Source organism: Homo sapiens, chromosome 2 (genome assembly GCF_000001405.40).
Source record: "Homo sapiens chromosome 2, GRCh38.p14 Primary Assembly".
NCBI classification, from domain to species: Eukaryota; Metazoa; Chordata; class Mammalia; order Primates; family Hominidae; genus Homo; species Homo sapiens.
The window spans coordinates 127,674,639-127,929,842 of NC_000002.12; the positions used below are offsets into that span (position 1 = coordinate 127,674,639).

General features: G+C 44.6%; 5 protein-coding genes, 2 long non-coding RNA genes and 5 pseudogenes across 24 annotated transcripts in view, besides 29 other annotated features; 5 read left to right on the forward strand and 7 right to left on the reverse strand.

Moving 5' to 3' along the window:
* Positions 1-7,148, reverse strand: part of LIMS2 (LIM zinc finger domain containing 2) — a 43,361-nt gene extending 36,213 nt beyond the window's left edge. For 5 of the 6 annotated variants that reach the window (XM_006712627.5, XM_005263710.3, XM_047444970.1 and 2 more), the window contains exon 1: positions 376-892. In XM_006712627.5, the coding sequence (XP_006712690.1) occupies positions 376-386 (11 nt within the window). In that variant the 5' untranslated portion in view covers positions 387-892. Of the gene's footprint in view, positions 1-375; positions 893-6,681 lie in introns of those variants that run through there. The other variant, NM_001161404.2, reaches the window with a different exon arrangement.
* Positions 25,381-26,580: an enhancer, noted in NCBI's record as "BRD4-independent group 4 enhancer chr2:128457593-128458792 (GRCh37/hg19 assembly coordinates)". NCBI's record gives its function as "activates an origin of replication core promoter dependent on BRD2, P300/CBP, MED14 and CDK7 cofactors, and independent of BRD4, by STARR-seq in HCT116 cells {active_cell/tissue: HCT116}" and the evidence as "EXISTENCE:reporter gene assay evidence [ECO:0000049][PMID:35650434]".
* Positions 25,381-26,618: a biological region, named in NCBI's record as "BRD4-independent group 4 enhancer GRCh37_chr2:128457593-128458792".
* Positions 25,575-26,096: an enhancer, noted in NCBI's record as "NANOG-H3K4me1 hESC enhancer chr2:128457787-128458308 (GRCh37/hg19 assembly coordinates)". NCBI's record gives its function as "activates a minimal SCP1, AML or CMV promoter by ChIP-STARR-seq in naive and primed H9 embryonic stem cells {active_cell/tissue: H9 hESC(naive and primed)}" and the evidence as "EXISTENCE:reporter gene assay evidence [ECO:0000049][PMID:30033119]".
* Positions 25,808-26,177: an enhancer, noted in NCBI's record as "active region_16501". NCBI's record gives its function as "activates an Ori minimal core promoter by ATAC-STARR-seq in GM12878 lymphoblastoid cells {active_cell/tissue: GM12878}" and the evidence as "EXISTENCE:reporter gene assay evidence [ECO:0000049][PMID:35858748]".
* Positions 26,097-26,618: an enhancer, noted in NCBI's record as "H3K27ac-H3K4me1 hESC enhancer chr2:128458309-128458830 (GRCh37/hg19 assembly coordinates)". NCBI's record gives its function as "activates a minimal SCP1, AML or CMV promoter by ChIP-STARR-seq in naive and primed H9 embryonic stem cells {active_cell/tissue: H9 hESC(naive and primed)}" and the evidence as "EXISTENCE:reporter gene assay evidence [ECO:0000049][PMID:30033119]".
* WDR33 (WD repeat domain 33) lies at positions 26,389-136,533 on the reverse strand. 6 transcript variants are annotated; one of them, NM_018383.5, is made up of 22 exons: positions 136,374-136,533; positions 96,140-96,366; positions 94,295-94,363; positions 93,551-93,655; positions 90,536-90,631; positions 90,190-90,341; positions 88,424-88,521; positions 52,013-52,139; positions 50,423-50,577; positions 50,249-50,327; positions 49,695-49,805; positions 48,615-48,709; positions 48,320-48,406; positions 47,953-48,092; positions 47,198-47,350; positions 44,627-45,715; positions 42,517-42,625; positions 38,945-39,383; positions 35,055-35,218; positions 34,852-34,944; positions 34,039-34,254; positions 26,389-31,914 (listed from the first exon to the last, which is right to left on the reverse strand). In NM_018383.5, the coding sequence occupies exons 2-22, from the start codon at positions 96,341-96,343 to the stop codon at positions 31,685-31,687; spliced, it is 4,011 nt and encodes a 1,336-aa protein (NP_060853.3). In that variant the 5' UTR covers positions 96,344-96,366; positions 136,374-136,533; the 3' UTR covers positions 26,389-31,684. The 6 variants fall into 6 exon arrangements, with proteins under 6 accessions (NP_060853.3, XP_011509738.1, XP_005263754.1 ...); XM_011511436.2 differs by having other exon boundaries at positions 136,111-136,533; XM_005263697.4 differs by lacking the exon at positions 38,945-39,383.
* Positions 26,859-30,604, forward strand: SFT2D3 (SFT2 domain containing 3). The gene has a single exon (NM_032740.4). The coding sequence runs from the start codon at positions 26,891-26,893 to the stop codon at positions 27,536-27,538; it is 648 nt and encodes a 215-aa protein (NP_116129.3). The 5' UTR covers positions 26,859-26,890; the 3' UTR covers positions 27,539-30,604.
* Positions 26,938-27,617: a silencer, noted in NCBI's record as "silent region_11936". NCBI's record gives its function as "represses an Ori minimal core promoter by ATAC-STARR-seq in GM12878 lymphoblastoid cells {active_cell/tissue: GM12878}" and the evidence as "EXISTENCE:reporter gene assay evidence [ECO:0000049][PMID:35858748]".
* Positions 46,725-47,924: an enhancer, noted in NCBI's record as "CDK7 strongly-dependent group 2 enhancer chr2:128478937-128480136 (GRCh37/hg19 assembly coordinates)". NCBI's record gives its function as "activates an origin of replication core promoter dependent on BRD2, BRD4, P300/CBP, MED14 and CDK7 cofactors, with strong dependence on CDK7, by STARR-seq in HCT116 cells {active_cell/tissue: HCT116}" and the evidence as "EXISTENCE:reporter gene assay evidence [ECO:0000049][PMID:35650434]".
* Positions 96,423-96,623: a silencer, noted in NCBI's record as "peak3854 fragment used in MPRA reporter construct". NCBI's record gives its function as "represses an SCP1 promoter by STARR-seq MPRAs in K562 erythroleukemia cells {active_cell/tissue: K562}" and the evidence as "EXISTENCE:reporter gene assay evidence [ECO:0000049][PMID:32103011]".
* Positions 101,603-101,803: a silencer, noted in NCBI's record as "peak3855 fragment used in MPRA reporter construct". NCBI's record gives its function as "represses an SCP1 promoter by STARR-seq MPRAs in K562 erythroleukemia cells {active_cell/tissue: K562}" and the evidence as "EXISTENCE:reporter gene assay evidence [ECO:0000049][PMID:32103011]".
* Positions 102,443-102,643: a silencer, noted in NCBI's record as "peak3856 fragment used in MPRA reporter construct". NCBI's record gives its function as "represses an SCP1 promoter by STARR-seq MPRAs in K562 erythroleukemia cells {active_cell/tissue: K562}" and the evidence as "EXISTENCE:reporter gene assay evidence [ECO:0000049][PMID:32103011]".
* Positions 120,284-120,484: a silencer, noted in NCBI's record as "peak3857 fragment used in MPRA reporter construct". NCBI's record gives its function as "represses an SCP1 promoter by STARR-seq MPRAs in K562 erythroleukemia cells {active_cell/tissue: K562}" and the evidence as "EXISTENCE:reporter gene assay evidence [ECO:0000049][PMID:32103011]".
* On the reverse strand, positions 124,268-124,360 carry RNY4P7 (RNY4 pseudogene 7; annotated as a pseudogene).
* Positions 134,608-135,515: an enhancer, noted in NCBI's record as "H3K4me1 hESC enhancer chr2:128566820-128567727 (GRCh37/hg19 assembly coordinates)". NCBI's record gives its function as "activates a minimal SCP1, AML or CMV promoter by ChIP-STARR-seq in naive H9 embryonic stem cells {active_cell/tissue: H9 hESC(naive)}" and the evidence as "EXISTENCE:reporter gene assay evidence [ECO:0000049][PMID:30033119]".
* Positions 135,598-136,538: an enhancer, noted in NCBI's record as "NANOG-H3K27ac-H3K4me1 hESC enhancer chr2:128567810-128568750 (GRCh37/hg19 assembly coordinates)". NCBI's record gives its function as "activates a minimal SCP1, AML or CMV promoter by ChIP-STARR-seq in naive and primed H9 embryonic stem cells {active_cell/tissue: H9 hESC(naive and primed)}" and the evidence as "EXISTENCE:reporter gene assay evidence [ECO:0000049][PMID:30033119]".
* Positions 135,945-136,024: an enhancer, noted in NCBI's record as "active region_16502". NCBI's record gives its function as "activates an Ori minimal core promoter by ATAC-STARR-seq in GM12878 lymphoblastoid cells {active_cell/tissue: GM12878}" and the evidence as "EXISTENCE:reporter gene assay evidence [ECO:0000049][PMID:35858748]".
* Positions 136,105-136,184: an enhancer, noted in NCBI's record as "active region_16503". NCBI's record gives its function as "activates an Ori minimal core promoter by ATAC-STARR-seq in GM12878 lymphoblastoid cells {active_cell/tissue: GM12878}" and the evidence as "EXISTENCE:reporter gene assay evidence [ECO:0000049][PMID:35858748]".
* Positions 136,205-136,494: an enhancer, noted in NCBI's record as "active region_16504". NCBI's record gives its function as "activates an Ori minimal core promoter by ATAC-STARR-seq in GM12878 lymphoblastoid cells {active_cell/tissue: GM12878}" and the evidence as "EXISTENCE:reporter gene assay evidence [ECO:0000049][PMID:35858748]".
* Positions 136,613-139,094, forward strand: LOC124907885 (uncharacterized). The gene is made up of 2 exons (XR_007087230.1): positions 136,613-137,505; positions 137,874-139,094. It is a non-coding gene; the product is annotated as an uncharacterized LOC124907885 (long non-coding RNA).
* Positions 136,765-136,834: an enhancer, noted in NCBI's record as "active region_16505". NCBI's record gives its function as "activates an Ori minimal core promoter by ATAC-STARR-seq in GM12878 lymphoblastoid cells {active_cell/tissue: GM12878}" and the evidence as "EXISTENCE:reporter gene assay evidence [ECO:0000049][PMID:35858748]".
* Positions 145,543-145,743: a silencer, noted in NCBI's record as "peak3858 fragment used in MPRA reporter construct". NCBI's record gives its function as "represses an SCP1 promoter by STARR-seq MPRAs in K562 erythroleukemia cells {active_cell/tissue: K562}" and the evidence as "EXISTENCE:reporter gene assay evidence [ECO:0000049][PMID:32103011]".
* On the reverse strand, positions 165,965-167,127 carry ZFP91P1 (ZFP91 pseudogene 1; annotated as a pseudogene).
* On the reverse strand, positions 168,915-183,517 carry POLR2D (RNA polymerase II subunit D). Its single transcript, NM_004805.4, has 4 exons — positions 183,390-183,517; positions 178,287-178,467; positions 175,952-176,047; positions 168,915-173,547 (listed from the first exon to the last, which is right to left on the reverse strand). Exons 1-4 carry the CDS (start codon positions 183,460-183,462, stop codon positions 173,469-173,471), a joined length of 429 nt encoding a protein of 142 aa, NP_004796.1. The 5' UTR covers positions 183,463-183,517; the 3' UTR covers positions 168,915-173,468.
* On the forward strand, positions 170,598-170,703 carry RNU6-395P (RNA, U6 small nuclear 395, pseudogene; annotated as a pseudogene).
* On the reverse strand, positions 172,093-172,442 carry RPS26P19 (ribosomal protein S26 pseudogene 19; annotated as a pseudogene).
* Positions 182,952-183,121: an enhancer, noted in NCBI's record as "active region_16506". NCBI's record gives its function as "activates an Ori minimal core promoter by ATAC-STARR-seq in GM12878 lymphoblastoid cells {active_cell/tissue: GM12878}" and the evidence as "EXISTENCE:reporter gene assay evidence [ECO:0000049][PMID:35858748]".
* Positions 183,352-183,661: a silencer, noted in NCBI's record as "silent region_11937". NCBI's record gives its function as "represses an Ori minimal core promoter by ATAC-STARR-seq in GM12878 lymphoblastoid cells {active_cell/tissue: GM12878}" and the evidence as "EXISTENCE:reporter gene assay evidence [ECO:0000049][PMID:35858748]".
* LOC107985803 (uncharacterized) lies at positions 183,672-212,549 on the forward strand (annotated as a pseudogene).
* Positions 186,992-211,318, reverse strand: AMMECR1L (AMMECR1 like). 8 transcript variants are annotated; one of them, NM_001410953.1, is made up of 9 exons: positions 211,172-211,318; positions 209,565-209,674; positions 199,190-199,634; positions 196,611-196,721; positions 196,176-196,290; positions 194,816-194,906; positions 192,507-192,641; positions 192,262-192,358; positions 186,992-190,567 (listed from the first exon to the last, which is right to left on the reverse strand). In NM_001410953.1, exons 3-9 carry the CDS (start codon positions 199,594-199,596, stop codon positions 190,456-190,458), a joined length of 1,068 nt encoding a protein of 355 aa, NP_001397882.1. In that variant the 5' UTR covers positions 199,597-199,634; positions 209,565-209,674; positions 211,172-211,318; the 3' UTR covers positions 186,992-190,455. The 8 variants fall into 8 exon arrangements, with proteins under 8 accessions (NP_001397882.1, XP_005263863.1, NP_001186069.1 ...); XM_005263806.6 differs by lacking the exon at positions 196,611-196,721; NM_001199140.2 differs by lacking the exon at positions 192,507-192,641.
* Positions 200,443-200,522: a silencer, noted in NCBI's record as "silent region_11938". NCBI's record gives its function as "represses an Ori minimal core promoter by ATAC-STARR-seq in GM12878 lymphoblastoid cells {active_cell/tissue: GM12878}" and the evidence as "EXISTENCE:reporter gene assay evidence [ECO:0000049][PMID:35858748]".
* Positions 211,189-211,784: an enhancer, noted in NCBI's record as "H3K27ac hESC enhancer chr2:128643401-128643996 (GRCh37/hg19 assembly coordinates)". NCBI's record gives its function as "activates a minimal SCP1, AML or CMV promoter by ChIP-STARR-seq in primed H9 embryonic stem cells {active_cell/tissue: H9 hESC(primed)}" and the evidence as "EXISTENCE:reporter gene assay evidence [ECO:0000049][PMID:30033119]".
* Positions 211,189-211,918: a biological region, named in NCBI's record as "H3K27ac hESC enhancer GRCh37_chr2:128643401-128643996".
* Positions 211,209-211,258: a silencer, noted in NCBI's record as "silent region_11939". NCBI's record gives its function as "represses an Ori minimal core promoter by ATAC-STARR-seq in GM12878 lymphoblastoid cells {active_cell/tissue: GM12878}" and the evidence as "EXISTENCE:reporter gene assay evidence [ECO:0000049][PMID:35858748]".
* Positions 211,269-211,438: a silencer, noted in NCBI's record as "silent region_11940". NCBI's record gives its function as "represses an Ori minimal core promoter by ATAC-STARR-seq in GM12878 lymphoblastoid cells {active_cell/tissue: GM12878}" and the evidence as "EXISTENCE:reporter gene assay evidence [ECO:0000049][PMID:35858748]".
* Positions 211,569-211,648: an enhancer, noted in NCBI's record as "active region_16507". NCBI's record gives its function as "activates an Ori minimal core promoter by ATAC-STARR-seq in GM12878 lymphoblastoid cells {active_cell/tissue: GM12878}" and the evidence as "EXISTENCE:reporter gene assay evidence [ECO:0000049][PMID:35858748]".
* Positions 211,659-211,918: an enhancer, noted in NCBI's record as "active region_16508". NCBI's record gives its function as "activates an Ori minimal core promoter by ATAC-STARR-seq in GM12878 lymphoblastoid cells {active_cell/tissue: GM12878}" and the evidence as "EXISTENCE:reporter gene assay evidence [ECO:0000049][PMID:35858748]".
* Positions 212,149-212,198: a silencer, noted in NCBI's record as "silent region_11941". NCBI's record gives its function as "represses an Ori minimal core promoter by ATAC-STARR-seq in GM12878 lymphoblastoid cells {active_cell/tissue: GM12878}" and the evidence as "EXISTENCE:reporter gene assay evidence [ECO:0000049][PMID:35858748]".
* LOC107985944 (uncharacterized) lies at positions 212,480-219,214 on the forward strand. Its single transcript, XR_001739707.2, has 2 exons — positions 212,480-214,730; positions 217,578-219,214. It is a non-coding gene; the product is annotated as an uncharacterized LOC107985944 (long non-coding RNA).
* Positions 231,168-231,668: an enhancer, noted in NCBI's record as "H3K4me1 hESC enhancer chr2:128663380-128663880 (GRCh37/hg19 assembly coordinates)". NCBI's record gives its function as "activates a minimal SCP1, AML or CMV promoter by ChIP-STARR-seq in primed H9 embryonic stem cells {active_cell/tissue: H9 hESC(primed)}" and the evidence as "EXISTENCE:reporter gene assay evidence [ECO:0000049][PMID:30033119]".

Below are 255,204 nucleotides of genomic sequence, written 5' to 3' on the forward strand. Positions count from 1 at the left end.
AGCGCGGGCTCGGGGAAGTTGGGGGAGGCACGCAACCTTTGAACCTTTTGCCCGTGGTTGGTGTCTGACCTTGGACAAGACCCCCTCCCGCAGCCCTGGGCGTCGGTTGTGAGCAGACGGCTGTCCCATCTTGCAGCGGGCGGGTGGGCAGGAGCTCCACCTTCCGCTGCAGGCGCTCGCCCAGAGGAAGAGGCGCGGGGGCTGGGGGACCCCTGCCCCGACGGGCGCTGCCGCCCCGGCAGCTGCGAGAATCCGACGCGCCAGGGCGGAGCGGGGATCGTGGCGCCGCGGGGCTGTACGAGGGCGAGCTGCGCCTCGGCCAGGGGTCCCGCAGTCCCGCCTCCCCGGCCCGGGGGCGTGGGTGGGGGCCGTTACCTTCCCGTCATGGTGGCAGCGACGCCGAGCCCTGGGTTGCCGGGGTTGCCGCGGGTCTCCCTCTGCTGCTGCAGCCGCCAGCCGAGCGCCCGCCCGCCAGCCCGGGCCGCGGAGCAGGGAGACGCCCAAAAAAGGCCAAGAGCCGCTCCGCCCGCGAGAGGGGTGGGCGGGGGTGGCAGGGTGGGGCCCGCGGGGCGGGGTGGGATGGGGAGGTCAAGGCTGAGGGTGGTGGGGGTGTTGGGGAGGTGACGGTGGGAGGTTGCGGGAGTATAGGTGGGGGTGGGGGTGGCAGGTGGGGGTGGCGGCGGGTAGGGTTGGAGGGGTGGGGGTTAAAGGTGGGGCTGACGGTGGGGTTGGAGGGGTGAGAGTGAGGCGGGGGTGGGAGTGGGGGTAAAAGTAGGGGTAAAGGTAGAGGGTGGGCCCCGCTCCCGCACAGCCCCAGCTCCAGGGACACGGAGCGCGGCCAGCGGCGGGCGCGGGTCAAGTCCTTCCCAACCCGGGCTCTGCTCGCCACCTCCTGGATTCCGGGCATAGCTTTCCTTTTAAAGGGAGTAAAGTTATAATAAACGCGAACAAGCACCCCCACCCCCACAGCCCCGCCGGGACGCCCCGCCCGGCGCCCCCTCTGCAGTCCCTGGGCCGCCCCAACCGCAAACGCGTGCAGGAGATGGTAGGCGTGGGGGCGATGCTGAGACCACCTCCCTCCCGGGCTTTCCTAGCCCGGAGTTCCCACCGCGGATCTGGGCACTGACTCCCTCCCGAGGCACCCGGGACCGCCGAGTCCACGCAGTCCCGCCCCCAGGGAGGCTAAAGCCGAGAGGCGTCCCTCTTCAGTCGCAAAGCTGCTTTCCCCGGGAAATTCCGATTTCATCCCCCGTTGCGGGCCATCGCCCTAACTTGGCGAAAGATATTTCTTAAACGACAAAACCAAATGCCCAGCTCCCAGGTTTCCAGGGGAACCAGGCACGCCTCTGTATAATGAAGCGCTGAGAAGCTACCATTAGAGGCGTTAAGATGGAGGGGTAATATAAACTATTTAGGGAATCTCTTCGGAGGAAATTTTCAAACAAACAAAACAAAAAACCCCCGCCCTGCCTAAAGGCAGATATTTCCAGCTGGACAGTGGCGTGCAGCTCATCTTTGGAAGCAGCCCAGATGTCACACTGAGGTTTGGGAGCTGGGCGGCCTGATGTGTAAATGTGGTGCTACTCCGGTCTTGGCAGCAGAGAAAGATGATCTAGAAATGACGGTGTGAATTAGCAACCCACAAATAAACTGGTGCCGTTCAGAAAGATGAGTTGATAGTATCCTGCAGTTCCACCTGCAGAAATAAGCTGGGAAAAGACACCTGTTCCTAAGTGGCTGGTATTGTGGAGTGCCTTTGCAGTTGTTACTTTTTTTTTTTTTTTTTTTTTGAGACGGAGTTTCGCTCTTATTGCCCAGGCTGGAGTGCAATGGTGCAATCTCCGCTCACTGCAACCTCCGCCTCCCAGGTTCAAGCGATTCTCCTGCCTCAGCCTCCCAAGTAGCTGGGATTACAAGCATATGCCACCACACCCAGCTAATTTTGTATTTTTGATAGAGATGGGTTTCACCATGTTGGTCAGGCTGGTTGCAAACTCCTGGCCTCAGGTGATCCGACTGTCTCGAGTTATTACTTCTTGTTGCGAGCGTGTCTCAGCTGATTCGGCTTAACTGTAATTTGATGGTTGATTAAGCTTAAGTATGGATAATTTCTTGGCTCACCTGCTCATACAGGGAGAAAGGCTTTCCACCATTACTGACACAGAGGTGTAGGCATGCTGGGGCCGTGCACCAGAAATCCACTGCTGGACGGTTAATTGAATATCAGGGTCTTGTGGGAACCAAAGAGGATGAAAAGTTGAAAGCATTACACCAGAGGCCCATGCTCTCCACAGAGGAGACCACATTCCTGCCTTTTAGCCCAAAAGCCTCCCTGCATATGATAGCTGAGCACACACGGATCTGTATGTGGCCAAACCAGGACCCTATGCAGCTCCCAGTGTGCCTCATCCCTGGGCCAGGGCAAGCTCAGTAACAGCTGGTAGGGGTTGTGGGCATGGCTTAGCCCTGCTGGAGATGCAGAGGCTTCAAGGAGCCAGGGCCAGCCTCCCACAGTTCAGCCAAGAGGGCAGAGTTGCAGGAAAGAGCTGGCAATCACACATTCACACACTTATCCACTTGTTCCTTCAAGAGTATTTATACCGCATGGGCACTGGAAGTACTAGGGGGAGAAAGAAGCCATGGACCAGGCTCTCATGGAGTTTAGCAGGAGGTGGAGGATGGGCAATAAACAAATAAATAAATACGCAAACTAGATTTTAGACAAGGGTAAGTGCTGCAAAGAAAAGGACAATGGTGGTGGCTGCTTTAGAGTGAAGGGTGAGGGAAAGTTTCTGAGCAGGTGACATTCAAGCTAAACCAGAATAAGGGAAAGAGCCAGCCCTCAGCCATCTGCAGGAAAAGCATTCCGGCAGAACAGCAAGTGCAACAGCCCTGAGGTGACATGAGCTTGGGGTACGCAAGGTCAGAAAGAAGACCAGTGGGTCTGGAAAAAGGGGAGGTGGCAGGTGGAGGGGCACGGGAAATAAAGGAGAGGGCCCAGGGCAGAGCAGCAGGGCCACAGCAGAAGTAGGATTCCACCCTTAGATGGAGAGTTCTAAGCAAAGACAGACACAACACTCTAGCATCAGCAGGGGTGAATCTCAGAAATACTGACTGAATGAAAAAAGAGCACCTTTTCCATCTATATCAAGTTCTAGAATAGGCAACATTTGTCTGTGGTAGAAAAAATCAGAACGGTGGCTGCCTCAGGCTGGTCTATTACACCCCGGACTGCCCTGAGGTGGCAGGACAGGGGTTGACTAGGAAGGAATGTGAGGGAGTTTCTGGGGTAACAGGCAATGTTTTAGTAGGAGTTTGGGTCACACAAGTGTATATGCCTTTGTTAAAACTCATGGAATATATGGCCAGGATTTGCACATTTCATTATATGTACATTTTACCTCAAAAGAAAAATACCGTAAACGATACTGAACTCCAGTTAATGACATACAATGCTGAAGTGTTTAGGTAGAAAGGTACTGATGTCTGCAACTTACTTTGAAATACATTGTTTAAATCAAGATGAGCCGATGTGGTGGATCCCCGTAGTCCCAGCTAGTCCTTAGCTACGGGGAGGCTGAGGAGGGAGGATCACTTGAGGCCAGGAATTCAAGACCAGCTTGGGCAACATAGCATGACTCTGCCTCTAAAAAATGAACTCAAGATGGGGAGATGGGTAAAGGGAAGGACAGAGAGGTGGTAACGTGAGTCTACGACGATATTAATGGGAGAATCTAGGTGGTGGGTATCTGGGTTTTCAACTTTGATGAGTGCTTGAACTTTTTCATAGCAAAAGGGGGAAGTGTCCCTAGCTGCTGTGTGGCCACTGTGTGAGGGACAGAGTGGTCTCAGGGACAGTCTGATTAGAGGCTATGGTGAGCGTCCAGGAGGGACTGGTGCCTTGGGCCGTGCGACAGTAGGGACATTGAGAAGGCATCAAACACAGGATCTATTTTGCAACCAACAGGATTTGCTGGGAATCTGGATGTGTGTGTGTGGCCGGCGTGGGCGTGGTCAGCACAGGTGTGGTGGTTGTGGGGCAGGTGTGTGTGTGGCAGGTGTGAATGTACAGCCGTGGGAGTCAAGAGGACTTGCAGGTGGCCTTGCTTTCCTAGATATTGGTGGCAGTGGGACAGTCTGGGCAGGTTAGCGAGGGGTGACGTTGCATTGGGCCCTCCCCAGGCATCCCAGGGGAGATGGTGGGCGGGGCACTGTGAACCTGGAGCAGGGAAGAGAGGTCCATTCTCCAGCGTAGATGCAGAAGGCTTGGTACAAATGGAATTTCAACTCTAGGGCTCCATGGAGACCCTGGGGTGTCTGTACCAGTCAGGAGCCCTCCAAGGGTAAGAGGTGGGACTGGCAGAAAGTGAGGGGGAGAGCAGGAGAGTGTGAGGTGCCACAGAAGCCCGGAGGGAAAGAGCTCCAGGGAGGAGGTGCGCCACTGCCCCGTGTGCACACTGCTGCGTGCAGAGGCCAGGGAAGCATCTGGGTTTGGGTCAAGAGCCGGTCCCTTGGAGTGAGGGGCCTGAGTCCAGCTGCAGAGGGGCAGGCAGGGCCCCTGCAATGCCTCCCCCAGGAGCACCCCTCCCTGGGGTCTGTGTAGATGGTGCTCCCCAGAGTGCTGCACACAGTGCCCCTGGGGGGAGAATGCTCTGAAAGGGGGGGCAGAGAAGAGACGGCAGTTGGAAGTGGGGAGGGGAAGGGGAGGGAAGGTGAGAATGCAGTGTCCATTCCCAGGTCTTATGGGATGGCATCACTGAGGGACATTCAGAGAGTGGCTTGAATCACACACTTAGTCTTCGCTGGGGGACAGTGGGGCTCTGAGGCTGAGGCTGGGCCACAGAGTGACATGACAGCTGTCCTAGAAGGTGAAGGAGGTGCAGCATCTCCCTGGGCACGAGCCTTCTGCCCTCTGGGGTTCAGGGCAGGTGGGCACCCCCTTTGCTGGGCAGGTACCCGAGTTTCTCCACCCCCCACCTTCTCCCTTCCCTACTCCAGGGGACAGCTACCTGAGACAGCCCAGGGCCCAACGCTCGTGGGAGCTGGGACCCAGGGCCAAGAGAGGGGCTGGGCTTGGTCAGCGTGGCTAATCAGCAGTAGGAGGCTGAGGAGAACCCGGGGTCTCAAAGTGCCTCAATGAGCCTCCGCCAATATCCAGAGCCACAGCCCTGTCCCCATGTGACCACAGGGAATGGAGAAGGCCTTGCAGCTCTCAGGAGGCCTCAGGGTCTCCTGCCACAGCCCAGGTCCTGGGGCAGGAGCTAGCATGCCTTCCCAACAGGTAGGCTGTTCATCCTGCCTGTTCCAAGAATGGCCCCGTGTGATGTGAGGCCACCCAGACGGCCACTCTACAAGGCCTGTGCCCCAAATCTGGTTAAGGCCTGTCCCTTTCAGGGCACTGGGAACTGGCAAAACACAGAGACCTGCCGAATATCAACACAAAGTTCAAAGCCTTCAGCCGCCTCCTGCGAGACCAAAGTTAACTTGGGAAGTGGCTGTGAGAACCCCCCGGGGGGGAGCGGGGAAGCACCTGCACAGCCGGAGCCCTCCCGGGCGGCTCCCTGGGCCAAAGGAAGAATAGTGAGCAGGACACCGCCCCTGGCACCCACAGGTTTCACAACACATTGAAAAGTAAATGTCTCTTTTTAAAACTAGGAGCATAAAACCAGCTGGGCACGATGGTGCATGCCTGTGGGCCTAGCTCTTCATGAGGCTGAGGTGGGAGGATCGCTTGAGCCCAGGATTTCGAGGTTACAGTGAGCTATGATTGTGTCACTGCACTCTAGCCTGGGCAGCAGAGCAATCTCCTGTCTTTTAAAAATAATCATAATAAATAAATAAAAATAAAAATATGAGCCTGCCCTCAGAACTGTCATTAGACACACCCTCTGACCAGCACAAAATGGCCTTACTTCTCCCTGTGCCACACGGCAGCTCAGTGAGAGAAGCTGGCGGAATGTCGATCCACAATTCTCTCAACATTTGCAGAACACACAAGAGACCCAGGGATTCTTTTCAGTCTGAGGGGAACACAGTGCCCTTCTTGAAAGTCTGATTTACTCAGGAGTAGAGGTGGACCATCGAGCTTCACAATTTTCCAAAGATGACCTGGCCTTGGAGTTCGGGAGGAAAAGGCCATCTCACTCTCGCCTTTGCTCTGGGACAGACTCCATTCATCTCATGGGTTTGGCTACCCGAGGGCAGCCCCCACCACATATCCAGGAATGCCACATTTTAACACCTCAACACATCATGCCGTCGAGTATCCAGCAAGAAGCCTCCTGGGCGCAGAGCTCCTCACCTGCGGGGCACCTGCCTCTCCCTGCCTCTGAGAGTATCTCTTCCACATACTGAGGGTCACTTTGCTTCTTTTTTCCCATTGTGACCTTCCCACTGGAGCTTGTTCCACTCTGTCCAGGGGAAAGAGCAGCTGCCCATCCCAAGCCCAGCCTATCCAAACGTGGCCTCGCCCGCAGAAGGCCCCGCGTGCGGCCACAGTGGGCTGAACCTTCACCGTCCCCATGCCGCCTGACGGAGGGCAGCCCCTCCAGGGCTGTTCCTTGACCCCAAATGAGCAACATTAGCACAACCACTCAGAGTACAGGGAATTGCAGGGGCAGCGCAGCGATTGGCAGGTGGAAAGGACCTCCCGGGGCCCTGTGCCCATCACAGAGTCTTTACCTCTGTGGCTGAGATGCCGCTCCGCCTCCTCGGGTGCTTCCTTCCCTGAGCGCCGCCAGCAACTTCTCTGAGGGAAATAGCAGCTGCCTGGCCCGCTTGGCACAGCCACGTGCAAGACTGAGCAGCCGCCAGGAGTGTCCGGCCACCACGGGGCACCCAGGCACGGCAGCTTCACCTCTCCCTGGGCAGGAGGCTTGGCCAGAGGTCCTTAGCTGGAGGCAGAGGCCGGAGGCACCTTGGGGTCAGGAGGAGACGGAAGAAGCCGCGGAAGGAAAGGCGGCCTCCCCAGGGAGGTGCTGCTCCGGGCCCAGAGCCAGGCCCACAAAACAAAAGGAGCAGCGGCTGCCCTCTGAATCCAGAGAGGCCGGCAGAGGGGCAGCCCCAAAATGAGCATTTCTCGAAGCCCTGAGCGCAGGAGCCCGGCCGAGTAGCCTGATGTTCACAGTATCCACGGACAGACTGCAAAAGAAGCCCCACAGTGAAAAGAATCCTGGCAACTAATTACGTGAACAACCCAAGAACAGCTACTAGGATGCTGTCTTGCCAAGTACTATTTTCCCTGAAAAGAGGAATATCTCAGGACTATTTATATTAAAATAACATAAATGAATTATTTTATAATTTTCTGCTATAAAACTTTCATTGTATTAGAAATGCCCAGAAGTAGAAAGAAGAAAAATCACCTCCAGAAGATGGGTACTGCAACACTTTGTTCACTTTTAACCATGTACATTTATTTTTTGCCTGATTGTGATCATTTTGTGGTTTGCAATCTTTCCTTTCCTTCCTTTCTTCCTTCCTTTCTTTTCTTTCCTTCTTTCTTTCTTTCTTTCTTCCTTTCTTTCTTTCTCTTTCTCTTTCTTTCTCTCTCTCTCTCTTTCCTTTTCTTTCTCCCTCTCGCTCTCCCTCTCTTTCTTTCTTTCTTTTTTTTTTTTTTTGAGACAGAGTCTTACTCTGTCACCCAGGCTGGAATGCAGTGGCAGGATCACAGCTTACTGCAGCCTTGACCTCCCAGGCTCAAGCCATCTTCTCGCCTTGGCTTCCCAAAGTGCTGGGGTGATGGGTGAGAGCCACTGGGCAGCACTGGCCTCTGTTTGCAATTTCATATCAGTTTCTTCATAAATAAATGGCAGCTGTCTGCCTCTGCATCGTATCAGTGCGCATCAGGGCTGCCCTGGGTCTTGTAGCTGAGAGGCACCACTCACAATGTGCTGTGCCCCAGGATCTCCCTGGTCTTGTGCTATTTGGAAGAAGGAGTGCTGGGATTTATGTAAACTGTGTACATGATTTCTGTGTCCAACTTTTATGAGCACAACTGGTTTGCATTTTCAGTCAAATTTTATACCCCTCCAGCGGGGGACTATTTGCTTTTACACAACACGGAGCCCAACAGAGAGCCAGCTAGAGATAAAGCAGGCACTAGAAGATGTGTTGAAACCAGTGATGTATTACTCTATAGCCACTTTGGATTTTTAGAGACAGAGTCTCACTCTGTTTCCTATTCTGGAGTAAACTGGAGTGATTATAGCTCACTGCAGCCTCAAACTCCTGGGCTCAAGCAATCCTCCTGCCTCAGCCTTCTGGGTAGTTTGGACCACAGGTGTGAGCCACAATGCCCAGTCCCATGTATTGTTACATTTTTAAAAATAACCTACCCGCATGTTATAAATATGCTATATGCCAGAGTGTAAACTGCTCAGTAAATATTTACAGTGTGTTGTTGTAAACATTCTTGGTAAGTTTCACACTTGTATGAGGAGCTGCCTAAATGTAGAGTGTATATCATCCTGTTTTGCTCAAAGAATCTCAAATATCACTTTACCCAACATATCTATTCCTGAACTGGATTTGTATAAATAAAAAACAGTTTGACCAGTACCTGTAGCTCTAACTACTTGGCAGGCCCAGGCAGAAGGATTGCTTGAGCCCAGGAGATCTAGCCTGCAGTGAGCTATGATTGCACCACTGCACTCCAGCCTGAGTGTCAGAGTGACACCCTGTCTCTCATACAAATATTTTTTTAAAAGAAAGAAAAATAATAACAGACTCTGTTTGAAAACCAATTCACTCTCAAACTCATTTTTCATATTCCAGATGTTACAGTATGGTATGAGGCCACCACTTCTCTTGTTGGCCTTCTCAGTTTCTCCCCAACCTCCCCTTTTCCCTAGTTTATAAGACAGGAGAAAAGGGAGAAAGCAAAAAGTTGGAAAGAAACAGAAGTAAGATAAATAGCTAGACGACCTTGGCACCACCACCTGGCCCTGCTGGCTAAAATAATAATAATATTATTAACCCCTGACCAAAACTACTGGTGTTATCTGTAAGTTCCAGACATTGTATGAGAAAGCACTGTAAAACTTTTTGTTCTGTTAGCTGATGTATGTAGCCCCCAGTCACGTTTCTCACGCTTACTTGATCTATTATGACTTTTTCACGTAGACCCCTTAGAGTTATAAGCCCTTAAAAGGGCTAGGAATTTCTTTCTCGGGGAGCTCGGCTCTTAAGACACGAGTCTGCCGACGCTCCCGGCCGAATAAAAAAAAACCTCTTCCTTCTTTAATCTGGTGTCTGAGGAGTTTTGTCTGCGACTCATCCTGCTACAACAGCTGCACACTAGCCTGAGATCTGCCCCAGGAGAGGCAGCCTGGGAAGCCCACAGTGCAGTAAGTTGGCCCGGCACTAACGTTGATCTGCCAAATGGGCATGTGCACAGGGCTGACCAGCTACGGGCAGGCCCACCGCCTCTGCCACGTACCCCCAAGAGAAGCTGCAACCCCACTGCGCTTCTGTCCATGTGGATCCAGCCCATTGGTGTGAGGTCAAAGGGTGAGGGAGATCAACCACACACCTTCTGCCAGACGTGGGCAACGCAAAGACACTTGGAACCCATGGCCTCTGCTGGACAAGAAGTGGGTGCAGGTGCTGGGGAAGAACAGGGCTGGGCCTGCATCTGATGTTTACTCTGTGAGGCTTAAAAGTGTTGTAACAGTCTGAAAACATATGCTAATGGAGGCAGCGTGGCACGGTGGATCCTGGAACGTAGACTACAGAGCCGGGCTACTTGGGTTCAGATACTGTCTCACACTCACTGTATGATCTTGGACAACTCCTTCACTTCTCTTGGCTTCAGTCTCCTCATGTATAAAATAAGGTTGATAACAACAGTACCTTCCTCATAAGAATGTTGTAAGGCGTAAGAAAACTCATATGTGAAAGTGGTTATCAAACTTTTTGGTCTCAATACCACTGTCTTATACTCTTAAGAAGTGTTGAGTATATCAAAGAGCATTTATTTATATGGGCTATATCTATCAATATTTACCATAATAGAAATTTAAATGATACATGTTAAGAATATTTCATTATTAATTTATGGCCGGGCATGGTGGCTAACGTCTGTAATCCCGGCACTTTGGGAGGCCGAGGCAGGTGGATTACCTAAGGTCAGGAGTTCAAGACCCTCCTGGCCTATATGGCGAAACTCTGTCCCTACTAAAAATACAAAAATTAGTCGGGCATAATAGTGGACACCTGTAGTCCCAGCTACTAAGGAGGCTGAGGCAGGAGAATTTTTTGAACCCTGGAGGCGGAGGTTGCAGTGAGCCGAGAGGGCGCCACTGCACTCCAGCTTGGACAACAGAGCGAGACTCTGTGTCTCAAAAACAATAAATAAAATATTTCTTTTTTTTTTTCTTTTGAGGCAGAGTTTCGCTCTTGTCGCCCAGGCTGGAGTACAATGGCGACCTCGGCTCACTGCAACCTCTGCCTCCCGGGTTCAAGCAATTCTTCTGCCTCAGCCTCCTGAGTAGCTGGGATTACAGACACGTGCCACCACACCCAGCTAATTTTTGTATTTTTAGTAAAGATGGGGTTTCACCATATTGGCCAGGCTGGTCTCGAACTCCTGACCTCGGATGATCTGCCCGCCTCGGCCTCCCAAAGTGCTGGGATTGCAGACGTGAGCCACCGTGCCCGGCCAAGAATATTTCATTATTAGTTTACAACTCAATAAGAAAACTATTACATATGAATGCAATATGAATACAATGACATATCTTTATTAAAAAACTGTATTTTCTTAAACAAGAAATAATTACTAAGACTTCTGTACCCAGCCAAGATGGAGTAGCAGCAGCCAGACAAAATACATGAAACAATTGTTTCTGGGATACTGAACATCAGGCAGCGAGGGACAGTGATCTGTAAGAGATGGGCAACAAAGGAAGCCATGATTGCCCCAGCGTTCTGCTGTGAGAATACTTCCAAGGCCTCGCCCAGGGAGGGGAAAGCCAGGTGGGGCTGAGAAGACTCCTCGAGTTGTGGAGCTGAGAGTACAGGGAGACCAAGGCAGCCAGATGCCACAGGACTGGATACCAGACAGGAGGAGGCTGCACAGAGAGTGGACACAGATCTCTAGAGGGTTCCCCCAAGTATTCCACTGAATGCTGATAAGCATGTGTGTGTGATGAAACTATCGTGGGCCAGGAAAGAAATATTTAGGAGGATTATACATGGGGGAGGGAGATGGATTAACTGTGCTGGCTAATTTTACGTCTCAACTTGACAGGCCGTTGTCTGCCCAGATTAAACATTGTTTCTGCTGTGTCTGCTGCTGTGTTTCTGGGTGAGGTTAGCATTTGAATCTGTGGACTCACTCAGCAAAGTACACTGCCCTCCCCAGCGTGGGTGGGCACCATCCAATCCACTGAAGACTTGTACAGAACAAAAGGCAGAGGAAGGAGGAATTCACCCTTTTTCCTTCTTGCCTGCTTGAGCTGGGATGTCTCATCTCATCTTTTCTTGCCCTTGCATTGGGGTTTATACCATCAGCTCCCCTGGTTCTCAGCCTTTCTGACTCAGCCTGAATTATACCATCTTTCTTGAATTTTCCCCTTGCAGGTGGCAGATCATGGGACATCTTGGCCTCCATAGTCATACAAGCCAATTCCTCATGATAAATCTCCTTTTGTATTTATATATATGCATATCTTATTGGTTCCATTTCTCTGGAGACTCCTGACTAATACAGGGAATTAACAGGAGGTAAGTTTTCTACACTTTATTTGAACTGGTAATATGCTGCCACCAGTAGGCTGTGCATAAGTTATATATGTATGGCTTTTTAGAACAACCACAAAAAAACCTATACAAAGAGATATACCCCCAAAACAGTATAGATAAGTAAAAACGGAATTCTAAAAAATATTCAAAGCTTACATAACAAGGCAGGGTAAGATACACGCAACGACTCGGATATATCTCAAGGGCATTATGCTGAGTGAAAAAAAGCAACCTGCAAAGATCACATACTGTATGATTCTACTCATATAATATCCTTCAAATGACAAAATTATAGAGATGACAAATAGATTAGTGGTTGCCAGAGACTGGGAATGGTTGCAGTACGGGAGTGAGTGTGACTATAAGGAGTGTTCTTATCCATTAACATAGGATGTCTTTCCATTTATTTAGATCTTCCTTAATTCTACTGAACAATGTTTTGTGGTTTTCAGTGTGTGTAAGTCTTGTGCTCATTTAGATAAATTATTCCTAAGTATTTTACTCCTTTTGATATGATTGCAAATGCAATTGTTCTCTTAATTTCCTTTTCAGATTATGACTGCTGGCATATAGAAACACAAATAAATTTTGCATATTAATCTTGTATCCTAAAATCCTACTGTACTTGTTAATTCCAGAGCTTTCTTGGAAATTCCTTAGACTATTCTATACACAAGACCATGTCATCTGCAAATAGAGGGTAGTGTTACTTCATTTCTTCCAGTCTTGATGCCTTTTCTTTTTCTTGCCTATTGTCCCTGGCTAGAAACCAGAAGTGGAAAGAGCAGACATCCTTGTCATCTTCCTGATCATAGGCTGAAAGCATACAGTCTTTCATCATTAAACATGATTTTAGGACACACATGGTGACTCACACCTGTAATCTCAGCACTTTCGGAAGCCGAGGCAGAAGGATTACTTGAGTCCGGGAGTTCAAGACCAGCATAGGCAACATAAGGAGATCCTGTCTCTACAAAAATTAAAAAAAAAAAAAAATTAGCAAAGCATGGTGGCATGCGCCTGTCTGTAGTCCCAGCTACTTCGGAGGCTGAGGGGGGAGGATCACTTGGGCCCAGGAAGTCAAGGCTGCAGTGAGCCAGGATAGCAACACTGCACTCCAAGCCTGGGCTACAGAGTGAGACTTTGTCTCAAAATATATATATATGATTTTAGCTGTGGGTTTTTCATAAACCCCTTTACAGTGTTGAGGAGGAAGCTCTCTTCCATTGTTGGTAGAAGTCCTCTTCTGTTCTTGTTTTCATTTGTTTGTTTTATCATGAAAGAGTGGTGGGCCAGGCATGGTGGCTCATGTCTATAATCTCAGCACTTTGGGTGGCCAAGGCAGGCAGATCACAAGGTCAAGAGTTTGAGACCAGCCTGGCCAACATGGTGAAACCCCATCTCTACTAAAAATACAAAAATTAGCTGGGCATGGTGGCGCATGCTTGTAGTCCCAGCTACTCGGGAGGCTAAAGCATGATGATCGCTTGAACCTGGGAGGCAGAGGTTGCAGTGAGCCAAGATCGTGCCACTGCACTCCAGCCTGGATGACAGAGTGAGACTCCATCTCAAAAAAAAAAAAAATAGTGGTGAATTTTGTCAAATGCTTTTTCTATGTCTGTTGAAATGTCCATATGAGTTTTGTCCTTCAGTGTATTAATGTAGTGTATTACAGTGATTGATGTTAATATATTATACCAACCTTGCATTCCTGGGATAAATCCCACTTCAATGTGGTATATAATCCTTTGTATATGTTGCTGGATTAGGCTGCTAGTAATTAGTTGAGGATTTTTGTGTATATTCATAAGAGATGTTGGCTGTAATTTTTCATCCATCTCCTTTGTGCTGTTACTGTTAAATAACATTTTGACAAAATGTTGACACATATTACATTCCTATATGTGCATAGCCCATAAAAAGTTACATGCATATTTTCTTATGCAATTACTTTTTAGATCAGTTAAGAGGAGAAGAAGAAATATGCAATTATACTTTATATTGTAATTATCTACTTTTACCAACACTTTTGTTTTTCATGTGGATTCAAATTAGTTTCTGGTGTCACTTGCTTTCTATCTGAAAAACCTTAAATATTTCTTGTTACTCAGGACTGGTAGCAATAAATTCAGTCAGATTTTATTTATTTTGGAGTGCTTTTTATTTTGCCATTATTGTTGAAAGATAGTTTTGTTGGGTATGGAATTATTGGTTAACAGGTTTTTTGTTGTTGTTTTGTTTTTACTGTTAAGCACTTTGAACATGTCATACCACGGCTTTCTAGCCCCCATTGCTTCTGATGAGACATCATTTGTCAATATTATTGTACTACTGGTACACAATGAATTGTATTCCTTTTGCTGCATTTAAGATTTTATCTTTATCTTTGGCTTTCAAAATTTGACTATAATATGTCTGAGTGTGAATGCCTTTGTGTTCATCCTACTTGAAATTCATTGTTTCTCAGATGTTTAGAATAATGTTTTTCATCAAAGTTGGGGAAATTGGTCAGGCACAGTGGCTCTTGCCTTTAGGTGATGAGTAAGCTCAGGACTTTAGGAGGCTGAAGTGGGATGATCATTTGAGGCTAGGAGTTCAAGACCAGCCTAGGAAATACAGCAAGACCCTGTCTTTACAAAAAACTTGAAAATTAGCTGAGCATTGGGGTGCATGCCTGTAGTCCTAGCTACTTGGGAGGTTGAGGCAGGAAGAATGCTTGAGCCCAGGGAGTCAAAGTTAGAGTGAGCTATGCTTGTGCCACTGCCTTCCAGGCTGGGTGACAGAGCAAGACTCTTTCTATAAACATGATAATATTAATAAATTTTAAATAAATAAGCAAATAATTTGGGGAAATTTTCAGCCATTGTGCCTTCTAATAATTTTTATGTCCCTTTCTCTCACTTCTCTCCATTATTCTTATGTGTATTAGTCCATTTTTACATTGCTATAAAGAAATACCTGAGACTGGGTAATTTATAAAGAAAGGAGATTTAATTGGCTCACAGTTCTGCAGGCTGTACAGGAAGTGTGGCAGCATCTGCTTGGCTTCTGGGGAGGCCTTAGGAAACTTATACTCATGGCAGAAGGTGAAGGAGAAACAGGCACATCTTACATGGCCAGAGCAGAAGGAAAAGAGAAGGAGCAGGGAGGTGCTACTTTTTTTTTTTTTTTTGAGCTGGAGTCTCACTCTGGCCTAGGCTGGAGTGCAGTGGTGCAATCTCTGCTCACTGCAACCTCTGCCTCCCAGGTTCAAGTAATTCTCCTGCCTCAGCCTTCCAAGTAGCTGGGATTACAGGCACCCACCACCATACTCAACTAATTTTTGTGTTTTTAGTAAAGACAGGGTTTCACCATGTTGGCCAGGCTGGTCTTGAACTCCTGGCCTCAGGTGATCTGCCCCCCCTTAGCCCCCCAAAGTGCTGGGATTACAGGTGTGAGTCACTGTGCCTGGCCCAGACTTGTAAATGACCAGATTTTATGAGAACTCACTATTATGACTAAGGAGGATGGTGCTAAACCACTGGAAACTGCCCCCATGATCCAGTCACCTCCCACCAGGCCCCACCTCTAACACTGGGAATTATAATTTAACACGAGATTTGGGTGGGGACACAAACCATATCATTTTGCCGCCGGCCCCTCCCAAATCTCATGTCCTTCTGATATTTCAAAATATAATCATGCAGTCTCACAAAGTGTTAACTTATTCCAGCATTAACTCAAAAGTCCAAAATCTCATCTGAGACAAGGCAAGTTCCTTCCACCTATGAGCCTGTAAAATCAAAAACAAGTTAGTTACTTCCAATGGGGGTACAGTCATTGGTTAAATACTCCCATTCCAAAAGGGAGAAATCAGCCAAAAGAAAGGGGCTTCAGGCCCCATGCAAGTTCAAAACCCAGCAGGGTAGTCGTTCAATCTTAAAGGTCCAAAATAATCTCATTTGACACCATGCCCCACATCCAGGGGACACTAGTGTGAGAGCTGGGCTCCCAAGGCCTTGGGAAGCTCTCCCCCTGTGGCTTTGCAGGGTTCAGCCCACATGGCTGCTCTCAAGGGATGGTCTTGAGTGCCTGTGGCTTTTCCAGGTGCAGGATGCAAGCAGCCAGTGGATCTACCATTCTGAGGTCTGGAAGACAGAGGTCCTCATCTCACAGCTCCACTAGGTAGTCCCCCAGTGGGGAGTCTGTGTGGGGGCTCCAACCCCACATTTCCACACTGCCTTAGTAGAGGTTCTGTATGAGGGCTTTGCCCCTGCAGCAGGTTTCTGCCTGAACATCCAGGCATTTCCATACATCCTCTGAAATTTAGGCAGAGGCTCCCAAGCCTAAACTCTTGCATTCTGTGCACCTGCAGGCTTAACACCACATGAAAGTTGCCAAGTTTAATGGCTTGCACCCTCTGAAACAGTGGCCAGGGCCCCTTTCAGCCAGCTGGAGCTGGAGCAGCTGGGATGCAGGGAGTAGAGTCTCAAGGCTGTGCAGGGCAGCAGGGCCCTGGGCCTGACCTAGAAAACCATTCAGTCCTCTGAAGCATCCAGGCCTGTGCTGGGAGGGGCTGCCACGAAGGTCTCTGAAATGCCTTCTAGACCTTTTCCCCATTGTCTTGGCTATTAGCACTTGGGCTCCTCTTTACTTATGCAAATTTCTGCAGCCTGCTTGAATTCCTCCCCCGAAAATTAGCTTTTCTTTTCTACCACATGGCCAGGCTACAAATTTTCCAAACTTTTACACTCTGCTTCCCTTTTAAATATAAGTTCCAGGTTCAGGTCATTTCTTTGCTCACACATATGAGCGTAGGTTGTTAGAAGCAGCCAGGCCAATCCGTAAACACTTTGCAGCTTAAAAATTTCTTCCACCAGATACCCTAAATCATCACTCTCAAGTTCAGAGTGCCACAGATCCCTAGGGCAGGGGCACAACACCACCAGGTTCTGTTGCGAATATGTAACAAAGGTTATCTTTGCTCCAGTTCCCATTAAGTTCCTTATTTCCATCTGAGACCTCCTCACCCTGGCCTTCACTATCCATATTACTATCAGCATTTTGGTCACAACCATTTAACCAGTCCGTAGGGAGTTCCAAATTTCCCCTCATCTTCCTGTCTTCTTCTGAGCCCTCCAAACTCTTCCAACCTCTGCTCATTACCCAGTTCCAAAGTCACTTCCACATTTTCAGGTATTTTTATAGCAATGTCCCACTCCTCAGTACCAATTTTCTATATTAGTCCATTCTTGCATAGCTATAAAGAAATTCCAGAGACTGGGTAATTTATAAAGAAGAGAGGTTTAATTGGCTCATGGTCCTGCAGGCTGTACAGGAAGCATGGCAGCATCTGCTCAGCTTCTGGGGAGGCCTCAGAAAACTTACAATCATGGCAGAGTGCAAATGGGGAACAGGCATGTCTTACATGGCCAGTGCAGGAGGAAGAAACAGGGAGGGGGGAGGTGCTACACACTTTTAAATGACAAGATCTCACAAAAACACACTCACTATCACAACCAAGGGGGATGCTAAATCATTGGAAACCACCCCCATGATCCAATCACTTCCCACCAGGCCCCACTTCCAACATCGTGGATTACAATTTGATATAAGAGTTGGGTGGGGACACAAAGCTAAACCATATCAATATGCTGGTGCACTTAGTGGTGTCCCATATTGCTCTGATGCTCTGCTCATTTTTCTTCATATTTTTCTCTATTTTTCAGATTGCATTATTTCTACTGATGTGTCAAGTTCACTGATTCTTTTCTCTGCCAACTCAAATCTACTGTTTATCCTATCCAGTGAATTTTTCATTTTGTTTTTGTTTTGTTTTGTTTTAGAGGTGAGGTCTCACTATGTTGCCCAGGCTGTTCTCGAACTTCTGGGCTCAAGCAATCCTCCTGCCTTAGCCTCCCAGAGTGCCAGGATTACAGATGTGAGCCACCACTCCTGGCCTTTTCATTTTGTTTATTGTACTTTTCATCTCCAGAATTTTTTATTTGGTTCATTTTTATAATTTCTACTCCTTTATTGATACTCTCCAATGAGACATTGTCATTTAATCTTCATTTAGTTTTTTTTTTTTTTTTAAGAGACAGGGTTTCATTCTATTGCTCAGGCTAGAGTGCAGTGGTGCAATCATAGCTCACTGCAGTCTTGAATTCCTGGACTCAAGCAATCCTTCCACCTCAGCCTACCAAGTAGCTAGGGCTACAGGTGTGTATCACCACACCTGGCTAATTATATTTTTTTGTAAAGACAAGGTCTCACTGTGTCTCCCAGTCTGTTCTCAAACTACAGGCCTCAAGCAATCCTCTCACTTCGGCCTCCTGAAGTGCTGGAATTACAGGCATGAGCCACCACACTTAGCCATAACCAGATATTAATGGAAACAGGAAGAATGAAAAATTTGGTAATGATTGACAGTATGGGCAAAGTAGCAGGATCCAGTCCTATTAGCAGCTAGGTGTCAAAATCTATTCTGCTACATTGAGGAAGAATCTCTACCAGACAAGGGAGTGTTTACATATGCATCAGTTACTTGTGATTTACAAAGAGGTAAAGTAGATTAAATACAATGAACAAGGCTAGAAACTGTAACCTAGAAAAATGTGCTAGGAAGTGTGCATAGCTTTCCATTGAAACACAAGTATTTTTCTTCAATCTCCCTCATTTTGATAAGAATAACCTCAAAGAAAGCTTATTATCGACCCCCCGCCCCCGGTCCCCTACCACCATACACACACCACATCAGACAAAGTTAGTCTGATTAGATTTGGCCTGGTTATTTTTATAGGTACAGCAAGAATGGCCATTTACCATAGGCCTTCTGAGTTTGCTTTATTAGGATTTTGCATAAGGAGTGAAATTTTAAAAACCACTGAGGCCAAGAAGCCAACTTAAGAACTCAACACCAGATCTCACTGGCAGTATCTATAGATTTGAGCAAATTCCTCTCTTAGAAGGGTTCCCAAAATATCCTAAGTTTCCTGGGTTGGCCAGGAAAGGAAAGTAAGGAAGGTCGACCTTCCTTACTCACTTATAATTCTGGGAACACTGTAAGCCAGATACCAGGCTGGTTTTTCCAAGAGGGCTTTGTAAGTGTTGGCTCCATAAAGTCAACCTTAGCTCCTTAAAAGTGTCTGGTCATATATGATTAAATGAGCATCATCCTCAAGTATGACATTCCAGACAAGGCCTTGGTTGTATCTTCAATGTTTCCAACTATTTCCCATTAACAAGAAGGACATATTCTTACTGAATTTATGACAATAACTTCCATTTCCATGAAAATAAGAATACTCAGTAAGCGTTTTGAATTCTAGAAGGGTCAGGCATGAAGAAATCACTTTACAAACAGTTCATTTCTGTTTACAAAAGTATAGTCTACTAAATTGTTATGAATTATAGATAACTTATGAGAAAAATAGAAAGGGGGAATTCCTTATCTAGCCAGATAATATTCAAATACAAAAGACTAGATGACAGTTCATTACAACAATAGTGCAACTGACAAGGAAATATGGTTGTTTCTGCATCCTGCAAAATGAGATAATAAAGTCAAAATTTTTTGACAAAATAATTATAAACATGATTAACCTCATTTTTTTTTTGAGATGGAGTCTCGCTCTGTCGCCCAGGCTGGAGCGCAGTGGCGCAATCTCACCTCACTGCAGCCTCTGCCTCCTGGGTTCAAGCAATTCTCCTGCCTCAGCCTCCCAAGTAGCTGGGATTACAGGCATGCACCACCACGCCCAGCAAATTTTTTTGTATTTTTAGTGGAGACCGGATTTCACCATATTTGCCAGGCTGGCCTCGAACTCCTGACCTTGTGATCCGCCCACCTCGGCCTCCCAAAGTGCTGGGATTACAGGCGTGAGTCACTGCGCCCGGCCCTTATTAACCTCATTTTCAAAGAATAGACAACAAGACAACAAGTGCTTTCAGGGACCCTCTGGGAAATTCAAAGAGTGTTTAGACATCAAAGCTATCCCAAATGAATGCCATTCTCAAAAATGACGTTCCAGGCAAAACCTGGGGAATTTTATCTTATTTTATTTTACATTAGGACTCAATATTGGGAAGGCAAAAAGCAAAGTTATCAAGAGATTTAACCACTTAAAATAGAAGTCAAATCATGAGAAACTATTTGGCTATTCATTTCAAACTGACAATAATTTCTGGTTTTTTTGTCTTTGTTTTTGTTTTAGACTGAGTCTCGCTCTGTCGCCAAGCTGGAGTGCAGTGGCGCGATCTCAGCTCACTGCAACCTCCACCTCCTTGGTTCAAGGGATTCTCCTGCCTCAGCCTCCGGAGTAGCTGGGACTACAGGCGCGCACCACCACGCCCAGCTAATTCTTGTATTTTTGGTAGAGACAGGGTTTCCGCATGTTGGCCAGGATGGTCTTGATCTCTTGACCTCGTGATCCGCCCACCTCGGCCTCCCAAAGTGCTGGGATTACAGGCGTGAGCCACTGCATCTGGCCATGACAATAAAGTATTTAAATGTTTATTTAAAATCAACAGAGAAGGAAAATAATTGTACAGAAATTAGCCCTTTCTAAATGAGTTTTTTCTTTCCTTTTTTTTTTTTTTTTTTTTTGATTTAGGGTCTCCCTCTGTCGCCCAGGCTGAAGTGCAGTGGTTAAGATCTAGGCTCACTGCAGCCTTGACTTCCCCAGCTCAAGCAACCCTCTCGCCTCAGCCTCTGCAGAAGCTGGGACCACAGGCGCGCGCCACTGTGCCCGGCTAATTTCTTGTATTTTTGTAGAGACGGGGTTTCATCATGTTGGCCAGGCTGGTCTTGAACTCCTGGGCTCATGACCTGCTGGCTTCAGCCTCCCAAAGTGCTGAGATTACAGGCGTGAGTCACTGCGCCTGGCCCATAGCTGTTTTTATTAAGCCAAAAATATTAACCCAGTCACATTTGTCTAAATAACAAGATTTTGAATTCTTAAAACATTTCTGAGTCAGTTTTTATGAAAATAATTTTCCTTTTTGACCATTAACATATTAGAAGTTACATTTCCCCAACTTCTGAAAAATTCGGGACTATTCCATTTATATAAGGTGCTTATTTATCTCTAAGGCTATCAGAACAGGGCCCCTTTAGCGATTTTAAATCTAATCTAGCGGGGTAGGGCTGCAGCCAAAAGCACGTGAGAGCGGCCCGCGGCCGGCGGGGTCCCGGGACAGGCCCGCGCGGGGCCGAGGTGCCAGGGCCCCCAGAGAGCGGGACGGGCGGTGCCAACTGGACAAGCCGACGCTACGAAGGCCTGAGGGACAGCGAGGCATCCTGGGAGGCGCCCTGGCTCAGACGCTCCTGTGGGAGGGCGTCTGCGTCCTCAGTTTCCCCAGGACGCGTAAGGAGAAAACCGGGGGAGGGCCCCGCACGCCGCTGCCCCCCCACGTCCAAGAGCCCGACCGTTCGCCCGCGCCCCTCGAGGAGTCTGCCCATCCCCAGCAGCACGCGAGCGCCGCCAGCGCTCCCTGGGCACCCGCTCGCACTCAAGTGCAGGCAGCGTGGTGACAATGCCAACTGCGCCCCCTATCTCTGACAGGCTCCAGAGGGGCAGTGGGAATACAGTAGCTACATGTGGCTATGATAAATATATATTAATAGTATATTATGTATGTTACATATAATAATGTGGGTACATTATGATGTTTTAAATATAATTCAATATAAATAATGAATTAACTAAAGTTAATTAAAATTTAAAATTCAGTTCCTCAGCTGCCCCGCAGGTGCAGAGGCTACATGTGGCTGCTGGTCACTGCCTTGGCCGGAGCACCTCCCTCAGTGCAGAAGCTCTATGAGCCAGTGGCCACGGAGAGGCTCTGCTGCCCCAAGGTCGGGGGGACAGGAGACATCATTTTGTGGCAAGTGCTTTGGCACTGTGCCTGAGGAAGATCACCAGGGCCAGGCGACCAACCCAGACAGTGACTGAGCCATGATGAATCAGCCTGGTGAGCCAACATTTGCCACAAAGCCTGAGCCACCCAACTTGAGGTCACCCGGAAAAGCCAAGGCAATGAAGACAGTGACAGGGGCTGGGAAGCAGGACTCAAAGAAATGAGACTTGAGAAGACCATCACCACGCAAGCAGTTAGGTATTCTTTTAAAAATTAGTAAATAAAAGAAGAAACTATAACTGCGAGACCAGCGCATACTGGGCCTACCTTGTTGATGACAGAATGTCGCATTGCTTTGTAGGTACAACAGAGCCAAAACTGCAAGCCATGTTGCCCAGGCATGCACAATGGAACAAGCTTTGACCTCTAACAATACCCAGAACCAATGACTCCTCCCCTCGGAACAAAGAAGACCAGGACAGGACTGGAACCTGAACATGGAAATCTTTCAGAAGCAGGGATGCGTCAGCCTGGGAGACTGGGGCCCAAATCTACCTTGACAAACCTTTCCATAAATCGTTAAATTTGAAGCCCGCCAATCAGACCCTGCCAAGCCAACACTGCTCAATCACTTCCCTTGCCCTCTGATCCCTTAAAGCTTACCCCAGACCTCAAACTGGGGAGACAGATTTGAGCCCCACTCCTGCCTCCTTGCTTGTCAGTTTTGCAATGAAACCTTTCTTTTCTCAAAAGCTGCTGCCAGTGTTACTGGTTTCGCTGTGCCTTGAGCAGTGAGCCCATTTGTTTGATAACAAAACTCCTCAAGGCATTGGCAATGTCACCAGTCAGTGACAGGGCTGTGTGGGCCCTGAGGACTGACCTGGAGGAAGGGGATGCTTGGGAGAGGGAGGGGAAGGAGCAGTAGACAGAGGTCCACCCAGCAGAGAGCCCAGGCTCAGCAAAGCCACAGAAGAAGGGAGTCTCCAAACTGCTAGGTCCAGAGGGACCCCACAGAGCATCGGGGAGAGCCACAGGGGCGTAAGGCAGGGCCTAGAAGGCTGGGTGGCAGGCAGGGAATTAGAATTTAATCTGTAGGAAATAAGGAGCCACTGAAGAATAGTAGATAAAGAGGACATTACTAGATTTCAGTTTTGAAAGGGGGCACTGGTGGGCCTGGTGCGGTAGCTCATGCCTGTAATCCCAGCACTTTGGGAGGCTGAGGTGGGCGGATCACTTGAGCTCTGAAGTTGGAGACCACCTGCACCATCTGTGGAAACCCCGTCTACAGGCAGGCGCCTGTAATCTCAGCTACTCCAGAGGCTGAGGTGGGAGAATCGCTTGAACCCGGGAGGCGGAGTTTGCAGTGAGCCAAGATCGCACCATTGCATTCCAGCCTGGGCAGCAGAGCAAGATCCTGTCTCAAAAATGAGGGGGTGGTTGGCGCTAGCTGACCCGCCACACTGAAGGAAGGGAGAATGTAGTTCAGGTTGCGGCCCGGCAGGGGACAAGTAAACCCAGCTGAACAGAGAGGGCCATGACAGACAGGGAAGGGAGGCAGACGCCACTCTGGAAAGCCCTCAAAAGAAGCGTGGATAACACTTGCTGGGCTCTGGGAGAAAATATAATTTCCTGCAAGTGGGAGAGGATTTGGTGCGAAGGGTGCTGCTTCCTCAGGTCAAGGTGAAAGACCTCGGCAGAAGAAAAGGCTGGCTGTGGCCCCTTCCCCTTGGGGAGGTGGGAGCTGGGACCTGCCTGACCTTATGCTAAAGTCCAACAATACTGGAAGGGAGGACGCGGGCATCTGAAGAGCCCCTGCCCAGGATGTGCAGATGCGGTGGCTGCGAGAGCTGAGGCCAGGCCCTGCCTGGTGCTGACACGGTGAAATCTAAAGCTCCTGAAAAGCCAGGCTTCTCCCCGTGGGGACAAGGCCATCGAGTACCACAGAGAAATAGGGTTTCAGAACAAGAAATTAAAAAAAAAATCCTTTCAGGGCCCTGCTGCATGTGTGTGAGTCTGGGTCCTTTGCATCTCCATCCACATCAACGTCCACTGTGAATGGAGCCCAGAAGGAAGGACAGGCTCAAAATGAAGGATCGGGAGGGAGGGAGGGCTCAGAAAGGCATTTGCCTGTTCTTAGACCACCCAGGAAACGAGTGTGCTACCGTCCATTATGCTTGTGAGTGGAAAGGGTGGAGGGTGATGGGAGCTGCTGCTTCGGGGAAGTCAGGGAAAGACATTTTGAAAAGTGACATTGAAGTAGAGACCTGAAGGAATGAGGGAGGGCGCTGTGAAGATATTTGGGGTGAGGAGGAATGCTCTAGGCCGAGAACAGCAAGGACAAAGGCACCGAAGTGGGAACATGTTTGACAGATCCAGAAACAACCCAAAGGCCACCAGTCATAGACTGGCATGGAGTGGGGAGAAAGCAGGGGAGTAGAGGCAGACAGGTCCCGGCCATTCCACAGGGCAGCGTGGGCGAGGTGAGGAAGTTGCTTCTGTGAGTGTGAGGTGGGGAGCACTGGGGGAGTGACATCATCTGACTCAGTGGACAAAGGTCCCTCAGGCCGATGTGTGAACAACCGTGAGGAAAGCATGGACCAAAACAGGGGCTCCGTGGTGGGGTGCAGGGGGGCGCCCAGATGTGGGGTTAGTGGTGGAGGAGAGAATCGGCTGGTACTGGATCTGTTTCCAAGGTAGAGCTGGTGGGACTTGCTGATGGGGTGCGATTTCTTGAGGTGCGGAAGGAGGGGTTAGCTACAGGTTTTGGGGGATGAGGAGGGGAAGTCAGGAGTGAAGTGTTTGGTTCTGCATGTCACCTCCAGGGTGTCTATTAGATGCCCGGTGGAGAAGTGGGGGACGCTCTGCACGCAGAGGGTTTTAACAACACGGGCTGGGCCAGAGGGTGCCGAGAGAGAAAAGAGGGGATATCCCAGGCGCAACAACGCTGAGGTCTCAGGAGGAGGAACAGTCAAGAGAGGAGCCCACGGTGCCGTCCTGGGGCTGAGGGCCGAAACTCACCGCACTAGCCGACAGCGTCTGGCGATTTTGTAATGAACAATTTTGCTGGCACGGTGGAACGAAGGCCTGGTTGAAGGGCTTCAAGGGAGACAGGGAAGCAAGTGAAGATGATTGTTAGGATGAGTTTTGCTGCAGTGCTAGAGGAGAGTGGGTTTTGTTAATGACCTTCCCTCCCTGCAACCAAACCACAGCAGAAAGCGCATCCAGGGCTCACACAGAGGGACCCTCAGTGAAGGCCTCTTTCTGCAATGGGAAGCCCACAAGGTTAGAAACCAGGAATCACAACCTAACGCTGCCCTATCGTCAGTTTTGTAGGTGACCTTGAGTAGGTTACCTCACTTCTTGGTATTTCTCAGCTTCCCTCACCTATAAAATGAGCAGCACACTCCTGCCTTTTCTATACGGTAGCTGCATAAATGATTAGGTAACATCACTGATGGGCATTTATGCACCCAGTCCACTTTCTAGCTCTGTGTATTTGACTACTCTAAGTACCTCACAGAAGTGGAATCATGCAGTATTGGTCCTTTTTGTGACTGGCTTATTTCCCTCAGCCTAATGTCCTCAAGGTTCATCCATGTCGTAGCATGTGTCAGAATCTCCTTCCTTTTTAAGGCTGCGTAACAGTCCGTTGTATGCATATATCACATTTTATTGATCTGCTGGTGGACACTTGGGTTGCTTCCATCTCTTGACTGACATGAATAGTTCTGCTGTGAAGAGTTATACAAATCTCTGAGACCCTGCTTTCAATTCTTTGGGGTATATATCCAGAGTGGAACTGCTGGATTGGATTGTAATTATATACACACATACACACATAACTGTATACAAATATGTGTGTATATACGTTTATATGTGTCTGTGTGTGTGTGTGTGTATATATATATATATATATTTTTTTTTTATAGTAACTTCCATACTGTTTTCCACAGCGGATATAGCATTTTACATTCCCACCAACGGTGCACAAGGCTTCTAGTTTCTCCACATCCTTGACAGCACTTGTAACTTTCTGGTGTGTTTTTGTTTTTTTGTTTTGATTGTAGCCATCCTAATGGTTTAGCCCATGCTAAGTGATCAGGCTGGTCACTATTATTATCAAGTGAGATAACAAATCAGAATATATTTTGAAAAAGAATTGCATCTGCCAGGATCCAACCAAGAAAACAGAAAGCATTAAAAGGAACTTAATGGGGGAGATTAGTTACACACAGGGGATGGAAAGGCTGAGAAGCCAAACAGCAGGAAGCCGTTAACCTTACATCCACCTAGGGCAGAGGACAAAGGACACAGGGCCACCCAGGGGAAGCCAAGGTGGTGAGGGGAGCTGTGGAGGCAGCTGGAAGAATCTGGAGGAATCTGACCTGTGAGAGGAACCACAAGCAAACACCCTCTAGGAGGCTCTGAGAAACAGCAGGGCACGTGGGTGCGGCCTGGGAACAGATCAGGATTGACCTGCGTGCGAGCCAGCTTGTCACAGTGATGTGACGATGAGTCAGGACACCTGGGCGTGGCGCTGTCCAGAGCACGAGAGTGACACCAAACACATGGGACAGCAGCACCGAGTCTTGGACAAGGGGCGCGAAGGAGTCAAGGATGTTGCCAGGCCTGTGGCCGAAACTGAGAACAGAATAGAGAAGCAGGTTGAGGGTGCTGGGTGTCAACCCTTCCTTTATCAACCCCATGGTAAATGATCAGGATGGTCACTATTACTACAAGTGAGGTAACTAATCAGAACGCAACTTTCCCCAAAAAACCCACCTGAGTTACACAGGTCTGAACTTTTTTAAAAATTAAATTTTTATTTTGAGATCACTGTTTGTGTTCAGTTGTAAGAAACAAGAGAGATTCTGTGTACCCTTTACCCATTCCTCCATGTTGCAAAACTAGCACAATATCACCGCCACGGTAGACGCAGTGAGGCCATAAGACATTTCCGTCAGCAAAAGGGTCACTTCTTGTGCCCCTTTAGAACCACACCCACCCCTGCCTTCCAACTATTAATGCTGGCAGGACTTAGCCAGACCGCAAGGGCGCCTACTCCGAACAAGGAAGAGGGTCAGGCGCTGGGAGGGCGACTGCAAGCGGACAGGCAGCACCTGCGACCACGGTACTTGGGGACACCACAAAAGTCCGCAGAGCAGGCACCGCGGCACTTCCGCGAGCGCCGCAGGCCCTGCCCCTTTCGCCGTCGCCGACCAATTGCCGCCCGAAGACCGAACCGCTTCAGCGGAGGGCCGGAAGTGAGCCGCAGCTTTTCCTTTCTGCCACCGCCTTGTCCAAGATGGCGGACCTCCACCGCCAGCTGCAGGAGTACCTGGCGCAGGGGAAAGCTGGCGGCCCGGCGGCCGCGGAGCCGCTGCTCGCCGCGGAGAAGGCGGAGGAGCCCGGGGACCGGCCGGCGGAGGAGTGGCTGGGCCGCGCGGGCTTGCGCTGGACGTGGGCGCGGAGCCCTGCGGAGTCGGCAGCGGCCGGCCTGACGTGCCTCCCGAGCGTGACGCGCGGGCAGCGGCTGGCGGCGGGCGGCGGGTGCCTGCTGCTGGCTGCACTGTGTTTCGGCCTAGCCGCGCTCTACGCACCGGTGTTGCTGCTGCGCGCGCGCAAGTTCGCGCTGCTCTGGTCACTGGGCTCGGCGCTGGCGTTGGCGGGAAGCGCGCTGCTGCGGGGCGGCGCGGCGTGCGGACGCCTGCTGCGCTGCGAAGAAGCGCCGTCCCGGCCCGCGCTGCTCTACATGGCAGCGCTGGGCGCCACGCTGTTCGCCGCGCTGGGCCTTCGCAGCACGCTGCTCACGGTGCTGGGCGCGGGCGCGCAGGTGGCCGCGCTGCTGGCCGCGCTGGTTGGGCTGCTGCCCTGGGGCGGCGGCACCGCGCTGCGCCTCGCACTGGGTCGCCTGGGCCGCGGCGCCGGCCTCGCCAAGGTGCTGCCCGTGTGAGGACCTCGCGCCCTCGCCGCTGGGGAAGTACGCGGAGCCAGCGCCGTCGGAGACCGCGCCGGCCGAGCTGAGGACTGCACGCCGCTGTGCGGAAGCCCGTGGCGAAGGCCCTGCCCTAACAGCCTGCGAGTCTAATCCGGGAGCGGCTGCTGCCAGCGGAGGCGACAGCAGCGTTGGGAGCTCCTCGATGTCAGCTTTTTGTGCTGGACTTGGCACACGCTCTGAAAACTGAGATTTTGTCATTGAACTGGTGACAGGATGTGAGACGGTTATTAGAAGTTGCTTTCGAAGTAACTGTGGTCTTAGGTTCGGCTGAGTAAAGAAAAAGGATTTTTCTTCGAGTTAGCTGCTCTTGTGATTTTTCTCAGGCTGTTTTGTCATTTTAAAATCCAGTGGTAGATGTAGCTTAGCGACGGTAGTTTTTTGTTTTGGCTATACTAAGACTTGGAAATTATTCTCTCCAGTGTCAGCGAATCCAGAAGGGTATCAGATTAAACACCGAATTCAGCCACTGGACTTTTAAAAGTACTTAAGATGGTTTATCTCGGGTTTTTTCTTCAGTTAACAAAATCATAAATATGGTGCCTTATAACATGAAAGGAAAATTAGTTGTGTATTTCACGACGAAAGCGACGGACCAAAAGAAATTTCCTGCCCCAAGAAGCATGGGATCCAGGAAGGGGCGCGTAGATGCTTAACGGTCTCTTCGGAAATCCTGCAAATAGAAAGATAATTCTAGATCCGGAATACCTGTATCTGGTGGAAACCATGGATTTCTACAAGCTCGAATTATTCCTCATTGTATAGCCTGCTTTGTAAACTAGTTTACAATTTGCAGGCTGATCTTAAGATTTTTTTATATCTAATTGCTGCTGCCTTCATTTTAGGTTCAGCAGTTACTTTTAACTACCTTAATTTATTGCCAGAAGGTATGAGCCTAACATTCTGATGAGTCCAGAAAACTACGTTTTGTCAGTAGCAATACACTAGGAAGTAAAATATATTTAGAATTTAAACATTGTGTGCCAGTGGTCCTCGCGCTTGACTGCACATCAGTTACTTGAAGAGCCACACCTCAGATCAATGCAGTCAGAACCTGGGAAGTAGGTCCCAGACATCAGGACCTTTTTAAAGCTCCCCAAGTGATTCTACGTTCCCCAAGTTTGAGGACCACTTTTCTGTGCATTGGCTTGCACAATTTGAAAGTAATGCTTTTCCTGAGCTGGATCCCAGTGTTGCCTTAACAGGGTGTCTGTCGTGCCGCAGTAGAGCACTGCTGCTTCCTCCAACCCCAAAATTTATGTTCCTAAGTAAGTCAGGTCCCTAAGCCCCGTCCCAAGAAGTGACACAAGTGGCCAACATCCACACTGTAGGCTTGCAGGCTACCCGCCCTGAGATTTGGTAAAGAACACTGCCTTGTTCCCCATCAGTAAACAAGGTTACCTACCTCAGGAGGCTGCTTGTGAGAGAGCAAATGCAGTATCTTCAGAATGATTTATTTTTTTAATTAATTGTAAAGACTTGTGCCATTGGCTGCTCTTTCTAGTCCCCTAAATTTCTGTTCTAGTTTTAAATTTCTCTAGAACTTGCAATAGTTGGGGGTTTTATAATGATGTTTTACAATGTTTATTTCTTAAATAAAAACTTAAAAATTCAACATTTCTCAGCTGGTGGCTCACACCTGTAATCCCAGCATTTTGGGAGGCCAAGGCGGGAGGATCACTTGAGGCCAGGAGTTCAAGACCAGCCTGGGCAACACAGTTAAACCCCATCGCCACAGAAAATCTTCAAAAAATTTGCCAGATATGGTGGCACACAACTGTGATCCCAGCTACTTGGGGTGGGGCTGAGGTGGGAAGATCACTTGAGCCCAGGAGGTTGAGGCTGCAGTGAACTGTGATCACACCACTGCACCACAGCCTAGGCAACAGCGAGACCTTGTCTCAAAAATTTTTTCTCAAATCAAACATCATTGAAAATCTACTTTTTATAAGCTTCAAATCACAACATCTAGTATGTATGCTGACAGTGATGTTTTTAAATGCCATATATATTTAATAAGTATAATGTAGAGGTTTATTGTTTAAATGAATTCACTCTCAAAATGTGATCTGTCAAGTCCAGTAGAGCTTCAAGGTAAAATGAAAATTTTTAAATGTGATCTGGTTATCTGCTTACTGAGATACTATGTTTCTAAAGTTAAAGCCCAAAATAATGAAAATTTTTCCACTAGAATCTCAGGGAAAAAAAGTCTAATCTTGATATGGGTTTGGTCTCTGGATCCGGTTTTAGCTTCATGAAATTTGATTACAGTTTCTCTCTCTTTAAGCTATACCAGTTGGGGGTGAGTGAAGAAATACCCATAACCTAAAGCAATCTTGAGCCTCCTAATAGCATGTTTATGGTGGAGCGCTGATTAAATAAGCTGTAATTTCAAAGTTAAAAAAAAAATAGTCTCTAGATTCTAACACTGAAAAGCAGTGTATATGGCTGACATTTTCTCACTCCACAGAAATCAATTAGCTTTTGCTGTTTTTTACATTCATAGAGAACCAGTTAAATTTTCATATCCTGTTAAACTATATCAGTATGCCTTTTCTAAGCAACCATTGAAACTTCCAGCACCAGCGGCCAGGTACTGTGGCTCAGATCTGCAATCCCAGCACTTTGGGAGGCCACAGCAGGTGGACCGCTTGAGCCCAGGAGTTTGAAACCAGCATAGACAAAGTGGTGAAACTCCATCTCTACAAAAAACACACACACAAAAAATTAGCTGGGCATGGTGGCATATGCCTGTAGTCCTAGCTACTAGGGAGGCTGAGGCAGGGTCAAAGCTGAAGTGAGCCGTGATTGCACCACTGCACTCCTGGCTGGGTGACAGAGCAAGACTCTGTCAAAAAAGGAAAAGAAAAAAAGAAACTTCCAGCACCACTAAATTTGCCAAATAAATTTGACTGATGCCAAAACTGAAGCTGCCAATGTAATGAAATGTTAAGGTGGCCATAGGACAGTCCTTTTAATAAAAGCTTCCATGTAAAACCAAAATAAAGGTCAGTATAGAAAGTATCATGGGGTATATAACAAACTGAATTTTTGGCTTCCAATCCAAACTGGGCTAAATGGTATGTTTATTTTAAACAAGGAATTTGCCATGGACAAGATCTATCTGGCTTACTGTGAGTTAGAAGTACGCCCTGCCGTAACACTGGTATTTCCACATAGTATGGAAGAGGAAGAGAGGAAAACTTAATTAAGTGTTGCAAAATTGTTTGAGGACCTATTTTGGTCCATTCCTTATCAACTCCATGTGTGATTTCAAGTTATCTAAAGGGCATGTGACTTTATTTCTGACTAACATCAAGTTCCTCTCCTCATCATAACAAGGCGATTCAAACCTAAACTGTGATTCTTAGGAGATGCTTCCAAGGGGAAGCTCCCTCGTTGGACATCCAGAAGATTGCATTTTCTCTTCAGAGTACAATTTTCCATCTGTCAGAGCATGTCTGAATAAAAATTTGAACCTACTACAAACTACATTAGAATAATTTTCAAGTATTTTTCTGTCACAAAAATGGTGTGACAGAATGTGTTGAAAAACACAAAGTTCACAGCTGAGATTAATTTAGATAACCTAGTGGTTAATATGCTCATGAACATCAGCAACAACCGTGCATTCCTTGGCAGATGGGATGCGATGGAAACCAAAGGTTTCCTTAAGGCAAGCACTTCACAACTAGTTTTCTGTCAATTCTTGCGTAAATCACATTCTGTATTCATACAAAAACTTTGTTTTTCTCTGACAAACTGTACACATAGAAACAAATTTCCAAATGGACAGGAACTTAAATTTGTGGAGATGCCCCATGTCTTGTGAGACTTAAAAAAAAGAAAAAGATCCCAGCTTTTATCTTCACAAAACAACATGGGAGTTGGGGCAATGAGGGTGGACAGGACAGGGCCAGCCAGGCTGGTAGCTGGCAGCAGTCTCTTCATCTTGAAGACCTCATTGAGGGTTCCTGGGATTCAGGTGCCCAGAAAAGAGTTCAGGGCTACAATGGTGCAGGCTTCCTTTTGTTTCTCTTGGTGAGTCCACAAGAAGTTCTTACATACTGTCCAGAGAGGCCTCAGGGTACTCAGTTCCAGCTTCTACCGACCCCTTCCACCACCCCGTGAAGCTCCTCGCCTCGGCGGGCCAGAGTTCATGTTACTCCCTCTACCCCAGTTACTGCCACTCCGGCCCCCTCGAGAAGGGGTGCCACTGCCTGGAGGGCCCCCAAAAGGTTCATCTCTGTGGTATCCATCGTGGTGCTCTCCGTCTAAGGAGCTGGAACGCCCAGATTTGGGCACTCTCTGAGCAGGTCCTGGGCCCCCTCGGCCTGAAACAAAGAAAATTTCACATGGGACTTTTTGTATTAGCAACTGTTTGTCAGTAACTCCCAGTACAAACTTTACTCTCTGATGACAATGGACCAGTTCTGGTGGGTGCCAGGGAGACTGGCAGTGGTATTCAGCGTACTGAGAGGTGTGCCTCTACCCTTTCCTGACCCTGCCTCCCCCTTCCTGGCTCATGGCCATGGGCCTCAGCATCAGCCAGATCCATGCCCCCAGGGCTGTGTGACAGACGACAGGAAGCCAAGAGATGAGCAAGGAGCACCTTCAGGGAGACCCGGGCCACACTGGGCCATGTCCCAGGCCATGGGAAGTGTATCTGCCTGCTCCCAGCCACCAGGGTATATTGAGGGAAGGTTTGAATATACTGACTTAACTTTGGAAGTACACACTGCTAATGTTAATAAAAAGTGCTCCAACTAGGACAAGCGTTCACTGGGACTGTCCCGTGACATGTGGCACTTTTGGCTTCCTTTTCATAATTAGTAAAATAAAGTATTTCTTGAAAAAACAAAAGAAAAGCACAAAAACCCAAAAACCCCACAAAACACTGGCTTTCAGGTTCTATCACCGAGGCACAGCTTAACCTGCTTCAGACTAGTATGCACAAATGTTTAGGTACTATTAAAATTCTTTCATTCTGTTGCAGCTTGAGAATATATTTAAAAAAAAAAAAAAAAGAAAAAAAAGAAAGGAAAAGGAAAAAAAATTCTATCTTGTAAGATTTTTTTCCTCAGGAAATGATAGGATTTGGTCACATCTCCCATAATGCACTCTCAGAAGATGACTGCAAACTCTCCGCTGTCTCATATTTTGTAATAGAATATGAATCTAGCTGAGATGAAGTTAGGAGAGCCAGCCAAAGGAACAATCTTGGCTTCTTTTCTTAGAAAGTGCAGCTTCAACCCACCTGAGGCACCTGGGCAGAGTGTCAGCTACTACATCATTCCCATGCTAACTGCATGTCCTTGACCAGAGGGACCTAATAATGGTGTGCTGAGTGCCCAAGAAAGTCAGCCAAGGTCACAGCACACTGGCTAGTAGTACAATGTGTTTATGCAGGGTGATCTATTGATGATACATAAGGTAATTTCTGAGGGTTTTGTTGAGACAAACAACTATCAAGATCAAATGGCAGGCCAGGCATGGTGGCTCATGAGAGGCCAAGGCAGGTGGATCACTTGAGGCCAGGAGTTCGAGACCAGCCTAGCCAACATGGCAAAAGCCCATCTCTCTAAAAACACAAAAGCATGGTGGCGCACACCTGTAGTTCCAGCTACTGGGGAGACTGAGGCACAAGAATCACTTGAACCTGGGAGGCGGGGGTTGCTTGCAGTAAGCCAAGATCACACCACTGCACTCCAGCCTGGGCGACAGAAAAAAACCCAAAAAGACCAAATGGCAGAACTCTGTACTGGAAGGACCGTCCATACAGACAGGCCAACTTCAGGAGCAGAGCACAAGCTGGGGCATGCGGGGAGCAGCCTTCCCAGAAGCTTCCGAGCCACACCACCTATGCACCTCCCCCGCTGCCTTGCAACCAGAGTTGTATAGTCAGCCTTCAGAGGCAACTACTCCTGGCTAAAGTTAGTGCTGCCTATAACATAAAGCTCCACAGTTCCCAGTTGAGGAGATAATCTACTGTGCCCCTGGAAACACTGCCCATAGACCATGTTTCCCAAAGTCTCTGTGACTTTGAGCACAAGCAGTGTTCCTCTAGACCCAGGCTAAAAAAACCAACAGACCACCCAGGAGAGGACAACTCTTCCCCTCCCACTGAGAGCCCTTGAGGGTTCCAAGCAGCCTTGTGGAGGGCAGACTGCCAAGGAGAGCAGGGCTCCCAGACAGCAAGCCGAGCAGAGAGTGCTGGGGCATCTTGGCAGAGGGCTGAAGTGAAAACCTCAAGTGAACAGGGATTCCCGGAGGCAAGTGGAGTCCTGTGCAGGGCTGAGTTGCAGTCCACCAGATGACAGCTCGTGTGGCACTGGCACCACATTTAGGAGCATGTGCCTCTGCACAGCCCAGGCTGCAAGGGCATGTGCAGCAGATACAGGCAAGGCCTCCATCGGCCCCTGCATCTCCTGGAACCATAACCACTGGCCTGCTCTTACCTTTGCCTCCTCGGTCTTCAGAAGGGCCTCCTGGGGCCTCCATCTCTCTGTGCTCAGAAGTGCCTGGGCCATCATGCCAGGGGCGCTTTCGGGGAGGTAGGGATGCCATGTCCATGCCTTGGAGAGAAGAGGAGCGTTCTCTGCTGGCTGGGGAATGACCGTCGTGAGGGGGATGATCAGGGCGGGGAGTATCACGAAAATGTTCATGACCTGGCCCTGAAACAAGAAACAAATCTCCTTACAGGAAAGCACAGTGTGACCAGAAGTAGATGGGAATGACACTGTGAGAGTAAGGAGCAACTCGAGAGCCACCGTTCACTCATGCTGAATGCCCGCCAGAGGCCAAAGGGTAAGCCACCCAGACATCAGGGTGCCTCCTCATGTAAGAGGGGCAGGTAAGATCCAGAGAACTCGTTCTCAGGCATTGTAGTATCAAGACGTCTTTACAGTCTCAAATTACTGAGGACTCCTAAGAGATTTTGTTAATGAGAGTTGTAACTGCGAATATTTACCATATTAGCAATTGAGACTGGGGAAATTTTAATTCACTTAACTTTATTCTCCAAAAGCAATTTAGTGGAAAGAGCAGTCCCGTTTTATACTCAGATAGATCCCTGTAATGTCTGGCGGATTCCTCTGCTCTGCATTCCACCTGCTGAGATCAAGTGCTGCGGCTGCAGGACAGGAGACAGCCCAGCCCCCCGGGAGACATGAGCTGGAAAGAGGAGACCCGGTGCACCCCAGAGAGGGCCCTCAGAACTCACTTTGTGAACTGCAGTCTAGAGTTACCCAACAAGCGGTTCTTTTCCTTACCAGGCTCTCTGTTTCCATCCCAGGAATCTGGCTTCCGCCCTCCTTCAAAGCGAGGGAACTCGTCAGGAGTGGGAAGTAAACCCTTCCTTCCTCCTACACAACAGAGCAAACAATGCTGCACTCAGACTGTTCCTGGTGTATTCACAACCAGTGTATTCTGCACCCTATCCTTCCAGACCAGGTGTCTTTAGTAACTCGCTCACCTCGTGGGGTACCCCGACCTCGACCTCTGAGATCTCGTCCTCGGGCCGCTTCCTCAGAAGCATCAAAATTCTCCTCTGGACCAAAGTCTTCAGGACCAGGAAAACCATCCCTTCCTCTGGGGGGAGCACGGCCCTCATGCCTCGGCGGGGCTCCTCTTCTGAAACTGTAAAGAGAAAACAGCAGAATGTCCATCTCAGAGAACACCTTGCCACTCTAAGTTCATGTTTCAAAGAAGCATATGATATGAGAAAGCATGATACAATGTTAATTGGGAGGAAAACAAAATAAAACTATATATTTTTGAAAGGATACATTATATAATCCTATTAATACTATCAGAGGCAAAAACAGACCAGAAGGAAACACACCAGAGTGTGGAGTTACTTTAAGCTTCTTTTAGGCTTTTAGGTATATACAAGTATTACTTCATTTCATTCATTTCATTTTCACAGCCACCATATGAAGCTGGTATTATCAGCAGTTCCACTGATGAGAACACTGAGGCCCAGATTGCTGACATCATTTATTCAAGGACACAGAGTAAGTGCTGGTGATCTGAACTCAGCCAGTCTTGACCCTCGGCCCAGGTTCTGTATCACTGCCTCACAAATACTTATCATTATCATCTACATTTGTATGATGAACATTTATGACATATAATCAGAAAAATGGGGGCACAGATCGTGTCTGCCAACCATACTGGACCTGTCTGTAGGTAGGGGCTCTGCCATCTGCCCCAGCCCACAGCCTCCACCCAGGGGCAGGCCTCCATGACCACGAGTGGCACTCATGGCCCGAGTCCACAGCTGATGGGCACACAGGTCAGCATCTGGTTTACAGGCAGCGATCCACTGGCTAGCTGGCAGTCTGGAGCCCTGCTTAGTGAACAGCTTCCCCTTCTCTCAGGAATTTTGGAGCCAGGAGACTACACTGACTGGGAGTATTGCTGAGGCAGAGAGGGTACCAGGAGGTCTGTGCGAAAGAAGAGAAAGTGACCTTCTGGCAGCGCTCACTGAGAGGCGGTGGCGCCACCCTGCAGGGCCCCTCTGCATGAGCTGCATGGCCTCCTCCCAGGCCAGGCCTCTGCTCTTCCTCAGGTTTCCATTCCATTGCCTTTATCCTAATCTTCTACTTGGAAGATTTTCAAACTTACAGTAAAGCTGAAAGAACAGTACAATGAACATCCCAGATCCTCCACCCAGATCAATCCCTTCTTAATATTTTGCCACACGTGCTTTATCTTCTCCGTCCAGCTACTCACAAACATGTTTTCTAAACCATTTGAAAATCAGTTGCCAACACGAGCTTTACCCCTAAATCCTTCAGTCCATTTCTTCTAAGAACAAGAACTTTCTCCTATATAATCACAATACCTTTACACTCTCACACACCAGCCTAGGCTATGGGTCTGCACTGACAGATGAAACACAATACAAATCAAGACAGGATGGCCGGGCACAGTGGCTCACACCTGTAATCCCAGCACTTTGGGAGGCCGAGGCAGGCAGATCACTTGAGGCCAGGAGTTCGAGACCAGCCTGGCCAACATGGCTAAACCCCATCTTTACTAAAAATACAAAAATTAGCTGGGCGTGGTGGCGCGTGCCTGTAATCCCAGCTACTCGGGAGGCTGAAGCACAAGAATCGCTTGAACCCAGGAGGTGGAGGCTGCAGTGAGCCGAGATCATGCCACTGCACTCCAGCCTGAGCGACAAAGCAAGATTCCCTCTCAAAAAAAAAAAAAAAAAAAGACAAGGTAAAATGTAACATTTTGCACAAGATGCAGAGATTCAATAAGTCAGTGAACATTACGCAGATGTAAAGCTCTTCTAGTCATAAAAAGCCATGTCAAAGGTAATGCTTGGATATCATTAAGAGAGGGTCTTAAAAACACTGGGAGCCCTTACGTCTTTATTTTTAACCTCCCTATCTCCCCTCCCCCAAAACAATTGCTTCCTTAGCCCCGACTATGTCATGCTTCTGAGCCTGTCATCAGCCTTGCTTTTCTCACCACCCCTGAGGGTGGGCTGGCCAACCCTAACTCAACCACATATACAGATATATATATATATATATATATATATATATTTTTTTTTTGAGACAGAGTCTCGCCCTGTCACCCAGGCTGGAGTGCAGTGGTGCAATCTTGGCTCACTGCTATCTCTGCCTCCCAGATTCAGACGATTCTCCTGCCTCAGCCTTCCGAGTAGCTGGGATTACAGGCACGCACCACCATGCCCGGCTAATTTTTTGTATCTTTAGTAGAGACAGGGTTTCACCATGTTGGCCAGGCTGGTCTCGAACTCCTGACCTCGTGATACACCCACCTCGGCCTCCCAAAGTGCTGGGATTACAAGCGTGAGCCACTGTGCCCGGCCTTAACCATCTATTCACAAGAAGAGTAAGAAATGGAATGAAAGGACCAGGCGCAGTGGCTCACGCCTATAATCCCTGCACTCTGGGGGGGCTGAAGAACGTGGATCACTTGAGGTCAGGAGTTCAAGACGAGCCTGGCCAACATGGTGAAACCTCATCTCTACTAAAAATACAAAAATTAGCCAGGCAAGGTGGTGTGAGCCTGTATCCCAGCTCCTCAAGAGGCTGAGACAGGAGAATCACTTGAACCTGGAAGGTGGAGGCTGCAGTGAGCCGAGATCGTGCCACTGCACTCCAGCCTGGCAACAGAGCAAGACTCCGTCTCAAGAAGAAAAAAAAAAAAAAAGAAATGGGATGAAAGGACACGGAAGGCTAAGGAGTAATCAGAGACTATAGTAAAAGCTGAAGTGCTGAACAGCATGGGCCTGAAGCCCAGCTCTGACACCTACCACCTGCCAGACCTCGGAAAGTCAAGACACTGCTCTTATTCTGTCTGAATCAGCATAAGATGCTGACAGTCGCACCTATCTCACAAATTCTTTAAATAAAATGAGTTAATTTCCTAAATTAAAACAAATTCCTCAATTTAAATGAGGTAACAACATCTGATACAAAATACTCAATTATCATCATCTTTAATTATTCTGAGTCTCACTTGAGATTTTACTATTTCCTGGTGTTTTTTTGTTTTGTTTTGTTTTTCTTTTAAGAGACAGGGTCTTGCTCTGTAGCCCAGGCTGAAGTGCAATGGCATAATCATAACTCACTGCAGCCTCCTGGCCTCAGCTGATCCTCCCACCTCAGCTTCCTGAGTAGCTAGGACTACAGGCATGCACCACCAAACCCAGCTAATTAAAAAATTTTTTTTGTAGAGATGGAGTTACACTATGTCGTTCAGGCTGTTCTTCAATTCCTGGCCTCAAGCGATCCTCCTGCCTCAGCCACCCAAAGTGCTGGGATTACAGGCGTGAGCCACTGGTCCTGGGCTAATTCCTGTTTCTTTCTCCACATTTCTTCTGTTCCTTAAACTCCCCAAGAATGCTGAGATGAGTGTTCAAGCCTGATCTAAGTTTAACAGGAAGACTGTTTTTCAGTTTAAGTTTGTTAAGATTATTGGGCAATTACACAAAAATTGTATCTATTTCACAACCCCTTTATTTCCAATCTAGGTAGCTGCCTCATATTTCCTTATTCTAATCAAGAAGAACCTGGAAATTTTAAGTCAGATCCCAGCAAGTCTTGTAGTACACTGATCCTCCCATCTCTTTAGAAAGGACCAAAATATAAAAAAATAAACAAAACGAAAAAGATTTCTAGACAGCAAAGATTAAAACAAGACTAAGGTTAAAAAGCACACTTTTTTTAAACGTCCAAATGCAAACTCTACAGAGTGCAGGGCTGGTAATTGATATAATTCTCTTTCCTCAAGAAAAAGAAGAAAGAGACCTTTGTGGAGACAGCAGATAAAAAGCTCCACTGAAGATGGAATGGGCCCACAAAGTATCTGTCCCACCTTTCTTCTCTGCGCCCTCGAAAACGTGGGTCCTCGGGATCCCGGGGGAAACGTTCATCTCCGGGCCTGCGGCCTTCCCATGCCCCCGGAGGGCCTCGGGCTGCACCCCGGCCATCCCCCTCGCTGAATTCCCTGTGATCAGGGGGAAACGGAGGCCCAGGGCCCCCTCGCCTCCACTTCTCTTCTTGCGGTAAAGGTCCTCCTCGCCCCTCAAATTCACGTAACCGGTGGCCAAAGCGCTTGTCAGGGTGGAAGTCATCTGGTCTGCTGAAGTCATCGGGGAAGTCTGGGTGAGGGCCACGCCTATCAGGGGGACCCCTGCAGTCCTGGCCACCCCGGAAAGGCCCCCTCTCGGGCCCATGCTCAGGCCCGCCGCTCTGCTCATGCCGCCTCTCTGACATCGGGCCCATGTGATGGTTTGGAGGGCCGCGGGAGTCACCTAAAGGAAACAAAGCTGACTTTTACCATGTCTTCCAGGAAACCTGCCAACATAGGTCTGATCTGTAGCATCTCTACATTTCAGAATACATTCTTTATTGAGAATGTTTTCCCTCCTTGGTTCTCAGCTTAGTTAGGAGACAAATGTCCCTGAAGCATTGGGTAATAGAACAGGAGCTTTGGGGTGCAGATTTCAACTTCATCACCCACTAGCTAGGGCAAATTACTCATCTCAAATGAGATCAGCAGCATCTGTCCATCTCTTAGTATACACTGGAAAAATGAGAGAGCCTCCTGGGCTTCAGAAGGAGCTTCCTTTGTCTGCCCCTATTCTTTCAGGCATTTCATTAGGGCCACCTGCTCCACATCCAAGGAGGACACAACAGAGGAAATTAATGCTGCAGGCCAGGAAGCGTGCCAAGAATTCACCTCTGTACCCATCAACAGGGTGCCACTGCCACCCATGACATCCCTCCTCTAACCCCAGCTTGTTGCACTTGATTCCTCTGTAAGGTACATGCAATCACCAGCCTCTCAAATACCTGCCTGATGACCAAACAGCCCTGCTGGGCTTCAGTGTCGGGGTTTTCTGCACCTCTCTATGGATGTTGTTCCTCATCTACAATATTCTCACCATTCTTTGAAGACAGTGTTTGGAATCCCACTAAAGTTTTCTAAAATATGTGAAAATATGTACTGTAATGAAAGTACTGAATAAAAATGGAAAGATGCCAGTTAAATGTGTGATGGTTAACTTAGTTCACCTCCTAACTTGGAAGGGACTGTTTTTCCAGCTACTGAACTACTGCAGCTTTTATAAATGTTTACCTATTTTTGGTTAACATACAATTTAAATCAAACACTTTTTAAAAGTAGGTAGCGAAAGGATACTCTTGATTCTAAAAACAAAAACTGTGTTTTTAAAGTGAAATTCCTCCAATAGCCCAGTTCATGCCTTTTACTGCTTTTCCCTGGCTATAAAGACAAACCCCTCCTGTACCCCAGCCAACCATAATTCTCACCTCCCCCGCAACAGCATCCCTCTTCTTTCTTTTCTTTCTTTGTTTCTTTTTTTTTTTTTTTTTTTTTTGAGACAGAGGCTTACTCTGTCACCAGGCTGGAATGAAGTGGCGTGATCTCAGCTCACTGAAACCTCCACCTTAGGGATTCAAGCGATTCTCCTGCTTCAGCCTCCTGAGTAGCTGGGATTACAGGTACCACGCCCGGCTAATTTTTGTATTTTCAGTAGAGACGGGGTTTCACCATGTTGGCCAGGCTAGTCTTGAACTCCTGACCTCAAGTGATACACCCAGTCAGCCTCCCAAAGTGCTGGGATTACAGGCATGCGCCACTGCACCTGGCCCCTCCCTTTTCATTTTAGTTCATTTCTTTTGGCTATTTCAATTCCTCTTTACCATGCAATATATATAAAATGCTTGGAAATCTCAGGATAAAAATGTGCCATAAAGGAGTCTCTCTCTTCCAGCTCTTTTCCGTCTGTCTCATTTACTCGTCCTCTCCTCTCTACTCAGCAGTTTGCAAAGATCCTAGCTCCATTTCCTTCTGGTAGACAGGCTCCCTCACTTCTCAGTGTGTTCCTGCAGCTAATGGCTTCTTCACTGACATGATGTTGCTTGAACTTAGTGTAATCTCAGACACAGCAGACCTTTGGTGTAAGGAAGCTAAACATTTTCCGTTTGGACTTACCTATGAATATTAATCCTCCCATTACCTCTATCTGTTTAAAAGTACCCTGCTCTTCAAGGAAAGAAACCCACCACTACAAATTAGAAGGGATGTGGCCACCAGTGATGGGGCGGCGGCGGCGGTTATTCCAGTAGGGGATGGCAGGGCCACTTTCTCGGCTCTCCCTTCTCCCTTTGGTCCCTGGGAGGAGAAAGGAGGAAGAGAAAGAAAGGGGGCGGGGGATAAAGAGAAAAGGGAAAGAGCAAGGATGAGAGGGAAGGAGGTGGAGACAGACACAGGGCAGGGAGAGGAAGAGAGGCAGCTCTCAGTTTGCTGATGGCGATAACTCAGGGGGTAAAAGACTCTCCTTTTGTTTCTCTAGTTCGCTGTGGGCCACGTTCCTTCTGTATAGCCTCTGCTACCACTTCCACACAATGGGACAGAAATAAACACTCTCTAGTTCCCTTATCTCTTTCTTACCTCTAATATCACACATAAATTCAAGACTGAGCATAAATTCACAAAGTCCTAGGGCTGTAATGCTGACAAGGACTTTTCTTAATTGGATAAAACGGGGGCAAAAATCTTAACATGCACCACACAGTGCTATGGGCTTAGCCAATTAAAACTAAGAGAGTAAAGTTCTGTGAAGGGCAATCTCTGCGGTCCTCCTGATTCTCCGAGTTGTGGTTTCTCCCCGTTATGAAAGTGTGTGTCGAACATAACACAGTGTTTCCTCTCACTCCCCTCCATCCACTCCGAGTCACCCCCTGCAACTCTCCCCAACAGCGTGCTGCTCACCACGCTCCTGCTCCAACTCTGCAAGACAGGGGGGTCCCACCCATCTCAGGGGCCATGGTGCCCTGCGTGCTCTCCTTCAACCCTTAGGATTAACTCTAAACTTCCAAATAGCCCCACATCTAAATACTAATCATTCTCATCTCTTTCCTTTTCATATCAACAACCTGAGGAGCCACATATGGCTAGAGTGCTTTCTTCTTTTCAAATGGTGCACAACTACATAACCAGCTGAAGAGTTCAATGTGTGACAGGGTTTGGGAAGACAAGGATGTGATGACAAAAACACTGTCACACAATTCAAGCACAAACAGTCCATCTCTTCAGGGTGCTACAAACACACACTTGCACTCAGTGAGCACAGGAACCACCTGCATTGCCAACAGATGGGCAAGGCCAGCCTGCCACACAGGCACGACTGCTGGAGCCTGTGCGGGTGCCTTCATTGTCAGCCTCTGGGGTGAGGGGCTTACTAAACAGATCCAAGAACACAACCAAAGACAAAGCTCCTACCTGAATGACCACACCCTTATTTTGCCCAGAGGTTCAAATGACCAGTCTATCAATGACTGGCCAACAAAATTATTCACTGTAAAATGTGCACAAAGGTGGTAGAATATAATCTTTTATTCAGCTGAGCAGATATTTACCTTTGTTGGGGCCAGGTCCTTGTCCGGGGTTCAGAGGGGGAATGCGACCTTGTGCTCCCTGCTGCCCTAGGCCTGGTATCAGGGGTGGGGGGCCTGTGCTCTGTCCTTCCTGAAAATATGTTTTTAAAGTAAGGGTATGAAATCACAGGCTTGAGCTACATAAATAGTGATTGCATTATAACATGACAAGATAAAAATACCCAGTAAATATTTACCTAGTAAGATTACAGTAACATTGTCCTTAAATCAGGAGAAAGGAGATACTTCTTTTACTATAATAATTTTTTTAAAGCACCTGTATTTTAAACCTGTTGACAACTTTTATGTAAAATTAGATCTTTACTCGTAATGCCAAAAAAGAACATCAATGGAAAGTCAGAAATTCTAACACAGCAGCACTAAATTAAACCAATTAAAACAACTGGTTTAAGTAACTGGTCTGGTTAAAGTGAAGCAACTTAGATTTCAGCATATGAGAAATAAGAGCACAGATTTTCATCAGGCAACTTCTGAGATCTGAAATGCCCTACAAAGTATCAGATCTTCAGACTCATTCTACCAGTATTTCTATAGGTCAATTAAAATTTCAGAATCATGCTTCCCATGTATAAAATCTTTTACTACATGGTACAATAAAAAATCTCATTGAATTATCCCAGAAACTCAGGCATGTCCTTGTGACTCTGACATGTTTATAAATATTTCAGTTATAACACAGTAGCTAAAGTCCATTATTTTTTTAATCCTCCAAAATGAAAACTGTTAATTTACTACCAGAAAGTTAGGAAAATAACTTACAATAAATAATATTATACACACATACAACTGAGCAGTAAATTAATAAAATATATAATACTTCAAGTTTTAGGGCAATTTAGAATGGCAATCCTATACTTAATTCATCCTAACTTCTGAGAAGTGCTGAATAAAAATCTGGAAATAACTCAGACATCATCAGATTCTCCATGACTACGACACTTTTAGGTTCTGGAAGACCTACTTTAGAATAGTAGATAATTTATTTGTTTTAGCTTAGTAGTTGAGTTCAGGAAACCCAATGGTCATCTTTACATTAGGGATTCGTGGTGGTATTTGAAAAACCAAAACAGACTGTGCTTTCTACATCTGTAGCATCCCCTTTCTCCAAGTGTCTCAGGGAGTCAACATTAGCTGACTCGCTCACTTTTGGTCCACACTGGACCAAAAGTGAGTTTTCAGGGACAAAACTCAGTTATTCATACCCAAATAATGCCTCCAGACTAAGAACTTGAGAAAAGCATAAAATGCACATAGCTGAGCAGTATTACATCTATTTATGCTCATGCAATTCTTTTCGTAATTCACTCCCCCAAGCAACCTGAACTTTCCTCACACCATCTCTCAAGCACGAGCTCAGCGCATGAGCAATAAAAATTGGCTAACAAAAACAGAATCCTCAAAGAAGGAGAATTTCTACAGAAATGCTCCCCCCTGCAAATACTTTTATATGTGAGCTGAAAACAACTTGAGCAGAGTTTCATCCAAAGGGTCACCATTTCCAGAATGCTCAATTCTGGAATAACAGTCTCTTTATTTCTATTCACTGTAATAAACAGAGTGAGGTACAGAGTCTATAGTATACTCATGAGTTAAATATCCCATCCTATCTTTTAAAAGTAGAGTTGGCAGACAGGAAGTGATTCTGTGGCTGGCAGGCCCATGGAACACCAGGCTGCAATGTAAAGGGCCCAGAAAGGAGGCATGACAGCCTCAGAGCCGACCACCATGTAAAACATGCTTCCTCCTCAGGGCCACAGCTCTCCTGGAGCCCTGGGACAATTATCAGCTGTACTCAAATGAGAGTTGACCTTTTCTGAAGAAACTCTATTACCAAAAAAAGAAAAATGGTGAGAAGTAAAAATGAATACTGAGATGTACTTAATGGGAGTATAACCTAACTCATCATTCTTATGATTTCATTCTTCAGCCAGGATGCTAGTATCTTAAGCTACTGTCACTACTTGATAAGTATTTATATCCAGCTGTGACCATTTTCCACAATACTCAGCAGTATTACTTCTGTGCAGAGTGTATTTTCCCAATGTGCCCGTGAGTTGGAAATGAATAATACCTGGTTGAAGGGGGCCCGGGGCCCATCACCTAGCAGAGGCGTTTTCTGTTGCTGGAATGGTATTGGCCCTTGAGATGGATGTGGCCCTCTTGCTGGGTTCTGCTGTCCCTGAGGTCCGGGGGGTCCTTGCATGCCACCCTGGGGTGGAGGTCCTAAAGAGCCCTGGGGCGGCCCCTGCTGACTTTGTGAGCCTGGAGGCCCTCGCAATTCCTGGGGAGGTCCCAGCATTGATCCTTGGGGTGGAGGCCCCTGCATGCCTCGGATCTCCTGAGGACCTCTCATTTCCTGAGGGCCGTGTCCCAGTAGTCCACCTGGAGGGTGAGGTCCTCTCATCTCTTGAGGCGGGTGGCCCATAATCATCCCTTGGGGAGCAGGACCCTGGTTCTCCCGGGGGCCTGGAGGCCCCTGCATTCCTCTTGGATTCAATCCCATCAGAGGTCCCTGAGACACAGGACCTTGGATCCCTTGAGACCCTGGTCCGCCTTGGATCCCATGAGGATGAGGAGGCCCTTGCATTCCTCTGGGACCAGGTGGTCCCTGCATACCTTGAGTACCCGGAGGCCCCTGTGGGCCCAAGTGACCCTGAGGGCCAGGCGGGCCTTGGGGGCCTATGTGACCCTGTGGGCCAGGTGGACCCTGAGGACCCATATGACCTTGAGGACCAGAACTACCTTGTGGTCCAGGTGGCCCTTGAGGTCCCAAAGGGCCATGAGGTCCAGGATGCCTCTGCATTCCTTGGGGCCCATGCATGTCCTGAGGCCGTGGCAACCCCTGGGGCGGGCCCTGGGGCCCCTGTGGTCCCATGAATCCTTGTGGCCCCCCACCTCCCTGATGCAGTGGAGGACCTTGTGGTCCCATTTGTCCCTGGGGTCCAGGAGGCCTAAACTGTCCCTGTGGACCTGGAGGCCCCATTTGAGCCATGTTCATTGGCATCTGCTGAGATGGATGGGGCTGTTGAAAACCTTGAGGAATCTGAGACATTGGACCTTGTCCTGGAAAAGGCTGGGGTCCGAGGAGAGGGGTGCCAGATGAGGGAGGAGGCTGAATTTGCTCAACTTGTTTCTGTGCAAGTCTTTCAATTTTAAGTTGCTGGAAAGAAAGAAAGAAAAAAGCATGTTGAATAAACAGGCCAGAGCCCTTGAAGATGACAATATTGCTATCATGTATTCTGTTAGGGGACTCTCAAACATAAAAACTGCTCAAACTCTTCACGCTCCAGTGGTAATTAGAGTCCATGCAACACTCAAGCACTGTAAGGAGTTTTAGGTTCTTTCTCATTCTTTTTAAGTCCTGGGACACAGTAGTAAGGATTTTTTTTTCCTTATTTTTTTTTTCTGTCCCCCAAGCTGGAATGCAGTGGTACGATCGTGGTTCACTACAGCCTCACCCTCCTGGGCTCAAGTGATCCTCCCACCTCGGCCTCCGGAGTAGCTGGGACTACAGGCACATGCCACCACACCCAGCTAATTATTATTTGTAGAGACAGGGTCTTGCTATATTGCCCAGGCTGATCTCAAACTCCTGGGTTCAGCTGATCCTCCCGCCTCGCCTCCCAAAGTGCTGGGATTACAGGCGTGAGCCACTGTGCCTGGCCTAGTCAGGATTATTTTTGTCCATCTTGATCAGGGAAAGCCCAATAATTCACCACTAATTCATCATTCTTGGTAGCTAACATAGATAAGAAAAATAAGAACAAGCTACCTGCTATATGAGCAGACAAAAAGGAAAAACTCTTTCATAAACAGGTGAATTCAAATTAAAACTATGTTGGCTTTATCTTTTCTATTAAAAATGTATATTTAACTTAGATCTACTCACTGCCCCACTAATTCAGTTTTTTTATGTTGTTGTTGTTGTTTTTGAGACAGAGTCTCACTTTGTGGCACAGGCTGGAGTGCAGTGGTACGATCTCGGCTCACTGAAACTTCTGCCTCTGGAGTTCAAGCCATTTTCCTGCCTCAGCCGCCCATGTCACTGGGACCACAGGCATGCACCACCATGCCCAGCTAATTTTTGTATTTTCAGTAGAGGTGGGGTTTCACCATGTTGACCATGCTGGTCTCAAACTCCTGATCTCAGGTGATCTGTCTGCCTCGGCCTCCCAAAGTGCTGGGATTACAGGTGTAAGCCACCACGCCTGACCCTAATTGGGTTTTAAAAGTCCAAGATATGACTCAAGGAAGTCACTTAAAAAAAAATTAGTCAGACGTGATGGTGCATGCCTGTGGTCTCTGCCACTCAAGAGGCTTAATGTGGGAAGATCACTTGAGCCTGGGAGGCAGAGGTTGTAGCAAGCCGTGATCGCACCACTGCATTCCAGCCTGGGTGACAGGGCATGACTCTGTCTCTAAAATAAAATAAATAAAACAAAATACATAAATAACACATTTTAAAAAATTTTAAGAAACAGGATTCTTTTGGAAACTAGTCTTCTAGCATAGCAACAGGAAATGGCGGTGTTTGTCAGACCATGGGAGAGCCCCTTCCCTTTTCCTTAAGAGCCTATCAATAAAAATGTCACCACTACCCTCTTAGATCATCTTGAATTCCCCCCTACAGAGCTTCACACACCTCCAGAAGTTGTGGGTTAGTATATTGTAATGTAGCCATTTCTTGCTCAATTTCTGCTTGTGTTTTTTTCTTCTCTTCCAATTTAATGTCTTCTTTTCTGTCATTCAGCACCTCATTTGGAGCAGGAATTGGAACTTTATTTTGCATCCAAGCCTTGGGAAAGAAGAGAATATTAAAATGTACGCTAAGTATGAAAATTACAATGATAGAATGAGAAAACCACTCTACAATGTCATCTGCTCAATCTAACCTCTGAACCGATTTTATTTCTTTTTACCTTTTCTCCATGACTCAAGTACATGACTCATGCTAATTCTTACTGACATATTACTAGGTAGAAATTACTATGGTGATAAAAGCTGCAAGACACTGCATGTTATTAAGAATGCAAAGCTTGCCAGCCTCTTCACAGGGTACATGCACTTTGTGTTGAGGGGACAATTAAAGCACAAGATAGATAAACAATGGAGAAGAGAAGCAACATACTCCCATACTCCCTCTGCTCCATGCCTCTTTCTTCTATTTCCTCTCATAGCATGGATGATAATAAGCAGGTGAGGACAGAACAGAGAAGACTGATAACAAACTCAATACAACTGCAAAGCAGTAGATGAGAACCATGTCTAAGAGTACGTGAACATGGGAAAAATGCTCCAGTACAGAAACACCTTCAACAGTGAGATAATCCAAGAGAAACCTCAAACTAACCAACCAAAACCTCTCTGCGTGGATGAGGTGGAGTCACTTTTACTTACCTGCTGGAACTGAGCAGGAATGGGTTTTGCATAAGGAACTTTCTTCTGAGGTACTTTTTTCTGATCCTTTTGCATCACTTCCTCCATTCCCCAATCTAAACCTGGAATTGTCATTTCAATTTCATTTGATTCATCTTTCCCTGTAACCGTAAAGAAAAGTGGTTTGCCTCTTAAATAAAAGAAATTGGCCACTTGATCAATGAACACATTATTGGAAGAATAGATTTTAAGTATTATGTCATTTATATAATTTTTATCAACATTTCTCAACATAAATCATTTTGGTATTTCAATATATTTATCAGGAACATAAACGGGTCAAGAAAAAATTTGTAAAAATTAAATGTGTCTGTGTAACTTCTCTTACCCATCTGTTCTTGTTCCATAGCTAATTTTAGTTGTTCTGGTATTCCCATTCCTGGAATTACTGCCAGGCTATTAGGTTCGAGGTCATCTATAAATAGTAATACACCATTGTCAATAGAGAATTTACAAAAGTAGCGACTGATAAAATTAATGCTTTATAAAAATGAATGTCACTGATGATTTATAAATAAATCTACTATAAAATTAAAATTCATTTTGTATAATCTTCCCAACATCTAACACTTCTGTAATAGAATACCAGATTTCAAAGAAGGACAGATGTGCAAGAGTCTCACCATATTCTACTCCATCTTCAGACATTCCAGGTAAAAGGTTTAGATTATATCGATCTCGCATTTTATCACCTGGTCGGTTTCGAGTCCAGAATTTGCTGTAAAAATAATTAAAGGAGAAAAGAAGCATGGCTTCACTATTTTTTTGGGCACTAAACAGTACTAGGCAGACCCTTGGTAAACACAACACATTTTTACAATTTGTTTCTTCTACAAATTTAAAATGTGAGGTCATACACTTTGGCTCACATCTGTAATCCCAGCACTTTGGGAGGCTGTGGCAGGAGGATTAAGTCCAGGAGTCCAAGACCAGCCTGGGCAACATAGCGAAACCCTGTCTCTACAAAATAAAAATTAAAAAGTTAGCTGGGTGTGGTGGCACACACCTGTAGTCTCAGCTACTCACGAGGATAAGGCGGGAAGATGGCTTGAGCCCAGGAGTTTGAGGCTACAGTGAGCTGTGATCTCACCACAGAACTCTAGTCTCGGTGACAGAGTGAGACTCTGTCTCTTAAAATAATAATAAAAATAAAAATAAAATGTGGGGCCGGGCAAGGTGGCTCATGCCTGTAATCCCAGCACCTTGGGAGGCTGAGGCAGGAGGATTGCCTAAGCCCAGGAGTTTGACATCAGCCTGGGCAACATGGTGAAACCCCATCTCTACAAAAAATGCAAAAATTAGCCAGGTGTGGTGGTGTGCTCCTATAGTCTCAGCTACTCAGGAGGCTGAGGTAGGAGGATCACCTGAGCCCAGGAAGGTTGAGGCTATAGTGAGCTGAGACCGCACCATTGCACGCCAGCCTGGACAGAGACCCTGTCTCAAATAAATAAATAAATAAATAAATAAAAGTGGAAAACTTCTGTTTTAAGTCAGAAGGCAAAACAAAATTTGAATAGCCAAAACCATATTCAATACCCAATCTCTTTATTGCAATATAAGTATTTGTAAACCACTACAAAAATATTCCCAAGAATAAGTTGGAATATAAATTACTATATCAATCAACCAATAAAAATAAACACATACAGTATTTATTTCCTGTTGCTCCATATAAAGCTTTGCTATTTCAATATAAAGCTTACCTAGTATGGTCATTTGAGCCTGAGCAGAGAATATGCCCAAGAGGATGCCAAGCCAGACTCCAGATCATCCCTTCGTGAGCCATCTCCATCCCACCCACTTCCTTCTCTACCCTGCAACAGCACCAAAGAGAGAAGATTTGTTCACAAAAGTTACCCAGCTTCTCCCTCCCCCTCAAAAAAGACATTTTCTGTTACTCTTAAAATGAAGCTACCAAAGCCTGGACTTGGACTCTGGTGAATTCCACATGTCTCGGGGTATTGGCTTGTCATTGCCAAAGGACAGTTACCCTTTCATCCAAAGAGCACTTCACAGGGGAAAAGGCTGCAAGCATTTAGAAACTAGAAAATCTATTTTATTCCTCCTTAATGACTTCCATATCCACAAACAGAGGTACATTTTCTATTCCAAGCTGGATTTACAGAACTGAAAACTGCAAGCAGTCTCTGATATAGGATATATGAACACTTAGAAAAGCTACAAAACTATCATGTCTGCACACATTCACGTGCTCTCTTCACAAAATACACTACTTTTTCACATAAATCTTACATACCCAACATGCCAGAATAACAAAGAACCATCAGACCCTCCACTGGCAAAAAGTCCTTCATGAACAGGATGCCAGGCCACAGCTGCAGAACAAAAACATGGGAAAAGACACAATTATCAGGATCTGAGAATGTTACAGGTAACAGTGGTCAATGAGAAGCATATCACAGCCACTGACCTGTGGCTTCTTTCTTATGACCTCGGAAGACTTGAAGCTCTTCTTTTAGGTTTCTGATATCAAAAAGTTTACAGAGATGATCACGTGATGCTGTGAGTAGCCAATTGCCATTGAGGTTTAATTTCACTTCCATTACTGTGTTTTTATGGGCATGACTAGAAACAAAGTATCAAAAAAAAATGTCAGAATTCAAAACAAGTATAAATACAATGGCCATTTTTGTTGAAAAGCGAATTAATCAAGATGGCAAGAGGTTTGGCCTAGAAGCAATAAAGCCTGTAACATTAAAGGATCACAGTTATAAACACACTTGAAAGAAACAAGTCAACGACAGAAATAATATGCACTGCCCAGACAAAGACAGCTCTCATCAACCAGTTAAAAAAGCAGCAGAGGCTGGGCGTGATGGCTCACGCCTGTAATCCCAGCACTTTGGGAAGCCTAGGCGAGTGGATCACCTGAGGTCAGTTCAAGACCAGCCTGGCCAACATGGTGAAACCCAGACTCTACTAAAAATACAAAAATTAGCCAGGCGTGATGGCGCATGCCTGTAGTCCCAGCTACTCAGGAGGCTGAGGCAGGAGAATCACTTGAACCCAGGAGGCAGAGGTTGCAGTGAGCCGAGATTGCACCAATGCACTCTAGTCTGGGTGACAGAGCGAGACTCTGTCTCAAAATAATAATAATAATAATAATAATAATAATAATAATAATAATAATACAGTAGCAGAGCTTCCACTGAACAGTAAAATTTATCCGTGAAGCAGGGGAAGCACATGAACACAGAAATTAATATTCAATAAAGCTCATTACATTTTGAAACTTCCATAAAGTTTCTCTAATTAAGACAAAGCATAAAAATGGACTGGAAAGTCTGAAAGTTAATTTGAACTAAAGACAATGCAACAACCCCTGGCCTGCACAATGGATATCTCCAAGGGAGCATTCACAAGGCATTCCAGGTTGGCATGGTCATTGGGGTTGTACAACAAAGCAGCCTTGCTCCAACCAATTCACTCTGAATATGGTTCTCTTCCCAATCAGAAAGACCAGGAAATGGATGCTTGGTCAAAAAAATGTTAACATATGCATGTAGCTGTGAATGTTCACAAATAACTGAAAGAGAAAACTAGATTACATAGCTGCATCGTAAGTAAGCCCATCAGACAAAAAATGAGAAGTGGTTCAAAACCAGAAGAAAACCCTCTCGAAACAGATGTTGTGAGATGGAGAAGGCTGGGCCGTGTCTAGTAAGGGGCACACACGTCAACTCCTCACAGTGCCACAAGGTATTCTGATGACAGGCAATAGGCTAGAATAGTAACCACCTCCCTCCTCATCCTCCTCCCCACCCGTATATAACAACCAAATTAAACTTAGGTCTATGTGGCAGGACAAAAACAAGCCTTACTTCATTAAGAGTTCAGAGATGAATCATATTTAATTCATAAGAAGTCTATAGATCCAAGTCCATCTGTTGCCTAAATGACTCTTCCAGAAATACATAAGAGAAAACAAAGCTAAAAGTTAAAGGACACACTGCTTTGCTCCCCTTTGTTCAGGGGCCAAGGTGGGGTTCCTGTCACTTACAGTGTTGCAAGACTCTGCCCAGTCTTGGGATCCCAGAACTTGATTGGCTGTTGACTATCTTTACTTCCTGAAACAACTAACCCTTTGGTTGGATGCCAGTCTACACATTTCACATCAGCACCATGCCCTGTCGGAAACAAGTTAGGATTAAAACCTAATTAGTTACATGCATTTAAAGCAATTTAAACCAAAGTAGAGAAACCTAGTAAATGTTTTGCTCTCAGTGCTCAGTCAACTTAAAACTTGTTTTGTGAAGACTCTTTGGCCTCTGTGTGTCTGGAAATTTTTCAGATACAGTATCCTCTCCTCCTATGTCAAGACACACAGGAGCCAGTCCTCTCCTGGACCCAAGTGCATCTTCTCACCTACTTGCCGGGAGGTCAGTCGAGGCTTTTGGAGGCTGCACCCCTCAAGACCCCATTATGTAAAGATTTTGAAGTGTCTCATGTTGTTCCCGATTACCCTGATTATAGGGCACAATCCCTGTCACTCACTTCAGTTGTCCCACTTTGTGATAGTTCTTACAGACGAACTTGATTCAACCTGAATTTAGGACTTTGGGACCACCATTTAGGAATTTAGGACACCACTTTCTAGATGGAATGACAGGAAAAGCCAGCTTTCAGCTCCTGTTTACTGAAATGCAGGAGAAATACACTCTGCTTGATTCGCACATGTTGTGACAGTTAGATGAGGTAATAATAACAGCTATCCTACTGCAGGCCTGCTATATTTTAGGCAGTGTAATGAGCACTTATAAGCATCATCTTTTTAAATCTTCACAAAATCCTGAGGAAAGTATTAGCATTATCTCCATTTTACAAGTGAAGAAACAGAAGGGCTGGAAGGGTTAAATAACACATCCTAGATCCCAAAGCCAGTCAGCAAGAACAGGAGAGAGTCCCTGAGCCTGGTCCATGGGATTCCAAGGATGGTTACTTCAGTAACCACCGTGCTAGAGCATTAGCTCACTTCACAAGTGTAATAGATTAACTTACTAAAAGTCATAAACGTGAAAGTCAATTTGTAAATTTGAAAAAAATGGATATGATTTTTGAAAAACTGGATGCTGTACAAAGCCCCAAGGATATTTTACATAACAAATAAACTAAGAAGCAGATGAGGAGTGAGGAAGAACATTCAGAGCTTCCTTCTCTACCCTGGATCAAATCCAGCTTCTGTGAAGTTCTGAGGTGGAAACAAGGAAGGATACAGAAGAATACAGACAAAGGGAAGTGAAGTGGGAAAGAAGAGACGGGGTAGAGGCACCGACAGTGATTTGTACCCGTTCATAAGGGGAGACAATTTGGGTCTCAAATGGACATAGGTTTATCCCAACACAATACCCCGTACTGGCAAGCATGTAGGGAGGTGACAACAATCTGGAGAACAGTTTGGCTGTATGTATCAAAAGTATGAGAAAGTACATCTCCTACAACCCAATAATCTCATGTCTTAGATTTTATCATTAGGAAATAATGGATGTGCAAAGGGATTTATCTGCAAGGACATTTACTGACACAATTTGTTTTTAATAGAACACAAATATATTACAAAATAAATTGCAGTGTGGCATATGTACTTAAAGGAATGTGATGCACCTATTATAAATGACCCTATAGATGATTTAATGGCATGATTAAAATGTTCATAATTTATTTTAAAAAAATACACCAGTGTATACCATCACTGTAAAAGGCAAACAGTCAATAACATGAGTGACTGTGTGAGCTTATCTAAATTAAAGAAAAAAGCCAAGAAGTCTAGACACCGAATTGTTAACAGAAATAATATTAAGCTGGAAGGTGGTATTGATTCTCTCTCCCCATGTTTATTCTATATTTTTATATTTTCTACAATGAACATATTTTGTAACTGGGTGGGAAGGGGGAAGAGAGGTTTTGCTGTTGCTTTGTCTTTTAAAAAGAAAAATAACTGAAGATGGAATAATTGAAATATAAAAATACTTCAGTCCCCCTTGCCCCTTGTTTGCCTTAAGAAATTTTAATTAACTATTTGCCCCTGAAAAGGTAGGGAATTTTAAAACTCTATGGGCCATTGTCACCTAAAAATAAATATTATGTATAGCTATGTATGCATTAATCAATCAAATTTGGGATTATGAGAAATGCCTGAGAAAGCAGTTTCAAATTACAATGTACAATATGAAAAGTTCATATTCTTAACAGCCGTCTCTATCTACCCTCATCTTCTCTGGGACACGTTTATTACATAAAGAACGTATGTCTGTTTAGTTTTAAGGTATGTTTAAAGAAGCATACGTAAAAACAAAAAAACTATGAACCCAAAAGGAACCACAAAATAAACTTCAGCTGCTTTGCTTTCTAATGTTCTCTAAAATTTATTAAAGTAAAATTCAAGCAAGTGAGGAATCTCATGAATTTACCCATATCCATACACATCTCAAATATAAATCAAACTGATTGGTCCTGATTCTTGGATGTAATTTTATTCATCGCTGTTCTTAATAAAACGAATACTAGCAAGCACAAATACTTATGTATAGCGTTATTCTAAGCGAAGTATGTGTAGCGACTCATTTTACATCTGAAGACTGTAAAGCGCAGACAGATTAAAGAACTTGCTTGGGACCACACTGATGATATGGGGCAGAGCAGAGATCTGGAATGCAGGGAGCTGGCCCCAGGGCCTCTCCTCTTAAGGACTATGTGATACTGCTTTCTTAGATATGAAAAGGTTAGTTAAGAGTTACAAGAGCAGAAAAAACAAAACTGTGTCACTTCCTATTTGCTTCTCTATACATAAAGACTCAGTGAAGGATAGTACCTAGCAGACAGTGAATTGGAACAGGGAGAGACTATTCTTTTTTTTTTTTTTGAGATGGAGTCTCTCTCTGTCACCCAGGCTGGAGTGCAGTGGCGCCATCTCGGCTCACTGCAACCAACCTCCGCCTCCCGGGTTCAAGCGATTCTCCTGCCTCAGCCTCCCAAGTAGCTGGGACTACAGGCGCCCACCACCACGCCCGGCTAATTGTTTGTATTTTTGGTAGAGATATGGTTTCACTGTGTTAGCCAGGATGGTCTCAATCTCCTGGCCTCGTGATCCGCCCACCTCGGCCTCCCAAAGTGTTGGGATTACAGGCGTGAGCCACTGCACCCGGCCAACTATTCATTTTTTAGCCTTTACATCATTTTACTTTTGAACCACATGCATGTAGTATCTAATTTTACAAAACTGAATACAAATAATGAAATAAAGTTACTTAAGAAAATATATGAAAAAAGTATGTGTAGCATGCTAACATTTAGAACTTAAAAACAGAGGGACACACACCCACGCCCCTTTGCTCAAAAATGCATACCATGTGTGTCTGAAAGAATACAAAAGAATCTGATAACATCAACTGGCTCCAAGAACTAGGTAGCTTGGGACACAAGGGAAAGAAGGAGACTTTTCACGACACATAGTTTTGTAATTTTTCAACTTTGAAACACGTTAATGACCTATTGAGAAAATTCAATTAAAAAAAATTTACTAAACTTACTTGATAACAGTGGATTACCTCTGGAAAGTGGGTGGGAAATATTTACAGGCAGCATATATCATTAAAAGAATGTTTTAATGTAAAAGAGAAAAATAAATAGATTAAGCTGGAATAGAAGAAAATTGATATGCAATTGCTTCCTTCTTCAGGAAGAAGTGACTGAATTTTCAGTAAAGTGAAAAAAATTTTTCAAATGATAAAATTCTGACCTCACATGTCAATGTTGATATATTTAGATCCAGAGGAATAAGACCAGAAGAAATTCATCCTAATAATTTAAGTGGATTAAAAAAAAACCTTTGATATGTAAAAGATGGCACTTAAAGTCTTATTAATAATAGCAAAAAAATGGAAACAAATTTTAGAAGTGGAATTATTAAACAAACTTTGCCACAGCCAAAAACCATTAAAATGAAGATTTTTGAAACAAAAAAAGCTCATGAAATAATGTGAACTAAAAAGCAAGCAAAACACACAAACTATACATATACATACACATTTTTATAATCATCTTAACATATGTGTGTACATTTTGTACATTTTATACTTGTACATTTTGATATGGTTACCAAAATGCAGATACGGATAGGCAGAAGATGAAAATCACATTGAGAATAATGGAAACAAAGATGAACTTCTATCCACATTTCCTCTAGTATAATATTGTGGTTTTAAGAATAAACAACATGGATTATATTTTGTGTGTGTGTGAACTCTCGATTTTTTTTGTTTGTTTGTTTGTTTAGGTATGTTTTTAATATGAAGGAAAAAAAAAACACCACTGAATGCAAGTTACTTTGCTAAGTAGTATTTTCCCATCAAATTAACAAAAATTGATCAGGCACGGTGGCGCATGCCTGTAATCCCAGCACTTTGGGAGGCCAAGGTGGGTGGATTGCTTGAATCCAGAAGTTTTGAGACCAGCCTGGGAAACATAGTGAGATGCCATTTTTACAAAAAATACAAAAATTAGCTGGGCATGGTGATGCATGCCTGTAGTCCCAGTTGCTCAGGAGGCAGAGGTGGAGGATCGCCTGAGCCCAGGGAGGCGGAGGTTGCAGTGAGCCAAGATCACGCCACTGCACTCCAGCCTGGGCAACAGAGCAAGACCCTGCCTCAAAAAAAAAAAAAAAAAAAAAAAACACAGAAAAGCAAAAATTAAATTTGGTGGCACTCAGTGTTAATAAGAGAGAGAGTAATAGGCACTCTCATCTGTAATTGGTTGGGAAGTAAATTAGGACAACTTTTGGGCAAGGCCATATGGCCATTATCTATCACAATCTTAAAGGCATATAACCATTGATTCTATCAATCCTCTACTAGGAATTTACCCTATGACTGCAAAAGCACACCAAGATTTATGTACAAAGATATTTACTGCACCTTGTTTGAATTGCCAAAACTGGAAATAACCTAAACATGAATCAATGAGAGGTTATTTAAGAAAATTAAGGTAAAGACATATAATTGAATACAATCCAGCTCATAAAACTGAGGCAGAAATAAGGACCTTTTTGGGGGTTTTGGAAATGTTCTATATCTAGATTAGAATGTATTTATTTGTCAAATTTTATAGGACTGTAGACCTAAAAAGGGTACATATTACCTTATTTAAATTATACTGCAGGGCCAGGCACTGTGGCTCACACCTGTAATGCCAGTACTTTGGGAGGCTGAGGCCGAAGAATTCCTTGAGTCCAGGAGGTAGAGATCAGCCTGGGCAACATAGTGAGACCCTGTCTCTAGAAGAAAAACTTAAAAATTAGCCAAATATGGTGGTGCACACCCATGCTCCCAGCTTCTCAGGAGGCTGATGTGGGAGGACTGCTTGAGCCTGGGAGGTCAAGGCTGCAGTGAGTTGTGATTTTGCCATTACATTCCAGGCTGGGTGATGGAGAGCTTGTCTCAAAAATAAAACAAACAACATATACAACACACACACACACACACACACACACACACACACACACACACACACACAGACGGACACCCCAATAAGCCTTTTTAAAAATATAAGTAAAGCATCCATTTGTATAAAATAATACTTAAGCTAGTAACCGTTTTTTAGGGAGATGAAATGGTATGGGAATAAGAGTGGCATTTACTCTTCTATACTCTTGAACTTTTTTCTTTTTTTTTTGAGACAGGGTTGCACTCTATCGCCCAGGCTAGAGTGGAGTGGGAAGTTGAGCACAGGAGGCGGAGGCTGCAGTGAACTGATTGCAGCCTCTGACTCCTGGGCTCAAATAATCCTCCTACCTCAGCCTCCCCGGTAGCTGGGACTACAGGCATGCACTATCACGTCCAGGTAATTTTTTAATTTTTTGTAGAGATGGAGTCTCCCTATGTTGGACAGGCTGGTCAAACACTTCTTAACATGTGATTTTATTACTTTGTTTAATGGCAACTACTTTTGGTGTCCCTCTATTCAAAACTCAAGTGAATGGCTGATATCAATTAATGCTTTCATTTGCCAACAGAAGAAACCAGTGCCTGTGGTCCCAGGAAGATGTGCCTCAGATACTCAGCAGGGATGCAGCTTTTCACTGACAGCTCTCAGACGTGGTAGGGGTGCATTAAGTTTCAAGATACTGTGGGTTTTGTGAAGAGGCAAACCGTACATAGAAACTTAATCTTATCTAAATTATTATTTCATAGAAAAAAATGATTAAGTACCAAACACATGGTTTATTAATTTCAAACATTAAGCCTAAAGAATGCCTCTATACTAAATTTGATCATTTCATTTCTGAGGTACAGAATTTCATGATACAATCATTCCAGGCTCTTTGTGATTCCCCAAATGTGAAAATTCCAAGAATGTAGTGTTTGTAATACTGCAAGAATACAGACTTAATGGAAAATTCACCCAGGTAACGAGAGTTTTTGTAGCCTGGTGACTAGACGTTATAGTACTAAAAACATCTCCCTAAAGGCTAAAGATTTTAGTACTGAAAATTTCTTGCTGATGAAAGACCAGGCAGTTTTTCAAGTAATTAAACTTCTCAGAATCAAGCCCCTGACAACAAAAAAAAGGAAGATAAAATTCCGAACAGCACCAAATCTGCTCCAGACACTACAAAGTCCACTACAGGCACAAAGTGTGGCCCTGCAGGGGACTGACAGGAGTCTATAGGTAGACTGTGGTGGACATGCAGAATCCTCAGTAGGATGGCAGAGCTTAAAGAAGCCAGTGATATGGGCACATGAAAGATTCAGCAGTACGACTTGGACTTGGAGGTACAATTGCAAAATTCTAAAATTAAGACATTCCAGTTGTAGATCACTATATAAAGAAAAAGACCATTATAAATCTGTGTGGAATTCCCTCTGAACACAAATACTTAAGAATTTAACCTGCACTGTCCCATATGGCACCTATTAGCCATATACGGCTGTTTAAATTTGTTTTAGGGTTAAAATTTTAGTTTCTCAGTCATATCAGTGACATTTCAAGGGCTTAATAGTCACACGTGACTAGTGGCTAAGAATATCAGACAGGAGAGATATAGAATACTTCCGTCGTCACAAAACAAAAAACAAAAAACAAAAAAACCCTATTGGACAATAACTGGCCCTAAAGAAAGTGTCCCTTTAAATTTCCACAATCTTATTTTTATTTATCTCAGTTGTACAATGAACAGCAACAACAAAAAATTATCTTTCAATGATACCAGAGCTTGAGAAGACCTGCAGAACTATCCAGCCCTCTAACTCTGCAGATGAGAACACGGAAGCCTGAAAGGGTTAGGGCAGTGGTGGGAGGGGGCCCGGATTTTCTTCCTCCTCATCCAATCCTGTCTTCATCTCACTAAATATAACATCCAGATGAAGTGGATAGTCCCTTCTGTTCCAATTACAAATCAACTTTCACTTTCTCAACTGTAACTGAAGAGCTTGTATATGACAACTTCTATACTCCTTTCCACCTCTCAGAACTATATAAGAAAATAATTTAGGGATAAATACATAATTCTTTTGACTATTTAATAAGTAAACATATTGATTCTGAAGACCAGAGTCTTGTTCGGAATGAAGGAATGTGACAACCATAAACTAACTCCACCAAAAGAAATTCCAAATTAATCACACTGAGTTATTTTTAGATATTAAGCATTGAGAACAGTGAGTTTGCATCATTCCTTAGCTAGCTATCCAGCTAAACGTTCCTTCAGAGTCCTAGCTAAATGACCAGTGACAGAATTAGCATCTCCTGGAGACAGGTGATGCTGCTTTGTAGATTAACCTGTGTCTAATATGCCAGAAATGTTTGACTTACTACTTTGTAATAATTATTTGCAGAAAGTGACCATTAATAGCATTAAAATGTACAGCAAACAGGAAGTAAACGATTTCACTTATTCTACTCGTTCTTTCACATATTCATTTATGTACTCTTCCACTTCCACTCATTAATTCAAAATAAATGTGCATGATGCCAACGTTTATTGAGCTCCTGTTATTGGTGCTCAACCTCTCAAATATGTGGTCACCAAACAAAACAAGACCTGAATACTGGGGAGTATTTGTAGGGTTACATAGTGCTAGAACAACAGCTTTTTAAGAAAGTTAATACTTAGAATAAAAGTCTTCTGGATCAAGATTGAAATTAAGCTTTAAAAAAACATGAATGCACTTTTAAAGACCTTTCTCCACAAAATAAAAACAGAAAACTCTCTCCCCCTTTTAAAATATGCTATGTAACCACACTTGAAATAGCAAAGTGCAGAATGCAAACAAGATAATTTTCCTAATGAAAAAAATGCCTAATGTGTTAAAAAGGAGATTCTAGAAATAAAATGCAGACTCCTTAATAAACCTTAAAATTCTAAGAATAACATGATAAATGGATTAGGTATTAGATATTTGGTGAACAGACATTCTAGACTTGCTTTGTAGATAGTGAAGACTTCTTGTTCATTATTCCCTGTCCCAGAACCGTAAAGTGTAGTGCAGTGAAGGCTAGAACCAGTAAGGGCAGAAGGTCTGCTTTTTGACTATTCCCTTAAAGGAGGAGGTTCCCTGGCTTCTGTGAAACTGGATGTAAACTTTGTGCCCTGTGCATTTTTCTCAGGCCCTCACCCCTCCTCCACCTGATCACCCCTCCTCCACCTCATCAGATCCTAAGGAACCTGTTACCCCAAGCCCCTAAATAACCTGTCTTGAGACAGTCCATAGGATCCCAAAGCTCGGTGAACAGTCTGAAAACCAATACATAATAAGTTTTATTTGAAGGTCAGAAATGGTGTCCATGTTCCCATTTTATTTTTCCTGGATCAGACCATTTTATGAACAAATCTTAAAAAAAATTCTTTTATACAAAACTTATAAAAAGCACCAAGATTTTCTAATACAGGAAGAAAAAAGGCAAACAAAGAATTCAAGTACCATCTTGTACAATATTAACAGAACTGTTACTCAAGAAAATGTGTTAAACATTAACAGCAAACTCAGGCTACTTCTAGCCACAAGAACATAAAATGTAACAGATCAGTTTAAGACAAAGGGTATATGAGTACCCATGGCCCATAGCCAGATACTCCAGTTGGACAGAGGATTTAAGATTTTAAAAAATTAAGAAGCATAAGTAATCTGTGCTCTGGTCAAGGAATATGCAATTTATTAGTATTTTACCTTCCTTTAATGCAAAATGATTTCACCACAACCCAACAGTCAACATCAACTTGGAGTGATTACTATTAGTCATCTTTGTTGTCCAGTCTAGAAAGTTACATCAGTGAAAAACTATAGAATTAAATGGAAAGTTAATTCTGGAAAGGGGGTATGCCTAGGCAGGGCAGTGTTTTCACAATGTATGTTCCAACAATACAGTGCATAGAATCATGGGTGAAGGGGTCCGGCAGTCAGGTAAGTTGAGCAATGCTGAATTTTAAAATGGGTAAGTTTCTTTCCCAGTCTGAGAGCCTTCAGTCCTTTCAATATGTACATTATTACAAATCTGTGGGAGAATTTGGTCACGAGTCTTCTTTTCTCAAGAGTACTTCCAAGTCTGCCAGAAGGCTGATTTTGGAAATGTGAAACACTAGCTTACTACATTTGTCTGGCAATGATGAACCTGAATTCAGCAGAATGGACACTTCCGGGGGAGGAAGAGGAGACTGGGGAAGGGCATGTAAAGGGGCCTTTAACCTTTAATTTGTAATGTGTATTTCTTTACTGAAAATTCAGAAATGAGTGTTGCAAAATGTAAGGATTTGATCAGAACTGAGTGGTAGCACAGAAGTGTTTTTCAAGTTATAAAAAATTTTGAAATGTATAGTGTCAGGAGCAACCAATACACAAACATAAAAAAGCAAGCTCAAATGGATAAAAAGGTAGATGCACCATAAATCTGGCAGTCTCTAAGTCACACATTTACTTTGCCTATGTAGGTAAAATGGTTTCTATTGATTTGTACCAACTTGTATTTACATGGAAGACCAACAAAGGCTGACCTAAAAGAAACTGTCAAATAGGTTAGAAATTGAAATTAGGCATACAACTCATAAAATTAGTGCCGTGTAACTTCTTAAGTACTTCTGGCATCAAAGTGAGCAAATTCTTATGACTATATGGTAAAATATCTAATTTTTGAGTCAAATAAAAACATATACAGGTATAAGTTTTGCTGAAACTTACATATCAGGCTGCTGTTAAACTCTTTTACAATAACGTGGGGAAGGGTATAAACAGGAAAGTGCACAATTTCCATTTGAGTCAAATTTAAAGGCTGTATTTAGAAAAATCTTGAGAATTATGAAATGGAGAAAAACAGTTAATTGATAACAATTTGAAAAGGTACAATATTATTCCAAAACACTGCCTGAGGGTGTATAAAATGTGTGTCAATCTTCTATATTCTTCAGTTATAATAACCAGAAAGAAGCAATTTTGCAGTATGTTTTGTGCTAACCAGCAAATTCTCCTCTGTGGACTTTTTAAAAAATTTACATTTTTTTAAAGGCTACTTTGCAGAGTATTCATCAAAGATGCTTAAAGGAATGTGGCAATCAAATATTTTTCAACCTCAATTCTGTTGTATTCATTCAATTCTTTGATATTAACACCAATATCATAGAGAACATCAGCCATTTGTCTGAGACGGGAGATACCAGTGTCCCACACATGCAGAAAGCAGCAGCAAAGTCCGCTGTAAGAAAGAGTACTCTGAGGTGTGTGTGTACATATGTGTGTGTGTATGTTCGGGCACATGTTATTCAACAGTCACAGGTTCTCTAGTAAACATTTCTGCAGATATTCACAATTCAGTAACAATATATACAGTCAAGAAAAGCAGTATATAGTCATCACTTGAAAAGCTAGAAAAGTGCAAAAAGAAAAAGAAAAGACATTCAAAAGATTGATGGGAGTCTGGCACTAAATACCAAGACTATTAGAAAGGCCAGTACCTACACTACGTTAATAATAGATGTATTAGTGCCAGCAGACAACCCAGGCCAAGAATAAAGAGAAGCCATGACTGAAGCCCCTGGTAAGGAAGAAAACGCAGAACCAAGAAGGAAAACAAAAGATGTTTCAAATGATTCTTCTGGAGCACTTCCATGGTAAGCAGTCCTTTTGAAAGCAAGGTAGAGGTGAATGAACAAGTTCACTTTCAGTTGGCCAGATTAAGGATACACTTCTTTTTAATTGAGAATTTAGAAACATAAAAGCAACAAATAATCCGTGTCAAAGTAGAAGAGTAGTTAACCCATAGCCATCCACAGCATCAACTGTAATTTGAATCTATGTTTTGCCAGAATCTTCTTGGGTATATTCACAGAAGTTGGTAAATGTGGCTCCCTAAACTTTGTCCACCTACTGTTATTCACCTCTTGACAGAAAGGAAGTAACAACGGCAGTGATGAAAACATGTATCTATCAAAACAAGAAGGGTGCATGAACTCTTAAATACTGTGCAGGCAGGTATCTATCACATGAGCCCTGGCAGATTGTGTAATTTCCAGATATGACTGAGATTTTTTTCTATTAATGAGTAATCTGAGATAACATATGCTCCAACTGGATCTTAACAAACATCTCCATTTCTGTTTCAAAGAAAAATGTAATCTGAGAAAACTTCAACTGGGAGCTGGTTATATTATTAATTTCCACCATATTAAAAACATATTCCCATAAAATATCCATTTAGTCCATACTGATATAAGCAAATAACTGAATAAATAAGTGGAGAAGAGTGAAGTCTCCCATGCCTAAGAATTCCACATAATTTACACAGTTACTCCACCTGAAAAGAGGTGAGGTGTAATGCTCCACTCCTTAAGTGTGGGCTATATATTAATATTATGACTTCATTCCAAAGAGTACAGTATGAAAAGTGGGAAATAAGAGTAGCTGTTGTTGAAGAAACTTGACAAACTCTACCTCAAGCAGATGATCAAGATCAACATCAAGTCATACTGATAGTATACATCCATGACATGGTATGATGAAAATGGCACTTTACCTGTGTGATCTTCCTCTCAAAAACCGACAATTCCCTGTCTAATCATGAGAGAAATAGTAGATAAATCACAACTGAGGGACATTCTGCAATATACTATACAACTTCTCATCAACACACTAGCTGCAAGAAGAGAGTGGGGCTACTCAGGGCACACTGCCTATGGGTTAGTCCTGCCCCGCAAGCAGTCACTCTGTAAATAATTTTCTTGATTAAAATGAAGAGGAGGAGGAGAATGGAACAAAATCTTGAAAGTGCTGAAATAGGGGGAAAAGTTTTGAATCTAGCATTCAATATCCAACCAGTCCCGTTATAAATGTAAACATGAAATAAAAGACACACAAGAACCTTAAAAATTTTTGCCCACAGACCTCAGAAAAAAGATCTTACCATTCCAGAGATGTGAAAACCAAGGAATACTTAGTAGGAAAATCCAAACCAGTTCAAATTAAATTAAACATATTATAAACAATACCAGTATCTACTCGTGAAGGTGTTTAAAATCTGCCATGTTCTTTTTCTTTATTGAATGAATGAGGAAATGATGAGAGAGCAAAAAATAGACCTATATACACATTGTTTAAAATCCAAAAATAAGTTCTTCAGGAAAATAGATTAAGGGTTTATTCCACTTTCATCTCTGAGCCAGGACCAAGAGTAAATCATGAAAATTCTCATTTCCACTTACAGTCGACTATGATTTCCCCCCCGTAAGAAGAGAATAACCAAGTGATGAAAGTAGCTTTGTCCAATAAAAGCAGCAGTGTCAAATCAGTTACATTTGGAATCAAGAAAAGGGTATGTTACATGTAATTCAAATAGGTTCAGTGCTCATATGCTACATAATGGCTAATAGTAAAAAATTTCCAGTAAACTGGTTGTGTTTAAATCTCAGATGTCACTTACTAGTTACGTCCTTAAGTAATCTACTTAACCCTTGCCTAGCCTTAATATTTACATGTACAAAATGGAGATTATTACCCAATTATTGGCTTGTTTCAGGAATTAAATACATGAAGCACTTAGCATCATGCCTAGCATATATTTTGAACATTCAATGAATAAAAGCTTTCATTGTGATCCAATCTCTGCCCTGAAAAAGTTCACCATGGGGACAGCTATTTCCATATAGACTTAGTTATCCAGCAAGAGCTGTTACTACTATGAACAGAGTATGGGAAAGCAGAAAATGGCTCGATGTGAGAGCATGTTCCCAAAGTGCAACTTTTGTAAGACTGCTAAATTTCAGTTTTCAAATGACTCCAGAAAAAATAACACTGAATTCTGATTATGAACATTCACCCCAAGTAATACACTTGATGTAATGCCATTTACCTCTCAGAACTAGAAAACACAAAATGAGAGACCACCATTACATTCACTATGTTGATTATGTTTTTTTTTAAGAAAGACAGATACTACTAAGAAAAACAGCATTTAAGTCCTGAGTACTTAAGGTAATACTTTTAATGTAAGTACTGATTCCACTAGACTACAATGCCACCTCCAACACTGAGAAGATGATACCAATCACTTCCTTTTTACTTGTGGTGTGAATGTCTGATGGTTCCGTCTACATTTTCTCTACTGTTAAAGAATGTTAACTCATTTCTAGGGGGACAAAAAATCTACAGGAAAAATGCTGGGCCACCAGCGTTGGCACACGCCTATAATCCCAGCACTTTGGGAGGGATTTGTATTTCTCTACACACACACACACACACACACACACGGATTTGTATTTCTCTACACACACGCACACATACACACACGCTGGGTGTCATGGTGCCCAGGGGGACATGGGCAGTGGCTGAGGTGGGCTTGAGCCCGGGAGGTCAAGGATGCAGTGAGCTGAGATCACACCACCACACTTCCAGCCTGGGTGAGAGTGAGATCCTGTCTCTAAAAAAGAAAAGAGCTGGGTTCAACACAATCTTTCAATTATTTTAATTGATTACTCATCTCTAAATCCCCCAATGCCATGGATTACCTTAAGCTTCAAGTATACGATTAAAATTTAACTATGAAAGATGTCTTAAGAAATGGAAAAATGATGGAACTTGGGAGAATATCAGGAAAGAGGTAAGGAAGATTATTTCAACGCCACTAATGTGAAAAGGGAATTGTGCTTTGGAATAAAATCATGATTTAATACTAAGTAAAAACAAATATGCAAGCCTCTTCCTAAATTACTTTCAAAGGTTTGCAGAGGATGAACTTATTTCGCAAGACTGACATATGTTGGCTACAAATTTTAGGAAATTTTGAAAAAACTTCAACCAAAAAGTGGCCATTCTCTAAAAACAGATGGACCCTACCTATGAATAAACCAGAGTAGAGAAAAATGAAACCCAAAATACATAGACTGTAGTTGTCAGTGACAAAGGTTGTGGCAAAGGCTCAGTGACAAAGGCTGTGATGAAGTAATGAGGGTAATTATAGGGAGACTTGTCCAGGTTGTCCCTCCTGACTTCCTGTTTCTGTAGAACAGATGCTCTCAGTCAGACAAAGCAAATTATACAAAGCACATTTGTTACAAAAAGCACATTTCAGTCTGGGAAGAAACCCTAGAGCAGGATTTGAGGCTGAAGAGTAAAGCAGCACAAAGTCTGCAGAAATGCCACGGATGACACTGAAAATGGAAAGAAGTGGAGGGCAAAGAGAGAATGGGAGAGGAGGAGAAAAAGAGAAAAGAGAAGGGAGGGAGGAGAGAAAGATGGCAGTTCCACTTAAGAGTGGAATAAACTTAAGCACTCCACCTCAGAGTACAAACCACAACCCACTTACTTGATAAATGTGGCAGTGGCCTGTGCTTCTCCACTCACTTCATTAAACACACACAAACATGCACGTGTGTACACATGTACAAGCACACACACAGACACACGAATCCACAGTGAGATCTTCCATCCAGGAGAGGACCCTTGTAGGTAAGCGAACTTAACTGCAAAAAAATGCAAGATAGCTACTTATACTAACCAATACAAACCACCATTCAAATCTCTGGACAACCAAGGGTCACTGCGTTATTTGAGAAAAAGCAAGTACCAGGAAAGAGAAAAATACAGATTATATGACTTTAGGGAAAACAAACAGGAACAACAGATCAAACCAGACATCCACACAAACACCCCAATTACTATGTTAAAGGTTTTAAGGGGTATATTCCTTAAAAACAAACCAACTACAAAACAGGCTTCCTTGAAAAATGAAAAGATTAGAGAACCACTAGAAATTCTTGAAAAGTAAACATGCAGTTGATAAAAATAACACTTTCCGGCTGGGCACGGTGGCTCACACCTGTAATCCCAGCACTTTGGGAGGCCGAGGCGGGTGGATCACCTGAAGTCAGGAGTTCAAGATCAGCCTGGCCAACATAATGAAACTCTGTCTCTACTAAAAATACAAAAAATTAGCCAGGTGTGGTGGTGGGTGTCTGTAATCCCAGCCACTCCAGAGGCTGAGGCAGGAGAAACACTTGAACCCAGGATGAACTTGGGAGGCAGAGGTTGCAGTGAGCTGAGATCGTGCCATTGCACTCCAGCCTGGGCAACAAGAGCGAAACTCCATCTCAAAAAATAAAAATAAATAAAAATAAAAATTTCGGCTGGGCACAGTGGCTCAAGTCTGTAATCCCAGGACCTTGGGAGGCCAAGGTATGTGGATTGCTTGAGCTCAGGAGTTTGAGAACAGACTAGGCAACAAAAAATTAAAACTAAATAAAAATAAAAATAAAATTAGCTATGCATGGTGGCTCACACCTGTAGTTCCAGCTACCAAGGAAACAGAGGTGGGAGGATCGCTTCAGCCCAGGAGGTCATGCCTACAGTGAGCCATGATTGCACCGCTGCACTCCAGCCCAGGAGACAGAGACCCTGTCTCAAAAAAAAAAAAAAAAAAGGGAAGAAAAAATCACCAGAAGGGCTGAAAACCAGACTGGGCATGATTGAAAAGTAAATCAGTATTCCAGGAGACAAACAGAAATCTCCCAATACTTAGAGAAAGGGCAGGAACACAAAACATGTAAGAAAAAATAATACTAGATAGACAGCTCCAAACAGCCCAACAGTCATCTCCTAAGAATTCCGTAAGACAAGCAAAGACAATGGAAACAATCATCAAAGAAAGAAAAATCCTTTAAATGGAAAAAAGATAAGACTGCAGATGACAGTATGCCAAGAAAGATGAAGTTTAAAATATGTATACCTATACTCACAGTTAAAAAAAAAAAAACAAAAAAAAACACCCCTCAGAGAAAAGAGATCATTCAGAAAACATTCAGAGAGGAAAGTCAAGATATATATAAAATAATGAGACTCAGGATTATATTTGAGTTATCAGTAAAACTGATGGAAGATAATGAAGGACGTAAAAATTCAGAAGGCAAAGGATTTCAAACCCCAAACTATGAGTCAAGTATGATGGTAATTAAATACCTTTCCAGACTCAATAATTTTGATTTACCTCCTAAGCGCTATTTCTGAGAAAAATGTTTGAGGATTTTCAACTGAACTGGGAAAAAATAAAAAAAGAGTGGACTTAAAAGAATGCCTTCAAAAACAAAAACCATTTACTCAAATTGAAAAATTAAAAACCTAAAAATTTGCTATGATAAAGGTTTTAGTGACATTGATTTTTAAAAACAGGAAAGGTAATAATAAATTGCAAGACAAAAGTGAATTAAACTATGGCATTATTTTCAACAGTTGACAGCATGACAGACTTAATACAAAAGCAGCATACTTGATCTTGACACTGTCCAAGCAGAACAACTTTTCATTAACTACCACAAGATTATCACTCTTTCTGCAAGGCCCCATTATACTGCTTGGTTCTGTTATCAATAGTATCATTCATAGCAGAAATGCTATCTTTTTTGTTCTCATTGTTTAGAATTTTAAAATATGAAGAAAACAAAAGTAGCCATAATTCAAGAACAGAATAAAATTGGCTTAAAATCCTTGACAATTCAGAAGTAAAGGAAGACAAACGGCAGAAGTGGAAACACATTGAGAGGCACAGATTTCCTTCTGTAACCTAGTGGTGAGCCAAGGAATATTGGCTAAAGTTGGCAGTCCCCTTAAAAATAAAGGTTTAAGAACATTTAAAGCTATAAAGAAAACCACTGAAACTACAATTCATTATGACAAAAACGAGGAGGTAGGAGGCATGGTTGGTGGTGTGAATAACACTCAATTCCTCACCTTTGATGACAGAAAGAGGCACTACGTCAGACAGATATACCAAAATACATATTATGTGAAATTCTGATGACCACAAGAATAGAAACAATTAGTTTTAAGAAACTACCTCTGGGGAGAGGTAAAGGATTGGCAGATTTTTAAATTTCATATTCCATCCCTCTATGGGGCTGGAGGAAAGACTTTTTACCATGTGTGCTTATTATTAGTGATTTTTAAAAATAAGGTTAAATATTTAGGTGGTGACAATTTCCTAAAATGTTAATCCTGTGTTATTTTCAGTTTGGCTAGATGACAAGAACTTTCTTAAACTTCATCGTTGATGACTTCCTGGACAGTGAAGACAACTCATCTTCCAAAAGTTTAAATGTTCATACCCTTTGCTCCATTGAGTTTATTCTTAGGAGTCTAACCTAATGGAAAATTTACGTAAGTAACACAAATATAAAGGTATTAGGAAGCTTAGTGCACAACTGTGTCTTGGCAAAAACTTCTTGCAAATCCCAAAGGCCTATCAGTGAGGAATAGTTAAATAAATTACAGTAGATACATGCAGTCAAAAAGACTGGGGTAGTAATGATGCAGAAAAATGACCTTAATATACAGTATAGTGAGAAAAGCAAATAGCAAAAGAATATACGTAGTATAATCTCCTTTCATGTAGTGATTTTTAAAAGCATCTTTTTGTATATGTATAGGAATTCTAAAAAGATATACACCAAGCTTCAACAGAACAGTGCTTACCTCTGGATGTGAAATTGGGAAATAAGAGGGGAAAGACGTTGACTTTTTACTTCTAAGTGAACCTTTTATGAATGTTTATTACCTTTGTAAAAGGCAGAAGTTCTCAAGAAAAACAACTCTTAATCCCACCCAATTCTTTCCTTACCTTTCCACCCTTACATTCCCCAGTACTCTTCCACCACAGATCTCAGGCTTCCATATGGCATATTGTGTAGGTGTGAATACACCTTCATCCTGCACTTCATATTTTTTCAAGATATTGTAAACCTACCAAAAAGTACTGTCTCCAATTCTTACTTCCATGCAATTCATAGAATATACCTTTCACCATGCATGACTGATGAAAAAAATGCATCTCAGTGTTGCATTTGGTCTTCGGCTTGATTGGTTAGAGAATGGCACTGCTAACGAAGCCAGGTTGCGAGATCCCCATATACATCAGTTATTGTTATGCAGTCAGCTTGCCTTTGTACTTATCATCTTCCTGATCACAGGACCAGATATAGAAGGATCAATGTAAATCCATTTTAACTAGTGGAAACACTTCTTTAAAACGCATACTGAGAGCGGCCTTCAGTGGCATAGTTGTTGTATTCTGAAGAACACATTTGTGTAAATGTACGACCCAGAGTTTATTTGTTCAACCCAGTCAAGCATATAAAAATCACATAACTGTGCTATCGATCCTTCCCAGAGAGAATTCTGGTTAATCAGATATCTGCAGCAGCATTACTGCCTCTGTGCTCTTTGGGACCAGTGTGATGTTGGAATACATGGGACCACGAAGTTCCCAGTGTCTGGTCTGTACTTCTCATCTTCAACCAACATACTGAACACAAAATCAAAGAAATATGGCGGAGTGAAGGTTTCTCACCCTTAACTGTATTTAAACAATGGTTTTTCTTTCATGATTCCTTTACAGAAACAGCAACAAAGAAAATCAAAGACTGAAGAAAAACAGATTAAATGAGGACTTGTGAAGCAACCAAAGTGCTGGTTATATAAATATTTCTAACAATGAAGTATCTGATTTTGATCCAACTTAAAATGACTATTAAAAATGTCCAAATAAACAGCTCATACCACAGACATACCACTTTATGGGCTTCATATTTTTTCAAGATATTGTAAACCTACCAAAAAGTACAAGTGGAAAGAATGCTCCAAGTCTGTAGAGTAACTCGGTATGTCTTACACTCATCCAACATGAATTTACCTAACTAGAACTCAAAAAACAGCACGTCGTTCTCCAGAAAGATTCAAATATATTATCTATTCAAAAAACAATCTGTGGCTGGGCATGGTGGCAAGCTCCTGTAGTCCCAGCTACTCAGGAGGCTGAGGCAGGAGAATTACTTGAGCCCTGGAGTTCAAGGTTGCAGTGAACTATGATCATACCATTGCATGCCAGCCTGGGAGACAGAGCGAGACTCTGTCTCTAAAACATAAAATAATTAAAAAAAAAAAAAAAAAAAGGTAAGCAAGCAAAGGCAATGAAGAGAACAACTCTAATGCAGGGTGTGAAGGATTGCCTTCTGGCACTCCTGTGGTTCTGAGATGATAGTGGAAATAAAATATGAGGACTTACATAAATAAAGCTTTAAAAAGAAGTCATAGTTCTATTTCAATATAATGTTATCTATTTAAATGTGGCTTACAACTTTATCAATCACACTTCTAAACCTAAAAATCACTACTGAAAAGATAATCATATTCCAATACTAATTTTTGATCCAATAATCTCCTCCCATAAATACCTTTCCTTAATACCTTTAATACCTCTCTTTTAATACCTTTCCTACTCAATTCCAATCTCCTCTTAAATCAAATTAAGTAAAATATGTTATTTTCTTTACTCCTATCTTGTCTTTTAGCATCTTTCCTTGATATTTATGACTTTAGCAACAAACATTTGCTTCATCCTGCACTGTGCAGAGTATGTCTGTGGTCCTCACAACAGCCCTGTGAGGTAGGTATCATTAGCTCTCCTTTACAGACGAGGAGAGGCAAGCTGAGAAAGACTTGACTTGCCCAGTGGCAAAGCGGGGATTCAAAGCCAAACTTGCTGACTCTCAGCTGAGTGATGTTTAAAGTTCCCCAGAGGAAATACGGAGATTGTGCCAAGCAGAAACTACCACTGTAACTAGAATTTTGGAGCAGCTAAAGAGGAGGTTTAACAACATTAATAATTTCTTCTTTGTCACTTAACCACTGTAAACAGTAATTACACTATATTCTTCTATCATTACATTTTAAAGTTAACAATACACAATAGTTACCCTTCTTTTTATAGAAAAAATACTTATTACAAATAGACTTGCACTCATCATTGCCTATGAAAAGACACAGTAAACTGGTACTATTCAGCATCAATTCTGGTAAATGGATGTTATTTAAAAAAATGTAAATATACGATTATAGAAGATGATCAAAACCAGTGAATTTTGTGGAGATCACCAAAGTGAGTTTCGCCCAAACAGATTTAGTTTCAAAATACAAAGCCTTATTTTCAAGGCACTTTAACCAAGAGAATACACCACAAATCTATGTGTCTAAATTATATGAAAATTAATTCTGGCATCTACACAATTTAGACACAGGCACAAATGGTATTTATCTACCAATCCTGAAATCTGTGGTAACTCTGGAATATGCTGTTTTTTCCATACGAAATTATGTACTGTACCTAATAAATAAAATACAAACAACAGTTTAACATACAGTGTTTAAAACCTAAAATGAACAAATATTTCTGTGTGAAATAGTCTTTAGGAGAAAAATCTTATTCTGAAAACATTTTATCCTCAGTTTGGTCCAAATCAACAATATTTTAGGGCTACCGCTGCTCTACCGAAAAAAAAAAAAAAGTAAAAACTTTTACAATCTAAAACCTTTATTTAAAGATTTTGAGGTTCCCATGAGCACTCAACGTTAGCATAAAAGCAACTATGAAGATTTCAATGATGATACATGATGACATTCTCTATTTCTATGGGAAAATTCTATACGCCAGTGGCAAAACTAGTGGTACTATCTGAAGAGGCTGCTTTTGCCTATAATGTATCCTGCTTGTCTAATGCTGGTTAACATGCCACCAAATTCTCCCCAATTGCTCCGTTTTGTAAAAACATACTGCTGGCATCATTTCAGCTGGTTCCAACCTGTGCCTGCCGAGCATGTCGCTGCTACTAAATCCTGACCTCAAGTCTGTCTGGATTTCAATATGTTCAAGAAAGTAAAAAGCAGCAGCCCCTGACCTCTGAGAACTAATCTGATGTTCAAGCTAAGCCTTGGTGTTACTACAAACTGTTCTGACATGTACAGCTTAAACATTCCACGCTCCTGTTGGACAATCTCACTGAACGTCAATATCAAAAGTAGTCACTCCAAGACCATGGCAAAGTGAGAAAAAACTAGGTCACTGTACAACCCACAAAATACAAAATTCTCTTTCTTGCTGAATGAGTGACAGCTATTTCTTCACCAATTACAGCTTTAACCTCAATCTACTTGACCCCCTCTATAAGATCTGTTGATACCCAATCATAGAATTGCCTCTGTTTTCCGACAGCACCCTATCTAGAGCAAGCCCTCATGTCCTTAGACCTTCCCCCCAAAATTATCCAAAGCCCAAATCCTATAATACATTATAACACCCTGTTACTAGGACACCCCATGGTTCCCTGCGGTCTGTGTTCTTTGCTGCAATGAGCAATAAATCCAACCTGCTCTATGACAGGTGTACTCCTAGTGGTCTTTAACTGAAGGGTATTCACACTTGTAAATACTAACAGTGAAATGAAAATAGACTAAATGTTCTAGGCTTAGAAAATGACTCTAAAACTATAATTCACAGGGAGGGCAGCTTTGGATGATGCTGGTGTAAGATTTCTTCAGTTTTGCTTTTAATGTCAAGACCATGGTAAAATGTTTTAAATGGCTCAGGTAAAGTAAAAAGCATTAAAAACTGTTAAAGCAGAGGAGAAGCTTTTACAGCCAAATTGATCAAGAGAATAAGCAGGAGTTAATCAAGGATCATTTCAATTGGCGGCAGCACATCCAAGTATCTGGGTTATGTCTAGATTTAGAGGTACTTTAAACAAGGGATGCAGGAAAATGCTCATCAACAATAAAGCTGAAGCTATAAGGAAAACATGAAAGTGAGTAATATCTTTTTTCCTGAGACAGGGTCTCATTCTGTCACCCAGGCCTGGGTGCAGTGGTGCATGGCTCATTACTGTCTCGATCTCCTGGGCTCAAGTGATCCTCCTAACAGGGCCTCCTAGGTAGCTGAAACTTAAAAAAAAAAAAAAAAAAAAAAGTGCTCACCTTAACTACTGGAATTATCTGGATAGTATGTTAGCTGTGAGAAGAAAATAAAGCAAGATTTTCATATGCACTCTTTTGATGAAAGATTTTTAAAATTTCTATAAGTATTAATCATATCTACAAGTACAAAACCAAAAATGTGGCCGGGCTTGGTGGCTCACGCCTGTAATCCAGTACTTTGGGAGGCCAAGATGGGAAAATCTCTTAGCCTAGGAGTTTGAGATCAGCTTAAGCAACATAGTGACATCTTGTATCTATTAAAAATAAAATAAAGTTAGACAGGCATAGTGGCATGCAACTGCAGTCCCAGCTACTCAGAAAGCTCAGGTGGATCGCATAAGCCCAGGCAGTTGAGGCTCCAGTGAGTTGTGATCGTGCCACTGCACTCCAACCTGGGTGACTGAGTGAAACGGTCTCAATAAAACAAAACAAAATAAATAAAATGATGATGAAGAAACACCATAAGGGCAGGTGTGGTGGCTCGTGTCTGTAATCCCAGCACTTTGGGAGGCTGAGGCAGGTGGATCACCCGAGGTCAGGGGTTTGAGACCAGCCTGGCCAACATGGTGAAACCCCGTCTCTACTAAAAATACAAAAATTAGCTGGGCATGGTGGCAGACACCTGTATTCCCAGCTATTCGGGAGGCTGAGGCAGGAGAATCACTTGAGCCAGGGAGGCGGAGATTGCAGTGAGCTGAGATTGTGCCACTACACTCCAGCCTGGGCAACAGAGTAGGACTCCACCTCAAAAAAAAAAAAAAAAAGAAATGCCATAGTGTTGACTACTTCCTCTTTCAAGACAAGCCCTCAGCAACTGTGCCAAACCTTAACCTTTACAATTATCACAGTCCTCAGTGTTTCTCGTCAGCAAGAACTGAAACTCTCCATCATACTGAGTCTTTCAAATACCTTTCATTTCACAGGCTTTTTTTTTTTTTTGAGACGGAGTCTCACTCTGCCACCCAGGCTGGAGTACAGTGGCCCAATCTCAGCTCACTGCAAGCTCCACCTCTCGGGTTCACACCATTCTCTCACAGGCTGTAATTTCTAATATCTGCTTCTTCTTAAGTCAAAAATGTTATCAGCTTATTTCTCATTGTAGGAGAACAGGCATTTGTGGGGAGGGAGGGACAGGGTCTCATTCTGCCACCCAGGCTTGAGTGCAGTGGCGAAATCTTGGCTCACTGCAGCCTCAGATTTCCCAGGTTCAAGAGATCCTCCTACCTCAGCCTCCCTGGTATCAGGGACCACAGGCACACGCCACCACACCCAGTTAACTTTTTGTATTTGTTTTGTACAAATGGGGTTTTGCCATGTTGCCAAGGCTGGTCTCAAACTCCTGGGCTCAAGTGATCTGCCTGCCTTGGCCTCCCAAAGTGCTGGGATTACTGGCATGAGCCACCGCACCCAGCTGAGAACAGACTTTTTTTGAGTCAAAAATATAAGGGAAGGCCAGGCACAGTAGCTCACACCAGTAATCCCAGCACTTTGGGAGACTGAGGCAGATGAATCACTTGAGGTTAGGAGCTCGAGACCAGCCTGGGCAACATGGTGAAACCCCATCGCTACTTAAAATACAAAAATTAGCCAGGCATGGTGGCACGTGCCTATAATCCCAGCTACCCGAGAGGCTGAGGCACTTGAGAATTGTTTGAACCCGAGAGGCGGAAGTTGCAGTGAGTCGAGATTGTAATCATTGCACTCCAGCCTGGGCAACAAGAGTGAAACTCCATCTTAAAAAAAAAAAAAAAAAAAAAAAAAAAATATATATATATATATATATATATATATATATATATGTATGTATGCATACATATATATGTATGCATACATATATATGTATACATACATATATATACACATATATATACACACATATGGAAAAAACTATCTTTAAAACAGCTAATTTTATTTCTTTCAGAGGTTAAAATGTAAAAATAAATAAAACAGCTAATTCAAAAACTGAAGGTATTTTACAGTAATTGATTTAATGATTCACCTGCTAGAATTTAAAAAACTACACAAAATGTCTAGTGAATACTCTTGATAAATTTTTGTTTTAATAAACATTTCCACCCAGAAGACCCTTGGGAACTTACATTTGCATGGCACATTAAAACCTAAAAACTGTAAAACTAAAAATGTTCTAAAAAATCAGATTGATGGCAAGGCACGGTGGCTCATGCCTATAATCTCAGTACTTTGGAAGGCAGAGGCGGGAGGATCACTTGAGCCCAGGAGTTCAAGACCAGCCTAGGCAACATGGTGAAACCCTATCTCTACTAAAAATACAAAAGTTAGCCACACATGGTGGCATGCACCTGTAGCCCCAGCTTCTCAGGAGGCTGACGTGGGAGGATCACTTGAGCCTGGCAGGTGGAGGCTGCGGTAAGCCAAGATCATGCCACTGCACTCCAGCCTGAGTGACAGAGCAAGACCTTATCTCAAAATAATAATAATAATAATAATAATAATAATAATAATAATATTGATATTTAGAGTGAAGATGCTCTATTTAAAAAAAAAAAAAAACAGGTTGGGCAGGAGGATGGCTTAGGGCCAGGAGTTTGAGGTTATGGTGAGCTATGATCATGCCAGTGTACTCCAACCTGGGCAACAGAGCGAAATCCTGTCTCTGAAAAATAATAATAAATTTTAAAATCAGAATACACTTAAAAAAGATACAAATGGAATAATTTGCATAGATTTCAGGAAATGAAATGATCTGATTTAACTATTGCAAAAAAATTTTTTTAATATTACCACCACCAAAGTTTTGAAGTATTTAATATTCAGGTTCTACAGAAAGAACATTAAAACTGAGTGCTGTACTATACGACCTCAAGAAAGGAGCAGGATTTTAGTTCAGAAATCACTAAACTTAAAATGCTCTTTTTATTCCAGATGCCACCTCTCTGATCTTAGAGTCACTCAATCAGACCCACATCTGCTATGTCACAGGTAAGGTTTCGGCTCCTACCCTCCAACAAACTACACGGAAGACTCTGAGGACGCAGTAAGTCCCCAAAGTCAAGTCCCCAAAGTCAGCTAGTCCGTTTGGTCAAACTGACAAGTTTCACGGGGTGGACGCAGAGGGTAACAAGGAGAGTCCAAACAAGACATTAGATTTCTATATTTGAATCTTGTCTACTGCAACAAAAATATATGTATAGTACATTTGCCCCAAGATTCCTACCTTACTGCTGACACATTACTCATCCAAGATGGCAAAAAGAAATAACATTTTACCAGAGCTATCACTTGTTCATCCAACTTCCTTATCACTAAATGGAGTTAGGGATTAATTCTTGTGCTTAAGGTTGGTCAGCAGGATAAAACCTGTTCTTACCCCCCAAAAAACTAAATGCTGTCCTGATGAAACAGTCTAGGCACCGGCCGGGCGCGGTGGCTCACGCCTGTAATCCCAGCACTTTGGGAGGCCGAGGCGGGTGGATCATGAGGTCAGGAGATCGAGACCATCCTGGCTAACAAGGTGAAACCCCGTCTCTACTAAAAATACAAAAAATTAGCCGGGCGCGGTGGCGGGCGCCTGTAGTCCCAGCTACTCGGGAGGCTGAGGCAGGAGAATGGCGTGAACCCGGGAAGCGGAGCTTGCAGTGAGCCGAGATTGCGCCACTGCAGTCCGCAGTCCGGCCTGGGCGACAGAGCGAGACTCCGTCTCAAAAAAAAAAAAAAAAAAAAAAAAGAAACAGTCTAGGCACCAATGACAGCAGCCTGCTGCTATGAGCTGTGAAGACTACTCACTGTCAATGTAAAACAGCATTCCTGGTTGATATGGTATTTCATCAATCCACAAAACATTTCTGAAGAAATAAGATAACTAGGAAAATGTTGGACATGGTGCTAAAGGGAAGAGGTCATGTCTTCTAAATTTTTATCAGCAAAAGAACCAATGATAGCACATTGGCCACAGCGTGTCATCATTAATTATCTGATGCATCTAACAACTAAGATAAACTATTTAAATCCACTTATAAGACTTTATTTATTTATTTATTTATTTATGAGATGGAGTTTTGCTCTTGTTGCCCAGGCTGGAATGCAATGGCACACTGTCGGTTCATTGCAACCTCCTCTGCCTCCTGGGTTCAAGCAATTCTCTTGCCTCAGCCTCCCGAGAAGCTGGGATTACAGGCATGTGCCACCACGCCCAGCTAATTTTTGTATTTTTAGTAGAGACGGGGTTTCACCATGTTGGCCAGGCTGGTCTCAAATGCCTGACCTCAAGTGATCCACCTGCCTTGGCCTCCCAAAGTGCTGGGATTACAGGCATGAGCCACCACGCATAGCCCTTTTAAAGGACTTCAAAAAGACCAATTCTAAGTTCATATCTGTTGAATTTTTTACATCTAAAAACACTAAAAAATCATGACAGCTTTGTTTAAACAAGTAGTCATATTTATAGATTGCTTATAAATATAAAAGCCTATATATACTACTGTCATAACAGTGGCTGAAAAATATTCAAATGAGAAAAGTTCTGAAATAACCACTTTTATCCTAAAATAGTCCAGAGATTTGGAAGCAGGCTCTGAAATTCACTTTGGAAATGACATATCAATGAGTTCAACACCTCACTTCACAGATGAGGACACAAAATATTGTAACTTGCCCCAGTGTCACATGGCTGCTAAGAGCTGAAACTGTGACTAACATTCAGCTTCTAGAGTTTGTGATTGTAATCATATGCAATAGTGTCTCTTTATATACTTCCAAAGAATTGGTTTTAGTAGCAGGAGACTAGCAGAAGAAACTGATCAGAAAAAGTAATAAAACAGCATTTTTAAAAGAATATGGAGGCATCTAGATTCAGGACTGCATCTATTTTTTAAAAAAGAATATAGACTCAAATCAACGAAAGGTAATTAAGACAACTCTACACAGAGGAAGGTGAGATAAAAACCACAAAAATCACAAAATGTAAAGAACAGTAAAGAAAAAGAAAAATAACTTAATGAAAGTATCTTTCAAAGCCTAACCTACCTAGTAAAAAGCTAAGGTGGGAAAGGGGCATGAAGAAATCTTTGACTCCTAAAATTATTCCATTTCTTATCTAGAGGTAGTTAGGCAAGTGTATAAATACAAAAAATCCATTATACTGTACATTTAAGACTTGTGCATTTACTGTATATATACAATTAAAAAGTATAAATACTTCAAAAAATGTTTGGAAGATTAGGTGAATTTTGAGACTCCATTCACTACTTCAAACAATAGTGTTAATAACATTATCCAATGTCTCAACAGAGGTTGGCAACATCTCCTTATGGGATACAACCTAGTCACTTAACTCTTTGCAATGCTTGACTTTCAGACTTTAGGTCTGCCCTGAAACATAAAACTAACGTTAATATTATCAAATCCGACCATCCGTCTGAAAAGGAAATGCTTTCTATAACTTCCCTGACAGGTAGGTGGCAAGCTAAATGTGGCAAAATTTCATGAAAGGGAAGCCCAATAGCTCACACAACAGTCCGTTCTCTTTTCTTTTATGGGGGAAAAACACAGGGTCTCCCTCTGTCATTCAGGAAGGAGTGCAGTGGCGCGATCTCGGCTCACTGCAGCCTTGGATTCCTAGACTCGAGCAATCCTCCTGCCTCAGCCTTCTGAGTAGCTGGGACTACATGTGCATGCCACCATGTTTTTCATTTTTTTTTTTTTTTTTTTTGTAGAAACAGGGTCTCACTTTGTTGCCCAGGCTGGTCTCAAACTCCTGGCTTTAAGCAACCTTCCCACCTTAGCCTCCCAAAGAGCTGGGATTACAGGTGTGAGCTATTGTGCCTGGCCACATTCTCTTATCTTTCCACAGGAAAAAAATTTCCATAATGAAATCCAAATATGATGTCCTATATCCTTCTCATCCCCTATATTCTAGGCCTATATAAAATAAATCAAATCCTACTTCCAAAAAATATTCTTTAAATATCTGAAAATAACTATAATCGCAAGTCTCTTTTAACCCAGCTAAATACTAATCTTCCCTTTACTGTTCTTCATGATTTCCAGACCATTCTCCCTTCTAGTAAACTCCCCTCAAAAATGAAGCTCCACCACTCTGAACATCTATTAAGTATTCTATTAAGTGGGGAAGAACATGACACCTCAAGAGTTCACACCAATCATCTAAAACACAGGATTGTTTTTATGAACTCTAATTAACCAATCTAACAAACCCTGGAATTGAGGTTGGTAAGCAAAGTACAGAACTTCCTATTTATCTTTATTTAACTTTTACAGTTTAAGTTTCTGTTAAGTTTAACATCAAAATATCTTCTCAAATCCTGAAATCTAGTGAACTTCTACTTGTCGTTTTGAATCAGCTATAAATTACAAAGCAAGACCATCTACATTAATATAAACTGTTAAATAGGACGGGGCCAAGTAAAGAATCTTACAGCACTCTCTGCATACTTGTCTCACAGGTAACAAACATCCAGGGAAAACTTACTTTGGGAATGACCTTTCACTCATGCAGCTAAAAAGCCATGTTCCTCTACCATGATCCACAAATTAGCTCAAAAGGTTGCCTGTATTGTTCTGGCTACAATGTCCTTGACCACTCCAGCAATCCTATTAAAAAAATAGGATTATTTTAGCATGATTTATTCCAGACCACTATTTCTCAATGGAAGCAGTAAGGCTTTCTCCAAGCCTGCGCGTGCATGCATGTGTGCGTACCTGTGGTGGTGCCTTTTTTAGAAATTTGTGTGTGGCAGTCATCAATGAAGTTCACTTCAGAAGTGTACAGACTACAAATTATTTATTCAAAAAAGCAGTTATCTGGCCTGATGGGATTAAGAACTACTAATCTAATCTTTGATGACTCATGGCATCACAAACTACTTTTGTTTAATAACATTAAAAATGTCTGTTGGAGACAAAATATTGAGCTTCCTGACAAGGAGTTCCTAAAACCCACCCTTTTACTCCTTGTTTCTATATTCATGCTGACTTCCTTCAGTATTTTCTAATGTTTCAATATGGTAGAATACTTACAATTTCCATTCGTGACAAAACAAACAGAAATCCTCACTCTGGTCTCTTTACAACTAAAGAGATCATAGGTGCTTCTCAGAAATTGCTGAGCTACAGTTTTCTGGTATACCATAAAAAAGTGGCCAGGCACAGTGGCTCACACCCGTAATGACTACACTTTGGGAGGCTGAGACGAGCGGATCACTTGAGGTCAGGAGTTCGAGACCAGCCTGGCTGACATGGTGAAACGCTGTCTCCACTAAAAATACAAAAATTAGCTGGGTCTTGTGGTGCATGCCTGTAGTCCCAGCTACTCAGGAGGCTGAGACACGAGAATTGCTTGAACCCGGGAGGCAGAGGTTGCAATGAGCTGAGATCATGCCACTGCACTCCAGCCTGGGCAACAGAGCAAGATTCCAACTCCAAAAAAAAAAAAAAAGGTAATTAAAGGGGAAAAAAATTACTATGAAAAAAAAAAACCAAACCCAGTATTTGTTCTGATACTCCCCTCGTTGACAAAACTTACTATATTATACCACATTTTAATCATATACTTTATTAAAGAATCTACTCACCGAAAATGAAAAAGCCAAGACATATTATACATTTATCTAACTGTATCAGCCTTTCCAAAGCTCAGAATTTTAACTTTAAAAACTATCAAAGACCTGATAAGCTGAGATTTATAAAAGAACAGGGTAACTAATTCATCAGAACAAAAATTTAAACCTCACTCAAAACGAACTGAAGCATACAATTATAGAACAGACAACTACAGAATAAAATTTATATCTTTAATAAATGTAAAGATAGAAAGGCTCTTTCTGAAAACTGACTGCCTAAATTAATAATCATAGGGATTTGTCACTGCTAAGAAATCTGAATCTTCGGCCAGGCATGGTGGCTTATGCCTGTAATCCCAGCACTTTGGGAGGCCAAGTTGGGCAGATCACCTGAGATCAAGAGACCAGCCTGTCCAACATGGTGAAAGCCCATCTCTACCAAAAAATTAAAAAATTAGCCAGGTGTGGTGGTGCATGCCTGTAGTCCCAGCTACCAGGGAGGCTGAGGTGGGAGAATTGCTTGAACCTGCAAGGTGGAGGTTGCAGTGGGCCAGTATTGCGCCACTGCACTCCAGCCTGGGTGACAGACCAAGAACCTGTCTCCAAAAAAAAAAAAAAAAAGTCGAATCTTCACATACAAAAGAGTGCCTGGGAGTGGCTCTTGACTCTTAATTAAGACACTAAATATACTAGCAGCAGCATGCAACTCTGCACCCCAAGAAAGGTACAGATTTATATTCAATAAGTTTTGGTCATATTATGTACAATATTTTAAATAAGCATAGCGATTAAAAGAACAAAGCCCATCATAAAAATTTTAAACAATTCCTGTAAAAATATGAACACATCACATAAAATGAATATTTCAGAACCCTACTACACAAACTTGTTTAAATAATGTGCTTTAGATGTTAAATATCAAGTCTTTTTCTCTCTTATGATATAATTATTTACATAATAAGACAACCTACCATGATCTAGTCTTTTCAGGATAGCACAGAGCCTTAAAGAAACGCTTCCTCAAAGTAAGAAACTGGATACAGAATACAGGCAGCTAGCTGTAGTAAAATGGGTCCAGGTGGTTGTTTGGATATATGCTTGAAGTGCTTTTAATACTAAAAGCATGCTAAGTCAACGTAAGGAATTATTCTGCTATGGGCTACTTTAAAGGAAGCTGGGTTTTTTGTCTTGGGGGAAAACAGAATTCTGGGGAGTGTTTTGTAAAACCTTATAGAAATAAATTAGGTTTATTATCATAAACTACATGGTTTACCAATTTTACTTTAATAATAAAGTTATTTCCAATAAAAAGCACCCATTTTTTGGAACATTCAAACTTTGTAAATGTGTCTTCACACAGTTCAAAAACACACTGCCAAACGAAAAGATCTTTGTGTAGACAGCAGTCATCTCATGTAGTATAAACCACCAATGCAATCATGAAGGGGCACACAGAGACTTAACAAAAGTATTAGTAATCATATTACTTTTCTTAATCTGTGTGGTGAGTACGTAAGTGTTCATTTCCATTCCATTAGTATTATATTTGAAAACTAAAAACTCCTGCGTAAGTCTCAATATAACTGCTTATGTCCATGTTCTATTTAATACACCTTATAACCCATGTGTAGTGTGAACCAATAGCTGTGTTTTAATATTTTTGCTAAATATATTATACATTCACTATAACCTCTACAGTTTTAAAGAATGTTAAAATGAACCTGAATACCTAGTTTCCTCTACCCACACCCTTCTCCCCCATACCAATCTTTACTTCACAATTCTGTCAATTACAGCTTAGGAAGGTACTGTTGCTGACATTCCTTTTAAAACATAAAAGAGGCAGTTTAACATAGTAGTTAACAGCATGAATATTGGAGCCAAACAGGCTTCAAATCCTAGCCTCAACTCTTATAAATTATATGACCTCTGACAGGTTTATTTAACTTTTTGGTGCCTTGGTTTACTCATTTGTAAAATGGGAAACAATCAGTACTGCTCTGGTAGGGCTACTGGGAAGATTAAATAAAGTACTTACAATATGCCTTACAATTACAGTAAGTATAATGTGTCAGCTGTTATTATTGTTAAAATCAAGAAGGTAAAACAAAATTAAAGCACGCTGAAACTTGTTAACTGATTCTCTTTATGAGTATAATGGGGAGGGGTGAGGCTGTGGGAGAAAATTAAAAATAAAATATGATGTCTCTCAGTAAAATTTATTTCCATATCCTTACTGATTCCGTATTTTCAACCTGCCAGTAGTTAAGTGATCTGCTTCCATATGCCCATAAAACTACACTTCTAGCACTCACACAGCTCTCCCCCCTTATTATCAAACGTCTTTAACGATTGTGAAAATATCTCACCTTCCTATTAAACATGAGGATAGGGGTTATACCTTATAAAACAGTCTCCTAGGTAACTTGCATATAGGATACTCGTTGTTTATTAAATAGATTTTAATGGTACTATTTCAGTTGGAGTCAAATGTGTAAACATAACCTATAGGCTCATTTAGTCTCGCATATTTCTCGTGTGTACAATGTTATTTTATCATAAGCTTGGGAAGCTAGGGGAAATTTCTTTTTAATTTTTAATAAAAACTTTAAAAAATGTTATTTTAATCCCAGTCCATAAGTTGCCATAATTAATACTAGAAAAAAAGGAGAAATGGAACTATGGTGACTTACACATCCTTTGTAATGGTGGACATATACATAGTGCTTCTCAATGCTGCAGTATATTCTATTTCATAAATGTCTGTTTTTTCAACTTATGTACCAACAAGGACTTTTGTATAACAAATCCACCGTCAACAGATCTATGCTCATTTTACACCTTAGAAAATACTGAGTATTTTTCTCTTCTGTAACTTCAACCTTTTCTAAGCGTAAGAACAATCTCAGAAATACTATAATAAAAAGCAACTACAGGCCAGGCACGGTGGCTCACGCCTGTAATACCAGCACTTTGGGAGGCCGAGGAGCATGGATCACGTGAGGTCAGCAGCTCTAGACCAGCCTGGTCAACATGGTGAAACTCTGTCTCTACTAAAAATACAAAAATTAGCCGGGCATGGTGACACATGCCTGTAATCCCAGTTACTCAGGAGGCTGAGGCAGGAGACTCACTTGAACCCGAGAGGCGGAGGTTGCAGTGAGCCAAGATCACACCACTGCACTCCAGCCTGGGCAACAGAGGAAGACTTGGTCTCAAAAATATTTTTAAAATAGTAAGAAAATAAAAATAAAAAGCAACTATAAATTCTGCATTCAAAAGTACAAGTCCAGTGTGGTGGCTCACAGTATAATCCTAGCACTTTGGGAGGCCGAGGCAGGAGGATCCCTTGAGCCCAGGAGTTTGAGACCAGCCTGGGCAACACAGGGAGAGCCTGACTCTATTTTTTTAAAAAAAATTAAAAATTAAGAAGTATAGTATCATGACTTCTGTTATGTACAGGAACACTGTATGCTTAAAGCTGAAAAACTCAGTCAAGAAGACCCAACAGCTGTCTCTTCATACTTAACGGCCTGCCATGTGAATTAAGTGCAGACTTAATTTTTGGTATTCCCGTAGGCAAGACAAGTTGTAAGGAAGCAGGTTTCTGATATAAAGAAAGAATTTCCTGAAAATTAGAGCTATTTAAGGAATTCATGTGAAGTAAGGAATATTACATCACTGAGAATGTCTGTGAGTAGAAGGCTAGTTTTTAGGAATGTTGTAGAAAAGTATTTGATAAGAGTTTGACTGTATGATCACAAACTCCCCTTAAATAGAATTATTTTGGATTTTCTGAATACTTAACTCCAAAAGTAATGACTTGATACACAACACTAACAATGCAAAGGAGTATGCTTATCTACCTGATGCCATAGAGTCTATGCGTGTTACATGAACATCATCCTTAATAAAGGGCAACTGATATTTTAGAGGTTAGACTATCCTGTCCCTATTTGTTTGACTTTGTGATCCAGTTTTCTCTGAGTAGAGCTAAGTAAGTTCACTTCACATTTTATTTAAAGAACTCTCATCATCCCTTGAAACCACTACCAATCCACCAACCCTCTGACCCCACAACTCACTAAGGGGAGGATGGGAAGCTCTTAGATGCATAAAATTTGGAAAAGTGAGAAATGACAGAAAACAGACAACTGGAATCTAATAACTCTTCTCCTACAGCAGACCTGCTATCAGAATTACTGCTTGGGTGGTATAATCAACTTAATTCAATATATTCATGTCTCATATACTGAAGTGTCTTGGGGTACTAAAAATATTGTTACTGTAAAGTAAGTAGAATTTTTTTAAAAAGAATCAAAAGATATTAAAAAGCTAGAATGTAAACCCTAAAAGTACCTGAAGGCTCATTATACCTTTGTACATGTTTGAAATTTCCATAGTAAAAACCTAAAATAAAGAGACCTCATACAAAAATCTCAACTCTCATTTATGATTCAGCATCTACTTAACTTCATCTAAATTTACCTGGACTTATCTGAAAATACTTAACTGCTAGTTAATATCCCCTGCACACTCTAAATTTCAAAGGAAAGTTCTTAATGAAACACATTCATTACCAAAATTGAATAATGCTTCACTGGATCATGGGACTCAAAAACGTTATCACATAGATTTCCTTCTTTTTAAAATCCAAGCAGCAAAGTGGTTTTAGATCAGACTTCAGTTAATACAGTCCACTGTAAAATTAGTTGTTTTAATACTCTAGAATTACTTTTTTTTTTGAGACAGAGTCTCACTCTGTTGCCCAGGCTGAAGTGCAGTGGTGCAAACTCCGCTCACTGCAAGCTCCGCCACCTGGATTCACACCAGTCTCCTGCCTCAGCCTCCCGAGTAGCTGGGACTACAGGCGCCCACCACGACACCCAGCTAATTTTTTGTATTTTCAGTAGAGACAGAGTTTCATGGTGTTAGCCAGGATGGTCTTGATCTCCTGACCTCGTGATCCGCCCACCTCGGCCTCCCAAAGTGCTGGGATTACAGGCGTGAGCCACCGCGCCCAGCTACTCTAGAATTACTTTTAATAAATAAAATTATTTCATTTTCTCTAAGTTTCCAGGATTTTAAAAACTTAGAAAATGTTTCACTTATTTCTGTTTAACAGCCAAGACTAATAGTGAGGAAAGATTCAACATAAGTGTGGCATTAGGCTGGGAGTCAAATGATAAGATTCTAGTCCTGGCTCTGAACCTATTTTGCTTTGAACATGTCACTTCCACCCTTGGCATCATGGAGCTCATCCATAAAATAACTCAGACATGATCATCTCAAAGTCTCTGTCTCGTTCTGAAGTTATACAATATTATGACCTTTATAGTGAGTAAACTCCCTCAATGTGACAGGTTCCCTATTCTTACAAAAGCTACAGTCATACAGTACTGTGGATAAACCCAAACAAAATGTGCCAAGTCAGGAGTGTTGAAGCAAATGTGATGGAAGATACTGGCTTGAAATATGGGCTGAAATACACATTAAAGTATCTCAAGAGTCTTTCCTGTCTACAAAACATCAACATTATATGCTACAGCTAAAGCTCTGAAAAACTGTGAGAAACTTAACGATTCAACCAAGACAACGATCTCTGCTGACTCTTGAACATAAGGGAAAAGCTCTGAATAATAATTTGACACCCAACACCCGTAGCACCCATCCTCCCACCCTGTATTTATGTGTCAGAGAAAGATGGTACTTTTGTGGCATCCTGGAATCAAGGGTACGGAGTAGAAGGTACTGTTTGTTAAACAGTACATTCAAAAGGTTCAAATTAAGCACTGGAGAAAACTACCTTCCTACTTAATAAACTAACAGGATCCAGTTAGAAGTGTCTTTGTTGTGATGTTTGTATTGCATATATACAACAAATTCCTTAACTCTACCACCACTGAATTCACGTAACTCACATTGATGTACTGTTAATATTTCAACAGTCCCACTTTATAAAGTCCAATATTCTAATGCATAATCTAAAATAATCGAAGTGAGAATATGGACTTCAGTTACGGAATGAAGTAATTTCATAGAGGTTTATTAATTATAAAATCAACAAAAGTAAACAAGCAGCAATGCCACCCGAACTTAGTAACAAGCCGGCCATGTAGTACAAATGTGGTGTACTGAAAAACCAACTGCTTTCAAAAATAGTAACACTAAGAAGTGTAGCTTTGATACCTCTATCTTGTCGGTTAATTCATATTGTAAAAGGACTGCCAGGAGAATGACGGCTATCTAAATCAAACCACAGTGTCAATATGTTGGGAACAAGTACCCTGGCTACAAGGAAGGAAAAGGAATACAGCCCTAAAAGATGCATACAGATAAGCAAGTAAGGGGGAGGCACTCTTGTATTTAATTTACAGCTGAAAAATTCAAAGATAACACTGGTAGTAAAAACCTACAAAATGACTGTGAGTCAGAGAAAGTGCTGGGTTTTTTTGAAGAGCCTGAGACGGTGTGTATATGTAAAAAAAATTGAATGGAGGTGTAAGCCAGTATTGTGGTTTTGTGATGATTTAACCACAAATGTCTTCCCTATTTAAATATTCCAATCAGTACTGTTAGTACACGTACCTCGGAGAATTCTTTCCTCATGGCAACGAAGAAAGTCCCAGATTCTAACAGTGCCGTCATCAGAGCATGTAGCAAATTTATTATCCGTGGGTGAGAAACTGTTACATGAAGACACACAGCAGGGGAAAGAAGTCAGCATTTAACAGATAATCTGTGCTTCTCAGACAGGGAAAAATAAAAACACTGTGCTGCATTATAAACAGGAGAGGGAAGAATCCAGTGAAGAAGCCCTTAAAGTGAATGTCGTCAGCTAACATAGGCATCTCATCAAAAGAAGACTTCAACAGAGCAGTTGTTTGAGTTTTCAATCATCAGTATTCTGAGAACTTCAAGTGTGTATTATTAGTGCTAATGCTATCCATGTTCCTTCTCTATTTTCTATGATACGAGGAAATCACATGAAGCTGCCTTAAGTGGTGAAAATAAATGGATTCTATTTTTGCAGTATTCCTGCAGTCTTTTAAATCACACACGAATACTGCTCCCAAAATTATCATCAGCTTCTGCCTCAGACACTTCATGAAATAAGCTGAAACAATGTGGGCTGTCTATTAAAAGACTGATTGCTAAACATCCCTACATACAATGTTTCTCATCCATTTCAAAGGTCTGTAGAAAAGTTTCACATCTTCCTGGCAAGCTATTCCATGAATGTTGCACCTTTGAGGAAAACTTTAAAATAAGGACATTCAGACTTGTGTGTAAAGCCAAAGAATCTGCTGCAAGAAGGAGTCAGTTTTTCCCAGCAGTGAAAGATCATCAAGTTTCTCAACTAACTCTAAAAACTCCCTTGAACTTTGGAATCCTATGAAGGACCAGCTGTGTAAACTCAATGTATGGGCATGACACTAAGGCAAAATCTACAAAGCAGAAGCATGTTCATCCAACAATTTCTGTTAAGATTCTGAAAGTATGAACAAATGACTACAGTGGATGATGTTTCCATAAAGATGTCAACCTCCTCCCACACATGGGTGGCACAACCTTAAAGAATGCTGCTTAGCTTTATTCTGAGGCTGCAGCAATTCTTCAGGCTTGTATTTGGAACTTTTTCCCCCAGTTTTACTATACATACCTCACTGATGTGTAAAAATATACAACTCACTGAAAATATTTTAAACTCCACTTATTGTATACATTTGCATAAGTGATGTTATCAACAGTGAATCAGAAGAAAAGTCCTAGAGTCTTCTTGACAATGATCTGCTTACAGCTGCAAAGCTTGAAGAACCCATTCATTACTCCGTTAATGTTTGCCACATCCAGTTATCTGTGAGGGTTTTAGTCCTATACTTTCCTTTGGAAGTCGTGGCATAACCAAGCCAACCAGGTCTTCACTTAAGCCTTTTTCCACTTTGTGTGAATTCTGAAGTTGTTTTCTGTAGGCTTTAGATTTTATTCAGTTGCATAATTAAAGACTGAATTCTTTATTTGGAATGAAATATTCTTGTCTTACACAGTAGATAATAAAAAGGAATAACGTATACACATTATTAATCATAAATGAAAAGAGAAAACCAGTGCAAAATGCGGCAGACAGTACATCTCTAACATATTGCAAAGGCTGATACCGGGACAACACTACTTCAGAAAGGTGCCAGCAAAATGGTGAATGTGTGAAAACAAAGAAAAATATTGTGTTTATAGGGTGCAGAAAGTTTCCCAGAAACTGACAGAGCCCATGCATCTCTGCACCCAGAATACACTTAGAGAATAATTTAACCATGACAATAGGGACTACAGAAAATGGTATATTGTGTATAAACCTGGCCTCTCTAATCGCCTCCTTATGTGCCTGGAACATCTTGACGTTGTTCATGTTCGACTGCCAATATTTCACATATCCTCCGTGGTCTGCTGTCAACATCCACATGTCATTATGTGACCACGTCATGGCCCTCACTGGGCTGTCGTGAGCCTGTGAAAGCAGAAAACATTAATTAGTAAGGTGCTGCTTCAAAGAATATATGACTAAAGGCTTACAAGAGCATATAACTGACTCGAGGTAATAATTCGTCCCAATTCTAAGTTTAACAATGCCAATGAAATGACTATATCTCAAGTTCTTTACAGTACCACAGGATGATGATACCATCTGGTGATTATCATTACCTGTAATATTGTTTCAAAATTGAAAGTGAGTCCATTCCACAGGGTAAACTCCCCACTAGAAGCTCCAGTGACCAAGCGTCTTCCTTCTGGAGTCCACTAAGGGAGAAAAAAAGACAGGTTATACATCCTCCAACTTCACTAATTTTGAAAAACATATTAAAGGTATTTGTAAAACATGCAATAACTGACATTAAATAATGATACTGACTTTCACTTAAATGTAGCTCAGCTTTATCAGAAGTACTTTGTCAGAAAACAACTTAACACTGTGCAAGGAAAGCTCTAGTCCTTTGGTTTATTAGCTAAATTAAAGACAGTAAGTACATTATGAGTATACGCACCTACTCACTAAATTACACACACGTATGCATGCTAAAGACCATTTCAAAACAGAATATGCAAAGACCTCATTTCCCTAGGCTATACGATAGACTAACATAAATAAGGTGATCAGTCACCAGAACAACTCAAAGACTGAATAAAGGATATGGTGCTTACAAGTAAGAGAGGACAAATTCAGAAAGAAAAGTTACCAGTGTTTAATTAAAAAAACAAGATAATAATAAGTACCGATTTAAGGACACTGAGGCTTTCAAACTCTTCCTGCAGCTAAACATATTTAAAAAAAAAAAAAAAAGTAAGCTCTCCTCCATTCAAAGTACCAAGCAGTGATAACTCTTACGCTGATCTACTCTCAAAAAAAACCATAATAGTGCCATGACTAATTAACACTACACCAAAAGTTTTAATTCTAATGGATACACATAGATGTATATATTTTCAGGGAATGACTATGCCAATAACTTTTTTTGCACTTTTAAGTGCACCTTTTCTCTTTTTAAATTAAACCTAAAGTCCTTTATTACTTTTTGCACTTAAGGCCCTTTAAATATTTTTACATCAGTATTTTGATGTCACAATTTGCATACTAAAGGAAATCTGTGGCATATGTGCTGGTTAATTTGAAACATTCAAATTTTTTGTTTTTACTTTTTATTTTCAAGTTTCTATGATGGATCACACACTCATTTTCCTTAAAAGATGTAAATATACAAAATGGCAATACAACAATCCTATTTTCCAAAAACTCCGACAAAGTTGAAAAATACAAATACATATGTGCTTATAGAAACAGTAAGGATATATAAAATGAAGGTTATTTCTTAAATTACACAAATATATATGACAATTTGGCTTTTCATTGCTTACCTGTAAGTCACAGTTTTGATTATCAGATTAAAAGCCTCCCCTCTTTCTAGTTTCTGTTATCTGGTATGGATCCTAACCCGGTCAATACTACAGACAACCAAACTGTAGACACAGAGCCCACAGTCTTTATACCTTAATACCTTTTGATTTTGACTGTGCCTCTACTATGTGCAAATTCTTCCTCAAACCTTATAGCGTAATCCCCAAATGAGAACATTTACCCACCTTATAAGATATGGATGCTCGGATTTTATTCTTTTCAAAAAGGTTTTCCATGCTATGCTAAGAGGATATTAAAATTAGCTGCACATCATACCCCTTTAACCAAATTCCCTGATTAAAAAAAAAATTAGACTACACACTGGTTGCTTCTACTCACATAACAATGTTTCTTTTTTTTTTTTGAAACAGAGTTTCGATCTTGTCGCCCAGGCTAGAGTGCAGTGGCACAATCTAGGCTCACTGCAACCTCCACCTCCCAGGTTCAAGTGATTCCCCTGTCTCAGCCTCCTCTCTCAGGCACGTGCCACCACACCCGGCTAATTTTTGTATTTTTAGTAAACACGAGGTTTCATCATATTGGTCAGGCTGGTCTCAAACTCCCGACCGCAGGTGATCCACCCACTTCAGCCTCTCAAAGTGCTGGGATTACAGGTGTGAGTGATGTGTCTACTGCCTAAGGCCTCTCAGGCAAATAAGAGGCCTAAGACTAAATGCAGCTATTTCTATGGAGTTCAGACTGACATCTCTCTCCCAGGACTTCTTGGTTCTCCCTGCTCTCTATCATACTCCTCTGATATCAGAAGATCTGCTTATTTTCCTCATCTGCCACTAATGTTTGACACAATCGTCTTTTCTCGGTCTCATTTTTTTTCAACTGTTATTTGCTCAACTTAAGACTGTTAACCAACAAGTGCATTAGCTAGGAAATGGAATAATCGAAACACAAAGAAGAAAATGATTACATTATCATCTATGAAAATCGGGGTTATAACTAAAAATTATATTTTTTAAATTTAGTTTCAGTTTTAAAATTAGTTTCAGTTTAAGGCCGGGCACGGTGGCTCATGCCTGTAATCCCAGCACTTTGGGAGGCTGAGGTGGGCAGATCACGAGGTCAAGAGATTGAGACTATCCTGGCTAACACGGTGAAACCCCGTCTCTACTAAAAATACAAAAAAAAGTAGCCGGGCATGGTGGCAGGCGCCTGTAGTCCCAGCTACTAGGGAGGCTGAGGCAGGAGAATGGCGTGAACCCGGGGGGCGGAGCTTGCAGTGAGCCGAGATCACGCCACTGCACTCCAGCCTGGGTGACCGAGTGAGACTCTGTCTAAAAAAAATAAAAAAATAAAATAAAATTTCAGTTTAAATGTATTAAGTGCCTACTAGGTACCTTCATAGAGCTAAAAATTACGGTACACCACAGTTCTTCAGCTCTCAGATGTTTTCCTGTCTGTTAACTCCTAAGTATTTTTCATTTACCTTGGGATGCTGCTTTCTAAATAGTTAATAAAAGCATTCCTACTCAAACGCAACTCTGAGACCTGCTACAACATGTATCCATCTATTCAGAGAGAATTCTACAGAAATTGCCACATGAAGAAAAACAATCCAAAAGTGGTATCTCACTCAATGGTGATAAAGTAGATAAACAACTGGATATTCCAAAATAAAATTACTAGCAATAAACCAATTATAAGCCCAGATATACTTTTAAAATAATGTTTAATTTTCTTTGCCCTGTCAAATACATTTGCTATATAACGCAGGATTAATTTTCCCCCAAAATATCCAACAGATTACTTACCCTAACAACAAATACAGGACACTTTACTTTATTTGTTGATGTCCGAACAAATTTTGTTGTTACTGCATTCATAGGATTATTCAACATTCCTATAGGTGGGACCAGCTACAAAAAAGGAAAATTGGGTTCTTAGAGCTCCTGATTACATACAAGGCAGAAACCAGAAACACGGCAAGGTAATTATTTCAACATTTAAAGACAAATTTGGGACCATATAGAACTTTCCCATAAAAACTATTATAAAGTATTACAATTAGTCTATTAATTAAGTGAAGAAAAGTGAGATACAGGAAAGTTAAATACCCATTATTACTAAACAAACAAGAAAATCAAGTACCAGTACTAACCCAGTACAAGTTAGTACAAGTACTAACCCAGTTAGTACTTAAAGTCAACATATTTAAACATGTCCACATAAAGCTAATTAAGTTCAAATTTAAGTTTTAAGAAATTTAAAATTAACTTTCCAATTACAAGACTTTAGATTACTCAACTTCTTTTTGGACACTGCTTTAAGCCCCAAATCAAAAATTCACCCATCATTAGATTAAAAGGAAAATCTAAATTGAGACAAACACATAATCCATGGCTTACACAGATGTGTTATATTATCCCTTTGGGAATATTTTAATTATAAAAATGTAAAAAGAAAAGACCATTTTGGACTTGAAGTCACACAGTGAAGGCTAAAATATTCAAGCAAGGAAGTGTTTATTAAGCTAGTATGACACATCATGTACTTACATCATTGTAATAACCTGCATCAGGCTGAATTGCCCGCATATCTCTCTGGTCTCTTTGCCATATTCTGTTCTGTTAAATAAATAAATAAATAAATAAATAAATAAATAGATCAATTAATGACTATATGGTCTGATTATACTCAATTTGAAATTAACAAAATGTAAGCTATATTAAAAATGGATAAACAGAATTAAAAAATATTATTTTCTAAAACAAATAGTGGGTGCCTTAGAGAGCTTTCCCTTCTGATCCTACTAACATTGCTTAGAACTTCCCTCCTCGAGGTGCCTCATGCCTGTAATCCTAGCACTTTGTGAGGGCGAGGCAGGCAGATCACCTGAGGTCAGGAGTTTAAGACCAGCCTGGCCAACATGGTGAAACCCTGTCTCTACTAAAACTACAAGCCAGAAATCACTTGAACCAGGGAGGCGGAGGTTGCAGTGAGCTGAGATGGTGCCACTGCACTCCAGCCTGCGCAACAGAGCGAGATTCCATCTCAAAAAAACAAACAAACAAAAAAAAAACCTTCCCTCCTCATGTTATCATATTAGTCCCCACCCACTCATCCAAGATACTGTCGACTCCAACACAGTCTCCCTGATGCTACCTTAAGAAAAGGAAACAGCAGAGAGGGTAGAAAGACATCCCCAATTCCTTCAAAGCCCTCAGCACAAAACAATTCCTCATATCTTGCCCTTGGTCTTAATTCCTCTCAAACTCTCTCCTAGCCTACTTTCCCAATTGAAATTCCCAGAAAAATCAAAATCTGTCTTTATCTCTGAATCTCTTTCTCCTGTATGCCTGCAACATATTAACTAGGCCCAATATGCAAATAGGTCTTTAACCACAGATCTAAGGTAATGAAAAACAGACAAATTTTCATAGGAGGCCAGACCTAAACCCAATGAACCTAATAGGTAATATTAGTAATAAGGCTAATTCCTACATTAACACAAGTAAATAAAGAACTCTAACGGGAAACTGCAGGTAGACCCCTGCCTTGCCTTTACTTACTATCTAAGTTGCTTTTACCCTGTAGGACTGCAGTAGGCGTTCAATCCTCAAGAACGTAAAGCCCTTTTCCTGACTCTAAGAAATACCTACCACCAGGGCTTGGAAGTGGGAGAATCCATGTTCTCCAAGCCAGTGTCTCACAAAAATATTCCTATGTTGGTAGTCTTTTATGATTTCATATACACTGCAGGTTTAACAAGTGTTTTAAGACTGGCCTAGCGATTAAAGTACTCCCTTCTAATTTGTGAACTTTTAGAGCAAATCCTATTTCTAAAATGGAGTCTAACTTTAATAATTTTTTAGAAGATGATACAGGCACAGAATTTTATAAAGTATTAGTGGTTTGAGGTTCTTCCTAAATTAGCCAATTTGAAATTCCACCGTGTCCCACTAATTCAACTAACACAGGTATACATACTTACTACACTACATCTAGAAAATCATCTTCTTTTAAATAACCAGGCCGGGCGCAGTGGCTCATGCCTGTAATCCCAGCACTTTGGGAGACTGAGGCAGGTGGATCACCTGAGGTTAGGAGTTTGAGACCAGCCTGGCCAACATGGTTGAAATTACGTCTCTACTAAAACTACAAAAATTAGCCGGGCATGGTAGCAGGTGCCTATAATCCCAGCTACTTGGGAAGCTGAGGCAGGAGAATCACTTGAACCCGGGAGGCAGAGGTTGCAGTGAGCCAAAACCACACCACTGCACTCTGGCCTGGGCAACAAGAAAGAAACTCCATCTCAAAATAAATAAATAAATAAATAAATAAATAAATAAATAAATAAATAACCAAAGTTTGGTCATCTGAAGCACATAAATCAGGCTTACCTCCAAATACTTAATTACAGATGGATTGTAGTCTATGGTTTTTCGGTTCACAGCTTTTCTCATTCGTTTTCCATCAAAAGTAAGCTGTTGCATTGCTTGCTGTTGTGCAAAATCAGGTCGCTTATAAAACAGCTGTCGAGGTGCCTGGTGCTGGAACCTTGGCATATGGAAAAAACGAGGAGGAGAACCAATTTCTGTAGCCATGGTGATGTTTTCCTTCTAGGATACTAGGATAAGGAAAAAGTACTTTCACTACAAATATCAGCACTGCAACACTGCCTGAAAACATTTTTAAATGAACACTTTTTACATTTCTTTTCCCTTATCTAACGTGCATCATTTCCACTTACACAATGAACTACAGTCATGAGTCACTTAACAACGGGCGTATGTTCTCAGAGATGCATCCTTAGGCAATTTCATCACTGTACAAACTTCACAGAGTTGTACTTACACAAACCTAGATGGTATATACAGCCTACTACACACGTAGGCTACACGGTACAGCCTAATGCTCTTAGGTTACAAACCTGCACAGCATGTTACTTTACTGAATGCTGGTGGCAACCGTAACACAATAAGTATTCATGTGTCTAAACATAGAAAAAGACACCATAGAAAAGTATGATAAAAATACTATATTATAATCTTATGAGACCACCATCATATATGTGGTCCAGCATTGACCACAATGTCATTTTGTGGTGCATGACTATATTAGATCAATGACAGAGACCAGTTACACATCTGAAAAAGACTACGGTCAAGGCGGAAGGATCGCTTGAGGCCAGGAGTTTAAGATCAGGCTGGGGAACATAGTGAGATTCCCATCTCTACAAAAAATAAAAACACTAGCTGGACATGATGGCATGCACCTGTAGTCCTAGCTATTTGGGAGGCTGAGACAGGAGAATCACTTGAGTCCAGAATTTTGAGGTTGCACTGAGCCATGATCATGCCACCGCACTCCAGCCTGAGTGACAGGGAGAGACCCTGTTGGAAAGAAGGAAGGAGGGAGGGAGGGAGGGAGGGGGCAGGGGAAGACTAATTCACAGAATAAGTGCTAAGAGGCATTTGATGTAAAATTCAGCCTCGTGAAGAAAAAAAGCACAATTCATAACAGCTTGAGGCAGGGTGTGTATGTGTGAGTCAGTGGATGGGTACGTGTTTATGCTTAGGGAATAAAAGAAGGTAGGATCACTGGGAATTGTTCACTTTTTCTTTTTTTTCTCCTAGAGATAATATCTAACTGTGTTGCCCAGTCTGGTCTCAGACTCTTGGGCTCAAGAGATCCTCACACTTTGGCCTCCTAAAGTGCTGGGATTACAGGCATGAGCCACCAAGCCTGGCCTTACATTTTTAAAATTAAAATTTCACAGCTGGGCGCAGTGGCTCATGCCTGTAATCCCAGCACTTTGGGAGGCCGAGATGGGCGGATCACCGGAGGTCAGGAGTTCAAGACCAGCCTGGCCAACATGGTGAAACCCCGTCTCTACTAAAAATACAAAAAAATTAGCTGGGCGTGGTGGCAGTCTCCTGTAATCCCAGCTACTCAGGAGGCTGAGGCAGGAGAATCGTTTGAACCCGGGAGGGAGAGGTTGCAGTGGGCCAAAATCACCTCACTGCACTCCAGCCTGGGCGACAAGGCAAGACTGTCTTAAAAAAAAAAATTCCACTTAGATGTTTGATTATAAAACTAATTATTTTCATGTTTATTAAGACTCCATTTTATACAAGTCATTAAATGCTCTTTAAAATTTGACTTTTGTTCTTTTAAATTTCCCAGGACTAGTGTAGAAAGAGGAATAAACTACCTTATTTCATATCTATAATGAACAAAAAAAGTACGTATGCCCAAATTTCAGGAGCAAAGTACCACAGAAACTTATTTCTCAGTATGTGTTATTTACATATTTACAAAGGTAACATTAAGTTTATATCTGAAGAGGAAAATGTTAAGACCTTATAGTTTTTCAGCTTCAATGCTCTACATTTAAACTTACATGCCAATAATACAAATATGCATGATTTTAAAATAAATTTTAAGCACATTTTAAAAATCAGGCCAGGCATGGTGGCTCACATCTGTTATCCCAGCACTTTGGGGGGCCAAGCAGGAGGACTGCACTTGAGGCCAAAAGTTCAACACCAGCCTGTGCACATAGTGAGACTCCATCTCTACAAAAAAAAAAAAAAAAAATTGTTTTAATTAGCCCAGTGTGCTGGTGCGCACCTGTAGTCCCAACTACTCAGGAGACTGAGGTGGGAGGATCACTTGAGCCTGGGAAGTCAAAGATGCAGTGAACCATGATAGCACCACTGCACTCCAACCTGGGTGACAGAACAAGACCCTGTCTCCAAAAATAAAATAAAAGAATAAAATTAAAAACTATTACAAATACAATAAAGGAGAGAAGTTACAAACATTTCCACAATTGCTTTTGTTTCAAAACCAGAAAAGATTGTGGCCACCATTATTTGTCTGTATTCTTAAAACTGCCTTATCTCACTCTCTAGACACTAAATAATGAGCCTGAAAAAATTTATGATTTCCTTTTGATGAAATATTCTTGGTAGTACTTCATTCAGCCTTGTCACGTTGGTCCCTCCTAAGACCATTAAATTTGAATAATAATAACAACAAGGAGGAGGAGGGGTGGAGGGAAAAGAAATCCTGACTTTCGCACACCAAAAATAAATAGTGCAATAAAATATGCATTTAACCTGTGTTATTTCCACCACTCTGAAGCAATCCCAGAAGGTCCTTGGCAAACATTAACTTGAAATAAGATGAAAAATATTCTATGTCTTAGAGCTGTGTGTGAATTAAACGGCAGAAAAGAACTAAGCAGTTGATTCAATAAGGCTGGTGGAAGACTGTTTACTCAGTTATTCCATGAATCCAATTAAGTTTCAGCACCCCAATTTCAATTACCAGCTTCAATTCAGATGTCTGGGCCAGTAATTCTAAAATAAAGCAGTTCTGGTAAGCATTTTTTTATTTGAGATGGGGTCTCGCTCTGTTGCCCAGGCTGGAGTGCAGTGGTGCGATCTCGGCTCACTGCAATCTCTGCCTCCCACGCTTAAGCAACCCTCCCACCTCAGCCTCCTGAGTAGCTGGGACCATTAGGTGCATGCCACCATGCCCAGGTAATTTTTTTTGTATTTTAGTAGGCTGGTCTTGAACTCCTGAGCCCAAGCAGTCCACCTGCTTGAGTCTCCAAAAGTGCTGGGATTACAGGCATGAGCCACCACGCCCAGCCCAAAAGCCTTTTTTTTTTTTTTTTTTTTTAAGACAGAGTCTCACTCTGTTGCCCTGGCTAGAGTGCAGTGGCATGATCTTGGCTCACTGCAACCTCTGCCTCCCGGGTTCAAGCAATTCTGCTGCCTCAGCCTCCCGAGTAGGTGGGATTACAGGCATCTGCCACCATGCCTGGCTAATTTTTGTATTTTCAGTAAAGACAGGGTTTCACCATGTTGGCCAGGCTGGTCTCAAACTTCTGGCCTCGGATGATCCGCCCGCCTCAGTTTCCCAAAGTGCTGGGATTACAGGCATGAGTCACAGATCCTGGCCCAAAAGCATATTTTAAAATTATGACTTCCAAATCAAATACCTAATTATATTAGAATAAAATTATTCTAACAGTATAGTTTCTATTACTATAAAATGAGAATAGATTTTTTCACAAGTCAAAAGGGATTTAAATATTCAGCTGCAAAAAAGAAATTAAGTTGATATAAATACAACATGAATATCAAAACCATTATGCTGCCAGGCGCGGCGGCTCACGCCTGTAATCCCAGCACTTTGGGAGGCCCAGGCTGGCGGATCACAAGGTCAGGAGATCGAGACCATCCCGGCTAACATGGTGAAACCCCGTCTCTACTAAAAATACAAAAAAATTAGCCAGGCGTGGTGGCGGGCGCCTGTAGTCCCGGCTACTCGGGAGGCTGAGGCAGGAGAATGGCGTGAACCCGGGAGGCGGAGCTTGCAGTGAGCAGAGATTCCGCCACTGCACTCCAGCCTGGGCGACAGAGTGAGACTCCGTCTCAAAAAAAAAGAAAAAAAAAAATTATGCTAAGTGAAAGAAGTCAGCCACAAAAAGTCACATATTGTGTGATTATGTTTATATGAAAAATCCAGAACATGCTAATATACAGCGACAAAAAGCTAAAAGATTAGTGTTTGCCACGGGCTGGGGAATGAGAGGAATGGAGAATGACTGCTTAATTAAAATAGAATTTCCTTTTGGGATGATGAAAATGTCTTGCAACCTGACAGAGATGGTGGCTGCAAAAAACTGAATTTACCAAATCCCACTGAATTATACACTTTAAAATGGCTACAACAGTGAATTCTCTGTTATGCGACTTTTATCTCAATTAAAGAATAATGGGCTTAATCTATTAAAAAAAAAAATTTTTTTTTGAGACGGAGTCTCACTGTATTGCCCAGGCAGGAGTGCAGTGGCGTGATCCCAGCTCACTGTAACCTCCGCCTCCCAGGTTCAAGCAATTCTCCTACCTCTGCCTCCCAAGTAGCTGGGACTATAAGTGCACTCCACCACTTCCAGCTAATTTTTGTCTTTTTAATAGAGCCGGGGTTTTGCCATGTTGGTCAGGCTAGTCTCAAACTCCTGACCTCAGGTGATCCACCGGCCTTGGCCTCCCAAGGTGCTGGGATTACAGGCGTGAGCCATCGTGCCTGGCCCACTGCAAAAAAATTTTTAAGGGACAGCAGATGAAACAACAAAAAGTTGATGACTGTTGAAGCTGGGTGGAGAGTACCTGGATACAAAGCACTAATCAAAAGACACATCAAGGATATTTACTCTACAAATATGAGGAAAATGACTGAAGTCAAATGCAAAAAAAGTATTGTTACTTACACTCTTTGGAATAATTCACACGTTAAAGCTACAGAAAAATATCAATCCTTCATTTAAGACCTCATAGAGGATGGGGAAATAATCTTTCCATTTACAAATTTGTTCAGTAAAACGGGTTCTGAAAAGGGGCTTTTAACTTTTCCTTGAATGATCAAGTACCAATGGTGTTTCAGAAATAAAGGTCAAGAATGAAGAAAACGAGAAAAAAAAAAGTACAATTATATCTGAAACAAACATCCAGCCTAAAATAAAATTAAAACAAAAAATCTCTTCACAATACAGTGACCAGGCTCCATCTATACCTTATACACTTCAGCTTCACATCCTGCAAACTATAAAGTTACTTGGCCAAAATCACAACAGTCTTGGCCGCTGTTAGGGGCTGAAATGTGTCCCCTCAAAAATTCACAAATGTAAGTCCTAACCTCCAGTACCTCACAATGTGATTCTATTTAGATTTAGGGCCCTAATCCAATCTAACTGGTATCCTTTTAAATGAAGATTAGGACACAGACAACACAGACAAAAGAATGACCATGTGAGGACAGAGAGAGAAGACAGCCATCTAGAAGCCAAGAGGAGAGGCTCTCCAGGAACCAGCCCTGCTCACATCCTGATCTCAGACTTTCAGCCTCCAGAACTGAGAAGATACATTTCTACTGTTTAATCCACCCCCGCACCCAGTCTATGGTATTTTGTTATGGCAGCCCTAGCTAAGAGAGTGGCAGTCAAGGCAAAATACCTCCTGACTCTCCTTCAACAGAGGTTGACAGAAACATTGAGCAATCACAACTGTAATCCTAGCACTTTGGGAGGCCGATACAGGTGGACTGCTTGAGCCCAGGAGTTCAAGACCACCCAGTAAGACCCTGTTTCTACAAAAAACACAAAAATTAGCCGGGCCTGGTGGTGCACACCTATAGTCCCAGCTACTCAGGAGGCTGAGATGGCAGCCTGGGAGGTCAAGGCTGCAGTGAACCAATGTTGCACCACTGCACTCCAGCCTGGGTGTCACAGTGAGACCCCATCTCAAAAAAAGAAAAAATATTTGAGCAAAAATGATACAATAGCTTTCTCTGAGAGCAGAAAACTTGACATGTGAGGCTGAAAAGTTATTGACCACGACAGAAAGAACCAATCCTCAAACAAGTCATTACAACTATCCTCTACGCTTTACTTGGGATTATACTCCAAAGATCTAGATTTATGACCAAACACAGAGAAAGCAGAGCTTTGTCCTTTATAAAGGTAATTAATGTGATTTGTACTCACTGCAGTATTGACTTGAGGTATGCTAACAGAACAACACAATTTAAAGTACTTAGTCCCCAAAACATACTCATCTTACATCCAGGGTGGAGAGGGAGGAGAGACAAAGAGTTTGGGAAAGGAGGGTGCAAGAGAGAGGAACTGAGGTAGAGAAAAGACAAATAATTTGCCTATTGTTGAATTCAGTATACACTAACAATACAACCAAATTGCTAAGGACAAGAATCTGTGTGAAACACTGAATTCATCATGCCTTTCTCCTATACATAAACCTTCAATGTTTCAAGCAATCAGCACAGTTTTATCAAGAGCCTACTTTACATGCATACACTGCCTCAGGTACAGCGCACAATTCTGATTCACTAAATATCACTCCTAATTTCGCAGAACAGTAGTTTTCAGACTTTGTGGTGCCTGGCCCCCTCTCTATTTTTAGCATATATAAAGATCCTGAGTACACAAAAGTTTGCATCGCATCCTTAGCCTTAGGCTTTCAACTGCTCAAGAAAACCAGGAAGGCCAGTCAATTTCTCCATTATTTTCTCAACCTGTAAAATGAGTTCCATGCCTCAAAAATATTATTTTGCATTAAATTTGTATCTTTCAACAATGTGGTGACTATACTATTGAACAGAATGGAACACTCAGACTTAGTGTGTCAATGTTTGTATGCACAAGTCTATACCAACGTTATAATTCTGCTTTTTTGAGACAGGGTCTTGCTGTGTTGCTCAGGATGGAATACAGTGGCACTACCACAGCTCACTGCAGCTCAAGTGATTCTCCTGTCTCAGCCTCCCAAGTATGTGGGACTACACATGTGTGCCACCTGGGCTCAGCTAATTTTTTTCATTTTTTGTAGAGACAGATCTTGCTTTGTTGCCCAGGCTGGTCCAGAACTCCTGAGCTCAAGCGATCCTCCCACCTCAGCCTCTCAAAGTGGTGGGATTATAGGCATAAGCCACTGCACCTGGTCAATTCTGCTTCTTGTCCCAAATGCTCACAAGATAACTTCTTGTATAATCTTAGTCATGTGATGATACTGAAATTATAGCTGAAGATAAAAGTTAAAAATGAGCCGGGTGTGGTGGCTCATGCTTGTAATCCCAAAACTTTGAGAGGCCAAGGCAGGAGGATCTCTTGAGGCCAGGAGTTGGAGACAAGCCTAGGCAGAATAGCAAGACCCCCATCTCTGCAAAAAAATTTTAAAAAATTATTGGCTGGGTGCAGTGGCTCACGCCTGTAATCCCAGCACTTTGGGAGGCCGAGGTGGGTGGGATCACCTGAGGTCAGGAGTTCGAGACCAGCCTGGCCAACATGGCAAAACCCCATCTCTACTAAAAATACAAAAATTAGCTGGGCGTGGTGGCTGACGCCTGTAATCCCAGCTACTCAGGGGACTGAGGCAGGAGAATCGCTTGACCCCAAGAAGCAAAGACTGCAATGAGCCAAGATCATGCCACTGAACTCTAGCCTGGGCAACAGAGCAAGACTCCATCTCAAGAAAAAAAAAAAAAAGAAAAAAGAAACAAACAAAAACAAAAAAACTGATGAGCCCTGACTACCTGCCAGACAATGAACACACACACACACACACATTCTGTTCTCAAGAGTCTGACCGTTTCTCAGTACAGAAGAGCTCAAAAGAACAATGTGAGAAGTTACTACTACACTGAGACACTACTACGCTGTGTGAGAGGCACTATTACAAGGGATATAGCACAGGAAACTTACAGCACCAATCAGCCTTAAGAAGCTTAAATTCTGAGTAAAGTGAGGGAGGCAAGGGCAGGGGGTGTCAGGGGAGAGACACTTGAGAAAAAAAAGTAAATAAAGCTCTCTAATTCACTCAGCATACCAAGGCCAGCATAATTTTTCCCCAACCAAACATAATTCAAAATAATCTTTCACCAACCAAATTTCTGACTACCATTTGAATTATTTTACCATAATAGATCTCCAACTAAAACACATAGGAAAATGACCTAGCTAGCACTCAACTAATTCCTCAGCTTCAATACAAAATGAATTTACTGAATGCTTCATACAAATGAGTAAAAAGAGTTTTAAACTAAGATTCCTGGGGGTAGAGCGAGGCTCTGGCATCAAAAAAATGCTGACATGAAATATCATGAATGAGCCTAAAGCGGTGCTTTTTCTTTAAACCAGAAATCACATCCCATTGATGGTTCCTGAAATCAATGTGGCTGACAAGCAGCATTATTTTAATAATTAAAAAAAAAAAAAATAGGGCCAGGGTGGTGGCTCATGCCTGTAATCCTAGCACTTTGGGAGGCCAAGGCAGATGGATCACTTGAGGTCAGGAGTTCGAGACGAGCCTGGCTAATATGGTGAAACCCCATCTCTACTACATACAAAAATTAGCTAGGTGTGGTGGCGCACACCTGTAGTCCCAGCTACTTGGGAGGCTGGGGCAGGAGAATAGCTTGAAACTCAGAGGCAGAGGTTGCAGGGAGCCAAGATCACGACACTGCACTCTAGCCTGGGCAACAGGGCGAGACTCCGTTTCAAAAAAAAAGTTAAAAAAAATAGAACATATGATAGAACTGCGCATTTGAAAGAACTGTTTTTGTGCAACTACTGTTTCTATTGTGTTTGTGTGTATGCATACAGGGTCACAATATTTACAAAGTATTTTCTTCCTAGGAATCTGTCAATTGAAAGCCAAGGGCTTGCTGTTAGTAACACTGTGAGGTATTCCCTTCCTGTGTATTTTCTGTTTATTATCACCTAATGTCTGCTGCCACTGCATATCCATAGCCAAAGAAGATCACATATAGCATCTGTCCAGTATGAATACTGTGGCTGATCACAGTAGCTATGGTACCAGAATTTGATCCAATTATCAAATCCAACAATTCCTACCATGTCAGCCACTAATCAGAGCTTCCAATCAGAACAAGAAAGCTTGTTTTCCCAAACTGAGATAACAGAATTCTAACCAAAAGCAAATTATTGATGCATTAACTAGCTAGCAATTCATATAGGACTTTTAAAAATAATAAAAAGGTTTTTTTGATTTTTTTTTTTTTTTTGAGACGGAGTCTCGCTCTGTCGCCCAGGCTAGAGTGCAGTGGTGCGATCTCGGCTCACTGCAAGCTCCGCCTCCCGGGTTCACGCCATTCTCCTGCCTCAGCCTCTCGAGTAGCTGGGAATACAGGCCCCCGCCACCACGCCCAGCTAATTTTTTGTACTTTTAGTAGAGACGGGGTTTCACCGTGTTAGCCAGGATGGTCTCGATCTCCTGACCTCGTGATCCGCCCACCTCGGCCTCCCAAAGTGTAAAAATAATAAAAAGTTTTAAGATTCCCACCTCCATTAACACTCCTGACCCCAGGGTCAAAACCTCAGCCTGGAAACCTGTTTTAGATTATTTATGTATAGTCCACTAGGTTCTAAGATAATCAATCTACTCTAAAAGAAATTTGATACCCAATCTGTCATTGAACTTTGAGGGGATCTTCATGAGCGGCAGGCTAGACCAGTAACAAAATGATCAACATGCTCTTTCTCTTCATTGTCCAACTTTAATTAATATGAATCCTGAAAAATCAGGAGAAATTACATGGAGACCATTCAATCTGTTAAAGAATAATCAATGAAGCTGTTTAAATAAGTAGGTTTTGGCCAGGCACAGAGGCTCATGACTGTAACCCCAGCATTTTGGGTGGCCAAGGTGGGAGGATCACTTGAGGCCAGGATTTGGAGACCAGCCAACACAGTGAGACCCTCCTCCTTCAAAAGTAAACTTTCACCTCCAGTCCCGTCTACTCAAAAGGCTGAAGCAGGAGGATCCCTTGAGCCCAGGAGTTTGAGACTGCAGTGAGCCATGATCACACCACTGCACTCCAGCCTGGGCAGCAGAATGAGACCCTATCTCAAAATAATTAATTTATTAATAGCTTTTTATTTTTTACTTTTTGAGAGACAGTCTCACTCTGTTACCCAGGCTGGAGTGCAGTGGCACCATCTCAGCTCACTACAACCTTCATCTCACAGGTTCAAGCAATTCTCCCACCTCAGCCTCCCAAGTAGCTGGGACTACAAGCGTGCCCCACCACACCCGGCTAATTTTTTTCGTATCTCTAATAGAGACGGGATTTCACCATGTTGGCCAGGCTGGTCTCAAACTCCTGACCTCAAGTGATCCACCTGCCGCAGCCTCCCGAAGTGCTGGGATTATAGGTGTGAGCCACCATGCCCGGCCCAATTAATAGCTTTTTAAAGTTCGAGATTCTATTATCTTGACTGTGGTAATAGACACATGAACATATCCAAGAGATTGCATATTGTACGCTTCATTTATATGACATTCTTAAAATGCCAAAACAATAGAAATGACTGCCAAGAGTTAGGGGGGTAGGAGAGGGTGGATGGGTGTGGTTATAAAAAAGGTAACTCTTGTAGTGATAAACTGTTAATATCTTGATTATGGTGGCGAACACAGGAACATAAACATATAGTAAGATTGCAGAAAACTATAGATACACACAAATAAGTACAGTAAAACTGGAGGAAATCTAAATAAGATCTGCAGACCATATCACTATCAATGCTCTGCTTGTGACAATGTACTACAGTTTTACAATTTGTTATCATTGGGAGAAACTGGGTAACATAAATAGAATCTCTGTATTAAGGATCTCTCTGTATTATTTCTTAAAAATGCATGTGAATCTACAATTATCTCAATAAAAATTTCTACCTTAAAAGTTAACATGAGCAATTCACTAGCTGGTTAAAAAAAAAATCCATGCTGAGGCCGGGTGCAGTGGCTCATGCCTATAATCCTAGCACTTCCGGAGGCCGAGGTAGGCAGATCACCTGAGGTCGGGAGTTTGAGACTAGCCTGAGCAACATGGAGAAACCCCGTCTCTACTAAAAATACAAAATTAACCAGGCGTGGTGGCACACGCCTGTAATCTCAGCTACTCGGGAGGCTGAGGCAGGAGAATTGCCTGAACCCGGGAGGTGGAGGTTGCGGTGAGCCAAGATTGCGCCATTGCACTCCAGCCTGGGCAAGAAGAGCGAAACTCTTTTTCTAAAAAAAAAAAAAAAAAAAAAAATCCATGCTGAGAACACACATATGGAATATTCAAAGTCAAGTGTTTTACAACTGCTGCTACAAATTTGTGGATCACTAAACTTGACATTAAAAATCAATTTTCAGCCGGGCGCAGTGGCTCATGCCTGTCATCCCAGCACTTCAGGAGACCAAGGCAGGAGGGTCATTTGAGGTCAGCAATTCACGACCAGCCTGACCAACATGGTGACACCCTGTCTCTACTAAAAATACAAAAAATTAGCCAGGGAAAGTTGCGCACATCTGTAATATCAGCTACTCAAGAGGCTGAGGCAGGAGAATCGCTTGAACCTGGGAGGCAGGGGTTGCGGCGAGCCGAGATTGCACCACTGCACTCCAGCCTGGGCATGATCTCAAATTTGCAGATCAATTTTGAGAAAATTGATCTCAAAAAGAAGATCAATTTTCATTAACCAAATGTGGCAGTTTTCTAGCTTTCTAGCGTTCAGGTACGGCCTTAGTTGCATAATTTTTCATAACTTGGGGGAAGCAGCTTCCACTCTGTACAGTAGGCTCTCTGTATCTATCTGTTCTGCATCCATGGATTCAACCGAGGAAGAAAAATATTAGACGGGAATAAATGGATGGTTGCATCTGTACTAAACAATATAGTACAACAACTATTTACACAACATTCACATAGTATTAGGTATAAGCAATCTAAAGAAAATTTAAAGTATACAGCAGGAGCCAGGAGCGGTGGCTCACGCCTGCAATCCCAACACTTTGGGAGGCCGAGGCAGGTGGATCACAAGGTCAGGAGATCGAGACCATCCTGGCTAACATGGTGAAACCCCATCTCTACTAAAAATACAAAAAATTAGCCAGGTGTGGTGGCAGGCGCCTGTAGTCCCAGCTACTTGGGAGACTGAGGCGGGAGAATGGCAGGAAGCCGGCAGACAGAGCTTGCAGTGAGCCGAGATCATGCCACTGCACACCAGCCTGGGCAACAGAGTGAGACTCTGTCTCAAAAACTAATAATAATAAAATAAAGTATACAGCAGGATATGTGTATGTTATATGCAAATGCTACACCATTTTATTTAAAGGACTTGAGCATCTGTGGATTTTGGTATTGTTGGGGATTCCTAGTACTACTCCCCCATGCATACTAAGGGACTACTAAGCTATAAAATTACTGAAGTATTTTAGTGAATACTACTTTAGACATGTTTAATCCATGTTACCTGATACTGTACTGGGCATTTACATTCAGTTTTCTGTGCCATTTCAAAAGCTAACTTTAACATATGAAGCACATGACCACAAACATGGCTGTCTTCCTCATTAGAAGTAATAACTCAGTATTTCAAAAGTGTGATACTAGGATAGAGAAACCAGCACTTTTTTGTCAAGTTTTCAGTGGAGACTAATGTCAGGGGTTACTGGATGTGGTTTTCTGCCTTTCATCAGCACACAAAGCAAAAGGGTTTTCCTACCCAGGTGATTTTAAAGTGCAACAAAATTTGGGAACAACTGGATTAAGTAATTTGGACAGTCTACTTCTGAAACAGCTTCCTTACAAAAGCAAGTTCTTCAGCTATTTTATTTCAGGACTCCTTTTTTTTTTTTTTTTTTTTTTTTTGAGACAGTCTCGCTCTGGTGCCCAGGCTGGAGTACAGTGGTGTGATCTCGGCTCACTGCGACCTCCGCCTCCTAGGTTCAAGTGATTCTCCTGCCTCAGTCTCCCGAGTAGATGAGATTACAGGCGTGCACCACCACCCCCAGCTAATTTTTTGTATTTTTAGTAGAGACAAGGTTTCACCATGTTGGTCAGGCTGGTCTTGAATTGCTGACCTCAAATGACCCTCCTGCCTCGGTCTCCCAAAATGCTGGGATTACAAGAGTGAGCCACCGCACCTGGCCAGCACTTCCTTATTCTTTTAAACACTGAAGATTCCCCAAAATTTTTGTTTACTGTGGTATTGGATACTGGCCATATTAGAAATGAAAAAAAAAAAGTTTTTAAAATATTAATTCATTTTTAAATAACGATAAACTCATTACCTTTCCTTTCCCAAAAGCAATTAGTGAGAAAAGTAGCATTGTTTTTCACATTTCTGCTTATCTTTTTAGTATCTAGCTTAATTGAAAACAGCTGCTTTCTCATGTTTGCTTCTGCATTCAGTCTGCTGCAATATGTTATTTAAGTATATGAAAAATAGCCGGGCATATATGAAATATATTATGAAAAAAAATCTGGATTCACACATTTATACATCTAGAAAAGAGTATTTTCACAGCCTTCTAAGACAACTGTAGATATTCTATGATACTCTTTCCCAAAAACAAGCACTAATTTATGAAATACTAACTGCAATGTGTCATCTGAAATCATATTTTTTATTCTTTTTTTGTTTTTCGAGACAGGGTCTCACTCTGTCACCCAGGCTGGAGTGCAGTGGTGCAATCACGGCACCCTGCAGCTTGACCATGTAGGCTCAGGTCATCTTCCACCTCAGCCTCCAGAGTAGCGGGGACTACAGGTACGTGACACCTCACCTGGCCAATTTTTATATTTTGTAGAGATGGGGTTTCACCATGTTGCCCCAGCTGGTCTTGAACTCCTGGGCTCAATCTATCTACTCACCTTGACCTCCCAAAGTACAGAGACTACACGTGTGAGCCACTGTGCATAGCCTTGAAATTGTATCAACAAGCTTTTTATACTCTGTTACATTAAAATCCATTGATTTGTCCTGCAATTTGAATGGAACTTTTACTCATGCATGATTTTTATAACATCATGCACTGACCATCTGGAAAATACTGGTTCCAGAGAATTACGTATATCATCCAATTTTTATCACATTCCTTATAAAATATAACTTTCCTTAAAATAACCATTGTTCTCATCTTAAAATGTATTAATTATTGGGAACCTCAATTTCACAATGGCAGATACAAGCTTTCCAAACTTCTTATCTTGAAAGCTCAGATTTTTATCACTGACAACAAGCTTTCCAAACTTACCTTGAAAGCTCAGATTTTTATCACTGGCAACAAATACTGTTTTCCTTGAATCAACAGGTTGCCTCCATTCATTTTCAAAAAAAATATTTGTCGTGTACCCAGGTATGAATGCCATAGTTTGTCATTCTTTTAATTTTTTTTCTATGGTCTTTGTTATTTAGAGTAGTTTTAGGTTCACAGCAAAATTGAACAGAAAGTACAAAGTTCCCATACATTCTCTCTCAACACACACAGCCCTCCCCACCCCTAACATCCCACATCAGTAGGGAACATTTGTTAGAATCAATGAACCAACACTGATGCATCATTATCACCCAAAGTCCATAGTACACATACGTATGTATTAGCATACATAGGTTCACTCTTGATGTGCTTTCTCTTGAGTTGTGACAAATGTCTAATGACATGTATCCACACAGAATAGTTTCTGCTGCCCTAAAAATCCTCTGCTCTATCTATTCATCCTTCCCTCCCCCAAGCTCCTGGCTATTTACTCATCTTTTTACTGTCTCCACAGTTTTGCCCTTTCCAGAATGTCATACAGTTGGAATCATACAGTGTGGAGCATTTTGAGACTGGCTTCTTTTACTTAGCAATATGCATTTAAGGTTCCTGCATGTCTTTTCAGGTCTTGATAGCTTTTTTTTGTTTTTACTACTATTACTTTTCGTTACTCTATGGATGTACCAAACTTTGTTTACCCACTCCCCTACTGAAAGACATCTGGGTTGCCTCCAAGTTTTGGCAATTATGAACAAAACTACTATAAACATTTGTGTGCACGTTTTTGGGTAGATGTTATTTTCAACTCATGTGACTCAAGGAGCCAGGTTGCTAGATCACATGATAAGGGTATGCTTGGTTTTGTAAGAAACTGCCTAACTATATTCTAAAGTAGGTGTACCATTCTGCATTCCAACTGGCAAAGTGAGAGTTCTTGCTGCTCCGTATCGTTGACAGCATTTGGTGTGGCAGCTGTTTTGAATTTTTGCCATTCTAAAAGGTCTGTAGTATTATCTCATTTATTTTATTCTATTTTTTGAGAGAGTCTCCCTCTGTCACCTAGCCTGAAGTGCAGTAGCACAATCACAGCTCACTGCAGCTTAAACCTCCTAGGCTCAAACAATCCTCTCACCTCAGCCTCCTGAGTAGCTAAGCCCACAGGCATGTGCCACCATGAGTGGTTAAACTGTTCTTTTTTTTGTAGAGACAGGGTCTCACTGTGTTGTCCAGGCTAGTCTGGAACTCCTAGGCTCAAGCGATCCTCCTGCTTTGGCTTTCCAAAGTGCTGTGATGACAGGCATGAGCCACAGTGCCCAGCCGATACTGTTTTTCTCTTATTTCCATATCCAGATGTTCACTATTACAATATAGAAATACAATATTTTGGCAGGACACGGTGGCTCACGCCTGTATTCTCAACACTTTGGGAGGCTGAGGCAGACGGATCACTTGAGGCCAGGAGTTCAAGACCAGCTCAGTCAACATGGCAAAACTTTGTCTCTACTAAAAATACAAACATTAGCTGGGCATGGTGGTGCACACCTGTGATCCCAGCTACACAGGAGGCTACAGCATGAGAATTGCTTGAACCTGGGAAGTTGGAGATTTCAGTGAGCCAAGATTGCGTCACTGCACTCCAGCCTGGGCAAAACAGCAAGACTCTGTCTCAAAATATATATATGTATTTTTTTTAAATATGCTGTCCATATATCCTATAACCTTGATAAACTCAATTTATTCTAGAAGCTTTCTTGTAGATTCCTTGGGATTTTCTAAATAGACATATATCATCTGCAAAGAGGTACAATTTTATTTCTTCCTTTCTGTTCTTTTTTTTTTTTTTTTTTTAATTTATTTTTTTATTGATAATTCTTGGGTGTTTCTCACAGAGGGGGATTTGGCAGGGTCATGGGACAATAGTGGAGGGAAGGTCAGCAGATAAACAAGTGAACAAAGGTCTCTGGTTTTCCTAGGCAGAGGACCCTGCGGCCTTCCGCAGTGTTTGTGTCCCTGATTACTTGAGATTAGGGATTGGTGATGACTCTTAACGAGCATGCTGCCTTCAAGCATCTGTTTAACAAAGCACATCTTGCACCGCCCTTAATCCATTTAACCCTGAGTGGACACAGCACATGTTTCAGAGAGCACAGGGTTGGGGGTAAGGTCACAGATCAACAGGATCCCAAGGCAGAGGAATTTTTCTTAGTGCAGAACAAAATGAAAAGTCTCCCATGTCTACTTCTTTCTACACAGACACGGCAACCATCCGATTTCTCAATCTTTTCCCCACCTTTCCTGCCTTTCTATTCCACAAAGCCGCCACTGTCATCCTGGCCCGTTCTCAATGAGCTGTTGGGCACACCTCCCAGACGGGGTGGTGGCCGGGCAGAGGGGCTCCTCACTTCCCAGTAGGGGTGGCCGGGCAGAGGCGCCCCTCACCTCCCGGACGGGGCAGCTGGCCGGGCGGGGGGCTGACCCCCCCCACCTCCCTCCCGGACGGGGCGGCTGGCCGGTCGGGGGGCTGACACCCCCACCTCCCTCCCGGACGGGGCGGCTGGCCGGGCAGAGGGGCTCCTCACTTCCCAGTAGGGGCGGCCGGGCAGAGGCGCCCCTCACCTCCCGGACGGGGCGGCTGGCCGGGCGGAGGGCTGACCCCCCCACCTCCCTCCCGGACGGGGCGGCTGGCCGGGCGGGGGGCTGACACCCCCACCTCCCTCCCGGACGGGGCGGCTGGCCGGGCAGAGGGGCTCCTCACTTCCCAGTAGGGGCGGCCGGGCAGAGGCGCCCCTCACCTCCCGGACGGGGCGGCTGGCCGGGCGGGGGGGCTGACCCCCCCCCACCTCCCTCCCGGACGGGGCGGCTGGCCGGGCGGGGGGCTGACACCCCCACCTCCCTCCCGGACGGGGCGGCTGGCCGGGCAGAGGGGCTCCTCACTTCCCAGTAGGGGCGGCCGGGCAGAGGCGCCCCTCACCTCCCGGACGGGTTGGCTGGCCGGGCGGGGGGGCTGACACCCCCCACCTCCCTCCCGGACGGGGCGGCTGGCCGGGCGGGGGGCCGACACCCCCACCTCCCTCCCGGACGGGGCGGCTGGCCGGGCTGAGGGGCTCCTCACTTCCCAGTAGGGGCGGCCGGGCAGAGGCGCCCCTCACCTCCCAGACGGGGCGGCTGGCCGGGCGGAGGGCTGACCCCCCCACCTCCCTCCCGGACAGGGCGGCTGGCCAGGCAGGGGGCTGACCCCCCCCACCTCCCTCCCGGACAGGGCGGCCGGCCGGGCGGGGGGCTGACCCCCCCACCTCCCTCCCGGACGGGGCGGCTGGCCGGGCAGAGGGGCTCCTCACTTCCCAGTAGGGGCGGCCGGGCAGAGGCGCTCCTCACCTCCCGGACGGGGCGGCTGGCCGGGCGGAGGGCTGACCCCCCCCACCTCCCTCCCGGACGGGGCGGCTGGCCGGGCGGGGGGCTGACACCCCCACCTCCCTCCCGGACGGGGCGGCTGGCCGGGTGGGGGGGCTGACCCCCCCATCTCCCTCCCGGACGGGGTGGCTGGCCGGGCTGAGGGGCTCCTCACTTCCCAGTAGGGGCGGCCGGGCAGAGGCACCCCTCACCTCCCGGACGGGGCGGCTGGCCGGGCGGGGGGCTGACCCCCCCACCTCCCTCCCGGACGGCACGGCTGGCCAGGTGGGGGGCTGACCCCCCCACCTCCCTCCCGGATGGCACGGCTGGCCGGTCGGGGGGGCTGACCCCCCACCTCCCTCCCAGATGGGGCGGCTGGCCGGGCGGGGGGTTGACCCCCCCCCACCTCCCTCCCGGACGGGGTGGCTGCCGGGCGGAGATGCTCCTCACTTCCCAGATGGGGTGGCTGCCGGGCGGAGAGGCTCCTCACTTCTCAGACGGGGCAGCTGCCGGGCGGAGGGGCTCCTCACTTCTCAGACGGGGTGGTTGCCAGGCAGAGGGTCTCCTCACTTCTCAGACGGGGCGGCCGGGCAGAGACGCTCCTCACCTCCCAGACGGGGTCTCGGCCGGGCAGAGGCACTCCTCACATCCCAGATGGGGCGGCGGGGCAGAGGCGCTCCCCACATCTCAGACGATGGGCGGCCGGGCAGAGACGCTCCTCACTTCCTAGATGTGATGGCGGCTGGGAAGAGGCGCTCCTCACTTCCTAGATGGGATGGCGGCCGGGCGGAGACGCTCCTCACTTTCCAGACTGGGCAGCCAGGCAGAGGGGCTCCTCACATCCCAGACGATGGGCGGCCAGGCAGAGACGCTCCTCACTTCCCAGACGGGGTGGCGGCCGGGCAGAGGCTGCAATCTCGGCACTTTGGGAGGCCAAGGCAGGCGGCTGGGAGGTGTAGGTTGTAGTGAGCCGAGATCACGCCACTGCACTCCAGCCTGGGCACCATTGAGCACTGAGTGAACGAGACTCCGTCTGCAATCCCGGCACCTCGGGAGGCTGAGGTTGGCGGGATCACTCGCGGTTAGGGGCTGGAGACCGGCCCGGCCAACACAGCGAAACCCCGTCTCCACCAAAACCAGTCAGGCGTGGCGGCGCGTGCCTGCAATGGCAGGCACTCGGCAGGCTGAGGCAGGAGAATCAGGCAGGGAGGTTGCAGTGAGCCGAGATGGCAGCAGTACAGTCCAGCTTCGGCTCCGCATCTTCCTTTCTGTTCTAAAAGCCTTTTCATTTCTTTTTCTTGCCTTATTGTACTGTTCCAAACTTTAGGGAGGAGGCATTTCTCCTTTACTATTAAGTATGACATAACTACAGATTTTTTGTAGATGCCCTTTATCAGACTGAAGTAAATCCTTTCTATTACTGGTTTGCTAAAAAAAAATTTTTTTTTGAGACAGGGTCTCACTCTGTCACCCAGGCTGGAGTGCAGTGGTGTGATCTCGGCTCACTGCAGCCTCCGCCTCCCAGGCTCAAGCAATCCTTTCACCTCAGCCTCCAGAATAGCTCGGACTACAGGTGCATGCCACCACGCCTGGCTAATTTTTTTTATTTTTAGTAGAGACAGGGTTTCGACATGTTGCCCTGGCTGGTCTCCATCTCCTAGGCTCAAGAGATACTCCTGCCTCAGCCTCCCAAAGTGATGGGATTACAGGCATGAGCCACCACGCTTGGCCTGTAAAAATTATCATGAAAGTATACTGGAGTTTGTCAAATACTTATTCTCCATCTAAAGAGATGATCATATGGTTTTCCTTAGTCTACTAATAGACTAAATTATCCTGACTGATTTTCAAATTTTGAACCAGCCTTGTATTCCCAGAATAAACCTCATTGATCACAATGTATTATCCTTTTTATACTATATATTGCTGGATTTGAGTTACTAATATTTTGTTGTGACTTCTGAATCTATATTCATGAGGGATACTGGTGTGGTTTTCTTTTCTTGTAATATCTGTATCTGGTTTTATATCAAGTCCCATAAAATGATTTGAGAGGTATGCCTTCTAATATTTCCTGGATGAGAGTATGTAGAATTGATATTATTCTTAAATATTTGGTAGAAGTGGCCAGCGAAACCATCTCAACCTCAACTTTCCTTTGGAAGATTTTTAACTATAAATTCAATTCATTTAACTATGAATTCAATTTTATTTTATTTTTGAAACCAGGTCTCACTCCATTGCCCAGGCTACAGCGCATGGCCAGAGGACCACAGTTCACTGCAGCCTCGAACTCCTGGGCTCAAGCGATCCTCCTGTCTCAGCCTCCCAAGTAGCTGGGACAATAAACACATGACCCACACCCAGCTTGAATTCGATTTCTTTAATAGATATAGGACTATTCAGGTTACATATTTTTTCTTGAGTGAGTTTTAGTTTGTGTCTTTGAAGGAGTTGATCAATTTCTCTTAAGTCATCAAATTTAGGGGCATGGAATTGTTCACGATATTCCCTTATCATCATTTTAATGTCTGTAAGATCTGTAGTAATATTCCCCCTCTTTCATTCCTGATATTGTTCACTTGGGCCCCCTCCTTAACCTCTCCCCATCTCTCTCAACAGTCTGTCATTCTTTCAAGTCAAAATTAGGCTCCATGGAAAAAGTAAATAGTACAATTATGTAAGTGCTTTCTCTCAAGAAAATTGCCCTACTTCTATAAATAGCAAAAGTACTTTATCCAAACTCTTTCCCCACCCCACCCCCCCCCCCAGCAACTGCGTCTCACTCTGTCACCCAGGCTGCAAGACAGTGGCACAATCATACCTCACTGCAGCCTCAAACTCCTGGGCTCAAGCAATCCTCCCGCCTCGGCCTCCCAAAGTACTGTGATTACAGACATGAGCCACCACAGCCAACCCACACTTCCCATTTCATCATGTGCTATGTATTAGTCTGCTTGGCTGCCATAAAAATACCATAGACTGGGTGGCTTTAAACCACAGAAATTTAGTTTTTCACAGTTCTAGAAGCTGGAAGTCCAAGATCAAGGTGCCAGCATAACCAGGTCCAAGTGAGGGCTCTCTTTCTGGCTTGACGGAAAGAGAAACAGCAAACTTTCTGGTGTTTCTGCTATTAAAGGTACTATTCCCATCATGAGGGCCCCAACCTCATGACCTCAGCTAAACCTAGTGATGTCACAGAGGCCCCCATCTCCAAATGTCATCACACTGGGGGTTACTACTTCAGCATATAAATATAAGGGAATACGACTCAATCCAAAGCATCCTGTATTAGAAATCATATGCTCAAGAGGTGACATTTAATAAAATTATATTTACCACTTCATCAGTGACATTCTTAAGTGAAATTGTCTTTTTTCTTTTCAACTACCAGCATGAGGTAAAAGTAACATACCTACTACAGTTTGGTAGCACTGCCTTGAATGATGCTAAGGAGCTAGTAGTTTTATCCATTACTGCTTTTATAACATAACTGCAAGCATCAACAGTAAAAAGGCCTTATAATGTCTTAGTATCTTTTTTTTTTTTTTGAGACGGAGTCTCATGCTGTCACCCAGGCTGGAGTGCAGTGGTGTGATCTCAGCTCACTGCAACCTCTGCCTCCCAAGTTCAAGCGATTCTCCTGCCTCAGCCTCCTGAGTAGCTGGGATTATAAGCATGCACCACCACGCCCGGCTAATTTTTGTATTTTTAGTAGAGACTGGGTTTCACCGTGTTGGTCAGGCTGGTCTCGAACTCCGGACCTCAGGTGATCCACCCGCCTCAGCCTCCCAAAGTGCTGGGATTACAAGCGTGAGCCACCACACTCAGCCATCTTAGTATCTTAGCAGTGGTATGAAAACAGTTCTGACCTCACTTTGAGAACTCACCACTGCCTTACAGAATTAAGTTCAACTAACAAAGGAAAAAAAATTTCCAAACTGAGATGTTTATTAGCAATTTAAGCTATTCTTGGCAGGGCAGGTGGCTCACGCCTATAATCCCAGCACTTTGGGAGGCTGAGGCGGGCAGATCACTTGAGGTCAGAAGTTCGAGACCAACTTGGCCAACATGGTGAAACCCCGTCTCTACTAAAAATAAAAAAATTAGATGGGCATGGTAGTGTGCAGTGTGCGCCTGTAATCCCAGCTACTCGGGAGGCTGAGGCAGGAGAATCGCTTGAACCTGGGAGGCGGAGGCAGAGGCTGCAGTGAGCCAAGATTGTGCCACTGAACTCCAGACTGGGCAAAAAAGAGTGAGACCCCGTCTCAAAAAGAAAAAAAAAAGGTATTATTACAAATAAATCATGAGAGATAGTAAAACTTGATCCATTCACAAACTTTCCAAATTTGATTATTAGGTAAATTAGCAAATTAGGTAAATGATCAAGCTATACTTTTCACTTGACGACTCTGTTATCTTAGGAGAAAATATAAAGTTCCATGGGGTCTAAAAAGGAAAAAAATAAAAACTACCTTGATTAGAGTACCTGGGTTGTGATGAAACAAACAAAGCAGGCCAGTGGTATACTATAAACACACTCATAGAGAGATACGTCAGAAACATTACCACAGATTGCCTCTGGGAAAAAAAATTAGATGAGTTAGCATAAAAGTGAGGAGAAATTTCAGGTGTACCTTTTGAATTTCATACATGTATGTGTATTCACTATCCCCCAAGATAAATTAAAATTTATTTCACAGGTAATATCTAATGATTTGGTACATCAAAAACTCAATTTAGGGCCTGGCACGGTGGCTCATGCCTGTAATCCTAGCACTTTGGGAGGCCGAGGCAGGTGGATCATCTGAGGTCAAGAGTTCGAGACCAGCCTGGCCAACATGGTGAAACCCCGTCTCCACTAAAAATATAAAAATTAGCCGGGCATGATGGCGGGTGCCTGTAATCCCACCTACTCGGGAGGCTAAGGCAGGAGAATCGCTTCAACCCGGGAGAAGGAGGTTGCAGTGAGCCGAGATCATACCACTGCACTCCAGCCTAGGCAACAGAGCAAGACTCTGTCTCAAGGAAAAAAAACAAAAAGCTCAATTTAGTCCAGGCAAGGTGGGTCAAGCCTGTAATCCCAGCACTTTGGGAGGCCAAGGCAGGAGGATCACTTGAGGCCAGGAGTTCAAGACCACCCTGAGCAACATACTGAGATCCCATCTCTACAAAAATAAAATAAATTAGCCGGGCATGGTGGCAGGTACTTGTGGTCCTAGCTACTTGGAAGGCTGAGGAAGTAGAATCACCTGAATCCAGGTGTTTGAGGCTGCAGTGAGTTATGATCATGCCACTATACTCCAGCCTGGGTGACAGAGCAAGACCCTGTCTCAAAAAAATGAAAACAAACAAAAAGACTCAATGTAAAACAGTATGAAATTTCACCACCTTACTCAACTTGGGAAATAGAAGCCAGAATTAAGTTTTAAGAAACTATATTGTTCGGGCAGGCACAGTGGCTCACGCCTGTAATCCCTGAACTTTGGGAGGCCAAGGCAGGAGGAAAGATTGAGCTCAGAAGTTCGAGACCAGCCTGGGCAAAATGGTGAAACCCTGTCTCTACCAAAATACAAAAAATTAGCCAGGAGTGGTGGCGCACCCGTGGCCCCAGCTACTTGGGTGGCTGAGGCGGGAGAATCATTTGAGCCCAGGAGGTCAAGGCTGCAGTGGTCGAGGCTACAGTGAGCCAAGATCATGCCACTGCACTCCAGCCTAGGTGACAGAGGGAGATCTTGTCAAGACAGACAGACAGACAGAAAGACAGACAGAGACAAGAAAGAAAGTAAGCAAGCAAGCAAGAAAGAAAGCCGGCCAGGCACGGTGGCTCATGCCTGTAATCCCAGCACTTTGGGAGGCAGAGGCAGGTGGATCACCTGAGGTCAGGAGTTCTAGACCAGCTTGGCCAACATGGTAAAACCCCATCTCTACTAAAAATACAAAAATTAGCTGGGTGTGGTGGCAGGTGCCTGTAATCCCAGCTACTCGGGGGGCTGAGGCAGGAGAATCACTTGAACTTGGGGGGGCAGAGGTTGCAGTGAGTCAAGATTGCACCATCGCACCCCAGCCTGGGGGACAAGAGCGAGACTTCATCAAAGGAAAGGAAAGGATAGGAAAAGAAAAGAGACAAAGACAAGACGAAAGAGGTCAGGCACAGTAGCTCATGCCTATAATCCCAGCACTTTGGGAAGCCAAGGAGGGCAGATCACTTGAGATCAGGAGTTCAAGACCAACCCGGCCAATATGGTGAAACCCCTGTCTCTACTAAAAATACAAAAATTAGCCAGGTGTAGTGGCGGGCAACTGTAGTTCCAGCTACTAAGGAGGCTAAGGCAGGAGAGTTGCTTGAACCCAGGAGGCAGAGGTTGCAGTGAGCCGAGATCATGCCACTGCACCCCAGCCTGGGCGACAAAGCGAGACTCCGTTTCAAAAAAAAAAAAAAAAAAAGAAAGAAAGAAAGAAATACTTTCAAGCTGGGTGTGGTGAATATGCACCTGTAATCCTAGCTACTGGGAGGCTGAGGCGGGAGGATCACTTGAGCCCAGTAGTTCAAGTCCTGAGCAACATGATAAGACCCTGGTGTCAAAACATAAAAATAAAATACTTTCTATTCTTAAACTGCATGCTACTAATCTGTAGGTTGATGGTGAACATGGAATCTGTACAAGGGAAGTAAGTTATGAAGCAATAACTTCTCTTTTTTTTTTTTTTTTGAGAGGGAGTCTCACTCTGTTGCCCAGGCTGGAGTGCAATGGTGCGATCTCGGCTTACTGCAACCTCTGCCTCTCGGGTTCAAGCAATTCTCCTGCCTCAGCCTCCTGAGTAGCTGAGACTACAGGCGTGTACCACCATGCCCGGCTAATTTTTGTATTTTTAATAGAGACAGGGTTTCACTATGTTGGCCAGGATGGTCCAGAACTCCTGACCTCGTGATCTGCCCACCTCAGCCTCCCAAAGTGTTGGGATTAAAGGCGTGAGCCATCGTGCCCTGCCTGAAACAATAACTTTTAATGCTGAAGGTCCTAATACCCTGATGGGTCCCAATCTCTAGAACACAGCTACACCTGTCAGGCAGGCAGAATTACATTTTTTTAGTCCATAACAATGGACAAATTAGTTAGATTTGCAGAATTATGTACTCCAGTTTAAAGAAAATACAGAGGAAAAAAGTTACCAAACCATAGGATACACAAACATACAAGAAATTCTACAAGATAACAGCCTAAGCAACATGGCAAAACCTCCTTTCTATAAAAAAAAAAAAAAAACACCAAAAAGTTAGCCAGGTGTGGTGGCATGCTCCTGTGGTCACAGCTACTCAGGAGGCTGAGATGGAGAGGATCACTTGTGCACAGGAGGTCCAGGCTGCAGCGAGCTGAGATGGAGCCACTGCACTCTAGCCTGGGCAACACAGCAAGGCTTTGTCTCCGGAAAAAAAAAAACTGTCTTGAAACCTCCAGAAGTTAATGCAAGAAGGAGAAAATGGGGAGGGGAGAGCTATTCTAGATGAGACTAAAAGATAAAAGCAACCTTGATGGAATGTTAGTTCTTTAAAAAAAAGTTGCCTAAGATATTTTGGGGCAATTAGGTAAACTTGGTATACATAATAGATTTACCTAGGTAAATTAGGTAAATAGAACAGGTATTAATATTAGGTGATTACTGTTAATTTTTTTTTTTTTTTTTGAGACAGTCTTGCTCTGTCACCCAGACTGGAGTGCAGTGGCACCATCATAGCTCACTGCAACCTTGACCTCCTGGGCTCAAGTGATCCTCCCACCTCAGCCTCCTGAGTAGCTGGGACTATACAGCATGTGCCACCACATCTGGCTAATTTTTGTATATTTTTTTAGAGACAGGGTTTCAACATGTTGCCCAGGCTGGTCTCAAACTCCTGGCCTCAAGGGATCTGCCCGACTCAGCCTCCCAAAGTACTGGGATTACGGGCATAAACCACCACACCTGGCTGTTAATTTTCTCATGTGTGAGAGATAGCACTACTGTGGTTAAGGAAAATCTCTACTGCAGCAAGCACAGTGGCTCACGCCTATAATCCCAGCACTTTGGGAGACCAAGATAGGTCCCATTGCTTGAGCTCAAGAGTTCAAGTTCAAGCCCAGCCTGAGCAACAAAATGAGACCCTGACTCTACAAAAAAATCATTTCTTGGGCTCTTTCCCAGCATACATACACATACTCTCTCTCTCTCTCATTTCCTCTTTCCTGTTTCAATTTTAGTTTTCTTCATTACATGCTTTTTTATTCCATTTTATTAACCAGTTTTATTCCCACATTTTATGTACACTATCTTCATGTCCTTTGTATACTGCCTTCAGGGAAAACAATCTACATTAATGTCTTTGTATTTCGGTCTCCTAAATGACTAGGTTCAGGGGAAAAGTTTCAGTACACATTCTGGTTGTTTGAATTTTGAATTAAAAAGCATACTTCTTATATCCTTGGAGTTAACAACAAAAAATAATTAACCGGAAAAACTGTCTGTTTCCCCAAGGTCAAACCATAATCAATCCTCATTAGCCCCAGATTCTGCAATTGCGAATTTACCTACTTGCTAAAATTGACCTGTAGCCCCAAAATCAATACTCACAGTGCACCACCAGTCATTCCACCACACAAAGCACATGAATGTCCATGAATGATCACCATGGCAGGGAAAATTTTCCTTGCAAATCACAAAATAATTAATGTAACCAGTTGATTCCTGATGGATGATTTTCCTATTTTATACCTTTTAGCTACAAAATATAACTGATAAATGTTAGCTCTCTCTCAAAGACATTAAACCAGGCCAGGCGCAGTGGCTCGTGTCTGTAATCCCAGAACTTTGGGAGGCTGAGGTAGGCAGATCATGAGGTCAGAAGTTCGATACCAGCCTGGCCAACATGGTGAAACCCCGTCTCTACTAAAAATACAAAAATTAGCTGGGCGTGGTGGCGCACACCTGTAATCCCAGCTACTTAGGAGGCTGAGGCAGGAGAATCACTTGAACCCAGGAGGCAGAGGTTGCAGTCAGCCAAGATCACACCACTGCACTCCACCCTGGGTGACAGAACAAGACTACGTCACACACAAAAAAAGATATTAAGCCAAAAAACCCCTCCAAGCTATATTATGAAATGTTTTAGTGGCTTTTTTTGTAAAAGTGGGAACACTAAACTGGTATTCAGGTGACCTGAATTCTGCCACTCTGTAATTATGAACAAATTTAATCTCTCCAGTGTTGTTTATCTTCAAATTAAAGGGTCTAGATTTGATGATCTCTAGAGGCAAAATAATTTCATAATTTCAAGATCACAAGCCAACAGGCCAGGCACGGTGGTTCAAGCCTGTAATCCCAACACTTCGGGAGGCTGAGGAAGGTGGATCACCCGAGCTCAGAAGTTCGAGACCAGTCTGGGCAACATGGCAAAACCCTGTCTCTACCAAAAACACAAAAACTTAGCCGGGCATGGTGGTACACAACTGTGGGTCCCAGCTACTCAGGGGGCTGAAGCAGGAGGACTGCTTGAGCCCAGGAAGTCGAGGTTCCAGTAAGCCAAGATGACACCACTGCACTTCAACCTGGTGACAGAGTGAGACCCCATCTCAAAAGATTATGTAGAAAGCAGGTAGGAAATTTCCAAAATTCCTTTCTTAAACCTTGCTTAACAAATGAATTTAAGCCGGGCGTGGTGGCTCATGTCTGTAATCCCAGCACTCTGGGAGGCCGAGGCAGGTGGATCACCTGAGATCAGGAGTTCAAGACCAGCCTGGCCAACATGGTGAAACCCTGTCTCTACTGAAAATACAAAATTTAGCCGGGCATGGTGGCACATGCCTGTAATCCCAGCTACCAGGGGGGCTGAGGCAGGAGGATCGCTTGAACCTGGGAAACAGAGGTTGCAGTGAGCCAAGATCGTGCCACTGCACTCCAGCCTAGGCAACAGGGCGAGACACCGTCGCAAAAAAAAAAAAAAAAAAAAAAAAAAAATGAATTTAAAAGCATTTAACAAAATAGGAAAAGACAATCATTCCCAAAGGAACAATCCTAAAGAGCTGGTTGGCCCTGAATATTTCAAATCTGTCAATAGCAAGATAAAATGATAAGCTTAAGCTTTTATGAGCCTCTTGATTTCAGAACTATGGTTCTCAGGTTCTAGTTCTACTATCTACACAGACCTAAAAGCCTAACCAGTTAACTAGTTCCTCAGTATATCTGGAATTTATGATGTCTTTTAATTACCTTATGACACATACCATCTTAACAGTTTGATATTTCCCTCCAAACAAGTCAGTTTAGATTTCAAAAAAAACAGTGTTATTAGAGATACGATGAACTGAAAGTTAAACAAATATCTAAAAAAGTCGTGAAAAAAAATTCACCAATGAAACCTGTCCTTAATTTTTACTTGAACCTCCCTCTACTAAGTAAAATTTAAGTTATTGAAAACTGCTTTTATTAGACCAAAACTAAAGCTTATAGCTTTCTTTTTTTTTTTTTAAGCCAGTCAAATTTAGCAGTTGGGGGTTGTATATCAACTTCAGTGACACTAATGTTAATGAGTTCTGATAACCCACTACCATCGGACCAGCCAAAAGCTTATAGCTTTCTAACCACAAGGTCAAACTCACTATAGCTGCTTTCTAATAAAAAAGTCAAACTCATATTCACATTTATACCAATGGAGGAGAATCTACATTCTCAAATGAGAAAAATCAGTTGCTTAACCAATTGCCAACTGCATTAAATACAGAGAATACATTCAGGACCTTGGGTTAGGCAAAGCTGCCTTAGATGTAATACCAATGCACAATAAACAAAAGAAAAAGTAGGTAAATTGGACATAATCAAAATTGGAAACTTCTTTGCTTCAATGACACCATAAAAAAATCAAAACACTGTCTTCCTACACATGACTTGGGAAAAAAAGTTAAAAAAAGGAAAACAAATCCACAAAAAGGGTAAAAATTTCTGCAAATCATGTATCCGATGAGACTTGCATCCAGAATACACGAAGAACTCTTAAAACTCAATAATAACAAGAAATAACCCAATTTCTTAAATGGGCAAAGAATGTGAATAGTTATTTCTCCAAAGAAGATATACAGGCTGGACACGGTGGCTCACGCCTGTAATCCCAGCACTTTGGGAGGCCAAGGCAGGTGGATCACTTGGGGTCAGGAGTTTAAGACCAGCCTGCGCAACATGGCGAAACCCCATATCTACTAAAAATACAAAAATTAGCCGGACATGGTGGCAGGCACCTGTAATCCCAGCTACTCAGGAGGCTGAAGCAGGAGAATCGCATCAATAGAAAAATGCAAAACAAAACCACGATGAGCACCAGGAACAGTGGTTCCAGCTACTCGAACCACCTCCTGCTGGAGTTCAGGCAGGAGGACTGCTTGAGCCCAAGAGTTCGAGGCTGCAGTGCACTGTGATCACACCTGCACTCCTGCCTGGGCAACAGAGTGAGACCCCGTCTCTAAAATATATAAATAAATGAATACCACAATTAGATAACACTTCACATCCACTGGGATGGCTATGGTCAAAAAGAGGGAAAATAAGAAGTGTTAGTGAGAATGTGGAGAAACAGTAACCCTCATGAGAAGTCCATCTGGATTACAAAAGAATAGTGGTTGTTAGGCATAAAATAAACTGAAAATTAGGTGGGAAAATAGTCAAGAATTTCCTCAAATGTTAAATGTCAAAATACCATGTGACCCAGCAATTCTACGCCTAGGTAAATTCCCAAGGGAACTGAAAGCATTATGTCCACACAAATATTTGTACGTGAATGTTTACAGCAGCGTTATTAATAATAATCAAAAAGTGAAAACAATCCTAATGTCCATCAACTGAATCATAAAAATTACAGCTTCTGATCCCAAATCACCATCAACACTTAACAAAAATAATCTTTCTCCTTAAAAACAAGAAGCAAGCCTGGGCGCAGTGGCTCATGCCTGTACTCCCAGCACTTTGGGAGGCCGCGGCAGGCGGATCATGAGGTCAGGAGATCAAGACCATCCTGGCTAACATGGTGAAACCCCGTCTCTGTTAAAAAAATTCAAAAAAATTAGCCAGGCGTGGTGGAGGGCGCCTGTAGTCCCAACTACTCGAGAGGCTGAGGCAGGAGAATGGCATGAACCCAGGAGTCGGAGCTTGCAGTGAGCTGAGATCGCATCACTGCACTCCAGCCTGGGCAACATAATGAGACTCCGTCTCAAAAAAAAAAAAAAAAAACCAACAAGCAAAAAAATTCAAATGTTATGAAGGAATTGCAGAGGGAAAAAAATAATAATAAAACCATAGACTTTACAAAGCCTATTTCTGTAAACTGTACTTGGCCCTGAGTTTTAATTTAAATCTATTCCTGTATATGAAACTGAAACTTTATTAAAGCTATTTAAGACAGAAATCTCCTTCCTTTTACAAAAAATAATTGTGTACACAGTATTGCCACAATAAACTGGTTAAAGCTCTTTACTGAAACTTTTAACAGTCTAACTTCTGAAACTCAATGATAGCTGTAGTGATGGAATATTACTATTATTGGGCTGTAAAACTTTAGGATGGGCATAGTGGCTCATGCCTATTGTAATCTCAGCACTTCAGGAAGCCGAAGTGGGAAGATGGAGCCCAGGAGTTTGAGACCAGCCAGGACAGACAACATAGTGAGACCCTGTCTCTAGGAAAAAAAAAAAAAAGAAAAGAAAAACAAAATTAGCCAGGCATGGTGACATACACCTGTTGTCCCAGCCGCTCGGGAGGCTAAGGCAGGAGGTTTGCTTGAGCCCGGGACGTTGAGGCACAGTGAGCTATGATTATACCACTGTACTCCAGCAGGGGTAACAGAAGGAGACCTTTTCTCAGAGGAAAAACACACACAGACACAGAAAATAATAACTGTTGGTAAGAACATGAAGAAATTGGAACCATTGTGTACTGACTGTAAAATGGTACAATGAGGCTGGGCATGGTGGCTCACACCTGTAATCCTAGCACTTTGGGAGGCCATGGTGGGAGGATCACTTTGAGGCGAAGACCAGCCTGAGCAACACAGTGAGACTCTGTCTCTAAAAAACAAACAAACAAACAAAAAACACACAACAAAAAAAAAAAAAACAGTACAATCACTATGAAAAACAGTATAGAGGTTCTTCAAAAATGTTAAAAACAGAATTACATTATGAGCCAGGTGCAGTGGTTCATGCCTATCTCAGGACTTTGTGGAGCGGAGGCATGTGCATCACTTGAGGTTAGGAGTTCAAGACCAGCCTAGCCAACATGGTGAAATCCCATCTCTACTAAAAATACAAAAAATTAGCTGGGCGTGGTGGTGCACACCTGTAGTGCCAGCTACTCGGGAGACTGAGGCAGGATAATTGTTTGAACCCAGGAGACGGATGCTGCAGTGAGCCGAGATCGTGCCACTGCACTCCTGCCTGGGTGATACAGTGAGACTCCATCTCAAAAAAAATGGTTAAGGCCAGGCACAGTGGCTCCTGCTTGTAATCCCAGCACTTTGGGAGGCTGAGGCAGGCAGATCACTTGAGGTCAGGAATTCCAGACCACCCTGGCCAACATGGTAAAACCCCGTCTCTACTAAAAATACAAAAATTAGCCAGGTGTGGTGGCATGCACCTGTAGTCCCAGCTACTCAGGAGGCTGAGGCAGGAGAATCACTTGAACCCAGGAGTGAGCTGAGATCACGCCACTGCACTCCAGCCTGGAGGAGAGAGCAAGACTCCGACTCAAAAAAAAAAAATTAAGACAGTAAAATTTTGCTATGCATTTATCACAATTTATAAAAAAAAAAATCAAGTGTCACAAGCATATACAGCATGCCAACTTTCTTCTAAGAATGTGAAAATAAGAATATACACAGTAAAAACTGGAATGAACTCCAGAGCTCAGAGACAGAAGCAAGACTTAACTACTTTTTCTTCAGCCTCCGTCTCCTGGGTGCAAGCAATTCTCCTGCCTCATCCTTCAGAGTAGCTGGGATTACAGGCATGTGCCACCACGCCTGGCTAATTTTTGTATTTTTAGTAGAGATGGGGTTTCACCATGTTGGCCAGGCTGGTCTCAAACTCCTGACCCCAGGTGATCTGCCCCCCTCGGCCTCCCAAAGTGCTGGGATTACAGATGTGAGCCACCACGCCCAGCCAGTACTTTTTCAATATAGTATTTAATTTTATTCCTTCTTGGTCACAGGTGCTTAAAAATTTTTTTTCAGTAGATTTTAAACCATGTAAATAACGTATTAAAAAAACTAAATTACGTCTGGGTGCAGTGGCTCATGCCTTGTAATCCTAGTATTTTGGGAGGCTGAGGAGGGAGGAACCGATGACCCCAGGAGTTCGAGCCCAGACTGGGCAACATGGCAAAACCCAGACTATACCAAAAAACACAAAAAATTAGCCAGGCATGGTGGTGCGCACTTGTCGTTCCAGCTACTTGGGAGGCTGAGGTGGGAGGATCACCCAAACCTGCGAGGTTGAGGCTACAGGGAGCCAAAACTGCACCACTACACTCCAGCCTAGGTAACAGATTGAGATCTTGTCTCAAAAACAAACAAACAAAAAAACTAAATTAAGAGGGAGAAAAAGCAAACCCTAATAATGAATACAAACAAAAACTGTGAAATTTGATAATCAAAATAAACAAATTCAACAAACAAGCTGAAAAATGTTATTTCAAGTAACTTTTGAAGAAAGTTCATCTTTAATGCAGTATACGCTAAGAAAAAAAAGGACTGGAAAAAAAACTGCACTTGGTAGGGTTATTGTTAGTAAAATACTGGCATTATAAATCTGACTCTGTTTTCTGTGTAGAAAATGCCACTAATGTTAACTTTGATTAGGAATTTAAAATACCAATGTAGGCCAGGCACAGTGGCTCACGTCTGTAATCCCAACACTTTGAGAGGCCAAAGTGAGCGGATCACTTAAGGCCAGGGGTTCGAGACCAGCCTGGCCAATATGGTAAAACCCCATCTCTACTAAAAATACAAAAATTAGCCAGACGCCTGTAATCCTAGCTGCTCGGGAGGCTGAGGCACAAGAATCGCTTCAACCCAGGAGGCAGAGGTTGCAATGAGCCAAGATTGCACAACTGCACTCCAGCCTAGGTGACAGAGGGAGACTGTCTCAAAAAATAAATAAAATAAAATACCAATGTAAGCTGATGATTTTTAATATCATGTTTTCTAGCTCTGTCCACTGAAAAGGGCATACAAGCAAATGCATACACCACCAAGCATCCAAATCCTGGTTTATAAATAATATTTTCTACCAAAAGAACTGGGACTCCTTGGAGAAATGGGAAGATACAAAAGGAAAGGAAAAGACAAGAAGGACTTGGGTTATTGTTTTGCCAAAAAAGCAAAGGAGCCCTCAAATTAACTGGGGTTAGTGCCAGGTGCTTGGGAGACTGAGGTAGGAGAATCACTTGAGCCCAGGAGTTCCAGGCTGCAGGCAGCTATGATCTTGCCACTGCACTCTAGCCTGGGCAACGAAGTGAGACCCAGTCTCAAAAAAAAAAAAAAAAAAAAAGACCAAAAGCAATAAGGGCCAAATACCTGCTCCTGCTTAAAGACTAAAGAGATACGAAATATCTAGATTGGGACCGGGTGCGGTGGCTCACACCCGTAATCCCAGCACTTTGGGAGGCCGAGGAGGGTGGATCACAAGGTCAGGAGATCGAGACCATCCTGGCTAACACGGTGAAACCCTGTCTCTACTAAAAATACAAAAAATTAGCCAGGCATGGTGGCGGGCGCCTGTAGTCCCAGCTACTCGGGAGGTTGAGGCAGGAGAATGGCGTGAACCCGGGAGGCGGAGCTTGCAGTGAGCCAAGATCATCCCAGCCTGGGAGACAGAGCGAGACTCTGTCTCAAAAAATAAATAAAAAAAGAAAAGAAATATCTAGATTGGATACTGGATTAGAGAAAGAAAAATTCTGTGAGATGTTACTGAGACAACTAGAGAAATTTGAGTATGAATTTTCAATACTATATAAATGTTCAATGTCCAGAATTAGTTAATATTGCGGGTACTTAACTTGTTCTTGAGCAGAGAAGTGCGGAGAAGTGCATATCTGTGAATAACACTAAATGGCTCCGAAAATAATACATGAGGGGCTGGGAGGCAGGAAGGGAGGAATAAAGCAAATGTGACAAAATGTTAAAAATGGGTGAATCAGAATAAAAAGTACATAGGAGTTCTTTGAACTATTCTTCCAACTCTTCTGTTAGTTCATATTTATTTCAAAATTTAAACATTTAAACACGAAAGGGGGAAAGCAAAAGCTCTTTATTACAGAAAACAGTTAATGAATATAAACAAATAACAAAATTAGAAAACCCCCAATAAATGACTCAGCTAATAATCATCAATCATTAAGTGAAAAATATTTTGAGAAGTGAGGTACTCACATGATGCTAAAGTTATCACCCCACAGATCAAGTATAACTGCAAAGGGAAAAATATACCTCTTTGATGAAGAAATCCAATGGACACATTAACCAGGTAAATTTGGCATTGTAAATAACGCAAGCTAACATCTGGCAGTCCCTACCACCTTATTGAAGGCTCATAGCTAGAAGTATATCCTCACAACATAAATCACGTATCATCACCTGTGAAGTTTTTTCTTTTTTTTTTTTTTTTTTTTTTTTTTTTTGAGACAGGGTTCTCTTGTCGCCTAGGCTGGAGTACAGCAGCAGGATGTCGGCTCACTGCAGCCTCCACCTCTCTGGCTCAAGCCATCCTCCTGTCTCAACCTCCCAAGTAGCTGGGACTACAGGCGCAGGCCACCAAACCCAGCATTTTTTTTTCTTTTTTTAAAATAGAGACAGGGTTTTGCCAAATTGTCCAGGCTGGTCTTGAACTCCTGGGCTCTAGCAATCCATCTGCCTCAGCCTCTCAAAGTGCTGGGATTACAGACATGAGCCAGCGCACCTGGCCTCTATGAAGTATTTTTGCCAAAAATATTTGACCCAAATTTAGTCAAACCTCTCTAGATCTAACTTCTAGTTTACAGGAAATAAAAGGAATAGAGAAACAACAGGAATTGAGAAACAAAATACATGACATTTTAAGCATACAATAAGAAATTCCAAAATATGGAACGTTCTTTAAAAAGATGAGGCTAGCTGTTTGTGGTGACAGAGTCAGGAAGGGGCAGCAGGTGCCAGGTCCGGCCTCAAAGGTGGCAAGAAGAACCCTTTGAAACTGCCCAAAAAGCAGGCCAAGAAGATGAATAAGGCTTTCAAGCAGAAACAAGAAAAGGAACGAAAGAAACACAAGGAGCTAAAAGCGAAAGCCTCCTGGAAGGGGCTCCGGCCACAGGTGGAATTTAAAAATCTGGCAGAAAGTAAGCTGTGCCCTGTGCCTGAAGCAATGGTGACCCTTGATTTCATTCGTATTTAAACATCTGTATTCCCTGCCATAATATCTGTTGCCACCTATAGCTGGAATGAAGTGTCGTCTTGAAGCTGGAGTCTACTGCACATTAAAGAATAAACTTTTGTTTAAAAAAAAAAAAAAAACCGCAGGTGTGGTGGCTCACACCTGTAATCCTAGCACTTTGTGAGGCCAAGGTGGGCAGATTGCTTGAGCTGGGAGGTTGAGGCTGCAGTGAGCTGTGATTGTGCCACTGCACTCCAACCTGGATGACAAAGTAAGACCCTGTCTCAAAATAAACAAAATTTTAAAATTTTAAATAAAAAATATTAATAAAATAAATTAAAATGCTTACAGTGGCTCATCATCTCTTTAGTTGTTTTTCTTTTTCTTTTTTTTTTTTTTTTTGAGACAGTCTCGCTCTGTTGCCCTGGCTGCAGTGCAGTGGCACAATTTCAGCTCACTACAACCTCCACCTCCTGGGTTCAAGCGATTCTCATGCCTCAGTCTCCCGAGTAGCTGGGACTACAGGCATGCGCAACCACACCCGGCTAATTTTTGTATTTTTAGTAGAGACGAGGTTACACAATGTTGGCCAGGCTGGTCTCAAACTCCTGACCTCAGGTGATCTGCTCACCTCAGCCTCCCAAGTGCTGGGATTACAGGCGTGAGCCACTGCGCCCGGCCTCTCTTTAGTTGTTTTCACTCCATTCCTGCCTTAGCTATGAATTTAAAGTAAAACCAGCCCAGAATCTTGCCAGAGACTGCTCTTTGGTCTTTGTTCTACCCTAAACTCTGTGTAACCTAGAATTAAACCAACTCTTCAACAACTGTGGAACAAAGCCAAAAAAAAATAGAACTACACCAACTCATTCGAAAAAAAAAAAAAGATGATGCTAAAGATTTCATGCTAATTGCCTTAGGTATGATAATGATTTTATATGTTTTCAGCTGGAGACTGGCTTGAAATAAAAATGTAGAAAAGCGTAGGAAAAAGCATTATTTCAAAGACATGCATCCTGAGGTATTACAGGGAAAAGCAGTATATCTGCAATTTAATTTCAAATCATTCAAGAAAGGGAGGATATAGAGTTAAAGCAAAATGGTTAAATGTTGGTTAACAGTCGAATCCAAACAGAAGGCATATGGGTGTTCACTGTAGTATTCTTTCACCTTTGCTGCATGTTTGAAATTTTTTTTTTTAAGACGGCATTTCACTCTTGTTGCCCAGGCTGAAGTACAATGCGCAATCTCAGCTCACTGCAACCTCCGCCTCCAAGGTTGAAGCAATTCTCTTGCCTCAGCTTCCCAAGTAGCTGGGATTACAGGAATGTGCCACCACGCCCAGCTAATTTTTTTTGTATTTAGTAGGGATGGGGTTTCACCATGTTGGCCAGGCTGGTCTTGAACTCCTGACCTCAGGTGATCCACCTGCCTCGGCCTCCCAAAGTGCTGGGATTACAGATGTGAGCCACTGCACCTGGCTTGAAATTTCTTAAAGTTGCAAAAAAGTTACCAGAATATTCCATATACCAAAAAAGGAAAATTGCTGCTCCACCTACTAAGTTGAGAGCAAACAGAGTAGAGAGCAGGTGCCTATAACAACAAACTGCCTAAAGCACAGTTTTGCACGTATCATCCCACTCAAGGATCTGCTCAAAATGGTAAGGCATAGAGGCAGGTACTAATGGGACACAAAGTAACAGAAGGCAGTCACACAGACACTAGACTAACTAAACAAGTTATGAATAAATGAGAGTCACTGAAGACCTCATTAATTGGATTTAGCTGGATTTTAAGGACTGAACAGAATAGGAATAGTGTGAAAGGAAGGAGAATACAATCTAGGCAAAGAGTTAATAAGCAACAGCCAAAGATCAGAAATAAACCAAGTCATGAGGGGAATTTTTGTAGAAAATTCATTCTTCAATTTGTATAATGCCTAGGTTTTAGGAATACAAAAATATAAGGTACTATAGCACGTCTTCAACGTGCTCACAAAGAGCTGGCAGCAGGGACTCATGACTCCCAAGACTTTGAAAGGCTGAAGTGGGAGGATCGCTTGAGCCTAGGAATTAGAGGCTACAGTGAGCCATGATCATGCCACTGTATTCCAGCCTGGGTGACAAAGTGAGACCCTGTCTCAGAAAACAAACAAACAAACTAAAAACCAAAGTATTCACAAGTAGTGGAGAAGGTATAGTCAAAATACATTAAAGATATATACAAAATGCTTTAATAGCAGAGAAAGGAGTGATTAACTTATCAGAGGAATGAGATTGTCAGTAAATTTCAACAAAGATATTTGAGTTAATGTTTAAAACTGAAAATGATGTCACCAATTAAATTCATCACAGAAAGAAAAAAAATGTTAACATTTAAAGAATGCCTACTATATATGAGGCACTTTTTACCTTTAGGTTTTATAGTTAACATTCTTATATACAAAGAAACTGAAGCTTAGAGAGTTTAATTAACTGACCCAATATAAAAAAGGTAGTTAATGGTGAGCCTGGCATTCAAACCTAGGTCCATTTGCTGCTGAAACCCATACATGCCCTTTCCAATACTACCTAGCTCTGGGAATTTATAAGCACACAAATCATGAGTACAAGATACAATACAACTTTAGAAAGTCAGTCACTACCAGAAAATTAGTAAAATGTTTAAGGGCCAGACAGATGAGAGTAGCACTGCTCAGATTTTCCAATACACTGAAGAGCTTCAGTCTCTAGGACTAATGTAAATGGTTTGAAATGGGGAGATAAATGTTACCAAAGAAAAATCATTTTCAGCAGAGCGCGGTGGCTCATGCCTGTAATCCCAGCACTTTGGGAGGCCCAGACAGGTGGATCATTTGAGGTCAGGAGTTTGAGACCAGCCTGGCCAACATGGTGAAACCCCGCCTCTACTAAAAAATACAAAAATTGGCCAGGTGCGGTGGCTCACGCCTGTAATCCCAGCACTTTGGGAGGCCGAGATGGGCGGATCACGAGGTCAGGAGATCGAGACCATCCTAGCTAACACGGTGAAATCCCGTCTCTACTAAAAATACAAAAAATTAGCCGGACGCGGTGGCGGGCGCCTATAGTCCCAGCTACTCGGGAGGCTCAGGCAGGAGAATGGCGTGAACCCGGGAGGCGGAGCTTGCAGCGAGCCAAAGATCGCGCCACTGCACTCCAGCCTGGGCGACAGAGCGAAACTCTTGTCTCAAAAAAAAAAAAAAAAAAAAAAGAATTCCAGAAACACATTTATAAGTGAAAATTTTTCACTAATATCTTTGTCGTAATCATAAAGCTTTTCTGTAACCTTACTATCCTATTCTGAAATATGAAGCAGTTCAAACTTCAGCCATAATCAAATAATATTCCACCGCAAAGTAATGGGAAAAGTATATGAACTTATTACTTAGCAAAGAGAGCTCTGAATAAATACCTTAAGTGCTTAGTAAAAATATAATTAAAGCCTTACGTCAATATAAAACCGTGATGGCAAAATCTGTTTAGTATTTTTCACCAACCAAAGAAAATTATCCAAGTTAAGCCATCAGCTTCACAGATAAACATTTATTTTTGTCTAAACCATTGTAATATATGTAAGCCAAATTCCTTTTTTTTTTTTTTTTTTTTTTTTTGAGACGGAGTCTCGCTCTGTTGCCCAGGCTAGAGTGCAATGGCGCGATCTTGGCTCACTGCAACCTCTGCCTCCGGGGTTCAAGTGATTCTCTTGCCTCAGCCTCCCGAGTAGCTGGGATTACAGGCGCCCACCACCACACCCAGCTAATTTTTGTATTTTTAGTAGAGACGGGGTTCCGCCATGTTGGTCAGGCTGGTCTCGAACTCCTGACCTCAGGTGATCCGCCCACCCTGGCGTCCCAAAGTGCTGGGATTACAGGCGTGAGCCACCGCGCCCGGCCATAAGCCAACTTTCTACCAAAATTCTTCCTAGGAGTACAGGAAAGACAAGTTAAAATTTCTCCCCAAGTTTCAAGAAGATAGTCTAAATATGGAACTTCAAGTCTCAGCAAAAACTCAAATCTATACAATATTTTATCTTCTCCCGGTCAAGGAGACAAAAAAAGCAAAAGTATCTTACAGTAATAAAAAATGGGTAAAATGCAATTAAGGCGAGGAAATGAAAAATGCCACAAGAGGTACAACTAGCATAACTGTCACTAAAAGGTTTGAATTAAGTAGGTTTACCACTGCACCATATTCACAGGCTATATATACATACACACACACATATATACACATATATATGTATATATAGCATGCATTAGCTCTCCAGAGTGTACTAAAAAAGTAAAGTCTACGCTCCCCAGAGTTGTTCCTTTCAGTGCAGGCTTTTTGTTCATATTCTAATGTCTTCCAAAGTTCCTGAACAGTCAACTTAAGATCATGTGTGTAGAAACTACTTTAAAACATTCTTGACAGGCTTTCTACAAGTAGCCCGTATTTTTCTGATTTGATTTAAATAGATCCAATTACGGAATTCCCTACCGACCTGCCGCCGCCGCCTCCTCCTTACTCCGGAAGGGGCCACTAATCCCAAGGGTTACAACCAAGTACAAACATTCATTGTCATTTCTTTTAAGAAGGCATGCTAAGATCCTCACTACTTAGTTGCCAGAAGACAACTTAAAATCAGAAACAGGGATCTAGCACAAACCAAATAGAAATACAACTATTCCAAAAAAGCAGGGCTTTGCCTGTCAAGCTGTAGCCTCATCCTTATAATAAGCACCGATTTCAAGCCACGATAACATCACGGCTAAGTCTTCAGCTGTTTTGCAGATTTCACGTTAACTTCCCTTGACCCTTTCAACCAACTACTTCAACTCGGCCCACTTCTTTCCACTCCCGCCCCAAACCTCAGTTAAAATGCATTTCCCTCCAAACTTCACGTCTTAACTGTGGCCTGACTTACGTCTTCTCGTCGCCACCGCTCCCAGTCAGGGCCTTAGTTCTAACCATGGCCGCTTTTCCCGGTTGGCCTCCAGCCTCCAGCCCCCTCCCATAAGTCTCGAACCTGCCTCGAACAGCCGCCCCGAGGTCGATTCTCCCAGTTCCTCCAACCTGTGCCCAGGCGCCCGTCCAGGCCCCCAAAGCACGCAACGGCCGAGCCCGAAAATGGCGGAGAGTGCCGCTGCCTGCTGCAGGCGAGCAGTCCCGTGTCGCCGCCGCACTCACCGTCTGGCTTTGAGCAGAGCTCCTAAATGGCCAGCGAAGCGTTCGCCTTCAGAGCCAGAAATGTCTCTCTTGTTTGGTCTCCCCACCCCGATCCTCTCAATCCCGCTCCTCCAAAGGAGCAGCCGCCATCTTCCCCTATGGGCCACCGAACGCACGCTCTGGGGTCATCACGCACTGGCGGGACGGCGCTACGTCACGCGCGCCTGGACCGCGGGCCTCTGTGAGGTTCGATCTGCGCATGTGCCTAGGTGAGGTGCCGAGCCGCGAGACCCTGCAGAGCGCTTCCTTTGTTCCGGAGCGAGTAGGACGCGCTACCTCCTGGAGGAAAGAAGCGACTGCGTTTCGCAGTGCTGACTTTTTTTTACAGTGTGAGCTAACGTGTATGCTCTGAAAAACACCCCGTTTTCCAGTATGTGAATGAGTATATTTGTACGGGGCCAGTACGGCAGACATAGCGGGTCGTTGGACCGAGCCCACCGAGAGTGGATCTGTGGGAAGCCACTGTGGCACCTTGCTGAGTCTGTTCACCCGTGCAGCTAGCTGGTGGCAGCCCTGGCAGATCCCGGCACACAGTCAGGCTCCACGCCTTACCCGAGCCAGTTGTGCCTCTAGATTACGCCTCGCTTAAAGTCCAGCGACCAAGATAGAAAAACAGCCCCACGATGCAACCATTTTGGAAAACCGCTGCAGTTTCTGCCAAAGCTAAATGTACGCTTACCTTGTGACCCCAGAAATTTCACTTCAAGAGGAATGAGTGCATACGTCCACCAAAGGCATGTGCAAGAATGTCCATAGCACGTTTATTCGTAGTAGTAAAAAACTGGTAACCTAAATGTCCATCAGCAGTTGAGTGGCTAAATTGTGGTGTATCATACAGTGGATTTCTACAGAGAAATAGGAAGTTACGGATAAACGCAACAGCCTGAACGAATAGCAGCTACTGTTAACTTAGGCACAAAGAAGAGGACGCTGTATGATTCCATTTTGATGAGGTTCAAAATATAACTGCACAGCAAGTTGTTCTCCAGTATGAATCAGGAATCGTACCAGCCTGGGGAACATGGCGAGATCCCATCTTTGCGCGTCGGGGTGCGTTCCTGTGACCGCCTTCCTGTGATCGTTCCTGTGATGGGTACTTGGGAGACTGGGGTGGGAGGATCACTTGAGCCCAGGAGTTGGAGGGCGCAGTGAGCCAAGATCGTGCCAGTGCACTTAAGTCTTGGAAGCAGAGTAAGACCCTGTCTCAAAGAAGTCTTACTTTTGACTCCATAATCCCCTTCCAAAAATCTATTCTAAGGATAGCCTCAGAGATGTGAGTAAGATTTGTGTACTAATCTTTGAGGTATTAATGATAGCAAAAAAAAAAGGAAACAGTAGCAGACAGTGATTAAATAATGGCACATCCATACGTAGACTATCATGCAGACATTACACAGTATCTAAAGTTTTTATGATAACATCAGAAATGTTTATAAACTTCTATATTTTTTCTTTTTTTAGAGACAAGGTCTCTCACCCAGGGTGATCATAACTCACTGCAGCCTCAACCTCCCGGGCTCAAGTGATCCTCTCACCTCAGCCTCCCTAGTAGCTCAGACTAATGACCTGTACCAGGACACCCATACCCAGCTAATTTTAGTAGAGACTGTCAGGCCTCAGAGCCCAAGCTAAGCCATCATATCCCCAGTGACTTGCACGTATACATCCAGATGGCCTGAAGCAACTGAAGATCCACAAAAGTGAAAATAGCCTTAACTGATGACATTCCACCATTGTAATTTGTTTCTGCCCCACCCTAACTGATCAATGTACTTTGTAATTTCCCCGACCCTTAAGAAGGTTCTTTATAATTCTCCCACCCTTGAGAATGTACTTTGTGAGATCCACCCCCTGCCCACAAAACATTGCTCCAAACTCCAATGCCTATCCCAAAACCTGTAAGAACTAATGATAATCCCACCACCCTTTGCTGACTCTCTTTTCGGACTCAGCCCACCTGCACCCAGGTGAAATAAACAGCCTTGTTGCTCACACAAAGCCTGTTTGGTGGTCTCTTCACACGGACACGTGAGACAGAGACAAGATCTGATTATGTTGCCCAGGGCGGTCTCAAACTCCTGGGTTCAAGCAATCCTCCTGCCTCAGCCTCCCAAAGTGCTGGGATTACAGGCCATGCGCCACCACGCCCAGCCCCTATAATCTTATTTTGATATGTGTCTAGAAATATGTAAGGAGGCCAGACAATTCCAGTTCTGTGTGATGAGCTTAGGTTAGGATGGAAGGAAGCCATGGACACCCTGAGTGCAAGGCAGGAAAGCCAGGATAGAAGGCAGGATTCTCAAGGGCTGAAGGTAGGGAATGGGGTCAGGAAGGTAACGCTAAGAAGTCCGCTCATCAATTGGGTTTAGAAGTTAGGCAGAAAAGACAAGCAAGTGGTCAGTTCCTAGAAATTATACTGGGAGTGGTAGAGGAGGCATTCAGGCAGTGTCCTGATCCCTGAAAATCTTTAAAATGTACTGAATTGGAGGAGCAGTCTAATCAAGGGCAAAAATCCTTCACACCTGTAACCTCACAGGCCCCTTCCTGGAAAATTGTTTTTTAAATTGACCAGGAGACAAATGAATCTGTTAAGTATACTGCAAGGATGCAGTCAGCCATATTCTATATTTTATAAAATTTTACATGTGATACATTTTCTTCCAATAAAAATTTAAAAACTGAGGAAAGAAACTGTTAGAGATTATCTGTTACAGGTTAGAGACTTAAGAGGCATATCAACCAAATGGAATGTGTACTCCCTATTTGGGTCCCAATTGAACAAACTGGGGGGAAAAGACATTTTAAAGAGTTTTTAAATTTGTTATATGTAACAACTATATTTTCATTATTTATTTATTTATTTTGAGACGGAGTCTTGCTCTGTCGCCCAGGCTGGAGTGCAGTGGCGCGATCTCAGCTCACTGCAACCTCCGCCTCCCAGGTTCAAGTAATTCTTCTGCCTCAGCCTCCTGAGTAGTTGGAATTACAGGCTTGCACCATCATACCCGGCTAATTTTTGTATTTTTAGTAGAGACGGGGTTTCACTATCTTGGCCAGGCTGGTCTTGAATTCCTTACCTTGTGATGCACCTGCCTCGGCCTCCCAAAGTGCTGGGATTACAGGCGTGAGCCACTGCGCCCGGCCTTTTCATTAATTTTTTAAAATCTTTACCTGTTGGCTGGGCACCGTGGCTCACACCTGTAATCCCAGTACTTTGGGAGGCTGAGGTGGGTGGATCACATGAGGTCAGGATTTCAAGACCAACCTGGTCAACGTGGTGAAATCCCATCTCTACTAAAAATACAAAAAAAAAAAAAAAAAATAGCTGGGCATGGTGGTGGGCACCTGTAATCCCAGCTACTCAGGAGGCTGAGGCAGCAGAATCGCTTGAACCCCGGAGGCGGAAGTTGCAGTGAGCCAAGATTGTGTCACTTCATTCCAGCCTGGGCAACAAAGCAAGACTCCATCTCAAAAATAAATAAGTAAAATCTTTACCTGTTGTGTCCTGAAGTATGTATGAGTTAAATGATATGATGTCTGGAATTGGCTTTAAGTGATTCCAGCCAAGCACATCAGCAGAAATGGTTGAGTAAGAACATCTGAAAATCTTCTCCTTCATAAAAGCCACAAAACACTGGCAAAATTTTGTCAAAATCAATTTTTTCAGTGTTCAGAGTGCTGGAAATTAACCAAGGTCTTTCAACAAGATAAGGATTGTTTATTCAAGAAAAAAAATGGCTAAATCTCCACTAAGTTACAAGGGAGGAGAGAGGGACATAGACACAAGATTGGCTAGGTGATAGGTAAATGACAGTTCACTATCCTGATTTATTTATTTACTTCTTTTTTTAGGGACATAGCGTCTCCCTATGTTGCCCAGGCTGGCCTTGAACTCCTGGCCTCAAGTGATCCTCCCATTTGAGCCTTCCAAATAGCTGGGACTATAGGGGTGCACCACCACACCTGGTTAATTTTCTCAATTTTTTATAGAGATGAGATCTCACTATGTTGCCTATGCTGATCTTGAACTCCTATCCTTAACTGATCCTCCCACTTCAGCCTCTCAAAACACTAGTATTACTGGCATTAGCCATAGCACCCAGCCACTATTGTCTTTACACATACATGAAAATATTGTATACAAGTACATTTTTCCTACACAGATAGGATACTATCCAAATTGTACTCTTTTGGCAATATATCTTGGCACCTTTCCTTCTCAGTTCACGTGTAGACATATCTTCGTTCTTTGTAACAGCTTCTCAGGCCTGAAGCGGTGGCTCATGCCTGTAATCCCAGAACTTTGGGAGGCCTAGGTGGGAGGATCACTTGAGCTCAGGAAATCAAAACCAGCTAATACAAATAATGCTGCAATCACCATCCCTGTGCATTCTTTATATGTAAATACAGCTGAGTATGCCACCTCCCACTGGATTAGCATAGACTATTTCTACGCATCCTGTTCTCATCATCTCTGCATAATACAGCTTTCTCCCCCCTTTCTAGAGGCAGAGAAAGCAAGCCTGCTAACAAAAAAAATCAGAAACAAACTACGCCAGGTGTGGTGGCTCATGCCTGTAATCCTAGCACTTTGGGAGGCCGAAGCGGGCGGATCAACTAAGATCAGGAGTTCGAGACCAGCCTGGCCAGCATATGGTGAAACCCCATCTCTACTAAAAAATACAAAAATTAGCTGGGCATGGTGGTGCATGCCTGTAGTCCCAGTTACTTGGGAAGCTGAGGCAGAAGAATCACTTGAACCCGGGAGGCAGAGGTTGCAGTGAGCCGAGATCGTACCACTGCACTCCAGCCTGAGCCACACAGCAAAACTCTGTCCCTAAAAAAAAAATAAAAGGAGGCCAGGCGCAGTGGCTCACACCTGTAATCCCAGCACTTTGGGAGGCCAAGGCGGGCAGATCACGAGGTCAGGAGATCAAGACCATCCTGTCTAACATGGTGAAACCCCATCTCTACTGAAAATACAAAAAATTAGCCAGGCGTGGTGGCGGGTGCCTGTAGTCCCAGCTACTCGGGAGGCTGAGGCAAGAGAATGGCATGAACCCGGGAGGTGAAGCTTGCAGTGAGCAGAGATCGTGCCACTGCACTCCAGCCTGGGCAACAGAGCGAGACTCCGTCTCAAAAAAAAAAAAGAACAAACTAAACTAGAGTCTGAATGAAAGACCAAAGAAGACATTACATAAAGTTTATTTAAACATGCATTTCAGATACTTCAAGAAAACAAAAACTGCCTATTAGAATACTGCGTACACAACTACATGTCTAGACTGCAAAGCATGAGGGGGAAAAAAAAGAACACTGGACCCATGTCAGTAGGCTCAGGTCAGAGTCCTGGTTTTGCCACCAGTAAACTGAGGTTGGCCTCTGTTTACTCCATTACAATGCTGTTACAGAAATTCTAGAACACTTGGCAAATTCCAATACCCAGCCCAGAGTTTGCCCTAAGCTTTGGGAATACTTGAATGCTGCCAGTAAAGCCTCATCCCCATGTGTTAAATACTTTTCTATCTCTAGGAATTCCATTAGTCCTATAGTCCTGAGTTCAAATCTTTTCTGGAATTTTCATCTTACCTCTAACTTGCTGATTGCATAATACTGATTTTTCTGAATTTTATCTTGCTCCTTGGTAAAATTGAATAACATGATTCAGTCTTGAAAGTAAGGCCAGGCGCAGTGGCTCACACCTGTAATCCCAGCACTTTGGGAGGCCAAGGTGGGCAGATCACCTGAGGTCAGGAGTTCAAGACCAGCCTGGCCAACATGGCAAAACCCTGTCTCTACAAAAATACAAAAATTAGCCGAGTGTGGTGGCGCACTCCTGTAGTCCCAGCTACTCAGGACACTGAGGCAGGAGAATTGCTTGAACCCGGGAAGCAGAGGTTGCAGTGAGCTGAGATTGCGCCACTGCACTCCAGCCTGGGCATCTCAAAAGAAAAAAAAATAGAAAGTAAATTGTTAATCTGACCACATTTCACCTACACTGCTGTCATTCTGGTCTGGATATCAACAGACTGTGCCTGAAGTCTAGTTAAGAATGGCTTTTACATTTCTGAAGGGTTGTTTAAAGAAAAAAAAAAAAAAGAAGAAGAAGAAGAAGGTGGCCATGGTGATCTGCACCTGTAGTCCCAGCTACTCAAGAGACTTGAGGCACAGGGATCCCTTCAGTCCAAAAGTTTGATGCCAGTCTGTGCGACATAGCAAGACCTCCATCCCTAAAAATAAGTAAATGAAAAGAAAAAAAAAAGACTAAGAGCATATGACAAACCATAAGTAGCCCACAAAGCCTGAAATGTTCTCTGACCCTTTACAAAAGAAAGGGATGTTGAGCCCTGCTCTAATCCAATCCATTCTTGCTTACTGCTGTAATGGTCACCTATCCTCCCTGATTCCGTTTTCATCAGTTTCCCCTCCTGCAATGCACTTTCTATATTGCAGCCAGAATCACCTGGTTAAAACAAAATCAGTTCTGGTGTGGTGGCTCATGCCTGTCATCCTAACACTTCGGGAGCCCAAGACAGGTAGATCACTTTAGGTCAGGAGTTTGAGACCAGCTGGCCAACATGGCAAAAACCCACCTCTACTAAAAATGCAAAAATTAGCCGGCCATCATAGCACATGCCTGTAATCCCAGCTACTCAGGAGGCTGAGGCAGGAGAATCGCTTGAACCTGGGAGGTGGAGGTTGCAGTGAGCCGAGATCGTGCCACTGCTCTCCAGCCTGGGTGACAGAGCGAGATTCAATCTCAAAAAAAGAAAAATCAGATCTCATTCTCCTCCTTGCTTAGAACCTCCAAACAATGTACCAATGTGCTGGGTGTGAAATCCAAACCTCATGAGCCATAATCCAAGTCTGTTTACACCTGAAACAGGTGTTTTCATTTTTCCCTGACTCGAGAAGCTCCAGCCACTCCAGCTTATTTCTTCTGCACTCATACTTCCACCCATTCTACCTCCCAGTAGCTTTTCTCATAACTGGATCCTTGTGATACAGGAGCTAGAAATAATTTATTTAGGCAGATAGTGAGGGTAGAGGAGTCTTTGGCAAGGCTTTTCTTTTAACAAAAAGCAGCCCCAAAATAACTTCTTTTCTAACAAAGAGCAGACTGAAAAATCAAGTTGCAGACATTGATAAGCAAGCTAGAAGCTTGCACAGGTGAATGCCGGCAACTGTGCCAATAGTAAAGGGCTACCTTGAAGCCAGGTATGTTCAACATAGAAGCTCCGTCCTCCCTTTTCTTTTTTTTTTTTTTCGATCCTCCCTTTTCTTTGTCACCGTGTGTACAGTAAAGAACCAGGCAACATGGTGCCAGCCAGATAGAGAACCCATCTGCATAATAAAAGATTAGGGTGGGGCGGCCAGCCTCTTTGCACAGTATGCAAATGGCACACCTGGTCCGACCAATCTTTCATACCCTATGTAAATCAAACACCACCTCTTCAAGCTCATCTATAAAACCTCCTGCACTTCATTGCAGAAGCAGCAACCCATTTTCTCCAGGACACCTCTCTGTGAAGAGATCTCTTCTCTTTCTTTCACCTGTTAAATTTCTGCTCTGAACCTCACTCATTGTGTGTCTGCGTCCTAGTGTTCTGTGGCTGTGAGACAATGAATCTCAGGTATTTACCCCAGCCAATGACGCCACTTCATTGTGGAGGCTCATCCAAGATCCAAGGTAGATTCATTGGAAGGGTGAGTATAAGAGCAGACCCCAACCCTTTCCTTTTATTTCGCGGCCTCTCATTCTCCATTTTAAAATTAAACAAAATGCTGGGCATCTGATGGCCATCTATATGCCTTTAGGGCATGCCACCAATCTCAAGACTCAGGCAGGAAGCTTTCTGGGGAGAATTTAGTGAATCCTTCAGTGCCCTCAGGGTGCTGTGAATGTGGGCTTTGTTTCAAACTGGTTTCCTTTCACGGAGAGCCTAGCCATCATGTGGGGCTGGAAGAGGTCTAGAGGCAACTCATAGTTCCTGTCCACGGCAACACCCTGGTGTTACCCAAAGGCTTCTGGACTAACATCAGCCACTGACTGCCTGTTGGGTGTCAGCAACAGGATCTCCAGCTTCTTCTATCACAGTTTTCCTCCCTTCCTATTTTTGACAGCCACGTCTCCTAAGCCCTCTCTGTATGCAGTGCTGCAGGAACTTTTACAGTTCAGGGAAGTAATTCTGTTACGCAAGACCAGCCAATGCCATAGTAACCGGGAATATAGATCAAGGGATTGCCATTTTTGTGATTTTATAGGAACAGAGGGTTCCCTCCCACCCCCATTGAATGTGTCTTTCTTTACCCTTGGCCCAGAGAGCACATGGCATTTCAAGGTCAACAGAGCCACCGAGTGGAATAGGAATCCTCTCCATGAAGCACACTGCAGGTCCTTTGCCAAAACACTCTAGCTTCCCAATTCTTTTCCCTTTTTGTGCTCCTCTACTAGAAACCAGGCTTTATGTCCCCTTCTCCGAACAGGAAAACTCTGCCTTCAACAGTAAGGAGAAAAATGTCCTCCAAAACCAAATTTTAGTCTTGATACTGTCCCATCAGCAGAAAAACTGCCATTTGGTCCCTACATTCTTTTAAAGCACCTACTCTGCCTCAAGTCAAAATGGTACTTCAATATTAAGGGAATTTTATGTCCAGAAGTTAACCACAGTCACTGCCTAAGAATAAATCCTTTTTTTTTTTTTTTTGAGATGGAGTCTCGCTCTGTCACCCAGGCTGGAGTGCAGTGGCACGATCTTGGCTCACTGTAACCTCCGCCTCCCGGGTTCAAGCGATTCTCCTACCTCAACCTCCCGAGTAGCTGGGACTACAGGCAGCCACCACCACACCCAGCTAATTTTTGTATTTTTAGTAGAGATGGGTTTCACCATATTGGTCAGGCTGGTCTCGAACTCCTGACATCAGGTGATCCATCCACCTCGGCCTCCCAAAGTGCTGGAATTACAGGCGTGGGCCACCATGCCCAGCAAGAATAAATACTTTAGTCCAGGACATAATAGCTATTTATAGAGCTCAAACCAGCACACTCCCTCCATTAAGGGGCCTTGCCCAAAAGCAACTGTTACATAGTCTTTCCCAAGATCCATTTATCAGAGAATCACATGGATCACACAAGTCTAAGAAGTCAAAGGAAAATCACAAGTGGAGGACTGGAGCTGCATGGGTGAGCGTGACTAATACTAATCGCTTAGTTCCTCCGGTTCCATGGCTGAGGATCAAGTCTGCATCCACAGGCAGCACCTTTAATGGATGCCAGCGCTCAGGAACCAAGGAAGAAAAACAGTTGGGGGAACAACCCCACTGTCTTCTCATCCACCCTGGGCCATTCCAAAGGAAAGGAAGGAGACCAAAGGAACACCTTTTTCTTGCTTCTCTTTTTCAATGGGTAACAGACCATCTTTGGCCTGCACTCCTCTGGAGTGCATACTGAAGCACTGCGACTCCTTTAACCCCAAGACTTTGAAGAAAAACGTGGTGGCTCATTTTCTTTTGCACAAGGGTATGGCCTTACTAGACCTTTGGAGGTGTTACACAATGGACCCCACTCTTTTAGCAGTCATATCAGGCAGGCCCAAAGGGAATGAATCCCCAAAACTAGAGAAGCAACTTCCAGGGGAATCATCTGAGGCAGCTGTTCAGTGTATGAACCACTTTTTCCCTCCTTATTTGGGGATCCCTCCAACTGCACCATCAGCCCCTCCAGCTCCACTATCTCTAAAACTCTCCACTCCCCCAGCTTCATTCTTACCCCTACAAGAAATGCCCAATGGAGGTAATGCCACTAGGGTTCAAGTTCCCTTCTCATTGCAGGACTTTAGGCAAATAAAGGGAGGCTTGGGCTGATTTTCTGATGATCCCAATAAGTAGATCCCAATAAGTAGCAGCTTTCCAAAACTTAACTCAGGTATTTTACCTCTCATGGAGGGATGTTATGCTGCTCTTAAGCCAAAACCTGATCACAGCTGAAAAACAGGCAGCTCTCCAGGCAGCAGATAAGTTCAGAGATGAGCAATATGTCTCCTATAGTAGGCCAAAAAGGAAAAGAGTAAATAGGGAAAGTCAAGAAATAGGGGAACGATAATTCCCAATGGGAAGAGAGGCAGTACCTTTTGACAACCCTGATTGGAACCCCAATAACTCCACAGAATGGAACCCTTTTTCTATTCCACAGAATGGAAAAGGAAACACTTTTCAATGTGCATATTGGAGGGCCTATGAAAACCTAGGACCAAACCTCTTAGTTAAACTGTGCATGTTAGACCAAAAGCCAGATAAGAATCCCACAGCCTTTATGGAAAAGCTGAGAGAGGCACTAATAAAACACATCTCTTTATTCCCTGATTCAGTCAAGGAACAGCTCATCCTCAAGGACAAGTTTATTATATAGGCAGCTCCCAGTATTAGAAGGAAATTGCAGAAGCAGGCTATAGGACCAGATAGCACCTTGGAAAACCTCCTGAGGGAGGCCACCTCGGTCTTTTATAAAAGAGACCAGGAGGACGCCCAAGATAAAGAAAGGAAACACAAGAGGAAGACAGAGGCTTCTAGTAGCTGCTCTGCGGGCTTGCAAAGTCCAGGATCCCCAAGGTGCATCCACTAGTTGCTACTGGTGTGGCAAGTCAGAGCACTTTAAGAAGGAGTGCCCAGGCAACAAGAGGAAGCAACCTTGACCCTGTCCAGTCTGTGGCAGAGACCACTGGAAACTGGACTGCCCCTGGAGATGGAGGTCACTGGGTTCAGAACCAGTCTCACAGATTGTCCAACAGGACTAACTGGTCCTGGAGCTCAAACCCCCAGCTCCAGCAGCTTGAACTGCCATTACTGCACAGGAGCCCCAGGTGATTCTGGAAATCGAAGGAAGGAGGGTGACCTCCTTCTGGACACTGGAGCCAGCTTCTCTCATCTTCCCTTTAATCCAAGACTCCCCTCTTCCCGTAGCACAACTGTGATGGGTGTCTCAGGAAAGGTTCTAACCTGATATTTTTCTCAACCCCTTCGTTGTAGTTGGGGGGGACCTATTATTTACACATGCCTTTTTAATTATGCCTGAAAAATCCCACTCCTTTATTAGGTAAAGACATTTTAGCTTGCATGGGGGCCAGCATCCTTATAGCCCCAGACAAACTCTTCCCCCTGGTGGAAGCTAATATTAATCCAGAAGTGTGGGCAACTCAAGGAAAAATAGGTCAAGCTATTAACTACTAGGCCAGTTCGGATCCATCATAAGGCTCCTACTTCTTTTCCTAACCAGAAACAAGATCCCCTAAAGCCAGAAGCTAGGAAAGTGCTAGAAGCCATTATGAACCTAAAGATGTAGGACCTCCTGAAACCCTGTAACAGGTCCTGCACTGTTAAGGTCCTGCACCCCAATATTAGGAGTGCAAAAACCCAGTGGGGAATGGAGATTAGTTCAGGAACCTCACCTCATTAATGAGGCTGTAGTCCCAATTCATCCAGACTGTACCCTCTTCACGGATGGAAGTTCCATTCTGAAGCAGGGAGTCCAGAAGGCAGGATGTGCAGCAGTCACTCTGAATGATGTTATTAAAAGTGTACCCCTCTCTCCAGGCCCAAGCACTCAACTAGCTAAACTAATAGCTCTTACAACAGCACTTGAATTAAGCAAGGGAAAGCTAGTTAACATTTACAGACTCCAGGTATGCTTTCTTAGTTCTTCATGCTCACGCTGCCGTTTGGAAGGAAAGACACTTTCTTACTGCTAATGGATCCCCTATAAAATACTGCCAGGAAATTAACAGGTTATTATCCTCAGTTTTCCTTCCATGAGAGGTAGCAGTGATGCATTGTAAGGGACACCAGAAGGGAACAAATTAAATAGCTGAAGGAAACAAGTTAGCTCATCAGGCAGCCAAGTCAGCAGTAAGGAAGCCTCAGAGCATCAACACACTTGAAGCCCCTCTCATCTGCGAAGGCTCCATAAGAGAAATTAAGCCTCAGTACTCCCCTGCAGAGATAGAATAGGCCATCTCTCCAGGGTAAACTTTTCAGCCCTCAGGATGGCTACAGTCAGAGGATAGCAAGCTCCACTTGCCAGCCTCCAGCCAGTGGAAAGTCCTTAAAGTTCTTCACCAAGCTTTTCACTTGGGAAAGGATAAAACTTACCAGTGTGCTCAGAGTTTTTTTTCAGGAGAGAGCTTAATAAAAACAGTCAAACAGGTTGTTAATGCTTGTGAAGTCTGTCTTAAAAATAGTCCCCTTGGCCATGCACGGTGGCTCACACCTGCAATCCCAGCACTTTGGGAGGCCGAGGCAGGTGGATCACCTGAGGTCAGGAGTTTGAGACCAGCCTGGTCTATATGGTGAAACACCATCTCTACTGAAAATACAAGAATTAGCCAGGCATGGTGGCATGCACCTGTAATCCCAGTTATTCAGGAGGCTGAGGCAGGAGAATAGATTGAACCTGGAAGGTGGAGGTTGCAGTGAACTGAGATCACACCACTGCACTCCAGTCTGGGCAACAGAGTAAGACTCTGTCTCAAAGAATAATAATAAAAATAAAATAATAAAATATAAAAATAAAGTTACTCTAGCCACCCAATCCAATGCCACTTATCCACTTAAAAAAATGTTACTTTTAGGCCGGTCGCGGTGGCACATGCCTGTAATCCCAGCACTTTGGGAGGCTGAGGTGGGCGGATCACAAGGTCAGGAGTTCGAAATCAGCCTAGCCAACATGGTAAAACTCCATCTCTACTAAAAATACAAAAATTAACTGTGCATGGTGGTGCATGCCTGTAGTCCCAGCTACTCTGGAGGCTGAGGCAGAAGAATTGCTTGAACCCAGGAGGCAGAGGTTGCTGTGAGCTGAGATCATGCCACTGCACTCCAGCTTGGGCGACAAAGCAAGACTCCATCTCAAAAAAAAAATGTGACTTTTATATTAATGCTTCTGATAAAGTACAGTAACACCTGCTGAAAGGAAACCAGTAGTATAACCCATCAGAATGGCTAGCAGGTATCAAACTCTACTGTCATGGTTGTAGTCTATAGTACTCCCAATAATAGTGGTAATTTTTTTTTTTTAATTTGATGGAGTCTTGCTCTGCCACCCAGGCTGGAGTGCATTGGCGCGATCTTGGCTCACTGCAGCCTCTGCCTCCTGAGTTCCAGTGATTCTCTTTCCTCAGCTTCCCGGGTAGCTGGGATTAAAGGTGCACGCCACCATGCCCAGCTAATTTTTTTATTTTTAGTAGAGACAGGGTATCACCATGTTGGCCAGGCTGGTCTCAAACTCCTGACCTCAGATGATCTGCCGGCCTTGGCCTCCTGAAGTGCTGAGATTACAGGCGTCAGCCACCACACCTGGCCAACAGTGGAAATTTTAATACTCATATTTAAATGCTATATTCTGGGCCAGGCACAGTGGCTCATGCCTGTAATCCCAGCATTTGGGGAGGCCAAAGCAAGGAGATCACGAGGTCACGAGTTCAAGACCAGCCTGGCCAAGATGGTGAAAGCCCGTCTCTACTAAAAATACAAAAATTAGCTGGGCATGGTGGTGGGTGCCTGTAATCCCAGCTACTCAGGAGGCTGAGGCAGAGAATTGCTTGAACCCAGGAGGCAGAGGTTGCAGCAAGCCGAGATTGTGCCACTGCACTCCAGCCTGGGCGACAGAGCAAGATTCTGTCTGGAAAAAAAACAAAAAACACACAAAAAAAAACCCATGAAAAATAAGATAAAATAAAAATAAATAAATGCTATATTCTTTTTTTTTTTTTTTTTTTGACAGTCTCACTCTGTCACCCAGGCTGGAGTGCAGTGGCGTGATCTCAGCTCACTGCAAGCTCCGCCTCCCAGGTTCATGCCATTCTCCTGCCTCAGCCTCCCGAGTACCTGGGAATACAGGTGTCTGCCACCACACCTGGCTAATTTTTTTGTATTTTTTAGTAGAGACGGGGTTTCACTGTGTTAGCCAGGATGGTCTCGATCTCCTGACCTCATGATCTGCCTGCTTTGGCCTCCCAAAGTGCTGGGATTACAGGCATGAACCACTGCACCCGGCCACAATAAATGCTATATTCTAAACCTTAGTGTAAAATTTGTCTCTTATTGCCTAGAAGCAATTGAACTCCAAATGGTGCTGCAGATGGAACCACATATGGACACGCCCTTCTTCCGAGGACCCTTAAATCAACCCCAGGAAAAGCCCTAGATGCTGTTCCCCACGAGATGTGCCTCTTCAGCAGAAAGTAGCCAAAAAAAAAAAGGTTGTCATCCAACACCCCCTAACAACAGTTAGGGTTACCACTCCTGAGGGGGGAGATATGATACAGGATCTAGAAGAAATTATTTAAGCAGATAGTGAGGGGAAAGGAATCCTTGGAAAGGCTTTCCTTTTAACAAAAAGCACCCACAAAATCATTTCTTTTCTAACAAAGGGCAGCCTGAAAAAGCGAGTTGCAGACATTGATAAGCAAGCTAGAAGCTTGCACAGGTGAATACTGGCAACTGTGCCAATAGAAAAGGGCTACCTGGAAGCCAGGTATGTTCAACATGGAAGCGCCGTCTTCCTTTTCTTTGTTACCACATGTACAGTAAAGGAACAGGCAACATGGTGCCGGCCAGGTAGAGCACCTATTTTCATAATAAAAGATTAGGGTGGAGGTGGCCAGCTTCTTCACATGCTATGCAAATGGAACACCTGTTCCAACCAATCTTTCGTGTCCTATGTAAATCAAACACCACCTCCTTAAGCTCATCTGTAAAACCTTCTGCACTTCACTGTGGAGGCAGCAACCCATTTTTTTTTGTTTTATAGATGAAGTCTCACTTTGTCACCCATACTGGAGTGAACTGGCATGATCTCAGCTCACTGCAACCTCCACCTCCCGAGTTCAAGAAATTCTCCTGCCTTGGCCTCACAGGTAGCTGGGACTACAGGCATGTGCCACCATGCCCAGCTAATTTTTGTATTTTTAGTAGAGACAGGGTTTCATCATGTTGGCCAGGCTTGTCTTGAACTCCTTACCTCAAGTAATCCGCCCTCCTCGGCTTCCGAAAGTGCTGGGATTACAGGTGTGAGCCGCTGCGCGTCACCACCAATCCATTTTCTCCAGGACCTCTCTCTGTGCAGAGAGCTCTTCTCTTTCACCTATTAAACTTCCACTCTGAACCTCACTCTTTGTATATCCGCATCCTAGTGTTCTGTGGCTTTAGACAAGGAACCTCGAGTATTTACCCAAGACGATGATATCGTTTCATTGGCAGCTCAGATACATCTCTGTAAGGAGAGCAATCTCAAGTGCCGTGATATGGTTTGGCTGTGTTCCCACTCAAATCTCATCTTGAATTGTAACTCCCACAATTCCCACGTGTCATAGGAGGAACCTAGTGGAAGGTTATTGAATTATGGGATGGGTCTTTCCTGCACCGTTCTCATGATAGTCAATAAGTCTCATGAGATCTGATGGTTTTAAAAATGGGAGTTTCTGGCCGGGCGCAGTGGCTTATGCCTGTAATCCTAGCACTTTGGGAGGCCGAGGCAGGTGGATAACTTGAGGTCAGGAGTTCGAAACCAACCTGGCCAACATGGTGAAACCCTGTCTCTAATAAAAATACAGAAAAATCAGCCAGGCATGGTGGTGGACACCTGTAATCCCAGCTACTGGGAGGCTGAGGCAGGAGAATTGCTTGAACCTGGGAGGCAGAGGTTGCAGTGAGCCAAGATTGCACCACTGCACTCCACCCTCAGCAACAGAGTGAAACTCCATCTCAGAGAAAAACAACAACAAACAAAGAAACAAAAAACCCAGGAGTTGCCCTGCACAAGCTCTCTCTGCCTGTCACCAGCCATGTAAGATGTGACTTGCTCCTCTTTACCTACTGCCATGATCGTAAGGCCTCTTCAGCCATGTGGAACTGTAAGTCCAATAAACCTCTTTCTTTTATAAGTTACCCAGCCTCTGGTATGTCTTTATCAGCAGCATGAAAACAGACTAATACAGTAAATTGGTACCGGTAGAGTGGGGCATTGCTGAAAAGATACCCAAAATGTGGAAGCCATTTTGGAAATGGAGAACAGGCAGAGGTTGCAACAGTTTGGAGGGCTCAGAAGAAGACAGAAAAATGTGGGAAAGTTTGGAACTCCCTAGAGACTTGTTGAATGGCTTTGAGCAAAATGCTGATAATGACATGGACAATGAAATCCAAGCTGAGGTGGTCTCGGATGGAGATGCAGAGCTTGTTGGAAACTGGAGCAAAGGTGACTCTCGTTTTGTATTAGCAAAGAGACTGGTTGCATTTTGGCCCCGCCCTAGAGTTTTGTGGAACTTTGAACTTGAGAAAAATTATTTAGGTTATCTGGCAGAAGAAATTTCTAAGAAGCAAAGTATTCAAGAGGTGACTTAGATGCTGTTAAAAGCATTCAATTTTTTTTGTTTTGTTTTTGTTTTTGTTTTTGTTTTTGAGACAGAGTCTCACTCTGTCAAGCCAGGCTTGAGTGCAGTGGCATGATCTCAGCTCACTGCAGCCTCTGCCTCCCGGGATCCAGTGATTCTCCTGCCTCAGCCTCCTAGGTAGCTAGGATTACAGGCACATGCCACCACGCCTGGCTAATTTTTGTATTTTTACTAGAGGCGGGGTTTCACCATGTTGGCCAGGCTGGTCTCGAACTCCTGATCTCAGGTGATCGCCCGCCTCAGCCTCCCAAAGTGCTGGTATTACAGGCATGAGCCACCATGCCTGGCCAAAAGCAGTTTTTTTTTTTTTTTTTTTTTTTGGAGACAGAGTTTCACTCTTGTTGCCCAGGCTGGAGTGCAATGGCATGATCTCAGCTCACAGCAACCCCTGCCTCCCAGGTTCAAGCAATTCTCCTGCCTCAGCCTTCCAGAGTAGCTGGGATTACAGGCATGCACCACCATGCCTGGCTAATTTTTGTATTTTTAGTAGAGATGGGGTTTCTCCATGTTGGTCAGGCTGGTCTCGAACTCCCGACCTGAGATGATCTGCCCACCTCGGCCTCCCAAAGTGCTGGGATTACAGGTGTGAGCCACTGCGCCTGGCAGCATTCAGTTTTAAAAGGGAAACAGAGTATAAAAGTTTGGAAAATTTGCAGACTGACCATGTGATAGAAAAGAAAATCCCATTTTCTGAGGAGAAATTCAAGCCAGCTGCAGAAATATCCACAAGTAACGAGGAGCCAAATGTTAATCACCAAAACAATGAGGAAAATGTCTCCAGGGCATATCAGAGACCCCCTGCTACAGCCCCTTCCATCACAGGCCCAGAGGTTTAAGAGGAAAAAATGGTTTCATGGACTGGGCCCAGGGTCTCTCTGCTGTGTGTAGTCTAGGGACTTGGTGCCCTGCATCCCAGCCACTGCATTCATGACTAAAAGAGGCTAAGGTACAGTTCAAGCTGTTGCTTCAGAGGGCAGAAGCCCCAAGCCTTGGCAGCTTCCATGTGGTGTTGAGCCTGCGGGTGCACGGAAGTCACAAATTGAGGTTTGGGAACCTCTGTCTAGATTTCAGAGGATGTATGGAAATGCCTGGATGCCCAGTCAGAAGTTTGCTGCAGGGGCAGGGCCTTCGTGGAGAACCTCTGCTAGGGCAGTATGGGAGAGAAATATGGGGTCAGAGCCCCCACACAGAATTCCTACTGGGCACCACCTAGTGGAGCTGTGAGAAGAGAGCCACCATCCTCCAGACCCCAGAATGGTAGATCCATCGACAGCTTGCACTGTGTGCCTGGAAAAGCTGCAGACACTCAAGGTCAGCCTGTGAAAGTAGCTGGGAGGAAGGCTGTACCCGGCAAAACCACAGGGGTGGACCTGCCCAAGACCATGGGAACCCACCTCTTGCATTAGTGAGATCTGGATGTGAGACCAGAAGTCAAAGAGATCATTTTGGACCTTTAAAATTTGACTGCCACACTGGATTTCAGACTTGCCCTGTTACCCCTTTGTTTTGGCCAACTTCTCCCATTCTGAATGGCTGTATTTATCCAATACTTGTACCCGCATTGTACCTAGGAAGTAACTAGCTTGCTTTTGATTTTACAGGCTCATAGGTGGAAGAGATTTGCCTTGTCTCAGATGAGATGTTGGACTGTGGGCTTTTGAGTTAATTCTGAAACTAGTTAAGACTTAGGGGGGCTGTTGGGAAGGCATGATTGGTTTTGAAATGTGAGGACATGAGATTTGGGAGGGGTCAGGGGTGGATTGTTGTGGTTTGCCTGTGTCCCCACCCAAATCTCATCTTGAATTATAACTCCCACAATTCTCACATGTCTTAAGAGGAACCAGGTGGGAGGTGATTGAATTATGGGGGTGGGTTCTTTCCTGTGCTGTTCTCATGATAGTGAATGAGTCTCACGAGATCTGATGGTTTTAAAAATGGGATTTTCCCTGCATAAGCTCTCTTTGCCTGCCACCATCCATGTAAGATGTGACTTGATCCTCCTTACCTTCTGCCATGTTTGTGAGGCCTCCCCAGCCATGTGAAACTGCAAGTCGAATAAAGCTCTTTATTTTGTAAATTGCCGAGTCTCGGGAATGTCTGTATCAGCAGCGTGGAAACAGACTAATACACACCATATCTAATGTAATACATATTCCCAGGCTACTCTAATTAGCTGCTTTTTTTAGGTCTGTCTCTCCCCACCAGAATATAGGCTGTGGGAGATCTGGAAGCTTGTCATCTTGTTCTCCTCTTTTGTAGGCTAATCAAGTGAAGCAATGGGAATGGAGAAGGAACAAAGAAATCTGTAAGTGGTTATAATCAATCAACCAGTTGTAAACACCACTGCACTTGGCCCAGCCTTGTTCTCCATTTTTGTCCCAGTCTATATGGTGGGTACGCAATAAACTATGTTTAATTCATGAAATATCAAATAATGAGAAGGTTATAAGAGCACTAGATCATAAGAGCAGGAAGGCCGGTCTTAGAGTGTTTTTTAAAATGCCCCAAGGGTTGCAAGTGCTGTTTCAATCAGATACAGGAAACACTTAACAGTGGCTAACCACAAACACCTGGGCTCAATGACGGTGGGCCCTACTCCTCCTCTATTTCCAATGCAAATGAAGCTGGAAGTTACAAGGCCTCTGTGCCTTTGTGAGAAAGAGTGAGAGATTCAGCCAGGGAGTTCCCCGGCGGCTATAAAAGTTATAAAAGTATTGAAATATTTCCATAACTAACCTCTGACCACCCCATCTCAGGATCTCACATCCAGCAATTGGAGGGCTAATGCCTGACCTTACTAAGGCCAGCAGCCCCTAGGTTGTTAAATATTTTGAAAACCACCTCTGTTTTCTGAGAATTTGTTTACTGGCAGAAGCAAGTTTCGGAAAAGGTCAGTTTGAACTAGACCCTGAAGAACTCAAGTTTTGCCAACAGCTGCTCCATAGGATTTATTTATTTTTTATTTTATTTATTTATTTTTGAGATGGAGTCTCACTCTGTCACCCAGGCTGGAGTACAGTGGCGCAATCTCAGCTCACTGCAACTTCCACCTCAGCCTCCAGAGTAGCTGGGATTACAGGCCCATGCCACCATGCCCAGCTAAGTTTTATATTTTTAGTAGACATGGAGTTTCACCATGTTGGCCAGGCTGGTCTCGAACTCCTGGCCTCATATGATCCACCCACCTTGGCCTTCCAAAGTGCTAGGAATACAGGTGTGAGCCACCGTGCCCAACCGTAGGATCTTATATAGGTTGGCATAGGTTGGCAACCTATTATTTACACTAGCTCCCTTTTTTTTTGTTTTTTTTTTTGTTTTTTTGTTTTGTTTTGTTTTGTTTTTTAGATGAAGCCTTCTTATGTTGCCCAGGCTGAGGCTGGAGGGCAGAGATGTAAGGAAAAAGGATGTGCTGTGATCAAGAATAGGCCGAGGCAGACATCCAGTCCAGGATGACTCAGTGAGTTTGGAGCACAGGCGCACAACTCCGCTCATTATGTAACCACGCCACGTGAGGCGCATTATGTGATCACCCACATGGGCTCGTGCTTGGCTTGGAGCCACTATTGTCTCTAAAAGGTATAACTACCCTGCTGACACTGTACCTATGGCTCACGCCCAGGCTCGCTCACACTTGAAGGGTAAAGCCATGTCAAACTGCTTCCTTGAGTGTTTTTCCAGCTACTCACCACCTCACCGACTCCCTTAGGACCTCAGTTTGGGCTAAAACCTGACAATTGGCATCACAAACAGGATCCTGGGATAAGTGACCCTTTGGTCTCTGCTGATTTTGGGTCTGCCATGTGGCTGCAACATGGGTTGTGGTACCCGGTGGCAGCTGTGCTGCTCCGATGGGCTCCGGTAGTAAACTGAGCAGCAGTGGATGGGTCCCCCGCCAGCATGGAGAAGGCACTGGGGCAGCTGGAAGCATGGAGCACTGAGAAAGAGCAAGCTCTTGCCGGCAGAGTTGGTGGGCATTTTTACTGCGCTAGGAGAAGTACACACCCAGTCCCTGAGGGATGCAGTGCAGGTGAGGGCCCTCCAGGTACAGGCAGGGCGCCTGGAGGCCCAGCTACACGGCTCAGAAAATGAGTTAGAAGCTTCTGTGAATGCAGGCCTGGGTCCATCGTCTTGGCCAGAGACCCCCACTTGGTGTGATACTGAGGGGGAAGAACCCCCGTTGTGGAGTGGCCCAGTGGTCCATCAGAAGGCTGTCAGCAGGACCCAGGGGTCCATGCCGTAAAGAAGGGGAAGATGCCCCACGCACAAGGGGCCTCCCCATGGGAGAAAGGGGGACCCAAAGAGTGACATGTTCACAGGTGTGGGTGGATTTGATTTTGGCCAGTGTTGACTGAGAAAACAATCTATAAGCAGCCCTATGAAGTACTCCTAACTTTGTGAGAACAGTTGTCTCCGGAGCAGCAATTCCAGAAAATGCCCAAGCGGGAGAAGGACATTGATATGCAACCCAGTCCCACCCAGGCACTTCAGCTCAAAGACTACATGCTGCAGCCAGGCAGTGGTATAGATTCTTTTCTGTTTAATTTGTACAGCAGGTGCTTGCGCTGGTAGGTACCAGTGCAGGTTGTACCCTTTTCTATGGGAACCTGGATAAGTTTCCAGGCAAGGCTTCATAGACAGCTATGAAAACTGATCAATGAAAGTGAAACCTGTATCTTTGCACCTTGGCATTGGCCACTTATGTAAATACATTCTAGGTGTGGATATTTTACATGGCTTGGCAGCTGTGCTGTCTATCACAAACTTGATGGACTGCCTGACAACAGAATTGGGACAGTAGCACTATGTGGTGGACTTGGCTAATCCATTCTTTTCCAGAGAGCCAAGAACAGTTTGACTTCATGGGACGGTGACAATGAAATTTCAGTGTTGCTCAGGGCTATATGCATAGCCCCACCATATGTCATGGTCTCATTGACAATATTATGTTAACCTCTGATTCTCTTGCAGATTTAGAAGCATCAATGCCCCTCTTGCCTGAGATTGGTATGGTGTGGCTGAGACCGCCTTCCTAGCAGCCAAGCAGGCTATTTAGCAGGCACAAGCTCTACGGGTAGTTGACCAGGGGCACCCATTTGAGCTGGATGTGCATGTGACCACAGATGGTTTCGGTTGGAGCCTGTGGCAGCACATGGAGCGCTTGAGAATGCCAGGAGGCTTTTGGTCCCACTATGGAAGGGAGCTGAGCTCCAGTATTCTTTGATAGAGAAACAGCTAGCAGCTGTATATGTCGTTCTTCAGGCTTATGAAAGCATGCAGGACGGGCTACAGTCATCATGCAGATGATTTACTCAACAGTGGGATGGATACGTTCATGGGTAACAACTCGTGGAATGGGACAGTGCAGACATCCACTTTGGCAAAGGGGGGCGCCTACTTAGAGCAGCGGAATACGCTGGGTACAAGTCCCTTAGCGGCAGAGTTGCAAGAGGTCTTGGGACCTGTAGTCCTAATGCAAGATAAGGCCGTGGGGCCTGTGGCACCCCCAGACCCTGGGCCTTCACCATTTAAGGAAGGGTGTCCCCCCATTCCTGATGATGCATGGTATACAGATGGGTCTAGCTGGGGTGCTACTGCTCCCTGGGTTGCTGTCACAGTCCACCCTAGTACTGACACCATATGGTTTGATACCAGGTGTGGACAAAGTAGCCAATGGGCTGAACTCAAAGCCGTGTGGATGGTGAACACCAAAGAGGTGACACCTATGGTAATCTGCACCAATAGCTGGGCAGTTTATTGAGGCTTAACCTTGTGGTTAACCACCTAGAAGTTACAGAAGTGGCCAGTTGGTCACCGGCCCATGTAAGGCCAAGCCATGTGGCAAGACCTACAGGAGGAAAGATGACCTCCTCTGACTAGGTATGGGGAAGGCCATACCTGGGAGGCCAAAGCAGGAGGATTGCTTGGGCCCAGGAGTTTGAGACCAGTCTGGGCAAAAAAGTGAGACCCCCATTTCTACAACAAAATATAAAAACTTGGCTGGGTGCAGTGGCTCACGCCTGTAATCCCAGCACTTTAGGAGTGCTGAGATTTGGGAGTGCAGCACTTTGGAGTGCCGACTGAGGTGGGCGGATCACCTGAGGTCAGGAGTTCAAGACCAGCCTGGCCAACATGGTGAAACCTCACCTATACTAAAAATACAAAAATTAGAGAATTGCTTGAACCTTGGAGGCAGAGGTTGTGGTGAGCCAAGATTATGCCACTACACACCAGCCTGGGCAACAGAGTGAGACTCTATCTCAAAAAATAAAAGTAAAAATGAATAAATAGTAACTTATCATGGTTGCACAACTCTGTCAATATGCTACAGATCATTAGTGTACCTTAAATGAATGAACTTTGTGGTATGTAAATTATATTTCAACAAAACTGTTTATTTTATTTATTTATTTTTGAGATAGAGTCTCACTCTGTTGCCCAGGCTGGAGTGCATTGGCACAATCTCGGCTCACTGCAGCCTCCACCTCGCAGGTTCAAGCGAGTCTCCCACCTCAGCCTCTCATGTAGCTAGGATTACAGGTGCCCACCACCACACTCCACTAATTTTTGCATTTTTAGTAGAGTATTGCACTATGTTGCCCAGGCTGGTCTCGAACTCCTGACTTCAGGTAATCCACCTGCCTCAGCCTCCCAAAGTGCTGAGATTACAGGTGTGAGCCACTGTGTCCTATCAAAGCTGTTTAAAAAATAAAAATAAAGGCCAGGCGCAGTGGCTTACACCTGTAATCCCAGCACTATGGGAGGCTGAGATGGGCAGATCACAAGGTCAAGAGTTCGAGACCAGCCTGGCCAAGATAGTGAAACCCTGTCTCTGCTAAAAATACAAAAAAAAAAAAAAATTAGCCGGGCATGGTGGCACACGCCTGTAATCCCAACTACTCAGGAAGCTGAGGCAGGAGAATGACTTGAACCCGGGAGGCGGAGGTTGTGGTGAGTTGAGATCGCACCACTGCACTCCAGCCTGGGCGACAGAGGCAGACTCTGTCTCAAAAAAAATAAAAAAATTTTAAAAAATACAAATAAAAACCCTCAGTGGATACATTAAAGAGGAGATTAGTCATAGCTGAATAAAGACTTAGTGGTTTAAAAGATAGATTCAGGGAAATCACTCAAAATACAGCACCAAGAGATTTTTAAAAATACAAAATATGTAAGAAAGGCTGAGATATACAGAGAATAAGAAAGTTAAATACAGTATAGATAGAATAAAAGTCAAGAAGGAAAGAAGAGGGAGGCTAGGCGTAGTGGCTCATGCCTGAAACCCCAGAACTTTTGGAGGCTGAGGCAGGCAGATCACCTGAGGTCAGGAGTTTGAGACCAGCCTTGCCAACATGGTGAAACCCCACCTCTACTAAAAATGCAAAACGTAGCCGGCCATGGCGGTGCCCACCTGTGATCCCAGCTACTCAGGAGGCTGAGGCAGGAGAATAGCTTGAACCCAGGAGGCAGGGGTTGCAGTGAGCCCAGATCACGCCACTGCACTGCAGCCTGGGCAACAGAGAGAGACTTCGTCTCAAAGAAAAAAAAAAAAGTAGAGAAGAGTGAGAATGAAAAAATTGCTGCGGTTAATATGACAATGCTAAGAACTGTCCTAAAGTATAAGCCATGAATCCACAGATGGAAGAAGCACAGTAACACTCAAATAGGATAAACAAAAATAAAGCCATACTCAGACATCTTGTGGTGAGGTTGTAAAACACAAAAAACAAGGACAAAACCATAAAAGCAACCAGGAACAACAGATTATCTATGAATGAATAATATTGAGACTGTCAGATTTCTTTTTCTTTCTTTTTTTTTTTTTTTGAGAAGTAATCTCACTCTGTCACCCAGGCTGGAGTGCAGTGGCAGGATCTCGGCTCACTGCGACCTCCACCTCCTGGGTTCAAGCGATTCTCCTGCCTCAGCCTCCCAAGTAGCTAGAATTACAGGCATCCACCACCATGCCCAGCTAATTTTTGTATTTTCAGTAGAGATGGAGTTTCACCATGTTAGTCAGGCTGGTCTCCAACTCCTGACCTCGTGATCCGCCCACCTTGGCCTCCCAAAGTGCTGGGATTACAGGTGTGAGCCACCACACCCGGCCCTAGACTGTGAGATTTCTTATCAGCAACAATAGAGGTCAAAAGACAATGGTGGCCGGGAGCTGAGGCTCATACCTAGAATCCCAAGACTTTGGGAGGCTGAGGCGGGTGGATCACCTGAGGTCAGGAGTTCGAGACCAGCCCAGGCAAGATGGCAAAACCCCATTTCTACACAAAAAAATACAAAAAAATTAGCCAGGTATGGTTGTGTGCACCTGTGGTCCCAGCTACTCAGGAGGCTGAGGCAGGAGGATCGCCTTAGCCCCAGGGGCAGAGGTTGCAATGAGCCGAGATCTTGCCACTGCACTCCAGCCTGGACAACAGAGTAAGACCCTGTCTCAAAAAAAAAAAAAAAATGAGTGTTAAAAATTTAACAATAGCTGGTAAAAAAAAATATATAGAAGGCATAAAACTTCCAAAATGGTACAAGAAAGAAAATGGTGGCCAGGCGCAGTGGCTCACGCCTGTAATCCCAGCACTTTGGGAAGCCGAGGTGGGCAGATCACCTGAGGTCAGGAGTTCGAGACCAGCATGGCCAACATGGTGAAACCTTGTCTCTACTAAAAGTACAAAAATTAGCTGGGCATGGTGGTGGGCACCTGTAATCCCAGCTACTCGGGAGGCTGAGGCAGGACAATCGCTTGAACCTGGGAGGCAGAGGTTGCAATGAGCAGAGATCCTGCCACTGCACTCTAGCCTGGGTGACAGAGACAGACTCTGTCTCAAAGAAAAAAAGAAAATGACAAGGGAATAAATAACACTCTACTGGAAATTGGAAAAGGAAAACAGTTAACAGAGGAAACCATGGAAACAGCACATTTTCTTTATATATATATATGTATCTTGCCACACTGAGGCTGTAGACTCTGAGAGCTGGCATCCTGTCTTGTTATATCCCCATGTGTATACAACAGCACCTGACACAAAGAAGTTGCTCATTAGCCCAGTGCAGTGGCTCATGCCTGTTATCCCAGCACTTTGGGAGGCTGAGGCGGGAAGATCACTTGAGCCAAGGAGTTTGAGACCAGTCTGGGTAACATAGGGAAACTCTGTCTTTACAAAAAAAACAAAACCAAAAAATAGCAGGCATGGTGGCACGTGCCTGTAGTCACAGCTACCTGGGAAGCTGAGGTGGGAAGATCACCTGAGCCCAAGAGTTCGAGGCTGCAGCGAGCAACAATCACACACTACACTCCAGCCTGAGCTGGAGACAGTGGAGTCAAAAAAAATTTTGTCCCCCCAAATTCTGGTATCTAAACATGTATGTCACTTTCTATATATTACTGAGTTCTATTTTTCTCTATAACGTAACTTTCAAGATCCTGTCTCAAAAAAAATAAAAAAAAATCCCATTCCAGCAGATACAGCTTAAAAAAAAAAGAATATAAATAAAAATTGAGGTCATGCCTGGCACAGAGGCTCACACCTGTAATCCCAGCATTTTGGGAGGCCGAGGTGGGCGAATCACTTGAGATCAGGAGTTCGAGACCAGCCAGGCCAACATGGTGAAACCCTGTATCTACCAAAAATGCAAAAAAATTAGCCAGGCTTGGTGGCTCGCACCTGTAATCCCAGCTAATCGGGATGCTGAGGCAGGAGAATCACTTGAACGCGGAAGGCGGAGTTTGTAGTGAGCCAAGATCGTGCCACTGCACTCCACCCCAAACCCCGTCTCAAAAAAAAAAAAAAAAAAAGCCGGCCGTGATGGCTCACGCTCATAATCTCAGCACTTTGGGAGGCCGAGTAGAACAGACCATTTGAGCCCCAGAGTTCAAGACCAGCCTGCGCAACATGGTGAAACCCCATCTCTACTAAAAATACAAAAATTAGCCGGGCATGGTGGCGGGCGCCTGTGGTCTCAGCTACTTGGGAGGCTGAGGCAGGAGAATCGCTTGAACCCCGGAGTCGGAGGTTGCAGTGAGCCCAGATCGTGCCACTGCACTCCAGCCTGGTGACAGAGCAAGACTCCATCTCAAAAAAAAAAAAAAAAGGTCTTTTTTTTTTGAGACAGGGTCTTGCTCTGTCACCCAGGCTGCAATGTGGAATGCAGTGGTGCAATCATAGCCCACTGCAGCTCTGACTTTCTGGGCTCAAGAAATCCTCCCACCTCAGCCTCCCAAGTAGCTGGGACCAAAAGCATGCACCACTATGCCTGGCTAAGTTTTCTTTGTGTGTGTGTGTGTGTGTGTGTGTGTGTGTGTGTGTGTGTGTGTGTGTGTGTGTGTGTGTGTGTAGAGATGGGGTCTTACTATGTTGCTCAGGCTGGCCTTGAACTCCTGGCCACAAGCAATCCTCTGGCCTTGGCCTCCTGAAGTGCTGGGATTACAGGCATAAGTGACTGTACCCAGCCAAGGTCTTGATGTACACATCTTTCTTTCTTTCTTTCTTTTTTTTTTTTTAAGACGGAGTTTTGCGCTGTTGCCCGGGCTGAAGTGCAATGGCGTGATCTCGGCTCACTGCAACCTCTGCCTTCCTGCCTCAGCCTCTCGAGTAGCTGGGATTACAGGCATGGCCACCACACAGGGCTAATTTTTTGTATTTTTAGTACAGACAGGGTTTCACTATGTTGGCCAAGCTGATCTCGAACTCCTGACATCGTGATCCTCCCACCTCGGCCTCCCAAAGTGCTGGATTATAGGCGTGAGCCACTGCACCCAGCCCACATCTTTTTGTTGTTGTTGTTGGAGATGGAGTCTCGCTCTGTTGCCCAGGCTGGAGTACAATGGCACAATCTCAGCTCACTGCAACCTCCACCTCCCAGGTTCAAGCAATTCTCCTGCCTCAGCCTTCCAAGTAGCTGGGATTACAGTTGCCCACCACCACGCTTGGCTAAGTTTTGTATTTTTAGTAGAGACCAGGTTTTGCCATGTTGGCCAGGCTGGTCTTGAACTCCTGACCTCAGGTGATCCGCCCGCCTCGGACTCCCAAAGTGCTGGGATTACAGGTGTGAGCCACCCCACCGCGCCCAGCCACAAATAAATATCCTCACCCTTGTCTGTGTTCTCTGCTATACATCTTATCAAATCTTTAGACAGTCTATTGACTTCCTAAAAAGTTAATGATTTTGGTTGTGTGCAATGGCTCATGCCTGTAATCCCAGTACTTTGGGAGACTGAAATGGGTGGTTTCCCAGGAGTTCAAGACCAGCCTGGACAACAGAGTGAGACCATCTCCAAAAAAAAGTGACTTTTAAGTTTTAAATTTTTACATGATCAAGTCTTTCCATCGTTTATTTCTTCTGTCATTGCTGAGTTTAAAAAGTATTGGTTTTCAAATATCTCATAACTTCCAGTTCCCTTTGAATATGAGGATGTGTTAAACTCTGTATTAATAAGGAGAATACATTTGGGACATGCATGGTCTCAGGGTGTTTATATGACTTGGGAAACAGAAGTTGGTCTGAATTTACAAAGACATCAGTCTGTGAATCTGGAAGTATTCCTGTGCAGGGCCCATATTAGTAGCATTACAAAATATAGATATTGGAAACCTAAAAGGTGAACATGTTGGGTTTGTTTCCTTCTTCTGTCTTCCTTTCCTTCTTTTTGCTTTTTAATCAGACGGGGTCTTGCTATGCTTCCCAGGCTGGTCTCTAACTCCTGGGCTCAAGCAATACTCCTGCTTTCGCCTCTGAAAGTGCTGGAATTACAGGCATGAGCCATGGTGCCCAGACTGAAATTCAACAGACAGGTTATATGCCCACTGAAAAGGCAAAATTAATTAGAAAAGAGGTTATTGGCTGGGTGCAGTGGCTCATACCAGCACTTTGGGAGGCTGAGGTGGCCGTATCACTTGAGACCAGGAGTTCAAGCCCAACCTGGCCAACATGGTGAAACCCCGTCTCTACCAAAAATATAAAAATTGGCTAGGCGTGGTGGTGCGTGGCTGTAATCCTTGTTACTCCGGGTGCTGAGGCAGGAGAATGGCTTGAACCCGGGAGGTGAGACTCCATCTCAAAACAAACAAACAAACAAAAGGTTATCATCAAAAGATTAATCTTTTCACTATTCCCCAATGTTTCCTTAAAACAGTTTTCATAATTTTGTTTGACAGCATTAGTGATAAAGAGGCAGACTTTATTTATTTATTTATTTTGAGACAGAGTCTTGCTCTGTCACCCAGGCTGGAGTGCAGCAGTGCCATCTCAGTTCACTGCAACCTCCGCCTCCCGGGTTCAAGCAATTCTCTGCCTCAGCCTCCCGAGTAGCTGAGATTACAGGCACCCGCCATCACACCCAACTAATTTTTGTATTTTTAGTAGAGACGAGGTTTCACCATCTTGGCCAGTCTGGTCTTGAACTCCTGACCTTGTTATCCGCCCACCTCAGCCTCCCAAAGTGTTGGGATTACAGGTGTGAGCCACCGCGCCTGGACTAAGAGGCAGACTTTAATTTTTGCTTTATTTATTTATTTATTTATTTATTTGAGACGGAGTCTCGCTCTGTGGCCCAGGCTGGAGTGCAGTGGCGCCATCTCGGCTCACTGCAAGCTCCACCTCCTGGGTTCATGCCATTCTCCTGCCTCAGCCTCCCGAGTAGCTGGGACTACAGGCGCCCGCCACCACACTCAGCTAATTTTTTGTATTTTTAGTAGAGATGGGGTTTCACCATGTTAGCCAGGATGGTCTTCATCTCCTGACCTCGTGATCCATCCACCTCGGCCTCCCAGAGTGCTGGGATTACAGGCGTGAGCCACCGCGTGTGCCCGGCCTTAATTATTTATCTTTTTGAGACAGAGTCTCACTCTTGTCGCCCAGGCTGGAGTGCAGTGGCATGATCCCGGCTCACTGCAACCTCTGCCTCATGGGTTCAAGCAATTCTCCCACCTCAGTCTCCCGGGTAGCTGGGACTACAGGTATGGACCACCACGCCCAGCTAATTTTTGTATTTTTAGTAGAGATGGGGTTTCACCATGTTGGCCAGGGTGGTCTCGAACTTCTGACCTCAGGCGATCCACCCGCCTTGACCTCCCAAAGTGCTGGGATTACAGGTATGGGCCACCGCGCCCGGCCTCATGCTTCTTTATGTGCCAATTAAGAGACGCCTTTTGCCGATAAGTAAATTTACAGATCTCACATTGTAATAACGGCTTCTCGCCAATGTGAACAATCTGGTGCACTACCAGATTGTGGGAACTCTTGAAGGCCTGAGCACAGTATTCACAGACAGAATCCCTTTGATCTGTATGATGTTTGGCATGTCATAGAAGTTGCTTCTGGAGCCTACAGAGTAGTCCACAGGAGGGATGCAGACATACGTATTTTTTCTTCAACAAATGCTATTTAACGTGGTGCTGTCAATAGCCAGGATGGGCAAGGACAGTTCCACATCCTTCCATCTCACAACGGACATACTGGGTTGCAGGCTTTTTTCTCCTTCTGGGTAAATGTGGACTTCTGCCATCTTTCCATCTTCTTCCTCTCTTCCTCAGAGGTTCCTTATCCTCCCTAATTTCATTCTCCTCTTCTTTCACCTCTACCTCTACTTCCACTTTAATTTCCCTCCTCTCCTTCTCTCCTTTCACCTTCCCTGATTTTCGCGTGGCTTTGGGGTTTCCCTTTCTAAGAGGGGTTTGTAGGTCTCATCTCTTGGGTCAACTTTGAATAGCATCTCCTCTTCACTGATTAATCTCTTCTTCTTCCTCCTTGCTAATGCCACCTGGAGACTGATGCTCTTCTCCAACATCATAATCGAGTTGGTCTGTACTTGGTTCTGATTTGCAGATGAGCTGCAATGAACCAGTCTTGCACCGAGAGCTTCAGGTGTTCTCTGTATCACCATGAGGAGAAACACATGTCCTGCTCCTACTGCACCATCCCCAGCTAGGTCTGGATGCAGCAATGTAAACTTCCCGAGGGAGGGCAGAATCATCTTCCTCTTTTTCTTCTTTGCAATCTTTATCAGTTGTTGGCATAGGAGTCGTGGACTCTTCTTGCCCTGAACTGGAGGTAGGGATTTTGCAGCCTGGGGCTGCTGCCTGGGGACATCGGGAGGCCTGGCACGGGGGGCTGCTCCTCCCGCGCTGGGATACTCGGCCTTCCTCTGGTGGGATACAGCAGCCCTGCCTCGGTCCCGACCTCCCCTCAGCCCGCGGCTGCTAGTGGTCCCTGCAGGCGCCACCGCCGCCTCAGGCGGCCTTTGTTGGGGGGCTTGTCAGGAGCTGCCTTGGCCGAAGAGGCAGACTTCTAAAAACAGAATTTAGGGTACATCGAAATATAGGACTCAGTGAAAGTGACATGCATCTTTTGATCTCAGAATTTGGGGGATCGACGTTTGATTAATGTTCCTGTTATCACTGCTGCTCTTGTGGGCATTGTTCATCTTGCTGAAATTCTCTTTGATCTCAGTGCCCTGCAGGTCATTGTTGGTAGCTAAGAGCTGCACTGTCCAATACATTAGTCACTCACCATATGTGACTATGAGAATTTTAAACTTATGGTCGGGTGTGGTGGCTCACACCTATAATACCAGCACTTTGGGAGGCCAAGGCAGGCAGATCACCTGAGGTGAGGAGTTCAAGACCAGCCTGGCTAACATGGTGAAACCCTGTCTCTACTAAAAAAATACAAAAATCAGCTGGGCGTGGTAGCGGGTGCCTGTAATCCCAGCTACTCAGGAGGCTAAGGCAGGAGAATCGTTTGAACCTCGGAGGCGGAGGTTGCAGTGAGCTGGGATCGTGCCACTGCACTCCAGCCTGGTTGACAAAGGGAGACTGTCTCAAAAATAAATAAAATTTAAGCTTAAAATCCAGTTCCTAAGTCATTAGCCTACCATATGCAGAAGCTCCATGCAGCCAGTGGCTAGTACACTGGACAGTTCAGATATGGGATGTGCCCATCTCAAAGGAAGCTGTCTGACAGCTTTGCCTTGCGAATCTTTCAAAATTCCCAGTTGTCTCCTAGGCTGTTCCCCTCACCCCTATCTCACGGAGCTCTCTCCTCAAATTCTGTAATTTCAGGTATTCTTGTTTCTCCTTGTAGCTCCACACCGACGCTATTCAAAATGGGGGCTCAATAAACATTTGCTAGTAAGTACGCAGTGCAGGCCGGGCACGGTGGCTCATGCCTGTAATCCCAGCACTTTGGGAGGCCGAGGCAGGCGGATCATGGGGTCAGGAGATACAGACCATCCTGGCTAACATGGTGAAACCCCGTCTCTACTAAAAATACAAAAAAATTAGCTGGGTGTGGTGGCATACGCCTGTAATCCCAGCTCTCGGGAGGCTGAAGCAGGAGAATCGCTTGAACCTGGGAGGCGGAGGTTGCAGTGAGCCGAGATCGTGCCATTGCACTCCAGCCTGGGCAACAAGAGTGAAACTCCATCTCAAAAAAAAAAAAAAAAAATACACAGTGCCACACAACGGAAGGGAGGCATACACCGCTGCTTTGAACCTGCTCCATGTTTGATGGACTCTAGCAGATCTGCCCCTACTCTGCTGTCATTGAATGTGCATTCTCCTTGTTTAGTTCCAAACTGCTCTTCCGCTGATGAAGAGAGGAGAGCCGGGTGTAGGCACAAATACTGATCAGAATCTACCCAGGACCTGCAGTCTCCCTAGTCCCATCTCCCATTCAGGAGTTGCAAACAGGTACTTTTATCTAGTCAAAGATCTTTACAGAAACTTGAGAGCTGTAACCACATATATTTCCTCAATATTTCTCACCGCAATTGTTAGGTTAGACCCTGACAACTGAGCCACACCACTACTGGGACTGACCCTTGACCCAGAACTCTCCCCAAGGAAAACTTCAATATGAGCTGGATATTCAATAACATGCAATACTTGTCAATGTTCCTAAGTGCTATAATGCCCCATTCCTAGCAATGAAATACAGATAAAGCAAATAGCATGTTATCCGTTACATCAAGATGGTGAACACACAGGTATCAATGTACTAGTCTTTCCAGGTTTTCTGTTAAGTATAAAATTTTTTGTAAAAAAATTATCTGACACCAGTGGCATATTTAGTGCTTTTTATTAACAGTATTACTAAGGCAACTCATCGATGCTGAAGTCCCATCCAGTATGCTATTTTTCATGCCTCAGGTCTAATAAATCTTAATAAAACCAGAATGACTAGATGCTATGGTCTGAATGTGCCCCCTCCCACCCAATTGATACATTGAACCCATCACTGATGTAGTATTAAGAGGTGGGGTCTTTGGCAGGTGATTAAGTCATGAGAGAATATCCCTCATGAAGGGGATTAATGCCCTTATAAAAGAGGCTGCGGGCTGGGTGCAGTGACTCATGCCTCTAATCTCAGCATTTGGGAGGCGGAAACAGGTGGACTGCTAGAGGTCAGAAATTCCAGACCAGCCTGGGCAACATGGCGAAACCCCGTCTCTACAAAAAATAAATTAGCCAGGCATGGTAGCTCGTGCCTGTGGTCCCAGCTATCCAAGAGGCTGAGGTGGGATGATCGCTGGAGAGTGGGAGATTGAGGCTGCAGTGAACCTTAATCATGCCACTGCACTCCAGCCTGGGCGACAGAGCAAGATCCTGCTGTATCCAAAAAAAAAAAAAAAAAAAGCCTGGTCCTTCCATCCCTTCTACCATAAGGAGTGTTCATTCCCTATGGAAGATGCAGAAAAAAAGGCACCATCTTGGACCAGAAAGCCGCCCTTGCCAGACACTGAACGTACCAGCACCTGGATCTTGCATTTGCCAGCCTCCAAAACTGTGAGAAATAAATTCCTATTATTTATAGGTTACCCAGTCTAAGGTATTCTGTTACAGCGCAGGAACAAACTAAGACACTAAAACTTTCAGAAAGACTTATCTGGTTAATTTAGCTTTCTGGTGAAGTGAGGGTTTGACAACCTATCTTTTTGTTGTATCAGTATGTTCCCAAATTCTTTCCTGATTTTACACAGTACAATGAGCCTAACAATGTTTCACAAATTGTGCAAGGTCTCCTAATAGCTATTTTTCAATAGCAATATGCTGTCCAGCCCTGTAAACAATTTTTGACTGTCTTGCAGAATAGCTGACCAGGCTTTCAACCTACAACAGCATGAGGTTGCTTTACCAAGTTCCCTAGTATGAGCTGCTTTTTATTATTTTATTTTTTTTCAAGATGGAGTCTCGCTCTTGTTGCCCAGGCTGGAGTGCAATGGCATGATCTTGGCTCACTGCAACCTCCACCTCCCGGGTTCAAGCAATTCTCCTGTCTCAGCTTCCCAAGTAGCTAGGATTACAGGTGCCCGCCACCACACGTGGCCAATTTTTGTATTTTTAGTAGAGACAGGGTTTCACAACGTTGGCCAGGCTGGTCTCGAACTTCTGACCTCTGGTGATCCACCCGCCTCGGCCTCCCAAAGTGCTGGGATTACAGGTGTGAGCCACCGCGCCCAACTGTGAGCTGCTTTTTAAATCTGCTTTTAATCACCTTGATAAATACCACTGATTAGTGCCTAACTATGTGCCAGAGCATTATATACTTCAGTATTCTCAGGTAGCTCACAGAACCCCTGGCACATAGGTGGAAACACCAGTAAAGATGGTAGCACCGTGCTCCTCAGTTGCCATCTAGCACACGCCTGGATCGTCTGGGCTGCCTTCCAAGTCTCTTCTTCCCATTCCACTGCTTTAGTGCCAATCAGCACATGTAAGTGCCTCTCTCAAGAAATAATTCTGCAGTACTCACTTTGGCAGCACATATACCCAAATTGGAACAATACAGAGAAGACAGCATGGCCACTGCCCAAGAATGACATGCAAATTCATCAAGCATTAAAAAACGAAAGTTAACTGTAGATTTGGGTAAGCAATTTCACTTTTTTTTTTTTTTTTTTTTTGAGACAGTTTCGCTCTTGTTGCCTAGGCTGGAGTACAATGGTGCAATCTTGGCTCGCCACCCCCTCTGCCTCCCAGGTTCAAGCAATTCTCCTGCCTCAGCCTCCAGAGTAGCTGAGATTACAGGCATGCGCCACCACGCCCCGCTAATTTTGTATTTTAAGTAGAGACGGGGTTTCTCCATGTTGGTCAGGATGGTCTCAAACTCCCAACCTCAGGTGATCCGCCTGCCTCGGCCTCTGAAAGCGCTGGGATTACAAGGGTGAGCCACCACGCCTGGCCCAATTTCATTTATTTTCCAAGTCTGATACTATCAGTTGGTAGGCTAACAAATTCTTGCACTAATTTCTATGAAGCAAGCTGACTTAATCATCTATCTATACTAGCTCATCTGCCTGAGATGCTAAGAATAGTGAACATTTACTGGAACATACTATATATCAGACACCTCTAGGCTCTTTGTAATAATTTCCTGTTCATTCAACCTTCTCAAAATACCCATGGGGCAGATACTATTATCCATATTTCACAATTGAGAACACCAATGAGGCTCAAAGAAGCGAAGTTGCTCAAGGATAAAAAGATTGGCCGGTGGCTCACGCCTGTAATCCCAGCACTTTGGGAAGCCGAGGTGGGAGGATCACTTGAGGTCAGTTCAAGACTAGCCTGGCGAACGTGGTGAAACCCTGTCTCTACTAAAAACACAAAAAATTAGCCAGGCGTGGTGGCAGGTACCTGTAATCCCAGCTACTTGGGAGGCTGAGGCAGGAGAATCACTTGAACCCAGAAGGCAGAGGTTGCAGTGAGCCAAGATTGCGCCATTGCATCCTGGGCAACACAGCCAGACTCTATCTCAAAAAATAAATAAATAAATAAAAATAAGAATTTTTTATTCTTGCCTTATTTCGTAGCAAACATAAAACCATCCTGATTTTAAAAGCCAACACTGTTCTTTCTCCTTTTTCCTTGGATCACAAGTTCATACAGAGTCAAGCAAGTGCCCCAAAGAAAAACCCCAAAATTGAAAACAAGTGTATTCCCTTCAGAAAAATCAAAGCTAGAATGTTTAGCTATTGAAGTGTTTTCCCCCAGACTGAGATCAAGTGACTTCACTGCAGTGGCTCAAGAGTGGATGACTCCCTCCTTCCAAATAAAGCACTTATTGCTAATTAGCAGGCCAGAGGCTTAGACTGGATCTCTCATAATTGGAGACTTCAAAGTGTTCAGAACTTCAAGCCTGGCCTATGAAGTAAAAAAAAAAAAAAATTTTTTTAAGTAGAATTGCAATTTTATTTTTCTCCAGAGAAGTTTTTCTTCAGTCCTTAACAACTCCGCTCCTTATATGGGCTTTGGTGGAGGTCATGGGGCAGCACCTGCAGGTCTACGTTGGGGTGGAGGTGTTCGGTCCTTGCCTGCTTCATGAGCTCAATTCCTCACCACTGTGCTGTGAATGGCACAACTCACATGGTAATGTAGCTTCACATCCAGCCTGGGAAGTACACAGGCGTCAAGGATGCTCATTTCAGAAACATCGCTGACTGCTGCGGCCTCTACGTTTCAAATGATGAATTTCTTAGTAGCCTTGTCATTGGGCACACAACAACCACAGTTCATACAGCAAATGGGCTGCAGTGAACAGTGCACACCTGGTTGTGGACCTCTTTGGCACGACCATTGCTTCTTCTTTGTTATCTTGGAGGTGCAGGCCCAAGAAAGATGAAGTAAAAATCTTAATTTGAGGGTGACTAAATGAATCCTTCAAGACCACTTACCCCAAATCCACATTCTGCAAGACAGTTCAAGAAGAAAGGCAAAGTAGCCATCTATCTCAAGGGGCTATGGGCTCCACAATACTTAGCACTTGTCCCCAAGTGTAAACACTTCCCATGGCGTGCTTCTTCCGTCTCCCAGGTTAGGCACAACGATGCCAAGGTGCTGTCATCGACACTCCCATCCTTTAAGAATTTCAGGCCAGTTGTGGTGGCTCATGCCTGTAATCTCACCAGTTTGGGAGGCCAAGGCAGGGGGATCACTTGAGCCCAGGAGTTTAAGACCAGTCTGGACAGCATAGTAAAACCCCACCTCTATAAAAAATTTTAAAAATTAGCTGAGAGTTGTGGTGCACACCTGTGGCCCCAGTTATTTGGGAGGCTGAGGCAGCGGGGTCAAGACTTCAGTGAGCCATGACTGTACGACTGCACTCCTCCAGCCTGGACAAGAGTTAAGACCCTATCTCCATTTAAAAAAAAAAAAAAAAAGCATTTCAAACTAACAGCGGTTTAATTCTTCCTTTAGTATCTAGGTAAAACTGGTCTTTCTCTATAAAGTCTACTATCTTCTGGTCTAGTTTCAAAAAGTATAAACACCCTGAAATTAAAACATGAAATATTAAGAAAAAAGATGATGTGGAGGCCAAAAACCAGGAATGAGGTAGTCAACAGTGTGGTTATGTGACCCCTCATCTCACACTTCGCAGAGGCACGTTCAGGAAGCCACTGGCTGCCACTGCACAAGGCTGCTCCAAGATTCCATGTCACCTGGGCCTGTGAGTTATTTGAAACAGCAACCTAACCCCACGCCAAGCTGGGCTGTTTTCTCCAAAGGAATTCTCAACTGTCTTCAACAGAATTTCTGTGCAAGTCAGCCCCAGACAGTGGGAAGGTGGTGTTATGCCTGGGGATGTGGTTTCTCCGAGCAGCAGTGATGTTTGGAGATTAATACTGAAAGCTGCGCTTTGTCTGGATATCATCAAGAATCTGCTGCAGCTCCTCATCTTCAAACCGTCCCTCCAAGCTACAAGAAAATGAAAAGAAATGAGTGATTTGGCGACTGGCAATTTCCCCGCACTCTTCTTTGAGGCGTGCTAATCTACTGCCCACATCTCTAACACCTTTACCTTTCATCTGGATTTCTTTTCCACTTTTCCTGATAAAACATTACAAAATATTTCAAACATATAAAAGATAAAAGGTATAAAAAATATACCTTTACAGTTAGCCCCACTTGACTTAGAGGTTTTTTTTTTTCTTTTTTTTGAGATGGAGTTTCGCTCTTGCCTCTTAGGCTAGAGTGAAGTGGCATGATCTCGGCTCACCAAAACCTCCACCTCCAGGGTTCAAGTGATTCTCCTGTCTCAGCCTACCAAACGGAGTCTTGCTCTGTCGCCCAGGCTGGAGTGCAGTGGCGCAATCTCGGCTCACTGCAAGCTCCGCCTTCCGGATTCCCACCATTCTCCTGCCTCAGCCTCCCAAGTAGCTGGGACTGCAGGTGCCCGCCACCACGCCCAGCTAATTTTTTGTATTTTTAGTAGAGACAGGGTTTCACTGTGTTATCCAGGACGGTCTCGATCTCCTGACCTCGTGATCCGCCCGCCTCAGCCTCCCAAAGTGCTGGGATTACAGGCGTAAGCCACCACACCCAGCCCTCACCCAGCTAATTTTTATATTTTTAGTAGAGACGGGGTTTCACCACTGGCGAGGCTGGTCTCGAACTCCTGACCTCAGGTGATCCTCCTGTCTCAACCTCCCAAAGTGCTGGGATTACAGGCATGAGCCACCACGCCCGGCCCTGCATTTTTTCATTTACTGTCTTCATGTTTTCTAATGGTATCAACCTCCCAAAGTGCTGGGATGACAGGTGTGAGCCACCACACCTGGCCAGAGTTTTTTTTTGGGACAGAGTGTCGCTCTATTGCCAAACTGGAGTGCAGTGGCGCAATCTCGGCTCACTGCAACCATCACCTCTCGGGTTCCAGTGATTCCCCTACTTCAGCCTCCCGAGTAGCCGGGACTACAGTCGCACACCACCACACCCAGCTAATTTTGTATTTTAGTAGAGATGGAGTTCCACCATGTTGGCCAGGATGGTCTCAACCTCCTGACCTTGTGATCCACCTGCCTCGGCCTCCCAAAGTGCTGGGATTACAGGCTTAAACCACTGCGCCCAGCCCAGAGTTCTTTAATAAGCAGGAAAAGTGGATGGCTGTGTATACTCTCCTAGACCAGTACCTTCCCTCCTTCCCCAGAAATAACCACCATCCTCAATTTAGTATTTATCATTGCCATACATTTAAAAAAAATTTGTTTTGCCATACATATTTTTATACTCACTACACATTTATGGATACGTAAATAATATGCAGCATAGTTTCAAACTTTATAAGAAATGGCATCATACTGTATTTATCCTTCTGCAATTTTTTTCCTCAAAATTCATTCTGGCATATGTTGATATTCCATGTGGTTCTAGTTCATTGATTTTTTTTTTACTGCTGTATAATAAACATTGTATGATTATACAATGATTCATTTATCCATTTTCTTACTGGCCAAGAGATTATCAAATTTCTGCTATCATTAGCAGTGGAGCATGAGGCTGGGCACCGCGGCTCATGCCTGTAATCCCAGCACTTGTGAGGCTGAGGCAGGCAGATCACTTGAGGCCAGAAGTTTGAGACCAGCCTGGCCAACACGGTGAAACCCCATGTCTACTAAAAACAAAACAATGCAGCAATGAACACTAAAATATACGTCTCCTTCTAAATTTGTGTGAGTTACCTTTAGGATATGTACCAGGAATGGATTTTTGGAACTTGGAGTATATTCATCTTTACCAGACATAGCCAAATCACTCTCCAAAATGATTGTTCTAATTAACACTCACAATCCTACCATCAGCGTACAGAAGTTCCAGCTGTTTCATATTTTTGCTATCACTTGGTGTGGTATAAAACCATCATTCTCACACACTGTTAAAAGGGCACTTTTGGCTGGGCACGGTGGCTCACGCCTGTAATCCCAGCACTCTGGGAGGCCGAGGCGGGTGGATCAACTGAGGCTGGGAGTTCGCGACTAGCCTGACCAACATGGAGATACCCCATCTCTACTAAAAACACAAAATTAGCCAAGTGTGGTGGTGCGTGCCTGTAATCCCAGCTACTCGGGAGGCTGAGGCAGGAGAATCGCTTGAACCCAGGAGACAGAGGTTGTGGTGAGCCGAGATCACACCACTGCACTCCAGCCTGGGCAACAAGAGCGAAACTCCGTCTCAAAAAAAAAAAAAAAAAAAAAAAAGGCACTTTCATTCAATATTGGCAATTATGTACCCAAATATATAACGCATACACATTTTAGACACACCAATTCTATTTGTAGGAATTTATCCAGTATACAGAGAACTTATCACAACTGGTACTAACCTTGGGATTAGAGCCTTGGACTCCTCAGCAGTCTCTGGGCAAAGGTTGGCCAAACAGGCCAACTCAAACTTATGAAGCTTTTTCTGGAGTAGCAAGCTAATCAAAAGGAAAAAAAAAAAATCAAAATAATCAAAAACAAATAAACAACAAAAATCAAAGAGTAATCAACAGGAAAAAAGGGATCAAACGTAGCTAGTATTTAAAAATAGCTAGACGGCCAGGTGTAGTGGCTCACACCTGTAATTCCAGCACTCTGAGAGGCCAAGGTGGGTAATCACTTGACGTGAGGAGTTCGAGACCAGCCTGAGCACCATGGCGAAACCCCGTCTCTACTAAAAATACAAAAATTGCCAAGGCGCAGTGGCTCACGCCTGTAATCCCAGCACTTTGGGAGGCCGAGGCGGGTGGATCAACGGAGGTCAGGAGTTCAAGACCAGCCTGGCCAACGTGGTGAAACCCCGTCTCTACTAAAAACACAAAAATTAGCTGGGTGCAGTGGCGGGCTACTCCCAGCTACTCGGGAGGCTGAGGCAGGAGAATTGCTTGAACCCGGGAGGCGGAGGCTGCAGTGAGCCAAGATCACGCCACTGCACTCCAGCCTGGGTGACAGAACTAGACTCCGTCTCAAAACAGACAAACAAACAAACAAACAAAACCAAAAAAACAAAAAACTAAAAAAATTAGCCGGGTGTGGTGGTGTGTGTCTGTAGTCCCAGCTATTTGGAAGGCTGAGGCATGAGAACTGCTTTAACCTGGGAGGTGGAGGTTGCAGTGAGCCAAGACCGCACCACTACACTCCAATCTGGGTGATGAAGTGAGACTGTCTCAAAACAAAACGAAACAAAACAAAAAAAAGGTAGAAGAGGCCAGGCTTAGCAGCTCATGCCTGTAATCCTAGCACTTTGGGAGGCCAAGGCAGGAGGATCACTTGAGTCCAGGAGTTCAAGACGTCTTCAGCCTGGGCAACACAGTGAGACCTTGTCTCTAAAATCAATGAATAAATACATAAAATAAAAATAGCTAAGGGAGACTTGACATGTTCCTAATACATAGAAATGATCAATACCCTCAATACCCTAACATACTCATTACACATTCTAAGTAACAAAATATCATATGTACCTCATACATAGGTACAAATACTATTATCTATCTATCTATCTATCTATAGGCTGGACATGGTGGCTTACCTCTAATTCGAGGACTTTGTTTTTTTTGAGATGGAGTCTCACTCTATGTCACCCGGGCTGCAGTGCAGTGGCACGATCTTGGCTGACTGCTACCTCCCTCTCCCGGGTTCAAGCAATTCTCCTTTCTCAGGCTCCCAAGTAGCTGGGACTACAGGCATGCGCTACCACGCCCAGCTAATTTTTGTATTTTTAGTAGACGAGATTTCACCATTTTGGTCAGGCTGGTCTTGAACTCCTGACCGCAAGAGATGTGCCCATCTTGGTCTCCCAAAGTGCTGGAATTACAGGCATGAGCCACTGCACCCGGCCAATCCCAGCACTTTGGGGGGCTAAGGTTGGAGGATCAATTGAGGCCAGGAGTTTGAGACCAGCCTGGACAACATAGTAAGTCTCCCCATCTCTAAAAAAAATAACAAAAAAAGTTACTTCCCCACTAACAGTACCATTTAGATCACACATACTGGACTTACACAAAATATGACAGATTCATATTTGAATCTGTTCCCAGACTGGAGTACAGTGGCACAATCACAGCTCACTAAAGCCTCAACCTCCCAGGCTCACATGATCCTCCCACTTCAGCCTCCCAAGTAACTAGGACCACAGGTACCTGCCACCACACCTGGCTAATTTCTGTATTTTTTTTGTAGGGACACGAGTTTCACCATGTTGCACATGCTGGTCTTGAACTCCTGGCCTCAAGAGACTGGTCCACCTCAGCTCCACAAAGTGTGGATTACAGGTGTAAGCCACCACACCTGGCTGAAATTCTGGTCTTCTAAGTTGCCCAGGTTGGAGTGCAGTTGCGCAATCTCGGCTCACTGCAACCTTGGCCTACAGATTCAAGCGATTCTCCCGCCTCGGCCTCCTGAGCAGCTAGGATTAATGGTGTGTACCACCAGCTAATTTTTTGCATTTTTAGCAGAGACGGGTTTTTGCTATATCGACCAGGCTGGTCTTGAACACCTGGCCTCAAGTGATCTGCTGCCTCAACCTTCCAAAGTGCTGGGTGTGAGCCACCATGCCCAGCCTAACATTATTTTACTTAAATTCACAAGTGACACCTGGGAAAGGGGGAGGGGACAGCATTCTACATGCAGTTGTCCAATGGTTTGGATTAATAAAAACTTTCTTTTAGCACTCACCTACGAACACTGGCAATGGTCTCTCTGTTTTTGAAACGACTGAAACGGGCTGTGTAGTTTAATGTTTTCATGAAGACTTCTGAGAGCTCCTGTTCGTCCTCTGCACTCTCATTCTGCTGCTTTCGATGTTCCAGAAGCATATGAACTTCTGAATTTAGAAGTGTCTCAGCTGTTTCAAACTCTATTTGTAAGAAGCATAAATGGCAGCTGAAAATACTCCTTCAAAAGTTTGCTTCTAAATGTTCACTGTGCATTTGAACATTTCTCTGCCCCTGCAGAAATCGAGGGGTTTCCTACTCCACATCTGCTTTTTTTTGAACTTTTATTTTAGGTTCAGAGTGCATGTGCAGGTCTGTACTACAGGGAAAATGGGTGTTGTGAAGGTTTGGCGAACAGACTATTTTGTCATCCAAGTGATAAGCATAGTACTGATACATAGTTTTTCAATCTGCACCACCCACCCCCTCAACTAGGCCTCAGTGTCTGTTGTTCCCTTCTGTCCATATGTACTCAAGGTTTAACTCCCACTTATAAGAATGTGAGGTGCTTGGTCTTTTGTTCCTGTGTTAATTGCTTAAGTGAATGGCCTCCAGCTCCATCCATGTTGCTGCAAAAGATATGATTTCGTTCTTTTATTTTTTTTTTTGAGACAGAGTCTCAATCTGTCACCCAGGCTGGAGTGTAGTGGCATGAATACAATTCACTGCAGCCTTGACCTCCCTGAGCTCAGGTGATGCCCCATCCCCATCTCGGCCTCCCAGGTAGCTGGACTGCAGGCACACGCCACCACACCCTGTGTGTTGTTGGTAGAGATGGGGGTTTCACCACACTGCCCAGGCTGGGATCTCCTTCCTTTTTATGCCTGCAGCTACTCCACATCTTTAAGTTCACCCACAGTTACATACCACAAGGCACAGTTACATACCACAAGGCACAGTGGAGTTCACGAGACACTAACATTTAGCTTGTCTGAGCTAGATTCTGACACCAAAAACCTGACCTAGACATGCTACTAAGTAATGACACATAGACTAGTTACTGATTTCAAGAGTACACTGACAATTCCTTCCCTCTAGCCGGCATCAGCTCATCATCTTCCTACTTCCATAATGCTAGTATTATACTCTCAATTTTAAGAATTGTTACATGTTAAATAGGGCCAAGTGTCTGGAAATAAATATAATGTACCCCAAAATCTATTTTTGTGCACACACAAATGTTATAAGCAATTTTTAAGAATTAGGTTTGAGAGAAAAAGAAACCCATGGCCCCTTTTCATAATATACGGCGACCTTCTACATTTCTACAATAGTTCTGTTAAAAAATGCTGTTACCCTTGGGAAAATCATTCTCTCCCTTACGTTCCTGCAGGATCTTATGTTCCTAATGTTTATCTCAAAGTATTAGAGATAGTTTTTATCTGCCTTTCTCTTAACAGTGAGTTCCCTTAGAGTAGGAACCATTCATAAACATGAATTCATGTTTATAACCCCACACTGAAGAGGAAGCAACAGTGAGGAAAAGCCAAAACGACTTGCAATTTCACATTTAGATGTGCTATGGGTCTGTTTACTATCAGGGAAATCACTAACACCTCCCTCAGAGTAATGCCTTCCCATTTCTCAAGCCAGGTAACTGACAAGAGCTTCATTTTCCTTTTACAACACAGATAGTTTTAAGTGGTGGGTCAGGAGGAAACTGTATTTTTATTTGAAAGGTACTCATTGCTACTAAATAGAATAGGCTGCCAATACAGTTGGAGCACTATTGAAATAAAATTAAAATATAAATTAAAAAATAGGTAACCAAAAACTGTTTTCTACCTGAGGGCAGGAGAGTTTAAACGAAAACCTCAGAACACCTTCTTTTTCAGTCTTCTAGCCTATAACAGGGGATTTACTACAGTGAGAGCCTATTTGTATACCAGGAAAGTTACCTCTTTTAATCCTTAACACTGAGGCAGTGTAGGTACAGAAGAAACTACTGCCTCACAGCAATGAGTAGAGGAAAAGGCATTATGTATCAGGACTGCAGAACCTCCAAACTCTGAAGTGACAGTAACAAATGACATCAGGCCAAAAAAAAAAAAAAAAAAAAGGGAAGCAGCAGCTAATCAGTTACAAATCTGTTTGTTGGAACTTTGATGCTTTTACAGGTCCTGGAAAAATCAATGTTAAGAGATGCCTCCCAGGCTAAGCGCAGTGGCTCACGCCTGTAATCCCAACACTTTGGGAGGCCAAGGCAGGTGAATCACCTGAGGTCAGGAGTTCGAGACCAGCCTAACATGGTGAAACCCCATCTCTACTAAAAATACAAAAATTAGTCGGGAGTGGTGGCACATGACTGTACTCCCACCTACTCAGGAGGCCGAGGCAGGAGAATTGCTTGAACCCGGGAGGTGGAGGTTGCAGTGAGCCGAGATTGTGCCACTGCACTCCAGCCTAAGGCAACAACAGTGAAACTCCGTCTCAAAAAAAAAAAAAAAAAAAAAAAAGAGAGATGGTCCCTTTCTGCACTAAACCAAATTACTTGTTAAATGGAAAGGAATGGAACTTTTAGGACACCAGGAAACTGGTCAACTGTCCCTATTTCTCATTAAGAACAATACCCAAGTACTACTAATACATTACCCTCACTCCCTTCAACCAAGGAAGGTCGAGGCAGCCAAACTGTAACTCAGAGTGCCTAGGAAAGTGGTGTCTGAGACCTACCACAGAGCTTTTGGGAGGCATTCCCAGGATTCAGCATCAACAAAATGGGGATGGGGGAGGCAGTTCAGACACTTTTGTGTAACTATGGAGAGGAGGGATCCAAGACTTCTCCCCATGGCTAATCCCAAGGAACATTTTCAAGTGAAGGCGCGCACACGCGCGCACATACACACACACACACACACACAATTTATTTAGAAACAAAAGGAAATAGATCAGGGGATCTGCCTGTTATTTTCTCTTGTGCAAATATTTTAAGAACAATGGCCATAATTAATCTCTGTTGCTAAAAAAGGAAAAACAACTCCTTGGCTGTATGTCATCTGGAAATTTTACCGAGGATACGTCATTACGACCATTAATAGGCCAGGTGCAGTGGCTCACACCTATACTTTCTAACACTTTGGGTGGTCGAGGCGGGCAGATTACCTGAGCCCAGGAGTTCAAGACCAGCCTGGGCCACATGGTGAAACCTTGTCTCCACAAAAAAATACAAAAATTAGCCAGGAGTGGTGGCCTGCACTTGTAGTCCCAAGTATTCCAGAGGCTGAAGTGAGGTGAGAGGATAACCTGAGCCTAGGGAAGGTTGAGGCTGCAGTGAGCTGTGATCACACCACTGCACTCCAACCTAGGTAGCAGAATGAGATCCCGTCTCAAAAAAAAAAAAAAAAAAAGGCAGGGTGAGGTGGCTCACACCTGTAATCTCAGCACTGGGAGGCCAAGGTGGGTGGATCACTTGAGGTCAGGAGTTCGAGACCAGCCTGGCCAACATGGTGAAACACCGTCCCTACTAAAAACACAAAAATTAGCTGGGCATGGTGGCAGGCGCCTGTAGTCCCAGCTACTTGGGAGGCTGAGGCAGGATGGCTTGAAACTAGGAGGGGTAGGTTGCAGTGAGCCGAGATCACATCACTGCACTCCAGCCTGGGTGACAGAGTGAAACCCTATCTCAAAATAAAATTAAAAAAAAAATTAAAAAAAATAAATTAACAACTAAAATAGTAAGTTCTAACGTATTAAACCATAAAATACAAAAAACACATAATAAACATTTTTTCATTTTTATATTTTTTATTTCTTAGAGGGTAGTATTTCCGTTTTAATTTTAAATTTATTATTTTGCCAGGCAATGGCTCACATCAGTAATCCCAGCACTCTGGGAGGCCGAGCTGGGTGGATCACCTGAGGTCACGAGTTCGAGAACAGGCTGGCCAACATGGTGAAACCCCAGCTCTACTGAAAATACAAAAATTAGCCGGGTGTGGTGGTGGGCACCTGTAATCCCAGCTACTCGGGAGGCTGAGGCAGGATAATCACTTGAGCCCAGGAGACGGAGGTTGCAGTGAGCCGAGTTCGTACCACTGCACCCCAGCCTGGGCAACAGAGTGAGACTCTGTCTCTAAATAAGTAAATGAATGAATGAATAAAAGAATAAGATAGGTCAGGTGCCGTGATTAACTTAAGCCCAGGAGTTTGAGACCAGCCTGGGCGACATAGTGAGACCCTGTCTTTACGAAAAAAATTTTTTTAATGGGCCAGGTATGGGGGCGTGCATCTGTGGTCTCAGCTACTTGGGAGGCTGAGGTGGGAGGATAGCTTGAGCGGTTGAGAGGTTGAGGTTGCAGTGGGCTCTGATCATGCCACTATACTCCAGCCTCAACAAGAGGGCGAGACCCTATCTCAATCAATAAATCAATAAATCAATAAAGTGTAAGACAGCTGTATACATTTTCAAGTTTTTGAGCTGAAGACCTCATCCCTAGGAATACCCTCCCCAACCACTTAAAGTGCGTGCGTGAGAAAACTCAAGGCTGCCAAAATAATTTGTTCCAGCCAACAGCTGAAGATAGGACTCTGTCTCTCTGCCTCTGTGGGAGGGTAGGGGCCTAACTTCGACAGGTGCGCCAGTCAACAAACCAAGCTGCGTTCACACGGACCAATCCTCCTCTTCCCGCTTTTTTACATTTCTCACTTCCCCGACTCCCCCGAGCTCCCGCTCACCACATCCTTATTCCCTAATTCTCCGTTAAAACGCCCAGAGGTTCTGTACTAATCGAAGTTGAGTTCGGTTCACGCTGGGCTCTTTTCCCTAGTGCAACAGTATATTACTGTTTAAAAATCTGTCCTTACCACCTGAGTGTCCGGCTTTGTTTATCTTTGACACAGGTCCCCGGAACTTCGCAGTTTATCACATAAAATAACCCAGTTGCCCAGGCGGTCCCTCCCAAGGCCATGGTCCCTCCCAAGGCCATGTTCCCTCCCCAGCCCCACGCCGCGCTGGGGCTTGCCCAAGCCGCCGCTGAGGCAGGGCCTTGGGCGAAGCGCGCATAACGCCAGGCCTGCGGCGACCACGCGAAGTGGCGCGGGGGAGTCTGGCAGCCCCGAGCCCAACCTTTAGGAAAGATGAGCTGTGAGGCGTCCTCCTCTACGTCGCCAGCCCGCGGATCGCTGCCACCCGCCGCCATCGCCGCGCCGCGCCGCGCGCCACCACCAGCGCCGCCGGAAGCAGAAGCGCGGAGCAACGGCCGCGGAAGGGGCGTGGTCTCGGGAGGGGCCCCGAGGGGTGGGCGGGGCCGGGAGTGCGAGCCGGACGGGGCGCAGCGAGGGGACCGGTTGGTGAGGTCCTGGAGGCTCCCCGCCACCGAGGGGCGCCCTGCACTCCCTCTCTTCTCCCATGCTCCTCGCCGCGCAGACGTCCTGGGGCAGGTCCCTACGCCTTTCTGGACGGAGGAGGTCAGATGAGATGCAGGAACGCCTGCTGATGGAGAGCAGGGCAGCCGGCTCCGAAAGTACCGGGTCCAATTTCCTTCACCGACTTAAACTTCTAAAATTTTATTGATTTGTGGTGGATTATCTGATACTTCTGAGTACGCGGACAATGATATTCAGAGGCTTTTACCACACGTCTGTTGGAACATTTGGGTGATGCGTAGAAAATTAAGCAAATGACGGCCGGGCGCAGTGGCTCACGCCTGTAATCCCAGCACTTTGGGAGGCCGAGGCGAGGGGATCACCTGAGGTCAGGAGTTTGAAACCAGCCTGGGCAACATAGTGAAACCCTATCTCTACTAAAAATACAAAAATTAGCCGGGCATGGTGGTGGGCGCTTGTGATCCCAGCTACTGGGGAGGCTGAGGCAGGAGAATCGCTTGAACCCGGGAGGCGGAAGTTGCAGGGAGCTGAGATCGCGCCACTGCACACCAGCCTGGACGACAGAGTAAGACTCCGTCTCAAAAAATATATTAAAAAAAAAAAAAAAGCAAATAAAAAATGATGCTGTTTTCGACACTGGAGAAAACAAAAGGTTGTACAATAAGGTAAATAATCATAGCTTATTAGTCAACAATATCTTAGCTCATTAGTCAACAATGTTTAGATGGTCATATTGTAAACTCTGTTGATTTAATAAAAAATGAATTGTGCCGGGCACGGTGGCTCACGCCTGTAATCCCAGCACTTTGGGAGGCCGAGGCTGGAGGATCGCTTTAGCTCCGGAGTTGAAGACCAGCCTAGACAACATAGTGAGACCTCGTCTCTAAAAAATACAAAAATTAGCCGGGCGTTGTGGCGCGTGCCTGTAGTCACAGGGATCGGGGAGGCCGAGGCGGGTGGATCGCTTGAGGGATGCAGTGAACTATGATTGCCTCACTGCACTCCAGCCTGGGCAACAGAGACCCTGCCAAAAAAAAAAAAAAGGCAAAGTCCAGGCGCGGGGGCTCACGCCTGTAATCCCAGTACTTTGGGAGGCCGGTGGGGGTGGGGGGGGCAGATCACCTGAGGTCAGGAGTTCGAAAGCAGCCTGGCCAACATGGTGAAATCACGTCTCTACAGAAAAAAAAAAAAAAAAAAAAAGCCGGGGCGTGGTGGCGGGCGCCTTTAATCCCAGCTACTCGGGAGGCTGAGGCGGAGGTTGCAGTGAGCCGAGATCGCGCCACTGCATTCCAGCCTGGGCGACAGCGACAGAGTGAGACTCTGTCTCAAATAATAATTTTTAAAAAGACTTAAAAAATTAAAAAGTAAAAATTTTAAAACTAAAGAAAAAGAAAACCTTTAGAAGGCAGTCCTGGGAATCCTGTCTGGCCTGTGCAGCCTGATCTCCTGCGAGGGCTCGTCCACAGCGTCTTGCTGTCTTGCAGTGCCGGCAATGTGGTCTCCCACCACCTGAGAAGTTCCCTCCTCCAGGGCATGCTCTTTGCTTCAGCACTGCTTCTCTAAGGAACCTGCCCAGACCTGAAGGGCTGGCCACGCCCCCTTTCACGTGCTCAGAGAAGCTGAAGGTTCCGGAGGGTTTGATGCTTGCCGGTGTTCCCTTGTACACCCAGCACTGAGTGACAGGCCAGATAACCACAGCTGCCCAGCCACTGCACCATGTGCTGGGGTCTGGGCAAAACATTTACTATTTTTACTTTTTACCTATGACTTCTCTAAGGTCAGGTTACTTTGGAGATTCACAGTCCTGTCACAAAGTAGGAAATGCCTTATAAATGGCAGGACCAAGATTTGCGCTTAGGCCTGTGGGACTGCCAGCCAGAAAAGATTCTAGCTGTCACCCGCCCTGGGTTATTTCTTTGGTTGGGAGCCACGATGTGATCACAGAATAGCCATACTGGGGGAGGGGGTCTGATTGGCAGCAGGAACTTGAGGGACTGATGGTGAACTGGAGACCTCTCTTTTCTGTTTTCCAATAGTTTCGAAATTGCAGTCCTCCCCCCACCAATTTTCCAGGGCATACAGAATCTGTGTGAGTAGAAATAATGCATAAGCGGCAGGAAGAGGCCCTTGAATCCTTGTCTGAGCTTGATTTTAATGAGGAAAACAGACACAGAAGGGACAGGACTTGCATTACATTCCTCAGGCTGCTACTCTGATTCTTGTACAGCATTGGTTCAGTCAAGCCATTCAACCAGCCCACTTAGTATTTCAGTCAGATTATTCAAGCCAAGGTTACAGACCTAGATTGATCTAAAAGCAGCTGTAGAGCACCTCCCCCACCCCCACTCCCACAATTAGCACCACTGACCTCTGATCAGATGGTTTATTTCACACTCCAGAAGTCAACAGTGATGGCTAAAATTACAAATGTTGTTTTATCACCAATCACACTCTCCCCCAAAATCAGTCATAGGCAACTCTACGCTGTTTAATTACAGGTACTATGGAATGTAATCTCTAGAACATTAATTTCTCTTGAAGAAACGAATTCCTCTTCACACACATCAGTTATTAACAAAGCCTGTAAACGTCTAACCAGCTGCTGGTAGTCAGTTTTCAAAATTACCTAACCCTGATAGCACGTTTTTATCTGTAGCCATGTGTTTTTGAGCTTTGCTAAGCGCTAAGGGCCTCAGAATTGAGTACCTTAAAAAAAAATTCTACCTCCCTGCAAATAGTGTGTCAACTGCTGATCTTTGGGTGGGTTGGGTTAGTGGGCTGGAGCCAGGGAGGGACAAGCAGACCCCAGGGTGCTGCCCAGATGGAATACTGAATTATTTTTGCCAAGTTAAAAAAAAAAAAAAGCGTAAACTGAAGATGTCCTTTCCTCCAAACACATCTCATCTTTTCTGGGCCATCCAAAAACAAAACTTCACTGGTTAGGTCAGACTGCACCAGTATGTCCCAGGGTCTTTGCTTGAATTAATTAACATCACCAAATTATATTAAATTTTAGTGTTTTTTTCCTCTCCAAGAGATTTTGGCTTTTTTTGGTAAGGTCAGTCTCATTTGAAAATCTAACAAAAACAACGAACCTGTCTGGAAAAACCCAAATCTTAAAGGGCTAATGAATGATTGCTCATGGAACTTGGCTCTAAAACACCAGTGACATTGCCACCAACCATAAAAATATACACAAGGGTGGGGTCACGAGCACCACACAAAATATCCAAGCTGACCGAATACTATCTTGTTGCCTGTCTTCAAAAATAAAACAACTGTTATCACCATTCCATATAAATCAAGTCACATGGTTAAAAAAGAAAAAGCAGAACAAAACGATTTTTATCCATTATGATTTATTCTCTACAATACTTCGTTAAAGTGTTCAATGATTTGCACTCAGAAGTTATATAGCCAAGAGGCAACCAAGTGTAATACAAAGAATTGGTCTGAAGTCTTTGCACTGAAGGCCATATAGTCTCTTGCTTCAGGGAAGTAAGAACGAAATGAACAAAAAGAACACATAGCTCCCTAGGCTCCAGAATCTCAATAGAAAATAACGTCAACAGTTAGTGAAATTGTAGATGTCAACACATCATGGAAAACAGATCTTGTGCAAAATATTAACACCCAGGACTTCTTTTGTATAGATGATTTTTATTATAAACAATAAAATATATGTAATGTCTCAACTACAAACCTTTCATGTTGAAAGGGTCTCTAACATGAGTTGTTTTATTATTATGAAGCAAAAAAGTTTTAAGAATCTCACAGTGGAAATAATCCAACACCGACAGACTCTAGTGATCAAAGACATTCTCTTTTAATGTAAAACAAGGACAATTCATAATTACAGAGAGAATGTCCTAGCTGTGGGTATTATGAGACAAGCCAACTTTCCAGACCAAAAGGCACTCACAGCTAGGGATGAAACGAACTCCGAACCAAGCCAGAGAAATTGGGCTGGTCCTTGAAAACAGTGGTTACCTACTGTCCAGCTCGAGCAGCCCAAGGACAAAGGAAACACTCAGCAGAAAACATTCCCTTTTCTTTAAACCTACCACGCACACCGCAGGTACTGGCCGCCCTCATCACTGCTTTGGTCAAGCGTGCAGAGAAGGCAGTTCAGTTCCAGTTCGGAGCTATCCTCTCCCTATGCAAAGCTGCCACATGGATGATCCAGACTTGGTATTTTTCCTGAGAGCCACCTGCTACACACTTTCATGAGGCGACCGTGACCGTACACTTCTAGACCGCTTCCTGACTAGGCCCCGTTCAGGACGGATACTGACAATGCCCATTCCTCACGGGGCCAAATGGTTTCCCTTGGTCGACTCCTGAGTCCCCTGACAAAGCAAGAGGAACCCAAGCATTTCCATTGCTGGACTTGTGTGGGAGCATGAGGGAATGTGCAGGGAGTAAGGCTTCTTCACTCCAAAAACCACTGAGCCCACTTCAGTGTGGTGCTGGGCCTAACCAGCCCAATTCTTGTGCACTGATTTTTTTTTCCCCATTTCTCGGGTTTTAAAATTTTCTATTCATTTTCTTAAATGGCAGGTATCGTACCCCCCCTCGATAAAATAAAATAAAATAAAATAAAATAATAAAATAAAATAACATACCATACATTGGAGAAGACAAATAGGGCAACATTTCTACAAGAAAAAATCGGCTTGAGGAGCATGGCACTGTAAATGCTTGCATGACCAGTCTCACTGAGCGTGCTCAGGGGTGAAGGTTTAGCACCAATTTTTTTGCTTTTTTTAATCTTTAGAAATTAAACACAACTCTTAACATAGAACACTTGAACAGTAATGAGTGTAGCCCTATGTATCAATACTGTTGTACAAATTGGAGGTGGGTGGCTTAGTCCAGAGCTGACCACCCTGACATCGATCCATGGCACCTAAGAGTAACCGTTGCCACGTTTTTAACAAGACATTTATTCTCAGCAGCAGGAAATCACGAAACGACCCCTCCATCTTCATTTACATTGCCAAGGGAAACGTAGCAGGCTGCAGGAACCCAGCACAGCAGTGAAGGGCCGCAGCCTAGGCACCGTCACCCACGTTTCCCTCGCACGTCCCAGGTCCTCTCGAGCAGCACAGGACGGTGTGGAGCAAACCCACTCACCCTTGCCCATCCCTTCCCACAAACTTGCCAGCGATGCCTAGAACAGCACAGGTGTCCTTTCTCAGATTGTGCCCCCACTCCCCTTCCCCATTCCTGACAGAAGAAAATGCAAAAGATCTTCTGAATATTTGCCCATTTCGGAAAGCCACACCATCACCACATAAACTTCAAAAAATAAATTAAATAAAAACATGTTCACTGGGTTGACACCCAATCCACTTCATGAGTTCTCTAAGCATGTTGTTGAAAACCAGTGTCACATCCTTAGGATCCTTCTTCCAACTGGCCACTCTCCCTGTGAATCATTTTAGCAGTGCCTTTGTAACAATATTTTCAAAGCATCTTCCAAGTCCCCTAGTTCTATGAACTTTGCCACCAAATGAGTGAAGAATAGGCAAGGAGAGAGGAAAAAATTGCTGACAGCGATTTGGAAATCAGCAACAATGGGAAAGGGAAATATGTCACATGAAAGTTTGAAAGACCTAGAATAAAATGAGCTATTTGGAAATTTGCCCTGGTGGGGTGAAGATTCCCAGCATGTCAGGCAAGATAAAGGTCCACCTTGTGTAATTACACAACTGTTTCCTAATGTCCTGTAAAGGACAGAAACACCAACAGTCTTCCCACCTCTACAGGCAAACTAGAAAAAGGAGCTCCCCTGCTTACAGGCCCCTCAGGATGTCACCTGAAAAGAAAACCAGCTTACAGACCCTGGATTCTCTCCTATGATGTGTCCTCCTAAAGCCCAACTCAATCGCTTGTTTGCACATCTACGCTTCTGAGAACTTAGGTCCAGCTATAGGCACTGCTACCAGCAGAGGAGTGAGGTAGCCAGGCGGTGCAGAAGAGGTCTCTCCTCTCACACCTGCGTGCAGTGATGACATCAGGACCTCCTGTGGGCATCTCCATTCCATTCCATTCCTCAGCAGGCTACATGACGGAGCTCTGTTCAGTAATCAGGAGACTCAATGCAGGAAGAGTGCCAGAAAATCCAACTGAGAGTGGGATGAGGATGAAAATCTTCACGGCCTACTGAGCAATGAGATCTGCAACGCCACCCAAAGGGCTTCCGATCTTGATGTGGGTCTCTGTCCAGGAGCCTCAAAGGACTCGTGGTGCCCACGTCCAACCCTAACGTGGCGTCCGCTTATGAAGCATGGAGGTTGTAATCAACTCTTGGTACGCAATAAACTGGAAGTTTAAAAAAAGGAATTTAAAACAACCTAAAAATGTTTCTTGGTCTCCGTTGCCCAGACTGCCAGGGGAATACACCTACTTCATCTGGGGAGGCTGCAGGGGTGTGTGTGGGTTCAACCTTCAGGGATCATCAATTTCAGCTTCCAGCGTGTGGCCAATACCCCATGTGGCAAATACCAGACAAGGGTCTTCTGAACCCACAGTAATTCCCACTAGTCATGGAGGAGCCCCAATCCAACGGAACCCCATATTGAGGAAAGGCTGAGATAAGGCTTGGGCCCCTCAAGTTCTGTTTCGTTCAAGGTAACCCTACCCTCCCTCAGTCAGCGGGAGGCAGACTTGGCAACGGAAGCTAGCATCATAAAATGGTGCAGTAATAGAAGTAACTGGACCAGGAAGAGGAGGCATCTGCTCCAATGATGTCATAGCCATTGGTGGCCACGGGGGGGTGGGACTGGTCATGCAGCCGTGTGTCAGGAGTAATGATTGTAGAGGGGCGGGGCATGAAGAGTGCCGTTCTGGAAACAGTGCTGTCGGGAAGCAATATACTCTGCGTAACTGATTGTCACCTTCTCACTTCGGTACCTGTATGAGGAAACAGGAAAGGGTATTAGGAACCCCAAACGCTTCATTTTGTAAAGTCACTCAGCAGAGAAAAACCAAAAGCTTATTCCACATTTTGAAAGAATAAAATGGAAGACCAAGAGCAATCTTACTTACAGAAAATGAAAGACAGCACAAGAAAACAATGTTGTTATTACAAATGAACAAGATGAAAAAGCACAATCACAATTCCCCCGAGAATGTGTTTCAGCACATCCCACCTTGAAACACTACACGTGCTTATCATCAGGCTGCTCGTAAGCAATCCGCTACTGGGGTCTGGATGAAGAATTTCAAGGTCAAATTACTCGGGTGGCAGATTGGAAGATGGCTGCACCAAAACCCAGTGCAAACTGCACATCTACTTCCAGAGTAAATGTGATACATTTGACAGAAATGCAACCTCAATTCGCGTAAGAGCAACAAACAAGTTATTATAACTAAAAGGGACACAGATACCTAATTCTGGGTCAAAGTCTGCTGAAGCAGGTTAAAGGATCCTTGGGGCTATATAGGTCTCACTCCCCAGATGAATATGCCATATCACAGGGTCGTCAGAACAGAATTCATAGCACTTTGGCTGTGCTCTGGAAAGAGCCATGAGTCAGGATGCGAAGCATGGGGTGTTACAAACCTATGGAGCCTACTACAGACCACAGGAGCTGGGTGTGACAATCCTTACCCAGAGCCATCTCTTTCCCACTGTAATCACTCCTCCACTGCAAGGTGATTATTCCTGAATTTTGACAGGGAAATGGCTGTTCAAATAAATTATAATAATAATAATAATGCTTTGTATTTGAAGAGTTTTTTGTTGTTTTTTAAAAATTTTTGGAATCCAAAGCATTTAAAAAACACTGGGTCATCTTCCAAACAGACCTGTGAGATTAGTATATGATTATTCAGCATTTTACAGATGAGGGGCCCAAAAGAGGCCCACAAAAGCCCATAGAAGCTAAACCTCTCAGTGTTTCTGATTTCAATAGGGATGAGAAGAGAACTAACATCTCCTGATCACCTACAATGTTGACTGGCCACAGGCTAGAAATTTTCCATACATTACCTTAGCACAGCCTCAAACAACTCTAAGGTATTATCATTCACATCTTACAGACAGGGAACAGGCTCAGAGAGGCAGAATAACTGGCTCAGGTCACACAGCTAGTACATGTTGAGCTGGGATTCCAACTCCAAGTCCATCTGCATTCTACTACACTAGGCAGCCTCCTCCTAGAAGTATTCCCCACAAATGAGAGGCATTTCCTTTTAACTTTTTGTAAAAGCATTTTCTTACTCTCCTGTATCTCCTGCCGTCTGACTACATGTGCAGTCAGAAAGCAGCACCTCAACTGACTCTGGACTTCCAGAGAGCCTTGTCTCCTAATCTCAGTCTCCCCCTCAGCCTCCCAACCACGTGGGTCTGGCAAAGCCATCCACAGCCTGCAGGGCAGACCTGCCCTGCTCCAACTGTGCCCCCAGCTCAGCTATGGAGACACACAGGATGCTGGGAGAGTCTCTGCCTTTGCTGCCACTGCTTCCTCAAAATGTGAACTTCACCCACACTTCTTTGATTTAGGGACATTCACAGAGAACACTTCTTCTCCATCCCATCAAAATTATCCTCCATTCAACCCCAACTAAATTGAAATGATAAGGAAAACAAGACAATGGCTTACCTGGTGAGTTTGATCGTTTTTCTGAATTCACTGGTAATTGGAGCTTTAAAGCCACCTTTCCTGAGCAAGGAGTCTATTGTCTGGATCTGATCCCAGTCTGGGGAGGAGAAAGGCCACACTGAGGTCAATGCACATGCAAGAGTAAGGCATGCTCTCACATGGCCCGTGCAAGAAGAGAAATGGGACTCGAGAAGCAGCCGAGTCTGCTAAGGCAGAGGAAGCCCTGGGCACTGACCCCCACGTACCTGGCGCCCAGTCTGTCTGCCAGTCCCGTGGAGACTCTGAGACATGAGATGATAGCCCGACACATGCCATAATGGCTGTCCCCAGGCTCCCTGCTCCTGCGTCCTTCCTGTCAGATGTTACCCCAGTATAATTATCTAGGAACAAACATGGTTCCAACTTAGACCAGCCTATTGGCCTAGTGCTGGTACCCAAGGCTGCTCTGTGGGAAGAGAGGAATTTAAATTCTGCAACTTATATTCCTTTGTGTGATCTTCCTTCAATCTGATGATTTTTGGAGTCCTGTTTTCTATGGTAAAAAATTGACAGTGAGAAAGAAGCTGGCTGGGTGTGGTGGCTCACACCTGTAATCCCAGCACTTTGGGAGGCTGAGGCAGGAGGATCACTTGAGCCCATGAGTTCAAGGACAGCCTAGGCAATATGGTTAAACCTCATCCCTACTAAGAACGCAAAAATTAAGTGAGCGTGTGGGATGCGCCTGTAGTCCCAGCTACTCAGGAGGCTGAGGTGGGAGAATCATCTGAGCCCAGGAGGTCAAGACTGCAGTGAGCCAGGATCACACCACCGCACTCCAGCCTGGGTGACAGGAGGAGACCCTGTCTTAAGGAAGAAATAAAAAGGGAAAGACAGGAAGAGGAAGAGGAAGAGGAAGGAAAGGAAGGAAGGAAGGAAGGAGCTGTTCCTTCAGGAAGGGCAGACAAGTTGCTCATGCATATACTATTGTTATTCTTGCACATTCTTTTTTTTGAGACAGGTTCTCACTCCTGTCACCCAGGCTGAAGCGCAGTGGCGCAATATTGGCTCACTGCAACCTCCACCTCCCAGGCTCATGTGATCCTCCCACCTCAGCCACCCAACTAGCTGTTGACTGTCAGGTGTGTGCCACCACACCCAGCTGAATTTGTATTTTTTGTAGAGACGAGGTTTCGCCACCAGACTAGTCTTGAACTCCTGGGCTCCAGTATCCACCTACCTTGCCCTCCCAAAGTGCTGGGATCACAGATGTGAGCAAACGTGCCCAGCCTCATTCTTAACAGATAAAACCAACTTCATCAAATTGAAAAACCAAAGAAAATCCCCTAAATTACTATGCTAGGTGCTCCGAAGTTTTTATTTTTCCAACCAACTTTCAAATGGCAAAAGTAATTTAATTATTTACTTAAGTTATTATTTACACCTCCCCATTACAAAACATGGTATGCCTCCTTGTACAGAGTGTGTTAGGTTTATGACCTAAAAGAGGTGGCTAAAAGGTTTGCTATTATGCCACATATACACTGCTCTTGAAAAAGTTTAAGCACAAGCAAAATAAAAACCAACCAGGCAATCGTTTTCCATGTTTGCTCATGATATACACTTCACCGGGTATTTTTTCTCTATTCTAGGCTCATACCCAACAAATACTGTGTTTCACATATTATTTTCAAAATCAGACTAATTCCAAGAAAGAAGGAAAACTGCACTACGTATCACAGAATGCACAAGCAACATGTAAAGGTACCCTTCTAGATATTCTTTTAAAGACAAAATCTGCTCGATCCACCCTACCTTTAACGTCCCCATCAGAAGAACTTATAGGCTACTGAGTTTTTTTTTTTTTGGAGATGGAGGCTCGCTCTGTCACCAGGCTGGAGTGTAATGGCACGATCTTGGCTCACTGCAACCTCTGCCTCCTGGGTTCAAGTGATTCTCCTGCCTCAGCCTCCTGAGTAGCTGGGTCTACAGGCATGCACCACCATGCCCAGCTAATTTTTATATTTTTAGTAGAGACGGGGTTTCACCATGCTGGCCAGGATGGTCTCAATCTCTTGACCTTGTGATCCGCCCACCTTGGCCTCCCAAAATGCTGGGATTATAGGAGTAAGCCACCACGCCTGGCCGACTACTGAGTTCTTTAAAAAACAGTAGGGACTATGTTTACACCCTTTGCCATGTATAATATTGTTTAATGATTTGTGATCCAAAGTTCGGTACCTACTGAATTCTACAATATGGTCAGGTTGATTGGTGGTATTTTGCTACAATTGCCACTGTAGTTTAAGGGGCTAAGAAATAAAACTATTCATTGAAAAGAAGTGTTTGAAATATCAGGCGAGTAAGTGAACGATTTACCCTTTTGCTTTTCCCAGCTCCTAAACCTTTTTGGAAGTTTACCCTTGGTTCTATAGGAATTTGACAGGTATTAAGAGGCAGAAAGGCCCTCATTCTCAGCTGCAGTTGGGCTGCAAGATGACACACTTCACTTTCTTGCCCTTTAACTGGCACCACTGTGAATGATACTTGTCATTAAAATCCCATTCATCCAACTCACCTTGTTCCTTAGCAACCTCAGGTAAATATGTGGCTGTGCGTTTGACACCTTTTTCATTAATGAATTCAATTCGAATCCCATGGACCCCTACCTATAGAAAAAAGTACAACCAAGTAAATGGCATTTACTTACTCTAATGGAACTTCAGTCCCCACATATAAATCAACATTGTTCCCTGACCAGCTTAACACAGGCCTGGAAAAGGGAGACCTTCTCGCATTTCATGACTAATTCTATCTCAGGAGGTATAGAGGCCAAAGAAAGTTCTGCTTTTAGGGAAGGGTCGAGAGTATGTGCAGCCAACTCTGAGAATATGAAGGTAGGAGAAATGCATTCTTTAAGTAATTCATCCAGGAATTGTGAATATGTTCCTTGACCCTATTCCATTAAATAAACATGCCACAAGGTTTTTATCTGGGGTCATGATCCTTCACATCTGATTCCTAATAAAAACTTTTATTTGGCCAGGCGCGGTGGCTCATGCCTGTAATCCCAACAATTTGGGAGGCCAAGGCCGTCAGGAGTTTGAGACCAGGCTGGCCAACATGGTGAAACCCTGTCTCTACTAAAAAAATACAAATGGCTGGGCATGGTGGCTCACGCCTATAATCCCAGCACTTTGGGAGTCCAAGGCAGGTGGATCACGAGGTCAAGAGATTGAGACCATCCTGGCTAACACGGTGAAACCCCATCTCTACTAAAAATACAAAAATTAGCTGGGTGTGGTGGCACGCGACTGTAGTCCCAGCTACTCAGGAAGCTGAGGCAGAAGAATCACTTGAACCCAGGGGTGGAGGTTGCAGTGAGCTGAGATTGCACCACTGCACTCCAGCCTGGCGACAGAGCGAGACTCTGTCTCAAAAAAAAAAAAAATAGCTGGGCATGGTGGTGGGCACCTGTAATCCCAGCTACTTGGGACACTGAGGCAGGAGAATCCCTTGAACTCGGGAGGCAGAGGTTGCAGTAAGCCGAGATCACGTCACTGCACTCCAGCCTGGGGAACAAGAACGAAATTCCATCTCAAAAAAAAAAACAAGCAAACAAAAACTTTTACTCCAGGGCTTGCCAAGAAGGATCTGGAATATTTTCTTTTACCCCATTATCTCTTATTAGACATGGGAGAAGGATGTAAACCAAGCAGACTAGGGAGAATCAGGAGAAGCGAGCCTTTCCACTGACACTTCTGCCTACTCCTGGTATAGCAGCACCTCTTCTGTCACCTATGTTGCCCACAATTGGTTCCAAACTCAGCCTTCACATTCTTATACCCTTTCTCTCAATGAAGGAGATACATTGCCATGTACTAACCCGAACCCAAATGCAACGAGAGATGCAGAGTTCCAAATGCGGCTGTTCTCACCTCCCAGTCCAGGTAATCACTGGCATCCTCAAAGTTAGTAAGGAGGGAGACAGAGCAGAAAAGTTTAGGCAGCTCCTCTCGGGTCAGGGGGGGAAATCGGCTGTCCTTAAGTGCACTGGAGGGGGACAGAAAACATAGGTAAGGCTGCTCTGGAGTCAGGAGCCAATATCAGGTGCCATAGAGCCCACATATTTATGAATCTTGAGCTATGCAGAGAGTATCTATTGTTCATCAACACTAACATGTTAAAAACAACTCGATGCTATTAACTGTCTGTACTTGAACTGATAACTGACTCACCAGATTAAGCCCCTTACATTTCCTGATTACCAAAAAGAGAAAGCTCAACGTACATCACTTAGAAGAAATAAAGTCAGGCAGCTATTTCTGATTCTAGCCAATTTATCTACAGTTCTTAATGTCTGGTGTCATTACCTGGTTAACGTGTATTCCCTGAGTCCTGAATGAAGATTCATGGCTGAGAAGGTCCCAATGCAGCCACGAAGCCGCTTGTCCCGCCCTGTCTTCCACGTCACAAAGAGCGGACTAAAAAAAGCAAAACACAAAACATTCTCCAGCCCCAAATTAATCATGGATAAGAACAAAACCTTTTGGCTTTGTCCCTATTCATTTCTGTTATTGCCAAAAATCCCTGTTTTTGGACTTGCCAGCTACCCGAAGGACTCTCTGCCTTTCTGAAAACGGCACAGCCCCTGGCTGGAAACGGGAAACCTACAAGGCAGCATAAGGAAAGGCTCCGTGTAGTGGTTCCCATGTTCCATGCTGACAGCTTTAATTCACTTTGCCGCCAAATTTACATGCTACTTTCCTCTTTCTCTGCCCAAGACTCAACTTTTCCTTCGAATTCTCCAGTTTCCTCTTCCCTAAGTCTATTTATCCAGGTAGCCATGCTCCCCCGCTCCGTCTTTCATGATGACACGCCTCACCTGCACAGCCCCGTTCATCTGCAAACCCATGTTGCTTCCATGATCATGTCTGCCCCTGACAACTACAAATATTTCCACTCACAAATTTTCAGAAAAAAAAGTTCCCTCAAAAAACATTTTTTAATTTTTAAAAAAAGATTTAAAAAGGCCGGGTGCAGTGGCTCATGCCTGTAATCCCAGCACTTTGGGAGGCCAAGGTGGGCGGATCACTTGAGGTAAGGAGTTCTAGACCAGCCTGGTCATCATGGCGAAACCCCGCCTCTACTAGAAATATAAAAATTGGCTGGGCGTGGTGGCAGGCTCCTGTAATCTCAGCTACTCGGGAGGCTGAGGTGGGAGAATCACTTGATCCTGAAAGGCAGAGGTTGCAGTGAACCGAGATTGTGCCACTGCACTCCAGCCTCGACAAGACTGAGACTCTGTCTCAAAAAGAAAAAAAAAAAAAAAGATTAAAAAAAAATAGAGGGGGGCCTCACTATGTTGCCCAGGCTAATCTTGAACTCCTGGGCTCAAGCGATCCTCCCACCTCAGCCTCCCGAAGTGCTGAGAGATTACAGATTACAGGCATGAGCCACCGCGCCCAGCCAAGGAACCTTTTTATTAGCTGAGTTGCCATTTTCTGTTTCTAGGCCAAAGTCACACTTCATTAAGGCTATATCAGATTGACAGTGACAGATTTTTTAGCAAGAGGTTTCAAGGCCTGTTCCCTCTTCCTGAAATCCCTCCACACTCTAATGTCCTTACCTCTTAGATTGAGTTAATCATTTCTAGAGGCAACTTAAGTTTTCAAAGTTATCTGCTTTGATCACTGTCACAAAGGTCCCCACAGCAGCTGTCCCATCTAGCCATCTTTTCCTCCCAATAAAGCACCTGCACAGCACCAGCCAAAGCTGCAGCCCCAAAGCCTACTGAAAAATCCTTCAAGACAAGGCCTCCATTGCCTGCAGGATGGAAATGCAAAGCCTTGAATACAACAGTCTAAACCTTCCCTAAACACCCACATCATCACCTGTTCTTCCAAACTGCATCTCTCTCTTACGTGGGGCACCCTGGATCTCACTCAGGCTTGGGATCTCCACCTGCTCAGTCAGGTGTTTTCTAACCATGTTACCCCAGGGTGACGGTTCCCAAAAAACCGAGCACACTTCCCTCCAGGTTTCCTCTCCTCTGACACACTCACAGAGAACAACTTCCCCTTAGCTCTGTGCGTGTGTGATTTGCCAACCTGACAGGCCTCCCAAGGGAAGAGGCTCCTTTTCTTCACACCCTCTCCATGCCCCAGCCAAGGTTTTGTAGTCTCCGTATGGCAATCAACAACTGAGGAATGAATAATCTCATATCAATGAACACTCCAAAAGCATACCCCCAAAACAAAAATAAAAAAACAGCAATGCTCTTCAAAGCCAGCTCAGAGCGGCTTCCAATTCTGAGGAAGAAGAAAATGCTAGCATGGAATTCTTCAGTTTACTTTATACATATTGCTTATTTAAGTCACTGAGACCAGTAGAGGGCTTGGGACAAGCAACAAAGAATCTTGAACTAAAAATACTGAAGCAGATTCTGACTTCTTGATGGGATGTGAGTGGCCCTACAGGTTTACCAAGGGATTTCTCATGAACAAAGTGAGGGGACCCCTGTTAACCAAATCGCAGATCCCAGTGAATGAGAGCTCCTAGTCTCCAGCCTGGCCCTCAGACTTCCAACTCACCTGGACTTCAACACTATGGGTGTCCCCAATGGTATGGCGTGACTTCCCCACTTGAGAGGTTAAATGCCATACCCACTGCCATGTGAACCAACAGAAGAGCCAAGAATGAACTCACTTGATTTCCAGAACATTACTTTAACAACAAGCCTACAGCCTCCTCCAAATGTGAACTGCTCCCTTCCATTACTGAATCCACTGAATGTTTTAAATATTCTCTGGACATTTCTTATCATTCTCTTCCCATTACCCTTTCCTCAAATGATAATAAAGACTTCCAAGTAGCAGACCCTCTCAAGAGAATCACCCCAGAAAGATGTCACCATGCCTTCCTCAGTGCCCCCAGCACATGATTTACTCACTAGGGGTCATTGGTGAATCTAGGAAGTCGTGGCTGTGGGAAGCCATAGAGGTGACAGTAGAGTACGTCGAAGCAGTAGCAGCACATCTCTGCAGTCACCACCAGATTCTTAGTGGTGTTGGCAGTTCCATTAGGCCGGGGAAGAGGGCTCAGCGCTCCCGATGCGGGATTCATTCGTGTGATGGGAGAGTTTCCAGGTCCCAGAGTTAAGTCTGACACATTCTCCCGTCCACTGCTGCTGTCCACATGCTGGTGGTTTTGAAGAGGTCCTGAACTAGAGCCGGGGACAGTTGTGGACTGATTCCCGTGACTGTGCGTTCCACTTCCAGATAATTTGGGCTTCTTGACCCCACAACAGCCTGCTGCCAACTTGGGCTCGAGTGGAGGAACACAACGTCTTTTTCCCATCCTGATTCAGTGCTCAAGGTCTGGAATGCTGCAGAACCCTAACCAAAATGAGAAGTTAAGCATTAATTTGACTGGTTAGTTAAAAGGAGAGGAAAAAACATCAAAGATAGAGAGTCTGCATTGACCAGCTAAGAGCTGTCAAATTCTTTCTCCCACTCAACCTCCAGGTCACAGACCAGGAGAAGAAACCCCTAACCTTTTCCTAAAAGAGAATTTTTATTTTCCATAAAATTTCCAGATGACTACCATGGATGGAGGCAGGCACCAAGCAGCTCCCTGTTCCCCAAGAGTCCCCAGGGCAGAAGACAGGGTGGGGCACCAGCCAGCGTGAAGCTGGCTGAGGACATTTCCAGACTGCCTGGAGGGCTGCGCACGACCTGTCAGACTCATCATCATGATGTCTCTACCTTTTTTAGAGGCTCCAAATTGAACCATCCTATTTTTAAAGAACTCCAGAGGAACTTTCATGATTTTCCTTGTTAACCACATCCTTCTGTATTTTCCTCATCACTAACTACAATCTATCTTCGTACTTTCAGCCCCAAACCACAGCAAGGATGAAAAGCAGTTGGCTGTCACTCTGAAGAGGGCACATCTTCTAACACAAGGCTCCCACCTTTCTGTCTCTGCAGCTCTCCTCCTCCAGCCCCCTCATTCTCTTTGGTTCCCCTCTGAACTCACTCCAATTTCTATACATCTCCCTATCCTTTCAAGACCCCATTCAGAAAACCTGCAACCTAGCAGAAACCTTTATTCACATGAATGACCCAAGCTTCACAGCCCTTTTGTGAGGTGGCAGTTTCTGCCCTGTCATAGCCAGCCAGACAGATACAAAGCCACCCAGCTTAACAAAATGTGGTGTCACATGGGCTGGGGAGCCACAGCCTCCTCCCAGCTGATGATGCGAAGGGAAGGAAGGGATTTTTTTTTTAATTGTTTTTTTCTTTAAAAGCCCGCGGTAAAAATGTATAGCCATAACACAACTAAGGTCCTCTCTGTTGTCTGAAAAGTGTCACTCCTCAACAGAATCAGGAAAATAGAGCCTAGTTATTTCAATGTTGACAATACTGAAGTTTCTAAGTACAGAAAACTAAGTTTTCTCTCAAGTCATTGTATGTTATTGTTTTGGCTGGAAAGAGAGAGAAAGAAGGGCAAGTGGGGGGAGGGAGAGAGAGAAGAGAGATTTGCGCTGTCCTACCTAAATTTTCCCCTGTGATTTGGACATGTCATATAATTATCTTTTTAGGCATTGATCTACAAATAGTATTTCAGGTGTAAATTCTTCAACCTTTTAAATTTCAAATTAAATATTTACACACCCATCTGCAATGCCATTATTTCTAAACAACTTGTCACTTTACGTTGAATGATATAAACATTTTACAAGGATTATTTATGTTCTTCATATATGCTGATCCATAACAAAATACACATCAAGGGCATTTCCGATTGAGATCAAAGCTCTCTGTGGCCGAAGAATAATAGCTTGTACATTCTCATGCCTTGCTTGAAATAGGGGCTTCTCTCTTTCCCTCTCCTCCCCTCTCCTCTTCTCTCTCTCTCTCTCTTTTTCTTTAAGAGACAGGTCTCATTCTGTCACCCACCCTGGAGTGCAGTGGCACAATCATAGCTTACCACAGCCTCCAACTCCTGGACTCAAGTGATCCTCCCGCCTCAGCTTCCCAAAGTGCTAGGACTGCAGGTACACACCACTATGCCCAGCTATCTTTTTTTTTTTGGAGATATGGGGGTCTCACTATGTTGTCCAGGCTGGTCTCAAATTCCTGGCCACAAGGGAGGGATCCGCTCCCCGCCCCGCCCCCCCACCCGCTGGCTGGACACAGTGGCTCATATCTGTAATCCCAGCATGTTGGGAGGCCGAGGCAGGAGGATTCCTTGAGCCGAGGAGTTTGAGACCAGTATAGGCAACACAGGGAGACCCAGTCTCTACAAAAAATAAAAAAAATTAGCTGAGCATGGTGGCACATGTCTGTGGTCCCAGCTACTTGGGAGGCTAAGGAGCGAGGATTGCCTGAGCCCAGGGGGTTGAGGCTGCAGTGAGCTATGACCATGCCACTGCACTCCAGCCTGGGCAACAGAGCAAGGCCCTGTCTCAAAAAAAAAAAAAAAAAAAGGTGGTAGGGGGGCGGTGCGGTGTGCGGTGGGGATCCTCTCACTACAGCCTCCCCAGTAGCTGTCATTATAGGTGTGAGCCACACCTGGCTTCTTTTTGAGAAAGTCTTACATACTCAATATAATAAAACCTCCAATGACTACACTGTTTCTGACCATGGATGTCACTGTCTTATTTGGACTGTTGAGAGGGGAAGCAGAGTGCCTTGGTTTTTTAAAATGCTGCCTCCAAAGCCAGGTGGCCTGGGCTCAAATCCTGGTTCCTCCACGATTAACCTCTTTCTGCCTCAGTTTACTCAAAACAGGAATAATAATAGTATTTGCTTCCTAGGGTTAGGTGAATTAAATGAGTTTAACATATGTAAAGAGGCCAGGCGCCCTGGCTCACGCCTATGAACCCAGTACTTTGGGAGGCCGAGGTGGGCGGATCACCTGAGGTCAGGAGCTTGAGACCAGCCTGACCAACATGGAGAAACCTCATCTCTACTAAAAATACAAAATTAGCTGGGCATGGTGGTGCATGCCTGTAATCCTAGCTACCCGGGAGGCTGAGACAGGAGAATCACTTGAACTCTGGAGGTGGAAGTTGCAGTAAGCTGAGATCGCACCACTGCACTCCAGCCTGGGCAATAAGAGCGAAACTCTGTCTCCAAATATATATATATATACATATATATATATATATATATGTACATAAAGGGCTTAAAACAGTGACTAGTATGTGTTAAGCATCAATACTTTTAGCTGCTCTTATCATCTGGGTTCTTGTTCCACTGTTCTCTAGGAGGGCAACTCCTGGGGGGCCAGTACTTGGCTGTGCACTCTGGGCTTACAGCAGAGCTTGCACAGAGCACACACTCTTCAAAAAGGGCTTCACTGAATCCTCTAAAGCACTCAACAAGGCAGATGATGCTACCATCATTTTACATTTTACAGCATCCACACTGCCACTAAGTGGCAGCGCTAGAATTTTTTTTTTTTTTTTTGAGACAAAGTCTCACTCTGTCACCCAGGCTGCAGTGCAGTGGCATGCTCTTGGCTCACTGCAACCTCTGCCTCCCAGGTTCAAGCAATTCTCCTTACTTGGCCTCCTGAGTGGCTGGGACTACCAGCACGTGCCATCATGTCTGGCTAATTTTTGTATTTTTAGTAGAGATGGTGTTTCACCATGTTGGCCAGGCTGGTCTTGAACTCCTGACTTCAGGTGATCTGCCCACCTCAGCCTCCCAAAATGCTGGGATTACAGGCATGAGCCACCGCACCTGGGCCAGAACTAGGATTTAGATCACAATCTATGTATCAGGCTGTATGGCCTGGAACTACAAGAAAGAATGAGTTCTGCCAATAATATCCACTGGATTCAGTCTTTCTTTAGGGCAGGATTAAAAAATAAATAAATAAATTCTGGGCTGGGAGTGGTGACTCACACCTATAATCCCAACACTTTGGGAGGTCGATCGAGGTGGGAGGATGGCTTGAGCCCAGGAGTTGGAGACCAGCCTGGGCAACAAAGTGAGACATCTGTCTCTACATAAAATAAATTAGCTGGGCATGGTGGCACGCACCTATGGTCCCAGCTACACAGGAGGCTGAAGCAAGAGGATCCCCTTGAGCCCAGGAGGTTGAGGCTGCAGTGAGCCATGTTTGTACCACTGCACTCCAGCCTGGGTGACAGAGTAAGACCCTGTCTCAAAATAAATAAATAAATAAATAAAAATTTAATTTCTAGGGTATGTTAAGAACTAATCTAACAGCTTATAGAATCTTGCCAACAAAAATGGAGCCAGGAAAACAATATGAAAAACCAAGCCCAAAGTCAACATCTCAGCCATCACCTGGAAAATTATCCCCTCATCCAGGGTCATTTGAATCCACGATGGGTGTCACCAGCCTGAGTTCTCACTTGACTCTACTTTGTGTGCAACTGTGGGCAGCGAGCTAGAGATACAGGTCAGATGAAGCAGCAGGACCGCATTCCCAGAGAGCTGGTGTTTTAATAGGGCTCTGAGGCTCTGCACCTCTAGAGCCTCAGAATTCAAAGAATCGAAGGGAAAGAATAAAATGCAAAAGCTAAAAAAACCTTTCATCATTCTCATTACACCAAACCACACCTGAAGGAAAAGCTAAATGTCGTGAGATAGAGGCAACAACTCAGACATTCTCTTCCAGGTGGTATCAGCCACCTGACTGGTGAAACACTCCATCACAGAGCAACAGAAGGGATTTTCAAACCACACCAATGCAGATGAACTCAAGTCCAGAAGATTCTGCCTACATGCCACATACAATCACTGATCCGCAGTGGGTCATAATCACAGTTGATTTTACACAGTTGTGTTTACAGTTCCCCAACATCTTCCAACTATGATTTGCAATGAACAGAACCAACCACAATCTTTGGCCCTTTAGATCCAAGCATTTCTCTGGAGGCCACTAAATAACCAATTCAACTGATAGTCTCAGTTGAGTTTTAGTGACCAAAAGCAGAGTTAGATATTTTCTGCATCAAAAATATATTAGAAGGCATTTCTTTAAAAGCTTATTCCATAAATTCAAATCTATGGGAAATTTCAAACATGACCAAAGTGGAGAAAATAGTATACTCCACAAATAGTATAATGAGCCCAATATTTAAAAATTTCCAACCTATGGCCAATCTTACTTCATCTATACCTCTGTGCATTACCTACTCTCTCCACCTCCCATCCCTCTATGGAATTATTTAAGGCAGTTTTTTGAGGGGTCCAATATTTTACTTATCTGCCAACAAAAAGCAAATATTAACTTGATACAGTTTGCGTGTTTGTCGCCACCCAAGTCTCATGCTGAATTGTAATCCCCAGTGTTAGCTGTGGGGCCTGGTGGGAGCTGACTGGATCACGGGGGTGGATTTCTCATGAATGATTTAGGACCAACCTTTGGTGCTGCACTCCTGATAGTGATGACAGTGAGCGCCTTCTCTCAAGATCTGGGCATTTAAAAGTGTGTGGCACCTCCTCCCAACTCTCTCCTGCTCCTGCATTTGTTATGTTATGTGCCCGCTCCTGCTTTGCCTTCCGCCATGAGTAAAACCTCCAAGGCCTCCCCAGAAGCAGATGCTGCTATGCTGTCTGTACAGCCTGCAGAACCCTGAGCCAATTAAGCCTTTTTTTTAAATAAGTTACCAGTCCCAGGTATTTATAGCAATGCAAAAATGGACTAATATATAACAACTACAGGCAAAGAATGTAAACCAAGGTGCTGGTAATAAACAAAGACTTCTTAAACATCAACCACTATCAACAAATTTCATCGAAATTTTCTCTTTAGGTTCGAGATTCTCTAGTCCTATTCCAACAATGTAGGTATCTCATCCACAACTAAGTAGTTCCCGACTCAGCTCTCAGCACTGCCCTACAGTGATCAAGAGACACCTGGTCCTCCAGCAGCCCGGCTTTGTGAGTACTAGGTAAGGTACTTCAGAATAATAGCATTCTAATAGATCAGACTATCCTTCTGATCAGCCAAAAACAAATGCTCCACTTAATGACATACTTACCTCTTCTAAATCTGTGCCCGCCAAACTTCCCTGCCAAACTTTATAAAAACTACCAAGGATGGTACTGTGAGCATAGTACAAATTACTGTGAAGCTGGTTCATTTGAAATAAGAGAAGCCAGGCGCAGGAGCTCACGCCTGTAATCCCTACACTTAGAGAGGCAGAGGCAGGCGGATAGCTTGAGCCCTGGAGTTTGAGACCTGCCTGGGCAACACAGTAAGATCCCATTCTCCACAAAAACGGAAGGAAAAAGACAAAGTTTGAAATCAGGTGTAAAAACCCTTGCTTTATGAAAGTATATATAACCAAGACCCTTCCAGGCCTTCAGCTGGTTACTTGCACAAAGCTCAGCTCAAGGGCCATGGTGAGAGTCCCTTTTCTTCCTGTTCATCCATTAGGACCACCAATAAGAATAAGCTAGTTAAAACTAGGTTTCCACCAGATGGAAACAATACTCATACCTCAACAAAAAGCTGGCAGAAATCACAGCAACCACTGTTTTACCTCTTAAGACCTCCTAACCTTGCAGGTGTCAAATAAAGTGTGCCCTTAGTGCTTAAAGTCACCAGCCTTCCTCAGTGATGCTGCGGCGTCCTCATCTGCCCTGTGCTTGCAGGACGTTCTCTCTTCTCCACCTGATGTACACACTCAAGGGGGCCCTGAACTTCATTAGGGCCTGCAACAAGGGCCACTCAGTGACTCTTCCTCCCTCTCTGTGGGGACGCTGAGCACTGCCCTGCTATTTGGAGCAGCTTACAACTTAAAAATTTCAGCCAGCACTGAACTCGGCATCACCCTGAGCCTGAGAGGCCGCAGGGCATCTGTTTCATCTTTCACTGCACCTAACATGGTGCCCTACATACAGTATACACACACACACACACACACACACACTCCTGATTGTCACCAACAATCTTATCTACACATCTAATAATTTAAGTTTGCCTGCTGACAGTGGAGTATCGCAGAACCTGAGGATGACTGAATTACAAGCACCTATTCTTATCAACAATCTCCATTCTATTCAGCCCAAACCAAGGGATAGTTTAATAATTATTCATAGCAAAATGGATAGCCACTGTGGATAATTCATTTTAAAAATTAGGTCAACTATCACCTAAATTCACTTCTTGGTCCAATGTATGCTGGTAGCTGTCATCCTTGCTAAAACATACCAGTAGCTGTCAGTTCTGAACTGGCTTCAGGTGCCACTTCGAGGTGGCTCAAGGCTTTCTTTTGATAGGTCAGACAATCTAAACTGCAGTTGGGAAGAATCATTTTTTCCTTTTTCAATGATAGAGCACTTTCAGAACTACCCACTGGAGAATTTATTTGCCTGGGTGGCCATTTGTGGTTTCAGGGATTAATACAAACTATTTCTCATACACTGCTAGTATTTACAAACCAGGTATTGAGACTGCTATTGACACAAAGATGTGATGATGCCCCCACTCATGTGTCTGGCTGGGCAAAAGGACCTTCCTCTCTCACTGCAGGTCCCTTCCAAGGCTACTAAGTCCACTGAAAAAAATAACTCCCATTTTCCCAGAGCAGCTCCCCTCTTCAGGGGACAGAACCTAGATTTTGAGGTTACAATCTCAGCTCAGATCCCAAGTCTGACTTGCCACGTACCAGCTACGCAACTCAGGCAAGTTTTCACATCTCTGTGGACTTGGGCTCCTGCTACCACAGAGGTTTATTTGTGAGCTGTGAAAGACACGAAAAGCACCTGGCAGTTCTGTGGCACATAACTACTATCTATTAAGTGTCTGCTGTTACCAATACTTCCCTACCCCACTGATAAAAGTAGCGTTGGTTATAAAAATAACACAGCTCTGAGTGCTTACAATTTCTAGAGGAATAATGCCCTCCTAATACAATTCCATTAAGAATGACCTTGTAATCTAAAAGATCATATTATTAACATGGGATTATTACTCTCATGACCTTGATGGTTTCCTTCTTTGGAGAGCAATGGCTTCTAATAAATCATCCACTGTTTCTTTTCATTCTGAGATGCCAGAAAACACAGAGAAAAATACTTGGCTGCCTTGAGAGTTGTACAGTTTTATTCCACTAGAGTCCTCATTTAAGCTTACAGACATACACTAAAATAGAGACTAAATTTGCTTAAAATGCTATTATTGTAGACATCTTGATAGATACTGAATACCAATTTTAAAAACTGTTGTCAAAGTAGTTAGGTTTCACACAACCACCAGATTAAAATATCTAGAAAAGCCTAAAGGTGGGGGGAAAAATCTAGATTCACCTTTTGAAGACAAGCCTCAAAACAGCTTATTCGAGGGCACGATCTCATAAAGATTTGGGAGGTGGGAAAAAGGCCAAGAAAAAGGGGGTCTCTGCATTTTCTTCTGTTATCATTTAGCATTTAGATGTTTGCTCAAATCAAGCTTTTCACAGAAGGGAACAAGCTGTTGTTTCCTTTGTGACACAGAGTTGACTTGAAATTCAATTTAATAATTACATTATGGGTACTGAAATGGCACCTGAGCTATAATTCTGTCCTACTTATGGAACTATTCCAGGAAACAGTCAGAAAAACCCACATACATTCTGGTAACCATACCAAATAATCATTTATTTTTGAAACCCCCATCATACACACATCCAAAACATTTGGTGTGTGAAAATTTTCCCCCACAAATCACAGATATACCTATACAATTGTTCCTTTTTGTTTTGGAGACAGGGTCTCCGTCTGCGGTCCAGGCTGGAGTGCAGTGGTACAATCACAGCTCAATGCGGCTTTGAACTTCTGTGCTCAAGAGATCCTCCTGCCTCAGCCTCCCAAGTAGCTGGGACCACCGCCATGCACCACCACACTCGGCCAATTTTTAAAAATTTTTTCCTTTTGTAGAGACAGGGTCTCCTTATGTTACTAAGCTGGTTTTGAACTTCTGGCTTCAAGCAATCCTCCTGCCTTGGCTTCCCAGTTTTGGGATTTACACAGGCATGAGTGACTGTGCCCAGAATTTTTTTTTTTTTTTTTTTTTTAAAGAGATGAAGTCTTGCTATGCTGCCCAGGCTGAAGTGGCTATTTACAGGGCTCAAGCGATCCTCCTGCCTCAGCTTCTCAAGTTGCTGGGGCTACAGATGCACGCCACCATGCCTGGCAACAATTGTTTTTAAGCTTTATAGATTTTTAAAAACATAAAGAACTGCAAATTTCTTTTCTTTTTTTTTTTTTAGACAGAGTCTCGCTCTGTCGTCAGGCTGGAGTACAGTGGCATGATCTCAGCTCACTGCAACCTCCACCTCCCGGGTTCAAGCGATTCTCCTGCCTCAGCCTCCCAAGTAGCTGAGGACTACAGGCACATGCCACCACACCTGGCTAATTTTTGTATTTTCAGTAGAGACGGGGTTTCACCATGTTGGCCAGGATGTCTTGATCTCTTGACCTCGTTATCCACCTGCCTCGGCCTCCCAAAGTGCTGGGATTACAGGCTTGAGCCACTGCGCCTGGCCAGAACTATACATTTTCATTTCAACTTAGCTTAAAGAAAAACATGTACCTAGGAGTCAAAACTCTTTTCACCTCCCCTCTGTTTTCTATGTGACCTGTAGCAAGGTGCCACATTTTTCTGGGCCTCAGTTCTTTCATTTGTAAAATAAAAACATTTATCCCCTGTGTCCCTCAGAGGGGCTGGGAGGCTTCACCAAGAAGTGAAACACTCTGAAAACTCTCTCCTAAGTGTTAGCATACTATCATTAATCAACTCAAGAGGGCACAGCAGTCATAATTTTTCCCCAGAACTTTGTTTCAAGTTTACAGTGAAAAATTTTAATTATCTTCAAATCTGTGATGGGATTTTCAAGAAAATATCTTCACTATTGCAAATTTAGGACAAAATGTTCCAAAAGTCTCTCAGGACTGAAACTATAGAAAAGAGAACCAATAATTGACTTTGATCAGGAACTGCATTAACCTCTGAGTTAATTACCCTAAAACTTAAGACAACCTCTTTGGTTGTATTGAGAAACTCATTTGGGAAGGGTGAGGAGCCAGACCTTACAAACTAGAAATATAAAGGAAAGATCATGCCACGCCACCACCTAGCTCACTCTAATGGGAGTATGAAAAACAAACTTGCCTTTGCATATTTAAATTATTTTAAAAGGGAACAAGCGGAAAAACTTCATCAACATTAGGACCCCCTCATGGAAGTAGAAAAATACAAATGAAAACACACCTACATCCCAAAATCCTAGCACATGCCTAAAATCAAAAACTACAACGATGCTCTACTCTAAATATGCCCAAGATAATACTCACTGAAAGCAGAAAGTTTGTATTGCCAGAGGAACAGCTACAACAGAGGAGGGGAGCTATTTTGTCTCTGGAATGAATTTTCTTCCTTCCGATTCCATTCCTTCTTCCTGTACCTAAGACGGAAATGCAGGTGCAGTGAACAAACACCCAGGTAGTGCAGAGGTAAGATAGATACGGTTTCTGAAAAATCACAACTCGACAGAGCAATTTCGGGGGGGTGGGGGGCACAGCAAATAGCTAGAGAACAGGCTCTCCTTATTTCAAAACCTTGCAAACTCTAAATCTGAGGCAGCCGTGAAGTCCCATGCCCTGAATCATCTCATCCTTAGCGTCATCAGCAAGAAGGGAGGACACTGAGAATCAAAGGTTTTATTTATTGAACTCGAGCATGAGACGCACATTAAAACTTCCCCACCACAGATGCAGAGCAAAAGTTGCTCTCAGGCCAGAAGAGACCATTTAAAAGCTCTCCGCCGGTTTCAGAACACAAATAAATTTCCCAATCCTCTGCAAAGACAGAACTGAAGAATTACTGGACAGCACGCCAGAGGCAGGGACCTGAGGGCAGGCCATCTTGCTATGCCGGGAGGAGACGGTCACTGTTGCTAAGGGTCATCCATCCTTAGTCTCGAAGAAATCTCTTCCTGATCTCTTCACCAACTCTCCCCACTACTAGAGAATTGAGCTACTCCCAAAGATGTAAGTAAACAGGAGACTGTTTACATCTCCTGTGGGTGGGAGAGGCCCCACCCACTCTATCCTAGGAGAGGGCAGTGAAAGAGGATAAGGCCCAGAGGGATAAGGGTGAGGGAGCATGGCAAGGAGAGGAGTTCAGATCAGGACAGGGAATGTAGGAGGGCAAGGAGTGAAGGGCACAACCCACAGCCTGGGAAAGAGAGGCATGAAACCCAGCGTGTCAGGTGGACGGATCATGGAATGGGGGGCCAGCGGAGGTTAAGGAAGGAGGGCCCAAGAGTAGGGGTGCGAAAAAGAGAAGAGGAGGAGGAGAAAGTGCGCGTGTGAAGAGTGTTAAGAAAACGACAGGACAGAGCGGGGAGGGGAAAAGCGGGCCGAGGGACAGGGTGAAAGGTGAGAAACGAGGGTATGAGGAAAGAGGGTCCGGGGCGCTGGGGAGTTGGGGAGACGATGGAGCGACGGGTAGAGCAGCTTGGGCCGAGCCGCGGGGGTGGAATCCAGACGCCGGGCGGGGGAGGGGGCGGCGGGGCGGCGGGACGGTGGGTGGGGGCCACCAGGCGGCGCCGGAGACCACCAAACTTTACAGCGAGCGAGCCTGCTTCCTGGAGGGAGTGCAGACAAGGACCAGGAGCGGGAGCCGAGCCTCGCGGCCCGGGGCACGGCGCCGCCCGCCCCTCCCCGGCAGTGCCTCCCGACCCCCTGCCCTCCGCTGGGACATGGCCTGAGGCCCCGCCCGCCGCCCGGGACTCCTCCCCCCCGCTGCCCCCGGACCCTCGCCCCAGGACCGCGGGGTCTCTTCCCGGCCCCGCCGCCCGCCCCGGCGAGAACAGGCCCGGCGGGCAAGGCGGCGGCGGACCGAGGGAGGCCTGGCCCGGCAGCGGGGAGAAGGGTGCGGCGCAGCCCGAGTTTCCCACCTTTTCTCCTGGCCCAGACGCGGCTGGGGCGGACGGGACCTCTCGCGCTCTGCCTCCTCCTCTTGCTTCATGGAGCCATGCGCCTGGGTGGGGGCTCCCGAGAGAAGCTGGCCTGCGGGCGGGCCGGACGCGCTGCGCGGACGGGGCGGGGCGAAGGAGGCCGGCGGGCGGAGGAGGAAGCGGCGGGGCGGCGGCGGCGGCGGCGGCCGGGAAGAACTAGAGGTATTCCCCGGGCGGCTGGAGGACTGAGTCGAGCCGGGACCCGAGTCCTCCGGTATCCCAGCAGCCACCGGAGGCAGTGAGGTAATGGAGGAAGAATGTAGGGAGTCCTCCAGTGGACCACACTCCTTCTAGCGAGCCGCGGAAACCATAGAGATCAGGGCTCAGCCGGAGGGCCGGCCCACTGCTGTCACGTGGCCTCCATCCGTGCGCTTTATTGGCTGGTGCTGGCTTTACGGGGTTGAATTTTGGACGCTGCCTGCCATTCGTGGGACCGAGTTTCAGGCAGCTGGAATAAAGAGAGACATCGGGGGAAAGCCGCGAGAAGGCCAGCGTCCCTGGCTGGGAGCAGAGCTAGCCGAGTAGGGCGCCCGGCTGTCAAAACTGGCCGGCGCAGTGCACGCTGGGCCGCCCCGGAGCGGTCGCAGAGCCCGTCGGGAGTCGTAGTCCGGGACGGGCCCGCAGCATTGTCCGCGACGCAGCTCGGGATCCGCGTCGGGTTGTCGGCCGGGTTGCTGCCAGGCACCGTCGAGCGTTAGCCACCCAGCATTGAGCTGCCAGCGGCTGTTCTCCCTAAGCACCCTCGCTCACGTCGCCTCGCCTCGCCTCGCCTGACCGGCCGCAGCCTTGGATACCAGCCTTAAATCGAGCCGACTACGGCCCAGCCCCGCCCGCGGCGAAGTGCGCGGGGTTCGGTGCCAGCCGCTCGCCCCTGGCCGGGCCAGCCTCTTGATGCACCGGGGACGGGCGCGCCCATCCGACTCTTCGAGGGGCGGCAGGGCCCCATCTGTGTCTTTCGCTCTCGAGCCCCCAGCTAGAGTTGGCTTCAGCGGAATACCTACTGTGCAGGATTATTCAACAAGCCGATTGATCACATTCTTCAGCTCTAGCAGTGCAAAGGCTTCACTGAAAAAGAACATTACAAATTTTTTTTGAAAGAAATTTGGGGGTAAATTTAATTTTAAATACTGATTTTTGATAACATTTGATCTTATGACAGCATTTGTATTTTTAATTACAGATAGGATTACACTAAAAGTCATTTCTGACCTGCTCCCTTACCCTTATGGCTAAAATAAACTGCTAGGCCCTGAAGCAAAGGCGAGCCATGTTCTAGAGCAATGTCTTTCTTGTATTAAAATACGGCCCCATGCTCACATATAGGCTGTTTTGTGTTTTGCTTTTCTGTTGATGCACAAAGGAATCCTTGATATGTTTGTCCTCAAAGACCAAAGACAAGTATCTAGTAAAAAATGCAAATCATATCTAACAGTGAAGCTTTCCAGCAAAAACCTTCTGCTCTAGAATGCATAATTATGCGAGCATAAGATCTACTACTCTAGACTTTTAGCATAATTACCTATAGGCAGCAAAACCCTAGTCAATTGAGTGTCTGGTGCCTCTTGGACCTGGACTTCTCCAAGAGAATGGGCAAGGAGGACGAAAAGGAAGAGACAGCTATGCTTTGTGAAACAGGAGGTGACTTAAAAAAAAAATTCTATAGCAGTCTTCTTAATTCCTGTTACAGACTTGATACGCTTATCTGCTGTTGAGGACACGGTTGCCAGTTTCTAACCTTCTCTGTCTGCCTGAAAAACTAGAAATTAGATGATCATATGGCCTAGAGCCAGAAGTGCAGGAGGCAGAAAGCCAGGGGCCAGTTTTTTTCTTTTTGTTTCTGAATAAGAAGGCCAAATCCTGACTTAAAATAATCAAAATAAATTTTACGGAGTGACGGTCTTTCCAGCTGAAAACCTTAAAACATGGCATCTGGAAGAAGGCCTTAGTCTATTGCTCCCAGGATGGTACTATATAGTCATTAAATAGCCCACAGATAAGGGAGTTATTGCCCCCTCGTTATTGGGCTGCCAGGAATTAAATGATGGAACTAAGTTTCACTTGAAACATTCCCAAATTAAAACAAAAACAAGCCTTGCTTTGAGCTGTTGAAAAGGCATTTTACTGAGAAGATCCAGATGCTATTGCTGTTCTTAAATGATGTTGAAAGGCAAAGGGTCAGGACTTTCAAAAAGTCACTTTGAGGTCACCTCACATAAGCAAGCAACAGTTTGAACTGATGCAAAAACAAACAATGAAATTATGAACAGGAGGAAGAAACTAAAATGAGGGCAGTATATGCCATAAATATGGAAGAGGCTGTCTCTTATTTATCTTCTCATTTCCTGTACATAATACAGAAACCTGGTATGTAATAGGCATACAATTATTTGTGGCTCAACTGAATAAACGAAGATGGAAACCAGCAAGCAGCGGGCAGATAATATACTTGGGAAAGGAGAACTGCAGAGACGCTGGGTGGTTCAAGGCTTCTGCATGATCCTCAAATGTCACCCCAATCTGCTGTGACATAGCTATACCACTCATCAGAATACCCCAAAACAAATTGTCTGCCTCCCTTATGTACAACTTTTATTATTTCTTATCTCGGTTGGTTAAGAATATGTAGTAATGGCCGGGCGCGGTGGCTCACGCCTGTAATCCCAGCACTTTGGGAGGCCGAGGCAGGAGGATCACCTGAGGTCAGGAGTTCGAGACCAGCCTCAACATGGAGAAACCCCGTCTCTACTAAAAATACAAAATTAGCCGGGCGTGGTGGTGCATACCTGTAATTCCAGCTACTCGGGAGGCTGAGGCAGGAGAATTGCTTGAACCTGGGAGGCAGAGTTTGCGGTGAGCTGAGATCGCGCCATTGCACTCCATCCAGCCTGGGCAACAAGAGCGAAACTCCATCTCAAAAAAAAAAAAAAAAAAAAAAGAATATGTAGTAATGGTTAAGAGTCCACTGTGGAATCAGCCTGCATAGGTCCAAATCCCAGCCCTGACTGAATACCTGTGAACAAGTTATATCAGTGACTCAGGCTTATTATCTGTAAAATGGGGATTATAGCATTCCTGCCTCATAGGGATGTTATGAGATTTAAATACCAATAAGTCTGTACATTATAAACCTTATCAGATTGGTGTGGTGAAAATGCTCAGTAACTGAGCCTCGTGAGCATTAGAATGTTGAGATCAGCATGAAGTTAGCCTGTATACTGGGCATACACATTCTTCTGGATTTGCTCCTTTTGTGAGCAATCAATGATGAGCTAAAGGCATTTGCTAACTAGTAGGAATGAAATAAGGTTTCAGACAGGATCTTGGTGGGTGATGTAGATTTTATCTGTCCCATTTGTCCCATTTCTCAACTGGAAGTGAGTCTGGCCTTGGTCTGCATCTGTGCTCTCCCCTTCACAAAAGGCAGGCCCAGAGAGACTCCAGAGATGGCCCCTGTCTCCTGTGTGTCCTCCGCCGCTGTGTCCACTTGGGCACGTCAAAGGTATGATCGGTACTTATCTGATGAAAACAAATCTTTGTATATACAGTTGTCTACCTGGGTTGAATATTTCAGAGGTATAAAGTAGTTTAAATAAATAAGCCCTCTAGTGTTTTGTTTGTTAAGCCACATTACTCAGAAGGTTTTCTTTCTTTTTTTTTTTTTTCTGAGACAGGGTTTTGCTTTGTTGCCCAGGCTGGAGTGTGGCTGCAGTGCAGTGGCAGCACGACCATAGCTCACTGCACCCTTTACCTCCTTGGCTCAAGCAGTCCTCCTGTCTCAGCCTCCCAAATAGCTGAGATCACAGGTACGCACGACCACACCCAGCTAATTTTTGTAGAAAATGGAGTCTCCTTATGTTGCCCAGACTGGTCTCCAAACTCCTGGGCTCAAGCAGTCCTCCCACCTTGGCTTCCCAAAGTGTTGGGATTGCAGGCATTAGCCACTGCGCCCAGCCTGAGAAGATGTGTTTTAAACTTTGTATGTCACTTGGGTGTAGAATTTAACATTTAAAAAGTTCTAAACTTTTGGTACTAGCAGCCGGGCGCAGTGGCTCATGCCTGTAATCCCAGCACTTTGGGAGGCCGAAGCGGGCGGATCACAAGGTCAGGAGATTGAGACCATCCTGGCTAACACAGTGAAACCCCGTCTCTACCAAAAATACAAAAAATTAGCCAGGCATGGTGGCGGTTGCCTGTAGTCCCAGCTACTCGGGAGGCCGAGGCAGGAGAATGGCGTGAACCCAGGAGGTGGAGCTTGCAGTGAGCCAAGATCACGCCACTGCACCCCAGCCTGGGCAACAGAGCCAGACTCTGTCTCAAAAAAAAAAAAAAAAAAAAAAACTAGTACTACCAATGAAATAAATGCAACAGAGTTGGAGAGCTCAAGTCACGTATTCATTTATTCTACAAATACTCTCTAAATGGCTACTCTGTAACCAAGCATTTTATATTGCTTTTTTATTGAGAGAGGACATACATGTTTAGAATTCACACAGCTCAAGTATACAGCTTGACCAATTCTTACATTAGTGTCCATCCATGTAACCATCATCCAATTTAAGATGTGGAATATTTCTAGCAGCTCAGAAGGTTCTCTTGTGCCTTCTCCCCGTTCCTAATCCCCTCCAAAAGATACCCATTATTTTGACTTCTATCACTGTGGGATAGTTTTGCCTGCTCTTGAATTCACGGACATTCAAATCGACTCATCCAGTACATACTCCTTTGGGTCTGGTCTGTTTCGTTCAACATTATGTCCAGGAAATTCATCCCTTTGCTTATGTGCAACTATAGTTCATTCTTTTTCTTTGATGCACAGAATACTATGCCATTCAATACACATTGAACAATATGCCACAATTTGTTTGTCCGGCATTATTTTTAAAGCAATCTTGTTCTCTTCCCTGAATCTAGAGATTTAAGCTTTTTACAAGATCTCCTGTTGTTTTACAACCTCAGTGAGGGGATTGAGATGGAAGGTAGGAAAAATATGGTTCCTTCATGCACACTAAATGTAGCTCACTCTCAGATTTTCATGATTAAAGATGTTGGGCCAAGGCTGGGCGCGGTGGCTCACGCCTGTAATCCTAGCACTTTGGGAGGTCGAGACGGGTATATCACCTGAGGTCAGGAGTCAAGACCAGCCTGGCCAACATGGCAAAATGCCATCTCTACTAAAAATACAAAAATTAGCCAGGCATGGTGGCCCATGCCTGTAATCCCAGCTGCTTGGGAGGCTGAGGCAAGAGAATCGCTTGAACCCAGGGGGCCAAGGTTGCGGTGAGCCAAGATTGCGCCCCTTCACTCCAGCCTGGGCGAGAGAGCGAAATTCCGTCTCAAAAAAAAAAAAAAAAAGATGTTGAGCCTAGCATGGTGGCTCATGCCTGTAATCCCAGCACTTTGGGAGGTTGAGGCGGGAGGATTGCTTGAGGCCAGGAGCTTGAGACTAGCCTGGACAACATAGTGAGACACTGTCTCTATAAAAATAAGTAAATAAATAAAGATACTTGTATCTACCAGGGTCCAGTCTACAAGGAGTTATTTCAGAGATAGCAATGCACTTTGTCTAGCCTCAGGGCTATGCTACATACCCTTCTGTCCACCATAATCTTACCTGCAGAGACTTTAAGCCTCCTGACATCCCACAGAATATCACATTGATTCATTACATTGGTGCCATGTTGTTGAATGGACCCAATGAGCAGGAAGTGGTAAGTACCTTAGATTCATCTGAAAATCGTATGTGTTCCAGAAGGTTTTAAATAAACTCTAATTCTGATTCCAAGTACTGTATCAGTTAGGGTTCAGGAAAGAAAAACCACACCAGGCATTGCAAACAAAAGGAGATTTTTGGTCACATGGTTAGAAGGCTAAAAGAATGAAGCAGATGTTGAGGTAACCCAAAAATGAGCAACTGTAGGAAGGAGCTAGCACCCTTAGGGCTGAGAGAACAAAAAGGAAGAATTAGCATTACTAGCACCCGGGAGCTTGGGAGGACAGGTCACCATGGGGCTGCTGCTGAGAACTCTTAAGGGGTGCCCTTGGGCCGGTGTCAAAGAGCCTGAGAAGTGGGGAGCTGGAACTTCCTGCACTTGCTGGAGGGGTGCCATCGTTGCTGAAATCAGGAGGAGATGTCTTTTTTTTTTCTCCTTCTACCGTCTGGTCTTTCCCCAGCACCTCCCACTGGCGGAATCTAAAAGGAACTCAAGTGGTGAGAGTATCTGGGAAATGTAGTTGTAGACTCCTGCAACACATGTTGCAAGGACTCTCAATATAGTGAGTTTTAAGTTCAGAGAAGGAAACAAATGAGAACAAAAGACTGTTTTATTCTCCCTCACTTTTTTGGTAGGAGGCCTTGATGTGCAGACGCGATGGGGCAACGATGAGACCGAATAAACAATTGACATCTAACCCCAGAAGAAGAGCAAGGACCTGGGACCCAGAAGGAAGAGGCTGTGAGAGGTACAAACTGCAGGCATGGACATGATGCATATAGAGGACAGCCACACTAAGCTTTGAGGCTTCTGGAGGCAACACAGAGTAACCATTTGAATGGAAATCACTGAACAGACACAGAGAAAGAGAAACCATCCAATGACTTGAGGGTGACACCAAGTTTGCCTGGTGGCCTCAGGACTCCTGGCTCACTGGTCCCACTGTCTCCCCCCGCCCATCAGAATACATGAAGGCTGGTGGGGCACGGTGGCCCATGTCTGTAATCCCAACACTTTGGGAGGCCAAGGCGGGCAGATCACCTGAGTTCGAGACCAGCCTGGCCAACATGGTGAAACCTCGGCTCTACTAAAAATACAAAATTAGCTGAGTGTGGTGGCACATGCCTGTAATCCCAGCTACTCGGGAGGCTGAGGCAGGAGAATCACTTGAACCCAGGAGGCTGAGGTTGCAGTGAGCTGGGATCATGCCACTGCACTCCAGCCTGGCGACAGAGTGAGACTCCATCTCCAAAAAAAAAAAAAAAAAAAATACGTGAAGGCTTTCCTACCACACCATGCATGTGGGACACGTCAGAGTGGGAAGCTCCATGGATCTACAGCAAGGCTGTTCGACTAAGAGTGAATAAATGGGTGAATTCCATGGGCTGAACATGTCAGGAATATTTTCTTCTTAGGGCAGCGATCTTAACTTCTGGAGAAATTGAGTTCCTAAGCTGTAGAGCCTTAGAACCCTGGCATACATTTCTGTGGAGAAACAGAAAGCCCAGACATCCCAGTCCACACACGTCTTTCTTCTGACCAACACCAGCCATAGGAAGCAAGGCCCGGGAGAGCACTGGGGACAGGGCATGTCCGCCCGGAGCAGGGCAGGAGAGCACAGGCATGTGATGCAGCCCTGGGTCTGTCGTCCCGTTTGCGCCGGGAATGAATCGGGTTTTTCTAGCCTCTAAGCACAGAGGTATTTTTGACTCAGCACCGTGAAGAGACGACAATAGCTCAGCTTCTGCCAGCTGCCCGATTTAGACACGAGACCTTCACTACATATTTCTGTCTCTTGCCCTACTCAGAAGAAGGACTTAAAAATCCCCCAAGACGGAACTGAGTTTTCCTCTGTTCATTTTTTTAAATTACACTACTTGAAGAACCCCAAACAAATAAGGCTCTGGGCCTCCAAGACCATGTAATCCATTGTGCTCGTGTGGAAGAGCTGCCCCCAGTAGAGGCAACAGGAATGGCCTGGTCACTCAGCAGGTCCCCTGCCCATCTTCCCACCACCCCTTGCCCCACCCACCGGGAAGGAGGAGGGAGCACAGGCTGCTTTGAGCAGTCATCGTGCCTCTACCTGGAGCCTGTACTCACTGTCTTGGGGGCCGGTATTTCCCAGGAGGGCTATTGTGTGTTTCCTTGTCTGTTTCTCTTTCTGGAATGCGAGCTGTTTCAAAATGAACTGAAGATCATTCACCTCCACCCCTCAGCTCTCAGCATAGAGGTGTGCACAGAGTACATGCTCAGTAAATGTTTAACAGATATATTTTTAACTTATTTTATTTTACTTTTTTTTTCTTTTTCTTTTTTTTTTTTTTTTTGAGACAAGAGTCTTGCTCCATCACCCAGGCTGGAGTGCAGTGGCCTGATCTTGGCTCACTGCAACCTTCACCTCCCGGGTTCAAGTGATTTTCCTGCCTCAGCCTCCCAAGCAGCTGAGATTACAGGCATGCACTACCGCGCTTGGCTAATTTTTGTATTTTTAGTAGAGATGGGGTTTCACCACGTTGGCCAGGCTGGCCTCGAACTCCAGACCTCAAGTAATCTTCCCATCTCGGCCTCCCAAAGTGCTGGGATTACAGGCATGAGCCACTGCACCTGGTCTATTTATTTATTTATTTTTGAGACGGAGTTTTGCTCTTGTTGCCCAGGCTGGAGTACTGCCCAGGTGATCTGTCTGCCTTGGCCTCCCAAAATGCTGGGATTACAGGCGTGAGCCACCGTACCCGGCCTGTATCTTGTAGTCTTGCTGAACTCACTTATTAGTTCTAGGAGGTTTTTTTGTAGACTCCTTGGGATATTCATGTGAACGGTCATATCATCTGCAAACAGGGACAATTTTTTTATTGCTTTCCAATCTGTATTCCTTTTCTTTTCTTTCTTCTCTTTTTCTTTTTGTGTCATATTGCACTAACTATTTCCAGCTCCATGTTGAATACATACTTTACTTTTAAAATAGAATTTTAAAAATCTTTTCTTTCTTTTACAAGTTGCAAAACACTTTTTCTCCTAAACCATCTTCAGCATTTTAAAAATGCATCTGTTAGGCTGGGGATGGTGGCTCATGCCTGTAATCCCAGCACTTCGGGAAGCCAAGGCAGGCAGATCACCTGAGGTCAGGAGTTTGAGACCAGCCTGGCCAACATGGTGAAACCCCTCTCTACTAAAAATACACAAAATTAGCCGGGTATGGCGGTGGGCACCTGTAATCCCAGCTACTCAGAAGGCTGAGGCAGGAGAATCACTTGAACCTGGGAGGCGGAGGTTGCAGTGAGCCGAGATCGCGCCATTGCACTTCAGCCTGGGCAACAAGAGCGAAACTCCATCTCAAAAAAAAAAGAAAAGCTATTCTAAAATTCCTGTGGAAAGACATGGAAACTATAATAGCTAAAAAAATTTTTGGAAAAAAAAAAGACAGTGGGAGGACTAACTCTACCTGATATTAAGGCTCACTCTGTAACTATAGCAGGCAAGACCATGTGGTACTGGCTGAGGGACAGACACAGAGATCACAGAATAGAGGGCTCAGAGAGAGCCCATGTTAGTGCAGCCAATTGGTTTTTTTTGGGGGGGAGTGTGGTGGGAGGGTAGGTAGTTTGTTTGTTTTGAGATGGACTCTCCTTCTGTCACCCAGGCTAGAGTGCAGTGGCGTGATCTCGGCTCGCTGCAACCTATACCTCCCGGGCTCAAGTGATTGTCCTGCCTCAACCACCCAAGTAGCTGGGACTATAGTCGTACGCTACCACACCCAGCTATTTTTTCTATTTTTTGAGACAAGGTTTTCCCATGTTGGCTAGGTTGGTCTCGAACTCCTGACCTCAGGTGATCCGCCTGCCTTGGCCTCCCAAAGTGCTGGGATTACAGGCATGAGCTACTGCGCCCAGCCACCAATTGTTTTTTGATAAAGGTGCAAAAACTGTTCAATGTTGAAAAGAGATTCTTTTTTTTTTTTTGAGATGGAGTCTCACTCTGTTGCCCAGGCTAGAGTGCAGTGGCACGATCTCAGCTCACTGCAACCTCCGCCTCCCGGGTTCAAGCGATTCTCCTGCCTCAGCCTTCCACGTAGCTGGGACTACAGGCGCCCGCCACCATGCCCGCCTAATTTTTTGTATTTTTAGTAGAGACAGGGTTTCACCATGTTAGCCACGATGGTCTCAATCTCCTGACCTTGTGATCTGCCCACCTTAGCCTCCCAAAGTGCTGGGATTACAGGCGTGAGCCACCGTGCCCAGCCTAAAAGAGATTTCTTTTCTTTTCTTTTTTTTGAGACGGAGTTTCGTTCTTGTTGCCCAGGCTGGAGGGCAGTGGCGCCATCTCAGCTCACTGCAAACTCCGCCTCCCAGGTTCAAGTGATTCTCCTGCCCCAGCCTCCCGAGTAGCTGGGATTACAGGCACTGCCACCACGCCTGGCTAATTTTTGTATTTTTAGTACAGATGGGGTTTCACCATGTTGGCCACGCTGGTCTCAAACTCCCAACCTCAGGTGATCCGCCCACCTCAGCCTCCCAAAGTGCTGGGATTACAAGCGTGAGCCACTGCGCCCCACCAAAAAGAGAGTCTTTTCAACAAATAATGCTGCAGTAGTTAGAAATCCACAGGGAAAAAAAAACTGTGGCCTAAACCTCACACTTTCTATAATAATTCAAAATGGGCTGGGTGTGGTGGCTCACGCCTGTAATCCCAGCACTTTGGGAGGCTGAGGTGGGCAGACCACGAGGTCAAGAGATTAAGACCAGCCTGGCCAACATGGTGAAACCCCTTTTCTACTAAAAATCCGAAAATTAGCCGGGTGTGGTGGTGCGTGCCTTTAGTCCCAGCTACTCGGGAGGCTGAGGCAGGAGAATTGCTTGAACCCAGGAGGCAGAGGTTGCAGTGAGCCGAGATAGCCTGGTGACACAGCGAGAATCCATCTCAAAAAAAAAAAAAAAAAATTCAAAATGGATTGTAGCTTTAAATGTAAAAAATAAAACTATGAAACTATGAGTGGGACCTCATCAAAACTTTTGCTCTGTGAAAGTCCCTCAAAGAGGACAAAAATACAGGCTACAGAGAAAATACTGATAAAGGACACATATCTACAATATATAAAGAACTCTGAAGACAGTAAAAAAAACAAGTGATCCAATTAGAGAATGGACAAAAGGCTTGCAGAGACATTTCACTGAAGAGGACATATGGAAGGAAATTAAGCATGTGAAAAGTTGCATCACTAGTAATTAGCAAAATGCGAATTAAGATCACACTAAGATGTTACTACACATCTTTCAGAACAGCTGAAATAAACCTTGGTAATACTGAATGTTGGCAAGGATGTGCAGAAACGATCCTTCATAGACAGCTGATGGGAATGGAAGACGGTACGACCTTTTTGGAAAATTGTTTGGCTTTTTCTTTCTTTCTTTGTTTTTTTTTTTTTTGAAGCAGAGTCTCACTGTGTTGCCCAGGAGTGCAGTGGTGCAATGTGGGCTCACTGCAACCTCAGTCTCCTGGGTTCAAGCAATTCTTCTACCTCAACCTCACGAGTAACTGGGATTACAGGCGTGTGCCACCTTGCCCGACTAATTTTTGTATTTTTAGTAGAGACGAGGTTTCGCCATGTTGGCCAGGCTGGTCTGGAACTCCTGACCTCAGGTAATCCGCATGCCTCAGCTTCCTAAAGTGCTGGGATTACAGGCGTGAACCACTGCACCCAGTCTTTTTTTTCTTTTTTTTTTTTTTGAGACAGGGTCCCAATCTGTCCCCTAGGCTGGAGTACAGTGACTTGATCACAGCTCACTGCAGCCTTGAACTCCTGAGCTTAAGCAATCCTCCTGCCTCAGCCTCCCGAGTACGTGGGACTACAGGTGTGTACCACTACACCTGGCTTTTTTTTTTAACTTTTAGTAGAGATGAGGCCTCTCTATGTTTCCCAGGCTGGTCTCAAACTACTGGCCTCCCAAAATGCTGGGATTACAGACATGAGCCACCTTGCCCAGCCAACATTTTCTTAAAACCTAAACATATACTACAATATGACCTGGTAGTTGCACCTCTGGACACTTATCCCAAAGCAATGAAAACTTAGGTCTGCACAGAAACCCTTACATAATTGTTCATAGCAGCTTTATTTGCAATAGTGGAAAACTGGAAAGAGCCCAGATGTCCTTCAACAGGTGAGTTGTTAAACAAGCCAGTACATCCACACCATGGAATACTACTCAGCAACAAGAAGGAATAAACTCTTGATAAACCCAACAACTTGGATGGATCTCAAGGGCATTATGCTGAGTGAAAAAGCCCATTTTGACCTAAAGGGTGTAATTGCCTTTATATAACATTCTTGAAAGGACAAAATTTTTGGAGACCAGATTAGTGGTTGCCAGGAATTAGGGATGGTAGGGAGAAGAGGGTGTAGGTGTGACTATAAAGGCATTGCTCAAGGGAGATCTTTGACCACAGTTGTGGTCACCCTGATCTACCTACGTGATGAAATGACATTGAACTATACACACTATCTCTGCCAGTGTCAATTTCCTGCTTTTGATATAGTTATGGAAAATACAACCAATGGGAGAAAGTGGATTGGTCCATGGGACCAACTGAAAATGCTGTTTCTTTGCAACTTTCAGTGAATCCATAATTATTTCAAAATAAAAAGTGAAAAAACAAAAACAAAACAAAACAAAAAACCTTAGCGAAAAACAAAAGAAATGTAGCTTGCATCGGTATCAGGTAGGAGCAGCTATATAAATTGTGGGGCCACCCAGCCTCGTCTTTGTACCAGGGAGAGCAGAGCAACTCTTATCATTGACGGCAGGAAGTCAACACCAAGATGAGTTTAAATAAACAGACCTTATTAAAATAGCCCTTAACTTCCCCAATCTATTTCCTGGTCACTTTCCCACAGTTTATCATCTTTGAAGCCCAAATCCTCTCTCCTCTGTTAAAAGGGTATAAAGCCTCCAGTATAACCACGTCTTTGAGTTTCACTTCTGTTAATTCCCCTACACGTAATAATAAAAACTATGTGCTGCCGGGCGGAGTGGCTCACGCCTGTAATCCCAGCACTTTGGGAGGCCGAGGCAGGCGGATCACCTAAGGTCAGGAGTTCGAGACCAGCCTGGCCAAGATGGTGAAACCCCATCTCTACTAAAATACAAAAAATTAGCTGGGTGTGGTGGCGCACGCCTGTAGTCCCAGCTACTTGGGAGGCTGAGGCAGGGGAATCGCATGAACCCGGGAGGTGGAGTTTGCAGTGACCTGAGATCGCACCACTGCACTCCAGCCTGGCAACAGAGTAAGACTCCGTCTCAAAAAAACAAGCAAACAAGAAAACAAAAACCCAAAACCAAAACTATGTGCCTTTTCTCCTGTTAATCTGCCTTTTGTTATTTTAATCCACAGGCCCACAGACACTGAACCTAAGACGAAAGGAAAAGTTTTTCCTCCTTGACACCCCTAAAACTACTGTATTATAACAAGCTATATCACTGGATTTTATACTTCAGTCCCATAGACTTCAACTACTTTAGCAGACAGTTACTCCTCAAATTCTTGTTACAAAGGGACACTTTTCTTGAGCTATTTCAGGAACCTTAGCAGGAGGAGGGAACTGTCCCGAGATATCCTAATTAAATACCTTATCACATAATTGTAAAAGAAGCGATTCTAAAAAAATAAATACCCTGGCTAGTGCTGCGTGCGGCACAGCCCAGTAATTCCAGCACTTTCGGAGGCCTAGGCAGGAGGATAGCTTGAGCCCAGGAGTTTGAGACCAGCATAGGCCATATAGGGAGACCTTATCTCTACAGAAAATTTAGGTGTGGTGGTGTGCACCTGTAGTCTCAGCTACCAGGGGATGCTGAGGTGGGAGATTTGCTTGAGTCTGGGACTTCCAGGCTGCAGTGAACCATGATTGCACCACTGCACTCCAGCTTGGGAGGCAAAGCGAGACCCTGCTTCAAAATAAATAGATAAATAAATACCCCCCTTGAATTCTTTTATTACAGGAAAAGAGGCAAGATTGAAGATGTGTTTGAGCATCTGCTTGTTCATTCATGCATTGATTCAAAAGGCTTTTTGAGATGGAGTCTTGCTCTGTTGCCCAGGCTGGAGCACAGTGGCATGATCTTGGCTCACTGCAACCTCTGCCTCCTGGGTTCAAGTGATTCTCCTGCCTCAGCCTCCAGAGTAACTGGGACTATAGGCGTCTGCCACCACGCCTGGCTAATTTTTGTATTTTTAGTAGAGATGAGATTTCACCATGTTGGCCAGGCTGGTGTCAAACTCTTGACCTCAGATGATCTGCCTGCCTCGGCCTCCCAAAGTGCTGGGATTATAGGCGTGAGCCACCACACCTGGTCATCAATCAAAAGGCTTTTTTAAAGAAGGTTATAAAAATTGATACATTATGTTTTCTTTTATTAATACCGATTTTAGTTTTGTGAAAGTTGTCAGGATAAAAATGAAGTCACCTGTGTTTTGGAAAACCCTGACACATAGAATCAGAGAAGGCTATGAAGAGAGGGTTCAAGCTTGTCTGCCTGATAACAAAAACTATCACGAAAGACTCTGCAAGCCTGGGCGTGGTGGCTCACGCCTGTAATCCCAGCACTTTGGGAAGCCAAGGTGGGAGGACCACTTGAAGCCTAGAGTATGAGACCAGCCTGGCCAACATGGTGAGACCTCATCTGTATTTTTTTTTTTTTTTTAAGAAAAAAGACTGCAAAAACCACAGCATTGCACAAAGACTGTTGCGATCTTGCACAAAAGATACTTCTGCAGGGACATCTAGGCAGCAACTGCCTGTGTAACCTTGGGCTGGTGCCACCCTACTATTAATCCTTGCGGCCAAGGATCATGAGCTCAAAACAATGTGTAATCATTATTCTTTCCTTTTTTTTTTTTTTTTTGAGATGGAGCTTTGCTCTGTTGCCCAGGCTGGAGTGCAGTGGCATGATCTTGGCTCACTGCAACCTCCGCCTCCCGGGTTCGAGCAATTCTCCTGCCTCAGCCTCCTGAATAGCTGGGATTACAGGCACATGCCACCATGCCTGGCTAATTTTTTTGTATTTTTAGTAGAGACGGGATTTCAACTTGTTGGCCAGGCTGGTCTTGAACTCCCAACCTCAGGTGATCTGCTCGCCTTGGCCTCCCAAAGTGCTGGGATTACAGACTTGAGCCACCGCGCATGGCAAAAACATATTATGTATATATATATATATATATATATATATATATACACACACACATAATTTTATATAGACACAGGGTCTCACTATGTCACCCAGGCTGGTCTTGAGCTCCTGGGCTCAAGCGATCCACCTGCCTTGGCCTTCCAAAGTGCTGGAATTACAGGTGTGAGCCACCGCGCCCGGCCTGTCCAGGGGATTCTAAAGCCACCAAGGTTTGAGAAGCATGAGCTGCTGTTATGGACTGAATTGTGTCTCCCAGCACCACACAATCTGTCGGTTAAAGCCCTAGACCCTAGTGCAACTGTATCTGGAGGTAGGATCTTCAGGAGGTAATTAAGGTTAAATGAGGCCATCAGGGTGGAGCTCTAATCTGACAGGATTGTAGCCTTATAAGAAGAGGAAGGAGTGGCCGGGTGCAGTGGCTCATGCCTGTAATACCAGCACTTTGGGAGGTCAAGGTGGGTGGATCACGAGGTCAGGAGTTCAAGACCAGCCTGGCCAATATGGCAAAACCCTGTCTCTACTAAAAATACAAAATTAGCCAGGCATGGTGGCTTGCATCTGTAATCCCAGCTACTTGGGAGGCTGAGGCAGGAGAATCGCTTGAACCGGGGAGGCGGAGGTTACAGTGAGCCGAGGTTGAACCACTGCACTCCAGCCTAGCCTAGGCAACAAAGTGAGATTCCACCTAAAAAAAAAAAAAAAAAAAGAAGAGGAAGGGAGATATCCCCACCCCAGTCCTGCCCTGTGACGACACAGGGAGAAGGCTGCTGCCAGCAAGCCAGGAAGAGGGTCCTCAGCAGAGCCAAGTTGGCCAGTGCCCTGATCTTGGATTGCTGGCCCCCAGAACTGCAAGAAACGAATGCCTGTTGCTTGACCATTCAGTCTGCAGGATTTTGTTAAAGCAGCCCAGGATGGCCAAGACAGCTTTGGAAATGAAAATGGCCACTGTTCGCTACGGAGAAGAGACCCTCATTCTAGACTTGTGACTCTCCAATTCTGCACTCCCATTTAATTTCCCCAGTGCTCTATTTAGAACATATCCTCAGGGCCTGCCGATGCTAGTCACTCTCTGGAAGCCTTGCTTCTAGAACTCCTGGGAAATTTCAGCTCTGGCACAGACAGCTCTGGCCTTCACGTCAGGAGGCCTGGATTTGTGCCCGAGCTTTGCTGCTTTGCCTTCAAATAAGACTCTTTCCAGCTCTGGTCTCAGTCTCCTCATTTGTAGAATAAAGGAATTGGATTAAATTTAGGGTATTTAACCAAACACCGCATGTTCTCACTCATAGGTGGGAATTGAACATGAGAACACTTGGACACAGGGTGGGGAACATCACACACCAGGGCCTGTCGTGGGGTGGGGGTAGGGGGGAGGGATAGCATTAGGAGATATACCTAATGTAAACGATGAGTTAATGGGTGCAGCACACCAACATGGCACATGTATACATATGTAACAAACCTGCACGTTGTGCACATGTACCCTAGAACTTAAAGTATAATAATAAAAAAAATTTAGGGTTTTTAACTCCTGAGCAGCAAAATCCTCTTTTCAAAAAAAATCTTCTGTGGACTCCAAATATGAATACCCAACAGTAGGCCGGGCGCAGTGGCTCACACCTGCAATCCCAGCACTTTGGGAGGCCAAGGCGGGTGGATCACAAGGTTAGGAGTTCAAGACCAGCCTGGCCAACATAGTGAAACCCCGTCTCTACTAAAAATACAAAAATTAGCTAGGTGTGGTGGTGGGTGCCTGTAATCCCAGCTATTTGGGAGGCTGAGGCAGGAGAATCGCTTGAACCCAGGAGTCGGAGGTTGCACTGAGCCGAGATCGCGCCACTGCACTCCAGCCTGGGCGACATACTGAGACTATGTCTCAAAAAAAAAAACAGTCAGGCCTCCTGAGTGGAGGAAGGAGAAGGGTGCGGCTTCTGGCTCTCTGGCACCTGGGGGCTCCTGAGAAATGGTTCCTATGGCTTGTGGCTGGGGCAGACTTGCCTGGTGCCCGATGTCCTGGCATAGTGAGGAATGACACACGTGTCACTCTGAAAGCCCCTGGGGTGGACACTGGCACATCAGCACAGGATGCCACCCGGCGTGCACCCCACTCTGCCTGCCAGCCATTTCTCAAGTTGGCTTGGCTATTACCGGATGAGAAGGGAACCCCAGAATACACCCAAAACAATCTCTCAAGTTCAAGAAAAACTATGTGGCTGAGCTTCCCCTTAACCGAAAAGGAGTCAGCTAACAAAAGAGAGAGGAATAAAGCCCCAAAGAAAAAAACATAATAAAAAACCCTCAAGGATATTACAAGTGTTCCCTCCATCACTTTATTCAGCCATCAAAAATTATGCTGGAAAGACTCATTCCATGATATGGAAAACTGTGTCTTTGATGTAAGTTTCAGTCAAGAAAGAATAAAAAAATTTATGTACAGTTTTATCACAACTATAAAAAAAGGCATATATGGCTGGGCACGGTGGCCCACACCTGTAATCCCAGTACTTTGGGAGGCCGAGGCGGACGGATCACCTGAGGTCAGGAGTTCAAGAGCAGCCTGGCCAACGTGGTGAAACCCCGTCTCTACTAATAATACAAAAATTAGCTGTGTGTGGTGGCCGGCGCCTGTAATCCCAGCTACTTGAGAGGCTGAGGTAGGAGAATCGCTTGAACCTGGGAGGTGGAGGTTGCAGTGAGCCAAGATCACGCCACTGCATTCCAGCCTGGGTGACAGAGCAAGACTTTCTCAAAAAAAAAAAAAGAAAAGAAAAGAAAAGAAAAAAGGCATATATACACTTTATTTTTATTTATTTATTTTTTTAAAGACAGGATCTGGCTGTGTCTCCCAGGCTGAAGTGGCCAATCTTGGCTCACTGCAACCTCTGCCTCCCAGGTTCAAGTGATCCTCCCATCTCAGCCTCTCGAGTAGCTGGGACCACAGGCATGCGCCACCACACCTGGCTATTTTTTAAATTTTTTGTAAAGATGGGGTTTCACTATGTTGCCCAGGCTGGTCTTGAACTCCTGGGCTCAAGCACTCGGGCTGCCTTGGCCTCCCAAAGTGCTGGGATTACAGGTGTGAGCCACCATGCCCGGCCATTTACATATTTTAAAGAGACAGAAGGAAACAGAATAATGGCCACAAACAAGGGCTTTGTGGAGACCCAAGATCAAAGTCCCATCTCTGCAATTTTATTAGTTGTATGACTTGGGGCAAGTCAGTTCCCCACAATAAGTCTCAGTATTCGCACCTGAAAAATGGGTACAGATGGTAATGGAGACAGAACATCACAACAGTGTTGGCTGCACACATAACAAGTAATAGCAGCTCTATTGCTATGAGTGATGATAAGATATTACTAGTGTTTATCCCTGCATAAGGTTTTAAGAGACTTATTTGTCCTCTCAATTCCTATAATGGGCATACATTTATAATAGTTTAAAAAGAAAGAAGTTAAAAGAAGTGCTCTGCCAGGCATGACGGCTCACATCCGCAATCCCAGCACTTTGGGAGGCCAAGGCAGGAGGATCACTTGAGACCAGAAGTTCAAGACCAGCCTGGGAAAAATAATAAGACCTCATCTCTCCAAAAAAATTTAAAAATTAGCCAGGCGTGGTGGTGTGCGCCTATAGTCCCAGCTACTCGGGAGGATTGCTTGAGCCCAGGAGTCCGAGGCTACAGTGAGCTATGATTGTGCCACTGCACTCCAGACTGGGTAAGAGAGTGAGACCCTGTCTCTAAAAACAAAAGGAAGTGCTCTAGGAAGAAATGCTGTGCCTGTATGAGAACCTGTCTTCCTGCCAGAATGAGAAGAGCCCAGAGCCTGCAGCACTCTGGAAGGAGAAGCAGGGTGCTCTGGGCTCCGGACTCTGGAGTTAAGTTGGAGGCAGGGGATGTGACAGTGCATGCACAAGCCAAGGGCAGGTGATGGCAACAATCCCCACTTGCTCCTTTCACTTAGAAATAAATTGTGGGGGCCGGGCTCGGTGGCCCGCGCCTGTAATCCCAGCACTTTGGGAGGCTGAGGCAGGCGGATCACCTGAGGTCAGGAGTTCAAGACCAGCCTGGACAACATGGTGAAACCCCATCTCTAAAAAAAATACAAAAATTAGCCGGGCTGGTAGTGTGTGCCTGTAATCCCAGCTACTCGGGAGGCTGAGGCAGGAGAATCGCTTGAACCCGGGAGGCGGAGGTTGCAGTGAGCCAAGATTGCACTGCTGCACTCTAGCCTGGGTGACAGAGTGAGACTCTGTCTCAAAAAAAAGAAAAAAAGAAGCAAATTGTGGAGTAGTCCAACTAATTGGAGGGAGTAGCTGTCTACGGACAGTGAAAAAAAGTAAAACCAAAAAAGCCCAGTGAAAGCGGAGGTAAAACAGGGGAACGTGAGAGATGTGATCCAACTCATGGCCCCGTGGGAGGGCAGCGCTCCCGAACCCAAGCTGAGCTGGTGTTCATAGGCACCCAGTGCTGGGCTCACAGCATCTGGCAAATATTAGGCAAGCTGACAGGAAAACACTGATGTTGGATCTGACAGGTGTATTCATTTGCTACTGTGGTTTAACCAGCAGAAATTTATTTTTTTCACTGTGCTGAAACTGGAAGTAAAAGAGAAAGGTCTCGGCAGGTCGGTTTTTCCCGAGGCCTCTGCCCTCGGTTTGCAGCTGGCACCTTCTTGCTGTTCCTCACACAGTCACCCTTGGATCTGTGTGGTGTCTGTGTCCTAATCGCCCCTGCTTACAAGGCCACCAGCTACACTGGACTACCCGCTCACATGATCTCATTTTACCTTACTTATCTCTTTAAAGCCCCGTCTCCAAATACAATCACACAGTGGGGTACTAGGGCTGGGAATGCCACATGTGAATTTGGGTGGGGAGGCAGGTCCGTCAAGAACAACAAGCATAACCAGACCCACTGAGTGAGGCTCAGGCACTTCCGCTAGAAAAAATGACACCAGGGTGGTCCCATGATAGGACAAACCCTATGAGACATAACATTGTATAAAACACAATTTGCCGGCCAGGCGCGGTGACTCAAACCTGTAATCCCAGCACTTTGGGAGGCTGAGGCGGGTGGATCACATGGTCAGGAAATCAAGACCATCCTGGCCAACGTGGTGAAACCCCGTCTCTACTAAAAATACAAAAAAATTGGTTGGGTGTGGTGGCGGGTGCCTGTAATCCCAGCTACTCGGGATGCTGAGGCAGGAGAATTGCTCAAACCAGGGAGTCGGAGGATGCAGTGAGCTGAGATCACACCACTGCACCCCAGCCTGGCAACAGAGCGAAACTCCGTCTCAAAAACAAAAAACAATTTGCTATCCCTTGTTTGTGGGAGGGAGTCTCTAAATCTTCAGAATTTTCTCAGTAATAGGATGTCTTTGTTATTCGTGGGCCCCTTTGAAACGACCTGAGTGTATGCTGAAGGCAGATGATTCAGGATGGGGCTGGTCCTAGAAAGACCAACGGTGTGATTGGAGGGCTGGGGTTTGAGCCAGCCGGAACTCCGCAGAGGCGAGGGGCTGTAGAGCATGTGCAATCAGGTGGCCATCGTTCAATCACGCCTACACGGTGCAACCCCAAGCTCGGTGGAGCTTCCAGGTTGGTTAGCACATCAGTGTGCCAGGAGGGCGCTGCATCCCAATTCCACAGGGAGAGGGCTGGGAAGCTCCGCATCCAGGAGTCCCCGCCTCTCCCTCCGTGGCTCCCCACGTGGCTGTTCTTGTTGTATCGTTTGTAATTAAACTGTCATTGTATGTGTAGTGCTTTCCTGAGTTCTGTGAGTCATTTTAGTGAACTATCAAGCCTGATGGGGATCCTGGGCATCTCCCAGATTTGTACCCAGTCCGTCAGAAGTGCAGATGTCCTGGGGACCCCGCTTGTGGGTGGTGTCTGCAGTACGGAAGTCTTATTAGGGCCCACGTCCTTAACGCTGTGGAGTCTGATGCTCATCACGTGGGTGGTTAGTGTCAGAAGAGAGTTGCAGTACGCCAAGCCCTGAGTTGTCTCTAAGCTGCCAGAATAGGTGGTGATGTTGGAAGGCTGTCAACTCCACAAAAGTCCAGCAGGGCACAAATTTACCTGATGGCATCCAGAGGCTTGAAATCATTGTTGAAGTCTACATATAACATGTAGAGTTAATTTAACAGAAACTCCTACTCTGCTTTCCACCTAATCTGAGTATCTGAGAGGTAAAGAGAGTTTTTTGTTTGGTTGTGTTGTGTTTTGTTTGAGACAGGGTCTCCCTCTGTCACCCAGGCTGGAGTACAGTGGTGTGATCTCAGCTCACTGCAACCTCCGCCACCCAGGTTCAAGCGATTCTCGTGCCTCAGCCTCCCGAGTAGCTGGGACTAGAGGCGCACACCGCCATGCTCAGCGAATTTTTTTTTTTTTTTTTTTTTTTTTTTTTTTTTGGTAATTTTAGTGGAGACGGGGTTTCACCATGTTGGCCAGGCTGGTCTCAAACTCCTGATCTCAAGTGATCCACCCACCCCAGCCTCTCAAAGTGCTGAGATTGCTTACAGGCATGAGCCACCATGCCCGGCCAAGAGATTTAGCTCCATGCACTTTCTGAATTTATCTAGGAGGTAATGGCAGATGCTGTGGTATGATGTGAAGAGCTGGATTCAAATCGTTACTCTGGGTCCTTGGCCAAACTGCTCAATCTTTTTGGGTGTCAGTTTTCTTCAGTCTTAACATCAGGATAAATGCCTGTCTCTCATAACCCAAATGCCCATCGACAGTGGAATGGATAGATCGTTTGTGGCATATTCACACGTGGGACAAAAGCAATGAGAATGGGCTGGGTGTGGTGGCTCACATCTGTAATCACAGCACTTCGGGAAGCCGAGGCAGGAGGATCACTTGAGCCTAGGAGTTCAAGACCAGCCTGGGCAACAGAGGGAGACCCTGTCTCTGGAGGGCGGTCAGACAAAAGTGTAAAACAACATGCACAATATGGATGAATTTTACGTAATGTTGAACAAAAGAGGTAGACACACTGTACCTTTACATAAAGTTCAAAAACCAGGTGCATCAAATCTATGGTGTTAAGGGCCAGGTATGTGGCTATCCCTGGGCTGGCAGCTGGGACTAATGGCTGGGAGCTTCAGGAATGTTGGTAATGTTCTGTTTCTTGATCTGGGTGTGATTACACAGGTGTGTTCACTTGGTGAAAATCCAGTGGGCGGTATACTTAGGATTTGTGCTCTTTTATGTATGTAGTTACTACTCACAAAGTCAACAATATCCAGGCTGGGCATGGTGTCCTCCACCTGTAATCCCAGCCCTTTGGGAGGCTGAAGCAGGAGAATCACTGGAGCCAGGAGCTCCAGACCAGCCTGGGTAATATGGTGAGAAACAAAAACTTTTTAAAAATGTATTTATTTATGTTTTTTAGACAGAGTCTTGCTCTATCGCCCAGGCTGGAGTGCAGCGGCGCGATCTCGGCTCACTGCAACCTCCGCTGCCCAGGTTCAAGTGATTCTCATGCCTCAGCCTCCCAAGTAGCTAGGACTACAGGCGTCCACCACCACGCCCGGCTATTTTTTTTTTTTTTTTGTATTTTTAGTGGAGACAGGGTTTCGCCATGTTGGCCAGACTGGTCTCGAACTCCTGACCTCAGGTGATCCACCTGCCTTGGCCTCCCAAAGTGCTGGGATTACAGGTGTGAACCACCGTGCCTGGCCTCACAAAAGCTGTTTAAAAGCCAGGTGTGGAGGTGTGCACCTGTAGTCTCAGCTAATCAGGAGGCTGAAGTGGGAGGATCATTTGAACCTAGGAGTTCGAGGCTGCAGTGAGCCATGACTGTGTCACTGCACTCCACCCTGAATGACAGAGCAAGACCCTGTCTCTTAAAAAATACATACATAGGCCAGGCGCGGTGGGTCAAGTCTTCTAATCCCAGCACTTTGAGAGGCTGAGGCAGGCAGATCACGAGGTCAGGGTTTCAAGACCAGCCTGACCAACATGGTGAAACCCTGTCTCTATTAAAAATATAAAAATTAGCCAGGCATGGTGGCGCATGCCTGTAATCCCAGCTACTCAAGAGGCTAAGGCAGGAGAATCGCTTGAACCCGGGAGGGGAGGTTGTGGTGAGCCGAGATCGCGCCACTGCACTGCAGCGTGGGCAACAGAGCGAGACTCTGTCTCGGAAAAAAAAAAAAAGAAGAAGAAGAAAGGCCAGATGAATGTGCCAAGGAGCACACTGGGCAGGGAAAGAATCATCAGTGTATAGGGAAGAGTAGAATGATGCCAGGAGAGAAGGGCACAGACTGGGGGTTTGCATTTACACTCCACCACTGACCAAGCAGGTCACTTAACCGCTCTGAGCTTCAGCCTTCTCATCTGACTCACAACTGTCCAACAGGTGAGTTGTTAGATTAAATGACCTATGTGAAGCCACCATCTGGGCACCTGAGGAGCTGCACACACAGGACAGCTCAGCAAGCTGTAAGCACGGTGGTGAGGATGCGGGAGTGCCATGGCCTTGCAGTTGGCAGCCTCATCCACTGGACCCATTCGTGGCTCCAACTGTGATGGCCAAGGTGACAGGCAGGCTCGGACTGGCATGGTCAGCAGGCAGCTGCAAAAAGAGGCTCTCCACAGCTCCTGACCCTTCTGCATTTGTCAGCTGAAGCTTTCCACGTTGCTCTAGAAAGCCAACTTTCCAAGAAATGCTGTTCACAATTTGCCTTCAAGGAAATCATTTGCAGTTATAGCTGCCATGTCCTCACATTAAGCTTATTGCTGGTAACGATGGTGCCAAGACAGTGGTGCCAAATACAGTCTTCCTGAGTGGCCTTAAAAAATTAAGCTAATGGCAATTTTATGTCTTATGGAAGCTGTTCTTATCTATTAACTGCCAACATCTCAGCCTGGACATTTCAGGAAACTCAGCAGGAAATTTTGTTTTTAATTTTTGTGGGTACATAGTATGGGGTACATGAGATTTTTTTTTTTTTTTTTTGAGACAGAGTTTCACTCTTATTGCCCAGGTTGGAGTGCAATGGCACGATCTTGGCTCACTGCAACCTCTGCGTCCTGGGTTCAAGCAATTCTCCTGCCTCAGCCTCCCGAGTAGCTGAGACTACAGGCACCTGCCACCACACCCAGCTAATTTTCGTAGTTTTAGTAGAGACAGGGTTTCACCGTGTTGGCCAGGCTGGTCTCAAACTCCTTACCTCAGGTGATCCTCCCGCCTTGGCCTCCCGAAGTGCTGGGATTACAGGCGTGAGCCACTGGGCCCAGCCAAGATATTTTGATACACATATATAATGCATAATGATCACATCAGGGTAAATGGGGTATCCATCACCTCAAGCATTTATCTTTTCTTTGTGTTACAGACAATCCAATTATACTATTTTTGTTATTTGTTTATTTTTATTTCTATTTCTTTCTCTTTTTTTTTTTTGTTTTTTTTTGAGACACAGTCTTGCTCTGTTGCCCAGGGTGAAGTACAGTGCACCATCTCAGCTCACTACACCCTCAACTTCCTGGGCTCAAGTTATCCTCCCACCTCAGCCTCCTGAGTAGCTGGGACTATAGGTGTGCACCACCACACCTGGGTACTTCTTATTGTTGTTGTTGTTGTTTTTTGGTAGAGATGGGGTTTTGCTATGTTGCCCCCATGTTGCTCAAGCAATCTGCCCACCTTGGCTTCCCAAAGTGTGGGGATTACAGGCATAAGCCACTGCACCCAGCCTGGTAACCGGCATTCTATTCTCTATCTCCATGAGTTCAATCATTTTAATTTTTAGCTTACACAAATAAGTGAGAACATGCAGTTTGTCTTTCTATGCCTGGATTATTCTAATTAACACAATGACCTCCAGTTCCATCCATGTTGTTGCAAATCACGGGATCTCATTCTTTTTTATGGCTGAATAGTACTCCATTGTGTATATGCATGTCAGCAGGAAATGATGTATGTGCAGATTCAGATGCCACTGAGTTGTCCTGTGAATTTTAGGAGGTAAAGTCATACAACTAAGTTCCCATGGAAATACAACATCAAATGTACATTAACATGCATAACAGCCGTCACTTGCTCAGGTCCTGCTAGAAGGCAGACATAATGGCAGGCAGTTTCCATATGTTTCTTCAACAATTTCCAATGTTTAGCCACCAGAGGTGCCGAGGAGCCCCTGTCCCTCTCATGTCACTGTGGTTCTGCAAGATTAAGAGGCCACACATCATAGTTTGCGAGGTATATCAGGTCAATATAATACACTCGTAGAATACATACATTAGAGACCAAGAATGAACGGTCTTAGGACCGGGCACAGTGCCTCATGCCTTTGGGAGACCAAGGTGGGAGGATCACTTGAGCTTGGGAGTTTGAAACCAGCCTGAGCAACACACCAAGATCCTGCCTCTACAAAAAATAAAAATAGCCAGGTGTGGTGGTGCACACCTGTGGTCCCAGCTATTCTAGAGGCTGAGGTGTGAGGATCACTTAGCCCAGGAGGTTGAGGTTGCAGTGAGCTGTGATTGCACTGCGGGTCTCCAGCCTAGGCAACAGAGTGAAATCCTTTCATAGGAAAGAAAAAAAAGAAAAGAAAAGAAAAGAAAATGGGCCGGGCGCGGTGGCTCACCCTTGTAATCCCAGCACTTTGGGCGGCCGAGGCGGGCAGATCATGAGGTCAGGAGATTGAGACCAGCCTGGCTAACATGTAGAAACCCCGTCTCTACTAAAAAATACAAAAACATTAGCCGGGCATGGTGGCGGGCGCCTGTAGTCCCAGTTACTCGGGAGGCTGAGGCAGGAGAATGGCGTGAACCTGGGAGGTGGAGCTTGCAGTGAGCCGAGATCACGCCACTGTACTCCAGCCTGGGCGACAGAGCGAGACTCCATCTCAAAAAAAAAAAAAAAAGATAAAAAGAAAAAAAAGAAATGCTTTTAGGAAGTGCTAACTTACATGAATGTTTCATATTCAGACATAAGAGAACCTACTTAGTATTTAAAAATGAGAGCAAATTAGGAACTTAGTTTTTCTTTTGTTTTTTCTTGAAGTGAGATGATGACATTATAGTTAATGTTTGCTAACGTGATGGTGAATGAAAAGGAAGTAGCAAAACTGTTAGGAAAACTAAGCCGAAGAGAAAGTTCTACCCTGGGAAATATATTTGCAACATGTTTAACAGTCAAAAGGTTAATTTCCAGAGTGATTATAGATTATTGATTGCAAATCAATAAGACAAAAAAAAAAGAGAAACTGGCCATCACATGAATAGGCAATGCATAGCACAAGTAATGTTAATGGCTAATAAACTACACTAAAATGACTGATCCTCTTGGCAACCAGGAAGGTGTAAATTAGAACATTTTTCCAACTTAGGCTTTTAAAATTTAAAACCATTGACACTTGCCAATGTAAGGGAGGGTGGAGAAGTGGGGAATTGGAGGTGTGGCCTTTTTGGAAGGCAACTTGGCAACACCTATCAAAATCCAACCACGATTCTGCTTTCGTGACTACACAGACACTATGATGTATTTCTCTGTATGTATGTATGTATTTGTATACTTTTCTATTTGCACGCCACAGCCTGGAAAAAGAAAAAAAGACTGGAAGGACACATAGCAGCTGTTAACAGCAGTTTCCTCTGGAGAGCTGTCACGGCATCATTTCTTTCTTTCTTTTTTTTTTTTTTGAGATGAAGTCTTGCTCTTGTCCCCCCAGGCTGGAGTGCAATGGCGCGATCTCGGCTTACTGCGACCTCCGCCTCCCGGGTTCAAGCGATTCTCCTGCCTCAGCCTCCCAAGTAGCTGGGATTATAGGCGCCTGCCACCACGCCCAGCTAATTTTTGTATTTTTAGTAGAGACGGGGTTTCACCATGTTGGTCAGGCTGGTCTCGAACTCCTGACCTCAGGTGATCCACCCGCCTCGGCCTTCCAAAGTGCTGGGATTACAGGCGTGAGCCACCACACCCGGCCCACAACATCATTTTTTTTTTTTTTGAGACGGAGTCTTGCTCTGTTGCCCAGGCTGGAGTGCAGTGGCACAATCGGCTCACTGTAACCTCTGCCTCCTGGGTTCAAGCAACTCCTCTGCCTCAGCCTCCCGAGCAGCTGGGACTACATGCCACCACGCCTGGCTAATTTTTGTATTTTTAGTAGAGAAGGGGTTTCACCATATTGGCCAGGCTGGTCTCAAACCCCTGACCTTGTGATCCACCTGCCTCGGCCTCCCAAAGTGCTGGGATTACAAGCGTGAGCCACCGCGCCTGGACCCCACAACATCATTTCTAAGTGTCATGCACATGTGCACAATCACCAATACTAGGTGCATGATGCAAAAAAGAATTTTTGCCACTTGATTTTATCTTTAAGGGAGAGCTTCATCACTAGGGAAAATGAGTCCTGATTTCACTATGACCTGTTTTGTTTTGTTTTGTTTTTTGAGACAGAGTTTCCCTCTTGTTGCCTAGGGTAGAGTGCAATGGCACAATCTTGGCTCACAGCAACCTCTGCCTCCCAGGTTCAAGTGATCCTCCTGCCTTAGCCCCACTAGTAGCTGGGATTACAGGCATGCGCCACCATGTCCAGCTAATTTTTGTATTTATAGTAGAGACGGGGTTTCGCCATGTTGGCCAGGCTGGTCTCAAACTCCTGACCTCAGGTGATCTGCCTGCCTTGGCCTCCCAAAGTGCTGGGATTACAGGCATGAGCCACTGCACCCAGCCTATGACGTGTTTATATAAGAAAACTGGGCTGGGAGCTGTGGCTCACGCCTGTAATCCCAGCACTTTGAGAGGCCGAGGTGGGTGGATCACCTGAGGTCAAGAGATCGAGAACATCCTGGGCAACATGGTGAAACCCCGTCTCTACTAAAAATGCAAAAAAGTAGCCAGACTACTACAGTAGCGGGCGCCTGTAGTCCCAGCTACTGAGGAGGCTGAGGCAGGAGAATCACTTGAACCCGGGAGGTGGAGGTTGCAGTGAGCCGAGACTGCACCACTACACTCTAGCCTGGCGACAGAGCGGGACTCCGTCTCAAAAAAAAAATAAAAAAAAAAAAAAGAAGAAAAAAGAAAAGAAAAGAAAAGAAAGGAAAACTATACATTTGGGAAAAAGAGCCAGGTAGATCTCTACACCCTGATAAAGAAATTTTACAGTGAAAAATTTCTGTACAGTGAAAAAGCTGTACGACAATAACTCAGCCTCATTTATTAGTATGAAATAACTGCTATATGTCTCCGTACAGGCATACTTCAGAGACATTGCAGGTTCTGTTCCAGATGACCACAAGAAAGCAAATATTGTAATAAAGTGAGTCACGCAATTTTTTTTTTTTTGGTTTCCCAGAGCGTATAAAAGTTATACTGGCTGGGTGTGGTGGCTCACGGTTGTAATCCCAACAATTTGGGAGGCCAAGGTGGAAGGATCACTTGAGGCCAGTTGTTCAAGACCAGCCTAGGCAACGTAGTGGGACCCCATCTCTACAAAAAATGAAAAACTTAGCCAGTTGTGGTGGTCCACACCTACAGTCCTAGCTACTCAGGAGGCCGAGGCAGGAAGATCGCTTGAGCCCAGGAGTTTGAGGCTACAGTCAGCTGTGACTGCACCAATGCACTCCATCCTGGATGACAAAGAGACACCTTGTCTCAGAAAAAAAATTGTTTTCACTATACTGTAATCTGTTAAGTGTGAAGTAACATTATGTCTAATAACCACAATGTACATACCTTAATGAAAAATACTTTATTGCTAAAAAATGCTAATGATCATTTGAATCTTCAGTGAGTCCCAATCTTTTTGCTGCTGGGGGGGGTCTTGCCTTGTTGACGGCTGCTGACTGATCAGGGTGGTGGCTGCTGAAGTCTGGGGTGGCTGTGGCCATTTCTTAAAATTAGACAACAATAATGTTTGCCACATTGATGAACTCTTCCTTTTGTGAAAGATTTCTCTCTAACATGCAATGCTGTCTGATAGCATTTTATCCACAGTACAACTTTGTTTCAAAATTGAAGTCAATCCTCTCAAACCCCGTCACAGCTTTATCAACTAAATTTATGTCATACTCTAAATCCTTTGTTGTCGTTTCAACAGTGTTCACAGCATCTTCCCTGGGAGTAGATTTCATCTCAAGAAGCCACTTTTGGCCAGGCAGAGTGGCTCATGCCTGTTATCCCAGCACTTTGGGAGGCTGAGACGGGAGGATTGCTTGGGCCCAGGAGTTTGAGAGTAGCCTGGGCAACATAGTGAGACCCTGTCTGTATGAAAAATAAAAAAATTAGCCAGGAATGATGGTGGTGCGCCTGTAGTCCCAGCTACTTGGGAGGTTAAGGCAGGAGAATCACTTGAACCCAAGAGGTCAAGGCTGCAGGGAGCTGTAGTCACACCACTGCAAGATCCTGCTTCAAAAAAAAAGCCTCTTTCTTTGCTTATTCCATAAGAAGCAACTCCTCATCCATACAGTTTTTGTTTGTTTGTTTTTTGTTTTTTTGAGACTGGGGTCTCCCTCTGTCACCCAGGCTGGAGTGCAGTGGCGCCATCTCGGCTCACCACAATCTCTGCCTCCCAGGCTCAAGAGATCCTCCCACCTCAGCCTTCCACGTAGCTGGGACTACAGGCGTGCACCACCATGCCCAGTTAATTTTTGTATTTTTTTTGTAGAGATGGGGTTTCACCATGCTACCTAGGCTAGTTTCGAACTCCTGAGCTCAAGTGATCCACCCACCTTGGCCTCCCAATGTGCTGGCTTTACAGGCATAAGCCACTGCGCTCGGCATCCACACAGGTTGTTTGTTTTTTTTTTTTTTTTTGGTTGTTGTTGTTTTTTGAGACAGAGTCTCACTGTGTTGCCCAGGCTGGAGTCCAGTAGCGCGATCTCGGCTCACTGCAACCTCCGCCTCCCAGGCTCGAGAGATTCTCCTGCCTCAGCCTCTTGAGTAGCTGGGATTACAGGCGCCTGTCGCCACACCTGGCTAACTTTTTATATTTTTGGTAGAGATGGGGTTTTACCATGTTGGCCAGGCTGGTCTCAAACTCCTGACCTCAAGTGATCCGCCTGTCTCGGCCTCCCAAAGTGCTGGGATTACAGGTGTGAGCCACTGCGCCCGGCCCTCCATACAGTTTTATAATGAGACTGCAGCAATTCAGTCACATTTTCCGGCTCCACTTCTAATTCTAGTTCTCTTGCTATTTCCACCACATCAGCAATTACTTTCTCCACTGAAGTCTTGAACCTCTCGAAGTCACCCATGAGGGTTCTACTACTTCCAAAATCAACTACTTCCAAAATCCTGTCAGTGTTGCTATTTTGACCTTCTCCCATGAATACAAATGTCCTTAATGGCATCTAGAATGGTGAATCCTTTCCAGAAGGTTTTCAATTTACTTTGCCCAGATCCATCAGAGGAATCACTATCCGTGGCAGCTATAGCCTACAAAATGCATTTCTCAAATAAGACTTGAAAATCAACATTAGTCTTTCATGGCTGGGCACCGTGGCTCAAGCCTGTAATCCTAAGCACTTTGGGAGGCCGAGATGGGCAGATTGCTTCAGCTCACTGAGTTTGAGACCAGCCTGGGCAACATGGTGAAACTCTGTCTCTGCAAAAAATACAAAAAATTAGCCGGGTGTGGTGGTGGTGTGCCTGTAGTCCCAGCTACTTGGGAAGATAAGGGAGGAGGATCACTTGAACCCAGGAGGTCAAGGCTGCAGGAAGCCATGGTCACACCACTGCATTCCAGGCTGGGTGACACAGTGAGACCCTCTCTCAAAAAATAAAATAAAATAAAAGGCCAGGTGCAGTGGCTCATGTCTGTAATTCCAGCACTTTGGGAGGCCGAGGTGAGTGGATCACCTGAGGTCAGGAGTTTGAGACCAGCCTGACCAACATGGTGAACCGCCCCCGTCTCTACTAATTTAAAAATAAAAAATTAGCCGGTGTGGTGGCATGCACCTGTAATCCCAGTTACTTGGGAGGCTGAGGCAGGAGAATCGCTTGAGTCCAGGAGGCAGAGGTTGCAGTGAGCTGAGATCGTGCTATTGCAATCCAGCCTGGGCAAAAAGAGCGAAACTCTGTCTCAAAAAAAAAAAAAAAAAAAATCTCAGGTTGTCCTTTGAAGCTTTGAAGCCAGGCATTGACTTCTCCTCTTTAGCTATGCTAGATGGCATCTTTTCCGTCTATGAGGCTGCTTTGTCTACATGGAAAATCTGCTGTTTAGTGTTGCCACCTTAATCAATGATCTTAGCTAGATGCTCTGGATAACTTGCTGTAGCTCCTACATCAGCACTTGCTGCTTCGCCATTAGCTTTTACGCCATGGAAATGGCTTCTTTCCTTAAACCTCATGAACCAGCTTGTGCTAGTTTCAGAGTTTTCTTCTGCAGCTTCCTCACCTCTCTCAGCCTTCACAGAATTGAAGTGTTGTAGGATCTTGCTGTGGATTAGGCTTTGGCTTAAGGGAATGTTGTGGCAGGTTTGATCTATCTAGACCACTCAAACTTTTTCCATATCAGCAATAAGGCTGTTTTGCTTTCTTATTATTTGTGTGTTCACTGGAGCAGCACTTAATTCCCTTCAATGACTTTCCCTTTGCATTACAGCTTGGCTGGTGCCAGGAGGCCTCACTTCCAGTCGATCCTGGCTTTCATCAGGCCTTCCTCACTAACCTTCATCACTTCTTTTTTCTTTCTTTTTTTTTTTTTTTTTTTTTGAGATGGAGTCTTGCTTTGTCTCCCAGGCTGGAGTGCAGTGGCGCGATCTCGGCTCACTGCAAGCTCCACCTCCCAGGTTCACGCCATTCTCCTGCCTCAGCCTCCCGAGCAGCTGGGACTACAGGCGCCCGCCACCACGCCCGGCTAATTTTTTGTATTTTTAGTAGAGATGGGGTTTCACCATGTTATCCAGGATGGTCTCTATCTCCTGACCTTGTGATCCACCTGCCTCGACCTCCCAAAGTGCTGGGATTACAGGCTTGAGCCACCGTGCCCGGCCCAGCTTCATCATTTCTAGCTTTTGATTTAAAGTGAGAGTTGTGGGAATCTTCCTTTCACTTGAACACTTAGAGGCCATGGTAGGGTTATTAATTGGCCTAATTTCCATATTGTTGTGTCTCAGAGAGTACGGAGACCGGAGGAGAGGGAGAGAGACATTGGGCAGGGGGCTAATGGCCGGTTAGTGGAGCACCCAGGACACCCACAACATGGATTATTTGCCATCTTATATGGGCACAGTTGGTGGCACCCCAAAACAATTACAATAGTAACATCAAAGATCACTGATCACAGATCACCACAACAGATATAATAATAATAAAAAAGTTTGAAATATTGTAAGAATTACCAACATGTGACACAAAGTGAGCACATGCTGTTGGAATGCCATGGCACCAATAGACTTGCTTGATGCAATGTTGCCACAAACCTTCAAATCACAAAAATGCAGTAGCTGCGAATCGCAATAAAGTGAAACAATGAAACGAGGCCTGCTCTTGTATACTGATCTACTGGAAAAAGATGGGAAGGGCACATACAACTGCTTACAGGAGTTTCCTCTACAGATCAGAGGGCTACGCACACAGGGTCTCACCCTGTTCTCCAGGCTGCAGTGCAGTGGTGCGATCATAGCTCACTGCAGCCTCCCACGCCTGGCCTCAAGTGATCCTCCTGCCTCAGCCTCCCAAAGTGCTGGGATTACAGGTGTGAGCCACCATGTCCAGCTGATTTTTTAAACTTTTTGTAGAGATGGAGTCTCACTATGTTGCCTGCAATAGGGCTCTTGTTTTGTCCCCTTCCTGTGACTCACCTCGGTCCCTCATTGCAGGGGGGAGCAGACTCTCATCATGCAAATTAGCCAATGTATCTTTGAGTGTTTTTACTCCTTTAATAAGAATAAAACTAAATATTACTGGTATAAATTAATAAACACAAAGTAAGTATCCAGAATTGATATTAATTTTTATTAAAACAAGAAAATAGGGCCAGGCACAGTGACTCACGCCTGTAATCCCAGCACTTTGGGAGGCCGAGGTGGGTGAATCACGAGGTCAGGAGATCCAGACTAGTCTGGCCAACATGGTGAAACCCCGTCTCTACTAAAAATGCAAAAAATTAGCTGGGTGTAGTGGTGGGCACCTATAATCCCAGCTACTCAGGAGGCTGAGGCAGGAGAATCTCTTGAACCCTGGAGGCGGAGGTTGCACTGAGCCAAGATTGCACCACTGTACTCCAGCCTGGGTGACAGAGTGAGACTCCATCTCAAAAAAAAGAAAATAGATATATTTATAAAAGAACAGAAGGAAATCCAAAATTTGAATATTGGTCTTAGTTGCCATAATCATACATAACTGTATCTATTATAGAGAGAAGTGTAATCCCAGAGTTAGAAATTACCTGGTCCAAAATGTTTGTTGTGCCGATCAGGAATTGAGCCCCAGAAGGTACAGCGACCCCAACTCACAAAATCTTGGTCAGCAATGCCAGGAGCACTGGCCAGGTCTCAGAACCCAGGCGAACACTTATTCCAATGTTTTAAAGCTGTTTTTCCTAAAATGCAGCATGTTCCATCCAAATATTAACCATCCTGCCCTTGGTGAACTTTGGTGATCACAGGAGATTTGTTAAAATTTTTTTTTTTTTTGAGATGGAGTTTTGCTCTTGTTGCCCAGGCTGGAGTGCAATGGTGTGATCTCAGCTAACTGCAACCTCTGCCTCCTGGGTCCAAGCAATTCTCCTGCCTCAGCCTCCCGAGTAGCTAGGATTACAGGCGTGTGCCACCACGCCCAGCTAATTTTTGCATTATTAGTAGAGACGGGCCAACCACGTTGGCCAGGCTGGTCTCTAACTCCTGACCTCAGGCGATCTGCCCGCCTCGGCCTCCCAAAGTGCTGGGATTACAGGCATGAACCACTGCACCCGGCCGAGATTTGTTAAATTAAAGGGGCATTGCTGCATTTCAAGATTAGGTCTTCAGGCCAGCCACTAATTTCGAATGCATTGGTGGTAGGACTAGAAAGGAAATCTCAGGTGTTCCGTACAGAAATCTGGAATGCAGATATTTCTTTCTAAATGATCTGTAAAGCTTCAGGTCCCAGGATACCAGTGGAAAGGGTTTTTGAGGTCATTCCTCCACCCTGGCCATGAGGTCAGGCAAGTGCTCATTTCAGTCTTTGGAATATGCTTCTTTGACGAGAGAGGCTGATGCAGAGGTGGAGAGTTAAGCACAATATACATTTAATATGTATGACATTTAATATGACTTAGGCCCAAACTAACCTGTTATTCCCAAAGTAAAATTTTTTTTTCTTTTTTGAGATAGGGTTTCACCCTGTCTTCCAGGATGGCAGTGGTGCCATCATAGCTCACTGCAACCTCCACCTCCCGGGCTCAGGTGACCCTCCCATCTCAGCCTCACGAGAATCTGAGACTACAGGCATGTGCCACCACGCCTAGCTAATTTTAATATTTTTAGTAGAGACAGGGTTTCACCATGTTGGCCAGGATGGTCTTGATCTCTTGACCTCGTGATCCGCCTGCCTCGGCCTCCCAAAGTGCTGGGATTACAGGTGTGAGCCACTGCGCCCAGCTAATTTTTGTATTTTTTTTTAGTAGAGACGGGGTTTCACCATGTTGGCCAGGATGGTCTCGAGCTCTTGACCTCATGATCCACCTGCCTCAGCCTCCCGAAGTGCTGGGATTACAGGCATGAGCCACCGTGCCTGGCCCCATTTTTTTGTATTTTTAATAGAGGCGGGGTTTCACCATATTGGCCAGGCTGGTCTCGAACTCCTGACCTCAGGTGATCTGCCCGCCTCAGTCTCCCAAAGTGCTGGGATTACAGGTGTGAGCCACTGTGCCCGGCCTTCCCTGTTAACTATTTCTACAGCACATGCACGTTAAGCAGTCGTCCCCAAAGCAAGAACCAAAAAGTTAAATACATGGATTTTGCTGATAACTCAGAAGACTGAGCTCTTTATTATTATTTTTATTATTATTATTAGAGACAGAGTCTCACTTTGTCACCCAGGCTGGATGGAGTAAAGGGGCACAATCATGGCTCACTGCAGCCTCGACCGCCCGGGTTCAGGTCATCCTCCCACCTCAGCCTCCCGAGTAGCTGGGACTATAAGTATGTGCCACCATGCCTGGCTCATTTTTTCTATTTTTTGTAGAGATGAAGGTCTCACTATGTTGCCCAGGCTGGTCTCAAACTCATGGACTCAAGCAATCTGCCAGCCTTGGCCTCCCAAAGTGCTGGGATTACAGGCATGAGCCACCATGCTGGGCCCTCTGTTTATTATTAAACCAACAATATTAAACTCGTCTTATTTACCAAAGATTCCAAGTTATGTGAATTCAAAAGCATTTGTGTCCATTTCTGCACTTTCAAGAGCTTACATGCAGACAGATGCAAGGATCTATAGTTTTCATTAAGGTTTTTCTCTTTTTTTTTTTTCTTTTTAGATGGGGTCTCACTCTGCCATCTAGGCTGGAGTGCAGTGGTGCGATCTCGGCTTGCTGCAACCTCTGCCTCATGGGTTCAAGCGATTCTCCTGCCTCAGCAGGAGATTACAGGCATGGATCACCACATTCAGCTAATTTTTTTTGTATTTTTAGTAGAGACGGGGTTTCAGCATGTTGGCCAGGCTGGTCTCGAACTCCTGACCTCAGGTAACCCTCCCACCTCAGCCTCCTGAAGTGCTGGGATTACAGGCGTGAGCCACCGCACCCAGCCTCTCTTTTTCTTTTTATGAGGGTGTTTCTGTGGAAACATTAAGGTTTTTCATTTGCCTATTCCTAAACAGTACCCTCTGCCTGCAGACTACCAATCTTTCAATTGACTTACTTTTCTATCAAACAATTGGTCTACAGATGTCTTGTCTTCACCACCTGACTGCCTTACTCACTCTAGCAGGGGCCGAATCAAAGATCCCTGCCCCATTTTCAATCCTTATCTCTAGTGACCTGCCTGATGATTGCCCTAAGTAATTTCAGATTAGACTTTTCATTGTAATCTTTTTCTTCTGTTTTTTAAAATTTCTCCAAACTGGGATCAATAGAGCAGACTGGTTTGGGGCTCTGTAATGTTGGGGACCTGGCAGGAGGTCCCTCTGGCATGCCCAACATTTGGTAGATTAGACCTTGGTTTCAACCTCATTAACGTCTGTTTTATTTAGCCCCTTTTTTTTTTTTTGAGACAGGGTCTCACTCTGTCACTTAGGTTGGAGTGCAGTGGCACAATCTGGGTTTAGTGCAGGCTTGACCTCTTGGGTTCAGGTGATCCTTTGACCTCAGTCCCCAGAGTAGCTGGGACTACAGGCATGCACCACTACGCTCAGCTCATTTTAAAATTTTTTGTAGAGATGGGGTCTTACCATGTTGCCCAGGCTGGTCTCAAACTCCTGGGCTCAAACAATCCTCCCGCCTTGGCTGCCCAAAGTGTTGGGATTACAGGCAGCCATTGCGCATGGCCTGGCACATTTTCAATCAGCATCTAAAACTTTTCCTCCCTACATTTGCATTTCCAACGGGATAGCTCTTAGGTAAAACAAGGGCAGAAAATTTATATCTTAAAGGAGTACAGTTTACACTTTAGGTCTAAACACCATCATTTGCCAAAACAAAGAAGGGTATGGGTAAAAAGCCCAGTTAAGACAAGATGGTCAGCAAAGGTAAGGCTTGCTACGTCGATTTTCTTTTTTATTTTTTTTTGAGATGGAGTCTCGCTCTGTTGCCCAGGCTGGAGTGCAGTGGCGCGATCTCGACTCACTGCAAGTTCCACCTCCCGGGTTCCCGCCATTCTCCCGAGTAGCTGGGATTACAGGCACCTGCCACCACGCCCGGCTAATTTTTTTTGTATTTTTAGTAGAGACGGGGTTTCACCATGTTAGCCAGGAGTTATGTCGATTTTCAAAATAACTGGCTGAGGGCCAAGAAAGGCATATTTTGGATAATAATTTAGTTAGATAGGAAGCTTTTCAGTTTAGCCTCTAGTTTTGTTTTTTGTAACCAGATTGTTGGGTTCAGGGCAGAGCTCATTAACAAACAGGGCAGACAAAGCTTTTCCTCTGCCTAGACTCAGCATGGATGGTTCTGAGCTCAGGAATTTGGCCAGAGCAGAAAAGTAAAGAAGCAAGCTTTCTTGACCTAGTGGCCTAACCTGTATAAACACTTTATCTAGCGTTCTATTAGTCTTGGGGCGGGGGGAAGGTCACTAAGCCAAAAGGTTAGTAAATAAACTCATTTTTTTTCTCATCAGTTAGTTGCTTAAGATTCTTTTTTATTTTTAGTTTTAGAAACAGGGTCTCACTTTGTTGCCCAGGCTGGAGTGCAGTGGCATGATCAGAGCTCACTGCAGCCTTGAACTGCCGGGCTCAAGTGATCCTCCCACCTCAGCCTCCTGAGTACCTATGGCTACAGGCACATGCCACCATACCTGGCTAATTTTTTAATATTTTATAGAGGCAGGGTCTTGCTATGTTGCCCAGGCTGGTCTCAAACTCCTGGGTTCAAGCAATCCTCCCTCCTGAAGTGCTAGGATTACAGGCATGAGCCATTACACCCAGCCTGCTTAAGATTCTTATTTGCCTTTTTAAAAGAGTATTTTAAATAAGCAAAAAAATTTTGGGGGGGGGTCCTGCTGTTTTACTTATTTACTTTTTTTTTGACATGAAGTCTCGCTCTGTCACCCAGGCTGGAGTGCAGTGGCGCCATCTTGGCTCCCTGTAACCTCTGCCTCGCCGGTTCAAGCGATTCTCCTGCCTCAGCCACCTGAGTAGCTGGGATTACAGGTGCCTACCACCATGCCTGGCTATTTGATCTGCATGACAAATAAAATAGCTGTCCCTGGGTGAATCTAATTTGGGAGCACTTCGTTTCTTTTCTTTCTTTCCTTTTTTTTTTTTTTTTTTTTTTGAGGCAGGGTCTCACTCAGTTGTCCAGGCTAGTGCGGTGGCCTGATCATGGCTCACTGCAGCCTCGACCTCCTGGGCTCAAGTGATCCTTCCACCTCAGCCTTCTGAGTAGCTGGGACTACAGGCATGAGTCACCATGCTCTGCCCCTCATTTTCTTTTCTTTCTTTCTTTTTTTTTTTTTTTTGAGATGGAGTCTTGCTCTGTCGCCCAGGCTGGAGTGCAATGGCACAATCTCGGCTCACTGAAACCTCTGCCTCCTGGGTTCAAGTGATTCTCCTGCTTCGGCCTCCCAAATAGCTGGGATTACAGGTGCCCACCGCTGTGCCTGGCTAATCTTTTTATTTTTAGTAGAGATGGGGTTTCACCATGTTGGCAGGCTGGTCTTGAACGCCTGACCTCAGGTGATCTGCCTTCCTCAGCCTCCCAAAGTGCTGGGATTACAGGCATGAGCCACCGCGCCTGGACTTGAACCACCCAACGTGTCCGGACTCCTCATTTTCAAATGTACTTCTTAGATGGATGATCTTGTCCAACTGTAATGTTCTTTATAATGACCACTGTAATTCTCAATTATCAATGGGTAAGATTTTATCATTTTTCTAAGTCTTTATGAAAAATGGGCTTCCAGCCGGATGTGGTGACTCACACTTTAATCCCAGCACTTTGGGAGGCCAAGGCGGGTGGATCACTTGAGGTCAGGAGTTTGAGACCAGCCTGACCAAGATGGTGAAACCCCGTTTCTACTAAAAATACAAAAATTAGCTGGGTGCAGTGGCAGGCACCTCTAATCCCAGCTACTTGGGAGGCTGAGGCAGGAGAATCACTTGAACCCAGGAGGTGGAGGTTGCAGTGGGCAGAGATGGCACCACTGCAATCTAGCCTGGGCAACAAAGCAAGACTCCATCTCAAAAAAAAAAAAAAAAGAAAAAAGAAAAAAAAACCAACAACAACTACAAAAAAGGGCTTCCAGGGCAATAATTCTTATCCATGTAAAAGGTAGACATAGCAGGACTGTGGAGTGCTCAGTTCTTTAAATATCAAGGATATGTGGCCCGGTCTTGTGCCTCCTGCCTCTAATCCCAGCACTCTGGGAGGCTGAGTGGGAGGATCACTTGACCCCAGGAGTTTGAGGTTACAGTGAGCTGTGAACGCACCACTACATTTCAGCCTAGGTGACGGAGCAAGACTGTTTCTAAAAAATAAAAGAAAGAAAAGAAAAAACGGAAGGACCGGGTCTGGTGGCTCGTGCTTGTAATCCCAGCACTTTGGGAGGCCGAGGAGGACAGATCATTTGAGCCTCAAGAGTTCGGGACCAGTCTGCACAACATGGTGAGTCCACATCTCTACAAAATACAAAAATTAGCCAAGCATGGTGGCGAATGCTTGTAGTGCCAGCTACTCGGGAGGCTGCGGTGGGAGGATCACCTGAGCCTGGGGAGGTCATGCTGCAGTAGCCATGATAGTCCCACTGCACTCCAGCTAGGGTCATAGAGTGAGACGCTGTCTCAAAAAAATAAAAAATAAAAAAAAGGAAATTAAGGATCCCATTTTTTACATCCAATCTTGGGTCTCTGAGAGCCAAAATAAAAGCCTAACAGGGAATTATATGGGGGTGGGGTCATCTGAAGTTTTCAGTGTTTCTTATTGCATAGAAATTTTCTTGCCAGGCGTGGTGGCTCACACTTATAATCCCAGTCCTTTCAAAAGCCGAGGGGAGAGGATTGCTTGAGCCCAGGTGTTTGAGACCAGCCTGGGGAACAGGGTGAGACACCATCTCTAACAAAAAAAAAAAAAAGAAAAATTAGCCAGACATGGTGGCATGTGCCTGTAGTCCCAGCTACGTGGGAGGCTGAGGTGGGAGGATCGCTTGAGCCTGGGAGGTCAAGCCTGCAGTGAGCCCAGATCACACCACTGCACTCCAGCCTCGGCGGCAGGGCGAGATCTTGCTTCAAAAAAGAAAAAAAAGAAGTTGTCTTGAAGCTGTGGGTGACCTAGTGTCAAACTGACCCACTCTATGAACCTTTCACTGGAGGCCTCTTTGTAGGTGGCGTGCACTCTATGAGCTTTTAGGATCCCTTCCTGTGCTCATCAGTTCAAGTCCGAGAGTCCCTTGAACAATTTAGCCAGTTTTTTCCCTAATTCAGAGGAGACAACCCAAATCCCTGCAAACGTCTGAAAACTGGAATCACCAGCTAGTAGTAATTATCACTTACTGCAGCTGCCACCAGTTACCTTTAAACATTGGCACTTGTCAGTGATCCCTTGGTCACCATAAACCCCAAAAGGACATTTGCCCCCTCACAGCACTAATGAATTCTTGGTACTTGTATTGTCCATTCTTACATTGCTATAAAGAAGTATCTGGCCAGGGATGGTGGTTCCTGCCTGTAATCCCAGCACTTTGGGAGGCTGAGGTGGGTGGATCACTTGAGGTCAGGAGTTTGAGACCAGCCTGGCCAACATGGTGAAACCCCATCTCTACAAAAAAATTCAAAAATTAGCTGGGCGTGATGGCGCGTGCCCATAATCGCAGCTACTTGGGAGGCTGAGGGACAAGAATCGCTTGAACCCAGGAGGTGGAGTTTGTGGTGAACCAAGATTGCGCCACTGCACTCCAAGCTGGGTGACAGAGAGAGACTGTCTCCAAAAAAGTAATATTAAAAAAGAAATATATGAGACTGGGTAATTTATAAAGAAAAGAAGTTTAATTGGCTTGCAGGTCTGCAGGCTGTACAGGAAGCATGATGCTGGCATCTGCTTGGCTTCTGGGGGCCTCAGGAAGCTTACAATCATGGCGGAAGGTGAACAGAGAGCAGGCATGTCTTACATGGCAGGAGCAGGAGCAAGAGAGAGTGAGAAGGGGGAGGTGCCACCCTCTTTTAAACAACCAGATCTCATGAGAACTCACTCACTATCATGAGAACAGCACCAAGAGGCGATGGTGCTAAACCCTTCATGAGAAATCCACCCCCATGATCCAATCACCTCCCACTAGGCCCCACCTCCAACGCTGAAGATTACAATTCTGCATGCGATTTGGGCGGGGACACAGATTCAAACCCTATCAGTATCTAAAGGTCATGTGTTCTCTCACAGCACGAATGGACCTTGGATACAAAAGCCAAAAGGATTAGGCTCAACGCAGCCCAGACCTGAGAGGAACCTACTCATGACCCCAGGGCTCTGTGAGAAAGAGAGGACCCAGCAGGAGTCAGTGGCGTCTTGCCTGTGTTCCTTAGGGACCTCAAGGGCCATCAGAAATCTCCTTCGGGTTGCTTCACAGATCATCAGAACTGTCAAAAGCCAAAATCGCAAATAATTTGGTTAAATGAGCCAATTGGCTTTTATTAGCAATTCATGAATAAGGGCAGCATTTACTCTAAAAATTTAGAAAAGGTGCTTTGATAAGCTGAGCAGAAGAGATTGGCTTTATAGGTAGAAAAAGGGCTGAAGAAGGCAGAAATAGAAAGCCAGAGGCAGGCCCGGAGCGGTGGCCCCCGCCTGTAATCCCAGCACTTTGGGAGGTCGAGGCGGGCGGATCACGAGGTCAGGAGATCAAGACCATCCTGGCCAACATGCTGAAACCCCGTCTCTAATAAAAATACAAAAAATTAGCTGGGCGTGGTGGCGGGCGCCTGTAATCCCAGCTACTCCGGAGGCTGAGGCAGGAGAATTGCTTGAACCCGGGAGGCAGAAGTTGCAGTGAGCCGAGATCGCGCCACTGCACTCCAGCCTGGGTGACAGTACGAGACTCAGTCTCAAAAAAAAAAAAAAAAACCAAAGGCAGATTGGTCAGCATCAGGTTACTTCAAGGTATTTTCTTTGTAAGAGTTAAAGCGGGGGGACTTCCTCAGCAAGCTGGCTAAAACTGGCTTGTTTGGAGATGTGGTTATTATCTTTCTCTCTCCTGATTTCCCAGAAGGTCAGATAAATAACTTAGTTTCACTTTGGTGACATGAAACTTTAGCATGAGTGACTCCATTTTGGTTTGGTCTACTGGGGTCTGGTTCAGAAGCTCAATACAAACCAATGGCTTCCCATACATTTTATTTAACGTATATTATTGAAACTAAGTTGGTATTATTCAGAGTATCGTCATAAGTTTAGGATCTTAACTGAAATACCCAAGGTAACACCTAAGAACTTTAAAAACATACAGAAAAGTAAAGAAGAAGGGAATCAAAATGGTATATTATAAAAAATCAGCTAACTACAAGAAAAGGTAGTAATGGAGGAATTAAGAAACAAAACTAGAAGATGCACAGAAAAAAAAATAGCTAAATAACAGAGGTAAATCCTTCTTTATCAGCAATCACCTTCAATGCAAGCTGAGTAAACTCTCCTTTTAAAAGACAGAATGGGGTGGGCAGGTGTGGTGGTTTGCATTTTTGTATTCCCAGCACTTTGGGAGGCTGAGGGGGGAGGATTGCTTGAGCCCGGGAATTTGAGACCAGCCTGAGCAACATAGTGGGACCCTGTCTGTACAAATAATTTAAAAAATTAGCCAGTTGTGGTGGCAGGTGCCTGTAGTTCTAGCTTCTCAGGAGGCTGAGGTGGGAGGATAGCTTGAGCCCGGGAGGTTGAGGCTTCAGTGAGCTGTGATTGTGCCACTGCACTCTAGCCTGGCTGACAGAGACCCTGACTCAAAAAAAGAAAAGGAAGGCAGAGAATAAGGGGATGAAGAGAGGCTGGTTAATGGGTATAAACATAGAGTTAGAAGGAACAAGGTCTTGTGTTCAACAGAACAGTACAGTGACTATAGTTAATAATATACTGTACATTTCAAAGATAACTAGAAGATTTGAAATGTTCCCAACACAAATGTTTGAGACGATGAATATCCTAAATATCCTGATTCAATCATCACATATTACATACATGTATCATAACACTACGTGTACCCCATAAATATGCAATTATTATGTATCAATAAAAAAATAAAGAAACATAAAAAAACAGGTTGGCTCTGGTGGCTCATGCCTATAATCCCAGCACTTTGGGAGGCCGAGGTGGGCGGATCACCTGAGGTCAGGAGTTCGAGACTAGCCTGGTCAACACGGTGAAACCCCGTCTTTACTAAAAATACAAAATTAGCTGGGCATAGTGGCGCGTGCCTGTAATCCCAGCTACTCAGGAGGCTGAGGCAGGAAAAAAGCTTGAACCCGGGAGGCAGAGATTCAAGCGATTCGCACCATTGCACTCCAGCCTGGGCAACAAGAGTGAAACTCCGTCTAAAAAAAAAAAACCAGAGACTAGCAGAATGAATTAAAAAAAAAAATCTGGCAGGGCATGGTGGCTCATGCCTGTAATGCCAGCACTTTGGGAGGCTGAGGCAGGTGAATCACCTGAGGTCAGGAGTTCGAGACCAGCCTGGCAAACATAGCAAAACCCTGTCTCTACTAAAAATACAAAACTAGCCAGGCCTGGTGGTGGGTGCCTGTAATCCCAGCTACTCAGGAAGCTGAGGCAGGAGAATCACTTGAACCTGGGAGGTGGAGGTTGCAGTGAGTCGAGATCGTGCCACTGCACTCCAGCCTGGCAACAGAGCGAGGCTCTGTCTCAAAAAAAAAAAAAAAAATCTATATGCTGTCCACAAGATACTCGTATATAAAAAAACAAGGAAGCTGAAAATGCAAGGATGGAAAAAGATATTCCATGCAAATAATAACCAAAAGGGAGCCAAAGTGACTGTATCATTGTTAAACAAAATTGACTCTAAATGAAAAATGGTTTCAAGAGAGAAGGGACATTTCATATTGTTATAATGTTAACTATAGCAAAAAGATATAACACTTATAAACATATTTATAACTAATAATACAGTCCTCAAATGTACAGAGCAAAAATGGATAGAATTGAAGAGAGAAACTATTCTTCAATAATAGTTAGACACTTCAATATCCCCCTCTCAGTAATAGATACAACAGACAGATCAATAAGGAAATCAGGAAACTGAACAATACTATAAACCAGTCTGAGCTAACAGACATATATAGAGTACCAAGCAACAGCAAAATACACATTCTTCTCCAGTGTATATGGAACATTCTCCAGCATAAACCATGTGTTAGGCCATAAAACAAATCTCAATAAATTTAAAAAGACTAACATCAGGCCAGGCGTGGTGGCTCATGCCTGTAATTCCAGCACTTTGGAAGGCCAAGGTGGGTGGATCACTTGAGGCCAGGAGTTCAAGACCAGCCTGGCCAACATGG

Excerpts from the sequence above, each read along its gene's own strand:
- SFT2D3 (NM_032740.4), top strand. The coding sequence starts at position 26,891 with ATGGCGGACCTCCACCGCCAGCTGCAGGAGTACCTGGCGCAGGGGAAA.
- WDR33 (NM_018383.5), bottom strand. The coding sequence starts at position 96,343 with ATGGCTACAGAAATTGGTTCTCCTCCTCGTTTTTTCCATATGCCAAGG. Across the intron at positions 88,522-90,189 it reads GAGGCGATTAGAGAGGCCAG|TTTCTCACCCACGGATAATA; the intron begins GTTTATACACAA and ends TTCATGTAACAG. Across the intron at positions 34,945-35,054 it reads AGGTCGGGGTACCCCACGAG|GAGGAAGGAAGGGTTTACTT; the intron begins GTGAGCGAGTTA and ends TCTGTTGTGTAG.
- POLR2D (NM_004805.4), bottom strand. The coding sequence starts at position 183,462 with ATGGCGGCGGGTGGCAGCGATCCGCGGGCTGGCGACGTAGAGGAGGAC. Across the intron at positions 178,468-183,389 it reads ACAGCTCATCTTTCCTAAAG|AGTTTGAAACAGCTGAGACA; the intron begins GTTGGGCTCGGG and ends TCTTACAAATAG. Across the intron at positions 173,548-175,951 it reads TCCAAGGCTCTAATCCCAAG|CTTGGAGGGACGGTTTGAAG; the intron begins GTTAGTACCAGT and ends ATTTTCTTGTAG.
- AMMECR1L (NM_001410953.1), bottom strand. The coding sequence starts at position 199,596 with ATGGGAAAAAGACGTTGTGTTCCTCCACTCGAGCCCAAGTTGGCAGCA. Across the intron at positions 192,359-192,506 it reads GCAGACAGACTGGGCGCCAG|ACTGGGATCAGATCCAGACA; the intron begins GTACGTGGGGGT and ends TCTCCTCCCCAG. Across the intron at positions 190,568-192,261 it reads AAAACGATCAAACTCACCAG|GTACCGAAGTGAGAAGGTGA; the intron begins GTAAGCCATTGT and ends TTCCTCATACAG.